This window comes from Labrus bergylta, chromosome 23, assembly GCF_963930695.1.
Source record: "Labrus bergylta chromosome 23, fLabBer1.1, whole genome shotgun sequence".
In the NCBI taxonomy this organism is placed as follows: domain Eukaryota; kingdom Metazoa; phylum Chordata; class Actinopteri; order Labriformes; family Labridae; genus Labrus; species Labrus bergylta.
Window position 1 is genome coordinate 16667579 of NC_089217.1, and position 288358 is coordinate 16955936.

Genomic DNA, 288358 nt, shown 5'->3' on the forward strand with positions numbered 1-288358 from the left:
GCAGCTGAGAGGTTCTCTCAACTTGTGTGGATTGTGGCACCCCCCTGTGGACAAAGTATGCAGTGTGTGGTCCTCTTTAGAGCACTGCTGAACCTTTTAGGCCAAACAATAGAATACTTTGGTTCATCTATAAAAGTCACTGCTTGGATCAGATTGAGCTAATTATGTTTTTGTTTTTTTAAATTTTTAAACAAGGATGAAAGTGAGTTGGACTAGTGATCCTGGGTAGGTAAAAGTGAAAAAGAGTGAACTGGACTCCTGGATATGAAAAAAAAAACTGGACTACCTAATCCAGATCATTCTTATCTGGATTCATTTGAAACAACTGGGCTCCGATAATTCTTAAAGGATAACATCTTGGGGATATGGAGGTAGAGTGAGGCAGAAGGTTGAGGAGGTATTTCAAGTATCAAACACAACAAGGCACTTCATATTGACTGTACCAATAATTCTTTAAATGCAGAGTCAAATGTCACATTTTAAGAGTATTTTAATGTCCAACTGAATTTACATTTGACCTTTTAACTGATCAATAATGTAAAAATGTGTGACCCTTTATTTTTTTTTACGCTGATGTTTTTTGTAAGCAGGGGTGTGTTCAGACTTTTTGTGACTGGGTTGGCCCAATTGGTGCAACAACGTATGCAGGGATGGCATCAAGTATGTGTGTATGTCATTTATGCATTTACCCTGTCTGTCTCCAGTACACATTTTCTTAAATTACTACTTACAATATAGTATCATACAGATGTTATTTAATGTGTAATATTTCACGAGACTAACACAAATGAGTTGAAATATCATCTTTTTAGCTTGAATCTTTAAGGACTAGATTTAGCTCCATTAAAATAGAGAAAAAGCTCCTCACAGCTTGTTGCTTCACAACCCATCAAGTTGATACTTATACAGGCTTTATATTAAGTTTATTATATGTCCCACCTCTGAAAATTAGATTTAATTTAAAATGTGTTTAATTTAAACTGTTGAAATAGGTAATTCTTCCCAAATGACTACACTTAAGTTTGGGTATTAAAATATGTTTTGATGGCACTACTTCTTTCATATATAAAAATATAAATAGAGGAATATTTTTAACAAGATTTATCAAACTGGTCAGATGTCTGTAACAGATGTAACCATAGATAAAAAAGTAACCAGTAAGAAACCGAGTAAATGTCATGCAGAAGTACAAAGCAGAAGGAAAAAGGGTGAAGAAAAACTTTACAAATACCTACAAAGTAAACTCAAATGCCAACATGTTGTATTCACATCGGCTAAGACATTAGGGTTAGGTAGGGTAGGGTGTGCAGCGTCCTCTAGGGACGCTACGAGGGGCACGGGCACTCGGGGGACAATGGTAATTAAATATGTTTAAAACCTCCTTAAAAACCACACCGCGGTATTTTGATAAAAGCCCTCTAAGACAGTTCAAAATTTGGATAAAAGGGTGACTGGACCACTGTGGCGGCGCTATTCTTAATTAAAAGCCTCCGGTGTCCAAGGGCCTCTGATAAAATCATCTGAGGAGCATCCAGACGACGGCCACTGCTAAATAATATATTAATAACACTTAAAGGAAATAAAAGTGATAAATAAATAAAGGAAAGATCTTAAAAGTGCCCTGAAATGAAGGAGTTAAAGCCGTCTTAAAGGTCTGCATATATAAAGTGCATTAAACAATAAAATAAGTGCTTTCAAAAGATAAGTCAATAAAACACACACAAACCCATCAAAGTAAAAATATATATGCCCTCACTTGTTTTAAAACAGCTAAAACCCAACATACAAATCAGAAAAGTAAGAGCTTCTTTTTTTTCTTTTTTTAAAAGGAATTATATAAATAAATATATAATTATGTAAAAAATAAATAAATAACTTAGGGATAAAAGTGCAATGCACCGTCACTGGACAACTCCAATGCTTTATTAAAGGAGCTTAATAAAATTTTGGTTTAAGAGGAGGACTCCCCCCCGACGGGATCCCAAGTTAAAATAAAGTAGGAATAAGAAATTTAAGAGAAGGGCCACTCCTCCCTGCATGGATTTAAAAAGTGCTATGGCACAGAAGTGTGCCGTTAAAAGTGCTTTAAAAAGTGCTTTAAAAAGTGCTTTAAAACCTCATCTAAAATCATAAGTTAGTGTTTATATACAATGTTAGTGAAAACCTGTAAAATTAAAACATAAATACACATAAAATCCATAAAGTCCAATACAGGGGGAGAGCCGGGTGAAAGAAAGGATTTAAAAATATAAATTAAAGAGGAGAGAATAAAAGGGTTTCCCGCCAGCAGAGGGAGCCCCCACTGATAAAAGCCTATAAAAGAGAGGCCCCGGGAGACCAGAAGGTCAGCATTTCTAGATACTAAAATCTTTATTAAAAAGAAGGAAGCGGATCCACCCTAGTATTTTTCATTTAGACCAGTTGGGTCTATAGTTTTAAGAGGGTGGATCCACTTCCTCTCCGCTGCTTGTCTCTGGACAGTGGTCCAGTCCATGTTGCTCTCCAGGCCCATGCTCTCAACATTGTGTTGGCCGTGGAGTTTAAAATGTCTTGTCGCTGGAGGTACGGAAGAAGACACAGGTGTCCAAGAACTCTACTGAAGATGTTTGAATGTTGTGTTTAAGTTTTATTTTAGGGTGGTGTGAGTTAAGGGTGTCCAGAAAAGTCAAAAAGTCCTGTCGTGTACCATCCCATAGGCCGAAGATGTCGTCCAGGTACCGGAAATACAGGAGGGGTTTGATGGGGAGTTTGGTGAAGGCCGTTTCCTCCCAGTGGGCCAGGTAAATGTCAACAAATGCTGGTGCATATTTCTGGCCCATCGCACAGCCGCACAGCTGGAGATAGTGCTGATTGTTAAACATAAAATCGTTGCGGGTGAGGGTGATCTGTAATAACTGTAGGAGGTGGCTGTCTGGTCTGGATGGGTCTGGGTGTTTATTAAATATGTGTTGTATTGCAGCTAATCCGAGTGGTGTTTCTATATTGGTGTAAAGTGAATCTATGTCAATAGAGAAAAGGAAGGTGTGACCGGGTACGTGCAGGTGTTTGATTTTATTAACAAAGTGATAGGTGACGTGTCCTTAATGTAACTGGGGTGAAGTTTGGTGAGTGGGTTGATGAAATGGTCTATGTATTCTGTTATGGTGTATGTTTCCGAGTTGCAGTCACTAACAATGGGGCGGCCGACCGGAACCACCAAGGAGACCGTCCAGGTCTCAGGAGGCTTGTGGATCTTGGGGAGCAGATAGAACAGGCGGGGCCTGGGCTCACTGGGACCGTCCGAATATTGTTTTTGTTTGAAATTGATGAATTTTTGTCTGTAGAGTGTTTCTGTAATCTTTCTAACTAGTGTCTGTGTCTCTAATTGTAGTGGGTGTGTCAGTGTTTTATAATATGTGCCGTTATTTAACTGTCTGTGTGCTTCTAAAATGTAATTGTCCCTATCCTGAATAACTATTTGGCCCCCCTTATCTGCTGGCTTAATGACTATGTGTTTGTGATTACCCAATGTTCTGATGATGCGTTTATGTTCCTCACTAATGTTGTAATTAGTTAGGGTTAGAATCCTAACTTAAATTACAGCCAAACACTATAAAGAATATGATGAGCAATACTGCAGCAGAGAGTGAGTGAACATGTGCATGCATTCACTTAACACTTCAGGTCCCCCTTCATAAGTTATGGAGCATTCAATTTGAACTTGGAAGTAGTGTTGGGTGATATATTGTGAAGCTCGATTCGATCGATATTTAATTAATGCTTGATATGGATGAGGGAACATCGTTTTTTTTTTAAACTACTTCAAAGTTTTCTTGTGATATGTCGTTGCTCCGTGAGATTTCCGCGACAGCGTTTGTTGCGCCACTCCTGCCGCTGAGTAGCCCAGCTCTTGTAAGCGACCAACATGGAGGAGAAAGAGAAAGATGCGAGCAAGGCCAAATTACTTCCAAAAAAAAGGGCTCATAACACAGGGCTCGACATTATAACTGGCCCTGGCCCGGATGAATAATTGACAGAGTCCAGCACGTTCAGCTGGCGGCTTCACTGCTGTCACTTCCGCGAGCCGATCGCTACACTCGAATTGTTCACTCGCACTAAAATTTTAGCGCAGGTTTTCTCTACTAAAACACACGTTTGGTAAAACGGTTTTAAAACTATCAGATCCCGACAAAAGCCGATCTTAAATCAGCATTCAAAGAGAAAAAATCACCGGAGAAGTTGAGAGTGACAGCAGGGCATGACGAAAACAGAAGGAAGAAAGTTTCAGCCACAGTGACAGACAGCTGGAGGAGCTGGAACACCTTCAAGTTAAAGACTAGATCCTGGTAAAGATAAAAGTTATTCACAAAGCATCTTAGCCCTTAAGAGAGCTCCTAAAGTAAAGATCTAAGGATGAAGAGTTTCTCACAGAGAAGAAGAAGGAGAGATTCCAGCTCTATCACAGCCTCATATTAATATCAGATTAAGTAGACTCTTACAGTTACCAGCATGATGAATAAACATAAATATAATATAAGAAAAATACACAATATTTTTATAATTCGAGCTCAATTAATGAAATACAAGTTGTAACTGACTTTTGCATTAGAATGGTTCAAGAGTAAATTGGTGACTGTTATTCTTCAAATCAAAAGTAATGTTCCTCAGCCAGCGGCTACAATGGTCGGGCCAGTGATATATATATTTTTTTATACAGTGGCGTTTCAGTTTTATAAGCTACATTTATAAACTTTAATACGATAAATATCGAGTCATATTGAATATCGACATTAGGCAAAAAAATCTCGTGATATCAAATTTAGGCCATATCTCCTAGCACTACTTGGAAGTCTGAAATTCCTAGTTACCGGTCTGGTACGTCATCAGGAACCCCCCTGCAGAATCTTCAGAATTACTTAATTTATAAAGTGAGGAGTCTCTTCTGTACTTAGTAGAGACCTTCCTTCATGTGCGCTTAATTTTTGATAATTAAAACTCCCACGGCAACTTGACACTACGACCTAACCAACCACGTGAAGCAGCCACGTCTTCAGCCGTGCGTAAGGAGCCGCAACATCAACTAGTGATGTGAAAAGCAGTTCTTTTCAGTGTACTGAATCAGTAGAATCAGTTCAGTAAAGTGATTCGTTCAAAAGATTCGCAGCTCTGTTTGTGAATCAGAATTTAATAAGCTTAAACACGGCCGAACGTTTAGTTCTGCTCGCGATTGTACAGAGAACAGCCGGTGGTGAATAATAAACCAATGAGCTGAGAATTTAGTTGGATAAAGCTACAGTTTGCAAACTGAAAGCTGCTAAAACAATCACATTTATTTTCCCCCCAACCGTTCTGTTCAGTACGTTCAGTACTCAAATCACTCACTGACTGTCTGACTGAGAGGAAGAGAGTGATTCACGTCGGAGCTCTCGTTCAGTTCGTTCAGACACATTGAAATGTGTACCTGATAACAACAGAAGCACATACGGTCTCTCACAGCCACTCTTGTAGTAATAAGCTCCAACATTGCTAAAATATAAGAACAAATAATTGAGCAACCTGTTAAGCAAGCTACACCACAGAGATCAGAAGTTACATTTTAGCTAGCAAAACACACACGTGATGAGCCTAAATGACTCAAAAACAAATATGATCACAGAAAAGTTTTACAATAATTTCGGAGCTTCTCTCAAACATGTGAAATGGAAAAATATTACTTTTATCAAGAAAAACGAACATATTTTATAGTATTTTAGCGGAGCTCATTTACACATAAACTTACCACGGGGACAGCATAGTGCAGACTGGCAAAGATACACGGGCTGCACCGCTCAAGTCTGCAGGGGCAGCAGCAGAGGGCGCTCATGTTACACAGCGTCCCAGTGGATACTCATTAGAATTAATTATAAACAGTATTTAAACAATAGAAATAGTCAAATAAAGACATTCTATGCCAAGTGATGGCCAGTGGAATCACTCCGTTACATTCCCCCCTACTGATCTCCACTTGCCCATCTGAACAAAACAAAATAAAACCAATTATGCAAGTTCTGTGAGGACACCCTGAACCAAAAACATACCAGGTACCAACAAATAGATACATACAGTCATGGTAGAGAAAAAAAAAACATTTTTACCCAGTACTGATTGTTTTACTGATACCAAGTAATCCAGTCGATGACTATTCCCAAAGAATTAGAATGAGAAAGGGGAGCTAATCCTTTCAACATCCCTAGGAAAACATGCCCTTTTACATGCTAAGCAACTAGGTATCACATAAATTACACAGTACTAACAAACCACATTATTTCTCATACTCAACTAGTGCTCTCACATAGCCTCCCAAGTAAGAGAAATTTTTTCAGTACAAAAGTGAACCAAAATATCGTCACAATAGTCTTATCAAAATCCGAGGACATAACATTACTGTCCAACAAAAACCTTCTGTTGCATTTGCTGAATAAGCCTCATAACAGGTCTAACAACTCTCCCATACCTTGTATTAACACTCACTGCCCAGTCACTGCAGGGAACGTTGGTTTGAGTTCGCCCTGCCTCAGATAAGATTACACTACCTGTATCTAAGGACTGTGTCTCAAGGTCATGTTCAGAGGTCACAGGTTGAGAGTCAAATTGGTCAGCAGGACAGCCAGTGTCAACAGGCACATCAACGGTCATGTCAGGTATGTCAACAGTCAAAGGAACATCAAGTGAATCAGGTTGGTGGTCACCAGTGGATGCCGGTAGTTGCGAGATCCACGAAACAGTTCTGTCCTCAGGTTCACAGTCAGGCAGTGCAATAGAGCCTGCAACATCAACATCTTGTAGCGAGTCATCAGTAGCTACAGCGGTAAGATCACTTCATCATCCTTAGACTCAGTCTGAACTGGCAGGAAGTTAACAGGCATTGAGGTTCCTGTGGACAACTTTCTCCTGATCCGTAGCACTGTTCTTGATCCTGAAGGTATGAGTGTTGTCCTGTTTCTCCACAACAGCGTACAGGTGGTTGTCCCAGCGATCAGCCAATTTCCTTTTTCCTCTTTCGCCTTTATTAGCCAACAAGACTCTGTCTCCGACCTCAACCACAGCACCTTTGACCCTCTTGTTGTAATAGTCTGTAGTACTAAAGTAAAGGCATTCTCATTCATCTTTCCTTCAATTGCAACCAGTCGTCCTGTCCCTGCAGCTGAAAAACACCCTCATAGCATGATGCTGCCACCACCATGTTTCACTGTTGGGATTGTATTGGGCAGGTGATGAGCAGTGCCTGGTTTTCTCCACACATACCGCTTAGAATGAAAGCCAAAAAGTTCAATCTTGGTCTCATCAGACCAGAGAATCTTCTCTCATAGTCTGGGAGTCCTTCATGTGTTTTTTGGCAAACTCTATGCAGGCTTTCATATGTCTTGCACTGAGGGGCCACTCTGCCATAAAGCCCCGACTGGTGGAGGGCTGCAGTGATAGTTGACTTTGTGGAACTTTCTCCCATCTCCCTACTGCATCTCTGGAGCTCAGCCACAGTGATCTTTGCGTTCTTCTTTACCTCTCTCACCAAGGCTCTTCTCCCACGATTGATCAGTTTGGCTGGACGGCCAGGTCTAGGAAGAGTTCTGGTCGTCCCAAACTTCTTCCATTTAAGGATTATGGAGGCCACTGTGCTCTTAGGAACCTTGAGTGCTGCAGAAATTCTTTTGTAACCTTGGCCAGATCTGTGCCTTGCCACAATTCTGTCTCTGAGCTCCTTGGGCAGTTCCTTCAACCTCATGATTCTCATTTGCTCTGACATGCACTGTGAGCTGTAATGTCTTATATAGACAGGTGTGTGCCTTTCCTAATCAAGTCCAATCAGTTTAATTAAACACAGCTGGACTCCAATGAAGGAGCAGAACCATCTCAAGGAGGATCAGAAGAAATGGACAGCATGTGAGTTAAATATGAGTGTCACAGCAAAGGGTCTGAATACTTATGACCATGTGATATTTCAGTTTTTCTTTTTTAATAAATTTGCAAAAATTTCTACATTTCTGGTTTTTTTCTGTCAAGATGGGGTGCTGAGTGTACATTAACGAGAAATAAAATGACCTTTTTTGATTTTAGCAAATGGCTGCAATGAAACAAAGAGTGAAAAATGTAAAGGGGTCTGAATACTTTCCGTACCCACTGTATGTGACTTTTGAACCCCAGCAACTTTGAGCAACTCTGCAATCAGACTGCTTTCGAAATTCAAGTCAAATAAAGACATTCTATGCCAAGTGATGGCAAGTGGAATCATTAACTCCGTGTCACACACACACACACACACACACACACACACACACACACACACACACACACACACACACACACACACACACACACACACACACACACACACACACACACACACACACACACACACTAGTGGATGTTAAAACAGTCAGCTGAGTTAAATTAAGTTGGATATAAAAGCCGTTTGTAAACTGACAGCAGATATAAAAAGCACAAACATTTTCGCGACACCTAAATGTTAAATAATATATTTTCTACTTCCTCAATTTTGGAGACATCAGAGGGAGAAGTAGGGGCGGGCTTTAGCGACACAGAGCTCCCGACCGACTCCGTCCTGTTGGTTCAGTCAGTACTATCACTGGCATGAAAGGAGAGGGAGGGCGGGCTTTGAGCGACTCTTACGGTCTAGAGAGAGAGACGAGAAGGGAGAGAGGAGAGCGCAACTGAAGTTGAGAAATGAACGACTCTTTTCAGTAAGTCATTCAGTTCGTTCACCCAGATGATTCGTTCGTTTTGAACGAATCGTTCAAGACCGACACATCACTAACATCAACCAACCCCCAAGCCGCAGAGATAGGCTGGCATGATGGAGCGGAGGTGAGCTGATATTGGGGGACAAGTCTGGAAAATAAGCGCTTGAATACAACAAAGCCAAGCCATGCGTTATGATAACTGTGACCTCCGCTTGTGAAGAGGATGTTCGAGCATGAAGCAGCGGCAGACATGCGGCTGGTCCGTCGGATCAACACAGGTATGAAGATCCAGGCGGGGGGCGAGCACATGGGGTGCGGCAGAGTCAGAGAAGGTCAGGAGAGCCAGGTCATCTGTCTCCAGTGTCAGGACGAGGGTGTGCGGGTCTGTCCAGGAAGTCCGCGCAGTCCTCGCCGTGCTATCGCGACGCGTCTCTCCTCCGGATCCGCAGGTAAAGGCATTCTGCAGTGTATGATACTAAAAAAGAAAAAAAAAACATCTGCCAGAGGATACTTTTAACTATGATATGTCATCATGTGTTGCTAATTTCTGCTATTATTCTGTTTTCCTTGTTGACTTTGGGCTAAAATGAAGGTTTGGCGATCCAATGTGATCTCAATCACTGCTTGGGACAACATTTATTCATACAGAGCAGATAAAGCACAAGTGCAGGCTATCCCACCGTTGAGTTAAAAAAAAAAGGGGGGGAAAAAAAGGGGATGAATAAACTTGGTTGTGAGTTTTCTTCGATGGTGCTGTCAGTTGACCACATAAGAATTATGAATTATTCTTATTACATTTTCAGCAGGAGTTTCCTTGGACTGTCATGCTAGTTTTCATTGTCCTCCAAATGGATGCAATGTTACAAAACAAATCATATTTCTTGCTTGGAGCTTCTTTTTTTAGGTTGCCACAACAGACTGGTATCACTATCTCTTGATTTTTCATGGCAAAATCTAACTCATTCACCTTATGCATTAAGGAAACACGATTATTAGAGTGCTCTTTATTTTAAAGTTGTAACTGCCTTAGGTTGAAAACATCATCGTGAAATAATGAAACTAGAAAACAGTTGCTTAATGGAAGACTATGGCCTCTTATTTATAGAGCAGTAGAAGCAGTTATCACAGCTACATAATATAGTTTAACTCCTGGATGCAGCTTTTACCAAAAAAAAGCTACTAAGTAGAACTCCTTCAGACCTCACAGTGAATTCCTTTGAAACCAAAGCATTATTTACGTGTAAGATCCCGCCACTTTCCATAACTTAGGTAATAGATGATACCTGCAGCTTTACCTCTAAAGATAGAAGCACATGCGAGTGCTTATGCTGAGCAGACTCTCATCAGTCAGTGATAAATGCAGTTGCTTTTCTGTACTGTGGCCTGTAGGTGTTAGATTAGAGAATTAGGACATGAGCACTTTTCCACAGAAGTTCTCTTTAATAGATTCATGAGCAGAAGTGTTTGCATTCAGTTCTCGGTCTGATGCAAAACTGCTAGGGGTGTCCTTCAAGTAGCGACTGCATTGCCACAGAGTCTTTTCCCTCTGCTGCAGAGTAATGATTTAACCTCTATCTCCCTTGATAACATGGAGTTCCAAATTAAGCCTCTAGTTTCCAGTGTCAAAGGCTATTTTTTTAATTGACCACGGAACCTCAGTGATTGCAAGCTGTGGTTCTTCCCAAGATATTCAGATAACTCTATATGTATATTTATTGCAGTGTGTACCATGAAACTATGGTCTATTGAAGGCTGGTAGTAGCTAATTTTGCATTTCAATAAAGCGCTTTTCATTTTGTCATTACTTTAAATTGTAACTTTGCACATACAGTACATTTTTGAGAATTAAGCTTAAAAGATTTATATGTTGCTACCCTTTTACTGCAAAAAGATATACACAGGAATATGTCATCTTTCTTTAAGGCTAGTAGTAAATTACATACCAAAATTGCTGGGTTAAAAAAAAACCAAATCAGGTCAAATAAGGGCCAACTACCTGCTCGGTTTATTTTTACCACACAAGATCTGTTACCCGTTTAACCCAGCCACAGAAAATCTTCTCACTGTGCCTTTCATCTCCACAGACAACACATCCTCCTTTCCTTGTGGACTTTGTGGAGGCATACTTCTTTTCCAGGTAAGTAGGCTTCTTTTCAGACTTTCCACTCACACCCAGTTGATCTAGTTTCTCTAGAATGTCCTCCTGAGTCTTTAAGAATGTAAGAAGGCTATCGAAGTGATTGTCAGGTGTGACTCCGTTTCTTGGATTGACCATGAATGTGAGCCAGTCTCTCTTCATATTGTCTGGCAGTTTGCGCTCTATGGATCTGATCACCAGGGGATTCTTGATGGCTCCAGTGCTTTCAAGCTCGGTGAGGTCATTCAGGGCCTTTTCTACAGCTTGAATTAGGTCAATCACCTTCCTTGGCTGGTGTGAAGGGGGGATCCTCTCCAGGTCCAAGGCAATTGCTGCCTTGTTTCCATACCTGTTTTCAAGTACTCTAAATATGTCTTCAGCACTGTTGTATGTTGACAAGCGCAGGTCTCTGCATATTCTCTCCTCCACACTGTAAAGGAGTTGGAACTTCTTCACTTCCACTGAGCCAGTCGGCTCTCCCTGCCTTTGCAGGCTCTCCCAGTCTCTCCTCCATCTGTGGAAAGTCCTCTTGAACCCAGCGAATTTAGGTAGACTGGTCGGCTTTATTCTCAACACTGGTTGTGGAACTGTCATAAGTTGAGGCTCTCTTCCTCTTCTTTCCTCCTCTGTGATTCTTTGTGCGGTGAGGAATTCTGCCCTTCTGGCTTCAAGGTTGTTGCCAAGTGCTCTCAGGTCCTTTACTCTGCCTCCAGGTGTGTTCTCTGATCAGGTGGGATCCATCTTTCCCAGTCTTTCAGGCCTGCAATTGCATCATTGACAAGCCTCCTCACTCCTTTCAGCTGCAGTTCATAGCCGTCTCTATTGACAGCAGTGATGGGGCTATCCCTGCTTCTTGGATTGCAGAGATTACCTCATTTTCACCATACCTTTGCCAGAGGTTTGATTGGACTGCTTTCCGGACTTCATCCAGTTTCGCGTTACATTCTTCCAATGTCTTTTCAAGCTCATCCTGCTGCTGCTTGCCAAGCTTGACCTTTTTTAGCTAAGGTCCTCTCAGTTGCTTCAGTTGCTTGACTGCTTTCCCAAGAGTTTCCTTCGCCATGGTGAAGAGTTTCCAGTCAATTTTTCCTTCCTTTGCATCGACAGCTTGACTTCAGGCCTTTGATCCTAGTCTTCACTGCCACGCTGGTTATCAACTGTCAAGTTCTGTGTGTTTTTGTGACCACAACTCTGCCCAAACCTGAAAAACTGCTTGATCAACTGCTGAAGGATGTAAAGGACAACTCAATTCTTCTTATTCTTTGATTTTTATTTTCTTGAAGATGGTTTTGGGTTTGATGGTTTCAATGGACGTAAACAGAATGATGGACTATGAGGGAATGGAATAGGTTGATAACCTTCAAGATAAACAGAAAAGACATGCATTAGTCTCAAATAAATTCCAATAAACATTTTCCCTCAAAGTTTTCCAAAAGAATAAATGTTACCGTTACTTGAGTCTCAAACAAACAAAGTTATTCAAATTAACCAAGGATCTCAAACCAATGTAATGATTAAAGTAACAATATACATACTTAATCATTAAGTTCACATAAGGTTTCAACAAAATACATAAGCTTAAATTAGCATACCCAAAATTGTCCAACTTCAACTGCATTTTACTTACTAATTCAACCAAACAGTCATGGAGAAGCATGACCTCAACACATCATCCACATTCAAAGTTGTTTTTTCCTACCAGTTGCATCTTCTGATTGATCAGGAGCTGTGGTCGTGCCCTGTTTCCAGGGGCAGGTGAGCGGGCTAACTGAGCTACCTCCAAACATTTCATGCCATGCTTTTCCAGTGAGTGCACAGGTGAATATGGTCCCTCTAGGAGCACTTTCCAAGAGTTTGTGTTCCACCAACTTATTTTGTATGTGGTCGCACTCTCCAGGTTTGGAGTGCATCAGAGTGTGAATGTGCTCTTGTGAATGAATTGGGATTTGACACAACGAGTGATACAATACTTATACAGTCTTAGAATTTATCATCGCTTGAGCAGTGGGATTAAAGTCAAATACTTTAACCACACCACTATGGCTACTGTATCCATGATCTTGTTACTGGTTTGTTGTGTAACACGGTTTGTGTTTTGAATTCCCAGATAGTCCCACAAGTGCTCGATTGTAGACGGTTGCAGCTTGTCATGTTTTAATGTTTGGGTTATAATGCTACATTTTAATTCATAACAATGCATTATAATGTAAACCATTAAGGATAAAACATCCAGTTTTATAGCATCAACTATCATTTCATATCATATATCATATGAAGGCTAATTGCTGTTAAATGCAAACCACATATGAGGAACCACAAGCGTTTGTTTCTAGAGACTGCTGAGAAGAAAGTGAACCTGATGCTAAAGATGAAACTTTTCTCCCATGAACACTTGTTGATCAATTGTTCTGCTCATTAAGTGAGCCATGCCAGGTTCTTGTGTTTGAAGTGTAACTGGTATTTTTCCAGTTGGCTTCATGTCAAGCTTACTCCTGTTGGTTTCTCTAATTCTAGTTCACGATTATGTTTCAATTGGAAACAGCACTACACACATCCCTTACAAGCTAGAAGCTCCTTTCCAACTATAGCTAACTTTTAAGAAATCCCTAAAAACTCACCTCTTCAACATCGCCAACCACTAACCAACTCTGTTCTCGTCCTCCTTCTCTTATATCATCTTTATTGTTTTCACTGTTTTGTTTTGTTGTTATTCTTTGTTAAGTGTCTTTAAGTACTTAGAAAAGCGTTATTAAAGTCTAATACATTATTATTACTTTCTTACTTTTGTCTCAGTAGGCCTACTAACTTACAGTAAAACGTTTACTGTCTTTAAAGGCACACCGGACATAAGAAAAAAATAATCCATTGAAAGTTTCTTGTCACCTGTCACAGATTTTTCAAAATAAAATATTAAATGTCACTAAAATATTAGTGTCTTAATGCAATGTGAGCGGTCTGTACCTTTAATTACCTCAACAACTATACAGTAAAATATGCTAAAGATTCACAGGGACACAGCCAGGGACATGAGGAACAAGAACCAATTGAAAGTTTCTTTTCTATTACAGATTTTTCAAAATAAAAGATCAAAAATGACAAAAAAATATCAAAGCGGCTTAATGCAATTTGAGCAGACTTTACCTTTAATTTTTAACAAACTATACAGTAAAATATGCTGAAAATTCTCAGGACTAGAGACATGGAGACGAGGAACAACAATTGTCTTGTCTTAACTTTGTGTTTTTTTTCTGTCAGCCGTTATTATTGATGGTATCTTTTGCTGAAATACGCGGTGCATTCATTCTTTTTGGGTGCTCCAAGCACCTGTACTGTAAACACCTTTCAAGCGGCGGCTGGCTTGACCGAGGTTTTGCAAGGTTGTTAAAGTTGTAATGTATTTGGGCTAAAAGGTAAAAACTGGGATGTGATGAATTTTATAGATTTTAATATAAAGAGGAATTTATTGAGACATAAAATGTAAGAGTAAGATTACAAATTGAAACATATTCAGGGATCAGTCCAGGATGGACAAATTTAGTGCTGCAGTCAGATACTGCCCTCTAGAGGATTAACTTAGTCACTGCATCAGGTGCTTTTCTCTGAAAGGCCTAGTGGAGGAAAATCAACTGAAAGGCAACATAACGGTCACACAGTAAATATACAGTATGTGTTTGTGTGTATGTATATGGATACATTTATAATGGGATAATAACACATTTCAAGTCTTTCCTGAAGTTATAACTCGTTTTTTAAAAAAGTGTAGCATATTGTATTTATTTTTCACTTATCCAGCAGGTTTTTTTTTTAGTAATCTTCAGATGAATGTGGAGTGAATAGGAGGCCAATGCAGGGAGGTCAGGATTGGTTTTATGTGGTCCATGAATGTTTTGCTTTCTGTTGGTAACAGTTGCAATATTAATGTGTCTGTGTGTAGAAGTCACATCAGGCCATCTTCTGTAGGCCGACAGCTGCCTGTGGAGCCTCTCAGCAGGTGAAGTTAGTCCTACATTTGGCGGCTCTAAGTTTGTCCCTTTGCTCCTCCCATCTGCTTTAGATTGGATTAGAGTCTGGCTGTGATGCACCTGAGCTGCAGCACCTTCTTCTTTGGATTGACTGTGAAATAGTCTGCAGGATTATAGTTGCTGCTAAGTACTCATGAGGCTGTTTTCAGGGTTTTAGTTATACTGTTTTCATGCACTGAGAGTGGAAATAACCCAAGAGTTAGACTGCGGTGAAGCCAGCCGCTCCTCGCTTTTACATGGTGAAGTGAGCCGCCCCTAAATTTGAAGTGCTCACGTATTCTGATCTTTATGGTAAATGCTCCGGACTCCAGAGCGAGCAGGAGTAACAGACAGAGACAGTGATGACGTCAAGTGCTGAATGCCTAGGTCTTACCATAAAACTGACTATAAGATACACATGATGAAACGGCTTCCGTTTTTCAAAATAAGGTGTTCACAATTAAAAAAAAAAAAAAACAGTTTTCTTGGAGAAAACAATAATTATATATATTTTCTTCCATAAGTACACCATGATTCTGATATGGTTGGACAAAGTACTTCTTAGACTACATGCACAGGTACTATGAAGTACTTTTACTGTGTACTTTTTGAGAAATCCACTGTCAAAGTTCTTTATAAATCACTATAATGAGTATTTTTTCTGACTTTGACTACTTTTGAATACTTTTTCTTCCATAAGTACACCATGATTCTGATTTGGTTGGACTTAGTACTTCTTAGACTACATGTACAGCTACTATGAAGTACTTTTACTGTGTACTTTCTGAGAAATCCACTGTCAAGCTCCCTTACACAGCACAGCTCTCTGCAGTGTTTTGAATGTGACAGTTCCACTTTGATACGCTCTGTCACAGCTACATGGTGCACTTTTAGTATTTTGCAATAAACACACATACAAGCATTTTTCAAATATTAATAATCTTTCACAAATAAAAAAATACTATGGACTTTTTTTACATTTATTATAAACATTAACATTTTCGTAGAACATACATGTGAAATTACAAAGACTATGAACACCAACAACAACTATATACATCTGTCTTTTTTCTTCAAATTTGAACCAATACAAATATTAACAAAGATTTAAACAAACAAAAAATACAGCCATCAAATTAAAAATACCAGATACGTTTTGTCCGGCGCGCTCACATGTCTTTATTTGGCAAGACCACATGACATGTTTAAGTGTTTTATTTTCTGCCCTAACTGCAAAGAGCACAATCCCAATTGTTCACCCTTGCATGTTGGAGTTGTTGTTCATCCATGGCTAGGCACTGCTCATGGTACCATCTTTGGCATGTGTCACACTGTTTCTGTAAAATAAAATGTGCAAACCTTTATGAACTTGTCAGGAATAGAGAATCTTGTGGACTAGAGAAACATTTCTATAGACAGGGCAATCTATACACATAACCATCTTCTATTTAGGTTTGTACGTGGGAATTTGTGTCCACTACATTACTCTTGGCAAAAGTTTGCAGCATGTTTGCAATAAAATCCAATTTCTTATAATAATAATAATAATAATAATAATAATAATGATTGTATTATCTACTCAACAACTGAGCTCCTATCTCCCATGAGAAGACTTAAATCTAATATCATTATTGAGCATATGCATTTATTTTTTAATTTGTGGGGGGAATGATGAAGAAGAGGTTGGTTTTTGAAAGAGTACAATCTCTGGGAACACATGACAGCTTCTTTTTCTTGATTTTGTAAAAGTCCTTGTAATTTCAAGCATTCTTTTTTTCTATATGTGCCATCAACTTGCTTACTTTCTATATCTTTGAATTATTTAAAAATATTTTGTTAAATTATCAAGAGGGTTGAGGCTGGACTGAATTTCATTGTGTCGTGCACATTCAGCCTTTAAGACCAAAATTGAATTTAGGAACATCTCTGTATAGAAGTGCTGCCGGTTTGTGCCACAAGTACAGTAGAGCTCAATTCATGACAGTAATGTGAAGGCTGAAACTGATTTGATGCGTTACATGAACGCTCACTGGACTTATATATTTTCTGTTTACATTGCACTCTGTTTTAAACTGCAAATCATGCACATATCTGCACAACTGCACAGCTCCTCAACATCAAAGTCAGAAAAAAGACTCATTATAGTGATTAAAGGAAATTTGGATTTCTCAAAAAGTACTCAGTAGAAGTACTTCACAGTACCTGTGCATGCAGTCTAAGAAGTACTAAGTCCAACCATATCAGAATCATTGTGTACTTATGGAAGAATTTGTTTTTACAAGACGTCAAAGTCAGAAAAAAAACGAATTATAGTGATTTATAAGGAACTTTGACAGTGGATTTCTCATAAAGTACAAAGTAAAAGTACTTCATAGTACCTGTGCATGCAGTCTAAGAAGTACTAAGTACAACCATATCAGAATCATTGTGTACTTATGGAAGAACTTGTTTTTTTAAATGTTTTTTTCCCAGGAAAACAATTTTGTTTAATTGTGAACACCTTATTTTGAAAAACGGAAGTTACCGCAGACTCGCAGTATTATTCTCAAACTAATTTCATTGACCTCCGGAGCTATTCCCTGAACAGTATTTTGTGTGCTCCCGTTTCATACATGTGTATCTCATAGCCAGTTTTATGGTAGGACTTCTGCATTTATCACTTTTGCCTGGAAAAGGAGATTAATAACGGGTCAAAATCGCTCTCTCTGCTCGCTCTGGAGTCCGGAGCATTTACCATAAAGATCAGAATACGTGAGCACTTCAAATTTAGGGGCGGCTCACTTCACCATGTAAACGCGAGGAGCGGCTGGCTCGACCGCAGTGTCTTGGGGGGTCTGAGACCCACTTGAAACACCCTGAAAGCCTCAACAGCAAAGTGTTGGGGGGTCTCTGGAAGAAAAAAAATGCACCTCCAATTGACTTCATACTCTGCATTGGACCAGAGAGAGATAGAGAGAAACAGAGAGAGATGTCCACTGTTAGGTTACAAAACTACAAATGATGTATTTTGTGGTTTTGTGCACCTGAAAAAAAAGATCATGTCTTCACTACATGATCATGTGTCAGAAATTAATCAAATTCTGTATTATATTGTAGAAAACCCTTCGAAAGATAGACTCTTCAACTGATGACTTTTATCTGCTTTATTGTAAAGCTCACACATAATTCAAAACCACCGTAAGAGATTATTGTCCGGTGGGGGGCTGCAAAACTTTAACATTCAACTTTTACAGTAACTTTTTTGTTGTTTACCATCTCTTAATACATACATCACGTTCATTTCTCGAACTTAAGTTACCTAAACAACATTGAAAACCAGAAGTTGCTTCAAAATAAAAGTCTGGGTTTTTTTTTTACCAAAAAGGAAGCAAGGTAACCTTAGCATTACATGTTCTAAAATACAAAATTAAAGCATGAGAAATTACCGTTTCTTGAGCAAGTCTCAGATTTATTTTACCTTAACTAGATTACTTACACATATTGTTATCTAACTAGTATGCAAACAAACCAAAATAATGTCAAACCAAAAACTGAGTTACATATCAGTTATACATAGACTAGTTGTATAAAAAAAAGCAGAGTTGGAATAGTACAAAAACCCTACAGCTCTCCAGTCCACATGTTTATAGAAGTATTCAAAGGAATGCATTCTTGTGTGAACATGTGTCTGATGAACACTTGAAGCGTTAATAAAAAGATTAGATCATAATTGTTTTGCAGAAAACATTAGCAACCATCCGGGTTTCTCCAATCAGGGCTGGGCACCTGAAACACAGCAGAAAGACAGACACACAAACAAAACACCGAACACAAAGCAGACCGACATAATAACACTTATATACAATTATGACTCATAGTCATAACCGTTGACAATCTCCCAGATGAAGCTTGAGCACCCCCTGTCTGTGCAGCTGCATCAGGAGCCCAAACTCCTTGGGCATGGCGTGGACACTTTTAGCTTTTCTGTCATCATAGTAGTGGTTCGTCAGGTCGTAGAGTCCATAGGGGTGATTATCGAAGGGCCAGAACCCATACAGATGCACATTTTCACAGACCTCCAAAGCTATGCTAGTCATAATTAGCCCGGTGCTCATCCACGCTGATCCCAAGCCTTGTACACGCCAGAAGGCAGCCAGCTTGCTGAAGTACTTAGGGTTAATGAAGACGGGCCTAATGGGGCTTCCAAAGTCCTCAACACTGTAGATGGCCCGCAGACACATAGCAGTGGTTCCACGAGTGAAGGGAAAGAGTAGCAGGGAGTTGCCGTAAATATGCAGACTTTCCACAAACGGACGACGACGCTTCATCAGAGACTCATACCTGGAGGCAAAACAGCAGATATAAATCAACAAGACAAAAGAACTCTGTAATGACAGTGAAGTGAAATCCAGCCTCTTGCTCACTTCTCCCTGAGGATGCTTGGGTTCGCTGTCACAAGGTCCGTTTTGACACCGACATGCTTCTCATAACCGTTTCCCAAAGGAGGAAGGTTGCACCTGAAGAAGCAAGAAAAAAAAGTCAGAGATCTTTTTTATGGAATCTCAACATAAATGATTTTTGACACTGTGAGTTGACATTGTCACCACAATGGACACCTTTCTCACCTCATGACAAACTGAGCTGAATCAATTCTCTCTCCACAGCTGCTGTCAGTCAGGATTCCTCCGTTCCCGACAACAGAACACGTGTCCCATGTTTTATTTGAGAAAGGATGCTCCTGGAATTGTAATTAATGGTTATGTATTACCACATAATGATAATTGTACTGATGATATAATACAGTAGATCAACTTTACTGCTGGATCTCATTTGCAAAAGTTTCCCTCTTGGAAATGCCCTGCAGCAGACACCCCTAAGAGAGGTTGCCAGCTGAAATATGAGTGCACCTGGAAGTCTTCAGGTTTTAATTTCCAACATCTACTTGGGCTTCACACTTGTTTTTACTGGATAAATTCAGCAGTATATCACTTTGTTGTGAAGTATACTGGCAGCTTTAAACTTGCTGATGACACAGTTGTTAATTTGTGTACATACATGATGTAAGCGGTTGGGAGATCATTTCGTGAGATTTGGACTGAAAAGAGTTCCTCACTTCCAATTTATTTGTGGAAAGAGTTGAGTTTCAAATACCTCATACGTTTTCACTTTATTTAAAAATATGTTGGTTTATTATTTCGTTTAAGAAAATCAGATGGATTCATGTGGATTAATAGTTCAACCTTGTTGTCAACCTGTTTCCAGTTGCAGCATAACAAAGTACACATTTTGTTTCAGTAACTAGAAATAATAATCTGGATTGCCATGAAACTTTGTACAGAAAATCGCAATCCCCTCACAATATTTCGATACCTCAGCAATCCCTCAATTTTTCACCACATCCACCGTATCCAGAGCCATGCATGCGCCGAAGAGAGTAAGAAAGCTTAAGTTAAGAGCTGCTAAGTGTCACTTCCTCCAGCTGCAGCACAGTTAGCCCCACGGCTAGCGGTGCTATCAGCTGGCTATGCCCAATGTCTGGCTCAAAGGACAGGGATTGTATTAGCAAAGGAGCTCTGTGAACCCTCCAGCTAGCTCGAGGCATCCCGAGTCTACCAACATATTATTGTGTAAATACACATGTTAAGTGTATGCTAAGTTGTTTTTTGTATTTATTTAATGTTTCATTTAATTAATGTGTAATCTTTTAGTCAGAAATTACAGGAACAATCACAATGCCAAACAAGTAGCAGATATTGTGGATGTGTTGGTTATATTCATGAGTGCCAAACAAAATACCTTTGTAAAGGTGTTGAAAACCTCCGGAGACACCTGGAAGCTGCACTTTCTCTTATCAACGAGTTCTGGTTCCACTACAGTGTTGGCCTGGGTAAGGATGGCTTTGTCAAAACCACTGCAGCTGTTGCTCAGCTGAGATCTGGGGAACCACAAGGACTTTGTTAAACCACGTACTAGTGACTCTGATGTTTTGATGCTCCCTCAAATGTTTTAAAAGGTTTTTAAAAGAGCAAATAAACATTAAGGGCAGTCATGTGTGTTTCAGGTAAAGTCCTCTCTGTTTTATCAACACACACATGATTTTAATTTGTGTTATATTTAGACCAAGTGTTTAACATTTACAGAGAAGTTCCTCAACTTCACTCCACATGTATTTCCACTTCTCTTTCCCACTTCTTCAACTGTTCTTCTTTCTATCCATCTAAAGAGGAAACTATTCTGATCCTGCACAGATTCAGATTTTGTTCAAACATTCAGTGTTTACAGTTTAAGGTCATGAATCACATTCATTTTTCAAGGACAGACTTAATATGTGACAATCAGACGAGGGCACTCTGGCTCATCTTTTCTGAGCTTGTCCTCGAGTAAAACATGCAAAGAGTAAAGTCTTTTTTTAGCCATTCAAATTATTGGGTTATATCTTAACCTTGATTGTGTGATTGACATTTCTGTCTTCTCTTATCTCTTCACTTACCCAGCTAGTAAAGTTACATGGAATAGGCCCAAAGAGGGATTTTAGAAGCCTGTACATCTCCCCCTCCCCTCTTTCTTATAAAAAGTGACTAACTCTCATTCTGTGGAGGAACCTTTGATGATCTTTATTTGACCCATCGTTTATATTGTGGGCTCCTATCACAATGCAAATGGACTCAGATGTAACCAAGTTGTGTTTGTTGATCTGCACAGGCAGACTCAGGTTTTCTGAGGGGCATGGATAAAAATACCTTTTATCTTTGTTTTTTTTTTAAGTCACCAGCTGCATGCTGTTGGACACCAAACATAATTACCATAATTCATGTTTCATTCTGTTTAACCTTTTAATCACACTTGGCCATCTTATTAGGCACTATGTTGGGTTTTATTACCCTTTTGACCTCCTTTACCACCCAGCGTCATGTAACTTAAAAGTAAGTAATTCTTACCTTCTTTTATTTTTTCCCTTTAAAGTTCAAAACCAAGACAACCTTTTTGGTTTACCTGAATTTTTTAAAACTGTCCTCCTGCTTCTTCCAGGCTTGGGAGTAATTCTGCATTACTTTTATGATCGTATTACTGTGAAAAAACAAAAACATTCAAACTAAGATACACATACACAACCAGGTGAGTAATCCCTTCATCTGATGGCAGTCATGAAGCAGTGATGGTGTTTGCACACTCACTTGCAATCTTTGCAGAGGTTAAAGGTCTTGGGGGCTCCTTTCCTCTGAGGGGCGGGTAAGTGCTGGTCCACATCACTGTGGAACAAACAAAAGAAAAGGAAGGACATTAAGGAAGGATACATTTACAGCTATGAATAGTTATTAATAGTAATCATAAATAACACCTTCTATAGCTAATGTCAAAGAGTATGCTTTATAACACGACTAAATGTATAATTATGAAGGTTACGTATTCATGGATATTCTAACACTAGATGGCAATAGCGCTCCACGTCAAATTCCTATTCAACATAACATAACTCTTTTTGCTGTTCTGAAGATCAGATTTGGAGTTTAAAAAGATGATTATAATACATTCTATGTGACAATTACAAATATCTAGATGAAGAAAGACATAAATGTTCATTTGATGCAGAATTGAACGCTATGGTTTAATTCAGCTCTTCAGCAGTCCTTCAACAGATGGTCAATTTTACGACTTTGCAGAGACTGGTTTCGGTCACAGTTCATGTCTTTGGGGTCAATTCGTAGATAGCAGAGTGTTCTGTCTCTGCTCGATTGTTTATTCAAGGTGTTGTAAAAGTTCATAATATCCTGTCTTCCAGAGCCTGTCTGAGAGGGAGACTTAAATCATTGATCAGTTCCTTTGTTCCTTGGTAAAAGTAGACAACATGTTAATCCACAGTCCTGAGTCCTGCAGGAAGAGAGGTTGTAAAACGCTGCTGATAACGGCTACAACTATGAACCACTCCCCACATTTACAGTTATGAATAGTTACTTTGTGGACAGATCCTCCTCAAAAAGATAGCCAACACAAAGAAAATCACCCCTAAATCCAAAAGCTCACATAGGCCAACATGTTAGCTTTATAATTAGTTTTCATCACTTGAGAAGAAAAACTCCCATTTTGAGTGTGCTGTGTTCTTTGTTCAAAACATACAGAAGACATAATGAATCAGCATTTAACAAGTGAAAGATTTGATGCCATTCTGTAGAAATTTCAAACTCCAACTAACACTAAAGCCAATGGAGTAAACATCATGAATTCAGTGTTCAGTAGCTGTCAACTTCATACACCATGAATGAACAACCAGTATACAAACTCTTGAGCAGAGATTTTTGCTACGTAGCAACATGTCATCTGCAAAAATCTGTGGTCTGCGGTGTTACTTTTACAGCTATCATCATCTTCTGTTCCTGTTTTCAACTTCCTAAGAAACTGTTTTGGTCAGTGGCGATTCTAGAGTCTGTTGGGGCCCTCCAACCAGCGTTCATCACCATCATGTCTGCCAGCCGACGCTTACTCCTCTTCCTTTCTCTCCTATTGACGGCTAATTCCTCTTCATTTTTCTTCAGTGACTTTCATGGAAAAACTTTGGTTTTCTCAGCAATAGAGTGAGTGCTTTCAGGTGGGGCACCCAAAGGGAGGTTTCCTACTGTCATTGCAAAATTTGCACATTATGAGCCACTGCTTTGGTTAAAGTTTGTGAGCCCTCTGGGGCCCCCTACTGGTCTGGGGTCCCGAGCAGTTGCCTGCCTTGCCTGTTGACAAGCAGCGTCTCTGGTTTTGGTCGACTGACTACAAAATCCATGGCCATATGAACAATTGTGATTGATTGATAAATACCCTGTAATGTAATTGGGGAAGTTGCAGCTGTTAAGCTCCTCTTGAATCACGTCCAATAAGTGGCATTAACATGGCATCATTGTAACACAGAACAATAAAGTGTATGGGCTATTCTGTAGCTGTGCAAAGTTTTTGTTTTTGCAATGTAGGCCTACTTGATCAAGTGACATTTCAGCAGCTTCATTTGACAATCTTCTTTCCTCTTATCTCCACTGTTTTAGAACACAGACATACGTGGTGCCTAATAAGATATCCTATACACATATGAATGAAGCCGAGAAATAGAAAAGATTAACACATCTACAAAGGCTACGTGCATTTTAGCAGTATGAACGGCTAAAGCAGGGGTGCCCAAACAGTCGATCGCGATCGATCAGATTGCTGACTGATTCTCAGTCGATCGCGAGATGTTTAGTCGATATAAAATACAATTATAAAATAGAAAAGTGATTTCAATTTCATGTCATTGCAGTTTTTCCCACACACGATACCTGTGTGGGAAGCCAAGTATACTTCCGACCTGTTTGTATTTAATTTTTCATTTATTCATGAAAATGCTGCGTGCATGAGAGAGCGAGCGGCGGAGATAGAGAGAGAGAGAGAGCGCGCGCAAGAGAGAGTGCAGGCATGCGCAATGACGTGCAGGTAAAACCGGGGGGGTAAATGTTTTACCAAAAAGTCATATATAGAAACTATGCTACGAGTATTAAGCGCATTTGATGAAGCTGCAGCTACTTTTCTCTGCTCCTCTCTGCTGTCATGACTGTGAGCATCGCAGGGGACGAGACACACCAACATACAACGCAAACGCACACACACACACACACACGCACACACTTGCACTGGAGCGCCAGCCACCACGTGAACCTTTTTACTTTTTACTTTTAGTGCTACAGCACACAGTTGATCCGTGATCCGTACGGACCGAGGTGGGAACACACGTGACCCGGTCAAACAGTCGGTTGGACTTTACTCCGTTCACTCTCACCGTGTCTGCAGCTAATTTAACAAAAGCAAAATCATCTCACAGCAGCTTGCTGTAGTCTGTGAACATCTCCACACAGATTAAAGTTGTTTGTTGTAAACTAAATTAAGGGAAAAACATATGTGATATAAATACAAACTTGATATTAAAATGTAGCCTACCCTAAAATATGAGTTTTAAAAAAAAGTATGTCGATATTGCATTATTTTTTACAGAACTCTCATTTATTATTTTCTGTTTGTTGTGTGAGTATTAAATGCGTTTGTAGGCTGTTGGTAAAGGCTATGGCTCACTATGTGGACTGGTAGATCTCGGCAGACTGGTAACTTTAAAAGTAGATCTTGGTTCAAAAAAGGTTGGGTACCCCTGATCTAAAGGGTGCAGAAAGAAGTAAAACAACATATCTGCGATGTGGTTTGACAGTCTGTGTGTGAGAGTGTGCACGTAGCAAAGGGAAATGCCATTTTCACACTTACCGGTCCAGTAAGTACCAGATCAGGAGGCTCAACAAACACAGGAGAGTCATCACCGGAGAGAAGAGTGACTTGAGCTGGATGAAAATGAGGAACAATAAAACTCATGTATTAGCATTTCATACATGATCTGCACATACAACAAAGAAAAGTCTACCTGAAACACTTCTGTATTTCTTGCCCACATGCTTTATTAGAATAGTAGCATTTATATAAATGCTTTCCGGGACTTTATTCTTCTTCTGTAACTCTGCCAAACTAATGTTAACCAAGAAACAACTTCAAGTGCTCAGAAAGTAAGTAAAGCCAAAATTGCAGTTCCTCGAGTGGTCACTTGGAGCTGGTTCCAAAAGCAAGTAAATCCCAGTTTTGATCCCGCTGGCTGATTTCTCAAGTTGTGACAACTGGAAGGATACTTTATTTTCAATAACTTACTCATTATTTTTCATTTTTCAATACCAATTTAAATCCTGCTTAATTTGGACTTTGGTGTCTTAAAGCTCCTGTGAGAAGTTTTTAAACTTTTGATCAAACTGAACAAAATACATATTGATGCCTCTCTTTGACCTACAAAAGCAAAATAGACCATCAGCTAAAAGATGAATTATTTCTATATTGTAGATTGTTTTCATGCCTGTAACTGCTGCCACAGGGTAGGAGTCAGATGAGACAATCGACAACTTGTAAACAAACAACCTGTTTTTAGAAACATTTTCTAAGCACATATTGAAAATGAGTGATACAATACTTATACAGTCTTAGAATTTATCACCGCTTGAGCAGTGGGATTAAAGTCAAATACTTTAACCACACCACTATGGCTACTGTATCCATGATCTTGTTACTGGTTTGTTGTGTAACACGGTTTGTGTTTTGAATTCCCAGATAGTCCCGCAAGTGCTCGATTGTAGACGGTTGCAGCTTGTCATGTTTTAATGTTTGGGTTATAATGCTACATTTGAATTCATAACAATGCATTATAATGTAAACCATTAAGGATAAAACATCCAGTTTTATAGTATCAACTATAAAGGCCCTGACACACCAAGCAGACAGCCAAAAACTGGTGGCGACAAGGTGTCAGCTTCGCATTTTGTCTTGGCCAAAAAGTTGCACTAAAACACATCACAAAGACTGCAGCCGACGGCCAACGACCAAGTACGTTCTGCGAATGCGTGAGAGACAATAACTCTCCATTCCAGCAGGTGGCGGTAGTCTGTAATCGTCATTCCAAAAGCGTGAAGCCGGAAAAGGACGAAGAAGAACGCGGATAAATAAACCGTTGTTTTGACATGAGAAGACAATTCTCTCACCGCTGTCACTCAACACTCGTAGTACAGGTACTTCTAATGGAGAATAATGTCTGATAAAAAGTTGAAAATGGTGCTGCCGTTGTCAGCCCTTGGTCTTTTATTAGTGGAACTAGAATAGAAGAGGCGCTTCTGTATTTTTTCTTGTGCACTGGCTCTCCTGTTTCGCCTAGCTGAACAGCCAATCAGAGAGATTCCTACCCCCAACTGAGCCAGCGACGGGTCCTCCGATTCAATATCGGCCATATCTTGGCCGTCTGCTTGGTGTGTCAGGGCCTTAAGAAAATCAGAATCAGAATCAGCTTTATTGGCCAGGTATGCTTAAACACACAAGGAATTTTAATTTGGTAAACTGTGCTCTCTTTGTACAAAGGTATAATATTAAATATCTTCAGCCCGTATATTGCTACCGGCAGGGTGGGGGGTGGGTCTTCTCGCAGGCCTTTCCAGACTTCTGAAGGGTCTTTAGCTGAGAAGCTTTGTTTTAACTTCTCAGTGTAGCTCCTCTTAGCTACCCTGATCGCCTTTGTCAGGTTGTTTCTGGCCTGCTTGAACAGGTCCCGGTCCACACTCCTGTAGGCCTCCTCCTTGGCCTGACACAGCTTCCTTAGATGAGGTGTAAACCAGGGCTTGTTGTATGTGCAGAAGGTCTTGGTCTGCACACACATGTCCTCACAGAAGCTGATGTATGATGTCACAGTGTCAGTGAGTTCATTGAGATTTGCTGATGCAGCTTCAAAAACAATCCAATCAGTGCCATCAAAGCAGGCCTGTAACTCCTGTTTTGACTCCTCTGTCCATTTCCTTACAGTCCTTACTACAGGCTTAGCAGTTTTTAACTTCTGCCTGTAGGTCGGGATGAGGTGAATTAGGCAGTGATCAGAGAGTCCCAAAGCTGCACAGGGAACATAGTGATATGAGTCCTTTAGTACTGTGTAGCAGTGGTCCAGTGTGTTAGCTCCTCTGGTGGGACACTTTATGTGCTGTCTGTATTTAGGAAGTTCGTGTTCGTGTTGAATTGCTGTTACTTGCAAACCTGATAAGAAGGTGAACCTGATGCTAAAGATGAAAATAATTTTCTCCCATGAACACTTGAACACTCATGTCATTTTTATGACATTGAAAACATATATACAATAAAAACCGCAAGCGGTGATGAAGGGCCCTCGCACTTCGTGCATGTCGGGGTGTGTCGCGACCGTGGGGAGGCAGCAGTAGCGAGGTGGCGCCAAGGAGGAGGCCAGCAGATCGATTTGTGCCTGTTGTCATTGTCGGTTCCAATGTATCCATGCTGTGGATTCTATGTTTACGTGGACCTGGGGACTGCGTACGCACAAAATGGGGCCTGAAAGTGGCATACGCCTTTTACCTTTAAAAACAAACCTGACGTTAAAATGTGCGCACCGGTAAGCGAACTCCAACCCATGCATACGTACATTTTGGAGGCATGGGGATTTGGCGACACAGACGGCGAAGTGATGAATTGAAGCCTGAAGAATGTATATTGATGTCTCTTCCACATTTTATTTCACTAAATATCAAACTTTACTGACAGATCCACGTCATCATAATCATTCAAACTGACAGTTTTATTTATTCGCTCGCAGACAATGAGCCGTTTTCAATGAGATATGCATTTTCATTCACGAGCTGCTTTGCATCGACCGTTTATAGTTGAATGTGGGCGTGTAGAGAGCGGAACATGGGGCTAATCTACGTGCGCACATTTCCAGGTGGATCGTGATTTATAAATCAGTCAGTCTATTCATTTCAGTCTTTTAATTTATACACAATAGGAGTCAAGCCCTGAGAATGACCAACACTGATCACAGTCAGGTTTCAGGGTTTTGACTATGGGTGTAAGGATTTTTAGTTGTTCCTGACATGGTTAATATACATAAACAATGTCATGCATGTAGTTGAAATAATCCTCTATGGGGAGGCCTTTTGGAAGATATTACAGGGGCGCACCCAGACATCAAAGTTTTACAGTGTGTCGAGGCCACGCCCTTTTATGTAGAATCGTGTAGATCAAATCTTTAGATCATCGACATGTCTAGAATACACTGATTGACTCTGGGGATGATCAGATGTACGGGGCCTGAAAAAAGTTTGTCAAAATAGACAGCCTGTGAAACGCAAAATCGGGCCATTATTTTGAAATTCAAAAAATGATGGCGGGCTTCCTGTTGGGTTTTGACAATGGGTGCAAGAAGATTTCATGTAGGTCCTGACATGTTTCATATACATCAAAATTGTCATGCATGAATGTAAAAAAAACCTCTATGGTGAGGACTTTTTGAAAGGTTCACAGGGATGTGCTAAGACATCAAAGTTTTACATTACACCATGGCCACGCCCTTTTATGTAGAATCGTGTACAGCACAAGCTGATATCTTCAACTTGTCTAGAACACACTGACACTGAGTTGGCACTTGTCAGTGCTTCGGGCCCTAATAATTTACAAGCTACAAAAAGAGCTGATTCTTACCTTCATGTTCCAGGTAAAAAGCTAGTCCTTTGATTATGGATCCAGTCAATGTTTCTCTCTTGCCTGCTTCTCTTTCACTGTCACTGTCGTCTTTCACTGTAAGATATCCCTGCAGTGTCACCACACAGTAAAAAAAAATAATAAAAAAGTCTGAGTGTATCCTCACTTCTGCCAAATTTCAAGATTTACCTGAGCAAGCAGACAGGAGGCTGAAATATGTCAGAACGGTCACTCAAACATCAAGTAAAACACAAAAATGTTAAATAGGAAGTCGTTGACACCACAAGACACCACGGACCTAACATCAACTACCTTGACAAAAAAAACAAGTCTTCACTTTAAGTTTAAAGGTTTACCTTGTGATTAGCAGCTATTCCTGTTTTTCAAGAGTGCAGGGTTGATTGTCAATGTTGATACAGAGTGTGTATTTGAAATAATTATATGATGGTTTCTTTATCTATGAATGTTTGTTATGGCACTCCTCTAACCAGTGGCAGACTTAACCATCAGGCATAGGTAGGCAATTGTATTGGGCCCCCAACCTGCATGGGCTCTATAAAATGCCCCCTCAAAAAATCAAGTTTAAGAATTATTATTATTATTATTATTATTAATTTATTATTATTTAACTTTGTGGTAAGTTATTAAGTTTTTCTAAAAAACACTTGCGCAAAAAATGTAATCAGAAGAATGGCTAATTCATCTATAACTCATGTTTCAGGGCCCCCTCCCCCTCCAGCCGCACTACATGGACTATTCCATGATGCACATCAGCGTGTTTGAGGAAATGATTGCACAGTGCTGCCCCAAAGTCCTGTAACATCATAAACACAAGCTTAGAGATTCCTACAAGTGAAGATGGTGAAATAAAGAAACACACAGAGACAAAGGAGATGAAGAGAGAGGCAGAAAGAGAAATGAAATACGTTTTTAAACGGCCGCATGCTGGCTCACTTCAGCTGTATGAGCCCGAGATAGAAATGGTCTTTCTTGTGATTACTCGCAAATTACAGGAATAACGTTTGCTGAAATAACAGCATCATAATGCAGACAGTGGTGGATTTAGTCATTTGGGGGCCCTCCTGCATTTGTTGAGCTGATGTAGTGGTTCTCAACTGATGGGTCAGGAACCTAAAGTGGGTCGGGGAGCCTTTTTCAGTGGGTACTGAATGTGTACTGAAAACAAAAGGTCTAAAGGGCTGTGAATTTGAAGCATGTTTGTGTTGTTCTGTTCCCTTGATCAGTCACATTTTTGTACCTTCTGAAGTCCAAACTTGCACACTTTTCTATTGAATGAATCTGATTGGTTATAAATATTAGAAATTTAAGTAGGCCTACTGATGAAGAGGTTGGTAGTGGGTCCTGAAGTTGAGAACCACTGGTGTAATGTTCTGTTCTATCAGGTTGCAGGAGGTTGATTGTAATCATCCTGTGTTTTATCTTAGTGAATGGATAACACACAAGAAAATACAATTATGGAGACACAAAAGTAATACACATAGGGCCTACTAGTCAGAAATATTTACCCCTTCTCTGCCTCATCCTCATCGTGTTTCTCTTCTTCCTCTCTGTCTCTGTGTTTCTCTTCTTCCTCTCTGTCTCTGTGTTTCTCTTCTTCCTCTCTGTCGCATCACTAAAATAATCTTAATATAACCAACTGTAATTTTCACATTTTCTTGAATTTGTTTGTTTTTATAAAATAAATTACTTAAAGCTCCTCGTCCTCTCCACTGTTTAAGAACACAGACACACGTGGTTCCTAATAAGATATCCTATACGCATATGAATGAAGCCGAGGGAAATGCCATTTTCACACTTACTTGTCCAGTAAGTACCAGATCAGGAGGCTCAACAAACACAGGAGAGTCATCACCGCAGAGAAGAGTGACTTGAGCTGGATGAAAATGAGTAACAATAAAACTCATGTATTAGCATTTCATACATGATCTGCACATACAACAAAGAAAAGTCTACCTGAAACACTTCTGTATTTCTTGTCCACATGCTTTATTAGAATAGTAGCATTTATATAAATGCTTTCCTGTACTTTATTCTTCTTCTGTAACTCTGCCAAACTAATGTTAACCAAGAAACAACTTCAAGTGCTCAGAAAGTAAGTAAAGCCAAAATTGCAGTTCCTTGAGTGGCCACTTGGAGCTGGTTCCAAAAGCAAGTAAATCCCAGTTTTGATCCCGATGGCTGATTTCTCAAGTTGTGACAACTGGAAGGATACTTTATTTTCAATAACTTACTCATTATTTTTCTTTTTTAAACACCAATTTAAATCCTGCTTAATTTGGATTTTGGTGTCTTAAAGCTCCTGTGAGAAGTTTTTAAACTTTTGTAGATTGTTTTCATGCCTGTTACTGCTACCACAGGGTAGGAGTCAGATGAGACAATCGACAGCTTGTCAACAAACAGTCTGTTTTTAGAAACATTTTCTAAGCATATATTGACAATGAGTGATACAATACTGAATACAGGCTTAGAATTTATCATCGCTTGAGCAGTGGGTTTAAAGTCAAATACTTTAACCACACCACTATGGCTACTGTATCCATGATCTTGTTACTGGTTTGTTGTGTAACACGGTTTGTGTTTTGAATTCCCAGATAGTCCCACAAGTGCTCGATTGTAGACGGTTGCAGCTTGTCATGTTTTAATGTTTGGGTTATAATGCTACATTTAAATTCATAACAATGCATTATAATGTAAACCATTAAGGATAAAACATCCAGTTTTATAGCATCAACTATCATTTCATATCATATATCATATGAAGGCTAATTGCTGTTAAATGCAAACCACATATGAGGAACCACAAGCGTTTGTTTCTAGAGACTGCTGAGAAGAAAGTGAACCTGATGCTAAAGATGAAACTTTTCTCCCATGAACACTTGTTGATCAATTGTTCTGCTCATTAAGTGAGCCATGCCAGGTTCTTGTGTTTGAAGTGTAACTGGTATTTTTCCAGTTGGCTTCATGTCAAGCTTACTCCTGTTGGTTTCTCTAATTCTAGTTCACAATTATGTTTCAATTGGAAACAGCACTACACACATCCCTTACAAGCTAGAAGCTCCTTTCCAACTATAGCTAACTTTTAAGAAATCCCTAAAAACTCACCTCTTCAACATCGCCAACCACTAACCAACTCTGTTCTCATCCTCCTTCTCTTATATCATCTTTATTGTTTTCACTGTTTTGTTTTGTTGTTATTCTTTGTTAAGTGTCTTTAAGTACTTAGAAAAGCATTATTAAAGTCTAATACATTATTATTACTTTCTTACTTTCGTCTCAGTAGGCCTACTAACTTACAGTAAAACGTTTACTGTCTTTAAAGGCACACCGGACATGAGAAAAAAATAATCCATTGAAAGTTTCTTGTCACCTGTCACAGATTTTTCAAAATAAAATATTAAATATCACTAAAATATTAGTGTCTTAATGCAATGTGAGCGGTCTGTGCCTTTAATTACCTCAAAACAGTAAAATATGCTAAAGATTCACAGGGACACAGCCAGGGACATGAGGAACAAAAACCAATTGAAAGTTTCTTGTCACCTATCACAGATTTTTCAAAATAAAAGATCAGAAATGACAAAAAAATATCAAAGCGGCTTAATGCAATTTGAGCAGACTTTACCTTTAATTTTTAACAAACTATACAGTAAAATATGCTGAAAATTCTCAGGACTAGAGACATGGAGACGAGGAACAACAATTGTCTTGTCTTAACTTTGTGTTTTTTTTCTGTCAGCCGTTATTATTGATGGTATCTTTTGCTGAAATACGCGGTGCATTCATTCTTTTTGGGTGCTCCAAGCACCTGTACTGTAAACACCTTTCAAGCGGCGGCTGGCTTGACCGAGGTTTTGCAAGGTTGTTAAAGTTGTAATGTATTTGGGCTAAAAGGTAAAAACTGGGATGTGATGAATTTTATAGATTTTAATATAAAGAGGAATTTATTCAGACATAAAATGTAAGAGTAAGATTACAAATTGAAACATATTCAGGGATCAGTCCAGGATGGACAAATTTAGTGCTGCACATAGACTGTAAATATTACTGGACAAACCCTGACGCGTCTGTGACATAGGCAGAAAATGAGTCCAATCGACGGCCGCATCCGTATTGGATTTGCTGTCTCAACCTAACTTTGGATCAACCTAGTAACAGCAGTAAGGCGGGACTGTGGGCGGGACCAAAGTTCGCCGACGCTAGCAGCCTAGCAGGCTACTTCACAGCATAGCTAACAACTGCTCTATGTGCTACTGCTGTCTTGTTCCCGCTCGTCCATAACTATAAACAGTAAGTTAACCTTAAACTTTTCTACAACACAGTTAAAACGAATTATCTTCAACCCAAATATATAATTAAAGTTTTAAAACTACACTTTTAAAAAAGTTATTACCAGTGGTTAAGTTGTAACATAAAATGTAAGAAACAGTTTGAGGCTAATCTTTACATTAAAATTCTCACATCGTGTTACAAATCATTACTTGGGTGTAATAACATGTTTAAAGTTTAGAAGTCTGTTTGAAAACCATAAAAGAAAGATCTTTGGCGCTTTTTTTCTTTTCTTTTCGTTCTTGTTGATGAACCTACTGTTAGACCATAAACTGTAAATAAACATGTGAGACATCCAGAAGAAATCAATATTACAAAGCATACAGTTCATGTTACTGTTCTGACAAAAAGAGGAATGTCTGTGTTTTATATTTACTGATGTCAACAGCGATGAGGTGAACATGACATCTAAAAAATAAATATTTTATATTAATCATAAGATATTTATTTTCTATAGAATCCTCTGAAGTCATGGAGTCTGTGGCCAGTGATGGAGTGTCAGCTTCACCCGCCAAAACCTGTAAGTATTAGAAAAAATTGTATTTTAAGACTGGCATCTATTATTATGAGTTGCAGCTACCTTGTTCAATATTATTCCTGCAGATGTGGCTAATAACAAAAAAACACCCTGAGCTGTCACATGTAGTTAACTGTACATTTTGTCTTGTCTGAGGCATTAATCGAACATTTTTGTATTTCTCCCTTAGACACCGTGTGGATTATTGGTGACAGCTGTGTCCGTCGAGGTGCTCAGAGAGCTGCAGAGACAGAGGGAAGGAACCTGGGCCTGAAGAACGTCCACATGAGTTGGTTCGGCTGGGGTGGACTTCGCTGGAAAGGCCTCCTTCCCTTCTTTGAAAACTCACTCCGAGAGAGGTCTCCCCCGGATTGGCCTCATCATTCATTGTGGGGGCAACAGCATGGGACATGTCAGTGGTGTCGTGCTGGTCAATATGATGAAGGAGGACCTTCAGCAACTCCACGCACGACACCCTGGCATGAAGATCATGCTGTCTGCCCTCACCCAGAGATGCCAGTGGAGGCATGGCATCCATCCGGGGAAGATCGACAAATCTCGTAGGTTTGTCACCAGTGTTATGGCTACATTTGTTGGATCCATAAGCGGTGCAATGATTGAGCACCCTCAAATTAGACATGACAGTCCTGGGCTATTTTTGAAAGATGGAGTTCATTTCACATCTCGGGGAAATGATATATTTTTAAGTAATTTTGCTCATTGCCTTAAAGACCACTTCCAAATACAGTGAAACTCCACTGGAATTTGAAAGTGGCCTTTAGGACCTTTTTTTTAGATGCCAAATTCATAGCCCACTGCCATGGCTAATGTTGAGTTTCTTTATACTTTTGTTAAACATCCGCTTCTGTAGCCATGACACTGCGTCCCGTCCCCCCCAACCAACCACCCACTCTTTGCAGCTCTCTGGGCTCATCATGAACATAGCTGTCACCATACATATGTTATGTAAATATGAACGTTTGAAGCCTGAGTGAGTTCCTGTTCCTGCAGTCCCTCGCTGTTCCTGCAGTCCCCCGTCTGTCCTCCGTCTGTTCCTGCAGTCCTCCGTCTGTTCCTGCAGTCCCCCGTCTGTTCCTGCAGTCCCCCGTCTGTTCCTGCAGTCCTCCGTCTGTTCCTGCAGTCCCCTGTCTGTTCCTGCAGTCCTCCGTCTGTTCCTGCAGTCCCCTGTCTGTTCCTGCAGTCCTCCGTCTGTTCCTGCAGTCCCCTGTCTGTTCCTGCAGTCCCCTGTCTGTTCCTGCAGTCCTCCGTCTGTTCCTGCAGTCCTCCGTCTGTTCCTGCAGTCCTCCGTCTGTTCCTGCAGTCCCCTGTCTGTTCCTGCAGTCCCATCGATGGCAGTCTCCTTGCTGGAAATTACACCACGCCGTAAATGTGTGCCCGTGAGGACAATAACTATCTAACTATAACAACTAAATGTCCCTGACACCAGAGCTATAATAATTTTTAGAGCATGCCTTTTGTTACTTGCTTTAGATACAAAAACCCTTCCTTTGTCTCTAATAATGTAAAGTGGAGAGATTTCTGCTCTTTCTTTTCCAATATCTGCCACAAGAAGTCCCCATATACAAACTCAAAACAATCAAAATCAAGATTCAACCAGAGTAAATTACATTAATTACGTGTGATTAGAAAAATGTTTAAAAATCATTCAGAAATGTGCTCTTCCTCGATCAATATCACATAATATCGTCTAGTTTACCCATCTAAACTATACAAATGATGTGCTTTATCATCGAATATAGAAGAGTTTTAATGTTAACAATTAAGGGAAGTATTAAAAAGCAGATCATTTATATTTATAAAATATATCAAAAAGAACCAATGTATTACAGTTATAAGAGGTTAAGAAATGGGAACTAGTAGGAGACTCCTGATACGATTAGTACAAATTCTGGACCCAAAGCACGACTCAGATAGGCAGGATAAAGTTACAAAAAGTTTATTCCAAATGTGACTCAAAAAGTGCAAGGGGAGGGGTAGTGCGAGGTTCCAAGTGGCAGTGTCCGTGATCCCAGTGTGGTGTCCCAAAAGCACAGGTGAGGTGAAGCAAAAAACACAAACAGCTATCTGACGCAAGGCAGAGAAGAAAAAAGGGGTTAGCTACACAAGCTATCACAACGAGAACTAGTAATCACAGAGAAGCCAATAGAGTACAATACCACGCGAGCTGGTGAAACAATCTGGCGGCGAGGTGAAGCAGAGGGAAGTCTTTGTAGTAGAGATCCTGATGACCAACGAGCTGCACCTGGTGCCGCCTGGGAACATGAACCTACCACACTCACACAGACAGGGGAGAGACACATGAGGATTAAACAGACAGGGAATGACAAACAACACCACTGTAGGAGCCAAACACAAATTGTTCCAGCAGGTGTCGCCTTCAGGTTAAGGTGAAACTATATAGGTAGGAACTATCACTGGGGTGTCAGGTGTTGCTAGACGGGGAGCAATTACACTTTTTTGACCGCTGTACGCCATGCTATGAGGTAACAGGAGTGATTGTAAATGGACATGTCTGGATTATTGTTTGAACAGCTCACATGTGACAGTGATCAAGACAACGATGGAATGAGAAATAAATATTCCTAAATGAAGAAGATATATATAACATGGAATTCACAACAACAAAGCTAACATTAAAAACACAATAATTTTTAAAATCATATTTTTTTTCTTGAAACTAGTAATACCTTCAACCTTTGAACCATGCCTTCCTTGTCACACTTGCAAGGTAGTTGAAACACAACTCCCTGGTGTCCTACATCCTACATGAGAGAGAAAATTAGAGGTTAAAATTCTGGTTTTAAACATGCAGTATGGCCTGTCTTGGTTGAAAGCCCACTCACCACGACAAGGTGCAGGCCAAGAGTAGGAACATATAACACGGGACAAACGCACAAGACACTATACAGCACAGGACATGTGAAAATGAAAAGCAAGAATACAACAACAATGCAAAAGTTACATACTATTACTGAACCTTAGGGTGAGCAATGGGGACAAAATTAACCACAAAATAAATCAGGAAGTATGTTTATCTACCTTATGACAACTATGTAACAATAACAATTTCCAAAAACCCTCAGCAAAATTAACAATCAATTCAAAATACATAACTTAAATATTAATATATAACATTTTTATCAAACCTGGAGATCCAAAAATGTGTTGGTGAACTCTATAATACAAATCAGAAAATTTAACAATTTAGTAATTTAAATTTGAACATCTTGAAGTTTCTTTTGTTTATAGGTAAATTCTATAATGTGTATTTTTTGTAGACATTTTAAATTTTAAGTAAACTTTTAATTGGACAAACAATTCCACAAACTATGCACATAATAACTACAACGAATCTGACACTGAAAATGATTAACAGATCAACATCATCTTAGACTCTAAAAGACACTGACCAGTCTGACCATGTGTTCAGTTTTTATCTGACATTGGCTTTAAGTAGTGGTGAGGTGAGGTTTCTCTTTAAAGGCTATATGTACAGTTTTGAGAATTCTATTTTCATTATGTCTTGGAGTAGCATCCCAGTAGACTTTTAATAGAAAAGTTGGGCCCCGTTCATGCAGACTCCAACTGATAATCATCTATGTAATCGGTGGGTTTTTCTGAGAAAAAAGAAAGAAAGTCTTTTCACTAAGAACTAAGGCCCTGTACATGCAGGCTCTAAGTTCAATTATTGTTTTAATTCCAGCTCTGTACATTCAAGATTTCTGCTCACTTGTGTCAACATGTGCACTTTCTAAACGGCAGACATTGAAAGTTACTTGTGCCCCGTTCATGCAGGCTCCAAGTAACATTTTCAATGTTGTTCTATAGCATTATTATACTTACTATTTCCCATGTTGCAAGAAAAACATCAAAAAGGAGTTAGCCACATTCTGATATGCAGGAAATAGAATTTGTTGTACAATTAGAGAAACATATACACAAATATACATATATATAGACATAAAGAGATAGAGGTAGAAGAACATACTGTACAGATATAGAAACATACATACCAATATATACACATACAAATATGCACATATAAACAAAGAGAAGCAGGTAGAAGAACATACTGTACAGTAATAGAAACATACATACAAATATATACACATATGTACAATATCAAAATATATAACTTTTGTACTTTAACCACACACAGAAGTGGCCAAACACCTTTTATTTAATCTCCATAAAAATTGATTAATTTAGTAAGCTTTCTGCGAACCACTTTACCTTCCTTTATTTTTTCTGCCTCTCTTCTTGCTATGTGGTTCAGTCGAACTTTGCAGTACCATGCAGTAGCCATCCTTACCAAAACATGGACATGGTTGGCTTCAACACACATGTCAAACATGTGGCTGTGCAGCTGGGGAAAGAGATTCTTCTCTGAGCAATCTGCAAGAACCTGGGTGACAATTGCTGCAGTTGTTCCTCTTCCCAGTGGAGGCTTGCCCGCATTGATTTTTAGAAGCCTCTGAAAGCGTCTTTCAGTAGCTTGGCAAACTGCAGTGATGTCCGGTGATGGTTTCTGGAGGCCACCTCTGTTCTTCAAAGTAATGAAATGCTGAACTGAGTCATCTGAGGTCAGTGCTTGTGAGCAAGGCATGCATGTTATCTTCTGTTTCATCTTCTTGACGATGAAGCCTGTGATGTAAGAAATTGCTGCGTCTTTGTACTCAGATAGACTGTTAACATCTGGAAGGTCAGACAGACTGTCATCCTCAGGCACAAGCACTTCAACTGGCTTCACATCCAACCTGCGCGCAATATTCACAGTCGCGGGTGTTGAATCAAGGATGGTTGTGTTGTCACGAAGGAGACAGTTACCTGTGCCTCTTTTTACCTGATGCCTTACAAGGAGGCGCTTGTAAGCTCCTCTAAACTGCCTCACATTGGGGTTGTTGTTAAATCCGCCACGTGCTCTGATTGCAGAGAAGAACAGCTCCAAGTGGTCCTGGCTGAGTTTGTATGTCAGACGGTATCGGCAATGGGGCTGCTGGCTGCTCTACCAGATCTTCATAGATGCCCATCACACTTCTTGCACAAGCAATGAAACCATAAATGGCAGTTCTCTTCTGTGTAGAGTGCACATGTACAAGTGTGTTGTCTCTTCCTGTCATTCTGAGCCCACAAAGGAGTGACTCTGCTTCATCTAAAATGGCCTTGGCATGGTGTTTGTTTGCTGGCTTCAGGGGGGCTTTAAATCCCTTTCCAAGTGGGTTCCTGCTGTGAAGGACATCAAAAGCAGCATCAATGGTGCGCAAGAATTGAACAGTGGCTGAACATCCAAAGAACTGGGGATATTTAAGCCCCCTCTCACAATACTCAATGGCATCAGCCACACTGCTGCTGAAGAGTTGGCCTGCAAGATGTACCTTCATTTTTTGATTGCGCCACTGAATATGTGCCATCTTTAGTTTGTTGCCAAGGCGCAAACCCTCCTTCTCCTGAAGCTTGTTGAGCTCCTTGATGTACTGCCATCTTATCTGCTGGCCATCTTCTCTCACCAGAACCTCAACTGTTGAAAAGACATTCCGAAGAAGCTTGAGCATGTGACATGGATTCAAGAGAACATGGACTTTTTGTGTGAGATCTTCAGGATGGAAAAATAAAGGATTCATGTCCACGAGGTCCAACTTGGCACCAAGCTCTTTGACCATTGCAAAGTTTTGAGATGGTCCATCACATGTCAATGAGACAACCCTAACACCGATTTCATGAAGCCTAACTAGGCTCTCTCGGGCAATGTTTGCTCTCTCTTGTCCGGTCATGCTGTTGATGAGGAAGTAAGCAATGGGGATCTTCCAAGACGCATTAACTGCAACAACCATGAGGACCAATGCTTGTGTTGCAATTACGTTTTCAATTTCACCAGCTCTGATGTCAACATAGCCGTGAATTTGGTCCCCCCCCCAAACTCAGTCTGCTTATGAATGTACATTTCATCCATCATCAATGAGCAAACTGTGTCCTTACCTAATCCTTTCTGATCAGCAACATGACTTTTTAAAGCTGTGAAAGAAGCAACAGTAAATCCAGGATCTGCAGAGATGCTACTATACCACTTTCTTTTGGTTTGTGGATGAGGCAAAGCCAAAATAAATTTCTCTCTGACATAGTCATAGGCTTTCGGAGAGTAGAAGTGCAGTGTTGTGGCGAATTGTTTCAGATTCTCTGAAAACACAGACTTCTTCTTTTTTAGTCTTTGAAAGATCTCTCTTGGAACAGCTTCGAGATCAGAAAGAAGAGAGGCACATTCCGATGAAATTAGAAGTTTCTTCTGAAGCACTTTGACTAAACCTTTCATTGAAGAAACTTTTGCCTTCAATCTTCTTGTGTGCTGGACTTTTAACCTCAGCTTTTTTCGAGCTGCACAGAGCTTTACCTCTGTAGCAGAAGCCATCCTCTTCAGTGTTCTTGAAGAATGAGAAACACCGTGAGAGTGATCACCCTGAGATACGGCCATTAGATCAAAATTTAGCTGTTTTGGCCTAATGCCAATTTTTACTCTGATGTATGGGTTGATTGCTGCTACCTAGACCAACATCTTCCCCTGCATTCGCTGTCAGCGTAATGTCATCATGAATGACATCTTGAGCAACAAAGGCTTGTTGGGGTGTGTCTTCCATCAATGAGACAGAAAATAGCAGTTATCCATTAAATCCATTTTGTGTTAATTTACTGTATTCATCTCTGTTGCACTTACACTGTGCAATTAAGCAGTTTATTGTGGATAGTACTTCATTAGTTTAACAATAATATTTAAAATATCTCCATACCCTGGAATCAGTGCCGATGTGACAGCTTTCAAAGTGTTCACTGCACAGACGAGAGGCCTTGTTGGGAGTCCAGTTCTGTCTTCTCAGGTTGAGCATCCACTGCTCCACCCTATCTGAATCACCTAGAGGAAAACTATTTACAGGCAAAATGTGTTAACACATAAGTCAGTCTATCTTATTCACATACATCAACATGGCTGTATTCTTAAAACTATTTATTGTACATATTGCTTTACTGTATATGTTATTTTCATTCTGTATATTATTTATATATATATATATTACTACTGCTATATTCTTTGTAAGAGCATCCATATCGATTAAGAACGCTTCATTTGTAGGAGCACCGAGAGTGCTGTTCCGTCGCAGCAAGAGGAGACAAAAAAGTCACGGAATACATCAAAAATATTCAGAGCCTCTGGTCCCCAGCACACTTATTGGAGCCGTTTGGACAACATGGGTGTAACTCCCAATATTCTGTGCTAATGGCACACTTGGGACAGCTTCAATATATAGCTGATCTCTACCTGTCGAGTTGTACTTGTTATCGCATCTTTATGTAATAAAAATCATGACAGAAAATATAACTTTGAGTTTGTGGGCCGTCGAAATGAACGTCAACCAAAAAAATAATTTCAAAAATAACAATGACATATTACATTATTATTGGAAAGTACTAACACAGAATTAATATCCAAAGTTTATTTATAAATTTCGACATTTATGTTGAGTATAGCATTCATCATAACGTTGGATAATCATATTTAAAGTCTGTGGTTAACCACCGAGGTGAACCTTTACCTTCACACAAACTCATTCTTTTCAACATCTTAACAAATAAAATTTCTAACTCTTCGGAATTACTTTTTTCCCCAATTAAATAGTGCTGGCTAGAGATGTTAACTTTAGCATCTTTGGCATGAATGGGAGATCGGCTAAACCATTGACCGTAAATAATGGGCTACACTGAGGCCAATTGTACAGTTAGCCGGCTGGTTTACAAGCTAACGCTAAACAAGCTAGCATCGCAAAAATAGACAGACACCTGACAGAGTATTCAATAAATATATAACACTAATATATAACTCACCAAAAAAACTGCAGAATCGACTTCTTGAATGGTCTGTTACTACAATTAACCGCACAGCAAGACATATTCGTTGTTAGACATTTGCTGAACAAACACTCCAAACGAAGAAAAAAAGACGAAGAAAGCTAACGGTTCAAGGTCGGGATCGGGATGAAGCCGAATTAAGCTAGTGTTGAGTACATAGCTCCTGCTCCTGACGCGACCATGGACGCGACAGACAGATGCGGCGCGCAGAGCTGTCAATCAAACTGTCACAATCCTAATATGGGCATAGCCGTTTTCCTTAATAAAAAAACAATCCGATGAGTTATAAAAAAAATCCCCCCCCCCACAGTGTGAGGAGAAGGGGCCGTCAACTTATCAGATATATCTCGTTTTTTGAACCAGGCTGTAAACATGTTGATTCCTGTGGTAAAAACAGGCTTTTTTGGCTGTGGGCTTATGGCACTTCCGGCGCTTCTGCAGCCAGCCTCAAGCGGAACCTCGAGGAACTGCAGTTTTTTGTACTTCCGCATAGGCTTCATTTTTCGAGACCGGAGGTTGCCCCTTGGTGCTGCAGTCAGATACTGCCCTCTAGAGGATTCACATCAGGCCATCTTCTGTAGGCCGACAGCTGCCTGTGGAGCCTCTCAGTAGGTGAAGTTAGTGCTACATTTGCAAATGTAAATGAAACTTAGACCCGCCATGGCGGCTCTAAGTTTGTCCCTTTGCTCCTCCCATCTGCTTTAGATTGGATTAGAGTCTGGCTGTGATGCACCTGAGCTGCAGCACTTTCTTCTTTGGATTGACTGTGAAATAGTCTGCAGGATTATAGTTGCTGCCAAGTACTCATGAGACTGTTTTCAGGGTTTTAGTTATACTGTTTTCATGCACTGAGAGTGGAAATAATGTCAGACACTTTGCTATTTGATAAACAAACATATTATCAAGGAAATTACCACATGGACTAAAATATTAGCTCTAAGGCTTTGGATGTAGCCCAGATAGACTTTGTATGAGATGAGATGAGATTCAACTTTATTGTCATTACACATATACAAGTATAGAGTAACGAAATGAGGTTTGGCATCTCACCAGAAGTGCAAATAAGCAGAAAGTGCAAGAGTCTGTGCTATGTACAGTAATTACAAAATTTACAGATGTAGACAAAAAAAGTGAAAAAAAGTGAATTATTATTAATTTATTAGTATAAATGTTTATACTGTCAATGACGAAGAAACACAATAATAAACCTCTCCCATCCGTTAACAAAACAATGTGGTCATTGTCATTGTCTGCAGTCAGCCTGAAAAGTCAGAGAAAGTAGTTTACTTTATGTTCATGTGTTATTTACATACCCATCTTAACGAGTGAAGCGAAGAGACAGATGGCTCTCTTCTCAAAACCTGAGAACATTTACATTAATAACTTTGTCATTGTGAAAATAGTTTCCTCCTGATTAATTTTTTTCCCTTTATGTAAAATGTTAACTGAGGAAGCAACGGTCAGCTTTGAGCAGTAGCTGTATCCGGTACAGATATCCTGTATCCACGGGTCGGCGAGTAAGTTTGGCCTATGGTCACATTTTTTCTAACAACTAGACAGCGGGCCTGAACATAATCAATCCCTCAATCAATCTTTATTTGTATAGCACCATTTCATAACAAATGTTATCTCAAGACGCTTAACAAAAGAGCAGGTAAAAAACCTTACTCTTGGATATACTATCATTATTATGTTTTGGCCATTTATGCTTTAACCAACTTGTTTGACTTGTGAATGCCCCTCCTGACTTACTCGTAGCATTATTATTGCTTAACTGCCCAAAACCACACACACAAAAAAATTTTTTATTTTATTGTAGAGGTAAATACAAATTGTTCTCTGAAAAAATCTTTATTATTTTGAATCAAGGTGCATGAAGGAGTATGGAAGATAAAAAGTAATCTGCAATGACACCTTATGTACACAAGATGGTGCTGTTTAGTTCCACAGCGTGGGGGATAGAGGTGAGATCTGCTGCTTGGTCTGTTGTTTACAAAATGAAAACTCTGCACAAGGTTTCGTTTATGTGAGAAACTAGTTTTTAAATGTTTGAGCAGAGAAAATGTGTTATTTCTGACCGAGCACTTTGAGAAACCAGATAATGATTTTTATCGTAGCTTCCTATAGATAGATAGATAGGCAAAATGAAAACTCTGTGCAAGCTTTAGTTTTTATGAGAAACTAGTAATTTTAAATGTGTGAGCATGAAACATAATTATGTACTTTCTGACCAATTAGAAAGCAGGTAAAAGACCATACTCATTGTTTATAAAGACCCAGTGTTAATCCGTCATGAGCACAAAGCATTTAGCGACATTTAGCAATGATGCATGATTTAGCTCATGGTGAACAGACATCTACCGACACTGTGCCGGGCTTGAAAATGGGATAAATGCAGGAAGAACAACAAAGATTTTTTTCATCTTCATGGGATGGAAAAAAGAAAGGAGAATTAATAATGAACGCTGGTTGGAGGGGGGCCCCCAATTAATGTTTTTCCTCGTGCCCTCACTGACTTCCTTCATACCTTCTGACCTCCATCAGTCAGAGGAGTACCGGGACCCTTTTCTCACTGTCTGGTCCAAAAGTCGGAACTGAACTGTGGAAAAAGGCGTTGAAGTTACAAAAAGAGCTGAAACTTAATGAGCTGCTCTCATTGGATGCTTTTAAGAACATGTTTAATGATTTGGAGGCAGAAACATCTGGCTGTAGATGATCTCCCTGATATGTTTGTGGATGATCTTGACAAACATTTGATGTTTAAATCTGCTTTTAATTTCTAATTGTTTTTTTTTATTTGTATGTGTGGCTGCTCATTGTTTGTGTGGAACTCTGTAAATGGGTGTGCAGCCTGTCTTGGTCAGGACACTCTTGAGAGAGAAAAAAATAGAAATAATTCACATTAGCCTATTCACACCTATGCTAAGCTACAAGTGCCCAACCGGCCAACAGTAGGACTCCTTTCACATGCTTCTGAGTTTTCAAAAAATCGGAGAGAGCTGTGACTCTGATTTAGTGGTACTATACGACTTTTAATTTGGCCGTACTGCTCATCCTCATACTTGAGCCTAATCCCAGTCAAGCTTTTCTCAAGATATGACACAGCAGCACACGCTTTCCACAGGATGTCACTTCTTGGAGCATGTTGACACTTGAGGGAGTTTATGCTCATTCCTGACATTAAACCAGACAAATCTCACAGGTGTGAGCCTCATGAAACATGATCCTGACTTAATTCTAAAACCCCAAACACAACCTCTGAAACAGAAAGTCTGAGACAAACAAACCTAAAACACTGCATTAAGACATTGAAACAGGAGTCAAATAGATGAGTCATGTCAAAAGTAAAGGCAACAAGAATAAAACCTTTAAAAACTCTGAGCAACAACTTCTGAACAGATTTATTCAGAGTGTGATGTTGTTTCCCATGTTCTTTCACATTTGAGACTTGAAACAAGCCGAGCCGGCAATATGAGACAGATTTTGTTCTTTTCAGTGTCTCTTACAGAAAACTATCAAACTGAGTGTGAGTGTCATGTTGTTCACTCTTTCTGTCTCTTACTGATCTCCATCTCATCAACATGTCACGATATCTCCTCTCCACACACACATCTCAGCTGATGACCGGGACAAGCACTCATCAGAACAGAGGACAAAGTGCTTTTGATTGATTCTCTCTCTCTCTCTCTCTCTCTCTCTCTCACACACACACACACACACACACACACACACACACACACACACACACACACACACACACACACACACACACACACACTACAAATCCCATCAGGAAACTGCAGCCATTGAAACAACAAGGAGGAACAACAACACATCATGTGGATGGTTTCTGTCTACGAGTGTTTCTGATTTCTTGAAGGTAATTATCGTGTTGCCTGTGAATTAATTTACTGAGATTTCATGGATTGAATAAAACCATGGTTATAAGGAGTTATGGAAGACATTCTTCATACTTGTTGCTTAGAAGGTTGTAGTTGAAACTAGTGTATCTAGCTTTTCAATTATCTGCAAGCTTGTTTTACACAGTCACTTTAAGCAACTTTAATAGTCTGATAAAACTTAGTGCTAATCAGAAAGCAACCTATTCTGCGTTTATAAATGATACTTATATTGTGTTGTTTTGTTTGTTTTTTCTGTATTGATCCTTGGGTCCCTTGAAAGGGGCAAAACAATCTCCCATATCATGAAATGGTCTTAATTTATATCTAAGGTACACAATACTGCCATTTTGATTACTTGAATTACTTGAATTGCAATACAAAGTCTAAATGCATCTTTGGGTAACTTGAACTTTATTTGTTAATTTAAGGACCTTAAAATTCCATCGTGGGGTGGATGAGCGGTAGGGGAAGCAGGGACAGCGGAACGAGCACCACAAGGATCAGCTTCCTCGCCCTCCACAGCTTCCTGATCAGATCCACCCTGGCTGCGGCCTCTAGCCTCATGGGGGACCCGGAGCTCTGGTTCGGATCGGCCACTACTCAGCAGAACCGGTTGTGAAAGTCATGAACCGGCTGACGGGGAAAGTCTCTGAGAGCCAGCGAGCGCGGAGGGCTGGAGGAAGGTCTCCTTGGACCGCATAAAGTTCTGTCTCGGCTGTGCGCTTTCACGCACAGAAGGTGGACGGTGACCGGATCTGAGTGCGTCTCTTAGAAAGGTGAGTCAACTCGGCTGAAGTTGCTTCTCCGAACCTGAGTTTAACTTCCCCCTCGTGTAACCTTCGTGCCATGCACTTCAGATGAAACCCCTCTGCTCCTGCTCTTTGTGTGTCTGATGCTGTTCGGAGCATCAGGTAATTTATTAGCCTTGTTAATGAACCACGACTTTGCCCCACCCTCTGTGGTTATGAGTCGGTTATGGGATATAACTGTGTGCCTGTCGTCACCTGTGCACAGTGCACACCTGACTGGAGTGTACTGCGGTCAAGTGAGCCGTCATTTGCAAAAAGTAGTCCATGGGTCTACTTTTTTCTTTGTTGATGTTATGACCAGCCTAGGGGAAACCAGCTGTAACATAAAAGTGACCCTCTCCTTCCTCACTCCCAGTGATTAAACACCAAACAACGAATTTGCAGTTCACAATGTCTCTGTGAAAAAAAATGCACCTCCAATTGACTTCATACTCTGCATTGGACCAGAGAGAGATAGAGAGATGTCCGCTGTTAGGTTACAAAACTACAAACGATGTATTTTGTGGTTTTGTGCAGCTGAAAAAAAAGATCATGTCTTCACTACATGATCATGTGTCAGAAATTAATCAAATTCTGTATTATATTGTAGAAAACCCTTCGAAAGATAGACTCTTCAACTGATGATTTTTATCTGCTTTATTGTAAAGCTCACACATAATTCAAAACCACCGTAAGAGATTATTGTCCGGTGGGGGGCTGCAAAACTTTAACATTCACCTTTTACCGTAACTTTTTTGTTGTTTACCATCTCTTAATACATACATCACGTTCATTTCTCGAACTTAAGTTACCTAAACAACATTGAAAACCAGAAGTTGCTTCAAAATAAAAGTCTGGGTTTTTTTTTACCAAAAAGGAAGCAAGGTAACCTTTGCATTACATGTTCTAAAATACAAAATCAAAGCATGAGAAATTACCGTTTCTTGAGCAAGTCTCAGATTTATCTTAACTAGATTACTTACACATATTGTTATCTAACTAGTATGCAAACAAACCAAAATAATGTCAAACCAAAAACTGAGTTACATATCAGTTATACATAGACTAGTTGTATAATAAAAAAGCAGAGTTGGAATAGTACAAAAACCCTCCAGCTCTCCAGTCCACATGTTTATAGAAGTATTCAAAGGAATGCATTCTTGTGTGAACATGTGTCTGATGAACACTTGAAGCGTTAATAAAAAGATTGGATCGTAATTGTTTTGCAGAAAACATTAGCAACCATCCGGGTTTCTCCAATCAGGGCTGGGCACCTGAAACACAGCACAAAGACAGACGCACAAACGAAACACCGAACACAAAGCAGACCGACATAATAACACTTATATACAATTATGACTCATAGTCATAACCGTTGACAATCTCCCAGATGAAGCTTGAGCACCCCCTGTCTGTGCAGCTGCATCAGGAGCCCAAACTCCTTGGGCATGGCGTGTTCCTTTGTAGCTTTTCTGTCATCATAGTAGTGGTTCGTCAGGTCGTAGAGTCCATAGGGGTGATTATCGAAGGGCCAGAACCCATACAGATGCACATTTTCACAGACCTCCAAAGCTATGCTAGCCATAATTATCCCGGTGCTCATCAATGATGATCCCAAGCCTTGTGCACGCCAGAAGGCACCCAGTCTGCGGAAGTACTTAGGGTTAATGAAGACGGGCCTAATGGGGCTTCCTAAGTCCTCAACACTGTAGATGGCCCGCAGACACATAGCAGTGGTTCCACGAGAGAAGGGAAAGAGTAGCAGGGAGTTGCCGTAAATATGCAGACTTTCCACAAACGGACGACGACGCTTCATCAGAGACTCATACCTGGAGGCAAAACAGCAGATATAAATCAACAAGACAAAAGAACTCTGTAATGACAGTGAAGTGAAATCCAGCCTCTTGCTCACTTCTCCCTGAGGATGCTTGGGTTCGCTGTCACAAGGTCCGTTTTGACACCGACATGCTTCTCATAACCGTTTCCCAAAGGAGGAAGGTTGCACCTGAAGAAGCAAGAAAAAAAAGTCAGAGATCTTTTTTATGGAATCTCAACATAAATGATTTTTGACACTGTGAGTTGACATTGTCACCACAATGGACACCTTTCTCACCTCATGACAAACTGAGCTGAATCAATTCTCTCTCCACAGCTGCTGTCAGTCAGGATTCCTCCGTTCCCGACAACAGAACACGTGTCCCATGTTTTATTTGAGAAAGGATGCTCCTGGAATTGTAATCAATGGTTATGTATTACCACATAATGATAATTGTACTGATGATATAATACAGTAGATCAACTTTACTGCTGGATCTCATTTGCAAAAGTTTCCCTCTTGGAAATGCCCTGCAGCAGACACCCCTAAGAGAGGTTGCCAGCTGAAATATGAGTGCACCTGGAAGTCTTCAGGTTTTAATTTCCAACATCTACTTGGGCTTCACACTTGTTTTTAATGGATAAATTCAGCAGTATATCACTTTGTTGTGAAGTATACTGGCAGCTTTAAACTTGCTGATGACACAGTTGTTAATTTGTGTACATACATGCTGTAAGCGGTTGGGGGATCATTTCCTGAGATTTGGACTGAAAAGAGTTCCTCACTTCCAATTTATTTGTGGAAAGAGTTGAGTTTCAAATACCTCATACGTTTTCACTTAATTTAAAAATATGTTGGTGTATTATTTTGTTTAAGAAAATCAGATGGATTCATGTGGATTAATAGTTCAACCTTGTTGTCAACCTGTTTCCAGTTGCAGCATAACAAAGTACACATTTTGTTTCAGTAACTAGAAATAATAATCTGGATTGCCATGAAACTTTGTACAGAAAATCGCAATCCCCTCACAATATTTCGATACCTCAGCAATCCCTCAATTTTTCACCACATCCACCATATCCAGAGCCATGCATGCACCGAAGAGAGTAAGAAAGCTTAAGTTAAGAGCTGCTAAGTGTCACTTCCTCCAGCTGCAGCACAGTTAGCCCCGCGGCTAGCGGTGCTATCAGCTGGCTATGCCCAATGTCTGGCTCAAAGGACAAGGATTGTATTAGCAAAGGAGCTCTGTGAACCCTCCAGCTAGCTCGAGGCATCCCGAGTCTACCAACATATTATTGTGTAAATACACATGTTAAGTGTATGCTAAGTTGTTTTTTGTATTTATTTAATGTTTCGTTTAATTAATGTGTAATCTTTTAGTCAGACATTACAGGAACAATCACAATGCCAAACAAGTAGCAGATATTGTGGATTTGTTGGTTATATTCATGAGTGCCAAACAAAATACCTTTGTAAAGGTGTTGAAAACCTCCGGAGACACCTGGAAGCTGTACTTTCTCTCATCAACGAGTTCTGGTTCCACTACAGTGTTGGCCTGGTTAAGGATGGCTTTGTCAAAACCACTGCAGCTGTTGCTCAGCTGAGATCTGGGGAACCACAAGGACTTTGTTAAACCATGTACTAGTGACTCTGATGTTTTGATGCTCCCTCAAATGTTTATTTATTTATTTATTTTTTGAAAAGAGCAAATAAACATTAAGGGCAGTCATGTGAGTTTCAGGTAAAGTCCTCTCTGTTTTATCAACACACACATGATTTGAATTTGTGTTATATTTAGACCAAGTGTTTAACATTTACAGAGAAGTTCCTCAACTTCACTCCACATGTATTTCCACTTCTCTTTCCCACTTCTTCAGCTGTTCTTCTTTCTATCCATCTAAAGAGGAAACTATTCTGATCCTGCACAGATTCTGATTTTGTTCAAACATTCAGTGTTTACAGTTTAAGGTCATGAATCACATTCATTTTTCAAGGACAGACTTAATATGTGACAATCAGACGAGGGCACTCTGGCTCATCTTTTCTGAGCTTGTCCTCGAGTAAAACATGCAAAGAGTGAAGTCTTTTTTTAGCCATTCAAATTATTGGGTTATATCTTAACCTTGATTGTGTGATTGACATTTCTGTCTTCCCTTATCTCTTTACTTACCCAGCTAGTAAAGTTACATGGAATAGGCCCAAAGAGGGATTTTAGAAGCCTGTACATCTCCCCCTCCCCTCTTTCTTATAAAAAGTGACTAACTCTCATTCTGTGGAGGAACCTTTGATGATCTTTATTTGACCCATCGTTTATATTGTGGGCTCCTATCACAATGCAAATGGACTCAGATGTAACCAAGTTGTGTTTGTTGATCTGCACAGGCAGACTCAGGTTTTCTGAGGGGCATGGATAAAAATACCAGCAGCATGCTGTTGGGCACCAAAACCCAAAAGTTGTGTTGCATTTTTTTGGAACAGGCCCAAACACTGGTAATAGTTCTATAATGTAATTCATGTTTCATTCTGTTTAACCTTTTAATCACACTTGGCCATCTTATTAGGCACTATGTTGGGTTTTATTACCCTTTTGACCTCCTTTACCACCCAGCGTCATGTAACTTAAAAGTAAGTAATTCTTACCTTCTTTTATTTTTTCCCTTTAAAGTTCAAAACCAAGACGACCTTTTTGTTTTACCTGAATTTTTTAAAACTGTCCTCCTGCTTCTTCCAGGCTTGGGAGTAATTCTGCATTACTTTTATGATCGTATTACTGTGAAAAAACAAAAACATTCAAACTAAGATACACATACACAACCAGGTGAGTAATCCCTTCATCTGATGGCAGTCATGAAGCAGTGATGGTGTTTGCACACTCACTTGCATTCTTTGCAGAGGTTAAAGGTCCTGGGGGCTCCTTTCCTCTGAGGGGCGGGTAAGTGCTGGTCCACATCACTGTGGAACAAACAAAAGAAAAGGAAGGACATTAAGGAAGGATACATTTACAGCTATGAATAGTTATTAATAGTAATCATAAATAACACCTTCTATAGCTAATGTCAAAGAGTATGCTTTATAACGCGACTAAATGTATAATTATGAAGGTTACGTATTCATGGATATTCTAACACTAGATGGCAATAGCGCTCCACGTCAAATTCCTATTAAACATAACATAACTCTTTTTGCTGTTCTGAAGATCAGATTTGGAGTTTAAAAAGATGATTATAATACATTCTATGTGACAATTACAAATATCTAGATGAAGAAAGACATAAATGTTCATTTCATGCAGAATTGAACGCTGTGGTTTAATTCAGCTCTTCAGCAGTCCTTCAACAGATGGTCAATTTTACGACTTTGCAGAGACTGGTTTCGGTCACAGTTCATGTCTTTGGGGTCAATTCGTAGATAGCAGAGTGTTCTGTCTCCGCTCGATTGTTTATTCAAGGTGTTGTAAAAGTTCATAATATCCTGTCTTCCAGAGCCTGTCTGAGATGGAGACTTAAATCATTGATCAGTTCCTTTGTTCCTTGGTAAAAGTAGACAACATGTTAATCCACAGTCCTGAGTCCTGTAGGAAGAGAGGTTGTAAAACGCTGCTGATAACGGCTACAACTATGAACCACTCCCCACATTTACAGTTATGAATAGTTACTTTGTGGACAGATCCTCCTCAAAAAGATAGCCAACACAAAGAAAATCACCCCTAAATCCAAAAGCTCACATAGGCCAACATGTTAGCTTTATAATTAGTTTTCATCACTTGAGAAGAAAAACTCCCATTTTGAGTGTGCTGTGTTCTTTGTTCAAAACATACAGAAGACATAATGAATCAGCATTTAACAAGTGAAAGATTTGATGCCATTCTGTAGAAATTTCAAACTCCAACTAACGCTAAAGCCAATGGAGTAAACATCATGAATTCAGTGTTCAGTAGCTGTCAACTTCATACACCATGAATGAACAACCAGTATACAAACTCTTGAGCAGAGATTTTTGCTACGTAGCTACATGTCACCTGCAAAGAACTGTGGTCTGCGGTGTTACTTTTACAGCTATCATCATCTTCTGTTCCTGTTTTCAACTTCCTAAGAAACTGTTTTGGTCAGTGGCGATTCTAGAGTCTGTTGGGGCCCTCCAACCAGCGTTCATCACCATCATGTCTGCCAGCCGACGCTTACTCCTCTTCCTTTCTCTCCTATTGACGGCTAATTCCTCTTCATTTTTCTTCAGTGACTTTCATGGAAAAACTTTGGTTTTCTCAGCAATAGAGTGAGTGCTTTCAGGTGGGGCACCCAAAGGGAGGTTTCCTACTGTCATTGCAAAATTTGCACATTATGAGCCACTGCTTTGGTTAAAGTTTGTGAGCCCTCTGGGGCCCCCTACTGGTCTGGGGTCCCGAGCAGTTGCCTGCCTTGCCTGTTGACAAGCAGCGCCTCTGGTTTTGGTCGACTGACTACAAAATCCACGGCCATATGAACGATTGTGATTGATTGATAAATACCCTGTAATGTAATTGGGGAAATTGCAGCTGTTAAGCTCCTCTTGCATCACGTCCAATGAGTGGCATTACCATGGCATCATTGTAACACAGAACAATAAAGTGTATGGGCTATTCTGTAGCTGTGCAAAGTTTTTGTTTTTGCAATGTAGGCCTACTTGATCAAGTGATATTTCAGCAGCTTCATTTGACAATCTTCTTTCCTCTTATCTCCACTGTTTAAGAACACAGACACACCTGGTTCCTAATAAGATATCCTATACACATATGAATGAAGCTGAGAAATAGAAAAGATTAACACGTCGACAAAGGCTACGTGCATTTTAGCAGTATGAACGGCTAAAGCAGGGGTGCCCAAACAGTCGATCGCGATCGACAGGTAGATCGCTGACTGATTCTCAGTCGATCGCGAGATGTTTAGTCGATATAAAATACAATTATAAAATAGAAAAGTGATTTCAATTTCATGTCATTGCAGTTTTTCCCACACACGATACCTGTGTGGGAAGCCAAGTATACTTCCGACCTGTGTGTATTTAATTTTTCATTTATTCATGAAATTGCTGCGTGCATGAGAGAGCGAGCGGCGGAGATAGAGAGAGAGAGAGAGCGCGCGCGCAAGAGAGAGTGCAGGCATGCGCAATGACGTGCAGGTAAAACCGGGGGGGTAAATGTTTTACCAAAAAGTCATATATAGAAACTATGCTACGAGTATTAAGCGCATTTGATGAAGCTGCAGCTACTTTTCTCTGCTCCTCTCTGCTGTCATGACTGTGAGCATCGCGGGGGACGAGACACACCAACAAACAGTGCAAACGCACACACACACACACACACGCACACTTGCACTGGAGCGCCAGCCACCACGCAAACCTTTTTACTTTTTACTTTTAGTGCTACAGCACACAGTTGATCCGTGATCCGTACTGACCGAGGTGGGAACACACGTGACCCGGTCAAACAGTCGGTTGGACTTTACTCCGTTCACTCTCACCGTGTCTGCAGCTAATTTAACAAAAGCAAAATCATCTCACAGCAGCCTGCTGTAGTCTGTGAACATCTCCACACAGATTAAAGTTATTTGTTGTAAAATAAATTAAGGGGAAAAAATGTGATATAAATACAAACTTGATATTAAATTGTAGCCTACCCTAAAATATGAGTTTAAAAAAAAGTATGTCGATATTGCATTATTTTTTACAGAACTCTCATTTATTATTTTCTGTTTGTTGTGTGAGTATTAAATGCGTTTGTAGGCTGTTGGTAAAGGCTATGGCTCACTATGTGGACTGGTAGATCTCGGCAGACTGGTAACTTTAAAAGTAGATCTTGGTTCAAAAAAGGTTGGGCACCCCTGATCTAAAGGGTGCAGAAAGAAGTAAAACAACATATCTGCGATGTGGTTTGGCAGTCTGTGTGTGTGAGAGTGTGCACGTAGCAAAGGGAAATGCCATTTTCACACTTACCTGTCCAGTAAGTACCAGATCAGGAGGCTCAACAAACACAGGAGAGTCATCACCGGAGAGAAGAGTGACTTGAGCTGGATGAAAATGAGTAACAATAAAACTCATGTATTAGCATTTCATACATGATCTGCACATACAACAAAGAAAAGTCTATCTGAAACACTTCTGTATTTCTTGCCCACATGCTTTATTAGAATAGTAGCATTTATATAAATGCTTTCCTGTACTTTATTCTTCTTCTGTAACTCTGCCAAACTAATGTTAACCAAGAAACAACTTCAAGTGCTCAGAAAGTAAGTAAAGCCAAAATTGCAGTTCCTCGAGTGGCCACTCGGAGCTGGTTCCAAAAGCAAGTAAATCCCAGTTTTGATCCCGATGGCTGATTTCTCAAGTTGTGACAACTGGAAGGATACTTTATTTTCAATAACTTACTCATTATTTTTCTTTTTTAAACACCAATTTAAATCCTGCTTAATTCGGATTTTGGTGTCTTAAAGCTCCTGTGAGAAGTTTTTAAACTTTTGTAGATTGTTTTCATGCCTGTTACTGCTACCACAGGGTAGGAGTCAGATGAGACAATCGACAGCTTGTAAACAAACAGTCTGTTTTTAGAAACATTTTCTAAGCATATATTGACAATGAGTGATACAATACTGAATACAGTCTTAGAATTTATCATCGCTTGAGCAGTGGGTTTAAAGTCAAATACTTTAACCACACCACTATGGCTACTGTATCCATGATCTTGTTACTGGTTTGTTGTGTAACACGGTTTGTGTTTTGAATTCCCAGATAGTCCCACAAGTGCTCGATTGTAGACGGTTGCAGCTTGTCATGTTTTAATGTTTGGGTTATAATGCTGCATTTAAATTCTTAATGATGCATTATAATGTAAACCATTAAGGATAAAACATCCAGTTTTATAGTATCAACTATCATTTCATATCATATATCATATGAAGGCTAATTGCTGTTAAATGCAAACCACATATGAGGAACCACAAGCGTTTGTTTCTAGAGACTGCTGAGAAGAAAGTGAACCTGATGCTAAAGATGAAACTTTTCTCCCATGAACACTTGTTGATCAATTGTTCTGCTCATTAAGTGAGCCATGCCAGGTTCTTGTGTTTGAAGTGTAACTGGTATTTTTCCAGTTGGCTTCATGTCAAGCTTACTCCTGTTGGTTTCTCTAATTCTAGTTCACGATTATGTTTCAATTGGAAACAGCAGTATACACATCCCTTACAAGCTAGAAGCTCCTTTCCAAATATAGCTAACTTTTAAGAAATCCCTAAAAACTCACCTCTTCAACATCGCCAACCACTAACCAACTCTGTTCTCATCCTCCTTCTCTTATATCATCTTTATTGTTTTCACTGTTTTGTTTTGTTGTTATTCTTTGTTAAGTGTCTTTAAGTACTTAGAAAAGCGTTATTAAAGTCTAATACATTATTATTACTTTCTTACTTTTGTCTCAGTAGACCTACTAACTTACAGTAAAACATTTACTGTCTTTAAAGGCACACACATAAGAAAAAAATAATCCATTTCTTGTCACCTGTCACAGATTTTTCAAAATAAAATATTAAATATCACTAAAATATTAGTGTCTTAATGCAATGTGAGCGGTCTGTGCCTTTAATTACCTCAACAACTATACAGTAAAATATGCTAAAGATTCACAGGGCCACAGCCAGGGACATGAGGAACAAAAACCAATTGAAAGTTTCTTGTCACCTATCACAGATTTGTCAAAATAAAAGATAAAAAATGACAAAAAAATATCAAAGCGGCTTAATGCAATTTGAGCAGACTTTACCTTTAATTTTTAACAAACTATACAGTAAAATATGCTGAAAATTCTCAGGACTAGAGACATGGAGACGAGGAACAACAATTGTCTTGTCTTAATTTTGTGTTTTTTTTCTGTCAGCCGTTATTATTGATGGTATCTTTTGCTGAAATACGCGGTGCATTCATTCTTTTTGGGTGCTCCAAGCACCTGTACTGTAAACACCTTTCAAGCGGCGGCTGGCTTGACCGAGGTTTTGCAAGGTTGTTAAAGTTGTAATGTATTTGGGCTAAAAGGTAAAAACTGGGATGTGATGAATTTTATAGATTTTAATATAAAGAGGAATTTATTGAGACATAAAATGTAAGCGTAAGATTACAAATTGAAACATATTCAGGGATCAGTCCAGGATGGACAAATTTAGTGCTGCAGTCAGATACTGCCCTCTAGAGGATTAACTTAGTCACTGCATCAGGTGCTTTTCTCTGAAAGGCCTAGTGGAGGAAAATCAACTGAAAGGCAACATAACGGTCACACAGTAAATATACAGTATGTGTTTGTGTGTATGTATATGGATACATTTATAATGGGATAATAACACATTTCAAGTTTTTCCTAAAGTTATAACTCGTTTTTTTTAAAAAGTGTAGCTTACTGTATTTGTTTTTCACTTATCCAGCAGATTTTTTTTAGTAATCTTCAGATGAATGTGGAGTGAATAGGAGGCCAATTTAGGGAGGTCAGGATTGGTTTTATGTGATCCATGAATGTTTTGCTTCCTGTTGGTAACAGTTGCAGTATTAATGTGTCTGTGTGTAGAAGTCACATCAGGCCATCTTCTGTAGGCCGACAGCTGCCAGTGGAGCCTCTCAGCAGGTGAAGTTAGTCCTACATTTGGCGGCTCTAAGTTTGTCCCTTTGCTCCTCCCATCTGCTTTAGATTGGATTAGAGTCTGGCTGTGATGCACCTGAGCTGCAGCACTTTCTTCTTTGGATTGACTGTGAAATAGTCTGCAGGATTATAGTTGCTGCTAAGTACTCATGAAGCTGTTTTCAGGGTTTTAGTTATACTGTTTTCATGCACTGAGAGTGGAAATAACCCAAGAGTTAGACTGCGGTCAAGCCAGCCGCTCCTCGCTTTTACATGGTGAAGTGAGCCGCCCCTAAATTTGAAGTGCTCACGAATTCTGATCTTTATGGTAAATGCTCCGGACTCCAGAGCGAGCAGGAGTAACAGACAGAGACAGTGATGACGTCAAGTGCTGAATGCCTAGGTCTTACCATAAAACTGACTATAAGATACACATGATGAAACGGCTTCCGTTTTTCAAAATAAGGTGTTCACAATTAAAAAAAAAAAAAAAACAGTTTTCTTGGAGAAAACAATAATTATATATATTTTCTTCCATAAGTACACCATGATTCTGATATGGTTGGACAAAGTACTTCTTAGACTACATGCACAGGTACTATGAAGTACTTTTACTGTGTACTTTTTGAGAAATCCACTGTCAAAGTTCTTTATAAATCACTATAATGAGTATTTTTTCTGACTTTGACTACTTTTGAATACTTTTCCTTCCATAAGTACACCATGATTCTGATTTGGTTGGACAAAGTACTTCTTAGACTACATGTACAGCTACTATGAAGTACTTTTACTGTGTACTTTCTGAGAAATCCACTGTCAAGCTCCCTTACCCAGCACAGCTCTCTGCAGTGTTTTGAATGTGACAGTTCCACTTTGATACGCTCTGTCACAGCTACATGTTGCACTTTTAGTATTTTGCAATAAACACACATACAAGCATTTTTCAAATATTAATAATCTTTCACAAATAAAAAAATACTATGGACTTTTTTTACATTTATTATAAACATTAACATTTTCGTAGAACATACATGTGAAATTACAAAGACTATGAACACCAACAACAACTATATACATCTGTCTTTTTTCTTCAAATTTGAACCAATACAAATATTAACAAAGATTTAAACAAACAAAAAATACAGCCATCAAATTAAAAATACCAGATACGTTTTGTCCGGCGCGCTCACATGTCTTTATTTGGTAAGACCACATGACATGTTTAAGTGTTTTATTTTCTGCCCTAACTGCAAAGAGCACAATCCCAATTGTTCACCCTTGCATGTTGGAGTTGTTGTTCATCCATGGCTAGGCACTGCTCATGGTACCATCTTTGGCATGTGTCACACTGTTTCTGTAAAATAAAATGTGCAAACCTTTATGAACTTGTCAGGAATAGAGAATCTTGTGGAACAGAGAAACATTTCTATAGACAGGGCAATCCATACACATAACCATCTTCTATTTAGGTTTGTACGTGGGAATTTGTGTCCACTACATTACTCTTGGCAAAAGTGTGCAGCATGTTTGCAATAAAATCCAACTCCTTATAATAATAATAATAATAATAATAATAATAATAATAATAATGATTGTATTATCTACTCAACAACTGAGCTCCTATCTCCCATGAGAAGACTTAAATCTAATATCATTATTGAGCATATGCATTTATTTTTTAATTTGTGGGGAGAATGATGAAGAAGAGGTTGGTTTTTGAAAGAGTACAATCTCTGGGAACACATGACAGCTTCTTTTTCTTGATTTTGTAAAAGTCCTTGTAATTTCAAGCATTCTTTTTTTCTATATGTGCCATCAACTTGCTTACTTTCTATATCTTTGAATTATTTAAAAATATTTTGTTAAATTATCAAGAGGGTTGAGGCTGGACTGAATTTCATTGTGTCGTGCACATTCAGCCTTTAAGACCAAAATTGAATTTAGGAACATCTCTGTATAGAAGTGCTGCCGGTTTGTGCCACAAGTACAGTAGAGCTCAATTCATGACAGTAATGTGAAGGCTGAAACTGATTTGATGCGTTACATGAACGCTCACTGGACTTATATATTTTCTGTTTACATTGCACTCTGTTTTAAACTGCAAATCATGCACATATCTGCACAACTGCACAGCTCCTCAACATCAAAGTCAGAAAAAAGACTCATTATAGTGATTAAAGGAAATTTGGATTTCTCAAAAAGTACTCAGTAGAAGTACTTCACAGTACCTGTGCATGCAGTCTAAGAAGTACTAAGTCCAACCATATCAGAATCATTGTGTACTTATGGAAGAATTTGTTTTTACAAGACGTCAAAGTCAGAAAAAAAACGAATTATAGTGATTTATAAGGAACTTTGACAGTGGATTTCTCATAAAGTACAAAGTAAAAGTACTTCATAGTACCTGTGCATGCAGTCTAAGAAGTACTAAGTACAGCCATATCAGAATCATTGTGTACTTATGGAAGAACTTGTTTTTTTAAATGTTTTTTTCCCAGGAAAACAATTTTGTTTAATTGTGAACACCTTATTTTGAAAAACGGAAGTTACCGCAGACTCGCAGTATTATTCTCAAACTAATTTCATTGACCTCCGGAGCTATTCCCTGAACAGTATTTTGTGTGCTCCCGTTTCATACATGTGTATCTCATAGCCAGTTTTATGGTAGGACTTCTGCATTTATCACTTTTGCCTGGAAAAGGAGATTAATAACGGGTCAAAATCGCTCTCTCTGCTCGCTCTGGAGTCCGGAGCATTTACCATAAAGATCAGAATACGTGAGCACTTCAAATTTAGGGGCGGCTCACTTCACCATGTAAACGCGAGGAGCGGCTGGCTCGACCGCAGTGTCTTGGGGGGTCTGAGACCCACTTGAAACACCCTGAAAGCCTCAACAGCAAAGTGTTGGGGGGTCTCTGGAAAAAAAAAATGCACCTCCAATTGACTTCATACTCTGCATTGGACCAGAGAGAGATAGAGAGAAACAGAGAGAGATGTCCGCTGTTAGGTTACAAAACTACAAACGATGTATTTTGTGGTTTTGTGCACCTGAAAAAAAAGATCATGTCTTCACTACATGATCATGTGTCAGAAATTAATCAAATTCTGTATTATATTGTAGAAAACCCTTCGAAAGATAGACTCTTCAACTGATGACTTTTATCTGCTTTATTGTAAAGCTCACACATAATTCAAAACCACCGTAAGAGATTATTGTCCGGTGGGGGGCTGCAAAACTTTAACATTCAACTTTTACAGTAACTTTTTTGTTGTTTACCATCTCTTAATACATACATCACATTCATTTCTCGAACTTAAGTTACCTAAACAACATTGAAAACCAGAAGTTGCTTCAAAATAAAAGTCTGGGGTTTTTTTTTACCAAAAAGGAAGCAAGGTAACCTTTGCATTACATGTTCTAAAATACAAAATTAAAGCATGAGAAATTACCGTTTCTTGAGCAAGTCTCAGATTTATTTGACCTTAACTAGATTACTTACACATATTGTTATCTAACTAGTATGCAAACAAACCAAAATAATGTCAAACCAAAAACTGAGTTACATATCAGTTATACATAATTGTATAATAAAAAAGCAGAGTTGGAATAGTACAAAAACCCTACAGCTCTCCAGTCCACATGTTTGTAGAAGTATTCAAAGGAATGCATTCTTGTGTGAACATGTGTCTGATGAACACTTGAAGCGTTAATAAAAAGATTAGATCATAATTGTTTTGCAGAAAACATTAGCAACCATCCGGGTTTCTCCAATCAGGGCTGGGCACCTGAAACACAGCAGAAAGACAGACACACAAACAAAACACCGAACACAAAGCAGACCGACATAATAACACTTATATACAATTATGACTCATAGTCATAACCGTTGACAATCTCCCAGATGAAGCTTGAGCACCCCCTGTCTGTGCAGCTGCATCAGGAGCCCAAACTCCTTGGGCATGGCGTGGACACTTTTAGCTTTTCTGTCATCATAGTAGTGGTTCGTCAGGTCGTAGAGTCCATAGGGGTGATTATCGAAGGGCCAGAACCCATACAGATGCACATTTTCACAGACCTCCAAAGCTATGCTAGTCATAATTAGCCCGGTGCTCATCCACGCTGATCCCAAGCCTTGTACACGCCAGAAGGCAGCCAGCTTGCTGAAGTACTTAGGGTTAATGAAGACGGGCCTAATGGGGCTTCCAAAGTCCTCAACACTGTAGATGGCCCGCAGACACATAGCAGTGTTTCCACGAGTGAAGGGAAAGAGTAGCAGGGAGTTGCCGTAAATATGCAGACTTTCCACAAACGGACGACGACGCTTCATCAGAGACTCATACCTGGAGGCAAAACAGCAGATATACATCAACAAGACAAAAGAACTCTGTAATGACAGTGAAGTGAAATCCAGCCTCTTGCTCACTTCTCCCTGAGGATGCTTGGGTTCGCTGTCACAAGGTCCGTTTTGACACCGACATGCTTCTCATAACCATTTCCCAAAGGAGGAAGGTTGCACCTGAAGAAGCAAGAAAAAAAAGTCAGAGATCTTTTTTATGGAATCTCAACATAAATGATTTTTGACACTGTGAGTTGACATTGTCACCACAATGGACACCTTTCTCACCTCATGACAAACTGAGCTGAATCAATTCTCTCTCCACAGCTGCTGTCAGTCAGGATTCCTCCGTTCCCGACAACAGAACACGTGTCCCATGTTTTATTTGAGAAAGGATGCTCCTGGAATTGTAATCAATGGTTATGTATTACCACATAATGATAATTGTACTGATGATATAATACAGTAGATCAACTTTACTGCTGGATCTCATTTGCAAAAGTTTCCCTCTTGGAAATGCCCTGCAGCAGACACCCCTGAAAGAGGTTGCCAGCTGAAATATGAGTGCACCTGGAAGTCTTCAGGTTTTAATTTCCAACATCTACTTGGGCTTCACACTTGTTTTTACTGGATAAATTCAGCAGTATATCACTTTGTTGTGAAGTATACTGGCAGCTTTAAAGTTGCTGATGACACAGTTGTTAATTTGTGTACATACATGCTGTAAGCGGTTGGGAGATCATTTCCTGAGATTTGGACTGAAAAGAGTTCCTCACTTCCAATTTATTTGTGGAAAGAGTTAAGTTTCAAATACCTCATACGTTTTCACTTTATTTAAAAATATGTTGGTTTATTATTTCGTTTAAGAAAATCAGATGGATTCATGTGGATTAATAGTTCAACCTTGTTGTCAACCTGTTTCCAGTTGCAGCATAACAAAGTACACATTTTGTTTCAGTAACTAGAAATAATAATCTGGATTGCCATGAAACTTTGTACAGAAAATCGCAATCCCCTCACAATATTTCGATACCTCAGCAATCCCTCAATTTTTCACCACATCCACCGTATCCAGAGCCATGCATGCGCCGAAGAGAGTAAGAAAGCTTAAGTTAAGAGCTGCTAAGTGTCACTTCCTCCAGCTGCAGCACAGTTAGCCCCACGGCTAGCGGTGCTATCAGCTGGCTATGCCCAATGTCTGGCTCAAAGGACAAGGATTGTATTAGCAAAGGAGCTCTGTGAACCCTCCAGCTAGCTCGAGGCATCCCGAGTCTACCAACATATTATTGTGTAAATACACATGTTAAGTGTATGCTAAGTTGTTTTTTGTATTTATTTAATGTTTCGTTTAATTAATGTGTAATCTTTTAGTCAGACATTACAGGAACAATCACAATGCCAAACAAGTAGCAGATATTGTGGATGTGTTGGTTATATTCATGAGTGCCAAACAAAATACCTTTGTAAAGGTGTTGAAAACCTCCGGAGACACCTGGAAGCTGCACTTTCTCTTATCAACGAGCTCTGGTTCCACTACAGTGTTGGCCTGGTTAAGGATGGCTTTGTCAAAACCACTGCAGCTGTTGCTCAGCTGAGATCTGGGGAACCACAAGGACTTTGTTAAACCATGTACTAGTGACTCTGATGTTTTGATGCTCCCTCAAATGTTTGTTTAGTTTTTGTTTTTTAAAGAGCAAATAATCATTAAGGGCAGTCATGTGTGTTTCAGGTAAAGTCCTCTCTGTTTTATCAACACACACATGATTTTAATGTATGTTATATTTAGACCAAGTGTTTAACATTTACAGAGGAGTTCCTCAACTTCACTCCACATGTATTTCCACTTCTCTTTCCCACTTCTTCAGCTGTTCTTCTTTCTATCCATCTAAAGAGGAAACTATTCTGATCCTGCACAGATTCTGATTTTGTTCAAACATTCAGTGTTTACAGTTTAAGGTCATGAATCACATTCATTTTTCAAGAACAATCAGACGAGGGCACTCTGACTCATCTTTTCTGAGCTTGTCCTCGAGTAAAACATGCAAAGAGAAAAGTCTTTTTTTAGCCATTCAAATTATTGGGTTATATCTTAACCTTGATTGTGTGATTGACATTTCTGTCTTCTCTTATCTCTTCACTTACCCAGCTAGTAAAGTTACATGGAATAGGCCCAAAGAGGGATTTTAGAAGCCTGTACATCTCCCCCTCCCCTCTTTCTTATAAAAAGTGACTAACTCTCATTCTGTGGAGGAACCTTTGATGATCTTTATTTGACTCATCGTGTATATTGTGGGCTCCTATCACAATGCAAATGGACTCAGATGTAACCAAGTTGTGTTTGTTGATCTGCACAGGCAGACTCAGGTTTTCTGAGGGGCATGGATAAAAATACCAGCTGCCTGCTGTTGGGCACCAAAACCCAAAAGTTGTGTTGCATTTTTTTGGAACAGGCCCAAACACTGGTAATAGTTCTATAATGTAATTCATGTTTCATTCTGTTTAACCTTTTAATCACACTTGGCCATCTTATTAGGCACTATGTTGGGTTTTATTACCCTTTTGACCTCCTTTACCACCCAGCGTCATGTAACTTAAAAGTAAGTAATTCTTACCTTCTTTTATTTTTTCCCTTTAAAGTTCAAAACCAAGACGACCTTTTTGTTTTACCTGAATTGTTTTAAATTGTCCTCCTGCTTCTTCCAGGCTTGGGAGTAATTCTGCATTACTTTTATGATCGTATTACTGTGAAAAAACAAAAACATTCAACCTAAGATACACATACACAACCAGGTGAGTAATCCCTTCATCTGATGGCAGTCATGAAGCAGTGATGGTGTTTGCACACTCACTTGCATTCTTTGCAGAGGTTAAAGGTCCTGGGGGCTCTTTTCCTCTGAGGGGCGGGTAAGTGCTGGTCCACATCACTGTGGAACAAACAAAAGAAAAGGAAGGACATTAAGGAAGGATACATTTACAGCTATGAATAGTTACTTTGTGGACAGACCCTCCTCAAAAAGATAGCCAACACAAAGAAAATCACCCCTAAATCCAAAAGCTCACATAGGCCAACATGTTAGCTTTATAATTAGTTTTCATCACTTGAGAACAAAAACTCCCATTTTGAGTGTGCTGTGTTCTTTGTTCAAAACATACAGAACACATAATGAATCAGCATTTAACAAGTGAAAGATTTGATGCCATTCTGTTGAAATTTCAAACTCCAACAAACGCTAAAGCCAATGGAGTAAACATCATGAATTCAGTGTTCAGTAGCTGTCAACTTCATACACCATGAATGAAAAACCAGTATACAAACTCTTGAGCAGAGATTTTTGCTACGTAGCTACATGTCATCTGCAAAAATCTGTGGTCTGCGGTGTTACTTTTACAGCTATCATCATCTTCCGTTCCTGTTTTCAACTTCCTAAGAAACTGTTTTGGTCAGTGGCGATTCTAGAGTCTGTTGGGGCCCTCCAACCAGCGTTCATCACCATCATGTCTGCCAGCCGACACTTACTCCTCTTCCTTTCTCTCCTATTGACGGCTAATTCCTCTTCATTTTTCTTCAGTGACTTTCATTGAAAAACTTTGGTTTTCTCAGCAATAGAGTGAGTGCTTTCAGATGGGGCACCCAAAGGGAGGTTTCCTACTGTCATTGCAAAATTTGCACATTTTGAGCCACTGCTTTGGTTGAAGTTTGTGAGCCCTCTGGGGCCCCCTACTGGTCTGGGGTCCCGAGCAGTTGCCTGCCTTGCCTGTTGACAAGCAGCGCCTCTGGTTTTGGTCGACTGACTACAAAATCCACGGCCATATGAACGATTGTGATTGACTGCTAAATACCCTGTAATGTAATTGGGGAAGTTGCAGCTGTTAAGCTCCTCTTGAATCACGTCCAATGAATGGCATTACCATGGCATCATTGTAACACAGAAAAATAAAGTGTATGGGCTATTCTGTAGCTGTGCAAAGTTTTTGTTTTTGCAATGTAGGCCTACTTGATCAAGTGACATTTCAGCAGCTTCATTTGACAATCTTCTTTCCTCTTATCTCCACTGTTTAAGAACACAGACACACGTGGTTCCTAATAAGATATCCTATACACATATGAATGAAGCCGAGAAAAAGAAAAGATTAACACATCTACAAAGGCTATGTGCATTTTAGCAGTATGAACGGCTAAAGGATGCCGAAAGAAGTAAAACAACATATCTGCGATGTGCTTTGGCAGTCTATGTGTGAGAGAGTGTGCACATAGCAAAGGTAAATGCCATTTTCACACTTACCTGTCCAGTAAGTACCAGATCAGTAGGCTCGACAAACACAGGAGAGTCATCACCGCAGAGAAGAGTGACTTGAGCTGGATGAAAATGAGTAACAATAAAACTCATGTATTAGCATTTCATACATGATCTGCACATACAACAAAGAAAAGTCTACCTGAAACACTTCTGTATTTCTTGCCCACATGCTTTTTTGGAATAATAGCATCAATATAAATGCTTTCCTGGACTTTCCGGGATTCTTCTTCTGTAACTCTGCCAAACTTATGTTAATCAAGAAACAACTTCAAGTGCTCAGAAAGTAAGTAAAGCTGAAGAGCCAAAATTGCAGTTCCTCGAGTTGCCACTTGGAGCTTGTTCCAAAAGCAAGTAAATCCCAGTTTTGATCCCGATGGCTGATTTCTCAAGTTGTGACAACTGGAAGGATACTTCATTTTCAATAACTTACTCATTATTTTTCATTTTTCAATACCAATTTAAATCCTGCTTAATTTGGACTTTGGTGTCTTAAAGCTCCTGTGAGAAGTTTTCAAAAATTTGATCAAACTGACCAAAATACATATTGATGCCTCTTTTGATGCATTATAATGTAAACCATTAAGGATAAAACATCCAGTTTTATAGTATCAACTATAAAGGCCCTGACACACCAAGCAGACAGCCAAAAACTGATGGCGACAAGGCCGCCTGTGGTGTCGGCTTCGCATTTTGTCTTGGCCAAAAAGTTGCACTAGAACACACCACAAAGACGGCAGCCGACGACCAACGACCAAGTACGTTCTGCGCATGCGTGAGAGTCAATAACTCTCCATGCCAGCAGGTGGCGGTAGTCTGTAATCGTCCTTCCAAAAGGGTGAAGCCGGAAAAGGACGAGGAAGAACGCGGATTAAAAAAAACGTTGTTTTGACATGAGAAGACAATTCTCTCACCGCTGTCGCTCAACACTCGTAGTACAGGTACTTCTAATGGAGAATAATGTCTGATAAAAAGTTGAAAATGGTGCTGCCGTTGTCAGCCCTTGGTCTTTTATTAGTGGAACTAGAATAGAAGAGGCGCTTCTGTATTTCTTCTTGTGCACTGGCTCTCCTGTTTCGCTTAGCTGAACAGCCAATCAGAGAGATTCCTACCCCCAACTGAGCCAGCGACGGGTCCTCCGATTCAATATGTAGGGTCGGCCAAAAAAAGGCCAACTGGGGCCGACTTGTAGCGACGGAGCTGGACACACTGCAAAAACTAGGGGGGCGACCGCTCACAGACGGCCGACAGTCTCCTTGGTGTGTCGGGGTCTTAAAGGCCACTAATAAAAGACCAAGGGCTGACAACGGCAGCACCCTTTTCAACTTTTTATCAGACATTATTCTCCATTAGAAGTACCTATATTACGAGTGTTGCGCGACAGCGGTGAGAGAATTGTCTTCTCGTGGCAAAACAACGGTTCATTTATACACGTTCTTCCTCGTCCTTTTCCAGTTTCCACTTTTTGGAATGACGATTACAGACTACCGGCGCCTGCTGGCATGGAGAGCTATTTCCTCTCACGCATGCGCAGAACGTACTTGGTCGTTGGTCGTCGGCTGCCGTCTTTGTGGTGTGTTCTAGTGCAACTTTTTGGCCAAGACAAAATGCGAAGCCGACACCACAGGCGGCCTTGTCGCCATCAGTTTTTGGCTGTCTGCTTGGTGTGTCAGGGCCTTAAGAGAATCAGAATCAGAATCAGCTTTATTGACCAGGTATGCTGAAACACACAAGGAATTTTACTTTTGTAAACTGTGCTCTCTTTGTACAAAGGTATAATATAAAATATCTTCAGCCAGTCTATTGCTACCGGCAGGGTGGGGGGTGGGTCTCCTGTAGCTTGTTACTTCTGGCAGGCCTTTCCAGACTTCTGAAGGGTCTTTAGCTGAGAAGCTTTGTTTTAACTTCTCAGTGTAGCTCCTCTTAGCACCCTGATCGCCTTTGTCAGGTTGTTTCTGGCCTGCTTGAACAGGTCCCGGTCCACACTCCTGTAGGCCTCCTCCTTGGCCTGACGCAGCTTCCTTAGATGAGGTGTAAACCAGGGCTTGTTGTATGTGCAGAAGGTCTTGGTCTGCACACACGTCCTCACAGAAGCTGATGTATGATGTCACAGTGTCAGTGAGTTCATTGAGATTTGCTGATGCAGCTTCAAAAACACTCCAATCAGTGCCATCAAAGCAGGCCTGTAATTCCTGTTTTGACTCCTCTGTCCATTTCCTTACAGTCCTTACTACAGGCTTAGCAGTTTTTAACTTCTGCCTGTAGGTCAGGATGAGGTGAATTAGGCAGTGATCAGAGAGTCCCAAAGCTGCACAGGGAACGTGATATGAGTCCTTTATTACTGTGTAGCAGTGGTCCAGTGTGTTAGCTCCTGTGGTGGGACACTTTATGTGCTGTCTGTATTTAGGAAGTTCGTGTTCGTGTTGAATTGCTGTTACTTGAAAACCTGATAAGAAGGTGAACCTGATGCTAAAGATGAAACTAATTTTCTCCCATGAACACTTATATATAAAACATATATATAATAAAAACCGCAAGCGGTGATGAAGGGCCCTCGCACTTCGTGCATGTCGGGGTGTGTCGCGACCGCTGGGAGGCAGCAGTAGCGAGGTGGCGCCAAGGAGGAGGCCAGCAGATCGATTTGTGCCTGTTGTCATTGTCGGTTCCAATGTATCCATGCTGTGGATTCCATGTTTACGTGGACCTGGGGACTGCGTACGCACAAAATGGGGCCTGAAAGTGGCATACGCCTTCCACATTTTATTTCACTAAATATCAAACTTTACTGACAGATCCACATCATCATAATCATTCAAACTGACAGTTTTATTTATACGCTCGCAGACAATGAGCCGTTTTCAATGAGATATGCATTTTCATTCACGAGCTGCTTTGCATCGACCGTTTATAGTTGAATGTGGGCGTGTAGAGAGCGGAACATGGGGCTAATCTACGTGCGCACATTTCCAGGTGGATCGTGATTTATAAATCAGTCAGTCTATTCATTTCAGTCTTTTAATTTATACACAATAGGAGTCAAGCCCTGAGAATGACCAACACTGATCACAGTCAGGTTTCAGGGTTTTGACTATGGGTGTAAGGATTTTTAGTTGTTCCTGACATGGTTAATATACATAAACAATGTCATGCATGTAGTTGAAATAATCCTCTATGGGGAGGCCTTTTGGAAGATATTACAGGGGCGCACCCAGACATCAAAGTTTTACAGTGTGTCGAGGCCACGCCCTTTTATGTAGAATCGTGTAGATCAAATCTTTAGATCATCGACATGTCTAGAATACACTGATTGACTCTGGGGATGATCAGATGTACGGGGCCTGAAAAAAGTTTGTCAAAATAGACAGCCTGTGAAACGCAAAATCGGGCCATTATTTTGAAATTCAAAAAATGATGGCGGGCTTCCTGTTGGGTTTTGACAATGGGTGCAAGAAGATTTCATGTAGGTCCTAACATGTTTGATATACATAAAAATTGTCATGCATGTATGTAAAAAAAACCTCCATGGTGAGGACTTTTTGAAAGGTTCACAGGGATGTGCTAAGACATCAAAGTTTTACATTACACCATGGCCACGCCCTTTTATGTAGAATCGTGTACAGCACAAGCTGATATCTTCAACATGTCTAGAACACACTGACACTGAGTTGGCACTTGTCAGTGCTTCGGGCCCTAATAATTTACAAGCTACAAAAAGAGCTGATTCTTACCTTCATGTTCCAGGTAAAAAGCTAGTCCTTTGATTATGGATCCAGTCAATGTTTCTCTCTTGCCTGCTTCTCTTTCACTGCCACTGATATCCCTGCAGTGTCACCACACAGTAAAAAAAAATAATAAAAAAGTCTGAGTGTATCCTCACTTCTGCCAAATTTCAAGATTTACCTGAGCAAGCAGACAGGAGGCTGAAATATGTCAGAACGGTCACTCAAACATCAAGTAAAACACAAAAATGTTAGATAGGAAGTCGTTGACACCACAAGACACCACGAACCTAACATCAACTACCTTGACAAAAAAACAAGTCTTCACTTTAAGTTTAAAGGTTTATCTTGTGATTAGCAGCTATTCCTGTTTTTCAAGAGTGCAGGGTTGATTGTCAATGTTGATACAGAGTGTGTATTTGAAATAATTTTATGATGGTATCTATCTATGAATGTTTGTTATGGCACTCCTCTAACCAGTGGCAGACTTAACCATCAGGCATAGGTAGGCAATTGTATTGGGCCCCCAACCTGCATGGGCTCTATAAAATGCCCCCTCAAAAAATCAAGTTTAAGAATTATTATTATTATTATTATTATTAATTTATTATTATTTAACTTTGTGGTAAGTTATTAAGTTTTTCTAAAAAACACTTGCGCAAAAAATGTAATCAGAAGAATGGCTAATTCATCTGTAACTCATGTTTCAGGGCCCCCTCCCCCTCCAGCCGCACTACATGGACTATTCCATGATGCACATCAGCGTGTTTGAGGAAATGATTGCACAGTGCTGCCCCAAAGTCCTGTAACATCATAAACACAAGCTTAGAGATTCCTACAAGTGAAGATGGTGAAATAAAGAAACACACAGAGACAAAGGAGATGAAGAGAGAGGCAGAAAGAGAAATGAAATACGTTTTTAAACGGCTGCATGCTGGCTCACTTCAGCTGTATGAGCCCGAGATAGAAATGGTCTTTCTTGTGATTACTCGCAAATTACAGGAATAACGTTTGCTGAAATAACAGCATCATAATGCAGACAGTGGTGGATTTAGTCATTTGGGGGCCCTCCTGCATTTGTTGAGCTGATGTAGTGGTTCTCAACTGATGGGTCGGGACCCTAAAGTGGGTCGGGGAGCCTTTTTCAGTGGGTACTGAATGTGTACTGAAAACAAAAGGTCTAAAAGGCTGTGAATTTGAAGCATGTTTGTGTTGTTCTGTTCCTTTGATCAGTCACATTTTTGTACCTTCTGAAGTCCAAACTTGCACACTTTTCTATTGAATAAATCTGATTGGTTAAAAATATTAGATATTTGGGTAGGCCTACTGGTTTTTCATGAAGAGGTTGGTAGTGGGTCCTGAAGTTGAGAACCACTGGTGTAATGTTCTGTTCTATCAGGTTGCAGGAGGTTGATTGTAATCATCCTGTGTTTTATCTTAGTGAATGGATAACACACAAGAAAATACAATTATGGAGACACAAAAGTAATACACATAGGGCCTACTAGTCAGAAATATTTACCCCTTCTCTGCCTCATCCAGGTATTTCTCTTCTTCCTCTGTGTCTCTGTGTTTCTCTTCTTCCTCTCTGTCTCTGTATTTCTCTTCTTCCTCTCTGTCTCTGTGTTTCTCTTCTTCCTCTCTGTCTCTGTATTTCTCTTCTTCCTCTCTTCTTCCTCTCTGTCTCTGTGTTTCTCTTCTTCCTCTCTGTCTGTATTTCTCTTCTTCCTCTCTGTCTGTCGCATCACTAAAATAATCTCAATATAACCAACTGTAATTTTCACATTTTCTTGCATTTCTTTGTTATTATAAAATAAATTACTTAAACAGGGGTGCCCAAACAGTCGATCGCGATCAACAGGTAGATCGTTTAGTCGATATAAAATACAATTGTAAAATAGAAAAGTGATTTCAATTTCATGTCATTGCAGTTTTTCCCACACACGATACCTGTGTGGGGAGCCAAGTATACTTCCGACCTGTGTGTATTTAATTTTTCATTTATTCATGAAAATGCTGCGTGCATGAGAGAGCGAGCGAGAGAGCGAGCGGCGGAGATAGAGAGAGAGAGCGCGCGCAAGAGAGAGAGTGCAGGCATGCGCAATGACGTGCAGGTAAAACCGGGGGGGTAAATGTTTTACCAAAAAGTCATATATAGAAACTATGCTACGAGTATTAAGCGCATTTGATGAAGCTGCAGCTACTTTTCTCTGCTCCTCTCTGCTGTCATGACTGTGAGCATCGCGGGGGACGAGACACAAACACACTTGCACTGGAGCGCCAGCCACCACGCAAACCTTTTTACTTTTTACTTTTAGTGCTACAGCACACAGTTGATCCGTGATCTTTACGGACCGAGGCGGGAACACACGTGACCCGGTCAAACAGTCGGTTGGACTTTACTCCGTTCACTCTCACCGTGTCTGCAGCTAATTTAACAAAAGCAAAATCATCTCACAGCAGCCTGCTGTAGTCTGTGAACATCTCCACACAGATTAAAGTTGTTTGTTGTAAACAAAATTAAGGGGAAAACATATGTGATATAAATACAAACTTGATATTAAAATGTAGCCTACCCTAAAATAAGAGTTCAAAAAAAAGTATGTCGATATTGCATTATTTTTTACAGAACTCTCATTTATTATTTTCTGTTTGTTGTGTGAGTATTAAATGCGTTTGTAGGCTGTTGGTAAAGGCTATGGCTCACTATGTGGACTGGTAGATCTCGGCAGACTGGTAACTTTAAAAGTAGATCTTGGTTCAAAAAAGGTTGGGTACCCCTGATCTAAAGGGTGCAGAAAGAAGTAAAACAACATATCTGCGATGTGGTTTGGCAGTCTGTGTGTGAGAGTGTGCACGCAGCCAAGGGAAATGCCATTTTCACACTTACCTGTCCAGTAAGTACCAGATCAGGAGGCTCAACAAACACAGGAGAGTCATCACCGGAGAGAAGAGTGACTTGAGCTGGATGAAAATGAGTAACAATAAAACTCATGTATTAGCATTTCATACATGATCTGCACATACAACAAAGAAAAGTCTACCTGAAACACTTCTGTATTTCGTGCCCACATGCTTTATTAGAATAGTAGCATTTATATAAATGCTTTCCTGTACTTTATTCTTCTTCTGTAACTCTGCCAAACTAATGTTAACCAAGAAACAACTTCAAGTGCTCAGAAAGTAAGTAAAGCTGAAGTGCCAAAATCGCAGTTCCTCGAGTGGCCACTTGGAGCTGGTTCCAAAAGCAAGTAAATCCTAGTTTTGATCCCGATGGCTGATTTCTCAAGTTGTGACAACTGGAAGGATACTTCATTTTCAATAACTTACTCATTATTTTTCATTTTTCAATACCAATTTAAATCCTGCTTAATTTGGACTTTGGTGTCTTAAAGCTCCTGTGAGAAGTTTTTAAACTTTTGATCAAACTGAACAAAATACATATTGATGCCTCTTTTGATACGTTATAATGTAAACCATTAAGGATAAAACATCCAGTTTTATAGTATCAACTATAAAGGCCCTGACACACCAAGCAGACGGCCAAAAACTGATGGCGACAAGGCCGCCTGTGGTGTCGGCTTCGCATTTTGTCTTGGCCAAAAAGTTGCACTAGAACACACCACAAAGACTGCAGCAACTTTTTGGCCAAGACAAGAGGCGTCGCCTGCCGACACCACAGGCGGCCTTCGTCGCCACCAGTTCTTGGCCGTCTGCTTGGTGTGTCAGGGCCTTAAGAGAATCAGAATCAGAATCAGCTTTATTGGCCAGGTATGCTTAAACACACAAGGAATTTTACTTTGGTAAACTGTGCTCTCTTTGTATAAAGGTATAATATTAAATATCTTCAGCCAGTCTATTGCTACTGGCAGGGTGGGGGGTGGGTCTCCTGTAGCTTGTTACTTCTCGCAGGCCTTTCCAGACTGAAGGGTCGTTAGCTGAGAAGCTTTGTTTTAACTTCTCAGTGTAGCTCCTCTTAGCTACTCTGATCGCCTTTGTCAGGTTGTTTCTGGCCTGCTTGAACAGGTCCCGGTCCACACTCCTGTAGGCCTCCTCCTTGGCCTGACACAGCTTCCTCAGATGAGGTGTAAACCAGGGCTTGTTGTTGTTGTATGTGCAGAAGGTCTTGGTCTGCACACACGTCCTCACAGAAGCTGATGTATGATGTCACAGTGTCAGTGAGTTCATTGAGATTTGCTGATGCAGCTTCAAAAACACAAGGAGACATAAAATGTAAGAGTAAGATTACAAATTGAAACATATTCAGGGATCAGTCCAGGATGGACAAATTTAGTGCTGCAGTCAGATACTGCCCTCTAGAGGATTCACTTAGTCACTGCATCAGGTGCTTTTCTCTGAAAGGCCTAGTGGAGGAAAATCAACTGAAAGGCAACATAACGGTCACACAGTCAATATACAGTATGTGTTTGTGTGTATGTATATGGCTAATTTTATAGTGGGATAATAACACATTTCAAGTTTTTTCTGAAGTTATAACTCATGTTGCTGCCTTATAACTAATTTTGTTTAAAAAAGTGTAGCATATTGTATTTATTTTTCACCTATCCAGCAGGTTTTTTTGAGTAATCTTCAGTTGAATGTGGAGTGAATAGGAGGCCAATTTAGGGAGGTCAGGATTGGTTTTATGTGATCCATGAATGTTTTGCTTCCTGTTGGTAACAGTTGCAGTATTAATGTGTCTGTGTGTAGAAGTCACATCAGGCCATCTTCTGTAGGCCGACAGCTGCCTGTGGAGCCTCTCAGTAGGTGAAGTTAGTCCTACATTTGGCGGCTCTAAGTTTGTCCCTTTGCTCCTCCCATCTGCTTTAGATTGGATTAGAGTCTGGCTGTGATGCACCTGAGCTGCAGCACTTTCTTCTTTGGATTGACTGTGAAATAGTCTGCAGGATTATAGTTGCTGCTAAGTACTCATGAGGCTGTTTTCAGGGTTTTAGTTATACTGTTTTCATGCACTGAGAGTGGAAATAACCCAAGAGTTAGGGTTAGACTTCAGTCATCTTATAGTATCAGGATCACTTCATTGTTTATACAGCTATGCTACACTGTTACTGTTTGTTACACATTCTCTTAGTTTTGCTCGAGTTTTAATCTCCTAAAATCCTAAAATATTTACTATTTTTGATATGATTGTGATCTTCACTAGAATCAAGTTCTAATGATAATAATAATAATAATATAAATATATTGAATTTATCTAGTGCCCTTCAAGGGACCCAAGGAAGCTTTTCATGGTGGAGAGACCAAACAAATGACAATACTGAGACAGTAAGTAAAAGGATGGGCGTCTGGTGGGGAGGCAGAGTTGATGGAGGTTGTATGCTGTGGAGAACAGATGATGTTTAAGAAGGCCGAGAGGAACTGAGGGGCGAGATTGATGAGTTCTGACGGTCTGAGCTGCACCACTTTGGACTGCATGCATTAATCATCATAGAGACCTTTTTACCCAATTTTTTTTTTGTGAAGGTGTTTCAAGAAAAAATCTATTCTGAATAAAGGTGCATAAAGGAGGGAGGAAGATAAAAAAGTAAGCTGCAATAACACCCTATAGACACAAGATGGTGCTGTTTAGTTCCACAGCGTGGCGGATAGAGCTGAGATCTGCTGCTTGGTCTATTGTTTACAAAATGAAAACTGCACAAGCTTTCGATTATATGAGAAACTAGTTTTTTAAATGTCTGAGCAGAGAAAATGCGGAATTTCTGACCGAGTACTTTGAGACAGTTTTTTTCTTACTTTACTTTTTCTTTCTTTACTTTTCTATTCTTCTTTATTTTAAGTGTGTATTTTTTTTTTAAACTTTTGGCAGAGTCAGCTTTTTTAATTTAAGCTTTTTAGCACCCTGTTGATCATCTTTGGTGATACTGGAGGGAGAGAGTGTTGTTGGGATATCAGCTCAGCCTAAGACCTCAAATGTGAATAGAAAATAGTTGTGCCAGAGCGCAGCGACCTTTAACCCCACATTAGGAATCACATCCAAAAAACCGATAAATCACGAGCAGAGAATACACACACACACACACACATACACACACACACATACACACAAACACACACATACACACACACACACACACACACACATACACACACACACACACATACACACACACACACACACATACACACAAACACACACATACACACACACACACACGTTCAATCCTCACAGAAGCCAGATGAGACAGTTTTTTAGTCTATGTCTTAAACTTTGCATCTGATTATTGAGATTCGAAGATTTTTTTTTGTGCAATTTTTTTATTCAAAGTTTTTTAATTTCTTCATTCAAGCTTACATAAATCCACTGTTTCTATGTCTTTCTGCATTCAAAATGGTTGATTTGACTGGAAAAGCTGAAATATGAAAGTTTAGGGTTTCCTCACTCAGAGGCCATCATGCTGCGACTCTCCCGCTGACCTTTCTCAGATTGATACCAGCTAATCACTTTCCTTCTATAGCATTTGTTGACTCTAAATGCAGCCAGGTCCCGCAGTGTGGGATCAAATCTAAGATCAGACGAGCTCCAGGGGTCCCAGAGGCTTCCCTGCTGCACACAGAGTCACTGCACATTTATCTTGTTCTTTTAATCTGCTGCTGCTGCTCGCTTCCTCAATTAAGTGTAAAAGCTGCAGGGAGTCAACCAAAGCTCGGATCTACACTCAAATCCTCCAACCAGCTTTACATGGAGTTCCATGTTTCAGTCAGGAGGGATGAGCGGTAATCTGCACGTGAAGAAACCAAAGAAATTAGAAGTGGAAGCACCCACCTTTAAAGGGAAATTTATTTTCTTTAATTGACTAGTTTTGCTTCCTTTCTTGTTTTTCTTCATGTGTTGACTTAACCACCTGCCTAGTTTTCTTAGCATGGATCAATATCTTCATCTCATATCATCTTTCACCCTCTTTCCCAATGATTGAAGAGTGGAAATTCGGACTCCTTTTTGCCCTAAAATTAGATTTTTCTTCAGCAAGTAACATGTATTTATCTACATGACACTCCGAGGATGTGTCCTTGTAGTAATGACACTTCAAGGACACTCCAGCATTGCTTTCTTGTCAGGGATTACGTTGTCTTATCCCAGCTGTCCCAGAGACCTTCCAGGCCTGATCCCTGCCCTTCAAATCCCCTTCCCTCTTCTTTGACCCCTGCTTCTTCTCCTCCTAGGGGTCAGATGTGGGTTGTAGCCCAGGACTCTACAAGTGCTCATAGGAAAAACAAATTCAGCAAATGCTTTGAATAAAAGAAACATGAATTTAATCAGGAAAGATCTTTCAGTCTGCAGGACCCCACTGCGCTGCAGAGAGCTGTTAACTGATGGTCTGATGATGTTGTGGCTGCAGGAGCTGGAAACTGACAATGTCCAGAGAATATGAGACATTAGACCGTCTGAGCTAAAGATTCATAAGACAAAATCAAACATCCACATCATTGAGTATGAAGTGGTTCCTGAAGATTTGTGTGAAAGGAAACGTTTTATCTTTGCATTACAACCTGAAAACTGTGTTTTTCTAGTACAGATAAAAGATAACTTGAACTGAAATAACTAAATTGTTCATTTAAGATGAATCTTTCTGGTTTAGTGGTGTGCTTTTAAGTGCTCATAATTAAGGGATTTTGGAGGTTTTCACTGTTGGTGCTTAACACTGAAGCCTTTGGCGAGACATCTGTTCAGGATCTTGAGGCTCGCAGCAGCTGCCAACAGCTGGATCCTAATCCTATTTTTTACAAGGAAACCCATGCAGCATTGTGGCGGAGATTTAAAGGGATATTCTGCAACCATAAGTGAAGTCAATCGGCCAGTTGAATTGTGCCTGGGTTTAAACTAGGACTGTAAAAATTGGTGTTTGGTTTCACCTCAACTATTCTGAAGCCTCCACTATCCTCCAGCGGCACACCTCCATCCCCTCTGCACTCAAGTTTGCACAAAGTAGTTATGAATTAGAACCCATCATAATTAAGCACCTTTCAGCGCAAGCGTTGGATAAAATTGTACTTGGCTCAAGCTCTGATTGAATGCGGCCTGAATTGTTGTGTTAGCAGGCTAATGTTAGCGCTCTTTAGTTAGCTCATAGCTTCACATTGGACATAAATTGACACAGAAAGACTGAGATCTAATTACACTTTTGTGACATTCAAATAATCAGTGAGTATGATCTTCTTCTTTTCTCTAGTCCTTGACTAAAACAGCTTCATACACACGACCGTCCCGTCCATGTAAACATGATGTAAACACGGCTCTGACAACAACACAGCCAGCAGGACTCTCGCTTCTCACTCATTGTAGACAGTCATGACTCAGAGACATTTACACAGGACAAACTTGATTTCTGCTTCATTTGTGTCAAATGTTGCACATTCTTCTTTTAAATCAAAGACAGTTGTTGTTCAGTTTGATGCATTTACCAAGCCCAGGTTGTACTTCTACAGAATCCCATCTGAGAAATAAAAACCAGAGAGGAGTTAATGATGCTATTAGAAATGCAGATGACGGGGGGTCACGTGACGACGGTTGGCTAGAGGACGTGTTTTCACCACTCTATTTTGATTATATTTGATACGGTCTAATGTATCCAGTTTAGCTTATTATGTCAACACATTGTTGTAACAACTTGTAACGAGAAGAAAGGTACACCCTTAAGTGACAAGAGATGTCGAAACAGACGAAAATTCAACCACGCAAGTCAACAGCTGCTACAACTGCTAGCCAAACGAGCACTGCGCACGAAGGAGGCAAAACCCTGCCAACAATGGATGCCACAGCTTTAATTCATGAGGTAACTCAGAACTTTAGCGACGTTTTGTAAAATAAACTTTTTAAGTTCTCTGAGACTTTGGAAAAAATTTCCACGACCCTGGAAAGCCAGTCCAAACTCATTACCGCGGCTGAACAGAGAGTATCGGATGTGGAGGACACGGTGGCCGGTCTGGAGGCAAGACTCGCCGACGCAGAGAAGAAAATGAAGGTGATGGCTGATGGCATAGTTGACATGGAAAACCGGAGCAGGCGGGATAATATCCGCGTACTCAATTTGAAAGAGGGCACGGAGGGGAAGCGCCCGATAGACTTTTTTGAATCTTGGCTGCCCACCGTTCTCAGCCTAGAAGCGAGCCCCGGTACCAAAAGCCGTATTAAAATTGACCGGGCACATCGGAGTTTGGGACCGCGAGGCGCACACCCTCGCCCGGTGATCATCCGTCTGCACAACTCCAGGGATAAGCCGAGAATAATGGCAGCAGTGAGGGCAACGCCTAACCTGGAATACGAAGGACAGCGGATCTTTATACACCAGGATTTATCATCTGTGGTTCGAGAGAGGCGACGCGCATTTAACAATGTATGTCAAACTCTAATCCACAAGGGCATACGGTTTAACATGCGCTTCCCGGCTACACTGACAGTGAACTACAACGGCGCAGAGCACAAGTTTGAAACACCGAGAGATGCAGATAACTTTATCAACACACTGGAATAAATCTGGTCAGTAGTTACTTGTTAACCACAGCTCTCTTCTACCTAAATATAAGACTGTAATAATCTAAATACTGACATGGCTAAACTATATTTTGTCTTTCCCAAGTGTGTCTCTTGGTGTGAAGCAGCCTTTCTTTTGTCTGGCTAAAATATTGATAACAATCAAGGGGCCCTCTTCTTTCTCTTTTTATTTCTCAAATATTATGGCCATAGAAGCTTTATGGTAATTAAATGCCAAATATAACAGGCATGTAATAACTTTATGTTGTGGGGACGGGAGTGGATATGGAGGGATTTTTGTTTTGTTTTGCTTTCTCCCCTCCAGAGGTGATGACTCCTTCTGGCAGCACGTGCTCCTATAGTACTACCCATCTGGTAGCTTTTGGTTTTTGTTCTGTTTTGTTACTTTATACACTTCATGCTCTTATGCTGGCTTTATATTTGCATGGTACTCTGAGCATGGAGAAGGTTCTGGTTCTTCCATCTTTAGGTGATGGATATGTTTATGTCAGCACAGTTTCTATGTCAAATGATACTGAATTGATCTTTTTTTACATACAGTGGGTTATATATCAGGCTAAATTGTCTTATTTTATTTTTTCTTGTCAGATAAACACGCTACATAATGAGTAACATTAAAATTATCACATTAAATGTCAAAGGGATCAATAATGTGGTAAAGAGACGTAAAATACTTTCTATGCTCAAAAAAGACAAGGTACAAGTGGCACTATTACAAGAGACCCACCTTACAGACCTTGAACACCTGAAGTTAAAACGTGATTGGGTCGGCCAAATCTTTTATTCCTCATTCAACTCAAAAAGTAGAGGGGTGGCAATTCTCATCCACAAAAATATGAGTTTTAAACTTGAAAAAGTTATTCACGATACAGAAGGAAGGTATGTTGTAATTACTGGGTTTTTATATGGAGAACATGTTCTCATGGGAAGTGCTTATGCCCCCAATACTTTTGACAGCTCATTTTATTCAAAGTTACTGGCTGATATATCTTCTATTTGCCCCCCTTTTGTTATATTAGGAGGAGATTTCAATTGTGGATTGGTTCCAGAAATGGACCACAGTCCATCTAAAACTTTACCTCTATCCAGGATGGCAAAAGCCACAAAGGATCTATGTCTAGATCTAGGCTTATTTGATGCATGGAGAATCATTAATCCTCGAGAGAAAGATTTTACTTTTTTCTCTCGCCCTCATCGGTCTTTCTCAAGAATTGACTATTTATTTGTTTCAAGATCAACACTCGACAGGACTAAATCCTGCTCTATTGATGCATGTATCCTTTCGGATCATTCATTAGTTTCTGTAGAACTCCTACCACCTTATTATGACCCTTTATCTAGACACTGGCGCCTAAATTCATCTCTTCTCAGCGATCCTGAATTTGTAACATACTTAGAAAAACAATGGGAACTTTTTATTTCCACTAATGAATCACCTGATGTATCTGCATCTACTTTATGGGAAACAGGCAAGGTTTTTCTGAGGGGGGGCATCATTTCTTATACAGCTGCTAAGAGGAAAAATGCACTAGCGAAACAGTTAGAGCTTGAGCAGCAAATTAAAACCTTGGATAGAGTCTTGGATAAACCTCTTCCTCCGTTTCGGTGTTTAAAAAATTAGAAGCAGCGCGCTCTGCCTTAGATCAACTTCTAACCCAAAAAGCAGAATCAGCTATTTTTTTTGCTAAGCATAGATTATTTGAATCTGGAAACAAACCTGGCAGGCTCCTTGCCAGTCTTGCAAAAGGCCGGGCAGGGTCTTGTGTAATCCCATCACTCAAAGATTTCAAGGGGAAACAACATTTTGAAACCAAAGTTATCAGTAAAATAATGAAAACATTTTACCAAAACCTTTACTCTTCTGAGTGTCAAAACACTTCGATGCTGAGAAAACGATTTTTTGATAAAATAAATCTCCCAACTCTGTCTGAAACAAACAGAAATGATCTATGCAGACCAATCACAACACAGGAAGTTTTAGATACTATTAAATCTCTACAAAGTGGAAAAGCCCCAGGTCCTGACGGGTTCGGCCCTGAATTTTATAAAAAAATGTCCAGGTTGGTGGTTGGACCTTTAACTAAAATGTTTATAGAATGTTTTGAAAGGGGAACACTTCCACCAACTCTAAATCTTGCCCACATCTCCTTGATTTTAAAAAAAGATAAACCCTCAGATAGCTGTGCTTCTTACAGACCAATAAGCTTACTCGGAGTTGATAGCAAAATATTATCCAAGCTTCTGGCTCGAAGACTGGAGGAGGTCTTGCCCATCTTGGTTGGGTCAGACCAGACAGGGTTTATAAAAGGTAGGTACTCCCACTCCAATGTCCGTCGGCTACTGAATGTTATACAATTTTCACAAAATACAAAAAAAAGGATTCTTGCTGTTTCATTGGATGCAGAAAAAGCTTTTGATCGGGTGGAGTAGGAGTATCTATTTGATGTTCTTAACAGGTTTGGTTTAGGTTCTGGTTTTACTACATGGGTTAAGCTCCTATATAGATCTCCGTCTGCAAGAGTTCTGGTAAATGGTTCAGTGTCTGAGATGTTCCCTCTGAATAGAGGCACACGCCAGGGCTGTCCCCTTTCGCCGCTTTTATTCGCACTTGCGCTTGAGCCTCTCGCAGAGGCCATTAGAACCCACCGTTTTTTTTCTGGTGTCACATTGGGAGACACAGAATACAGGATCTCGCTTTATGCTGATGATATAGTGTTGTTTATTACTAATCCAGAGAGCTCCATACCGGTATTGGAATCGATTATAAGTGAATTTGGCCAAATTTCAGGTTACAAAATTAATTATGACAAATCAGAGGCCTTGCCTCTCGGAGACTTTGGTGTCCCGGATACCCTTGTTAATTTTCCGTTCAGGTGGTCAATTTCAGGCTTTACCTATCTGGGGATTAGAGTATCAGCAGACATAAAAGAATTGTATAAACTCAATTTTATTCCAACTTTGAAAGCAGTTAAAAATGACATCAGCAGATGGTTTGATCTTCCTCTGTCATGGATGGGTAGAATAAGCTTGGTTAAGATGAATGTACTTCCTAGGATGTTGTACCCAATGCAAATGCTGCCACTTAAGATCAATAGAAGAGTTATTTTGGATATCGAAAGATCTCTTTCAAAATTTATATGGCATGGCAAGAAATCTAGGCTAAAGATGAAGACCTTACAGTTGCCAATAGACAGGGGGGGTCAAGCACTTCCTAACTTTCTATATTACAATTGGGCCTGCCACGGCAGGATAATATCACGCTGGCTAAACCATTTTTTACATCAAGGGGAGCCTCTAACAGATTCATGGTGCTGTTCCCCTCTCTCTCCTTTCAGTCTCCTCTCAATTGATGCTGGCGAACTGCCAGCAGATGTTAAAAACAACGCTGTCATGTTTAGCACACTTAGAATCTGGAGAGATATTACTAAACACATTGGCCGGAGAGGTTTTTCATCAGCATTACAACCTCTGACTCAAAATAAAGCCTTCTCTCCAGGTATAGGGAAAAGTATTTTCAATGACTGGTATTCAAAGGGTCTAAGATTTGTGGCTGATTTATTTCAAAATGGTGATTTTATGTCATTCAATCAACTCAAGACCAAATACAGAATACCAAATAGTCACTTCTTTGGTTTTCTCCAAGTTAGACACTTTGTCAAATCAGATCTGATTTTCCCCACTGATCAATCATTGTTGAGCTCAATTGAAAGTTTTCTTCTCAATTTTAGTTTAAATGCGCTCAACGACAGAAAAATAATTTCCCTTTTTTATGACAAATTACATCCTATTAATTGTGATAGGGTTGAGAGAACTAGGGAATTATGGGAAAGGGACTTGGAGGTTGAACTTAGTGCAGAGGCGTGGTCAGGTACCTTTGTTTCAGCTAGGAAAATCTTTACATGTAATCGACTCAAAGAGAGCCAATACAGAATATTACATAGACTTCAGCGAACACCACAATTTTTAAACAAAATGAGTCCTCAGATCTCCGCCCTCTGTGTGAAGTGTAAAAAAGAAGTAGGAACTTATTATCACTGTGTATGGCAATGTCCCTTAATATCCAGGTATTGGAAAAATGTTGCCCAGGAGCTTGGCTTAATTTTTCACAGAACAATAAAACTAGAGCCAGCATTGTTTCTCCTGAACTTACCTACGCAACAGTTTTCTCTATCAACAGGACAGCTCGTTCTATTGGGTAAACTTCTGCTCCTAGCGAGGAGATGTATTCTGTTTCAGTGGATTCAGGAGAAGCCTCCATCAGTTACGCAGTGGTACAGAGAAACATTTAAGGTTCTTCCTATGGAACACCTCAGTGCTAAATTAAAGGGCAATAACAACTTATTTTATAATATTTGGCAACCCTTCATAGATTATCTTCCCACTGATCTGGTTGGCTTATTGCAGAAAGGGTGCCCACACTTTATCTTCAAAAATACATCATAGTCATGTTTTTTTTTTCCCTTTGACATGTAATTTAGGTAGATAAGATTGTATCTGATATGATATATGTTATTACAACCCATGTATGTTATTATTATTTTTTATTTTTTATTTTTTAAATATATATATATTGAAAAAAAAAAAAATTATTCAGTAATTTGATTACATCTGCGCTGTCTTGTTCTGTGCTTGTTATGTTTAAAAAATGAATAAAATATATATTAAAAAAAAGAAATGCAGATGACAGTTCCTGGTGTGTGTCCCTTTAAAAGGCCTTTTCTAAACCACAAACTGGATACAATTTATCATAACAGATCATAAATTCATGGTTTATTAAAAAAAGTCAAGTACAAGTTTTGCTGTTTTTGGAGGGGTTTTAACTTACAACAATTGAATAGGTGACAAGACTTTATATTCACGTAGCTCCTCTGACTGTTCATCTGCCACCGGACTCGTCTGCAATGGCGTGGCTGGACCTGTTGTACCCCTCTCCCCTGTAGAAGTCAACTCCAGCTCGGTGTCCTGGTTATTTTCCTCCTCCAGGAGGAGACAGAAGTTAATAGGATTTCTCTGAAAGACCAAAATATTATTCTGTTACACTTCTATGCCATTCTAAAATTTCAAATTTAAATGAGGGGCCAAGGACCGCTGACATTGGCGCTACTGCAGGCCCACTCTGATGTTTAAGCTCTTTACTCTGTTTTTAAGGCAGGGACAAACAATTCCTCCACCGTGATCAAAGTAAGGGGATTGAGAGTGTCCTCACTTCTTATCAAAGAATGGCTTTAAGTTTGTGTTTGTCTTGGTGTGTACCTGGTTGCTTTCCTCCAGTGCCATCATAATGCACGCCACCACCAGGTTAACCAGCACGAACTGGGCCATGATGACGAAGCTGATGAAGTATACCGGGGCGACCCACAACAGGTAGCTTGGACAGGCATCGACATCGACAGGACATTCCCTCAACGTGTCCTGAAAAAAAACACAATCAGCATGTAGAGAAGACACATGGTCAAATATTGTACAAAGTGTCAGCTGCGTGTTGGACAGTAAAAAGAGATGTCCATGCCATCAAGAGGTTGGAGGATTAGCTAGGTCTGTATGACACAAGCCTGAAAGGTATAGACTGTTTTTTGATCTCTCATCTAAAGTTTGCTCTTCCACTCGCTCGTACAGAGCAGCAGTTAGATTCAAGATCCCAAATAAACCCCCTGACATGTTGGCACAACCCTGCAGGAGGGTGACAGGAGAAGTTGATTTGAATCAGCTGAAAATGACACCTTAACAATCCTCTCTCTGCTCTCTCTGTGTGTGTGTGTGTGTGTGTGTGTGTGTGTGTGTGTGTGTGTGTGTGTGTGTGTGTGTGTGTGTGTGTGTGTGTGTGTGTGTGTGTGTGTGTGTGTGTGTGTGTGTGTGTCTCTGGTCAAACAGACACACATACCTGCTGCTCTATGATGTAGGTTACAACAAGAGGGCAGACAATGTCTCAGCATGTCTCTCTGGTCTTTACATACAGTGGGTACGGAAAGTATTCAGACCCCTTTACATTTTTCACTCTTTGTTTCATTGCAGCCATTTGCTAAAATCAAAAAAGTTCATTTTATTTCTCGTTAATGTACACTCAGCACCCCATCTTGACAGAAAAAAAACAGAAATGTAGAAATTTTTGCAAATTTATTAAAAAAGAAAAACTGAAATATCACATGGTCATAAGTATTCAGACCCTTTGCTGTGACACTCATATTTAACTCACATGCAGTCCATTTCTTCTGGTCCTCCTTGAGATGGTTCTGCTCCTTCATTGGAGTCCAGCTGTGTTTAATTAAACTGATTGGACTTGATTAGGAAAGGCACACACCTGTCTATATAAGACCTTACAGCTCACAGTGCATGTCAGAGCAAATGAGAATCATGAGGTCGAAGGAACTGCCCAAGGAGCTCAGAGACAGAATTGTGGCAAGGCACAGATCTGACCAAGGTTACAAAAGAATTTCTGCAGTACTCAAGGTTCCTAAGAGCACAGTGGCCTCCATAATCCTTAAATGGAAGAAGTTTGGGACGACCAGAACTCTTCCTAGACCTGGCCATCCAGCCAAACTGATCAATCGTGGGAGAAGAGCCTTGGTGAGAGAGGTAAAGAAGAACCCAAAGATCACTGTGGCTGAGCTCCAGAGATGCAGTAGGGATATGGGAGAAAGTTCCACAAAGTCAACTATCACTGCAGCCCTCCACCAGTCGGGGCTTTATGGCAGAGTGGCCCCTCAGTGCAAGACATATGAAAGCCTGCATAGAGTTTGCCAAAAAACACATGAAGGACTCCCAGACTATGAGGAAGAAGATTCTCTGGTCTGATGAGACCAAGATTGAACTTTTTGGCTTTAATTCTAAGCGGTATGTGTGGAGAAAACCAGGCACTGCTCATCACCTGCCCAATACAATCCCAACAGTGAAACATGGTGGTGGCAGCATCATGCTATGGGGGTGTTTTTCAGCTGCAGGGACAGGACGACTGGTTGCAATTGAAGGAAAGAGGAATGCGGCCAAGTACAGAGATATCCTGGAAGAAAACCTCTTCCAGAGTGCTCAGGACCTCAGACTGGGCCGAAGGTTCACCTTCCAACAAGACAATGACCCTAAGCACACAGCTAAAATAACAAAGGAGTGGCTTCGGAACAACTCTGTGACCATTCTTGACTGGCCCAGCCAGAGCCCTGACCTAAACCCAATTGAGCATCTCTGGAGAGACCTGAAAATGGCTGTCCACCAACGTTCATCATCCAACCTGACAGAACTGGAGAGGATCTGCAAAGAAGAATGGCAGAGGATCCCCAAATCCAGGTGTGAAAAACTTGTTGCATCATTTCCAAGAAGACTCATGGCTGTACTAGCTCAAAAGGGTGCTTCTACTCAATACTGAGCAAAGGGTCTGAATACTTATGACCATGTGATATTTCAGTTTTCTGGAAACATACGAGCAGATGATGGTGGAGGGGGGGATCAGTGTCAGTGATGTCACCCCTTGGTTTCTAAAGAGGTGAAAGATGGCAGTCACTATATTGGAAAGGGGTCCGCAAATTTAGCCTGTTGCTTGTTTGCTGGTGACAGAGGTGCTGGCAACTGATTGGGGCCCCAGACCAATAGGGGCCCCCTAAGGGCTCACTGACTTAAACCAAAGCAGGGGCCAAAATGTGCAAATTTCACTGCAATGCAATCAATTGGAGGGCCCCCCTATTGATCTTGGCCGAGGGCCCCGGCAGACTCTAGAATCTCCACTGGCTGGTGAATGAGCAAGTTTACCATCGTATTCCTCATAGAATGAAATTCTACTTGAGGTAGCTGCTGACAGCCGTTAATGTATTATTATAAAGAAGAAGTTACTGGAGCACACCTCTTTGTCAGAGAGCTATCACTAAGCTTTGTTACCCATGCATCGGTCTTCTCCTGCTCCCTGTTTCAACAACTCATTTCTTTGCTTCTGCTGACAGTGGTGGTGAGGCAAGTTGTCAAAGTTAAACGTCTTTCGTGTCCAGTAATAGCCGGCCTCCAGACATTCACTCTTAGTGGTGATGTTTCTTATGTCCTCACCCCAGCAGGAGAAGAACTTCCCTTTGAACAACTGAAGTGTTTTTTAGAGAGGAAGATAGAAAGTCTGAAGTGTTATTTGTTCACTGTACTGAACTCGAAACAGAAGTTCTGAAGTAACAACTGGCCACAGAGCCATGTGAGTTTGTGTTACCTGCACTCCGAGGATACCGAAGAAAAAGAAGGAGGCACAGCAAATGAGAACGATGTTCCCGATGGGTTTAACCGAGGCGATCAGAGCTTCCACAGCCAGCTTTAGTTTGGGAGCTCGCTTGATCACCCTGGAAAACACAAACACCAACTCAAATGTTTATCAGCACCAGCACGTGTACCTACAGACACACACTTAGGAAGAATATGAGAAGTAAAAATGGTAAAGAATGTACCTCAGTGGACGAAGTGTGCGGAGCAAGCGGAAAACCTTGAGGATGCTAAACATGTGGGTGTTCCCCGTGTTGGCCAGAGACACAAAGATGTCGACATAAGACAAAATCACCAACAAACCATCCATGATGTTCCACGTAGACCGACGGTAGCAGTCCTTCCCAAAGAACACACCCAGAGCCAGAACCTGGTGATACAGCAACAAAAATATCAAATCATATCAAACAAGGTTATTCTTCAAACACTCCAGATAGCAGCAGAAAAATCTGAGCAACACGAATTGACTAATGTTGAAATCGTCAAAAATGTTTATGTTTTAAAATGATATTGTGTGATAATGTGTTAGAATATAGAAATGATGTTCATACTAATTTCATTTCATATTAACCATAGGCCTCTCCAGGGAGGAAAAAAAGGTGCTAACCTTGAAAAGCATCTCAACCAGGAACACACCAGAGAAGACGTAGAGGGACACATTGAGGATCAATCGCTCCTAAAGGTCAGCGTTAAAAAAAATCTGTTTTGTCCCCATGGGGAAATTCCTCTTTACATGTCAGTCTGTGGTGTCGCTGTAATAGCCTCACAATTCATAACTATGAGGATGCCGTGTGGAAGAGGACATGCTAGATAAGCATTACCATGAAAGGGTGTGACATGAAAACTCTTCAGAGATTGACTGTATGCCTATAGGTTTACTCTCCACTTGGGCACAGGTAATTGTAGGTTATATATCCAGTCGGTGTGTCTCACCGTGCTTTAAGGGTCTATTCCAGGCCTATCCATAGCAATGGTGACACAGCTTAGAACAGGGGTGCCCAACCTTTTTTGAACCAAGATCTACTTTTAAAGTTACCAGTCTGCCGAGATCTACCAGTCCACATAGTGAGCCATAGCCTTTACCGACAGCCTACAAACGCATTTAATACTCACACAACAAACAGAAAATAATATCAGATATAATAAATGAGAGTTCTGTAAAAAATAATGCAATATCGACATACTTTTTTTTAAACTCTTATTTTAGGGTAGGCTACAATTTAATATCAAGTTTGTATTTATATCACATATGTTTTCCCCTTAATTTAGTTTACAACAAACAACTTTAATCTGTGTGGAGATGTTCACAGACTACAGCAGGCTGCTGTGAGATGATTTTGCTTTTGTTAAATTAGCTGCAGACACGGTGAGAGTGAACGGAGTAAAGTCCAACCGACTGTTTGACCGGGTCACGTGTGTTCCCGCCTTGGTCAGTACGGATCACGGATCAACTGTGTGCTGTAGCACTAAAAGTAAAAAGTAAAAAGGTTCACGTGGTGGCTGGCGCTCCAGTGCGTGTGTGTGTGTGTGTGTGTGTGTGCGTGCGTGTGCGTGTATGTGTGCGTTTGCGCTGTTTGTTGGTGTGTCTCAGCGTGCCCCGCGATGCTCACAGTCATGAGCATCGCGGCTTCATCAAATGCGCAGCTTCATCAAATGCGCTTAATACTCGTAGCATAGTTTCTATATATGACTTTTTGGGAAAACATTTACCCCCCCCCGGTTTTACCTGCACGTCATTGCGCATGCCTGCACTCTCTCTCTTGCGCGCTCTCTCTCTCTCTCTATCTCCGCCGCTCGCTCTCTCATGCACGCAGCAATTTCATGAATAAATGAAAAATTAAATACACACAGGTCGGAAGTATTCTTGGGCTCCCCACACAGGTATCGTGTGTGGGAAAAACTGCAATGAGATGAAATTGAAATCACTTTTCTATTTTACAATTGTATTTTATATTGACTAAACATCTCGATCGACTGAGAATCAGTCAGCGATCTACCTGTCGATCGACTGTTTGGGCACCCCTGGCTTAGAAGAATGAAGATCAGGATCACGTGGGATTTGGGAATTTACAAGAAGATTGTTTTGTTTTTTCAAGTAATCCTTATTAAATGTATTTCAAATTAAAATAGCTTCTGTACTCACTCTTTGTATGACTTAAATTTCTCCTTATTTTTTGTAAATTGTTTGAATTTGAGTTCATTTATTTCATGCGGACCATGAAATTTCACATGGTTGTGATGTTGATGTGCTGCACAGAGGGATTGTGGCTATTGCTAGTTTCCAACTCTTGTCCCTAATTAGGCCTTTAGGTAAACAGAGTATAAAATATACAACATTCGCTGCTAAAAAAAATAAAAGACAATAACAAATGTGCTGCTTTAAAGTTCTAACTGGAAACCACTTTTATATGATCCAGGATCCAGTTGATCCAGGATCAAAACCAAATCGATGGTAGCTTGAGCCTGTTGCTAAGAAACATCTGCAGCCCTGAAACCGGAGTTTTTAGAGAATAGTGAAAATCGTTCTTCACGTGGGTTTAGACATGCCTGTTCTTTGAAGAAAACACATAGAATGACCAGTCCTCATGCTCTTTGCACCAACAGAGGACTTTCTGGATCAAGGTTGGATATCTCTGCGGGGATGGATAGTTACACAAAAGTTCCCTCATTTATTCCAAAGTATGAAAAAGACAGCAACACTGAACATTATGAGTAAAGCAGCAACATATTTCTGAGAATAAGAGCAAAGTAAATAATGTGTATGATTGTCTGCTGCATTGTTCTGTGTATAGCTTTGTTAAGTCAAATCCAGGATTGACTCTCAGTTTAGCCCCAATCCTGACTTTAAAACGTAGCATTTTTTGGATCTTACATTGTCCTTTGTGAGAAAGTCTTCTCCAGGGGCAGGGGTAATCCCAGTGAGTTTACTGGGCCCAGAGCCAGAGCCGGAGCTTGTCGAGCCCTGGAGCAACAGTAAACAGAGTTTAATGTCGGACAGTGGCGTTGGCTGAGCAGATTCAGCACCTTGACAAACTTACACTTTCTTCATCGTAATCTGTCTGTGGGGAGTCATTCTCGGGGGATTCGCTGCTTGGATTGCACATTTCCTGGAAGCTCTGAACCACGATGCCCACAAGGACATTAAGCAGAACGTGCTTTCCCGTCATAATGAGTGCAACAAAGTAGAGTGTGGCCCATGTGGATGTAGTCGCCATGGCATTGTAGAGCACCAGATTCCAGTCCTCCTGTGTCAAAATCTGCATTGATAGAAGTGTTAGAGAAATACATTGAGGCACAATCGGCATGCTGAAAGAATACAATGAAGGAACCGACCTGAAACACGGTAACCATGGACCAGTAAAGGTCATCAAAGTTTTTCCTGTCGGTGATGATTTCTCCATGCTTTGTCATGAACTTAAATTTACCACCAAACAGGAGCATACCCAGTATACTGCAGAGAAACAAGGACTGTCAGAATCATTTAACCAGACACAGCTCATTATTGTTAATCGTTGATGTAGAACAGCATTTGGAGTTTACTGTCTTCAAACAGACTAACATGGAGGAGGGATTTGGGTTCGTTTTGGTGTGTACATGCCTAAACATGAAGATGAAAAACAGCAGAAGAATGCAGAGCCCTGCTGCCCTTTCAATCGTCTTCTTCAGCACTAGCAGCTGTCTCTTCAGGTAAGGCAGGAAGTGAAGGAGCCTGACAAACCGCAGCAGACGCAAAGACCGAAGAACTGATAGCTTGCCTTGAGCTTTACCAATGACCTCCCACAAACTGAAAAAAAGGGAAATACATTTGCCTGATAAGTCGTTTTGTCGTGCATTATACAACACCCCAAAAACATTTTTATTCTACATCAAACTGAAGAGGCTTAGGCTTCCCTTTATTAAGATGTATAACAAGCTGTGTGATAGGTTGAATCTGTAGCTCTTCTGTGCTAAAATGTCTCCCAGGGGAAGTAGTTAAAGTACTAATAACACACTGATAGTTCCCCACTACACGCCGGTGGCCCACACTCGTCCCATGACCAGAGTCTACAGTCCTCAAAGCGGGCAGCCCGGGTTCAAATCTGACCTTTGGCTCCTTTTCTGCATGTCATTCCCCACTCTCTCTCTCCCTGATTTCTGACTAAAACAATCTAAAGTGTAATTCATTTTTATTGACGTCATTATTGACTAAAGTGGAACATAGCGTTTTGAGTTTTCGCTGAATAAAATGACAACCCGATTTAGAACAGATTTTTGAGTAAGGGCTGAATTTCAGTCCAATCGCCCGGCGTCAGTCATACAGTGTACACTGAGTCACGCCCATCAATTATAACTCGATCAGCTGCTTCCGACTGATGGGAAGATTTTCTGGCATGTTTGATGTTTTGGTTGTACGATTGCACAAAATCACACAGTGAGAGCTGAACCACAAGCCTTTTCCCAAACATAGCCACTTTCATATCTGATTGTGCCTGCAGGAAAACTGACTCGCCCTGGCAACTACACCTTTTCTACTATCGCATAGTGCATGCCGGGCTTAAGACTTCTAAATCTAAAATAGCTGGATAACACAGGAGTAAAGAAAGTGTCAGTTTTTCACGAATCAAGTGTGAATGACATTGGTGTCTTTAATGGATAAAACCGCTCCCTCCCCGTGTTCCACATTATCACATTCAAAAGAATTGGATTCATGTTACCTGATGATGACAAGGGAAAAGTCAAAGACGTTGTTTCGATCCTTGAAGTACTCAAACTTGAGAGCCAGCAGCTTTATGATCATTTCCACAAGAAAAATGGTGGTGAAGATGATGTTACTGATGCCTAACATATGTGTTAACTTCTTAGGCTGTTGGAAAGTAAGGATAATATTAGTGCCTTCCTCGTCTTCCAAATATAAATGCAGTTTCTTTTATATGTGCTGTACATCTGAAATATGTCCTGAATCAAAGGCAAAGACTGAGGCATCCCTCGCTGCTATCATTCATCTTACCCATCTGACATTTATAGAAGCCCAGAATGGACAGATAGTAAGCACACTACAATAATGAACTCCTCACCTCCTCATGGTGCTCTATAGCCAAGGCGAGGATACTGAGCACCACAGCAAACATGATCAGTCGGTCGAACAGTATACTTGCAACAGTCCTCTTCAGGATTTTCAAGCAGGGTGTCCAGACCTCATCCTAAAAGTGAAGGCAGTCAGTGAAGTGACCCCTTATAAGTGATGCAAGAAGTGGTGTTACAGATGTTTCACTATGGTCTCACCAAGGTGTTTCTCTTTCTGTCGCTGCTATCAGGGCCCACCCTGTGGTTTCTATTGGTGAAAGGAAAAAGAATATAAATGAATATATAAAAATAAATAATTTTCAGGTTAAAACATGCTGTTATGTATCTCTGTGTCCATGTTTGTTAGCTTTAGAATGACACTTACAGGAAGTGGCTACCAACATTTTTTGGTTTAATTATGAGGCATTTATATACATATTTTCAAATAAATAATTTCATCACAAAAACATCAACATGTTTCATATGCTTCCTAATGGCATAATTATAATTTGGGACCAGTCTCTCAGACCAAAACAAAACTCCCTCAGCGGGGAGTATTTTTGACCGAGCAAAGTCTTTTCTTTGGTTCAGAAATGTTGGTTCTCCTGCAATTGTACTCCCCAACAATCCACTCCACTCCGCCATTATGCCCCTCACACAGTCTCCCTGATTAGGAGAAGTTGTCTCTCTTCCCCATGTGGTGGCAGGGCTAACGGTTGGACAGGGAGGGGTTAGTGTAAAAATGTATGAAACATGTTTGATCCTCTGAGTGACACATAAAGGAGCTGAAGAAAGTGTCATCTCGTCAGTGTGAACAAACCCAGAGGAGGTTTGATTTAACTCTCTTTTTAGAAAGTCATTACTTAACAGTATATTCAGGTTGGATATATATGATATAAGTTGTTACTTATACCTATACAGTAACTGACCTGTTGATTTTGGAGAAGGTCCTCTCCACCAAACACTTCAACTCTTCAAATATCTGTGTTATGGTAACAGTGCCAGCGTGTGGCTCTTCGGTCTTCCTCTCCATGTTCTCAGAGAACTTGGTGGCGATGACGACTGCGCACACATTCATCATAATGAAAGAGCCCATCTGGTTGGGTAACAGAAGCATGTTTGCATGTAAGTGATTCTTCCCTCAATTTGCTGGGATTTGACTTTGACAGAGATTTGACAACAACATGGTTAAATGCTGAGGCCGTCAACTGAAGGGTCAAATATGACAAGCGACCACTTACAATGGTGACAAATATGAAGAACAGACAATTCCAGAAGGAGTGGGCATCCATTACAAAAAACATGATCTCTGCCCATCCTTCCAGTGTAACAACCTGGAAACAAGGAGCGACAGAAGAATAACATTAAAACATAATTACATACCTTATATTCCTAACCCCCTATTTTCATCTTTATTGTCACAAACAGAACATCGACTTTATTAACTGACACACATATTAAGCCCTCCTTACCTGGAATATGGCTATCCAGGAGAAGCAAATGTTGTCAAAACTGATGGCTCCCATGTACGGGTTGTCCACCCCGGGCCGACAGACGTTGTAGTACTGGTTCCAGTTGACACAGTTGCCTGCATTTACTGCTGAACGATGGAGGGGAGCAGCCAAGGAGCAGGTCTCTCCGTCCTCTTTGTAAGCTGGGATATCACTACAGCGCTGCATCCCGCCTTTGTTGTCAGGCGAACAGATGAAGGGGTACATTTCACCAAGCTTGGAGAGGTAGTATGGACTCAGGGATACATTGTACTCTCTAAATTGAAAAATAAAGATAATAGCTCAAAAACAGTTTACATAAAGCTGGTAAGTAATCACAGGTCACATCAAGAGGCAACATCAATCATATCATTGAAGTAATAATTAGCCAGTTAATAATTTGATTGACAGAATGTGAACTGGTGACAATAATGATCAATGAATTGTTACATGTATAGTTCATGTACAAACACCAGACATTTTCTTGTTGAAGCTTCAATGTAAATATTTGCTGTATTTCTATTTCATATTATTGTTAATATTCTGGACTGTTATTAAATACATGGAGGCCTTTTTTTTTTAGCCGATTCTAGCTCTGAAAGTATTCAAAATGTAAACACTTGAAGAAAACAAAGAAAGATATCCTTACGTAGGAATGTCCTCTCCCAGGAAGCAGCGGTTTCGCAACTGCCCGCCCCAAAGCTGGACTCCCACAACTGCAAAGATGTGGATGACCAGCATATTGAGGAAGAGAACATTTCCCAGCATTGGCAGGGTGTCCACGAGTACTGCCACCAAAATTTTCATACCTGCAAAAAATGAAAGAAAAAAAAAAAAGAAGACAACAATGGATGTTTTGAGAAAAAAAAACATGCTGATGATTGGATGTTTAGGATGAATACCATCAGGGCCCTGTGTGAATAATTTGGGGGCCATTGAGGAGTACTAAGTAGTTTTTCAGATGTTCAAATATTGACTTACTCTGTATCCTACCAAACAGTCGCATCGGCCTGAGAGCTTGAAATAATTACCATTGATAGCCGTAGTGGGCCAGAACAAAATCCATCACTCTGAAGGGACAGTTACATATACAAAAAATAAATGTGCACACATTCTTATGATGATTATGAACACACGAGAGGCTGATGGCTCAAAAATATATATTTTGCAATGCCTTATCTTAAATATGGCAACAACAAAAAAACAATCAAGCAATCAAACAATGGAGCAAAATAGCATCCATATTGCTTTGTTTCTCCAATTTAAAGCTAGGAGCACTTCTGCATTTGTGTTTGAATTGTTGTCGATAATGTATTTAACCCTGGAGTAACAAAGACATTTCACATGATATCTAGAGTTAACTACAGATGAATGAGAAAATAGAGATATTTGTGAGCAAGGGACAGAAGCGTTGGATACTTACTCTCCACAATTGATGAAGCAATCAAACTTGTTCCAATTGCTGCACAGATAGCCAGGGATCCCTATGGCCACCATCTTGATGACCATTTCCAACAAGAACAGTGCAAATATAACCACCTCAAAAACCTGGTCATACACATAGAAAAAGAGAACACTTGTAGATACAGCAACAACAACCATGCTTGTGCTCACATACGTTCACAGGGTAAAGGTTTGCTTTTCTACAACTTCACTTTATTTCTAACTTTTACTGATAAATTAAAATAATAATTGAAAGGTCATCAAATACATTCTACTGCCGGTTCCCCCTAGAGGTCACACTTACCTTCAGGTAGATGTTGTGTTCTTCATGCGGTTTGTACATGCACAGAGTCACACAGGTGAGCAGGACCATCAGAATGGACATATAATCCATCCATGTGCAGGTACAGGTTAAGTCCAAAACAGACAGAGTAGATCACATTTATAACTTCATGTAACTTTTGGAAAACAGAGAATGAAAGATTTAATGCAGTACGCACCTAATGGGACTTATACAGCTTAAATTGTACGATGTTTGCATAGTCTCCAGGCTCCTCTTCAAACTCTATCAGACAATCACATGAACTCAGATGGATACATACAGCGTGATATCAAGTCAAACATATTATTCTGTATTATTCTTCCTGATATTCAGTGTCTCCGGTTGTTGGGCAAGTTTAGACCTTCAGTGGAAGGAAAGGATATGGGCTGTTGGTCATCGCCAGACACCAACTTTGAGGTTTGGTGCTTTGTTTCAAGCACAGGAAAACAACAGAAGCCATATGTGGGTAGGGCAAGTTCTCCTCCTGTTGCTGTATGCTGTGGGCCACTCCACGCTCCTTCACCTCCTTTCTTCTCATTGCATCAGTCATGATGAAACTTTAGCAGCTTGATCCTCTTTTTGTGTGATTTAATCAATCACACTGATAGCATTGTGCTAGTTCTATCTGTGGACATGTTAGACATGAATGAAGGAAAAAGGTCAGATTGAGATATAGATAGGGTTAGTAATATAGTAAGTAACAATAGGATAACAAATATATATATTTCAAGTAGGCCTACATCCTTTAGCTTAAAGGTGTGCACTATTATTCTATCCTTCTGGTACATTATGTATGTTTCTATCAGCCTGTTTTATGCGCAATTTCTGTGCATACATTCTAAATAAAGATTTAATTGTATCATTGAATTTTCAGTGCTGAAATGTTCGCAGCAGCTGTGAAGGAGAGAAAAGCAGGACATGCACTGCTATCAGCTTTGACGTGACGTTTTGGGATGCAGAACTCAAATTTGTCAGTGGAAATAGTATTATTTATTTTATTTATTCAGATATCTCAGTTATAACAGAAGTAATTTATAGCTAAGCATTTCTGTTTATAAGCGTTATAAGCGACATTTTAACATAGGCTAGCGCAACCTAGGAGCTGCAGGAACAAATTTTAGATGTTGTGGTAAACTGACATCTGACCGGAAACGAACTAAATATTCACACAACAGGCCAAGTGATGAAAACACACATTAATGCACTCTGACGAATTTCTGAAAATAAACTTATTTTTTATGTTTCATTACCCCGAGTTGACTGAGAAAATTAAAATATATTTTAAATTATTTTTTGAATGAATAGGTTAAAAATACATAGTTGCACCGAGACTACAGAAAATGTAATGCGGTTTGACAGCGTATCCATAGCAACAGACGCTGCTAGACGACGTGACAAGACTTAATGCTAACAAAACTATGAGCTCGCTTTGCCTTTATGTTAGCATCACAATTAGCATGAACTGCCTTCTGGCTGAAACAAAAGAAAAACAATAAGACAAAAAATAAACAAACAGTTTAGCTAAGTGCTGCTTGAAACACGACCTCACTAAAGCTTCTGAATGTGGGTTAATAGTTGTCCATTAACATCTGGTTCGTTTGTTTCTATTCAAATCAACTGTGCTTTATTGACATGAGTTTCATAGATATTGTCAAGAATATATACAAATATAATACAATATACAACCTAATTGGAAAGTGGACCATTGTCAAACATCCGTCCTTTTCGTATTAAATTCCCTTTAACATTTTTTTTTTCACTTCAGTGTTTTAGTAAATTATGTCACCAGAAGAGATGTTGCAAGATATCCATCCAAAGACTGACGTTTAACCGAACATATTTTATGATAATAAAAATTATATAAAAACTATTACAATATTGAAAATTTATGAAACAACATCAATGCTTAATAACGAAAGACAACTGGAGTAAAGCACTTACCGGCGAAAAAACATGTTGCAGGTATCTTGCCTTCAATTGGTTTTTGCCTGTTAGACTAAATGAACTTCCATAAAGACGCACACTGTATACATTCAATCATAGTTTGTTTAAGTTTAGAAATAAACAGTGATTTAGAAATAGGCCTTAAATGCTTGAAAATCAACAGCAGTCTCTGTACACATTCTGAAACTTATTTTGGAAAACATGGAAACCTGCCAAGTCAAATAATAATAATGTTATAATAGGCTATGAATAATGAATGTAAATATGCATAATATAGGCTTATTGTATTAAGTGCTATGTACACTGCTTTGGCAATCACACCACTGATTTGTTCGTGCCAATGAAGCAAAGTTGAACTTTAACTTCAATAAGATTTTTTTTTTTAAACCATATCAATCACATTTTTACACTTTTGATATCTTGATCAGTTAATATTTGGGGCTGAAGAGAAGGGATATGTCATAGATATTTTTGCATTAACTGTGGGAAACTTTGCATAAGCTTTTTGCTTTATTTTAGAAAATATATGAACTCATGATGTCTGACTCTGAAACACTAACACTTGAATAGGTCAGACAGAAACCCCTTCATCTGAATTTAAACAATGTTCAACATTTTGACTATTGACAAACCCCTTTTCTTTGCCCTACAAATATTTTATTTTGGTACTGGTCATAGTTGATGTTTATGAGAACCTAGAAAAGGCTTAGTGGGGATACTGTGTTAACAATAGCTTTAATCACATTGATAACGTTACTCCTGTAACATCACTGATTTGCAGACTATGCAGTTATTTCTTGAAGCAACTGAATTTTAAGCAAGGACAATACTTTTTTAATAAAAACAAAAACAATCCAATGACCATGATCTACTCACCTTTTTGTGGTCCTTTCCCATTTTTTTTTATGGTCTCTTCTATAGTAAAATTATCCTATACAGCCTAACCCCCCCTAACCATTTAAAAGGGGACAACCTCAATCCAAAACTAAAATATAGTTTAGACATTGGTGTAAAGTTGCATTATATGTGTTACATTTTTACTTCTATGAAATGTCTCAGAAACTTGTCAGCTAATGTAACATTTATAATGGTATCGTATTATGAATAGAGGATCTTTCATTTGAACCAATCTTTGTAGTAAAGAGGATATTTCCAGTTTAAAATGTTTGAGATTCAGATTGTAGAAGCCAATATCACCAGATCAATTAGAATCTTGAATATTTGTTTTGAACTTCATTGTTTTTTAAATAGTTAGGTAATAATATTTGTTGAGGGATTTTGTGTATGTATGGCTGTGTGCATACTTTCAGAATCACTTCAGTTGTCTCCGGTGCATGCTTTGTAGTGTGAGCAGGGTTTTCCCAAATGGCCTTTGGAATACTGATTTCAACTCATAACTGTAGTCAATGTTGCATTCAGTGAAATGCACAACTGTTTTTTTTATTCTGGTTCCAAACAATGCAATCCTAAAGATGTGTGTCAGTCAGCAGGTATCCATCCCCAGAATGAAATGTGAAAACCTCAGGTAGCACAAATAAATTTACCAAGCAACTCTTTGGAGTTAGAAAATAATTTGATAAAAATATGTATTGTATGACATGAATTTAGGGCTGTATTTCCAGTGTAACTGTTTTACAGTCTATTATAACTTTAAAAAAAAAAGACTAAACTTAATTGACATTGGTTAAATTGTACTCTGAGGAGGTAGTGTAACGAGCAGCATGGGATCAAGAGGGAAACAGCTGCAGCTAGTGTCTTTCAATGTCCCTTAAAAAATGAAAAATACATTTTCCCAGTTCAAATTCAGCATTCCTGTGTTAAATGTTCATTAATCTGCCAGTATCTGCCAAATATAAACTCACCTTAAACACTTATTCCTTCACACACAAGGCAACTCAGATTACCCCTTTGGTAGTTAGAAAAATAATAGTATTCAAAAGTTTCTCCATTGATGACCCGTATAGAGAGGAAGAGACTGATGGGGATGTCAGGGAGTTATGGTTCTAAATTAGAGGGGACACTTTGCACAAATATTTAAACAATCACTGGATTTAAATAACCTGACCTATCGCAAGAATACATCAGTAATTCTTGGAACAATTCCTCTTTTCATATTGGTATCCAAACATGACTTGCATTACTTATAACCTAATGAAGAAGGTGAAACCCTGAACAGCAACCAACTATTTTTTATTTCAGTCTGATTGCGGGTTTAGGAATTTTAGAAAGGGATCCATTGCTATGGCTGTCAGTAACATTAAAGGATGTTTCAGAAAGCATCAGGTTTTTGCAAAAGGATGGAAATTAACAACTCCTACATTAGTAAATGGGGGAACCATGCATTTTGACAACCAATCATGACACAGTGACTTTCCAATAGCTTGGGCTGGTCCAGGGACCTCTCGCACCCAAAGCGAGAATCATACCCCTGGACCAACGAGCCACACAATTTCTCTTTCAAGAGAAAATTTGACAAATTTTCCTGAAGCCCAGGCAGGAGCCATGTTTATGAAGTGCAAACACAAATTGTTCCAGCAGGGGTCGCCTTTAGGTTAAGGTGAAAGTCTATATAGGTAGGAACTATCACTGGGGTATCAGGTGTTGCTAGACGGGGAGCAATTACACTTTTTTGACCGCTGTACGCCACACTATGAGGTAATAGGAGTGATTGTAAATGGACATGTATGGATTATTGTTTGAACAGCTCACGTGACAGTGATCAGTACAACGATGAAATGAGAAATAAATATTCCTAAACAAAGAAGATATTGGACTGTCTTATTTTGAATTCGTACGCTCAGGAGCGAAGCCGGCAAGCGCGTCAATTAATAGGCTAGATTAGCCCGTCTATGTAGCCCCTCAGTGGCTTTAAGTTTTAGACTTAGCCGCTATAGCCCATGAATACATTCTGAAGTCGAGGGACCATCTCAAAACGTATCCTGGCACATCTGCAAAGTGGAAGGGATCCATTGCTATGGCTGAAAGTAACATTCAAGGATGTTTCAGAAAGCATGAAGTTTTTGCAGAAGGATTGAAATTCACAACTCCTACATCAGTAAATGGGGGAATCATGCATTTTGATTACCAAGTGAGACCAGAGTGACTTTCCAATAGCTCGGGCTCGTCTGGGATTTGAAACCAGGACCTCTCGCACCCGAAGTGAGAATCATACCCTTAGACCAACGAGCCACAAAGGACCACTTTCAAAAGGAAATTTGACCAATTTCCAAGAAGCAAAAAAAACTGCATTCTAAAGCCTAGGGATCATATCAAATATACTCCTTACATAACTACAAAATGTGAGGGATCTATTGCTGTGGCTGTCATTAAGATCCAAGGCTATTTCAGAAAGCATCAGGTTTTTGCAGAAGAAGGATGGAAATTCACGACTCCTACATCCGTAAATGGGGGAATCATGCTTTTTGATACCCAATCATGACACTGAAACTTTCCAATAGCTTGGGCTTGTCCGGGAGTTGTGAAATTCCAAGAAGCAAAAAAAAATGCATTCTAAAGCCTACGGAACCATATTAAATAGATTCCTTGCACAACTACCAAGGTGAAAGGGATGTATTGCTATGGCTGTCATTTAGATCCAAAGGTCTTCCAGAAAGAATCTGGTTTTTGCAGAAGACAGATGGAAATTCACAGCTCCTACATCAGTAAATGGGGGAAACACACATTTCGATACCCAATCATAACACTGCAACTTTCCAACAGCTCGGGCTCGTCTGGGATTTGAACCTGGGACCTCTTGCACCCAAAGTGAGAATCATACCCCTAGACCAACAAGCCACAAAATAACAGTTTCAATAGGAAATTTTCGTGAAGCCCATGAATGCATTCTGAAGTCGAGGGACTATGTCAAAATGTATCCTTGCACTTCTGCAAAGTGGAAGGGATGTATTTCTATGGCTGTCAGTTAGGTCCAAAGCTCTTTCAGAAAGCATCTGGTTTTTGCAGAAGACAGATGGAAATTCACAGCTCCTACATCAGTAAATAGGGAAACTCACATTTTGATACCCAATCATGACACTGCAACTTTCCAATATCTCGGGCTCGTCCGGGATTTGAACCCGGGACCTCTCGCACCCGAAGCGAGAATCATACCCCTAGACCAACGAGCCACAAAATGTCACTTACAAAAGGAAATTTGACAAATTTTCGTGAAGCCCATAAATGCATTCTGAAGTCGAGGGACTATCTTAAAACGTATCCTTGCACTTCTGCAAAGTGGAAGGGATGTATTTCTATGGCTGTCATTAAGATCCAAAGCTCTTTCAGAAAGCATCTGGTTTTTGCAGAAGATAGATGGAAATTCACAGCTCCTACATCAGTAAATGGGGGAAATTTTCGTGAAGCCCATGAATGCATTCTGAAGTCGAGGGACTATCTCAAAACTTATCCTTGCACATCTGCAAAGTGGACCTGCTAAACAATCTACATTGCAATGGCTGAAAGTAACATTCATGGATGTTTCAGAACGCATCAAGTTTTTGCAGAAGGAGGATGGAAATTCACAACTCCTACATCAGTAAATGGGGGAACCATGCATTTTGATACCCAATCATGACACTGCAACTTTCCAACAACCCGGGACCTCTCGCACCCTAAGCGAGAATCATACCCCTGGACCAACAAGCCACAAAATAACAGTTTCAATAGGAAATTTTCGTGAAGCCCATGAATGCATTCTGAAGTCGAGGGACTATCTCAAAATGTATCCTTGCACTTCTGCAAAGTGGAAGGGATGTATTTCTATGGGTGTCAGTTAGGTCCAAAGCTCTTTCAGAAAGCTTCTGGTTTTTGCAGAAGACAGATGGAAATTCACAGCTCCTACATCAGTAAATGGGGGAAATACACATTTTGATACCCAATAGTGACACTGCAACTTTCCAACAGCTCGAGCTCGTCCGGGATTTGAACCCTGGACCTCTCGCACCCTAAGCGAGAATCATACCCCTAGACCAACGAGCCACAAAATGTCACATACAAAAGGAAATTTGACAAATTTTCATGAAGCCCATCAATGCATTCTGAAGTCGAGGGACTATCTCAAAATGTGTCCTTGCACTTCTGCAAAGTGGACGGGATCCAATGCTATGGCTGAAAGTAACATTCAAGGATGTTTCAGAAAGCATCTGGTTTTTGCAGAAGACAGATGGAAATTCACAGCTCCTACATCAGTAAATGTGGGAAACACACATTTTGATACCCAATCATGACACTGCAACTTTCCAACAGCTCGGGCTCGTCTGGGATTTGAACCCTGGACTTCTCGCACCCGAAGCGAGAATCATTCCCCTAGACCAACGAGCCACAAAATGTCACTTACAAAAGGAAATTTGACAAATTTTCGTGAAGCCCATCAATGCATTCTGAAGTCGAGGGACTATCTCAAAACTTATCCTTGCACTTCTGCAAAGTGGAAGGGATCCAATGCTATGGCTGAAAGTAACATTCAAGGATGTTTCAGAACGCATCAAGTTTTTGCAGAAGGATTGAAATCCACAACTCCTACATCAGTAAATGGGGGAACCATGCATTTTGATACCCAATCATGACACTGCAACTTTCCAATAGCTCGGGCTCGTCTGGGAGTTGTGAATTTCCAAGAAGCTAAAAAAATGCATTCTAAAGCCTACGGAACCATATTAAATAGATTCCTTGCACAACTACCAAGGTGAAAGGGATGTATTGCTATGGCTGCCATTAAGATCCAAAGCACTTTCAGAAAGCATCAGGATTTTGAAGAAGATAGATGGAAATTCACAACTCCTAGATCAGTAAATGGGGGAACTACGCATTTTGATACCCAATCATGACACTGCAACTTTCCAATAGCTCGGGCTCGTCCGGGACCTCTTGCACCCTAAGCGAGAATCATACCCCTATACCAACGAGCCACAAAATGTCACTTACAAAAGGAAATTTGACAAATTTTCGTGAAGCCCATGAATGCATTCTGAAGTCGAGGGACTATCTTAAAACGTATCCTTGCACTTCTGCAAAGTGGAAGGGATCCAATGCTATGGCTGAAAGTACCATTCAAGGATGTTTCAGAAAGCATCTGGTTTTTGCAGAAGACAGATGGAAATTCCTAGCTCCTACATCAGTAAATGGGGGAAACACACATTTTGATACCCAATCATGACACTGCAACTTTCCAACAGCTTGGGCTCGTCCGGGATTTGAACCCGGGACCTCTTGCACCCAAAGTGAGAATCATACCCCTAGACCAACAAGCCACAAAATAAATGTTTCAATAGGAAATTTTCGTGAAGCCCATGAATGCATTCTGAAGTCGAGGGACTATCTCAAAACGTATCCTTGCACTTCTGCAAAGTGGAAGGGATGTATTTCTATGGCTGTCAGTTAGGTCCAAAGCTCTTTCAGAAAGCATCTGGTTTATGCAGAAGACAGATGGAAATTCACAGCTCCTACATCAGTAAATGGGGGAAACACACATTATGATACCCAATCATGACACTGCAACTTTCCAATAGCTCGGGCTCTTCCGGGATTTGAACCCCGGACCTCTCGCACCTGAAGCGAGAACCATACCCCTAGACCAACGAGCCACAAAATGTCACTTACAAAAGGAAATTTGACAAATTTTCGTGAAGCCCATGAATGCATTCTGAAGTCGAGGGACTATCTTAAAACGTATCCTTGCACTTCTGCAAAGTGGAAGGGATGTATTTCTATGGCTGTCATTAAGATCCAAAGCTCTTTCAGAAAGCATCTGGTTTTTGCAGAAGATAGATGGAAATTCACAGCTCCTACATCAGTAAATGGGGGAAATTTTCGTGAAGCCCATGAATGCATTCTGAAGTCGAGGGACTATCTCAAAACTTATCCTTGCACATCTGCAAAGTGGACCTGCTAAACAATCTACATTGCAATGGCTGAAAGTAACATTCATGGATGTTTCAGAACGCATCAAGTTTTTGCAGAAGGAGGATGGAAATTCACAACTCCTACATCAGTAAATGGGGGAACCATGCATTTTGATACCCAATCATGACACTGCAACTTTCCAACAACCCGGGACCTCTCGCACCCTAAGCGAGAATCATACCCCTGGACCAACAAGCCACAAAATAACAGTTTCAATAGGAAATTTTCGTGAAGCCCATGAATGCATTCTGAAGTCGAGGGACTATCTCAAAATGTATCCTTGCACTTCTGCAAAGTGGAAGGGATGTATTTCTATGGGTGTCAGTTAGGTCCAAAGCTCTTTCAGAAAGCATCTGGTTTTTGCAGAAGACAGATGGAAATTCACAGCTCCTACATCAGTAAATGGGGGAAATACACATTTTGATACCCAATAGTGACACTGCAACTTTCCAACAGCTCGGGCTCGTCCGGGATTTGAACCCTGGACCTCTCGCACCCTAAGCGAGAATCATTCCCCTAGACCAACGAGCCACAAAATGTCACATACAAAAGGAAATTTGACAAATTTTCATGAAGCCCATCAATGCATTCTGAAGTTGAGGGACTATCTCAAAATGTATCCTTGCACTTCTGCAAAGTGGACGGGATCCAATGCTATGGCTGAAAGTAACATTCAAGGATGTTTCAGAAAGCATCTGGTTTTTGCAGAAGACAGATGGAAATTCCCAGCTCCTACATCAGTAAATGGGGGAAACACACATTTTGAGACCCAATCATGACACTGCAACTTTCCAACAGCTTGGGCTCGTCCGGGATTTGAACCCAGGACCGCTTGCACCCAAAGTGAGAATCATACCCCTAGACCAACAAGCCACAAAATAAATGTTTCAATAGGAAATTTTCGTAAAGCCCATGAATGCATTCTGAAGTCGAGGGACTATCTCAAAACGTATCCTTGCACTTCTGCAAAGTGGAAGGGATGTATTTCTATGGCTGTCAGTTGGGTCCAAAGCTCTTTCAGAAAGCATCTGGTTTATGCAGAAGACAGATGGAAATTCACAGCTCCTACATCAGTAAATGGGGGAAACACACAATATGATACCCAATCATGACACTGCAACTTTCCAATAGCTCGGGCTCGTCCGGGATTTGAACCCGGGACCTCTCGCACCCGAAGCGAGAATCATACCCCTAGACCAACGAGCCACAAAATGTCACTTACAAAAGGAAATTTGACAAATTTTCGTGAAGCCCATGAATGCATTCTGAAGTCGAGGGACTATCTTAAAACGTATCCTTGCACTTCTGCAAAGTGGAAGGGATGTATTTCTATGGCTGTCATTAAGATCCAAAGCTCTTTCAGAAAGCATCTGGTTTTTGCAGAAGATAGATGGAAATTCACAGCTCCTACATCAGTAAATGGGGGAAATTTTCGTGAAGCCCATGAATGCATTCTGAAGTCGAGGGACTATCTCAAAACTTATCCTTGCACATCTGCAAAGTGGACCTGCTAAACAATCTACATTGCAATGGCTGAAAGTAACATTCATGGATGTTTCAGAACGCATCAAGTTTTTGCAGAAGGAGGATGGAAATTCACAACTCCTACATCAGTAAATGGGGGAACCATGCATTTTGATACCCAATCATGACACTGCAACTTTCCAACAACCCGGGACCTCTCGCACCCTAAGCGAGAATCATACCCCTGGACCAACAAGCCACAAAATAACAGTTTCAATAGGAAATTTTCGTGAAGCCCATGAATGCAATCTGAAGTCGAGGGACTATCTCAAAATGTATCCTTGCACTTCTGCAAAGTGGAAGGGATGTATTTCTATGGGTGTCAGTTAGGTCCAAAGCTCTTTCAGAAAGCATCTGGTTTTTGCAGAAGACAGATGGAAATTCACAGCTCCTACATCAGTAAATGGGGGAAATACACATTTTGATACCCAATAGTGACACTGCAACTTTCCAACAGCTCGGGCTCGTCCGGGATTTGAACCCGGGACCTCTCGCACCCTAAGCGAGAATCATACCCCTAGACCAACGAGCCACAAAATGTCACATACAAAAGGAAATTTGACAAATTTTCATGAAGCCCATCAATGCATTCTGAAGTCGAGGGACTATCTCAAAATGTATCCTTGCACTTCTGCAAAGTGGACGGGATCCAATGCTATGGCTGAAAGTAACATTCAAGGATGTTTCAGAAAGCATCTGGTTTTTGCAGAAGACAGATGGAAATTCACAGCTCCTACATCAGTAAATGTGGGAAACACACATTTTGATACCCAATCATGACACTGCAACTTTCCAACAGCTCGGGCTCGTCTGGGATTTGAACCCTGGACTTCTCGCACCCGAAGCGAGAATCATTCCCCTAGACCAACGAGCCACAAAATGTCACTTACAAAAGGAAATTTGACAAATTTTCGTGAAGCCCATCAATGCATTCTGAAGTCGAGGGACTATCTCAAAACTTATCCTTGCACTTCTGCAAAGTGGAAGGGATCCAATGCTATGGCTGAAAGTAACATTCAAGGATGTTTCAGAACGCATCAAGTTTTTGCAGAAGGATTGAAATCCACAACTCCTACATCAGTAAATGGGGGAACCATGCATTTTGATACCCAATCATGACACTGCAACTTTCCAATAGCTCGGGCTCGTCTGGGAGTTGTGAATTTCCAAGAAGCTAAAAAAATGCATTCTAAAGCCTACGGAACCATATTAAATAGATTCCTTGCACAACTACCAAGGTGAAAGGGATGTATTGCTATGGCTGCCATTAAGATCCAAAGCACTTTCAGAAAGCATCAGGATTTTGAAGAAGATAGATGGAAATTCACAACTCCTAGATCAGTAAATGGGGGAACTACGCATTTTGATACCCAACCATGTCACTGCAACTTTCCAATAGCTCGGGCTCGTCCGGGACCTCTTGCACCCTAAGCGAGAATCATACCCCTAGACCAACGAGCCACAAAATGTCACTTACAAAAGGAAATTTGACAAATTTTCATGAAGCCCATGAATGCATTCTGAAGTCGAGGGACTATCTTAAAACGTATCCTTGCACTTCTGCAAAGTGGAAGGGATGTATTTCTATGGCTATCATTAAGATCCAAAGCTCTTTCAGAAAGCATCTGGTTTTTGCAGAAGATAGATGGAAATTCACAACTCCTACATCAGTAAATGGGGGAACCATGCATTTTGATACCCAATCATGACACTGCAACTTTCCAAGAGACTGGGCTCGTCCGGGATTTGAACCCGGGACCTCTCGCACCCAAAGCGAGAATCATACCCCTAGACCAACGAGCCACAAAATGTCACTTACAAAAGGAAATTTGACAAATTTTCGTGAAGCCCATGAATGCATTCTGAAGTCGAGGGACTATCTTAAAACGTATCCTTGCACTTCTGCAAAGTGGAAGGGATCCAATGCTATGGCTGAAAGTAACATTCAAGGATGTTTCAGAAAGCATCAAGTTTTTGCAGGAGGGTGGAAATTCACAACTCCTACATCAGTAAATGGGGGAACCATGCATTTTGATACCCAATCATGACACTGCAACTTTCCAAGAGACTGGGCTCGTCCGGGATTTGAACCCGGGACCTCTCGCACCCAAAGCGAGAATCATACCCCTAGACCAACGAGCCACAAAATGTCACTTACAAAAGGAAATTTGACAAATTTTCGTGAAGCCCATGAATGCATTCTGAAGTCGAGGGACTATCTTAAAACGTATCCTTGCACTTCTGCAAAGTGGAAGGGATGTATTTCTATGGCTGTCATTAAGATCCAAAGCTCTTTCAGAAAGCATCTGGTTTTTGCAGAAGATAGATGGAAATTCACAACTCCTACATCAGTAAATGGGGGAAATTTTCGTGAAGCCCATGAATGCATTCTGAAGTCGAGGGACTATCTCAAAACTTATCCTTGCACATCTGCAAAGTGGACCTGCTAAACAATCTACATTGCAATGGCTGAAAGTAACATTCAATGATGTTTCAGAACGCATCAAGTTTTTGCAGAAGGAGGATGGAAATTCACAACTCCTACATCAGTAAATGGGGGAACCATGCATTTTGATACCCAATTATGACACTGCAACTTTCCAACAACCCGGGACCTCTCGCACCCTAAGCGAGAATCATACCCCTGGACCAACAAGCCACAAAATAACAGTTTCAATAGGAAATTTTCGTGAAGCCCATGAATGCATTCTGAAGTCGAGGGACTATCTCAAAATGTATCCTTGCACTTCTGCAAAGTGGAAGGGATGTATTTCTATGGGTGTCAGTTAGGTCCAAAGCTCTTTCAGAAAGCATCTGGTTTTTGCAGAAGACAGATGGAAATTCACAGCTCCTACATCAGTAAATGGGGGAAACACACATTTTGATACCCAATCATGACACTGCAACTTTCCAACAGCTCGGGCTCGTCCGGGATTTGAACCCGGGACCTCTCGCATCCTAAGTGAGAATCATACCCTAGACCAACAAGCCACAAAATGTCACTTACAAAAGGAAATTTGACAAATTTTCGTGAAGCCCATCAATGCATTCTGAAGTCGAGGGACTATCTCAAAACTTATCCTTGCACTTCTGCAAAGTGGAAGGGATCCAATGCTATGGCTGAAAGTAACATTCAAGGATGTTTCAGAAAGCATCTGGTTTTTGCAGAAGACAGATGGAAATTCACAGCTCCTACATCAGTAAATGGGGGAAACACACATTTTGATACCCAATCATGACACTGCAACTTTCCAACAGCTTGGGCTCGTCCGGGATTTGAACCCGGGACCTCTCGCACCCGAAGCGAGAATCATACCCCTAGACCAACGAGCCACAAAATGTCACTTACAAAAGGAAATTTGACAAATTTTCATGAAGCCCATCAATGCATTCTGAAGTTGAGGGACTATCTCAAAACTTATCCTTGCACATCTGCAAAGTGGAAAGGATCCATTGCTATGGCTGAAAATAACATTCAAGGATGTTTCAGAACGCATCAAGTTTTTGCAGAAAGAGGATGGAAATTCACAACTCCTACATCAGTAAATGGGGGAATCATGCATTTTGATACCCAATCATGACACTGCAACTTTCCAACAGCTCGGGCTCGTCCGGGATTTGAACCCGGGACCTCTCGCACCCTAAGCGAGAATCATACCCCTAGACCAACGAGCCACAAAATGTCACTTACAAAAGGAAATTTGACAAATTTTCATGAAGCCCATCAATGCATTCTGAAGTCGAGGGACTATCTCAAAATGTATCCTTGCAATTCTGCAAAGTGGACGGGATCCAATGCTATGGCTGAAAGTAACATTCAAGGATGTTTCAGAAAGCATCTGGTTTTTGCAGAAGACAGATGGAAATTCACCGCTCCTACATCAGTAAATGGGAGAAACACACATTTTGATACCCAATCATGACACTGCAACTTTCCAACAGCTCGGGCTCGTCTGGGATTTGAACCCTGGACTTCCCGCACCCGAAGCGAGAATCATTCCCCTAGACCAACGAGCCACAAAATGTGACTTACAAAAGGAACTTTGACAAATTTTCGTGAAGCCCATCAATGCATTCTGAAGTCGAGGGACTATCTCAAAACTTATCCTTGCACTTCTGCAAAGTGGAAGGGATCCAATGCTATGGCTGAAAGTAACATTCAAGGATGTTTCAGAACGCATCAAGTTTTTGCAGAAGGATTGAAATCCACAACTCCTACATCAGTAAATGGGGGAACCATGCATTTTGATACCCAATCATGACACTGCAACTTTCCAATAGCTCGGGCTCGTCTGGGAGTTGTGAATTTCCAAGAAGCTAAAAAAATGCATTCTAAAGCCTACGGAACCATATTAAATAGATTCCTTGCACAACTACCAAGGTGAAAGGGATGTATTGCTATGGCTGCCATTAAGATCCAAAGCACTTTCAGAAAGCATCAGGATTTTGAAGAAGATAGATGGAAATTCACAACTCCTAGATCAGTAAATGGGGGAACTACGCATTTTGATACCCAACCATGTCACTGCAACTTTCCAATAGCTCGGGCTCGTCCGGGACGTCTTGCACCCTAAGCGAGAATCATACCCCTAGACCAACGAGCCACAAAATGTCACTTACAAAAGGAAATTTGACAAATTTTCATGGAGCCCATCAATGCATTCTGAAGTTGAGGGACTATCTCAGAACTCATCCTTGCACATCTGCAAAGTGGAAAGGACCCATTGCTATGGCTGAAAGTAACATTCAAGGATGTTTCAGAAAGCATCTGGTTTTTGCAGAAGACAGATGGAAATTCACAGCTCCTACATCAGTAAATGGGGGAAACACACATTTTGATACCCAATCATGACACTGCAACTTTCCAACAGCTCGGGCTTGTCCGTGATTTGAACCCAGGACCTCTCGCACCCAAAGCGAGAATCATACCCCTAGACCAACAAGCCACAAAATGTAACTTACAAAAGGAAATTTGACAAATTTTCGTGAAGCCCATCAATGCATTCTGAAGTCGAGGGACTATCTCAAAACGTATCCTTGCACTTCTGCAAAGTGGAAGGGATCCAATGCTATGGCTGAAAGTAACATTCAAGGATGTTTCAGAACGCATCAAGTTTTTGCAGAAGGATTGAAATCCACAACTCCTACATCAGTAAATGGGGGAACCATTCATTTCGATACCCAATCATGACACTGCAACTTTCCAATAGCTCGGGCTCGTCTGGGAGTTGTGAATTTCCAAGAAGCTAAAAAAATGCATTCTAAAGCCTACGGAACCATATTAAATAGATTCCTTGCACAACTACCAAGGTGAAAGGGATGTATTGCTATGGCTGCCATTAAGATCCAAAGCACTTTCAGAAAGCATCAGGATTTTGAAGAAGATAGATGGAAATTCACAACTCCTAGATCAGTAAATGGGGGAACTACGCATTTTGATACCCAACCATGTCACTGCAACTTTCCAATAGCTCGGGCTCGTCCGGGACCTCTCGCACCCTAAGCGAGAATCATACCCCTAGACCAACGAGCCACAAAATGTCACTTACAAAAGGAAATTTGACAAATTTTCGTGAAGCCCATGAATGCATTCTGAAGTCGAGGGACTATCTCAAAACGTATCCTTGCACTTCTGCAAAGTGGAAGGGATCCAATGCTATGGCTGAAAGTAACATTCAAGGATGTTTCAGAAAGCATCAAGTTTTTGCAGGAGGGTGGAAATTCACAACTCCTACATCAGTAAATGGGGGAACCATGCATTTTGATACCCAATCATGACACTGCAACTTTCCAATAGCTCGGGCTCGTCCGGGATTTGAACCCGGGACCTCTCGCACCCTAAGCGAGAATCATACCCCTAGACCAACGAGCCACAAAATGTCACTTACAAAAGGAAATTTGACAAATTTTCATGAAGCCCATCAATGCATTCTGAAGTTGAGGGACTATCTCAGAACTCATCCTTGCATATCTGCAAAGTGGAAAGGACCCATTGCTATGGCTGAAAGTAACATTCAAGGATGTTTCAGAAAGCATCTGGTTTTTGCAGAAGACAGATGGAAATTCACAGCTCCTACATCAGTAAATGGGGGAAACACACATTTTGATACCCAATCATGACACTGCAACTTTCCAACAGCTCGGGCTTGTCCGGGATTTGAACCCGGGACCTCTCGCACCCAAAGCGAGAATCATACTCCTAGACCAACAAGCCACAAAATGTAACTTACAAAAGGAAATTTGACAAATTTTCGTGAAGCCCATCAATGCATTCTGAAGTCGAGGGACTATCTCAAAACGTATCCTTGCACTTCTGCAAAGTGGAAGGGATCCAATGCTATGGCTGAAAGTAACATTCAAGGATGTTTCAGAACGCATCAAGTTTTTGCAGAAGGATTGAAATCCACAACTCCTACATCAGTAAATGGGGGAACCATTCATTTCGATACCCAATCATGACACTGCAACTTTCCAATAGCTCGGGCTCGTCTGGGAGTTGTGAATTTCCAAGAAGCTAAAAAAATGCATTCTAAAGCCTACGGAACCATATTAAATAGATTCCTTGCACAACTACCAAGGTGAAAGGGATGTATTGCTATGGCTGCCATTAAGATCCAAAGCACTTTCAGAAAGCATCAGGATTTTGAAGAAGATAGATGGAAATTCACAACTCCTAGATCAGTAAATGGGGGAACTACGCATTTTGATACCCAACCATGTCACTGCAACTTTCCAATAGCTCGGGCTCGTCCGGGACCTCTCGCACCCTAAGCGAGAATCATACCCCTAGACCAACGAGCCACAAAATGTCACTTACAAAAGGAAATTTGACAAATTTTCGTGAAGCCCATGAATGCATTCTGAAGTCGAGGGACTATCTCAAAACGTATCCTTGCACTTCTGCAAAGTGGAAGGGATCCAATGCTATGGCTGAAAGTAACATTCAAGGATGTTTCAGAAAGCATCAAGTTTTTGCAGGAGGGTGGAAATTCACAACTCCTACATCAGTAAATGGGGGAACCATGCATTTTGATACCCAATCATGACACTGCAACTTTCCAATAGCTCGGGCTCGTCCGGGATTTGAACCCGGGACCTCTCGCACCCTAAGCGAGAATCATACCCCTAGACCAACGAGCCACAAAATGTCACTTACAAAAGGAAATTTGACAAATTTTCATGAAGCCCATCAATGCATTCTGAAGTTGAGGGACTATCTCAGAACTCATCCTTGCATATCTGCAAAGTGGAAAGGACCCATTGCTATGGCTGAAAGTAACATTCAAGGATGTTTCAGAAAGCATCTGGTTTTTGCAGAAGACAGATGGAAATTCACAGCTCCTACATCAGTAAATGGGGGAAACACACATTTTGATACCCAATCATGACACTGCAACTTTCCAACAGCTCGGGCTTGTCCGTGATTTGAACCCGGGACCTCTCGCACCCAAAGCGAGAATCATACCCCTAGACCAACAAGCCACAAAATGTAACTTACAAAAGGAAATTTGACAAATTTTCGTGAAGCCCATCAATGCATTCTGAAGTCGAGGGACTATCTCAAAACGTATCCTTGCACTTCTGCAAAGTGGAAGGGATCCAATGCTATGGCTGAAAGTAACATTCAAGGATGTTTCAGAACGCATCAAGTTTTTGCAGAAGGATTGAAATCCACAACTCCTACATCAGTAAATGGGGGAACCATTCATTTCGATACCCAATCATGACACTGCAACTTTCCAATAGCTCGGGCTCGTCTGGGAGTTGTGAATTTCCAAGAAGCTAAAAAAATGCATTCTAAAGCCTACGGAACCATATTAAATAGATTCCTTGCACAACTACCAAGGTGAAAGGGATGTATTGCTATGGCTGCCATTAAGATCCAAAGCACTTTCAGAAAGCATCAGGATTTTGAAGAAGATAGATGGAAATTCACAACTCCTAGATCAGTAAATGGGGGAACTACGCATTTTGATACCCAACCATGTCACTGCAACTTTCCAATAGCTCGGGCTCGTCCGGGACCTCTCGCACCCTAAGCGAGAATCATACCCCTAGACCAACGAGCCACAAAATGTCACTTACAAAAGGAAATTTGACAAATTTTCATGAAGCCCATCAATGCATTCTGAAGTCGAGGGACTATCTCAAAATGTGTCCTTGCACTTCTGCAAAGTGGACGGGATCCAATGCTATGGCTGAAAGTAACATTCAAGGATGTTTCAGAAAGCATCTGGTTTTTGCAGAAGACAGATGGAAATTCACAGCTCCTACATCAGTAAATGGGGGAAACACACATTTTGATACCCAAGCATGACACTGCAACTTTCCAACAGCTCGGGCTCGTCCGGGATTTGAACCCGGGACCTCTCGCACCCAAAGCGAGAATCATACTCCTAGACCAACGAGCCACAAAATGTCACTTACAAAAGGAAATTTGACAAATTTTCACGAAGCCCATCAATGCATTCTGAAGTCGAGGGACTATCTCAAAATGTGTCCTTGCACATCTGCAAAGTGGAAAGGATCCATTGCTATGGCTGAAAGTAACATTCAAGGATGTTTCAGAACGCATCAAGTTTTTGCAGAAGGATTGAAATCCACAACTCCTACATCAGTAAATGGGGGAACCATTCATTTCGATACCCAATCATGACACTGCAACTTTCCAATAGCTCGGGCTCGTCTGGGAGTTGTGAATTTCCAAGAAGCTAAAAAAATGCATTCTAAAGCCTACGGAACCATATTAAATAGATTCCTTGCACAACTACCAAGGTGAAAGGGATGTATTGCTATGGCTGCCATTAAGATCCAAAGCACTTTCAGAAAGCATCAGGATTTTGAAGAACATAGATGGAAATTCACAACTCCTAGATCAGTAATGGGGGAACTACGCATCTTGGACCTCTTGCACCCTAAGCGAGAATCATACCCCTAGACCAACGAGCCACAAAATGTCACTTACAAAAGGAAATTTGACAAATTTTCATGAAGCCCATGAATGCATTCTGAAGTCGAGGGACTATCTCAAAATGTATCCTTGCACTTCTGCAAAGTGGAAGGGATCCAATGCTATGGCTGAAAGTAACATTCAAGGATGTTTCAGAAAGCATCTGGTTTTTGCAGAAGACAGATGGAAATTCCCAGCTCCTACATCAGTAAATGGGGGAAACACACATTTTGAGACCCAATCATGACACTGCAACTTTCCAACAGCTTGGGCTCGTCTGGGATTTGAACCCGGGACCTCTTGCACCCAAAGTGAGAATCATACCCCTAGACCAACAAGCCACAAAATAAATGTTTCAATAGGAAATTTTCGTGAAGCCCATGAATGCATTCTGAAGTCGAGGGACTATCTCAAAACGTATCCTTGCACTTCTGCAAAGTGGAAGGGATGTATTTCTATGGCTGTCAGTTAGGTCCAAAGCTCTTTCAGAAAGCATCTGGTTTATGCAGAAGACAGATGGAAATTCACAGCTCCTACATCAGTAAATGGGGGAAACACACATTATGATACCCAATCATGACACTGCAACTTTCCAATAGCTCGGGCTCGTCCGGGATTTGAACCCGGGACCTCTCGCACCCGAAGCGAGAATCATACCCCTAGACCAACGAGCCACAAAATGTCACTTACAAAAGGAAATTTGACAAATTTTCGTGAAGCCCATGAATGCATTCTGAAGTCGAGGGACTATCTTAAAACGTATCCTTGCACTTCTGCAAAGTGGAAGGGATGTATTTCTATGGCTGTCATTAAGATCCAAAGCTCTTTCAGAAAGCATCTGGTTTTTGCAGAAGATAGATGGAAATTCACAGCTCCTACATCAGTAAATGGGGGAAATTTTCGTGAAGCCCATGAATGCATTCTGAAGTCGAGGGACTATCTCAAAACTTATCCTTGCACATCTGCAAAGTGGACCTGCTAAACAATCTACATTGCAATGGCTGAAAGAAACATTCATGGATGTTTCAGAACGCATCAAGTTTTTGCAGAAGGAGGATGGAAATTCACAACTCCTACATCAGTAAATGGGGGAACCATGCATTTTGATACCCAATCATGACACTGCAACTTTCCAAGAGACTGGGCTCGTCCGGGATTTGAACCCGGGACCTCTCGCACCCAAAGCGAGAATCATACCCCTAGACCAACGAGCCACAAAATGTCACTTACAAAAGGAAATTTGACAAATTTTCGTGAAGCCCATGAATGCATTCTGAAGTCGAGGGACTATCTTAAAACGTATCCTTGCACTTCTGCAAAGTGGAAGGGATGTATTTCTATGGCTGTCATTAAGATCCAAAGCTCTTTCAGAAAGCATCTGGTTTTTGCAGAAGATAGATGGAAATTCACAACTCCTACATCAGTAAATGGGGGAAATTTTCGTGAAGCCCATGAATGCATTCTGAAGTCGAGGGACTATCTCAAAACTTATCCTTGCACATCTGCAAAGTGGACCTGCTAAACAATCTACATTGCAATGGCTGAAAGTAACATTCAATGATGTTTCAGAACGCATCAAGTTTTTGCAGAAGGAGGATGGAAATTCACAACTCCTACATCAGTAAATGGGGGAACCATGCATTTTGATACCCAATTATGACACTGCAACTTTCCAACAACCCGGGACCTCTCGCACCCTAAGCGAGAATCATACCCCTGGACCAACAAGCCACAAAATAACAGTTTCAATAGGAAATTTTCGTGAAGCCCATGAATGCATTCTGAAGTCGAGGGACTATCTCAAAATGTATCCTTGCACTTCTGCAAAGTGGAAGGGATGTATTTCTATGGGTGTCAGTTAGGTCCAAAGCTCTTTCAGAAAGCATCTGGTTTTTGCAGAAGACAGATGGAAATTCACAGCTCCTACATCAGTAAATGGGGGAAACACACATTTTGATACCCAATCATGACACTGCAACTTTCCAACAGCTCGGGCTCGTCCGGGATTTGAACCCGGGACCTCTCGCATCCTAAGTGAGAATCATACCCTAGACCAACAAGCCACAAAATGTCACTTACAAAAGGAAATTTGACAAATTTTCGTGAAGCCCATGAATGCATTCTGAAGTCGAGGGACTATCTCAAAACGTATCCTTGCACTTCTGCAAAGTGGAAGGGATCCAATGCTATGGCTGAAAGTAACATTCAAGGATGTTTCAGAAAGCATCAAGTTTTTGCAGGAGGGTGGAAATTCACAACTCCTACATCAGTAAATGGGGGAACCATGCATTTTGATACCCAATCATGACACTGCAACTTTCCAAGAGACTGGGCTCGTCCGGGATTTGAACCCGGGACCTCTCGCACCCAAAGCGAGAATCATACCCCTAGACCAACAAGCCACAAGATAACAGTTTCAATAGGAAATTTTCGTGAAGCCCATGAATGCATTCTGAAGTCGAGGGACTATCTCAAAACGTATCCTTGCACTTCTGCAAAGTGGAAGGGATGTATTTCTATGGCTGTCATTAAGATCCAAAGCTCTTTCAGAAAGCATCTGGTTTTTGCAGAAGATAGATGGAAATTCACAACTCCTACATCAGTAAATGGGGGAAATTTTCGTGAAGCCCATGAATGCATTCTGAAGTCGAGGGACTATCTCAAAACTTATCCTTGCACATCTGCAAAGTGGACCTGCTAAACAATCTACATTGCAATGGCTGAAAGTAACATTCAAGGATGTTTCAGAACGCATCAAGTTTTTGCAGAAGGAGGATGGAAATTCACAACTCCTACATCAGTAAATGGGGGAACCATGCATTTTGATACCCAATCATGACACTGCAACTTTCCAACAACCCGGGACCTCTCGCACCCTAAGCGAGAATCATACCCCTGGACCAACAAGCCACAAAATAACAGTTTCAATAGGAAATTTTCGTGAAGCCCATGAATGCATTCTGAAGTCGAGGGACTATTTCAAAATGTATCCTTGCACTTCTGCAAAGTGGAAGGGATGTATTTCTATGGCTGTCAGTTAGGTCCAAAGCTCTTTCAGAAAGCATCTGGTTTTTGCAGAAGACAGATGGAAATTCACAGCTCCTACATCAGTAAATTTGGGAAACACACATTTTGATACCCAATCATGACACTGCAACTTTCCAATACCCCGGGCTCGTCCGGGATTTGAACCCTGGACCTCTCGCACCCTAAGCGAGAATCATACCCCTAGACCAACGAGCCACAAAACGTCACTTACAAAAGGAAATTTGACAAATTTTCGTGAAGCCCATCAATGCATTCTGAAGTCAAGGGACTATCTCAAAACTTATCCTTGCACATCTGCAAAGTGGAAAGGATCCATTGCTATGGCTGAAAGTAACATTCAAGGATGTTTCAGAACGCATCAAGTTTTTGCAGAAGGAGGATGGAAATTCAAAACTCCTACGTCAGTAAATGGGGGAACCATGCATTTTGATACCCAATCATGACCCTGCAACTTTCCAATAGCTCGGGCTCGTCCGGGAGTTGTGAATTTCCAAGAAGCTAAAAAAATGCGTTCTGAAGCCTACGGAACCATATTAACTAGATTCCTTGCACAACTACCAAGGTGAAAGGGATGTATTTCTATGGCTGTCATTAAGATCCAAAGCTCTTTCAGAAAGCATCTGGTTTTTGCAGAAGACAGATGGAAATTCACAGCTTCTACATCAGTAAATGGGGGAAACACACATTTTGATACCCAATCATGACACTGCAACTATCCAATAGCTCGGGCTCGTCCGGGATTTGAACCCGAGACCTCGCGCACCCAAAGCGAGAATCATATCCCTAGACCAACAAGCCACAAAATGTTGCTTACAAAAGGAAATTTGACAAATTTTCATGAAGCCCATCAATGCATTCTGAAGTTGAGGGACTATCTCAAAACTTATCCTTGCACATCTGCAAAGTGGAAAGGATCCATTGCTATGGCTGAAAGTAACATTCAAGGATGTTTCAGAACGCATCAGGTTTTTGCAGAAGGAGGGTGGAAATTCACAACTCCTACATCAGTAAATGGGGGAACCATGCATTTTGATACCCAATCATGACACTGCAACTTTCCAAGAGACTGGGCTCGTCCGGGATTTGAACCCGGGACCTCTCGCACCCAAAGCGAGAATCATACCCCTAGACCAACAAGCCACAAGATAACAGTTTCAATAGGAAATTTTCGTGAAGCCCATGAATGCATTCTGAAGTCGAGGGACTATCTCAAAACGTATCCTTGAACTTCTGCAAAGTGGAAGGGATGTATTTCTATGGCTGTCATTAAGATCCAAAGCTCTTTCAGAAAGCATCTGGTTTTTGCAGAATATAGATGGACATTCACAACTCCTACATCAGTAAATGGGGGAAATTTTCGTGAAGCCCATGAATGCATTCTGAAGTCGAGGGACTATCTCAAAACTTATCCTTGCACATCTGCAAAGTGGACCTGCTAAACAATCTACATTGCAATGGCTGAAAGTAACATTCAAGGATGTTTCAGAATGCATCAAGTTTTTGCAGAAGGAAGATGGAAATTCACAACTCCTACATCAGTAAATGGGGGAACCATGCATTTTGATACCCAATCATGACACTGCAACTTTCCAATAGCTCGGGCTCGTCCGAGAGTTTTGAATTTCCAAGAAGCTAAAAGAACTCATTCTAAAGCCTACGGAACCATATTAACTAGATTCCTTGCACAACTACCAAGGTGAAAAGGATGTATTGCTATGGCTGTCATTAAGATCCAAAGCTCTTTCAGAAAGCATCTGGTTTTTGCAGAAGATGGAAATTCACAGCTCCTACATCAGTAAATTTGGGAAACACACATTTCGATACCCAATCATGACACTGCAACTTTCCAATAGCTCGGGCTTGTCCGGGAGTTGTACATTTTGAAGAAGCAAAAAAAAATGCATTATAAAGCCTGCGGAACCATATTAAATAGATTCCTTGCACAACTAACAATGTGAAAGGGATGTATTGCTATGGCTATCATTAAGATCCAAAGCTCTTCCAGAAAGCATCTGGTTTTTGCAGAAGATTGATGGAAATTCACAACTCCTATGTCAGTAAATGTGGGAACCATACATTTTGATAATGATGTGAGACCAGAGTAACTTTCCAATAAGCTCAGGCTCGTCCGGGATTTGAACCCTAGACCTCTCGCACCCTAAGCAAGAATCATACCCCTAGACCAACGAGCCACAAAATATCTCCTTTAATAGGAAATCATGTATATATTAAATATGGTCCTTGCACAACTACCAAAGTGAAAGGGATCTATTGCGCTGGCTGTCTTTAAGATTTAAGGCTTTTTCAGAAAGCATCCGGTTTTTGCAGAAGAAGGATGGAAATTCACAACTCCTATGTCAGTAAATGGGGGAACCATGCATTTTGATAACCAAGTGAGACCAGAGTAACTTTTCAATAGCTTGGATTCGTCCGGGATTTTACACCGGGACCTCTCGCACCTGAAGTGAGAATCATACCCCTCGACCAACGACCCACAAAGTACCATTTCTGATCTGAAATTTGACCAATTTCCAAGAAGCAAAAAAAAAACTGCATTCTAAAGCCTAGTTGTGCCTAAACCTCCTACATTCTTCAGGTCAAAACAAATACATTTCAACTTAGAAGCAGGACATACTGTCTGCTGCGTTGTTGTCAGAGAAGCCAGCACGTCAACATAGCATGTTTCCTTAATGTCTGAAGGTAAGGTAATTTTATGATTTAATTTATTAGATATATTACATATTGCTTCTTTAAAAATAAGATCTGAGGTCGGTCCTTTGAAGCCTTTCCTGTGTTCACCTTCACAAAGCCAAAGGCTATAAATAATGTAGTCTCCATTTACGGGTCGAACATTTGATAAAAGGTCATTTTCTCCAGCTAAAAATCTCACTTGACTTTATCCGTCTTTCTTTTCCAATCTCTCCCTGTCTGTCCTTCTTCTCTTTGATTGTTTTTCTCCTGCTTCATGCCATCACACTCTTCGCCTGCTCCCTCCACCTCTACCTCTTCACTGCTCACTCTCACTTTCCATCTCTTTCTCCTATTTTTGGTCCCAGATGCATCAATTATTCATTTCTTTGCACGGACATTTTAGCTCAAGGGTTATAAACAAGAACTATCAGGGTCATCACATTACACCTGAGCATCCACCTGCGACACATCCAGATCCCAGTGAGCAAAGTAAAATGTGTGGGTGAGGCGAGCTAGCAATTTAAAATGTACAGTCTGTAAAGTACTCAGGCTCATCCGTCTTAAACAAGTGTCAACGTCTGAGTAGAATAATGAAGCAAAAAGCTGAAGTGCAACAAACTGCAGTTCCTCAAGGGTCCACTTGGGGTTGGCTCCAAAAGACACAGAAGTCACATTAACACCCATGTTAAAATGCCCATTTTTAGAGCAGAAATAATCATGTTTACAACCTGGAACGCATAACAGTTTTGGTCTGAAATGTTTATTTCTTTATATGCATTCACTGTACTGGGGTTGAATTGTTTTATTACTCATCCGTTTTGATTTTATGAAGGGTGCAAGTTATGAATAATTACTGGTTGGGCTAATATGACTGCTAGCGGGTGAATTGTAGCTGTTTGCCAGGAGGCTTAAGGCCTTTGCCTGTTACTAGATTGACTGAAAGTTACTATGATATTAAACATGGCGACCACCATCATTGGGTTCAAAACATCCTTTAATAACCAGTGGGTGATGTCACTGAGACTGCATAATATTTTATATCTCGATATTATTGATGATGATTATGGTAATGACGATGGTTTTTGTTTGATAACAACGACTTATACAGTAAGATAGTTTCTATAACTATAACTATAAGAACTGCCATCAATGTTGTGCTTTGCTTCTGGTCACTTCCTGTCAGCACCTGTGTGTCCAATCAGACTCAAAGCTGATCGTTTGCTCTTACTGACATTGTTCCTTTTTTTCTAGATCCTTGCTTGTGTTGTACTTACTCTCTGATGTACGTCGCTTTGGATGAAAGCGTCTGCTAAGTGAATTGTAGAATTATTCAGTTGATGGACTTTAATGATATAATTTTTTAAGCTCCTGCAAAAACTCTTTTTGAGTTGCGTCAGTTTGATTACTCCAACAAGACAAAGCGGCACATCTATTATTTGCTGACTGTGTCCTGTACACGTGTTGGTAGGAATCTCCTCCTTAATAGGACAAGAAAGAAAGCGAGGAGCATCCTAGCATATAATTCCCATCATCTCTTCTGCCAGTTTGAGTGTCTGAGCACTAGGAGGAGCTATAGAGTTCCTCTGGCAACAATATATTTAAGAAGTCATTTATCCCACGTGCAGTAAACATCTTTAATCTTACAACATGACTGATGAGATCTGAACCATGAAATAAACTGTTTTTAATGTGTAAATGTAGCTGCTATGTTGTCTGTGTTATTCACGGCCTGAATGTCTTTCTACTGTTTTATGTATCTGGAGAGCCTAAGGCAAAATGTCCACCTCTGGTGGACTATTAAGATGTATTCTACTCTATGCTATTCTATTCTATTCTATTATTTTCTACTTTATATAGAGACAGACAACCATTCACACTCACTATAACACCTACGGGCAACTTAGAGTCACCAATTAACCCAGCAAGCATGTCTTTTGTACTGTGGGTGGAAACAATCAACTTGTGTGGTTTATGCATTGGAGGACCACAGAAATCAAAATAATATTCTGTAAAAGTTCATTTTGAAAATGACTCTTTAGATTCTTTATTTCATTATAATTCCAATTACAGCTAAAAACTCTTTGCTTAATCACAAAAGAAAAGAAAATCCTTAATTTTTCAACTTACTTGGACAGCAAAGGTCTGAATGACTCCTTCAACTGTCAATGCAGTGAATGCAGTGAAACTGAGTGAGAGGCAGGAGGGAGAGAGCAGCAACCAGGAATATCAGGACTTAAGACTGCATGAGTTACAGCTCAGCACAGCTCAGCGAATGAGTTACTGTTATGCAAGAGCTCAGTCAGCCCAGCTGGAGATCAGTGCGAGAGAGAGAGAGAGAGAGAGAGAGAGAGAGCAGCGGACCGAGCAGTGAGAGCACGGGAGAACGGGCTGAGGGACAGAGAGGAGGGGAGAGGGCTGGAGAGCGCAGGCAGATTACAGCTGGATCTACAAACACACACACATTCCCTCACTTCTTGTTTTTCTGTCACACCTTCTTTCAGCATCATGAGTGGAAATAGAGAGGGGGGTTTCCTTTCTCCACCAAGGGAATGAGAAGAGAATAGGAAGAAGAAGAAGAGGATAAATAAGAAGAAAGAAGATCTCGAACAAAGACACAAGAGGAAGGAAAGGAAGCACCAAACTTTCCTCTATGGATCTTCCCACCTGGCCAAGTCTGACTGAGTCAAAACACCTGACCATGAAGCTGTGAATCTGCTCCTCTTCGCCTTTCTTTACTGCAGAACTCTTCTTTTTCACTACCTGGCCCCATGTCTCCAACAGCGGGACCCACCAATCAATGGATGCTGCTGTGCCCCCTGCTCTGTGTGGTGGTCCTGGTTAAAGGATCCACTCTGAGCCCTCAGGACTTGCAGAGCATCGCTGTCACGTCGCTGCTGGAGGACTCGTCAACTGGCACGACCATGCAGCTGCAGCCAGACCTGCAGACTGAAGCTCAGGTGCCAACAGAAGCACCTACAGAAGCATCTACAGAAGTACCTACAGAAGTACAGACAGAAGCACGAACAGAAGCAAGGACAGGCAAACCAATTCAGAGAACCACCACTAACTACACAGGTTGGTCAACCATTGATTTCCTCACTTTCCAATTTAAGGTTTCATGATCATTTTTTCTTGGGTGCAAAAAGTTTGCAGTCGCATGCAGGAAGGGTTTAACTTGAATTCTTGCAGAAGAAATCTATCTGTTTAGTAAATGTTCATTATTCTGGATGCAAAATAAACCTCTTAGTGCCCTTTAAAAAGATGCTAAGACAATAAGCTGAGCCGTCAATGGACAGATAACAATCAACATCTAGATATGCATTTAATATATTGTTGTAAATTCATTGGTTTTGGCCTCTAAAATCTTTGCAAGTTTTCTTGATAGAGATCGAATATTCTTAGATGTTGGTGTGTCGCTTGGACAAGAAAGTTGTACAAAAAAACTTAACTTTGGAAAAATGAATTTGCAATTGTAATGTAATACTCTATAGACCAAGCCATTAATTAAATAATAAAAAAAACCCTTAGCAAAGATATCCTATACCCCAAAATGTCTACTCCTTAGCAAATTCATCCAAGTATCAGATCATTGTGGAATAACAGCAGTTGCTTAATGATCATTAGTGCTGTTATCAGGCGTCTCATTGGGCTTAAATCTCCCAACAAATAAGGAGATTACTGGGCATTTTTCAGTGATAATAGAAGTTTTTTAAAAGTTTGTGTAAGGGTTCAAATCGTTTTCCTCATCGATATATTTGTCTTAACAATACTGTCTTTACATTACCATGACCTGTACCATCGCAGGGGTAAAAACCTGTGCCTAAATTCATCATTAGTTGTCACAACAGAAGGCAGCATTACAGGGAAATACTAAAAAAAACTGATTATAAGATATCTTTGGAAATAACAGAAGTGCTTTGAATTTCAGTGTTTGCAGAGACCTATACAAAGTGTGTTAGCACTTTTCATCAAAGAGACTTACTTGCTCTAAAACCCTCTAGCAAATTTTTTGACAGTATTCGAAAACCTGGAAAATACTTGTCAATCTCCTCTATGAAACTCATTGCAGTCTGCAAGCAGCCTTGTGCTTGTGCTGCTCGTAAGCAACGTGTTTGTACATTCAGTTGCTCATGACCTCCATCTAGTTTGCATTAAATAAACAGCAAATCTGTTTGCATGTTCTTGCAAGTGAGCCTGTAGTTTGCTGCACGTTTGTCACTGTGAGTGCATGCGTGCATAAATGTGTGTTTTCTACAGGGCTTACCTCTAAAAGAGGACAGTTTGAATCATCAGTCAAGAAGACTCCAAGTCAACTTAGATTTTGTCAGCCGGATCTCTGCAATGTTTTCTTTTTTTACGAGGAACAGCATAGCAGAATTTGTTGTTTGAGCTGATTGTGTTTTTGTTGTTGATCACAGGGTGGCGCTGTGTACAGTCAAAGAGATGTATTTAAGTGTGGCGCTGATTAGCAGCAAGTGTTGTGCAAAGAGAAGGATGTCAATGGTTTTTTTTTATTTTTCAGTGATGACTGTGTAAAGGTGTGTGATGTAATGGGATCTATTGATGTTCTTCATTTAATAGATTGGCACATCCAATATCAAGGGTTTGTTTAAAAGACTGAAGAGTGTTTTGGACTCACATCATCTACAACAAAGCCACCAAACAAATCTGACCACACAAACAAAAGTTGCATCACCACTGGTGTCAAAATAACCCTTCAGTGTTTAAAGGCTGGGTTGGCAATTTTCAAAAACTAGCATGATTTTGAAAGTAGCATTCCCTCAATGCCCCGTCTGCACCCACCCCCTCCCCTATGTGCTCCCTCAAAAGCCACGCCCCGTACTTATATGCACAAGTGCCATTGGTCCAGAAGCGGACTTCAACTCATGCTTTGAATGTGGGCTAGTGCATGCATGAGGTAGAGAACGAGCAGGGAGACGTGATTGGTTCTTCAGATTGGTACCTCTTGGCAGACATTGGTCAAAGCTTTTACAGGCTTACAACTGCTACAGATGACAGATTTTTTTTCGTTCCTTTTTCAGAGAACATGAGTTATTAATTTCTGTGAGGACCTAAAGACAATTTCAATCGACACTTTAAAAAGTGTATCTTGAGAAAATTACCAACCCTGCATTTCAGTGTTTCAAGGCTTTTACTTGGAGCTGAATTACCACCCGAGGTCTTCTCTTCTCTTTCTGTATGTTTGTAGCAGTTACACGATAATGTGTCCATGTTCCCTCTTAGTTTTTTCAGCCGACACAAGATGTACAAACGGGTCTGCCAGTTGAGCTGCACTTAGCTTGTTTCTAGGTTTGGATGCCTTCATGGTTTTTCATTCACAAAAAAATGAGACCCCCAGGTGACCCTCCCCCCCCCAAAAAACAGCACTCAGTGATTCAAAGCTAGAAAAACAACAGTTTCTCTATTATTTCTTTCACAATTGAACAAAAATCCTAAAAGTTTGAGAGCTTCATGTGTGAAAGCAAACAGTTTGTACAGACTCCGACTTTACCCAGACGTTCTCCTGCCAGCCCCTAAATGTCCTGCTTGAAGTTGGGATTGGGAACTAATGTGAGAGTGCAGCAGTATTCATGAAAAGTCACCACTAGCGAGCAGAAGGGTGTGATGATGTTTATATCCTGAAACTGGCGCATGACTGTAGACTGTATGCCCAGAGCGGTACGATCTCTATGCACGTAATGAAACTGTGTCAATATGTTTTCTACTTGCGAGTGCGTTCTTCTACGCTCTTCTGTTGATATTGTGAACGTCGAACTAGAGAAAGCATACATAAAAAGGCAAAAGCTGCTTCTAACAGAAGCTCAACAGCTGATCTGACTGCATCATCCGGTGTGTTCGTTAAAAGTGACAGTAAGAGAAGTTAAAGATTGTAGTCAGGTATTGAAACTGATAAATGTCTTTGGAGTTAAGTGTGGACTAATCAAAGCTGCATAATGGACAAATAAATCTGGTTTGTATGACATCTGTTTTCACAAACTTGAGTGTTCCTACATGTGTATTTAGGCGTGATGGTTTTTTGTGAGTGCTTTTTGGAGAGAACAGAAGTTTGAGTGCATAGAAGACAATATGCACCTGGGCAGAGTGTGTGTGTCTGTGTGAGGTGGCAGGTGATGCAGTTAAAGACAGTTCGTTATATCCAGGCGTGAGCTGCTCAGCCTGAAGAGAAAGCTGCAGCGCCGCTCGCATGACTTCACCTCCAGTGGAGCATGAGCTGCCTTTCTCTTCTCTCTCTCGCTCTCTCTCTCTTCTCTCTCTCTCTCTCTGTTCTTCTCTGCCCATATGTCTCTATTTCTCCTGCCTTTTTATTTTCTTCAACATCTGTCTCTCTTTTCCACTAATTGCTTTCCCTCCCACTCTTTGTTTTTCAGTTTTTTTTCTTTGTAGTGTCTATTACTTCTTTCTTATTTTATTTCCTTCCCCTGAATCTCCGTCTCCTTTTCAACCACTTACTATGCCTATGTCCCTCACCCGCCCCTTTTCACTCACAGAGCCCATACCCTCACGTGCATGCAAGAATAGCCTACAGCAGATGACAAAATGCAAACCGCACGTGTCTAATACACTCATAACACACACACACACACACACACGCACAAACACAAACACACAGGAAATGGACGCACTCTGCCCAAACGTCACCAATCTTCTTAAAGGTTTAGAGAATAAACACAGTTACTCGATTCATAACGGCAGCTCTGTGTCTGACAGAGTAGGAATAAGCACTTTATACTTTAATAGCACACACACACATACACACACACTCAGACACACACACATATACACAAAGCTTGCAGGAAGGTGATCAGCTGGCTTGCCACATTGCACCACATGCATGAATTACGCCACATCAGAGCTTTTAAGTGAGAGCTTCCAAATATTCTAAATCCTGTAGCAGTGATTAACATCAACGTCCCAAAACCAAACTGTGTGTGTGTGTGTGTGTGTGTGTGTGTGTGTGTGTGTGTGTGTGTGTGTGTGTGTGTGTGTGTGTGTGTGTGTGTGTGTGTGTGTGTGTGTGTGTGTGTGTGTGTGTGTGTGTGTGTGTGTGTGACAGTATAAAGTAAACACATTCTAAGCCTATTTGATTCTTTCTTTCAGGTCCAGATTACAGCTGTAATGTTATGTTGCAATTTAAGGGGCAGTTTTTACAAGTAAAATCACTGAGTATTTTATGTATGGGACAAAAAAATTGTAACAACAATTGACAACAATATTCCATACAATTCAGCTGTTAATGTTTTGGTTTAAGTTTACACGCATATTTCTAGTGCAGATTGTAGAGCTTCAAACATGTATCCATTTCTACGACCACAGAGGAGACCCTGAGGAGGGCTGCGTCGCCGTGTCCTAAACCCGACATGACATGAGCTGCTTTCAGGGGACTGAGCACCATTTACTCCAACAATTCTGTAAAAGTTTGAGTTGGGGTAAAAGGACACGGGTTACCTTTCTGTACAGCCTCTATTACGGTAAATAACAAAAAAGAACATCTGAAACAAAGCTGCTTTACTTCTGCTTCTGCTCCCTTTTTTTGTTTTCGCTCAAAAATTGCCACCAGGTGCCAGGGGGCGGATTCAAGAGGTGACCATCAACCTTGAAAATCAGATTGGCACACTTAAAATCCTTAACAGTGATTGGCTTTTTTGCCTTGTCAGAGGCCAGTCTAATGTTAACATCATCTGTTTGGACTATGTTGTGAGGCAAGTTTCTTTTGAAGGTGCTTTGAAGAGTGACTTTGGGCAGTCATCTTTTTGAAGCCTTCAAAAATTGATCTGGGTCTGCTTTAGCGTAGTGGCTAAAGTCCTCCAAGTGGGCAGCCCGGGTTCAAAACTGCCTGTGTCCACTTTCCTGCATGTCATTCCTTACTCATTGTTTCCCTGATTTCCAACTCTATCCACTGTCATATCTCTACAATTAAAGCCCAAAAGCCGGAAAAAAATTCTGTGATTAATGTAGTTGGACCGTCTGAGAGCAGTCGTCGCACTAGTTTTTGCGGTGTGTCCGGCTCCATCACTACCCGTCGGCCCCCAAAGGCCCTTTTTTGCCTGACGGCTGTTGGTGAGAGGAATCTCTCTAATTGGTTGTTGCGAGGTTTCATTTATCTCCAGGTGTTACAGCACACTCTGTGTATGGATCTGTTCTTGTATTAATCAAACTGTAAATTAGTTGACTTTTTCTAACAATCTGTGCTTGTAATGGAAGACGTTCCCTTGAGGCTGGAGATCATTGTAACAGTAGATCATGGGGGTGTTCATGAAGGGTGCAAATTTTGCACCAATATTTGAAACCTTAAAGAACCACATCTAAGTCTTCATGACAATTGATTAATAATGGTTTACAAAGCATGCTCAGTGTCATATCACAGAAAGATCAGAGGTCAACAGAAGCTGTTGGAAGCTCAGTGTCTGGAGGGCTGACACGTCCTGAAACACTCCTGCATCTCTATTCGTGCTTCCTGACAACATTGTTTTACAATCGATAACTGCAGTGAAGCAGACTTGTGAAGGTTTAGCAGAAATAAAAAAGCCCAGAGCCTGAATTAAACCAGAGCTTTCAGACTCCATCAATACGGGCTGTGACTCATTATGCTGCTTGTCCAAGTATCCTCACTGCCTGCCTGTTCCTGGAAGTGAATTGATCAGAGTTCCTCTATTGATTCAGTCGTCCTGAGGTTCTCCTCCGACAGACTTTTAACTCTGCAGTTTGTCCTTCTTTTTTCCACTTAGTTCTGTAAAAGGTCAGCTGTTTGAATGATTTCTGAAACTCCAGATTAATTTTATCTTATTTGAAATTCAATTGAATTAGTTTCTTCTTAAATGTACTTCTTTTCTTAGATGCAGCAGAGTATGATGACTCTTATTCGTCTCTGAGTGATAGAGTTCATCCTGCTCTGTCATGATTTACAGCATGAATATCACTTCTTCTGTACTACGTTAACTATTCCTCAGTGCTGATTGCAGAAAAAGCAAGATCTAGAACAGGTCAAAATGCTCCAGCAACACTTGTAGTAAGAAGATCAACTTTATTAACAATTTAGACTGACGCGTTTCGGCTCACGTCGGTGGCCTTCATCAGGGTCAAAAAGCAAGATCAACAGCACATCAATGCAAATAGTAATCGTTTTTTTAAAAATCATGAAACATTTAAAATTAAAGCTCACAGCCCTACACTGATTTATGACATGTTCTCTTCTCTTACTGCACAGTACAGTATGTGTTCAGAGTTTCATGCAACTTGCAAAGGCCCGACACACCACCAACATCCGTTATACAAACTCACAAGGAAAGTCAGAGACCTTTTTTGATACAATACGATACATTTTAAAGGTATAGTATGCTACTTTTAGAGTAAATGGCCACTGAAGCACCATGTCTCTCAAACCAAAACAAAGCTGTGCACGCCTCCCCTCCTACCCCACCCACGACTGATCTCTGTTGTATTATTGTATGTAACCAAAAGTTGGGTGACATGAATGCTGTTAAATATCTGCTGTTTCCCCTTGAATTGTACTCTTTTGGCAAAACTCTGCCATCACACCTCTACTAATAGCGTCCCTGAGTGGGCAGAGCCGTCTCTCTTTCCCCCACATGGATGCAGGGCTAACAGCTGGACGGGTAGGGATACACATGAATGAAACATGTTTGAGCCTCTGAGCTGAAGGAAGCACCGTCGCGTCCCGTAGGAACACAGAATAGAAAACAAACGAGCACAGAGGGAGTTTGGATTCAGCCTTTTTTTAATAAAGGAAAACTCATCGATCAACTGAAACTGAAACTCATCGATACATTTAGTTAGGATGCATTTGATATCTGCAATATTAATGTTTCAAATGTTACATTCCAAATTATACTCTAAAAATGTGTTCAAATCCACACCTGCTCTACTTGGATACGTCACTTCAGCTGTGATCGCATTATTTACTCTTTGAAATGTGTCAACAAAATATAAAGCAAGAATAAAAAGTTGAACTTTGAGAGAAAATCTGGCTGGTAAATTCATGCAGTGTGCCATTCCAGTGGTAGCAGTGCCACATATTTGTTCGACACTGATCTCTTGAAAACAATGGTACGGCCAGCACAAAGCTGTTTACCTGCTGATCTTGTATTAGTAGCTTTGGAGTTTACCTCCAAGCCTTTAGCCCAGCTTGGCCGGACTTACAGTGAGCAGATGCTTTGAGCTGAAATGCAAAAACTCAAATCTTAACAAGTTCTTAAAATGAGGCCCTATTTTTTAGCTTGTAATATCTTGAAATAAGATGTGTATATTTTGTTAAATTCAGTGTCTAGAATTTATTTCCGATGTAGCCACAAACATGCGATTCAAGCACAAGACCTTTAAAATCCCCTTCATCCATATCAGTTTCAAGTTGAAATACACTTTCCGCCATTGACAGTTCTTCTCAGCTTTCTCCACAGAGCCTGTTAGCATAGCTTCCAAGCAAGATGGCGGACGTTGCTTTTAGATTCAGGGAGTGAGGTCCCATCCACAAATCTGTAATAGGTCTCTAGCTTAATCTCTCAGGCTACATGGTCAAAGACTTAAAAAGGCAAAAGACAGAAGCTGTAGCTGTTTTTTTTTCAGCGTGAGTTTGTGACCTCACGCTGAGGATCTGGCAGGCTGCAGATGAGCAGCGGTTATTTCCGCATGAGGAAAGCCGTAAGCCTTACCTTTAACACGGTAACACAATCTATTAACCTCTCCAGAGTGTGTAAGGGCTGCTGTTAGTATTAATCCCTAAAGAGGCCTATATTAGTTACTTAGCGGGCAGTCTCCTTCGTAATCTGGCTCAGCAGGAGAGTGTACAGGGAATCCTTAAGGTCTTAATGGTTTTCTTTTTCTCTGTCATAAGATGTGAACTGAACTTTTAGTCAAAAGCCATTATTTCATGGACTAAATGCATAGTTTTGTAAGTCATTTCCACAGAGTCTGAGGGAATAAACCCGTCTCCTGAGAATAAAGTGCATCGATGTGCAACAAAGTCCAACAAGGTGCTTACGGTTTCAATATAAAAAAAAGTTCAGTTTCAGAGACAGCATCTACCTCACATTGAGAATAAGCGGATTATTCTAGACTCAGTCTCTTTAGACAAGATCTTCATGCCAAACGACTAAACCATAAATACAAAACGTTACAATGCCTTCAATCTGATTAACGGACAGGCAAAGCCAATTACCTCTGTCTATTCCGGGTTATTTCTGGTGCCGGGAATCCTGTTAATGACACGCTAACAAGGTATGCAGATACACACTGTCACTGCTAGTAGGTAGACTTCAGTGTATCCTGAAGCCAATTACTTATGTTTATTTGAGTTTGTCTCTTTCGCATGCCATGCTAGAAATCTTCCTTTGGTTGGGCATCTCATAGCATTATGTTCTCATGTGTTTATTGTAGCACAGAACTTGTTTAAAGATTTATTTTGTGATGGAATAAAAAGTTGTGTGAAGAGCTCATCCTTACTGATGTGATATCTGAATTTCTGCAAACATCCACAAAGCAAAAAACTTTATGTTATGCAGACACACACTGTTCATGTAAGGACACACACACACACACACACACACACACACACACATGTGCAAGCATGCAGTGCCAGGGGTATTTCTGTCATCGACACACACTATCGTCACTACAGGCTTGGCGAGCTTCGGACAAGGAGTTCCTTTTGTCTCCTGCCCGTCAATCCAATATGGCTGCTGGCAGTGACTCAACTTCATTATTAACTTCCCACGGCTTAAAACTACTGAACGCTTACTGAACAAAGTCACTGAAGGAGAGGCTTAAATGAGCCTTACTCTCTCTGACCCGATGGTTGAAGCTGGATGGGAACAACTGAAGACCAAGAAGAGGGGAAAACTAAAGTGTAAAGCTAGCAAAGACAAACACAAAGTCTACATTAAACCACAAGCCAATCCTCAACATTTACAGTTAAAGTCGTTTGATGGGGAAAAATGCTTGTTCTCCCTTTTTGCAGCATGGTCCCACTACTGAGTATTGACTGTAAATATACTGCAGCCAGCATCAAGTTAGCTTAGCTTAGCTTAGATCAGCAAAATATTGAAAAAAGTGTAACCGAGTAGACTTGCATTTTGGCCTCCTACATTCTTGCAAGAACATGCAACAATTGCTTTACAGTAACCAGCTAGTTTAATTGGTTAAGTGCAAGATTACAAGTTAACAGTCAAAGCTAAAAAAGCTAAAAATAAATAAATACAGCAGCAAAGTGAAAGACTCCATGTAAATGTGCAAAAAACTAACAAACATTTCAAATGTGGATTAATCAGACAGTGAGTTTATGAGGTAGTGGATAGATTGTATAACCTCTGAATCCAGCCGTTGGCCACTTTTCCAGTTGTAGCTTTGAAAAGCTAAGCTAACTGCTTCCAGCTACCACTTTATGGCGCATCTTCCTTACAAAAAGCCCTGTAGGAAGCTACTGCAGAGAATCAAAACAACACTGATGTTGAGAGGAAGAGTTACACTTCTGAAGCTGTGAAGGTGTCAAGTTGCAAAAATAACAATTATATCCTTACTTCTTGGATGATGTTTTTTAAACTGAAAAATGAGGCTAGACAAAACAGCCCCAGGGCTGATCAAACTATTTTGTCTGAAATTACTTCCCTTTTTTTAAAATCCCAATTTCAAGCTCTTGCACATTTAATTTAAGAAAGAACAAGTAACCATCTGCTGTATGCATTTTTCATTTCATTTCCTACTTTGACTTGAATGCCACAAAGAGTTTCAAGTGACTCCTTCCATCTGAAACAAAGTGACAGCCACTCACAAGAAAAGAAGGGGGAATTTAAGATCTCTTGTCTAGTTGTCATGTAACCCATGCTTTTAGCTTAATTGTTCTGGTTTTTCTGTGCAGATGATCTCTTTTTTTGTTTCTATGTCCTGCATTGAACTGGAGGCTCAGCCAAGTCTGCTCAGCATGCTTGGTAAAAGTCTTGTGACCAGTGTTACTCCTTTTGGCTTGTCAGCGAGGATAACCAGCCAATAGGTGATAGGTAGCTCAAATTCAGCCCTACCTTCCCTGCTGTGTTTAACTGGATAGACTATCCTCGATTAGATCCAACCAAGGAGGGCTAAGGAGGACTTCATCACCTTCAGGCTTTATCCCTCTGTCATACAGTCAGCACAGTCTGAAGTAAATGTCACTTTTAGTCACTCTTCAAGCATTTGGGGCTCACTGTACAAAAGCACAGCTGAGACACAGGAACACACACTGAACATGCAGAGCTGGAGCCTTGGGGGGATTAGGTAATCAGTTGTGATACCGAGCATTGGTGAGGTGCCACAGAAATGGAAACACTGATGGAGAGGACAGAGAGTCTCAATGTTTGTTGGAGGGCATATCACAAAAAAACTGGAGCAGCTGGAGCGAAGGGACTGAAAAAACACTCAAGAAGCAGAAGAATCAGAGCGAGTCAGACAGAAACATGGGGGGGAACGGGATGAAAAGAGTCAGTCGTCAGCCAAGAATGCCATCCTTCATTTCCTTCAAAACAGACTTTTAGTGACTGGTAAAGTCTGACTCAGATGATTTTTATTTTTAACTGTTGTTTACTCAGGGAAAACTGACCAGACATGTAGCAGAGAGTTTGGCTAACGACAAGCTGCAGGGCTTGTTTCTTTATTCTAGTTTTGGTCCCTGTTTCAGTACTTCATCTCTTTCTTTGACAGCAGACAATCTAACTGGCAAACAAAGTGGATTTTTCTGTGGCAAATCTTAGACTATATAAAACATGGACATAGTTTCAGTGGAGTCACCCAGAGGTTTCTGAAGAGGCATGATGAAGCCCAACAATTGCAGTTAACATCGTAAATGCTTCTCAAACTTTCGATTGATCCGGACACAGGCAAAGAGGCGGACCTGAGGCCGGCCTGAAACCCATAGCAAACAGATTCACTGTGCGCACCTGTCAGTCATCTCAGACACACCCCTTATTTATGCAAATGTGTAAAGAACTTTTTGTGCAAGAGCCCACAGCATTCTTGTGGACCACATTTGGTATGCACCAGGCACCGCAGAGCTGGTCACGCCCTCTCTCAATGCTAATCCAACAATGCTCGTGTTTCCACCTCAGTCTGCCTCCGGGATGTCCCAGAAGCACCACTTCATTCTGCTCAGCATGAGTCTATTACCTCTCCTGCATGTCGTTTTTTCTATTTCCGCATCATTTGTTCTCCTGTGATCTTGTGAACTCTCAAATACAGCTGATCTCTGAGCTGCCCTGCGCTTCACAAACAATTTCAGTACATATGGCATGCGCCTTCGGACTGATCAAAACCACGGAATATGATGCAAAAAGATGCTGTGCTTAACTTTAGACGTTTTGCACTGAATGCGAGCTGCAAAACAAATAAATTGCAACTGTTTTTCAATATAACATAGTGATTAAGAACCAAACCACCACAAGAACATGCCTGCAGCATTTTTAAAAGTATTTAGTGATGACTTCAAGTTAGACACATCCAACAATGATATGTACTGTACTTAAATGGGCAGTCCACCGATTTTAGCAAGAATAGATTACTTGTTAAGTGTATTACATTGGCCATTACCTCTTAAAGAAGCAGGTTTTTATCAGGCAGGGAGAGTTATACTATGGGATGTTAAGGACCAAATAAAACTTTACTTATACTAGGATCAAAGACTGGGATATCTCAGCCTCTTAAACACACAGATCTGGATCATTCTTTGTCTAATCTGTCCTTAATTTCACAACAATACTTACTCAATGGCGCATTATAAGAAGGTCTTTTCTCTGCATCTCATTACTTCAAGTTACTTAATTAGTGTGACGGCTGAGTTGAGATGGAAAGGTCTTGTATTTAGGGTCTAGGGCTGAAAGAAAGACAAGTCTTTGCCAGTACACTAATGGGTACTGTACACACTGGGGGGCGGCAGTAGCTCAGTCTGTAGGGACTTGGGTTGGGAACCAGAGGGTCGCCAGCTCAAGTCCCAGTGCGGACCAAGCATGGAAGTTGGTCTGGTAGCTGGAAGTTGGTCTGGTAGCTGGAGAGGTGCCCTTGAGCAAGGCACCAAACCCCCTCCCCACCATCAGCTCAGGAGTTCCCGCTGTGGGCCACTCCGTCACTCTGACATCTCTCCCTTAGTGCATGTTCATAGGATCCTGTTTGTGTGCATGTGTGTGTATATATACTTCAGCCTATGTGTGTGTTCATGACTACAGAGTGTAAAAACTGAAATTTCCCCTTGCAGGGATCAATAAAGTAAATCTTCTTTAATAAAAGATGCTGTGTGAGTGGATCACACATGCCTAGCGTCACTGTACAGATGATACAGACAGTATGTTTCTTCTTATATGACTGCATCCAGTGAGTGTGTGTGTTTGTTCTGTTTATTCATTCTGTGCATGTGAATATGTGCGTTTGAATCTTTAATGCAGAGGGCCTAATCTTTATTTAATCACAAACTGTGCTGAGTGCTTCCCTGACTGAGACAAGAGGGAGGGTTTCAGAGAAGAATACTGCAGGCTGGATGTTTGGTTGGTGCTGTTGGGTTGCCAGGTTTGGGGGTCCAGAAGTGTACAAGCAGCCTGTTGGTTTTGATTGGCAACCAACTGGTTCCACGATGACAGAGAAGCTTTCTGAATGGGGACAAAACAGCAGGAATGAGCAAATAAAGTTCAGAGTCAACAAGCACACATCCACACAAACTTGACTTGCAGCCGATGTAAAGTAAAGAAAAAGAACACAAAATTCTACACACTTTTCCAATCTTTTTTGGGGAATAAGTCAGGTTTGATGTTAAACTCCCCTGGGGGCTGTTTGTTCACTCCACACTGGCAGCATTGTTCCTTCTTCTTCTGTGTCGACTAGCACGGAGGTGTGTGTTACTAAATTGTCTCTGGGATTTGCAAGGAGTGAGGCAAGTTTCCTGCTGCGGCGTAGCAACAGCCAGTAAAAAAAAAAACAACAACCGTCATCTTGAATCTTAAAACACACTGTCACGTAATATGTTCAATAATTTATCGGCCTTTATGGAAGTAAAGGCTTTTTCTTTTTGTGGGAGGAAGATTTATAGGTGCATATCAGATGTCAGTTTGAGTAGAAGTTTCCAGATAACATAGCCTGCTGTTTGTGTTTGTCTACTGTTTAAAGATAGAGGAAGAGTTCGCACCTTCTCCTCTTGTGAAAGTTTGGATGGCGCAGAGGAGTTTGGCAGGTGGAGCCACTGCACATCCAATTCCTTCGGCTAACCAAGTTACTAGTGTGGAGAGTTCAGACTAAATTTACATGCAGTGTGAAGATACGAGCATAATAAAGATCTCTAGCATTAGCATGCTAACACAACAATGCAGCGCGAGTTGTTTTGGTTTCATGCTGGTGCTCAAGGGCGACATCTGCTGGATCAAAAAATCACATTTAAAGCCTTTAACAGAGAATGGGCATGCTTGGGCATGCTTGTTTGAACTATTGGACGTTAATTTTGTGTTTCTAGTTTGACCCATCTACTACCATGGAGGAGGTAAAGATTATAACTGATATTGTGGCCAGTCAACAGAGAGAGCTCAAAATATTGTGTCTTAACTTTTAGTGAGTTGTAATATCAACCATCTTTTTACACAGTTTATGTTTATAATTTTAGGTTTGGATTTTGGTTTGCAAACGTCTTTGTAAGTAACTTGTGCTTCAAAAGTGGTCAAAGGAAGAGGTGAAAAATTATATCTTTATACTTTTATACAAAAGTCAATTAAGGCCCAACCTGGTGGGGGAAAAAAAGGGTGATTTCTTTTGCAGCTTTTGGCCACTAGAACATCTGGAACTCCAGATGTTTCCGCCTTTATTTTCAGGTTTTTGCTAATCTTGTGTTGTTTGATACACACACACATAAACACAGATGAATAGCATCTGTGAAAGGTCTCTGTGGGAAAACAGAAAGGCTTTTAACCACTGGAAAGAGAGTCAGCCTGTACTTGTTTCCCTGCACTGTACGCATTACGCACGTGTCTGGTGTGTGTGAGCCTTTATGTGTATATGTGTGTGTATATTGTGTGTGTGTGTGTGTGTGTGTGTGTGTGTGTGTGTGTGTGTGTGTGTGTGTGTGTGTGTGTGTGTGTGTGTGTGTGTGTGTGTGTGAGTTGAAAGGAGGGAGGGGATGCTGTCATCTTCACACAGGATCACGGGATCCTCTCTGTGTCTACCACTGCAGAAATCCTCCCATCTGTCGCTCCTAATCAGCAGAGAGCAGCTTGCATGTTCACAGGGTCTAACAGGGGGATGACATCTCTCTCTCTCTCTCTCTCTCTCTCTCTCTCTCTCACACACACACACACACACACACACATAAAGATTACACTAATACTGACACAGCAAAGCAAACTGCATCATCACATGCCCTTCTGGCCTTAACTCATTTAGCAAACCCAAAGTCATGCATTCATTTTTTACTCTGCTTACTTTGTTCTTTTTGAATATAGCGACCTTTAGAGCAGCGGTTAGCATGCTAAACAACTACTGCATCTGTCAGTGACAAAACCACAGAGAATTATTACCTGACTGTGTTGTATGCAGCGTCAAATGTTTGATACTTCAATACTTTTGAAATGTTTGAAAATTATATGTTCTCAATTATATCAATGATCGATAGTATCGCAGCTTTATAAAAACTAAAATCCTTCAGTGATATTTTTTAGCTGAAAGCTTCCGTGCAATAAACAGAGAGAGCACGTTCTTAAATGCACAAATATGTTGGCAACATATTTAGACACAGTTAAGATGTTTGTTTGCAATTATTAGTAAGCAAAAACAAGATATTATTCGGTACCTATTAGTATTCCGTTTTTGTTGCCATGGTATCGAAACTGGTATAGAAACTTCAGTCAGTAAGAATTCTGGTATCGGGACAGTCCCTCGTCTTTTAGCCCATTGTTTGTGTTTTGTAATATCTCTATAAATAAACGTGTTTGTCTCGCCTTGATAAGCTGTTGGATCGAGCTATGAGGATGTGGATTTGATGCAGATATTCTCAGAAAGTCCAAGAAAACATATTTAAAGTAAAAAGCATCTTGTGCCCTCATTAATCTTTGCTTGTGTTGATCATTTTAGTCAAGTTTCATCTCGACCAAATCATCAAAATCAACAAAAATGCTTCTATTTACATGAGGCCATTTTGGTTATTTTTTTGTGGTATTAGATTTAATTGAATGTCTAACAAGTTTGAGTCCATGAAGTGACTTTTAAAAGCCAGTAATCACTTAGGTGGGTCGAGTAATTACTAAGATCCCAATCCCTGTTAACCCACCGAAGATATAATTTACGGTAAATTAATATTGTGGTGCAGAAATAAACAATATGTATTTACTCCAGTTGGATCTATCAGGATAATGTGGGAAGATTGGAGCTGCTGTGACGCTGTAGCTTTACACGAGATTAAAGTCTCAACAGTCCCTGCAGTATGATCTAACAATAGCTGCTGTATCACAAGACCCCTCTGAGGTATTTGTGTATTGTAGCATGAGGAGATAAAAATAGTTCTTTTTCAGTCTCTCTATCTCTCTGTTTCTCTGCATCTATCCTGTGTAACGGCTCGTATCAGACTCCCTGTGAAGATAACCGACACTCTGGAGCAGAGACTGAGTTTGTCAGGAAAGTGGAGAGAAAATGGACACAAGAAAGAGAAGAAAGAGTGAGGTTGAGATGAAAGAGAAGCAGAAGAGAAAGTGGTGCACTTAGAGAGAGGCCTTTTTCAACGGGTTTATAATTTCCTATTTCTTCAGGAGGGATGGGAACACATGTCATAAGTGCCAAAAAATTAATGTGAATTTAAAAGAAATGCCCAAGTGGCAACTTATGATGGTGTTGGAAAATGAAGAGAATTCTGAAGTGCAAAATCCTGCAGTTCATCAAGGCTGGCTACAGAAGCACCGGAAGTCACATACACATTAAAAAAAAGCCTGTTTTTACAGTAGAAATTAACATGTTTAAAGCCTGGTTAAAAAAATTTAAAAAATGTGTCTGATTAGCTCAGGTTATCATCAGTACACTGTGAATTTTTTTTCACCCCCCGTACATTTTTTTTGATTGTTTCGATTTTTATTTGAAAGATAGACAGTGGATAGAGATAGAAATTGGGAAGAGAGAGAGGGTGGGGAAGGGCATGCGGAAAAGGACCCGCGGGTCAGATTCGAACCCGGGCTACCACTGCACTATACCGGCGTCCCATGAAGGATTAGCATTATTCACAATATGGCTCGTAGCTGACCTGATTGACAGGAGGGCATAACGGTTCATCAAGAGGCTTTAAACCGGCCTCAGCTCCAGCTCTTATCCTGCCATAGGCCGGTTTTAATGTTTTTTTTGGGGTACCAGCCGGTATTTCAACCGACAACTTAATTGAAAGTTTGTTATGTAGGCTATGTTTTTAAACCCACCACAAAGATACCTTCGTTTTCTTTAAACCAAAAACACCTCGTAAAATAGAAAAACGAGCATAACAACACAACCACACAAGGATTCAACACAAAGCAAGTCAGTTCAAAGGATGAAAAATGGATTAAACAAAAAATATCCCAATAGCAATCAACAAAATGCGTCCCTTTTTCACAGCTTTTTCAAACAATTGTAGCAACATAAAATAATCCTCTAATTCAGCCATTCCCAAACTTAAGACTGCCGCGGCCCGCTTTGAAATACAAAATTACTCTGGGGCCCATTCTAAAAAATGTTTTAGGACTACAGCTATAACTTACAGTAATGGTAAATTATTTGACATTACAACATGATATTATGGCAAGATAGACACAAAGGTTTACTAAACAATATGTCCAACGATAGTCATGACACGCCTTACTAATCACTTAAAGGGTTGACTCATGGTAAATCATCATTATTGTGTTTGGCCTATTTCTTTTATTTTTACAATTGGTGGAGGGCTTTTCGTGGTCCACCTGCAGTACCCACACGGCCCACCAGGGGGCCGCGGCCCACACTTTGGGAAGCACTGCTCTAATTCAATTCAAATAGGGTTCAGTTCTATGGTTCAATTCAGTTCGACAAAACACTAAAAAAAATCAACAGTGGGCCCTCTTGTCCGTGTGTCACTCTTCGACAACCTGTTGTCCCAAACTAGCCCACCGAGTGAGACTTCACTCTACACAACAATCTTCAGCCACAGACAACAACAAGGGATTTACCTCCTGGACCCGAACTATCTTCTGGCTCCTCTTTTTCTGCTGGAAATCCTCCAAAGGACAGTCCAGAATTAAAGGCACAGCACGACACAGAACACGACAATTAATCTCAGAGGGACTAACACACCACGGACTGGGGCATCCACGGAGGTTTTACGGGCGCCGCCATCTTGTTTTTGCGTCACCTCTTTTATCAACAAAGCAGCACCACTCCAGGGAGCTCATTGGCCAAAGAGCAACCAGTCACAAGACATGGAACGAGGGAACGAGCGGCACAGGTAGGCTAACCAAGAGGATGTAGGCGGCTCGCCACAGTAGGGTGAGACAGCATTTCCAGCATGGCGACCGCCATCGATGGGACTCCAAAGCCCCCTGCAGGAACAGAGGGGTGACCAATTCAGGCTTCGTCCATTAATAGCCTATTTACAGTCTATGGAGATACCATAAGGCAGCAATAATCAACAATCGTCTGCAATGCAGGATAAGATATGGGATGAAGACAATAGGAAGTATTTTGACTTTTAAAATGACCTTTGCTTTTTTAGTGCTGAAGTAAAAAAAAAAAAAAACTCATTTTTTAATGTACAAGTTCTCTGGTGTAAATTGAAACCCTTTAAACTTTTCACTGGAGCAGCTTGAAGTAGTTTAGAAATGTTAGTTGTAGTTCAATCAGGAGAGACAAGTAATCAAAATCAAATATTTATTTTACATATGTGATATTGAATGATAGTCAGAGAATCTTTGGTGTTTGAACTCAACAGAGAGACAGAGTGATCGAAGATGTCTGCCCTGAGTGGCGGCAAGATCTAGCCCCACATGAAGTCCAGAGACTGGTGGTGGAGGCTTTAGCAGGGGATGGTGTCTGAGTCATATGGGATGAAGAAGTTGATTAAACTGTTAAGACTGGGGTAGACCGGATGATGGTTGATGATGTCATCTGAGGCTGATGGGATGAAAGCCGGTCTAACTGAAGAATGGGGTTGACCGGAGCAGCTGAAGATGTCGTCTGAGGCTGAAGGGATGAAGAGGCTGACCAAACTGCGAAGACTTGGCGTTGACTAGACAATGGCTGATGCTGTGATCTGAGGCTGAAGAGATGAAGAAGCTGCGACGAGTCGAGAGTAAAAGAACAACACAAAAATGGCGGATGAAGCAACACAGTCCCTTAGTTTATCCCTTAATAATTTTGTAGTTGGCTCACCCTGACTTTATGTGAAACCTTTACGAGGGGGCTGGTCGTAAAAATGATGGGTAAAGTTAGAGGGAAAAATGTGACTGTTTGCATTCACACATCCCAAACTGTTTTCAGGAATTTTGTGCGTGTTTGAAGGCACCATTAGCAATGCAATAGCAAGCGTTCTCCCCCATGATTTAAATGTTCGCATTTTACAAACACTGAGTGGCACCAAACTCAATCAGAACCAATATTAATCCTTATTATATGCTCTGTTTTATGACCTTGTGTTTTGTCTCCTCTCTCCTCAGGTCTGTCATGTACTCCTGTCCTGCCTCCTCGTCGAGGGTCCTTCTACGTTGAGAGCGGCAGCGGCGTGTCCGTCGGCAGCATGTTGACCTTCTGGTGCAGAGAGGGATACCAGCTGGTCGGCAGCGACAAAATACAATGCATAGTCAAGAAGGGCAAAGCGCAGTGGAGCAACTACCTGCCTGTGTGTGAAGGTAAGGGTTTTATTTTGAGGGATTTAACTGATTTTTAGCTACACTACACATCATTTGAATGAATAATAACAAAGTGAGCTTAGCTTATTATGAACTACTTCACTGCAATTTATCATATTAACATGGCATATGATTTCCTCCAGTGAAATGAAAATTTAAAATAATGTTAATCCAGAGGGACTTCAGGCTAAATTCTAAGTTTAAAAAACACAATTGAGTTAAGTTATAAGTTAAAAGTCTGTTGTTTTATTTTGAAATGTGGCCAAATGAACCTTCAAATCTTCATAAACATCTTTCTTTTTTTCATAGCTGTTCAATTGAGAAGCTGTAAAAGGATAACAATTTATCAGATTCCTTTTTTTAACTATTTGCAAACCTAAAAGAAATGCAGCATACATCATGAAGCATGTGAGCTCCCCACCCGGGGCATAACTCAAAATAAAAAGATTGCTTGTGTGAATATGTTGCCTGGTTGGACCCTCACATCTGAGTGTAAACGGCCTGCAGCTTGCATGTCAGACACCTCATGGTGACCATGCATGTCAACTTTTGTATGCTCAGGGACAATCTCCATCCTTTGCTGTTAAACTTTAAACCCGACATGTGAAATCAACATCTCTCCAACTGGATGAGGGAAATAAGACAAAACCTTCACTGCCTTCAAGAAAGAAGAAAATGTTAGATGCCAAACACTGTAATCTTCTAGGATCTGTTGTTAAAATCTGGATCCAAATCCAATATCAAATGTTTTTCCTTGTTCCCATAGCGATCCCTAGACCTGAGGACCGGGGTCTGAGAGTGGCCGTGTTGGCCTCAGTGGTGAGTGGGATCGTCATCCTCGCCATGTCCCTGTCCTTCCTCATCTGCTGCCTGCAGGAACGATCCGGTCGAGAACGAGCCAAGAAGGAGGGGCGGAGCAGGTACGCCTGGACAGATTGATGTTCAAAATTTACCTTGTTAACCAAGCCCCTGTGGTCACACCCGCTCCCCGTTATACGAGGACCACTGAGCTGACAGAGCTGTCTCCTCTTCAGGCGCAGAGACAAACGCACGGCGCGGCGCAGCGAGTGTTGGCTGGAGAGAGAAGAGGGTGAATGGGAGTCTTTCCCCCCTCCAAAGATCTTCCACCTGTCCCAGAGGATGAACCCCCGTCTTGCCCCGGACAGCCCGCTTTACCTGACCGCAGGACTCAGTGGATATGAGAACAGAGGATACCAAAGGTAAACACTACGTACAACAAATCAGTGGAGGACAACAAGTCCTAAGAAAAAAAATAAAATTGTAAAAACATTCAAAAATGGAAATCAGACGACCTCTGAACACAACAAAATAAATAAACTTACATTTATAGTATTTAAGCTCCCACAAAGATAAACTGACTAAACAAAACAGAGAAGGATTGATGTTCATGGCTCACTGCACACGGCTAATGGAAAGTGGGGCACAGGATATTTAAAGGGTTTTTAAGCTGCAGACTCGACTATGATTGGTCACTCTGAGAAAAGTGAGACTGACAAGTGGATTTGACGTCAACAAAATGAATTTCAGAAGACAGAAACTACCATGATAGCCTCGCACTCTGTTGCTGCGTCCTTCAAACGACATGTTGATCCTCCAGCCAGGAACGAGTCAGGGGCAGGCTGCCCTGACATTTGTAGAAGTTGTCAGGAGTGCATGCATGAAAGGTGCTTATGGGCCTGTAAGATATTAAACACACTGTTGCACTGGATGGTTTGGTTCTGACAGGTGTTAATGTTTCAAAGTGTGTCCCAGCGTTCAGCTTTAGTTCTGATACGGAGTACTATATTTAAGTTGACACTTGAAGTCTTCATTTCTGTCTCTTCTTTTCTGTCTTCCACACAGGAGTCAGGAGAGTTTAATGAAGGCCTCCATGCCACTGTATCGCTCAGATTCTCAGCTTTACCCGCACGTTGTCCTGCAGAGGGTCCCGACTCCTACGGCGCCCTCCGCCCCCTCAGCTCCGTCAGCCCCCTTCTACATGCACGTCCCGTCCTCCACCTCTGCTGCCTCCACGCCGGCCCACACGACCGCCCACAGCCAGCCTCACATGATGGGGCAGTACCCCACTCCAACATACCCGCCAAACCCCAACACGGCGGTGCCGGCATACCCCCACCCAGCGCCGGCGCCCATTTACCCCAACCCTAACCCGACACCACAGCGCCCTTGGCAGTAGCTACATCTTCCAGCTTTAATATATTCCAGGTGCTGTGCTACTCCTGCAGAAGACGTTGAAGAAGAAGGGAGATGGCGAACAAGAAGTCTTTTTTTACTCTTCCTTATCCGCATTTCCGCCAACAGAAAGACATAAAAAGTAGGTGTAGAGATGGAGATGCAGCCAGAGTAGAAGCTCCCCTTTTTTCTGCATGCTTGCTGAACTGTTCCTGGATTTTTGGACACAACAAGAAGAACTGAAAACTCTAGATCTTAAACCCGCAGGAGGAGTTCTTTGGAGCAAGTTTTGCTTTATTTCAGCCGTCAGAAAATTGCAAGAAAGCTTCAAGTAGCCAGTCGTCAAGGGAACGCGGGAGTTTAACTCTGAAGTGTGACGTTTGTGGAAGAACAACCTCCACTGAAGGATCCTTCAGGACTTTATGGCCGCCACTGTTAAGGCAGCTAACCACACAGTAATGATACTTTTTTAAAAATAGTTTAATGGTTTTATTGTTAATAAAATAATTCATATCGGCCTTCCTGACGACCACACATTCTAGAAAAATATATATACATATAGATATATTTTTGATTTAAGACTTTAACATACTGTTCTGAAATCTCACAAATCTGCAAAGTAATGAAAGTTTCTGGTCACTTTACAGCTCTAATTAACTTTTACATGCAAACAGACTGATTTTATGGGTATAGGACAACACTGTGATTTAGATGCTGTAATTGCTGCAACCACTGAATGCATCCGATCTTGTGCTGTATGCATGGGGTTTAAAGCAACATGATGGAGGCTGCGGCACCCACCACAGGTCTCTGAGCGCAACTGCACTGTCGTAAAACTGTATTGACAAAGCCAGCTTGGTGTCAAGCCTGCAGTCTACTTTTACCCCAAGTTCTCGCCAACGTGTAAAAGCCAGTCCGTCTTTTTGCTCGGTCACTCGCTTTTTTTTTTTTTGTGTAGCTTCATCAGTCACCGTCCTCTTTGGTCTCTCAGCTGCAGCCATTGCAATCAAACCAGGACGGGCTCACTGGCTTCCTTTTAGCTGAAGGCTAATGTGAACTCAAGCCGTAAAGCTGTACGCACTTTCCATGAGAGACCCGCGGCCCGCTGCCAAAGTTACATAGTGCTGAAAATGGGCCACTCTGTGGACATGAGATAGACGCCATTCTCCCTGTTGAAAGTTATTGTAGCCGACTATTAGATCAACTTTAACATTACTACTGTGAGTGAAAAGTGACATATTGTTGCTTTAAATTGAATTCTTCACCCGAACCAAGAACTAAATTAACTTTTTTTTTTGTTTGTGCCTGTGTCTGTGTTATTCTCTTTAATGCTTTAACTGGTTTTGTCACATAAATATTCTTGCTTTTGTTTTTGGTTCGGAGGTTGACTGTTTAAGATGTAACAACTATGAGTATAAAAGGCTAAAACATTGAGTTGGAAATCCAACTCCGGATAATACTTGGAAAAAAGTACCGCCAATTGATGCAATTAGAGTGATATTGAGCCTTGAAAGGGTTTCGATACAGAGAATAATGCAAATTTACTCAGTTTTAGAAAGACCTCATGTGTGGTGTTACCAAGGTTGTAAAGGTGTCAGGTTTTAATAGATGTAAGAGAGTCTGTGAGGCTGCTGCGTCGTCCTCGATGCATTACAACCTGCAGAGAAATGCACTGGTATGTAAGATGTAGAAGCTAATGAATCGTGTATTCACTTGAATTCTCTAAATGTCCGCTTATTTACAGTAAATAAGGATTTTGCTCCTAAATTCATTGTTTTCTAATGAAGAATTGACCTTAAACCTTTATGTTATTCTCCCTCTATGTACATGCATCATAAACTGTGTCCAAGAGCTCCTCCCCTGTTTGAGCTTTAGCTCACACTAGCTGTGTGAACGTTTCTTTATTTTGAATAGAAGGACTCGAGTAGACACACTAACAAACTGCACTTTACATTTTTTGAAGGGGGGGGGGGGGGGGGGGGGCGTGAAATGGCTTGGACTGGTGGGTCCTTAATATTTCTCTTACTGTAAACCGTTGTACATTAATGAGACTGCCATAAAAAGCTGAATAAAGAGAGTTTTGTTTAGTTGAAAGGTTCAGCGTGTGTCAATGTGTGCTACGTTGTTGGAAGAACGAGAAACTGGTGGAGGAGGAGTAATTCATCAAAGTGTCATGACAGTTGAAAATGAGGAGATGACCTCGTTTGGTGGCTGGACCCGAGAGGCTGAAAACAAAATCTCACATGGTGTGCACGGCACAAGACTGGGGGGGGGGGGGGGGGGGGGGGAGTAAATAAGATATATATATATTTTTTTTTTAAGAATATTGCTTTTAATCCTACAAGTTGGATAATACTGCAAGTTTGTGGAGAATTCTGATAATGATGGTAAATAGACGTGAGCTTGTATCACACTTTTCAAGTTTTCTGACTCCTCAAAGCCCTTTTACACCGCAGGTCACACACTGATGCTAAAGATGGCTGTGTAAAGTGACCATCAGGAGTAACTAATCCTGTTCATACACCACAGACGAAGCAGTGGGAGCAAATTGGGGTTAAGTGTCTTGCCCAAGGACACATCAGACATGTATCTGCAGGAGCTGGGGATTGACCGCCGACCTTCCGGTTGGGCGATGACCGACTCTGCCAACTGAGACACAGCCGCCATGATGAAAGGTGGAAGTACAACCATATTACAGTTTTTTTGCACCCAGATGCAGACTTTAGATGTATTTATGTTTTAAAGGCAGAAACAAAATGCTTTCTGGGATCAGAGTCCAAGAAATTAAACATTTAAAAATAAAATGAAACAAGGAAGTTGCTGAACTTACCCATTGGCCCAACTCTTCCCACTATCTTCTTTCAGCTTCTCCACCTTGACCTCATTTATTGTGCATCTCTTCCCTCCTACGTTCTGCAGTTAGCAGTTTATAGGGTTCCAGCCGGTACTTGCAGACTGACTTGGAGATGTTTAACTTGATTTGGGTTGGTTGTGTTTGCCTTTTCAGGAATCACCTGCAAGTGAGTCCCCATCAGGAGAACTAATTTATATGCTCCCGTGCACATTCACCAGCAGAAAGGACATTGTACACTTGAGCCCAGTTGCTGTCCAACACTATTACATTCACTTACATTTGTCAATCATGCAATTCCCTTTTTTTTGTAAATTAATTAAAATACCTAAATACACTTTAAAAAACAATGACAACAAAAACCCTTTATTTCAGATAGTTCATGCTGAAAAAGGAATCAGGATGGGCTGCTAGCTGATTTTCCCAGGGAGGTTCTCGCTGAGAGTGGGGCGCTGGTTGGACTAGCAGTTGAGCCGTGTGCCCCATGGATGGAGGCTATAGTACTTGAAGCGGGTGGCCTGGCCTCCAATCTAACCCTTGGCTAATTTACTTCATGTCATACTCTTTCTCCCTGATATCCTACTTCGTTCACTGTCCCATACAATAAAGCCCCCCCCCATCATATATATTTACACATAAATGAAATGAGCTTCCACAGGACATTTCATACTTCTATGTACATCTAAAAGACGGCCATGCTCTTCTTGCCTGTACTGTTGTTCTGTTCTTTCAGTTTCAGAGGTCTGGCTCCCTCTGGTGGTCTGTTATGGCTTTCTTGCTGGTTTCTTGGAGCCTGTCCACCTAGCTGTGATTTCTGACTGGCTGCACCTGGGTGGAAGAGCAGAGTCTCTCTCCATGGTTTTTGTGTTTATTGTTTTTGGAATAGATAGATTATTACTGAAATGCAAATGTACAGTTTGGACCTCCCTTTACTATTACGGCCTAAACGAGGTGGTCATCATCACATCCTACACACACTGATTCCAAGTGAGAAACAGACATATTAACTGAGAGGTTTTTGAAAAGAAGGAGGACTTGTCTACAGCAGTGGATGTCAACTGGTGTGGGTCGAGAGCTGCAACCTCCGGTGTTGAAAGGTGAAGCCAATGCGGAACTGCAATATGATTCAAATCTTTCCAAAATAATGGTTGAGACCCAAAAGTGGGTCACAGAGCCATTTTCAGTGGATTGTTAATAATGCCTGGAAATCATAGTGTCAAAAAGTCTATGAAGCGCTTTTAAAACATGCTGGTTTTGTTCTTTTTCTTTGTTCTGTCACATGTTTTGTATCTTTTGAGGTCCAAACTCATAATTCTTCATTAAATTAATCTGATTGGTTGAAAAATATTGTAACCCAATTTTTGATATTTTTTATGAAGTAGTGGGTGGTGGAAATCCACAGATTTAGAGTTTATCAAAATGAGATTGACCTCAAATCGGCTCACCATTCTTGCTAGTTCATATTTTCCACCAGCTAAGCTAGACCAACAACAATATTAAACCAACTACTGTATAAGGAGTCAATTTATAAAATTTGATGACAAGATTTTCATTGATTGATTGTTAGGACTTTGGTGTCACAGTGGCTCCATTTGCAACATAAAAAATTAAAGACGATAGATACAAACATTTTGGCACAACATTCAAACACCAAACAAATATTCAGAGTGCTTTCAGCGCACTTTGATCTGGGATTCAGCTCCATATCCACGTTTAGGATTGACTGGTCTACAAGAGTCCTTCAGTCTGACCCTTTTAAAACATGGGGGTCTGTATTTCAGGTTTATCTGTAGAAAGCAGAAATACAGAGAAGAAGCAAAGAAACTAATAAAAAAGAAAGAAGGGGAACAAATACATACATAAAAAGTAATATTGGGCCCAGTCAAATACATGGGTGAACTATAATTGCAGAGGATGCTCACTCTGCATGCAAAGGAGATCTGCTAGTAAAATCAGTCAGTAACCAGACTGCATACGATGTAAGTCACCTGCAATGCAAAGATATATATGGACGACATATATTTGCATCTAAGCGTGGAACATCAACACTAAAGACGTGCTAATTTGTTTAGTCTGCCCTATAGATAGTTGTGATTTTTATGTGTAGGACGTATGGCTTTAGTGCTGGGTTGAAGGGACTCTCAGATGTTAGGAAGAGATAACTTCTAAAATCTGCAAGAGAGTAACGAGGAGAAAGAAGACACAAAAAAAGGTAAGTCTTCCACTTTTTGTTTCGCTGAGGCTTAAACACGTTTTAACATCAGGGATCTTTAAACAAAGAAATGCTGAAAAGGGAAGATTTGATGGGGGAACACTCTTAAATGGGCAGACATGTATACATATCATGGGAAATTAATTTATTGTTGTTTTCTATTGTATCCGGGCTAAAATAACACCATTTCATGATTTTTTCTTTTTGACTTTTTGCCCCTCCAGCCCACAGCCTGTTTACTGTCCCATTGAAGGGTTAATGAAAAATCAATTTCTTCCTTTCAAAACTTTACTCATGCTTCAAGATACTTTGGGAAAGTCACTCTTCATGCAATATACAACTAAGATGACCTTAATTTGTAATAAAGGATCACCAGAGTTTGTAGCTTTAAACCCATGTTTCAAATTAAAATAAGACCGAATTAAAACGTTATTTCCTTCAAAGTAAACATTATATCAGTGACAGAAGCTGTACAGAGGTTTTCTTTTCCTTGTCCAGGTGTTGTCAAAAACTTAAATCAAACAATTTCACTGATCGCACTCATAAGAACATAATATAAGAAACAGCAATCTGTCGCAATCCAGTTCTCTCTTATTTCTGCACTTATTTCACCTTTGTTGTTGAAACGAGGCACTAAGCTCAAAGAACAAAACAGGCGTCTGGTGAAGGTCTGAAAATACCCTCCAAAGTCGGCAGGCAGGGATGCTTCAAAATGTCAATGACTCTCCGTGTGCACAAAGACAAAAATAACCCTCCCAATGTGCTCAAGTGCCAAATACAAGCGAGTATAAGGAAAATCGCCTACCTTTTAAATTCTGCTCTGCTACATGTGGATACATTGCAGGTCTTAGGTAATGAACATATGACACATTTTTTGCAATTTTCTTGTGAAACAAAGGTTGATTTAAATGTTTATAATAACTATTTTTGTCTTGGCAGGTCCGGATATTTACAGAGAAATGATCACTCCCAACTTTGTCAATGCCATCCACGAATACTGTGAAGAGATTGGGTGGCAGCAGATCTGGTTGATTTCTGACATTTTCTTTCTGTTCACCGGGGTGTTGGCTAACACCGCCCTGCTTTGGCTGTTTCTGCAGGAGAGGAAACCACTGTCTGCCTCACAGGTAGTGTTCGCAGCTCAGCATCAACACATCCCACCCCATTGGCTGATTTACGTCTGTTCATTTGGCAGTTGATTAAAACCTGAAAATAATCAATACATACAACACACACTTCCCTATGTTTACTTTAACTTACATTAACCACATGTCTGAACCATTGTCTTTCAGGTTCTAGGTGTGAATGTTGTTGTGATGGATCTTATCTACCTGTCTATAATGCCCATTAGGTTATTTTTTGATGCAAAGATGATGAAAGAAGACAACAAAACAAGACAAGGTAAACACTGCTTGAGATTTCTCATGAGAGCTTACAACACCCGCTGCAGAAAGGGCAGGGAATTAACTCTGGCCTCATTAGATTACCATGCAACAAAACAATGGTTAATATTCAATATGTTTGTTTTTTTCCTTCAAAGTTATACCTGGATCCACAGCAGGCGATATTTTAGTGTTGAGCTTTGACTGAGGAAAGAACCAGAGAGTCATAAAAGAGAACATTTTTCATGAGCTGAATTGTAACATCACCTTTCCTCAAACCAAATATGTTGCAAATTATTATTTTAATTGTTGAAGAAAAAAATAGAGCTTTGTTTCCAACAGGCAGCCTACTCAGTTTTTTACTTGAACTAAATAGATGAGTATCATCAGCATAGCAACTTTTAGGCTATAGCTGTTTGCACATTACAAATACGCAACAGCGCTGTAACAAATGTCTTCACCATCATTATCAATATTTAGCATTTTGGGTCCCAAAGAAGGACGCAAGAACTGAGACAATCCAGAACTCAGCATATCATTTCTGATTCTTATTTGGACTTAGTTTAGTTTAGTTTATTTATTTATTGTTTCGTGGACATTCCCCTTTAATTCACTGTACAGTAAAAGAAGCAGCTTTAGCCTTTACGGCTAATTTCCAGCTGTAGTCCCCGGCCAGTTGCCAGTAGGCAACCTAAAATGCAATTGTTAAGATTTAAAATACAATAAAATACATTACATTTGTAATTACAACAGGCCTAAGCAAAAGGAAAACAGCCATACAACATATTACACACAATTGGAGCAGGCACAAACAAAGCACAATCAAATCAGTTCACTTCACAAGGGTTTACTTCAGACATCAAAGTTGATTTCAAAGTCATGTACAAATTTTGATTTGCAATTTTCTATCACCCAGACTTTTCCCCGACCGGGCCACATGACAATGTTACAAATCCTTGGGAAACAGCAACAGATGTCTTCAAGATGTTCAACCTGATTGGCTGTCCCCTGCTGCTGTCCTGTATGTGTATTGAGCGCTGCCTGGCCGTTATTAAACCTGTGCTGTATCTGAAAGTCAGGAAGTGGGAGTACCGAATGGTTGTTTCTGCTGTGGTGTGGGTGATCACCTTATCCTTCTGTATGGCTTCAGGTAAGTGTTGAGCAACAAATTTAGCAATGACACCATCATCTTAGCAGCAGCCACGGTGCCATGATGGTGTTAAATTTCTGAATTTGCCATTAAGTACAATGTAGCAGTCAGTTACAAACAACACTTTTTTTGTAATTGACATTTTCATGACCTTGTTTTTCACAGTCATAGTGGACGATATGACTGTCATGATGGCTCCGGTTTCCATCACAGTGTCCTGCCTCTTCATCCTGATGCTCGCCTGCCTTTGTGGCATGATCTGGTCACTGATGCAGCAAAGCCCCGCCCATACCATGTTGGGAAACCAAGCCTGCTCGGAGCCCCCCCTAAAGAGACAGGCAGTGTGTAATGTTTTGGTTGTGGTGGTGCCAGCAGTGATATCTTACCTCCCAGTCCTGCCAATGGTTCCCTTGCTCGTCTACATACAATATCGTAAGGCTTTGAGTATTGAGGTGTGTAATGTTTTTGAATTGTCTGAGTTGTTTCCAAGGTTCGGTGTGTTCATAGGTCCACTGTTCTATCTCTCCAGGGCTAGAAAAATGTGCTGCCTCGTTAGCTTCAAACCTTCACACAAAAAATGATGTTATGGGAAGTTTAGACAAGGATTTGTAATATGATCAAGACACGACTGCTCGGTTTCGATTATTTTGTTCCTAGGGCTCCCCCCCTATTTAGAAGATAATCTACCAAAACATAGATGTTAGACTTAAAGGAAACAATTGCCAAATATATGTGAACAGTGAGAAGCAGTGTATTCTGTCCGTCCATCCATTGTCTATCCCACTTTTACCGTTTGGGCTCACGAGGGGCTGAAAGCCGTTTACAAGCTGTCATTGGGCGAGAGGCAGGGTACAGTCTGGACTGTCTGCCAGTTAATCACAGTGCCACTGTATCCTGTGCAAAACTTCATAATTACTGGAGGCTGGGTCAAAAACGGATACAGTATAGTATAGTGATATTTTGTGTGGCGATATTATATATGGCGGCCAAGTATGGATATTTTTAATATGATATTTAAGATAAGCTTTTTACATTTATAACTGCTGAAGGGGTTGCACAATTAATTTTGAACAAGTTGCATTGTTAAGAATTCATGTTAAAGTTCAATTAGACTGAAATACAAATAAAAAGACTGAAGTGAGATGAACATACTGAGAATTTTTTCTTATTTGACTAAACAGCTCTTGATTTAGTTTAGTGTAGTGGACATAACATGCAGTTAAAAAGCTTAATCGCAATAGAATTTTTATTCGCGATAATATCGTATCGTGGGGACTCTGGTGATTCCCACCCCGAATGATGACGTGTAAATCTTTCTTAAACAATCTGTAGTGTTGAAACATTGTTAGTGGAGGGTGAACCTTTGGAAAACACTTGAAATATTCAAAATATTGCACATTGTATGGAGCATTTTCAATCTTAACAAAACAGTACAGTAGCATCTGCGTAATGTTTTAGTCTGAAAATCTTGTATCCTGACACCTCCTACATTTAGATTTCTTTCTAATTGCTTTGAAACCTTTTTTTTATTAATAATTGATGTGCAGACTGTGATTAAATCTGTAATGTCGTACAAATAAAGAAGGATTTACCTTCAAATCATACAACACGTTGTAGCTTTCTATTGACTACTTACACCCCCTTCACTTTGTTTCCCCACAGTGGTTAAGCATGAATCAGTTAAGATGTTTAGTAAAGGAAGAGTTGTCCAGCTTCTTGTAATAAGAATAATTACTCACTACATGACAACATTGTATCTATGAGAACAACAAAGAGTTCAGACCTTTTATGTAAAAATGCTTTACTTTCAAATACTTCAACCTCCATTCCTCATTACAGCAGATACATTAATGACAATTTGTACATACAAATAGCAGACATTTCCTCTTTTGATAGCAGGTCATGCTCAATATGCTTTAAGGGTGCCCATTTAAAATGGCACTGATGGCAACAGCAAATAGCATCCAGTACCAACAGTTCCGCTTTTAAAGCCAAGGACAGTGCATAATGGCTGACTTATAATTACACCTTGTCCGAAACAAGCTCAAGGCAACACAATCACATTATGCTTTCAAGATTAGAGGAACCAGTGATATAACCAGAGTTTACATGTGCTGTATGAAGGCCAGTCACCGAGCTTAAAAAGGAAAAAAATCCACCCTCACATACTGCGTACATTTCAAGAGTTTATCTTTGATAAAATAATTTACAGGGGCTCACTTTCCCTACGGTAACCACAAGGGACTGGCTTTGACCGACTGGTTTTTCAAGTTAAGTCATAAAGAGAAATGTTTTGATAATGTGTTTCAAGATGATCGTGATCACAACCTTTTGCTGCTACCTCAACCTGTAGTTGCAATGCATTGTGGGCTTTTTTAAGGTAATAAGGACGTTAAAATTGTTCTCAAAGTGTCTAGAACTGTACGTTTTCTTCAAGGTCAAACTTGTTTTGCTATTAAACTCTGTTGTTTTGTCAAGACTTTAAGAATTTTACCAGTTTCTTTATCTGTAAAGGGGGGAAAAAGATACAAATCAACTCCACTGATGGCTGTTTAGACACAAAAGACATGCTTTAAGGTGGAGTTTCTTTTAAAGACACAGTTGATGTAATTGGACATTCAGAAATAGTCAACTAGTCAAATAGTAAATCAACTGCAACATTACTGCCTCCCTAGTAATACAAATACTATGGCTAACTTCTGCGCAGTGATAGGCTGTTTCAATACGATTTAGGGGCTACACAATAGATGAAGTGTGGCAGTATAAAAAACACAAGAGTATTAAAACCAGTCCTCCCAAAACAAACATGTTGGCTTGTCCCTTGTCAACACTGGAACACATTCTCCCAGCAGTCGTAAACCTTTCTTATTTCTCCAGGACCTGGACCTTCACAGACCTCTCTGGAGAACAATATGGTATGTGATCACGCAGTATAGGCATAAGAGGGCTCAGTCATTTAGTGCACACTGGAAACTGAAACAGAAACATAGAGAGATACTCCTTGTGAAGACCACCATCACTGAAAATGTGTTTTTGGTTTTTCTCCATGGTTCTTTTTTTTTAAATTAAAGGGTGCGGCTCTCAGCACGCTGCTCTGCTGTCACATTGTTCTGGTAAAGTGACATCATAAATATGAGATGGTTAAGTATAAGCATGATTGAAGGAAAAAAAAACATGGTCGCCAAATATGGTCCAAGGTATGCAAGTCGTAAGAGTGCAAAGTGGGCAAGAGAAACAGGCAATGCAGACACACAAAATACTTCTTTTGTAAAGGTTGCAATGACTGGTTACGCTTTTGAAACTGAAGCTACACTGCAAAGCTCCAATCTTAGAAGTGCATTTGTCTAATATCTGTTATATGTTCACTTTACAAGTCCAGATAAACATCGCACTTCAAAGTGTTAAAATAAAGAGACAATGGCGTGATTCCTTGTGATAAGTAAAAAAATATCAGCCAATGCTTTGCTTAGGTTTCTTTGAAATGAGATGTACTAACACACTTAAGGCAGACATATTACATACACTATAAATACAGCAGAAAACAAGTATATCCTGTGTAAATGTCTCTCTGAGTCTGACTACAATGAGTGAGAGGCATGAGTCTCACCGGCTATACAGTTGTCAGAGCCGTGTTTACATCATGTTTTAGTCAAGGACTGGAGAAAAGAAGAATAACATACTCACTGCTTATTTGGATGTCATGTGAGTGTCTTTAGATCTCGGTCATTCTGTGTAAATGTATGTGAAATATGAAGCTACGAGTTAACCAAAGTGTGCTAACATTAGCATGCTAACACAACAATGCAGGTCAGAGGTGATTGCAGCTCGAGCAAAAGACAATTTAGTCCGCTGCTTAATTATAGTGCGTTCTAATTGATAACTCCTTTGTGTGAACACAAGTGGAGAGAGGTTGGAGGTGTGTTGCTGGAGGAGAGCGGAGGCTTCAGTATGGCGGAGTGGTTTGTTTTGGTTTAATGCTGGTGCTCAACGGTGACGTCTACTGAATCAAAAAGTCGCCCATTCTTCCTTAAAAAAGTCAAATTTGCTCGCCCCATTTGCAGATATTTTTTACTTATTGCAAGCAAATCAGGCCTTGTTCTTAGCTTTATATAACCTTGAAATAAGATGTTTATCTGGACCTGCCTGGTGAATGTGGTTCATGGTAAGTGTAATGAGACATGTTTGACTAGATATTTCACAAATACATTTGCTAAGATTTGAGATGTTTGCATGTGATGTTTATTTTAAAGGGATAGTTGGCTTATTTTTGAAGTGGGGTTGTATGAGGTGCTTGTCAATAGTATGTCAATTAGCCCACCGCAGATGTTGGTCAGCTCGGCTCACATGGAGAAAACAGCCTGAGTGCAGGCGAGGAAGCTAGGCTATGTATTGTAGCATATGTTTGCTCAATGTAATTTCCAAAAAGTTTGAAGAAAATCCAAGATGAAAACAATTTTGGGGTAAATTTGCGCTACCTTTAAAAGGATATCACAGCGCTTTCCTTTTCCACTAGCAACCTGCTAGCCCTGTTCACACTGCTGTTTCAAGTCGCAATGCGTACCTCCCTGTTACGTTTCACCTTTAATCTAAATGTCACAATGGGAATAATGGGGGGATGAAGTGAGCCCCCCTCTGTAACTTACAGGGGCGTAGTAACACATGCGTTACAGGGGACGAGACAGAATCAGCTGAGCAATGGGCAGGCGCAGCACAGTGTGTTTGTGCATGTCTGACTGTCTTTATGTGGAGCTCACGCTGATGTAAATTCAATATGAACTTACAAAGACATGATGACGGCTGAGCTTATTTACGGTGCTTTTGCCGTAAACGCTTTAAGCTTCTTTCATGGACATAGATTTGTTGGTATTTGTGGTAGGTTTGGTGGAAAGTTGGTAGAAGGTTTCAGTGCTAACTGGGACCAAAACTGTAAACAGGAGTTATTATTCAAGTATTGATTTTTTTAGAAGCAGCCCTAAAGTAGGACGAAACATGAAACATGGAAAAAATGTTTCCTTTAAAATAAATCTTACAGGATCATTAAACACTTGGCGGGTGTATGACTTTTGAATCTTTTGAATGACAGACATGACTTTTGAATCATTTTTGAATATAAAATACAGAATCTTTACGGGCTGTAACTGGACATGTAGTGGTCGGGGTTGTGGGGCAGATACATTTCCACGGTTGCATAATCAAATAGTCTTCGATTCCAAATCATGTAAGGAAAGGGGTTCTTTCCTAAACATTCCTCTGTACTTTCTTTACACAATAGCAGACAAATATTTCTCTGCAGAGCATTTTCACTTATAACTTAAATATTTCTGTAGGGGATCATTAAAAAACAGCGTAAAAAAAAAATGGAACAATCAGACCATGTTGTGAGAAACATGCAAGTCATCACTGGGTACCAAAGGTTTCGCAGATGTCAAAGGTTTGAGGAGTTTCACTAGCAGCGCTGCACGTGGCAGGAGTCTGATTCTCCTCCAGACCTCGCTCACTTGTTGGGAGCAGGCAGAGGATAAACCGTCCTACTGTGGAGAGTCTGCGTTTAAGCGTCTCTAAGGAAGACACTGAATCACCGCAGACTTTAGGGACACAAACCAAACTTCTCTTAAAGCCAGGGGGGACCAACAGGATAATCACAGTCGTAATAATTCCTATTACCTTGTCGAGTGTCTGTTAGGCTTTCTTAAGTGCGACATGTTTGCGACCTTTGGTACATGTTCAGTGGGTTCAATTGTGCAAGGCCAGATCAGTCGGTCATGAGATGAGCGACTGAAAGTCCCATTTCTCTGCAAGCGGTACAAGAGCGTTTAAAAAGGGAGCGGGGAGTCTGTGCCCCTTCTAGAAAGGCCAGTGTAAGTCCTCGAAGTCCCCCGATTGACCCATGTTTACATCCGTCTCCAGCAAACTCATAATGACCGCCATGGCTGCCTCATCGCTGCTGAAGCTGCTCAGGCCCGGCACCACCATGTTGTCCAAGTCCAGCTGGGACGGCTCACCTAAGTGGAACAGAGCGTGTACATTTTAGAAACTATCTGCAATAATTATACCTTCTATTACTCGTTGCAGTGTTCATTTCTAGCTAGAGCAAAGGACGGGCCTCGGTAGCTTTACTGTCTGAATTAAATAACTCAGTTGTACTGTCATTTCAGTTTAAAATGACAAAAAATCCAAAAGTATCTATTCATGTGTGTGTATGTGTGTGTGTGTGTGTGTGTGTGTGTGTGTCTGTCTGTCTGTGTGTGTCCCTTCAACAGGGAAAGTTTCCCACTGTGGAGTGCATTAAGTATGACGGAGTATTAGTGTCACGTCAAAGGGGAAAAAAAATGTAATTTCAATATTAAAGTCGTAAATTTACGAGAATAAAGCCAGAAATGGAGTTGTTAATTTACTATATTTAATCTAAATTAATCTAAAATAATAATTTTAATGAGGCTATGGTTAAAATGATTATCCTAAAAAGGTTGGACCAGAAGAGCGGCCATCAGCCTGCGCAAATTTGATGATATGAGAACCCTCAAAGAGAATATTTCCTCCAAGTCAGTTTGGTTCTTTCTTCAGAAAAGTTCCAGGTACTTGAAGTATCTTTTCAGATCCCTGATATACATGACAATTTGATGCTGATGCTGCCGAAAAAGTATTTACTAAAGTATAACTTCCCAAGATGCTCCACGTTCCCTGATGTTCGTACAGGCGGCTGCTGCTCTTCTGATAGAAGACGACGTTAATCTTATAAATGTATGACTTTATTCTGGTAAATTTATGACTTTAATCTTGAAATCTCAGATTTTTTTCGCCCTTAATGTGGCCCTTATACTCCATATATCCAGTATGTGAACAGGCAACGCAGGAAGATTTCAATTTTAAAAATTGCACATTTACTATATTCCTGATTCCAAATAAGGACAACTTTATGGTAAGAAGCAGCTAATGATGATAAAAGATTAATCTTACTTCTCTTGAATCTTGTAGAGACTTGACTGATCTAAACAAATTGAGCCATAAAAAAAGTGTTGAAACCAAAATGGGCCAGTACCTGTACTTTCAGAAGTTCCACTGCTAGCGCCGGCTCCTGTCCCCGAGTCGGAGTGGGACACTGATGAACTGCCTGCTGCCTCGTCTCTGCTGGACACCTGAAACAAGTCGTGTAATGTTAAACCACTGCACGGGGCCCGACGTTTCACCTTTCTCCACTCAGGTGTGTAATTAAACTCAGAAGCTGTAGTCCCTGTTTTAATCTGAATGTTATCAGTAAAGCACGTCTTCCATTTTAATGAGGCTTAAAAACATACACAGACACTTATAAAGATGAAACTACGACTCCATTTTCTCTAACAAGATGACTTTGCATGTAACAACAGCACGTCAAATTTATGTGATACAAGCCCAAAAATCAATAAATCATTTGGTCTTGACCTGTTTTTGTATTTTGTGTCTACATCATCATCCTGTCAACATTGATTTGTTTGTAATTATCAAATGTATGAGTCACTTGCTTTGATTTGCATATCGATGGAGCACAGCATCAACGTTAGCATAAATCAAATGCTGGTATGTCACTATCGATTTGCATTAAAAGAAAAATCTACATGAATGTTGCAACACATTTCTTTTTTAAGGTTTTATTTTATTTAGAGACAGGACAGTGAATAGATTCAGAAATTGGAGGGAGAGTGTAGCACTCAGTACCTGGAAAGCTTTGGCATGCTGCTCAGCTAACCCAGAGAGCATCCTTCGAGCAGAGCCTTCAGATACAAAATCTGTATTTTCCATTTTTGGAGTGAAATGGTTACATTTATGACGAGAGTGTTCCTGACTTGCAGTAGCCTTTACCTTCTTCTTCAGGATAGGTGTCTGACAAAACGGGCTGCAAAACTGTCTTATTTTTACATTCTCCACGGCAAAGAATCACTGTGAGTTATACGTTCTGCTTTTAGGACAGTGGGTTGATTTTTTTTAGTCACAAAACACTATTAACACAAGTGCAAGACCAAATGAGGAAGAGATTAAAGGTACTACTCGTCCACAGGCGAGAATCTACACAAACCAAAAGTTCCTCACAGGAGCTTTAAATGCTGCATGTTAAATATTCTGCACGTTAAATGTGCTGTAATGATAAAGCAGTCACTCACACTCCTGTTGGTTTGAGGAGAAACCAGTGGACATTTCTCCTGGGCCACTCCAAACGGACTGGAAGCTCCGCTTGATGGAGAAGAGTTCACCCTGATCAGAAACAAAAATACAATCATTAAATGTTCTTTTAACCCATCAAAAATTCTTATTATAAGTATTTAAATAACATATGGTCATGTGACTAGTTCAATATCTTTATTTATATTCTAAACCTTTATCTGCCTCACTCAGTTTTTCACTCTTTATGAGATTACACTTATCTCTACTTCGACTTTTATTTCTACAACAAACCTGTAAGTGTCGACGAGTTCATTTGCAATCTGGGTCCCTATACTGCCTGCGTATATCATCGTCCCCACACTGCTGGCAAGGCCAGGAATTATGGGTAATTGTTTTGTGTCCTCTGTGGAGAGAGGACAGTAAAAATCAATCTTAACATTTTGAAAATAAATCACAGAAAAACAATAAAAGCCTGCATGGATCCACAGTGAGTTTCTTACCTTGAATTGCTTTTGAGCTTGCTGCTTCTTTTTCTTTCGTGTGATTAGGCCCCCTGTTGGTGAAAGTGAGTATTAATGCTGTTTTGGCACAATGATCTGAAGTCATAGTATGTGTATATTATTTGGCTGTACTTATTAAAACCTTCCTCTGTTAGTAACAATGCATCGGTACTCTGAATGAAACCTTCAAATATGACTCAACACTTACGAGACGACTCTGTTTGAAGACACGATAAACTCAACTTCTTTGGTCCATGGGTTCGTGAAACTAAACCACTGACTTTGGAGATAAACGTAGGGGCCGTATTTTGTTTTGAACTTGTAGCACGGCGTCTCGATCTTCCCTTTGCTTCGAAGTGCTGCCAAAAGATGAGACACAAGTGTTATCACAAAGTCGCTGAAAGCCAGTACTTCATCAGAAAAAGGTCACTTCTTCTTTAAAGAGGACATATTCTCCCCCTCCTCCATCTTTTCAAACAGTCCCCCTGTGGTCTAAATGAAACATCTGTGCTGTGCTTTGGTCAAAATATAACATGAATCAAGCACCAGAGGAGGTTTGTGACCCTGTATAAACCAGCTCTCTCAGAACGCTCCGTTTTGGTGTGTGTGTCTCTTTAAATGTAATGAGCCCCATGACATCACACCTCTGTAGCAGACAGACAAATGGCAGACCTGCACACAAGTTTTGTTCTAGGCTGGGGGTGGAGTCCATGGGTGGAGATACCAGGAGAGGGGAGGGGATTTTTTTTACCAGAATCCCACTGTGACATCACAAAATGAGAAAATGTGAAACGGGGCATTTTTCTCTGTGTTGTAAGACTTATGCAGACCACAAACAAAGGACTGGATGGATTTATTTCACATTTTGTGGGTCAGTAGACACTCAGGGTACCCAAATATATGTTCAAAAACACTGTACAAGTGAGAATATGTCCCCTTAACTCCTAGCTCTTCTAGGTAAAATTATGTCAACTCTACTTAGAATTGAACCAGAAGTAAGAGCCACATGTGGCTGCTTTGCTCCATCACCTTGCCTATGTTTCTCTGCGAGGTGCTGCAGGTCGTCCTGGTGGAAGTACTCATAACACGAGGTGCCGAGAACTTCCTGCGGCAAATAACCGATGACGGTCGTCGCTCTGGGAATGAGAAAAAGGTGAAGAGAGAGTTAAGTTATTCTTACTTTCTTTTCTGTCTTTTTCATGTTCTCTCAGGATTGTGCGGGTTAAATATACTGATGAATTAAAGAGTCTCTCTCCCACATGTAAAGTTCAGCAGTCACACATGTAAGAAATGAGGTAAAATGATTCACTATACTTGTCGTATGAAATTACTTCCCAAAGAATGAGAAGGGCTTTTCAAATGATGCCATCAAGATACACAGCTCCTTCTGAGAAACAATGGCAAAGACAGAAAGGATTATCTTAACTGACAGCTGATGAAGCTCATGCTTAGGGAGTCCTGCTCACCAAGACACGCCCCCACCAGTGAGACCCACCGGACTCGTGACAGGTAGAAAGAGGGGAAATTTGTACAGATGGACAGATGGGAAAACTGGGAATACTCACCGTTGGTCTACGAAGGTGAACTTGCCGTCGATGGCACAGCGGGTGACGAACTCGGCGGGCTTGACCTTGACGTCTTTGGGGGGCTGACGGGACGAGTGGGAGAGGAGGCGGCACACGGTCACCAGGCAGGTCAGGTTTGACGTTTCCTTGTCGCCGTCTTCCTCCGAGTCCTGCTGGCTGCTAGGCCAACTGCGCATGTATCCGGTACAGTGGAGGGTGCAGTATCTGCTGGTGTCTGTGCACACAAAAACAAGCAGTTAGAACTGTTTTCTGACATAATGTTATCCATAATGTGTGCTTATTGTTTTCAAATTGCACTGCTACCTACAGTATAACAAAAGAGCAAACTAGAAGGTTTTCCAGTTTTTCTCTGTTTCTATAACCTTTATGTATTTGTGGTCACATGATGTTTATTAAAGACTTTTTTTTAAAGTGAATTTTAAGAACAACAACATAAAACCTCAGGACTGCTGTATGACCGAGAACGGCATGTGGAGAGCGGCGACCACAGTCAAGCAAGTGTTTTATGAAATGTTACGTAAGAGGGGGCCTTGTCCCGGCAGCAGGAGCCAGGCTCTCGAGTAGACGGAGCTCCCCCAACATTCAGCGAGGTGATCTGGCTTTTCTACCACCCGATGCCCCTGACGCCCCAACTACCACCATCAGACTGCGTCGTCCCTCAACCACCACCCGCGCTCCAGTCATCCCCATGGGACTGTGTGGACAACATGACTCGAGGAGTACAAAGGGTCTTGTCTCTGAGAACTCCTGTCTTCAGTATGTCTTGGTCTCGGTTAGTGTGGTCTTGACTACGACACTACGTAAGACCCCTAAGGACATATTTTGTGGGAGGAGCCAGCCAAGGATCCTGTGGTAGTGTCCTGCCTGAGCACACCTCTTTATTTATTTATTTATTTAGTCTCTCCCTGACATATGATAAGATATAAAGATTATGTCTACTTTCACTGGAGGATAGAAGGAGACAGTTTTCAAAAACAGTGTGTGTAGCTTATTGATATGTGATCAGCAGCTATAAAATCAGGAGATGTTTGTTTGTTTGTTTGTTTGTTTTAAGGATTTATTTTTGGGGCTTTTTGTCTGAATTTGATAGTACAGTGGTTTGGACAGTGAATTGCGAAATAGAGTGGGGAATGACATGGGGGGAAAAAAGGAGCAACAGGTCGGACTTGAACCCGGACTATTGCCTTCTTACATGGGGTGCAACCTAACCGCTAGGCCATCTGCGCCCAAGCGTTTAGGAAACGCTTTACCTTTCCTAAACTGTATTTCATTCGCACAATCTCAGAAACAACGACACATTTTATAACACTCAAGGCTCTCTCATTTAAACTATTGTCCAAAAACAAACAAAAACAAAGGAGAGAATATAAATCTTAAATAATTATGAAAGACAAATTTACTAAGAGATAACACTGTTGAACTCTACAGTTGATAATAACTGCTACGATACCATATATCATGTAGTGTAGCTACAGGGATTGACCACTGAGTGGCGCCATGCCCTGTGTTTCCATCACCACAGCCTGGTTTATGGGTAAGAAGGGCTCTGACCATCTCTTTATTTTGTGGTTATACAACGCTGAAACACTGACCTACTTCCTTTGCTGGACTTTAACTGGTGCTTCGTTTTGAGAGAGAAAAAGAAATTTCGATTCAACAAAGAAGTTCTGATAGAACAAGACGACGAGTGTGTGTATTTATCCCTAACATCATCATGAACCCAAAAACATTAACATAACTATCACTGTGAGCTTTCATTGACTTGGGTTTGGAGAGGGATTAGAGCTTCATGAGAGGAGGAAACACGCCAGAGGAAAACAAAAACAAGAGCTGACTATGACCTTTAATAAGCAGTGATAAGAAAGTTTTTATTTCCATAGTGATGCCTTAGAAATAAAGACCCTTACTTTCAAACCATCTCATTACACTTTTACAAAAAGGTGGAGGGAGTCACAACCCACCCACACCCGCCATCATCCACCTGTTCACCAGCTCTAGATCAGATAATTTCCTCTGAGGCGGGCCGGGCAGGGGAATCGTTTTCCACTGTTTTCTGTTCCACTGGCTGCCCTATTGCTGATCTCATTGCTTAGAAGCACATTTGAACAACTCGTTAATCTTTTGGGACACATCCTCGATCTTCCTCGTCTGCTCGGGTGTTCCAGGACTGAACACGGCTGTATACAAAGCTGAGCACTAAGAAATAACTCAGTCAGGCAGTTTCCCATCAGCTGAACGACCTCAAGTGCTCTAAAGAGGGAAAGGTAAAAAAAAAAAAAAAATCCCTGATCCCAAATAGCACTGATCCACAGGAGCTGTGGGTTTGAGAGCGCCAGTGTGTTTCTCCTGGTTTAGTTAGAATCTGTGTATCAAGTTTCTGTCATGATCTGTCGTTAGTTTTCTGCAGATAACACATGTAGCTCCACCAGTATGTTAGAAAACATACACATTTCAGTCTACTTTTTCCTCCAAAAGCAGACATCTTATGGGAGAAATATCCTCTGAGGTGCTGCATTTTCTGTATTAAAAATCCATTTCAGAAAGACAGAGACGAAGTGGGCTTCGGTCAAACCTTTCTGGCACTTGTTAAGTTGCCTCGAGCGTCACATCCCATCCATCTGTTTTTCCAAATGAGAATCATTTGGAAATATTTACCAGGCTACAAAACAGGATGCTGCATTTAGCAACAAATCCAGATCAGGGCCATTTGTTTGTTGAACTGATTGGGAGTCAAGGATTCCATCTGTCCATTACTACATGAGCCATGAACAGATGTGCATTCGTACGTTATATTAACACCATTTTCCAAGTAATTTCCTTGAGATCATGACTTATTCATCTCGTTAACTAAAAAGATCGCTTGTTTCCCCGTGATGAAAAGTTCCTCTCAGTTGTTTTCTCTGGATCCCAACTTCTTTTTAAAGAGGACATATCATGAAAAATCCACTTGTACAGTGTTTTTGAACATATATTTGGGTAACCTGAGAGTCTACTGACCCACAAAATTTGAAATAAGACCATCCAGTCCTTTGTTTGTGGTCTGCATAAGTCTTACAACACAGAGAAAAATGCTCCGTTTCAATTGTGCTCTCCTTGTGATGTCACAGTGGGATTCTGATTAAAAAAATCCCCTCCCATCCCCTGATATCTCCACCCATAGACTCCACCCCCAGCCTAGAACAAAACTTTTGAGCAGGTCCGCCATTTTTATTCTCGCTACAGAGGAGTGGTGTCTACGGGGAAAACTCGGGGGGGGGGGGGGGGGTCATTACATTTAAAGAGACACACACACCAAAACGGAGCGTTCTGAGAGAGCTGGTTTATACAGGCTCACAAACCTCCTCTGGTGCTGGATTCATGTTATATTTTGACCGAAGCACAGCACAACCCCTCTCACCCCCTGCATGACACTGTGGGGGCCCTGAGCAGCTCCTTCAGCAGCAGACTCAGACACCCACCCTGCAAGACAGAGCGCTACTGCAGGTCGTTCATACCATCTGCAGTCAGACTGTTCAACAGTACCCCCACCTGACTCTAATAAAGTTCACAATCAGTAATTCTACACACTGTGTGTGTGTTTTAATAAGAACTGTCCTCTGTCTTTCCACAAGTGAAAGTGTATATAGTATATGCCTAGTATTATTTTATCTCTATTGTATTTTTCTTGCTTTATTTAATCAATGTAAATAAGTTTGTTTTTTTACTTTTTACTATTTTGCAAATTATATTCCTGTGTTAGAGCTGTTGTAACAACAACAGATGGGGTCTAAATGAAACAGATGTTTCATTTAGACCCCAGGGGACTGTTTGAAAAGGTAGAAAGGGGGTATAATATGTCCTCTTTAAACGAGATAAAAAAATTTTGTCCTTTGCTAACAGACAAAAGTGACACGGTCGCCCCTCACATGATACAACTGATATATTTTACCCTCCAGTATGGTTTGGTCTTACTTAGTCTCTGTCTCTAGAAGGATTCGTATGAGAGCCCACCTTTCTTTTTGGAAGTACTCGGCAGCAAATGTTTGTCCTCGTGCTTCCCCACCACCCGGCTGTACTTCATCCGGCAGAAGAAGGACCTCCGGGCTCCGCTGGTCAGATTGGACGGTCTGGCCGGAGTATCTGCCTGGAGCTGAACCCCGGCTGCACACAGAGAGACATTTAATGCATAATGTCAACATGCTTTAGTTCCAATTTCTGCTACCTCATACGTTGTTTTTACTCAAACCTGACATGTCAGCAGACTTACTGGCAGCATCGATGAGGCGTTGGCGAGGGTAGGGCTCTGATGACGCCAGCTGCTCCTTCACCTTACTGATGTCTTTGTGGTGGATGAAATCAAACAGGCTCTGCCCAGTCAGCTCCAACTGTGATGACAAACATCCATTTATTCATCTCTTTATTCATCCCTGTTTTACTGTCTTTGTTCAGGTCACATTATTACAAAACATTGTTTCTATTTCATTTAATCGACAGTGCAGTGCAAAAGTGTTTCACACTTTGTAACTTTGTTTTGCACTTCCCAGCCACCGTACTTTCTAAAGTTAAAGAGTCTAGACATACACTGAGATCTCAGAAAAGAAACATAAAGAGAACTGCTGCGGCCTCTATCCTGTTAAATTTAACTGGTAACCTCCCAAATAGCACATGTTGCCCTACAGGCATTGAGTCAGATTTGTTTGAATGTGGTCAAGATTGCAGAGCAGGTGTGGTAAGCATTATAGCCGCCAAACACTATAAACTAACTATTAAAACATGTATTAAAGCAAAAATGTTGTCCTTACAGAAGAAATAGAAAACAAGCAAGTTTTACTAACAGTATAATCGCGCCTTCATTAGAGCTTCAATCAAATATTTCATGTGTTTTTGTTTCTCATTCAATCCACTGACTTGCACAGATTTGCTTCCAAAACAATGCATTTGTGATTAGACTAAGTTGTAAAGATCTACTTCCTCAACCACAAACCAATTATGTGCACACTGCACCAATGTTCATGCTGAGCGCAGATGAAGTCAGGACCTTTTAATGGAGCTGCTAACTAACAAACGGCACAAACAATACAAAAGACACTCAAGGCTTTACACTTTTCTTCACCATTAATAAAAAAAAAATATCTTATCTTTATTTACAGAGCAGGATGTCGACAACTCATCTTATGAACATTTAAAAACAGATAAAAACAACAAAATGAGTGTGTGTTGTAGGTGTGATACACACCCGTTTAAAGTTGAGGATCTTGGACACAGACTCGGAGATGAACAGGATTTTCGCCCGGTCACAACTAACAACTAATAGGAAACCATCTGCAGCCTGGTAGAAAGACAAAATCATTAGACCAATTCAGATTGAGATTGCATAATAAAGTGTGATGTTGAAAGGGGTTAAACGTGAGCACTCACACTGAGCATAAGGTGCCTGAGGTAATCGTGAGGCAGGATGGAAGGCTTGCAGGTGGTGTCTGTAAAGGCGCTGCTCGTCCCAGCTGAAAACATGATGAGTGAGAGTTATTCAATTGAACAGGATCGATGTAAACGACTGTTTTTTTTATTTTTTATTACCAGATTGCTCACCTTTGAGGGCTTTCAGGTGTTGCACCGCCTTTCGCAGCACAGTGAGTTTGTCAAGTTTCCGCGCCATGGGCTGACAGGCGGGGATCATGGTAGAAAGCTCGTCGATGAGGTTGTTCATTTTATCCCGCCGCCGTTTCTCAATCTGGCTGTGAGGCTCCCTGTAGGCCCAGTCACACGGTCAGTACCACAAGACTTTACAACAGTTGTAAAATGATTCAGAGAATTTCCTTTTTTTAACCTATAAAACATGGATAAAAGTACCTGAAGCATTTCATTTTGATTTGAGTATCCTCTCCTTCAGATCTGCAAAGGGAAAAAAAAAAGAATAATGTTATTCTTTGCCAAAATGTTCACATCAGTCTAGAGCTGGGACCAAATATAGATGCAGTAATTTATCCTCGTCCTGACTTGAGTGATACAATTATGACAAAAGCTGGTGCAAAATATGGACTTTTTAGCCCGTTTCCACCAAGTGGTACAGTCTGGTTTGGTATGGTACGCATTGATTGGTGTTTCCACTGTCAAAAGTTTGGAATGGTGCCAAACTAACTGATTAGTAAAGTCCTTCTTTTTTGGTACCCTTCTGTTCGGGTGCAAAGTGGACTGATCCAACCCCTGAAAGGTCGAGCTAGACACGCTGCAGTCCGTTGATTGGTTGAAATAATTGTCACTTCCCGTGCGACAGTTTTAAAAAAGGGAAATAAACAAAAAAGCGCCATGTTTAAATATCCCATGGAGACAAGTTTCAATGTCGTTTTTCTATTTTGGGAAAAAAAAATTCTCTTCTAAGATTTAAAATTGTTTCCTAACTTCCAAAAATTTTTTTGGGGCAAATCAGTCACTCCCTGCTAAGTGCTAATGCTAACTCTTTCACTCAGTATGATGCCAAATGGAGCAGCAAAAAATTCAGCCAGTCTCACAGATGACTGGAGTAGATCCTGAAGTATGTACTCATTCATAAATAAACTTTGAATCATGAATCCAGAATCGTTTTGAATAGAAAATCGATTCTGAATCGAGTCGTGAGACTCCCGGAGATTCCCAGCCCTAACGCCTAGCACAGCGCCATGGAGGACCTCGGAGGTGCAGACCTTCCTGAGTATCAAGAAGAGGCTGAACTTCAACTTTACTACCGTGCTCTAAACAGATTTCACTGCTAATTTTGACTCGCTGCGTCATCTCTTCATGACTCCTCCTGCTACCCTCAAAAAAGACGAGCTTCAACGAGGGCTCATTTGACAAAAAGAAGAAGACAGCGGCATGATGTCGCACAGCAGAGATAAGAAGTGAAGAGATGATAAGAGGTGAAACTGACACCAGATCGCAGTTAATAAAATAACTTTAATCCTGCACGTTATCATTGATGTATCGTATCAGCTCGTACTGTATCGGATCTTATTGTTTCATATCGTATTGTATGTTAACCCCTCCATAAGACAGTGTGTGAGTACATTGAAGAGGTCAGTGTACCTGCTGAGATCATCATCCATTGGGAAGTCAAGGCTCTGCCTAGAAAATCAAGTGGACAAATGTTAGCTGTTATCAAAAAGAAACAGCAGAATATATGCATCGATTTATTCTCAATAAACATAAAGCGCTAAACGGGTTTGATTTTTCTTCACAGACAACATACTGCTCCTCTTACCGTCCGTGGGGGTCTGACCTGTCCTCCACATCTCCCTTTCGTTTCCTTGGCAGCTCGACAGCTGCCAGCGAGGATCCGGCTTGACTCAGAGCTTCCTCCTCTGCAGCGGGATCTGATACATTAAAACAAACCATCACAGGGAGGTGAGTAACTGAGAACAAATACATCAAACCTCCAGATCTCTGAAGGCTGTCGGGGGGGGGGGGTACCTTCAATAAGGTACTATGAGTGATATGCAGAGATTTTATAATGTCACTTGGGACCGTTTGGTTTGCTGCACATATCGAGAAGTTCATTAAATAAAACTCATCATGAAGAAACAAACAGGTCAGACTCAAGTTCTTATTAAGTACAAAGGCCACTTCTTTGAACTGCATTTATAAAAACTGGTTTCTTACATTTGCTTTCAATCGGTTCACCACAAATATTTCAATGTAGCCGCATATTCCAACGTGAATAAGGAAAACCACGCCTGGGTTGTATAACAGAAGGTTCAAATGCTGATATTTAAAAAACAACCACATGAATGAACTGCCGGGCTTTACCTTTGTGCGGGGTTTGCCAAAGTTGGCCAAGCATTTAATTATCCTTCTTGAAGAGCTGGGAACAATGGACAGTGGTGATGGCTCACTGATTTATGACTGTAATTAAGTTTATCCTTTGACTCTGACTCTGTTCAAAAGTTATGAATTCTTTCTAAGTCACTCGGTTCAAACTGTCATTGCCACTTTGATTGAGAGAAAGAAAGGTGAGATGGGAAAACGAGTAATTCAGAGTCTATGGAAGTAAAGGAAAGCCAGAACCTTATTGATTTGACTTAATAGATTTTTTTCAATTTGGATAACCATCCATCTTGGTTTGAATTTCTTTCTCAGATTTGAGGGGTCACGAGCCACCAACAGGGGGGTCGTGAGATGCCTTCAAAATAAATGAATACAATCAAAATGAATTAAAATGGATTATTTTCCCCATTATTATAAATATATATACAAAATAGTTCAATTTCAAATCAAACCATAACATTAAGTGAAATTAAATTAATGTTTAAAAATATTTAAATTTTAGTTCGCACACAGCACCACCCATAGGTGTCTGCTCCTCTTTACACATAAATATGTTTTTTATGTCCACTTAGTGCTTAAGTCTGTACATGGAGATTGAATTCTTCTTCTAGTCTTTCTTACAATAAACTGTGATATTAAACACATTTATAGTTTTTAGGCTGTTGCATTTTCTCTTTTGTTCTTCTTTTGTTTTTACCTGTGATTGGAGAGGCCTACCACGTGTGTGTGTGTGTGTGTGTGTGTGTGTGTGTGTGTGTGTGTGTGCGAAAAGTTTGGGAACCTCTGCTCTAAAACATCCGACAGTTATGACATCAGTTATATCTTGTAAAAGTTATAATAGCCTTTTTTTCTCCCATAGACTTATGGAACATTTTATTGACTTAATTATCTTCTATTCACTTTCTTTATTTCTAATATTCTGGCTTGTCTTTACTTCCATATAAAATACAGATGAGTTTGTTTATCATGAAGACCTTCTCATGATTGTTGGCATCTTTTTGAGATTCGTTTTGAAGCACGTATCTGAAACCATTTTTGTTTTAAAAAAAAAAAAAAACCAAAACAACTTTTCTTAAGAGCGAACAATGACAGTGATTCATGATTCTTTTTTTGTAATGGTGGTTTATTTTTAAATGGCTGACATCTCAGGAATGTCCATCTTACTGTGGAAGAAAAAAAAAAGACATATGGCCCTTTAAACGCTGACTCATGGCTGCCAAAAACGAGTGGGAGACTGCCAGAATTCTTCTCTTCCGTAGATTTAGTTACTCACCAGACCAATCCCCCCTCACACACACACACACACACACACACACACACACACAATAGCCTTGGCACGGCCTTTCTCTGAAGTCATCTGTTTCCAGGCGGACTCCCTCAGCACTTTCTGAAGGCTGCCACTAGAGGGCGCTAAACCTCCAGCTATTCATGGCAATTGGCAGTTTAGCCGGCACGTGAGAGTAAATGGGGTTTGGGCTCTCGTCTTACCTAACCTTATATAATGTGGTAACACTGACCTACTTCCCTCTCAGGGCTCCCGTAAAGCCGTAGAGTGTCACATCTTTTTTTTCCGGGGGGGGGGGGGAAGTGTTGATAAAAGTGAACTCATCTTTTCTGTGACTGACCCATATTCTCCTGCTCTGAAAAGGAAATGATAATAAAGGATGTTTTTTATTTTATTTTATTATTATTAACCCAAAATTTTCTGCTCGTTAAATAATAAACCAGATCCATCAACAAACACGGTGCAAAGCAGGCGCAATTTGAATGTTTACCCTGAACTTTTGCACCGTGAAACGAGAGTAGCACTTTTGAAGAGGTTCCTGAAAAGAGGGCTGGAAATAGACTTCAAGAAGGGCGTAAATCTAAAGGGTCACGGTGACCTTTTCAAAACGCTGACATATAAACAAAGCAGATAAAACTCAAACACAGGCAGAACTTTTAATGTGTAACCAGCAGTGGAGTGACTTTTAATGATACTGATATCTGTTTCTTTAATCCCTCCAGAAGAGTTAAAGGGTCGGCTCTGACACAAAACTGGAATGTGGGAGCGAGCGCGTGAGGACTCTCCCTTCCACCGACCACAACCAGCAATGCTGCCCAACATGCATGCCTCCGACGTCACACACTCCTTCCTCTTTCCTTGTTATCCAGGAAAATGTTCCTCAATGCATGGGCACCCTTGTAAGCCATGCCAGCTGACCATCTGAAACGTGCCATCTAGGAGGCAACAGTGCCCGCGTTATGTGGTGGTCAGACCACCTAAAGACAGACACTTTTTTTTTTTTTTTTTTTTAAATCAAGCCCGAGCCAAAAGCTGCTGATGTCGTGCCGGGTGCTGACGAGAGGCCGAGCCTGCAGGGCAGCAGATGACAAACCAGATTATAGAAACCCAGAAACATAGACCACCTCCTATAGATACGCACGATATGACCTAAATGAGCCTCTGTGGGGATTAACATGTCATCATACTTGAATAACTAAAAGGTATTTGGTCATACAAAGTAGTTTATGATGGCCTGGTATAGATTAGACACCACCAGAACGCGAGTTCTCGCAGTACAATCCATCACTCGGCTTATTCAGCATGAAGATTTGAATGTCAAACAGACACCACGGTGGAAAGCAAAAAAAAAAAAAAAAAAGTAAGGAAATGCATAAAATATGTTAAAGCATGTGCAAATCTCCAACTAGATTTGACACGCTTTAAACACTTCTGGCAGGAATATCAGAGACAGCTTATTGTTTTTACATTCCTTTTGCTCAAGCTCAGAACGCCCGGCAAAGACAAAAAATTCCACGAAAGCAGCTATGAGCAGCTATGTTGTCCTCCGACAGGGAGCCAAGTAATGAGAGGAAAACAGATGTCACAAGAGGAAAGTGGTGAATGTTCAGCAGAGTGTTCAGGCCGCACAAATGACAGTGACATCAATCTGGATTCAAGCTGATGGGGCTCTGCGAGGACTGTTTGCGCAGGGGACAATATGTTTGAGAGTAAGACTGTTAAATATTTATCAGGGTTTGCATCTGTATTGACTTAGTCTGTAATTCCTTTTTCTCAAAGAAGCAGAGGATGGTGTTCTTCATGCTAACGCTATGCTGATCACAAAACCACAACACCTTGTAGATAGAAGTAAAAGCTTAAAAGGTGCATGATGTAGTTTTGGTAGAGAAATGCGAAAGTTGAAGAAGTGTACAGGTTATTTGGGTTTATGTGAATAACTCTATACACAAACTGTCCTCAGAGGAAAATGTGGTCCCAGGAACACTGTTCGAAGACAAAATGCTACACGAGAAGTTATGGTGGTGGGTCCGAGACAGTGAAACTGTAACACTCCTGGTAGCTTTTAAGCTCCAAACAGTGTCCAGGGAACCATTTTTTTTTCTTTGCGCAAATTTGTGTATTCGGTTCAGAAAATATAGCATCGAATTCACTTTAACTTTAAAATGTCACCACCAAATCTACATAGTGCACCTTTAATGAACATAATTTGCCAACATTAAAAGTACTTCTTTGGGTTTCTAAGCATTTGTTATACTTCTTATAATCTTCAGTGTTTACGCAGAACGTGCATCTTATTGTAGCTAACAGCACATTACCAAATTTCCCCATAAATTTTCATCTTATTTTGTTAAAATAATTACCTGTCTCACAAAAATTATGTCCTTTATTTTTTAGATTTGTTATGGGGGGGGGTGTTTTGTGCCTTTATTGTAGAGATAGGACAGTGGATAGAGTCAGAAATCAGAGAGAGAGAGAGAGAGAGAGAGGGGAATGACATGGAGCCACAGGTCGGATTTGAACCTGGGCCGCCCGCTTGGAGGACTACAGCTTCCATACATGGGACGCCGGTGGTGCACTAACCAATGCGCCTGTCCTTTATTTTAAATATTTGTTTTTAATTTTTAAGGTTGTGAATTACACTACAATTGAAGAACCCAACATTTATCAGAATGTTTTATTTATGTTGTGTTTTTGTCTGAAGAGAGCACTGGCCTCCGTTTGTGGAGTGGCTGAACAAGAGTTTCCTTCGACACTGTTTTTTATTTATGTTTTACACCGCAGACAATTCATCTTATCAGCGTTAACCTCTGAATGAGTGTGCAGTCATAGTTCAGTCAGTTATGTGTTTTAAACTGTTAGGGTTAACCTCTGGTCTGTTTGTTAACATTACTTATTCAAATGAGTTTTAATAACCAGAATCATTGGTCGTGTGATTGGTGGGTAAAAGTGGCATAACATCGTAATCTCTGGATAAGGAGCTTATTTCTTGAAAGGTCATGTCAGAAAAATTCTTTGTGCACATTCTAATTTTACTACTTTGGGGGACGGGTTTGTATTTACACGTTAACTGAGGGATTCAAATAATTCACACGATACAGCGACACATTTTACCCAGTTTGATAAGTTGCTGCGTTATCGTCGATGGCCCAAATGCAGCATGTCAATGCATCTGTCCTACATTTATCCTATTCATCAAGTCAGTGCTGAGAGAAAAAAAAAAAAAAATCATCAACATTGCACACAAAGAGGACTAACAAACAGTGCAGTCTGTAACATCTCACCATGGACGTCTGACTTCCTTTCATCCTTTCATGAGGCTGATAGCGCTCATCACCTTTGGCTCAGACGGCCGTGCCTGCATACTTATTTTTCAAATGTTGGTCGGCGTTAAATAACTAGCCTTCTATGCAAAAATCCTTCAGATGCCCGCACACTAAAGCACTTCCCTCATCGCCGGATGGTCGTGTTAAGAACCATCAACAGCATCACGGTCGCTCCCCTTTGCAAATTTATGAAACGTTCAAACGGATAATGTGTACAATGGATGTAAACAGTGATTTCCTGCGTCTAGACGTCTTTCTTTTTTTCCCGTCTGAAAAAGCTCCTATAACTCATTTTGACCTCCTTATAGTTCCCTGCAAAGTAAGCTGGACTGTTCCCCGGCCCGCAGCTTGTGGTTTATTTGCTTCAGCGTTAACTCTGGTTTATTATTTCTGCTCCTTGTTTTGGAGATTCATTAGAGTCAACGCCTCAGTCACATTCATGAGGAAGCTTTTCTCTATGTGCCTTGTCATTCAAACATGTAATACATCATCACAAATGTTGGAGCTTGGAATTGTTCGAGCACTTCTTTGGCTTTCATGAATTTGATTTGATTTGTTTCATACGTCAAAGAAAAAACATTAATCCAAAGAGTACAGCAAAGACGCATGAAAAGGACGCCCCCCCCCCCCCCCCCGGATACGCTTCCATACGCTTTTAGATGGGAGCACAACTCACAAAATACAACAACAGACAACACTTTAGTCCCTAAACATTACATTAGTCTGTGGTTATATCAACAGTAATGAGTTCATGCCTCAGCAGTAGCTCCATAAAGATCCTCAGGGCTCCAAAAGAAAATGTCAGACTATGAGGGTGAGGGTCCGTCAAGCCAAACAAGCAGGGGCAACAAGCAAACTCACTACAGCCATCAGTAGAAGCGACAGGAAATGAAAAATAAAAAGTTATAAAGCACAAAATACAACTGGTTAGATCATAAATCTATATGAATACATTTACATTTCAATACATTTAATCCGACTTTGCCCTTAAATAGAAAGTAAGTTTGTGTTCGCTACATTTAAATTAAACATATTTTGACATTGATGACAGATGGCGGTTAAATGTGACGCTAATGAGAGGACGAAGCTTATCATCTGTTCATTTTTAATTTTGGGTCAACTCTGGTTGAGTCAGCGTCGACCACGTGGTTTCTTAATAACCGCACAATAGAGCTAGCATGCTGTGATAGCCCGCTAACCTCTGACTGACTTTCCTTCATAGCAACAGCGTCTTCAAGCTGGTCTTTAGAGCGCTCCACCAATGAGCGATAAAACAGGGTTTTTTTAAACATTTTGTTCTTTACTAAAACTTAACTGATTATAACGTTACAGAGTTTTTGTCCCAGCTAAGATTAGGAGTATGAATTTAGGAATAATAGTGGCAAGGCCTTCTGGTAATAGTACAATGCTAACATTAGCGCCTTTGAGCTAACCGCCAGAGTGTGTTAGCCTAAAGTGGATACATTACTGCTGAAAAAAAACATCAAAATAACAACTAAAGATGCAAAGACCAAGAAGAGACAGAAAATAAAGAGATCCTTTCAACCACTAAGAGGTCAGTAATGATGACAAAGACGTTCAAAACAACTACAAAGAGACAGAAAACACTCAAAGAAAGAAAATAACAACCAGAAAAGAGACGGGGAAAGAGAAAGGCAACAACGAAGAGTCAAAGAAGAACGACAAAGATACACAAAGCAACTGCAGAGGCAAGCAAAACAACAACAAAAAGATGGAAAAAATACACAAAAGGAGCCAAATTATATCTATCAAGAGACATCAAATAACCTTAAAGGGACGCAATACAATCCCCAAAATGACACAGACAACTACAAAGAGAATAAAAACAACCATTACTACACACGAATAAGTACAGGAGATGCTTATCAACTATCAGGAGATGTACAACAACTTAAAAAGATGTTTCATGACAACAAAAGTTCATTTAAAACATCACACAAAATCAACAGAGAGAAGCAACTCAACAGCAAAGACACAAACAACTAAAATGAATTTCTAAACAATCACGAAGAAACACAAAATAACATGTGAGGCCTTAAAGAGGCACACAAAGAATCTACTAAAAAGCATCTTAACATTCCCGCTACAGAGATGTACAATTACAAAACAGAAAGAAAAAAAAAGGCGAACACTCAAACGGTAGAAACACTTCTGGTGCACAAAGAAAACAGAAAAATCAGCTCACTCCATGCCCTTTAAAGTTTCTATTATCTGGGTAGAGCAGCAGCGTACAGATCAACAACGGTCGGTTTCAGCGCAAAGCCTTCATCAGCGTAACCTGAACAATGACCACTTGAACCTTCAGATGAACCAACTTTACCACAAAACAACACAAAAACACCTGCAACAAGAAAGAAAAGCCCAAGACACAAAGGCGCAAAACAACCAGGAAGTGTTACAAAAGTATTAGAAATGACAAGTTACAGTAATTTTCTTCATTTCAGAGTTCGCCCCATTTTCTTAAAACTGTGCCGCCGCCACACACACACACACACACACTATTTCTAACAATAATCGGTGAAATAGTTGATAAATGTAATATTTCTTGGAGTATTGTGATTTTTTTCCATGTGATGAAAGACATTTAACAATTTTATCTACATCAGCTTGTGTTTGTTTCCTTTATTTGATTAATGTCACGATAATTATTCTAATGACGTATCAACATCAGTTTACTTGTTATCCGAGATATCATGGCTACTATTGGCTAATACAGTCGGCAAATGAAGCAGCGGTGATAGGAGGAGACGCATTGTAGTAGCTTTAGCGATAGTGATTGTTGTACAAAAATTATACAGCAGGGAAGTTAAAGGTTAACAACCATCATTAAACTCAATGACACTGAAATAACCCATGTCATATATAAGTGTATAAAGGAACAGAGTAAATATTCAGGGGACACTGGTTGTGTAACTGGGTCACATGTTGAGTCAAAATAAGTATCTGTAACTGTCTCCCCAGCTGAAGCTGTAGGTCAATATGTCATTAGTGGACCACCTGGGACATTTATATTGCATTATGCTGGAGCTCAGGCCGCCTGCTTCAAGGAACACACAATCAACAGTGCTGTGATGGTTGTTTCAGATTGATGCAGACAAGGCAGGCAGGCCTTAAATCCTGCACTCACAGTACACTATGTTCTGAGTTATTTCAGGTTGACTGCAACTCCTCAGGAAAAGAACAATGCATGTTGCTTCATTAAAAAAGTATAATGGACGTCAGAGAAAGGGAGCATCCAAGCATCTGGTTAGCCCAAAATGTTGGAATAAAATCACCCAGTAATGAAGCACCTAGTAGGTATGTATGATATTTTTAAAAGCCATAAAGATCTAACAACAGCAGCCAATACTTATAAGATGCTTTAGTTGAAAAGGTTTCTTGTCCAATTACATGAAGAATAAAAATAGGGCCAACACTTAAACTTTTGCTTGTTCTAATTAGTTGGCCTTCAACGCAGAGGAGGAGATTATTCGTTTACACTACTAAATACTGAAAGTAGGTGTTGTTGGTTACCAGGTGATTTTTTTTACTTTTGATATTTGACTTAAAAGCTCTTATTACCCTCCCCATGTCCAAAAACATATTTAAATATGATTTTAAAATTAAGAATAAAAGCTGCAGGATACATTGTGATGCTAAAACATTTTAAATTTAACTTTTAATTGTCAAATACATGTGAAACATATAATTAGTTTAAATTATGTACAGAAGTGTTTTAAGGAGTGATAAATTGTTAAAAAAAAATTATTTGTTACTGTTTTTTGAGTTTTCTTTTAAAATTGATTTTATTATTTGTATTTTGTCTAACAAAGATGATTTTTCAGTGTAAAGGACTTCCACCTCCATTTTTTAAGCTTTATTATTATTATTATTATAATATTGAGAATCAGATACTCTCAGGCATTTTTATGTAGCCTAAAAAAACAGTAATGACTTGGTACCTGATTGTTATTATTAAAGGGATTTTACAGAAAATATTAAAGCATAACTGGTCAAAGTAAGCAAAGTATCATTTATTTTTTAATATTGGACTTTTCATTTTTACTTTATTGTGAAATAAACCCCGTCAAAAACACCCGTCATGCTACTAATCAGTGGTTTTAATTTTTTATAGAAATATATTCCTCTGAGGAGAAGAAAAAATAAAGAGGTAACCTACGAGAATTGTTGGGTTTTTTTTATGAATAAAACATCGATTTAGTGTTTTACGGAGTAGCCTACCAAAAGTAAAAATAACTTGTGTACCGACTACTTTCAAATAAGCTTTCTGGTGAATAAATTCGTTTCAATATTCGTTTTAAATTACGAGAATAATTTAAATGAGTTGAAGTAATTGAGTATTTTTAACATCAGATTCGTGTTATAGTTATTTGTAATCACAATGTGTGTTAATGGAAAGTCGCTACGTGTGTAGGCCTCTATGGGATCTTTACGTAGTCTACCCATGGCACTGTCGTACTTTATTTTACTTCTCGGTACCTATTAAAGTTTGAAAATATGTTTTCTGTGATTAAAAGAGTTTATATTTAGAGGCATTGTTGCAGCGCGTTCGAAAGGGCCTGCTGTGGAAAGTTTCGATAGCCGACATTATTGTAGTTTTTCGTGGTGTGTTTTGTAGGCGACAGGGAGCGGTGAAGGCAGCGCTGCTCTACTGATCCACTGACCCAGATTTGAAGGATCTGAACGAGAGAGTGAAACCACGTGACTACATTAAGCCTCCTTAGTGAAGGTTATGGAAACAAAAAACTGTTTCGTGTTAGGGAAAGGTGTAGGAAACGAAAATAAAGTAGAAACAATGGCGTGTTAAAAAAAACAAAAACGTTTGTCGAGTTTAAAGGAACGTAGTCGTCATGGATACTGTCACGTGGTTCCCTCCCGAAAACGGAACAAAGCGCGCCCCGCCGCCGGAGACGAGCACGTAAAACGGAATAATGAATGGACAGACTTCCACCGGTGCGACTACGCTACCGGCAAGACAGTTCACCGGCTGCCAATTTACATTTTCGGGGAATAAGAATAGCAGGGAGGCTGCTCCTGTCGCCGGTGCGGCAGATAGGCCTAGCAACGCGCTACTTCCGGCCGGCTCCAGTCGGTGCAGCCGCTCTACCGACATCAGGGTCGCTTGTGTTGTCACAGCTTCTAAATGCCCCCGTAAAGTTAAAACTACAAAAAAAAAGAACGGTAATAGCAAGACGGGGGTCGTTATCTGCCGTTAAACTACACCCTTATCAGTCGGTAGAAGTTCAGAATAACTTTTTAATGAAGTATTTAATCTGCTTTCTTTTTGTCCCAGCCGAAGGATGGACTAAAAAAATAAAACTGAACTAGTCATAACACAAGTCAGGAATGACCTGAATTACACACTGTAACAATTAATTCAATAAATGACTACTACCCCGCATCCCCTCCCCCCCCTCTCAAACACTCACCTGCTGGCCCAGCCGCCTTCCCGTCAGAGCCACCGGCCGACATACCTGCAGGCTGGAGCCGGTGTGCTCAGTGAAGGCTACGGAGCAGCGCCGCGCATGTGGAGCCACCAGCTGTAGTAGTAATGGAGAGGAGAGGAGGGAGCTGCAGAGAGGAGAGCCGGGTGTTGTATAATTGACTTCATTTTTCTCCCTCACCCTCCTCCTCCCGTATTTTTTTTTTTTCTACAAAGGAGGGAGGAGGAGGGGGGTGTAGAAATGTGAGGGATGTTGTGTGAGAACGGAACACCCATGTCCTTAAGGATACATGGAAAAGAGAGTAGAGTTCACACTTGTCTCCTCCTTCCTTCATCGCTTTTTTTTTTTTTTTTTTTTTTTTTTTGGTTCATTCATGCCAGGTTTTACTCGACTGAGCTGTAAACGGCTTTTCAGTGGGACAGCTGGCTTGTCCATTCATTTCAGCTCGACTCTCTCTTGAATCGGCATCCACTTCATTTAACAAAAAAGCCTAATAAAGCAACACATACTCACGTTTTCTACATGGATCAGCTGGCATTTACAGCAGCTACCCAAGGCATAGCTTCGTCAAAGTATCCAGAGGTTTAAATAAAAATGTTTTTGTATTTTTTAATATGATTGTGTTTTTCATTTAATGGCATAAAACGTGCAAACACTGTATTTTCGCTGCAGTGAAGATTTTCTGCTGATCTGCATTTAGCATCACCGAGCTTGTTGGCTAAATCCCTATCCGCATACAGAATGATCTCAAATGAAAAAGGTTGAAGAGGAAACTTGAGATACGATTATGACAATAGTTATTCTAAATTTGTATCAAACAGAGCCGGCCCATCTTTGACGGGACGGTGAGAGATTGATTCCTGCGGTGCTACGCTCATTTTCTGAAAAAGAAGTGCCGCCTGCGCGTCACCGATCTGACTTTGCTACTCTCTCGCTTTCCTCCAAACAGATCGGCGATAAGAAGGAGGTCTCACTCTGTGTTTTTTCCATGGTATTAAATTATCAATTTGCGTTCAAAACAACTATATGGAAACAAAAAAACGTGTTATTGCAAAACCCACGAGACCAAAACTATTACTTTGTTTTTATAAAGACATTTATTCCAGCTATTTTTTAAATATTAAAATGTCAATTATAAATATTAAATTGATATGGTTTTTCACACAAAAAAAGTTCTATAATAGATACTACATCTGTTCCTCTATTTTTTAAAGGTCCAGAAACTACGAATTGTAAGATAATGTTTATTCCAAAGATTGAATTCTAAGACACAAGATGTTACCTACCTCAGTGAAGGGTTCATTCCCAGTGTATGAGCAGGGCACGTTTCAAGTTTCCACATCACACTCGACTTGTCTAAGTTAGATATTGCACCACTGTTGGCTTCGGATCTTGGTAGTGCCTCCAATCATGTATACTTATCTTTGAGCAAAGAGAGACTTCCCCTGCTCGAAAGATTCTAAGGTGAAGTATAAAAGTGAAGACATAAGCCAAACATAGATAGATGGGTACATACTTCATTAAACCAGAGGGAAATCCAAAAAGTCTTAAGATAAGGGGGATATTAATGCATCTTTCTATGTAGGCTGTATACTCATTGTTGATGAACAAATCTTTACATATTCATAGTCTGGATGAACACAATTGTTTTGTTTTTTTACCTACCACTATGTTTCTTATTGCTTTATTTCTCACTATAGGTCTATTCCTATTTATTTGTATATATTGTGTTTTATGTTAGGCTTCATATAATTGAATTTTTTTTTCTTATATGTAGTATCTGCATGCTTATATCTTATATCTTTATGCTTATATTGGTAGAAGCTTTAGTCATGCATACGTCTCCCCTTAGTATTAAAAAAGTATTTCTGATGATTTTCTAACATAGCCTAATGAAAGATACAATATTGTTCATAAAGTGTCACTAACAGTGAATACCTGATCTTACTACATTTTGTTACTCAAAGCGTTGTTTTAATGTAAAAATGTTACTTGAGTGAAGGGGTTTTCACTCTATGGGCCAATGAGTGGGGGGTTGTCTCTTTTTATGTACAATCATATGAAACTAAATTTAATTGCAAAACGTAGGGGTTGTATAACATTTCCACCCCTAAGTAGGGCGACATATAACATTATGATTATACATCGAAGAACCCAATTAAATTGGGGTTTATAATCTTAATGAATAATAAAAACAAATGGGGAAAAGGCAAAATTAGAACAGGTTACTGGTCTTAATAGTTTTTTTTAAGTTGTATAAAACGGTGTCCTCGTTCACCCGAGTTTCAATAAATGTCAAAGTAAAGCATCGTCTCTAAATTAGACGATATTCGGCCCTCACCTACATAGTGTAATTTGAGACCTTTGCACGAGACTTTACGTAAGAAAGAAGACTGCACGTGCCAGCGAGAAACGTGTTGACCTATATATTATATAACATGTCGGTCACGTGCCGACAGTTGTCTCGTGAACTCGGATCAAGAGAAAGTAGCGTCTCGTGCACGATACCAACCCGGAAATATTTTCCGTTTACAGAAAAAACGACAAAAATGAACATATGAAGTGAACGTCAGGGGGTCAGAAGTAACGCTAATGATGATATACCATCATAAACACCGATATAGAGAAGAACCCAGGTTGTGAATTTCCATTTAAAAAACCTTGATTCAGTTTCTGCAGAAATAAAACGACTAAGCTCGGTTATATCGCTGTATTTATAATGTTTTTATTTATTTTTTTGGTTCGGGGGGGGGGGGCATTTTGGGGGCGCTGGGTAAAGAATGTGTGTCTCATTCCTGACCTAGGTGTGATTTTTTTTTTTTTCAAAGCCTTTGAATCTCGCCTGATCGTTCAATTTGTGACCTTTCTGACGTCAGCAAAACGCCGCCCCGTGCTCTCCTGAGGGGAAGACTGTTTTTCTTACTCATGGCACAAGAATGTCACTCTGGTCCGAGCTCCGCAGTCACATTGCAGGAGAATAGTTTTTGTAATGAATTATAAAATAGCCTAACTATGCGTAGGAAACAACTTTATATAAGCCCCCTAAAGGGCTTACATGTTATTGTTAAGGCCTCTTTCTTTTAGAGATGAGGTCACTTTGATACTCAACCTTTGTTTACTGTGCAAATAAAAGGTGTGAAGGATAAGGTAAGTTCAGTCTTTAGGTCCGTTAAAACCTGTTAAAAGTCATGACTTGCATGTTTGACTTATGTCCTCTAATACTTTGGTTAAGAGTTTAAATCAGCCTCTGTGTTTGAAATGTTCTGCGTAAACAAAGCTCCTTGCCCTTGCGTTGCCATGTCTGTTATACAAACACATAATAACATTGCTTCATTTTAACAGCAGGTGGAAACAGCACGTGTTTCTCTACACCACTCACAGGTACTGGATATCAATTAAGAGCTCAAACAAAAAAAAACAAAAGTTAAGGTTGTTAAAGTTAGCATATCTTTACATTTCCAATGTAAACTCTGAAAAACATAGACCACAAACAAAACAACAATACCTTGACCACTCGAGAAATAAACAGGATTGTGTTTTTATGAAGTTTTGTGTGTTTGTTGTCGTCTGTCTGCGGTAACCTGCTTTTTTAAATGTAGGCTAAACCAAAAACCCGGTTTCCTCTATCGGGGTGATGGATTTAAAAAGAAAAAAAAAAGAAAAAAGAAAACCTGGTTCCTGGCCATTCATGTAACCTTGTGTGTGATGGTGACATGACCCACACGTGATAACCTGCAAGACTACACTGGGGGGGAAAGTAGCCCATGGTGGAACAAGTGGCCCACTAATGACATCCTTTTAGACCTTTAGGCTACATGTTGCCTACTTTTAACTAAATTAAATTATTGCAAACTGAGAATTAAACTGAAATTAAATATTGCACAGGTCATGTCCCATCGGCCAGCATCAACAGATTACATACATGGGAGGATAAAAGCTCCCACAATGCTCCACACGGTCATGTAATTGAAATAGTATTAGGTTTATTGTTTAGGTCAAAGGTATCGTCAAAGATATTCACTAGTCACTAATGTCAAAGCGGATTTCGAAGTAGGTCTTTAAAGTATGAAAAAAATAGTCAGTGGTATCTCTGCCACACATTTTTTAGAAGCCCTTTAACTCTCACAACTTAACTCTTCTGAGATTCAGAAATTATCCGTGATGTGTGACATACAACACAAAGCAACAGATCACATACAAAGTCTTGAACAATGGCCATTTTTATTTCATTTGAGTTTTTATTGCTGTTTCACGGCAGCTCGAGTTCAACATAGTTGCACTAATTGGCTCATCATGAATCCTCAGTCAATCTTACAGATACATGACAACACGTTTACAGTGATGAGGCACAGTGCCCATTCATAAGACCATGATCAGCTGCACTCATGCACATCAACAGCGCCCTCTAGTGGCTTTAATACATCACAGCAGCAAGCAAGTTGAAAATGAATAATGGTGAATGGTGTTTCTTTTTTTCCTACATTATATCTTTGTTTTTAGAAATAATTGTAACATATTTCAAGCTAGAGTTTTAATCCACTCACTTCTTTCTATTTTATTTAATTTAATGGTTGACACAATGAGGATGAACAAAAGAGAGAGAGAGACGACATGAGCCCATGTGGACCAACGGCACTTTAAAATCTAACATCTTTGTCACTGAATTTTAGATATTTAAGATATTTTTGGGGCCATGTTTGCCTTTTATTAAATAGGTCAGCTGAAGACAGGAACAGGAAATGTTGGGAGGAGAGAGTTGTGGTCGACATGCAAAACCCATGGTCGCTGCAGTGAGGACTATAACCTCTGCACATGGGGCGCTCAACGTAACCACTAGACGACCGGCGCCTCTTTCTCACTGAATTTTAATCATTGTTGCATTTTAAGTATTAACTGTTCATCTGTGGTCAGTGGTCGCGCATCAAAGGAAGTAAACGTGACCGCCCTCCTCCCACTCGCTCGAGGATTATTTCCTGCTTTGTCTCACAGCAGCTCACTTCGGACTTCATACCAGGAGGCTGGAAGAAAAAAAAAAAAAAACAGCTGTTTGCGTTCACACATGCAGCACAACCTTCAGGAGATTTTCAGGAGTTTTGTGCAAGTGTGAACGCACTATAAGAAGGATGAGACAAAAAAAAAGTCATCCTGCTTATTTTGCTGGTCAAAAAAAGGGAGCCTTTGTGGTGGGAATAAAATAAGAAAACTATAGGCTCTTTTGCAGCGAGCTTTAAATTCAGTGTGACACCTCCCCAGGCATTACATATAACTAGTCTAATTTCCTTCCCAATTTATTTTTATTATTGTTTTTTTAAATATCATTCAGTCATCAGTATATATTCTACTCTGTTTTAAAAACCCATCTGACAACTCCTCACAAGAGCTTTAGTTCCCTTCTTCCCACCCCCCCCCCCCCCCCCCCAAAAAAGCCCCAACGTGAAGTATTTCAGTGTTTAATTTTATTATTGTCAGCATGTTATCAACATAAAAACTCATTAAATGAACGAATACATTAATGAGCATCTCCCACCTTCAGTCCACAAACAGTTTCCTTCAAGTGTTCCTACAACAATATGTACACAGCAAAACACAGAAATACCTCAACACAAAGTCCTGGTCTCTGGAGGAGGTTTAGGGGGGGGGGGGGGGTCGGAGGTTTCCTTTGCCGAGAATAAATATGTGTTTCGTCATTCTCTGAGTTAGGGGTTTGACTTTGCTAAACATCAATAATGACTGATTTCTGTGACATCGATGTGACTGACGAGACGCAGGCTGGACCAGTGAGCCGGTTTGGTCCATCAGAAATAAAAGCCGGGGCTATGGGATGAAAGTGAAGCATTTCCTGAACTGGTTTCATCGTCACAGAAAAATGAGCTCTAAATAATTTAGCTCCCTTTGGATAAAGTGGCACAGTAATGGATTTCAAGTCATGTGGTACATTTAAATAGAACTGTATGGATCCCTAGTACAGCAGTTTCTCTCTCTTCTCTTCTTCGTCTCCTACGCAGCTACTAAAAAACTAAAGGTTGAATCATTTCCCGTTTACAACACAGAACTGAGCATGACATCCAACACATCACCTCACAACAGAAAGGTTCTACTTCATGAGAACACCGCCACGTTTCTCCTTCACATTTGCTCTCACAGTCAGTCACACAAACAATCCTGGGGAAAAAGGACGCTCTGCACATGGCGTCCTCCCAGGATGCGTTTGGGTGTTCCAGTGTTTTGACACACGTCAACAAAAATCCTCCATCATGCGTCCGTCCTGCTACGGTACAGTCGTAGCTTTGATGACATCATTTTGATTTCTATCATTAGGGGAAAACGACCCAATCAGGGTTGTTTATTTGAAGGGAAGCAGATTGTTAGATTTGACCTTTACAGACATGTTCCCACGGTAAATAAAGAGGCACTCCGTCTATTCTTCACATCAAGCTCAGTTAGCTAGACTCTGATTTGATTAAGCAGCATGAAACATGTTTTGGAGGGACGGGACAAACCATTTCAACCAGTATGCATCAATGAGCTCTGTGACAGTTACAGGAAGGTGGTTTTTCTGTCACTCAGGAGACCTCTGTCCCCATCAAAACATCTGAGCATCTTCTGCTTCACCTGTGTTTACCTTTTCTTTCTCCCTTTTTTGTGGATGATGATTACTAAACAGCCGGAGCGCCCCTTTAAATATCGACTTTCATGAAAACAGTTCAATTTAAATTCAGGGATTTTAGCACAGAATGGAATTTAAAAAACATTGAACAAAATAATGCAGAAATATACACATAAATCATCCCTAATTTAAACAATGAATATGTTCTTTGTGTCAGTCTTTGTGGAGTGTTAAAGGCTATTATTATACATTTAACAAATCAAATATGATGACAGAGGCTATCATCGCTTATCTCTCATAATTAAACCACACGTTCAGATCCTTTCTCTGTGGATCCCTCAGAAATAGCACCACCAACATTTCAAACTGTGATTCTCACGACGACTACAGCTGGACGGTTAAGTCCTCTGTGTGTTCACTTTCCCTGTATGTAGCTTTTTTTGACACACAACATAGAAACACCTGACTCAGCACTTTCTTTTTCTGACGAGTGTAGAAGTATAAACATCAGATTTTTCTATCAACATGTTTGGCTCTCTTGAAAAGGTGTTTTTTTTTTTTTTTTTTTTAAAGGTAGTATTGAGTTGAGTGCACGAAGCGACGGCTTCAGCTGAATGTGTGTTCAGATCACGAGGAGAGATGATCAGAGATCTTTGGTAACTACTTTGTAGCGCTGGCTCGTCGCAACTCTAAGCAGACGTGCTTAAACTGTTGTTGTTGTTTTTTTAGGACAGGTTTTACTTTAGCTATACACGGTGAGGGTCTTCTTATACAAGATAAATAAAGACATCTAAGCAGCTCGAACACAAGTGTCTAAAATATCTTCCATGTTAAAGCTCCAGTGAGGACAGACCGATACAACATGTCGAATCGGCTAAAACGATCTCCGTGTTTCAAAAGTGTAAAGGCCCTAACACACCAAGAAGGATGATTGGTTAACAACGACTACTTTCACATTCACATGGAAAATAAAACAGAAAACAGATCGTTCACCCAGCTTTGTCCACAGGGGGTCGACAAACCAGAGGGTTCCTCACAGGAGCTTTAATCTCATCTCATTTAGTCTCTAATATCTATTTAATCTTTACATGAACATTTTGTTCCTTGTAGAATTGTTTTTATGAGCCTTGTGTTTTATTATCCAACCAACAAAAACTCTTCAGCTTGCTGAAATGCTTTTTCAGGATTCTGCTTTCTTACAGTAATGTTTCATGTTTCAGACTAAATTTGACACATTGTAGTTTTTTCTTTTTTCTTCTTAGGGACGGTTTCATACAAGTTGACTCATAAATCTTTTCTCTTCAGTTTCCTTCTTTTGCTTCTCCCTTCTCCTTCAGCTCTATAACTTTGATTATTATCATCTTCTAATACTTTTTTAATTCCTTCCGATTGCTGAAGTATCAGCTCTTCAGCTCTTTAAAGGCACTTTGCATGTCCACCTCAGAAGAAAGGGATCGACCCTGGGGCTTCATTAAGGATTAAAGTCAGGAGAAATATCAATGACTGTGGCACTGATCTGAACAACAAACAGCCGGCTCTTAAGGGGGAAGTGACACACTATGGCGGTTTGTTTGGCGTGATGTGAATGAGCGGCACTCCGCAGTAACGGATGTCGAGCACAGGGGCAAACTGCATTCACACGTTTCCTGGCAACACTTGTTTCTCAGCGCTGAGGCAAAATGCTCGGTGTTTCATCAGAACCTGGGGGGGGGGGGAAGGAGGGTTCCAGCATGATATATGATATACTCTCCTCCCCTCATCAGCAGCACAGAAGCATCTGTCACTTTAAGAGACTTTAAAAACACACTGGAGCACCTTCCTTTTCACCAATATATGCCTTATATATATACGGCCTACTCCGACCTCCACCTCAGCCGTAAGGAAGTGTGGACAACAGGAACATAAAGAACACAAAGGAGAAATCCTTCCTGCATCTTATCCCCGATGCTCTTTTGTAAAGCGTCTCGAGATAACACTTGTTATGAATTGGCACTAGATAGCTGCATCATTTCCATCCAGCATGCAGCTGGGGCAGACAGAAGCAAATTAAAGTTACAACATAGTCCACACAGTTTCAACTCAATGAATAAATGTTCATGCTTGCAGTGCTGATTCTAGAGTCTGTTGGGGGCCTAGGCAAAAATCAATTTGGGGGCCCTCCAATCAGCGTTCAGCAGGGCAAAGACAGTGAGTTCTGTCAGATGGGAGTCCCTTAGGGAGGTTTCCAACCGTCACTGCAAAAGTTTGCACATTTTATGGCCGCTGCTTTGGGGCCCCGTAATGATCTGGGGCCCCAAGCAGTTGCCTGCCTTGCCTGTTGACGAGCAGCGCCTCTGTATGCTAGGTTGAGTTTCAACACTCTGTTGGAACTTTCTGCACTATTTGAGCATGCCGATAGGTAGATGATGCACACAGTGTGCTACACAGCAGTGCACTCAAGTATCGGAAAGGAGACACGTCATAAGATTACATCAGCGCTAGCAGCTCTTTGAGCATATGCATACGGACAAAGCTCTGCATTGAGCTAAATGCTAAACCCAGAAAAGCAGAATCCACAGAAGATGATCACAAATCCAAATTGGACCAACCTCGTTTTTTTTTTTTACATGATGATGGCGCTAGATGCAAAATACTTTTATGCCAATCCAAAAAATATAGAGATATATTAAATACACATCTACTGCACAAGCCTGGTTGTAAAATATTACGGTTAACATACTAAACGATGCCTCTCTGGTCTCAGAGCATTTTGAGGCTAAAAGGGTCGGCTGTTATCATCAAAGCATTTTGCTAGCAGGAACTTGCACCATCAGCACCCTGAATGTGTGATGTTGAGGCTGAACCAGGCTACAAGGCAACAACCTAAACCGACGGTTAAAACCAAAGTAAGAGGCTTCTGTCAGCTGAATCTTGATGTGCTTTCTTTGTCGGTGAGAGTTACACTTAAAAACAAAGCAGAGAGAGAGTCAAAACCCTGGAAACCATGCTGGAACCTTCCTTCAAAAATCCCCAGAGATATTGGTGACAAAAGGGCAGGGGCCTGTCGTTACTCACTTATCCTTCAGCGTTCGACTCCAGTGTACAGATTTTATCTTCAGTGTTAGAAATGATGTTTGCAGCAGAGCTAATGGAGCCTCCAGTGTAGAAACCATCACTGTCAAAGCAGTGATTCGTTTTCCAACCTTTATTCTCACTATCGCGTTTAGGCAGTTTTTTTAAAAAATCCTCTCCGGAAGCAGTAATGCCGCTTAACATGCAGATATGCTGATTTAGTGTCGAGGAACTGGCCTGAGAGCTATGGCTAAAGACGGCACGTGTAGACGCTATATAAACAACCGAGGTAATGCGGTAACGCTCCTTAATTTCTGAGCTCTTGGCGTTCTCGCCGAGGCTGAGCACGCCTAAATAACATGTGATGAGGGTTAAATTACACTGAGAGGCCGACAGCGTGGCCTTCAGCACCAGCGGGGGCTCCACGGCCCGACCCTGTGTCCGTAAACGTCTGTTGTTGTTTGTTTTTTTTGTATGTCTCCACGTTGCAGCGTGTCAGGCCTTCCCCGCCTTCATGTATGTGGGGATGGTGCCTCGCTGAGTCAGGCCCTCAAAACGTTTGTACGTGTAGTTGAGGAAGACCCAGTCCTTGGATTTGAAGTCCGGCTCTGTTGAGCTGGCTGAAATTCAACACAGAACGAAGGAGGTGTTATTTTAAATGCCACTGGAGGGCGCTGTAGGTCACACTTTGTACACTAAGAGAAACCCATTAGAAGGATAATAATAAATAAGAAGCTTTAATTGGCTTGCAGACAAATGTGTGAAAACATACCTGGCTGGAGGATGTCTGATTCGGGGAAGTCGTCAAAGTTTGAGGTGTCGTCGATGCTCTTGATTTCGATAGAGATGGCTGCAGGCCGTTCCCTGAGGAGGCAACATGAAGACAATCGTGAGCAGGAAGAAAGATTTCAAAAGAGAAATCAGAACAGTACATATAACAAGTTAGATCAAAAACTGAACAAACTACACAAACGCAAACGCAAACAGGACCCGATGGACATCCATTAATGGAGAGATGATCATTGTGGTTGTTTTCTGTAAAGGAATAACTTAACACCAGGTTGAAATGCTTTGTCTCCTCCTCACTTATTCTAACCTCTGTGAAAGGCTCATTCAAATGTCTTATCAACTTTATAAGTGTTCCATAATTCATTAAACTGTTTTTTTTCTCTGAGCACAGGCGCTGATAGAGATGGACGACACTGTTCTTCAAAAGGCAGACAGGACGTGTTTCATTCTGTTCAATGTGCTGCTGTAGCCTTGACTTCTATTGTGTTTAAGTGTCATGGAAAAGTTACAGCTCTGACCTACTTACAAACATCTTTTATACAAAAGTAATATTAACAAAAGTTATTATTATTATAAAAGTAATAATAACAATATCTTTACTTCTATAGCACCTTTAAAAACAACACTTTAAGAAGGGAAACAAACAAATCATGACACTCTATCCCAAACAAACAGCAAACAGCAGTACAACAAAGACACAGTGAATAAGAAGAAGAGAAACCAAGAGGAGAAAAGATGCTAAATGTACAAACTCAGCAGAGAGCAGATGGAGTGAAGGTAAAAGCTGTAAAAAAGGAATAAAAAAGGAAAAAACAAATAGGAAGAAATAAAAGCGATAAAAAAGGAAATACATAACAGGAAGTAAAAGAAATAAATGAAAAAGCAATCAAAATGAATATTAGCAAATATTGGAATAACACCTCTAAAAGTAGAAATAAACAATTCAATGAATTAAAGGAGTGATATGTAACTCTGACACCTAGTGTTAAAAATGGGTACTGCAGTCCAAATTCAAAACATTGTAGAGAGCTGTCTCCACCCGCCCCCTCCTCTCTAGAGTCGATGTTCATGCAGGTTGCCATGTGGTGGACACTGAAGCTTCAGTGTTTATCCAGCTTTGCAGCTCTGCATCTGTCTGTAAACCTTTCTGTGTTCTAACCTCTCTCCATTTTTCAAAATCAAAAATATCTCCAATATTGATCCTTTTCGAGTTTAAGCACTCATTCAGACATGAAGAAGAATATCGAGCTGATGGCTACAGTACACCTTAAAGAACCTTTGTCCAAGGCAGATTTCCCACTGGGGCGATAAAGTTTATCTTATCTTATCTTGCACGTACCTGATGTGCTCCCAGTCGACGGACTCAAAGAACTGATGGCTCTTAATCTCCTCCACACTCACAGCTCCGACCCTGTTCTCTGCATCAGTGCAATACCTGAAACATAAACATGCAGACTGATGATATATGACTGTTCAACAAACCTTCATGTTCAGCACATACAGAGACATGTTTCCATGTCTAAACCAGGATGTTTGGCAGGTGACTTTCGAGCAGGTGTGTATGAGAGAAATTGTAAATCTCTGCAAACCTTAATATCAAGTCTTTGGCCCTCTCTGAGATGGGGACTTCAGGCGGGAAGACGAGGGTTTCCTTCCAGTTCATCACCTTCCTGTACGTCTCCTGCGGCGTCTCCGAGCAGAAGGGTGGATAGCCTGAACAAAAGTCAGTGTGCATTAAAAAAAAGAACTTGGAGGTAGAGTGATATATAACTTGTTAACCGACTTCTGCAATGTGATGCAAAATAAGGACCAAAAATCCTGGCACATTATCTTCTGCACGTTCATGAAGCCTTAAGTGCTTTATGCCTGTGTTTTTAGGTATTTTTTCCTGAAATGAGGCGACGCCTGCCCCCCCCAGCATCCACTTTTAGGCTTCGACTGAGGGGTTTTAGATATCATCCCATCACTCCTCAAATTTCTGCATGTTAATAAAAACTGTGAGGAGTGATGAGGTCGGAGCCTAGATGCCAAACACAAACTATGTTCTGCTGCAATAAATATTTTAAACGATTAAAAAGGTTTTTAAATCAAAACATGTTTAAATTGGTGTTTAAAAATGCCTCTATTCACCTTCTTTAAAGGTGTATTTGGGGTGTTTTATGCCTTCATTGAGAGATAGAACAGTGGTTAGCGTCAGAACTCTGCGAGAGAGACAGTGAGAAAGGAGGCATTGAACCCGGTCGGATTTGAACCCGGGCCGCTTGCTTAGGAGAACCACAGCCTCCTTACATTAGGCGTGCACAATAACCACTAGGCTACAGGCCCACCTTTAAATCATTCCAAATTTTACTCAATTGGGGCATCAAACATCTTTTGATCACTTCTGTGATTTAAATATCTAAAATGAGTTTCAAGAAGCGTTCTCTGACTGTCTTACCGATGAGCATTTCATACATGATGACCCCCAGAGACCACCAGTCACACAGCTTGTTGTATCCCGTCTGCATGAAGACTTCAGGAGCAATGTAGTCAGGAGTCCCTACAGTAGAGTAAGCCTGAAATTCAACCAGAACGATAGAAGGTGAGGGCTCTGTACATAGAGTCAAATACACAAGAACCTTTCTTTTCTTGTTCTGGATGTTGTAACCAGTATTTGTGTGATTCTTTCCTTTTAACTCTTTTCTTTCATTCTGTCAAACGTCAAGGCCTTACCAGCTGTCTCCGGTTCTTCTTCCAGGTCTCTGCTTTCCTCTTGGAGTTCATATTTTGAAAAGCTGCGGGGAGCAAAATAGTGAAGAGAAGAAAAGGGAGAGACAATTTCAAATAGTTTCAGGCTCATGTTTCTGCAAAAAGATCACAACAGAGTCCATCGGAAAATGTACTTTGGGAGAAGTTAAACTTGTTGCGCATGTATAAGCATGAGGGTTTGGATTCTGGACTCACAGAAATCACTGGGCGGGTTGTGCGTCAGGTTCCTATAAAATTCTGTGCGATGAGCCTTTTTCAGTCCCGTACACAAGCCAAAATCTGACAGCTTCACGTGTCCCTGTGAGCAAACACACATTCCATATATATCACAAAGAAAAACACACACCTCACACGGACAGTCGGGCATTTGTGTCTGTGCGTCTGGGAGTCTCACCCTGGAGTCCAGCAGCAGGTTGTCTGGTTTGATGTCTCTGTGGATGAAGCCCAGCTGGTGGATGGAGTCGATGGCCAGGACCGTCTCTGCGATGTAGAACTGGGTGGCCTCTTCGGACAGAGTGTCCTTCTTCATCAGCAGAGTCATCATGTCGCCTGGACAACAAGGTCAGAGCTCTTGGATGTCATGATTCACAGCGTTTCTGTCTCGCTTAGGTCACCGAATAGAATAGAGAAAATACTAGCAACAGGCTAGCTCAAAATGCTACAGTCAAACAGATTTGTTAGTTTATCAGTACCTCCAGGTAGGAACTCCATGATGAGGTAGAGGTTCCTCTTGTCCTGGAAGCTGTAAAACATCTTAACCACCCAGGCGCCGTCTGCCTCCACCAGAATATCCCGCTCTGCTCGGATATGAGCGACCTAAAGAGAGAAAGAACACCACTTTAGAAACCTCTAACAGAACACCATTGTTGCAGCAGCTTCAACAGAGGTCTGTGAGAATCGGGGTGCAGATTAAAAAAAAAAAACTTCACCTGTTCTTTCTCCAGCATGTCGGCTTTTCTCAGAATCTTCATGGCGTATATGTGCCCCGTGTCTTTTTTCTGCACCAAACGGACCTGATGGAGATGACATGACAGATCAGCTCGTGTGCATGTATTCACTTTTCTATTGGACAGCACTTTATGAGATATACATAACTGAATGTGCAGATGAGTGAGGACAAAACATCTAACTACTGTATGTTCAGAATCAGAAATACTTATATTCATCCCCGGGGGAAATTCTCCAAGAAGACAGCAGTGAAGTCAAAACAGAAGCAGCATGTGCATCAACGTGCATTTCAGTTGCAAAACATGCTCTTCCATTCATTTCCACGTTTAACTTGATTTTGGGAGAGAGCGCCATTTCCAATCTATGTCAAGTCCTCTAAGGCTACATCCAAACTACAACCTTTGTGTTTTTAAAATGCTTGAGTTCTGCTTCGTTCATGTCATGTCTACCGTCCACTTCACGGCAGGAGACATTGTGAAACTCTGCTGCCCACCTTTCATTTGAAAATTCCTCGGTTGCTTTAAGTGTGTTGGCAGTGTTGAGACTTTTGGAAAAGGATGACGATGCAGAGTGCAGACCAACACGTTCACTGGGACTCATCTGTCACAATGTGCCTCCCTTATTTGGCACTAGGGCTGTCAACGATAGCAGAATTTTAAATTCGATATGATACTACCAAAAATCGAATTCTATTAGCCGTACTCAGAATATCGTTTCAAGACGGGACATGTACAGAGGCGTAATGTAGGAAGTGATCCTCCATGTGTACTGTCTTCAAATGTAGTAACAGAGGTGTTACAGGGGAGAGACAGGGCCAGGTGAACCAGCTGAGCCAGTGGGGGAGTGTGTGTGTGTGTGTGTGTGTGTGTGTGTGTGTGTGTGTGTGTGTGTGTGTGTGTGTGTGTGTGTGTGTGTGTGTGTGTGTGTGTGTGTGTGTGTGTGTGTGTGTGTGTAGCCTTAAAACTGCTTACTCCTCTGGTCAAAACAAATACAGAGCATTCAGGACTAGAATCTAAAGTAAGGTCATTTTAAGATTTAATTTAGTAGATATCTTACAGATTGCTCCTTTAAGTCAATATAATCCTGAGCAGATATCACTCTGTTCAGAGAATTCTTGTTGTAAACTTCTGATCAAACACACACAGTGAATAAAACTCATCTAAAGCGGCCATGTGATGTCATGGATTTGAAAGTAACACCATGATAACACTGAGGCAAGAGAGAACATCATGCATCAACATGAGGGAAACTGAAACCACAAACTTTCATGACAGACTTCATTTAAACTTTTGACACCCTTCAAGATATTTATAGAAATCTAATTTTAATGTACCTCTCCAAAAGCACCTCGCCCAATAACTTTAAGAGACTCAAAGTCATCCAGGCCGAGCCGCGTCCTCTTCAGCCGCAAAAACTCAGTCTCCTTACGGGCATGCTGCGAGCGACGCATTACTTTCTGCAAAAAAAACAAAAACAAAGACGGACAAGAATGTGAGACATCCAAAGAAGTCCAAGCCTTTTTCTTCTTACAACATGCAGAGGTGAAAATGAAGACGATGATTGTCATACCTCCTCATCAGGCAAACCCTCCTCATCCATGGCCTTCTCCAGCTTCTTCTGTCTGCACATGAAAAAAGAAAACAGAATTGTGCTTTTAAAAAGGGAATTCATTTTGAAATAGGGCTGCAAAAATCATCAATCAAAAATCATTCTGAGAGATTTGGTGGGGAAATGTACAAAGAGGGGTTTGATTACCTAAAGTTTCAGTCAGTTTATGCAGTGGAGTGAACATTAACGATTTATACAGCGAGTCTTTTATGAGGAGCACTGAACCATGATACCTGGACAAGAGATCAGCACTACCAGTGCGGTAACCTGAGACCGCGAGTGTTAGATTATAAAGTGTCCTTTGTTGTGCTCACAGCTGGCATGAAACACCACTAACTGGTTTCCTTTTCCAGCAGCAGATAAAGCGACACATGATGCCGTAAATATCAGCTACATTTACATGCCGAGGGAGACTGGCTGCAGATTGGTTAAGGTCTTAATGAACCTGTGAGAGAATCTAGTGGAATTTAAATAGTTTATTGTGGTTTTTCTTCACGATACAGGCTGGAACTTTCATTTTATGTCAAAAGGTGTTTCCGGACCAAACTGTTCTGGGGACTTTTTGAAGAGGAAATATCCACTAGGCAGTTCCCTGAGAACTACACAACATGGGGACTTTTTTTTGCACCGTCATGTTGATGGCTGATATGGCCGGCTGTGGCTCAGTTGGTGGAGTCGGTCGTCTCTCAATTGGAAGGTCAGGGGTTCCTGCAGCCTCCGATGTGTCCTTGGGCAACACACTTAACCCCTAAGTGCTCCCACTTCTTCATCGGCGGCGTATGAATAAGTATGAATGGGATTAGTTACTTCTGATGGACACCTGGGTGTGTAGGTGTGACCTGCGGTGTAAAAGCGATTTGAGTAGTCAGAAGACTAGAAAAGTGCGACACAGGCCCAAGTCCACGATATGAACCTCAAAGTGATGTAAGCCGGCCGACACATTTTTTTGTAGTCTCGTTTCGGTTTCTTCATCTTCCTTTTTTATAATGATTTTGACGTATGTACCTATCTCTGTGCACTTAAGACACTCAAAGTCTCTCTTGTGCTGGTACTCTCCCAGCACAAGAAGACGGAGTTAAAAAGGTTCCTCTAAACGGGGTTCTCGGAACTAAAATAGTTCATAGATCCTGCAGTGCTGAATCTATAAAAAAGCGGGGAGGGTTCCAACAGTTCCTAGAAGTATGAAAAAGTTCCTGCCGTCCAAAAAGGCCTAAACTTGGCGACAGCTGTATATTATGTTAGATGTCTTATCTCTTTGTTAATCTTGTCTCTTCTTATAATAAATCAAATATTATCATTCCAAATGAACACACATTGTAAAACTTCAGACACAGACACAAGTGGTCACGGGCACTAAAAATGACTCAACATAAAGTCAAACTTCTTGCTGAGTCATATGGAGCAGAAAAGAACTCATATCAGTTTGTTTCATAACCAGTTTAAAACTAGACACATGCAATATGGCCTGAATATGATTCAATGTATTCATGCAGGGAAAAGACATCGACAGGTACTGCAGCCTCTACGACCACTCAAGCATTTTTTTTTTTTTTTCTTTACCTCATCTCCCGCTCCTCGTGCTGGGTGAGCAGAGTGCTGTAGAAGTTCTCCAGTGTCAGCTTGGCCACGGTCACCCTCTCACGGGTGTGGTTGCTCATGGGTAGGGCAGCTGCAGTCCCTCCCGTCATGGCCATACTATCCTGAAACACAACAGAAAGACCAACACACATCAGGTTTTGCACATCAGACAAGTCACTGTTACTACTTTTTGAAGAATTTAAGCAGCAATTTTCCACACTATAAGTTGTTCATGACCTTCTTGATGACATTACTCGAACACTCCAGTGAGTAAGGTTTGATCGAGGTTAGTAACACTTTCTTCATCCAATAAAAAGTTAAAGTCAAAAAATGTCTTCCTCAGGGGATTTGTTGCTGCCAGACTTGGATTGATATGACCAGTGGCTAAAGTCAATAATAAGACAAATATCAGACTACGTAAGCTTCATATGGTCATTATTAACCAGCATATCTTTTTGTCTCTTCATCATCTTTACTTCTGCTTTTGTTGCCACATTTTAGCATTTGACATTAATGCTCGTTTCCAAGCTTTGACCTCACAGGCTGTGGTTGTTCTTCAATGAACCTGGTGAGTTAGTCCACAGTGCACACACCACAACGCATCCAGCACCGCTTATTTTGCAAGAATCTGCTGATAAACACTGCATTACTGCTTTCTGGTCTGACGGGTCGTTTGTTGTATAATTATCACTTTTGGTTGTAGTGGCTTTAGTTCAGCAAAAGCATTATAGACATGCTTCAAATGCATAAGACGTTTACATCCCTGTTATCACTGTGCATGCTCCCATACAGACAAGAGAGGAATCAGTAGTGTGACAGCAATTCCAAGAACCCTCCCTGGCTTCCACCAAAAAGCTGTGAGCCTCATAATAATAATAAGAAGAACTTTATTTGTGTCGGATGGATTCCGGCCTGCAGGGTTTCAATCCAGCAACTAATCAGGGACATCTCCACAGATCGATCTCAGCATGCACTCCTTTTGCATTTTTACACAGTATGTGATACCATCAAACTGAGAATGCTTTCTAATCAAATAAACAAAGATGGAGGACTGACTGATGGAGGATCTTTGGTAATGTGATCGAACCCTGAGGAACCCCATCGTGCCTTGTAATTTAATACAACACATCATATAATGGCAGCACTTCAGTCAATTATCAAGCAATTTGTGAACCATTCTCTTTACAAGGGCACACACTGCACTGACATCTTGGATTTGAAGTTGCCCTCGAGTGGGTGTAAAGAAAATCACAGAAACAAAAGCTAAAACAACACAAATACAAAGAATGACATTCACACTTAAAGGGAAGTAGATCTGTTCTTCTTAAACTAACAGAGTATTTACATGGTCAGACTTTGAATATATTATGTAACGAGGGAAAGAGGAAGACGGTGACTGGATGTAAACGTCATCAAAACATTTCAGCATCACGCCATCAGAAAGTTATGAATGCTCTAGATTTGCTTACACAGAGATAAAACAGCCCTGCAGCCGCCACAAAGGACCCGTGTTTGGTCTAGACAACAGTCCCTTTCCCCGTCCACTGTCCACAACAACAAGACGCTTCCTGACTTCTGAGAAAACATACTGAAATCTGCTGCAAACTGCTTCTGTTAGGTGAAAAAAACAGATGCTGGCGAACACGGGAGTTGAGTTACTGAGGTCTTCACAGGTTTACCCTGCTGGGGAGATCTACTCAACGGGAAACATCACTGATGCTCATCGAGGAAATGACAATACTGAGCAAATACAAATAAGTGCCAGCAGTGTCAGTAATATTCTGTCTGGGGGTCTTTCATCCCTCCATGAGCGCCTGATGTTACATTTTTGGGGAAGATGCACATGACGAATACCCAGTAGATTGTTGAAATGTTTGATACTTTTTGAAACCACGTGTTTTAAAATGACAAAATCTTAGTTATCTTAATGATAGATATTAAGATGTACTGAAGCTTTAGAAAAAAATGAAGAGCTTGTATCATATTTTAACCAAAAGCTGCTGCATGCAAAAGAGAGAAAGTGTTTTTTACAAACTATCCAGTGAGTGTGTCATCATGATTTCACGTAATATGAAAAAAATCTAATTGGGACAACCTCAGAGCAGATAAAGCCTTGTGTCCCCCAAGAGTCCTTTGGCGACCCCAAAGGGGGACCTGGACCCCAAGTTGGGAACCGATGCTCTAACCTATCCCTGGCCTATCCCTGACTATTTTCCACTTTTACTTTTTTTTTTTACACAATATCTATCAACAGAATAAAACCCCATCAGCCCATGAGGCAAGAAATCTAAGACTTCTAACCCACCACAGCAAACATTTATGGGAGTGAATATTTCTAGAGACGCTCTGATACACACATATCATTAGGATCATCCTCCAATATGATAAGGTCTTAAAAGCTGTAAAGCACATCTGAGAGTAAGCCTGTCTACGCACTCATACGATCCATCATTTAATAGCTTCAGAAAAAAGATGGACGGGGGTCAGGCACATTATCATGTGACAACAAAAAACAACAACAGAGCAAAGCTAGTGGAGATGGCAATGTCAGTAAACGCTAGCAAATATCAGCAAACAGGGCTTTTTCCATCAATATTATGTTGTACTTTTTAAGTCTATAGGTATTAAAGTTGGTATTGTAAATTAAACAGGAACATCTTTACTACTTTGACATCTCTGCTCTGTCTGTTGGTAATTGAACCAAACAATGATCAATCAAAATGATTACATTTTGACTGGCTTCAGAAACACCTAAAATATCACACTTAGCCTCCACGATATCACTCTGGGATTTCTAAATTTATACTTTTGCTTACACCACTTTTTTTTTTTTTTTTTTGAGGAACACATGACCATATTCATTCTCCTATTAGCTCTTTTTGAGGTCATCACCATTTCCTGCGGTGAAATCCCTGCTTCTGTGGGCTGAATGCTCCACCACGTTTAGAAACTGCTTGAAGTTGTTCTGTTCTGCTTTTTAGAGCTTTGTTTCTGAAAACGCTGGAGGAGAAGGTGAAGGAAAACACAACAGGCGTTGGCTGCTTTGAAACCAAAGCAATCAAACCGACGGGGAAACGCTGAGTCTGATGTTGACTAATTCTAAGAGCTTAAAAATGAGCATGTTTTTAGTATATTATGAAAACACTGAATAGCTACTGACTTGAAATAAGGGGAAAATTCCTCTTTTAATTTGACCAAATCATTCATTACATTTGGTTATTCTCAGTCTCTCTGGTTTCGGCCATACTCTCTAGATCTACCGTTCTGCGACCTTCCTTTTTAAGGAGCAGAAACCGAGTAATGGAATTTCTGCACACGCTTGAGCCATGGGCCTGGACGGGATTTTGTGCTCATTTCCCCACCAAGCTGGAAAATGATGAAGCAACATTAAAAACTGTTAGCTCACAGCCGAGCCTTTCGTTCACTCTGACTCTGACGGTATTCAGATTGGCGTCCAGTGAACCAGATCCCCCCCCCCATCAGCTAAGCAAACACCACTCAGGCGCTTATAAGGAAGGCATTATGAAAGGCAGCTCACTATTTGAAGACCAAAGCTCGCAGCCTAAAACGGGGGACAGGGCTGAAATCTGACTATCACCTAAAAATAAAGTTTAAAGATTTGGACACAATAAACAAACAGTGATAAAGTCAGACGGTGTTTCCTCATCTTACTGAAGCGATTTAGGGTTAGGGTTTTCTGAAATAAATGTAGAGGGACTTTGCTGTGCTTTGGTTTCATTTGCCAAGATTGTGAGATCTCCTGCTCTAAGATTTCGGAATAACTGACAGACCTCAAACACAGATAACATATTCCCCATTGCCGACTGCTAACAGGTCTGCAGATTACTTTGACTTTATCTGCACAGGTAGATAAAACGTAGCCTACAGCAACAATATGACATGCGAGCAATAGTCATGTTAGCACGCTGAAGTTGATTATCGTGCCTGGCCCACAATAAAACAATTAAACTCTGTATATGAATCGTCAAAGTTTCTGTAACTTTTCCCCCAGATGTTGGATTTCTCAGTTTAGTATGTTAACTGTGTAGTTAATGTGTGAATGTGGAATTACACACACACACACACACACACACACACACACACACACACACACACACACACACACACACACACACACACACACACACACACACACACACACACACACACACACACACAGAGACTTCAGCTGGACACACTCCACCCTTCAAGTACTGTAAGTGACTGCACAGGAAACCCTTTCCGTCCTGAATGAAAGGGCTCAGTCATGACGCCCGAGAGAGGAATGGGGTGCTTTGCACTCACACTCAAACATGCACAGAAAGCCTGTAAACAAAAATGACAAAGGATTTGGTAGGGCTGGGAAATATATGGAGCTTTTCATATATATCGATATATTTTCAAACAAGATATAGGGTAAGACAATATAGGGTAAGACAAAAACAGCATTAAAATAACGTTACAGAGGTGCCAGGTCACCTTTTTCTCATCTCACTGATGATGACTGTCTGTCCCTCTTCACCCTGCTCCTCCTCTCTCTCTTTTATTGTATTTAAGCAACATTTTTATTCTATAATATTACTTTTTAAATTCACAAACAGGTAGTTTATTTTTCCGTGTGTTTTCACTGTTAATAAAATAAATATCGAGTATCGCCATTCAGCTAAACAATATCGAGATATGACTTTTGGTCCATATCGTTGGGCAACTTTTCTGTTTACTTCAAGCTAAATAACTAATCCTTTCTGTCACCAACAGTCTCTTAATAGACACTTATAATATGTATTAATAACTCACTCATTGTCCAATCATTGTGCAGTATCATCTAGTAGACCTGTTTACTTTATATCTTTATTAGTAGTTAATAAGCAGTGATTGTTTTCTAGGGGTAGAGTCCTTCAGAATATGTTTTAAAATGTAAAGAAAAAAAGGCCAAAAACAAATTGATTACAAATATGTTCTGAGTGCATCTGAAGAAGGGTTGTGGCAATTTATAAAACAACTACAAGGGGTCGAAAAAAAAGTGTCCCAGACAGCCAAAGACTTATTTGTTTAATGATTAACATTATCATCCCGCGTTGACACTTCCTTGATACACCTGCACAGATGGTGTGTACCTGCATGGAGCATTAATGTGAACTTCTTCATGCCTGTAGTACCTCTCTGTTTGTGCAGCTATAGGTGCACTGTTGATGCCTGACCCACGACATCTTATACTACACAATATCCACCGTTACCATACAAACGAGTTCAAATAGTATGAGGTTGTTTCATATAAATATGTGGTTTGTTTCGAGGTGTTGTGTTAGCTAGCTAAAACTCCGCTGGCAGGGTCCATGACAGCCACAAATAAAAATCCCACAGCATAAAAATAATAAATATTCTATATGAAATGAGGATCACTTACCTCCGTTTCCGGCTCCAGAGTAAATTATTGGCTTGCCGCCAGCCCCACAACCCAGAAGAAATAATTATAATTGTCTTTTCTTCTGTATTTTACTGCCTAATATTAAGGCAGCTGAAGGCTAGAGGCTCCCGTTACTCTTCAGGGGAACTTATCGGGCTGCACAGTAAACATCGCCAAATCAATGCCAAATCATGACAAAAGTCTCCTCCATTTGACACCAAGCGTGAGAGAAATAATTTCAAAATATTCAGCTGTCTCCATTTGTTCCGCCTGACCTCGAAAATCCGCGCTTCACCTCGTCTTTATCGCTATAAAATACCCAAATAAGCATCGCTGCTTCCTGGGGACCGTTGAGCTCATCAGACGCTCCGGCCACGCAACGGCGCAGGATTTTGATTGACGTCAGCCTGAGCCAATCACTGCAAGAGAAACGGCCTCATGGATTCACTAGGCCAATCATTTGTCCGATGTTCAAGCCAATGGCATGTGTGTCAGCCAATGGGAAGGTAGAACTCGCCCCGCAAGTGTTGTGTTCCAGGACGCAGGTTCATTTGGCTAGCAAGCATTTACAGCTATGAAAGAATATTATAGCTCTAGTAGTTTACAGCTCTGTTACGCAATTTCATTAGCAGTGTAGATAAAACACTTTTAAATAGAACATTTATTATATCTATGCTCATGTGGAATCATATGACACAAACAGAAATAATAACTGAGTTTACAAATTAATATCAAATGCCTTGTAAACCACAAGAGGGGTTTGAGGTCAATAAAAGGTCACATTGAAATAAAAACTACTATTTTCAGATTTTAAATTAATGAGTCAATAACATGACACTCAAAGAAAAAAAAAAGATTTATTAATTATTTATTATAATAAAAAAGTGAATATGGGACGGAATAAAAATAACAGCACAAGATTTATTCTCATACATCAACACGATGTCTTGGTCCTCTGCTGGAACAAGACGAGATGACTGCTGCTTGTTTGACAAAAGTAGTGAGATGGGATCATTGTTGAAACTACATGCTGCTGATTATATTTTCACATTCAAACATAAGACTGTAGAAATTCCAGTGGAAACTGACTCATTTCCTCTATAAAAAAAAAAATCCCAGTTGGGATAATTGGAAGTATAGTCAGCCTTTCATATATCTATACTTTTTATTTATTTTTGGCTATATGGCAAAGGTCTGTAGGACAGGTACATGTGTATGCAGTAAATAACACCATCTCTTACTTTAAATTGTTGATAACAAAACTAATAGCTGATAACTGTCACTACAACAACACACTTTTGTTGACCCAAACAAGGACCGGTCCAGGCCGGCAGGTGAAGCCTCTGGGACATGAATCTCCTTATTTGGAAGGTCTGAGTGCTTTTACTCACTTAGCCATGATGTCAACATACACACAGAGCTGGGTGTACCCTGCTAACACGTCTGGGTGTGGTGTCCAGCAGACAAGGCTGCTTTTATATTTCTCACATCAATGGGTCCCACTGAGCTGTGACACAGCACCTATATTTAGATTTGAGCTATAAATGCTCAGGACTGCAGCCTAAGCTTCAGTCTGACATCAACTCAAACCACTGAAGCACATTTATCAAGACTGAGTGACAAAACCGGGTTTTTTCTGACATTTACAGTCCAACTTACATGTGTTTTCACCTGTTTTGACTGTTTGCTGGGGAGACAGAGGAGGAACAAGTCGTTTTAAATCAGACTTTAGATATGTCATATCAAATAAAACCTCATTAATGAGGCTCTGTTGTTAGTCTAAATTTTCTGGAAACACTCCCCTGTTCAACCAGGTCCTCTCAGGCTTTATAAGATTTATTTTGGGGCTTTTTGATTTTGTATGATGTTGGATAGAGTAGGAAATCAGGAGAGAGGGTGGGGAAGGACATGCAGGGAAAGAACCCCAGGTCAGACTTAAACCTGGGCCGTCTGCTTGAACGACTATCACCTCTGTATGTGGGGCGCATCCTAACCGCTAGGCCATCTGTGCCCCACTTTTGGACCTTTAAAGGCAGACACAATCAGTACAGCCTATCCTTTGGCACTTCAAGAAAAGGTTATAGTAAGCCTTTGGTGTATTAAAAACACAGACATTTGGGAAAGTAAATCTTTTTTTAAGTGCCAGGGTTGCCCAAAAGAGCACTAAACACATCCAAAGCGCACACCAAAAAAACATCTTTGATTTTTCTTTTTATCTAGAATATTCAAATTTTTCATACTGAATCTAAATTTGTCCTAAACAGTGAATCCCAAACGGTGGTAGGCCTATATGTATTTTGAGTTTAACTCAAGAACCCTGCTGAGCATCTGATTGGTCCAAATCTTTTACTTGAACCTTAAAATTGTCACTTAACTGTATTACATATGACAGTTACAACATTTTCCACATAATATTAAAAGATGAAGATGAGCTCCTTATCATTTTAATATTTCAGAAATAGTGTCGGCATGTGCTTTGCAACTTAGGGATGCAGGATGTGTCCAGACATACCATGTAGGTTAAACTCAGGTTTTCAGAATTCGAGCAGAATAAAGATGCTTCTGGAAAGGAAACAACCCAAAAACCAGCTGAACGTCAAGTGACAAGGCTGGCCTTTACAACTCGACCTGAAACTCTACCAAATACAGATGAATTCATCTAGAAACAACATTTTATTGTTGTAGGTCAGATGGATGATTAGTTTTTGTTTTACTGGTTTCTACACTGGGAAACGGTGTTTGGTATCCAGTTGTAATTGGTCTTTACAGTTTTCTATTCTAAGGTTCCCATTACGTTTATTTTTAGGTCTTCAGCTACTCACTTCCCTAATTTGTTGCTTTGCGTCAATGTTTCCCCAAGCTATTTTGACATTCCTTATGAAATCCCCTTATCCCTTAAATAAGAGATTAGTTCCTAAACATTTTAGAGTGTCAACTTAGTGTAAAACTTCTACTAATAGCCTAGACTTTTATTCACATAAGTCTATGAAATGATCCTGCCTTTATTTGGGGACAGACTTCGAACTATTTTCAAACAAAACTTGTGCAAAGAAAAGATGGGAAAGACAATAAAACTGTGTATTTACACCAAAAAGATTAGGTGACTTAACTGTGTACAAAATGAGACAATAAATAATCAAATTAATTAAATCAGTAATTTGTTCTTGCTTTGTAAAACAGCTTGTAAGCCTGCAGTTCAGCATTATTGTGTCTTTCTTGGACATATATTATAGTTCATCTTCATTTTTTAACCACAAACTATTTCGACACTAAATGCACAGAGGCCTCTGGCTAGAAAGAGAAACTGGACCTAAAATTGTGATGGGCTTTTTATTTTAAGTCATTAATTACCAGTTAATAGTAAGAATGATGCAGGTCAAAGGGACGTTCCCTTAAACCCAGAAGTGAGATCGGATTGAAAATAAGATAATTAATATTCATACATTAGAAGCTTCATCCAAAGTCAGCTGGACTTGGTTGAACATCTTAAAAACGTTTCACCTCTCCTCAGAAAGGCTTCTTCAGTCCTACACAAACTGGTGGACGGAGCTAGACATTAAAGCCTCATTAGCATCATCATTAGCATGCTAATGATCAGAGAGGGTTAGCTGAGTTGTTGTTAACCTTCCTGGTCATCTGTGGGTCGTTGGGGGTCACATGTCCCAAGGTGGGACTGGTACAGGGTCTCTGTAGATCCGTCCTCTAGTTGGTTTAGAACTGAAGAAGCCTTTCGGAGGAGAGGTGAAGTCTTCAAAATCTACAACTAGCTGCAGTCCAGTTGCCTTCACATTTACCATGACCTGGAAGACTGAGAACCTACACAGATAATATTCATACACACAAGTTTTATGGATTTTATATGAGTTTAGTTTTTAGTGTTTTTTTTTTTTACAAAAGAAGTATCCAGATGAGCTTTTCCCCCACTAACATCAACAATAAACATCCTGCATGTTCCAGGATTAAAATGCTTGTAACTGTAAAGGATGTAGGAGAAAAAACTCTGTGAAACTAAACATCAGCGAACATAAAGCTACAAAAGGTTGGACCAAATGAGTTTGTTCAAGCTTTATTATGACAAACAAGACTTATTTAATATTAATGTACAATAAACTGAGCGGTTTTTAAACTGTGTTGAACATTGTTGGGAGGATGAAGATGCTCCACATGAAGATATCCACAAAAACAGACGTATTCAATATAAAACATAAACTGTACATAGAACATAAAAAAGACAGTTTCGACATTTCTGCTTCAGTAGAGAGTTCCTCAAGGAAATCAGTGTTTCTGAAGATGACATCAAGCACGTTCAGTTTTTTTTTTCAGTGAATTTGTCTCGAGGCCAGTGGCTGCTGTGCAACAAAAATAAACTGTTTCATTGTTTAACTGTCTGGCATCTCACATTTCCTTTTCATTCACTGTCAGCATATTTTTGAGTCTTCGGGGGCTAACAGCTGATGTCTGAGGATAAAAATAAAGAACACAATGACTGAAAGAGTCCAGAGCTGCATTATGTACATTGTGGGTCAGGATTCGGCTGGCGACGCCTGGGTTGGTGCTCCGTTGCGGGTGCGGAGCTGAGACTGGGCGATGTCAGCCAGGGCGCTCTGGATCTTCTCCAGCAGCATATCTCCGCGGTAAACCACCTCCTCCAGACGAGCTGCCGCGTCATGGTTCTCCTCTTCAAGCTGTCTCAGACTGGCCGCCTGGGGAGGGGTCACAGTCGGTCAGATACAGTCACAACGAAGGGTGTCAGAGGTCTTTTTTTTATGCATCAAGAGAATGATAAAATGTATTTGTTATCTTCAAATAAATGAAAGACACATGTGCATGGGATAATACCTTTGAGCTTAATTTCTTACACAACCCAATAATGCATCTTTCTATGTTGTTAAAACTGAATGATTTAGGATAAGAGGTCCAAAATGTAAAGTTAAAGTCAAACAGATGGAAAAACAAGGGAATACATCTGCTTAAACTATGATTCACATCAATCAGTGATTCCCTAAAACCATCATCATCGTCACCAAAATCATCACTATCATTAAATGGGTAGATTGAATGGAGCTTGGTAGCTCGTAATTTTTGTTTTATTGCCAAAAATGGCATTTTTAATGTTAATTATGTATGAACTATTTCAGAGGCTATATCACAAAAACCATGACACATTAAATCTAAACTGTGAGGTTAGGTTGCACTCTAACTCAATGAGAAATTAATGTAAGCTTTACACACATCACACTGATGAACAGTCGAGGTGAAAGAGCATCACTTCATCAAATTAAAAAGATTGCACAGATTACATAAAAGTCCATCCATATGATCACATACTGATGAAAACGGGATTCATTTCAAGTCTGTGGGTTCTGATCTATATACTGTATTTAACATATCATTGCATTATATTTTTAACTCTGTTGTCCAGCAGGGGTCATCTGATAAACTCTAGTAAATGAAACATTCTATATTCAGGGAGGAATCAACACAGAAAAAGATGCAAAGCCTCCTCTATCTTTTCACATAAACAATGAGATTAAATTAAAGAGAAAGTAAAGAAAGTAAAATAAATGTGTGATAAGTAGTTGTATTTGTATTTCAGGGCTGTTTGGAGACTCCTGTTTGCCCTTCAACAACTGCAGTGCCCTTTAAAAATCCACACTAACTTCCAGGAGCCTCATTTATGCATCAAAATGAAAAAAAACATTTAGGAGTAAGGGAAAATTGATCTGGCTTCTTCCAAACAAACAGAAACGCAGCGTCAAAAATGACAATAATGTGTGATTTTTGAGCTGTCAGTGTAGAAAGCAGCTAGCTCCCTCTGCTGACTGAAAGCTAGAAATTCAATCTGGCCCGTGGTGTAAATTCCTCCCTTTTAAAGCGTGTAGAGTGTGTAGTGTTTGTGGAGGTGCTGACCTGCAGGGCTGCCGTGGACTCTTCACTGGGCAGAGAGTCGATCAGCACATCCACATCTTTGGCTGTTCTGGCGATCAAGGCCGCAAATAACTGAGCGTATTCTAGACAGAGATGCAGATTTCAATGTTAATGTTACACATTAAGCATTTCTTTATCCTGTAAATCATTGGCATACAGATGGGACAAATCAATCAAGAACACACCCCCTGAAAAGTTAATGACTTACAAAGAATTTAAAAAGGAGATTAACCCAGTTCTCATGCTTGCTCCATTACCAAAGGTTATGATATCCCATTCAGATTCTAGCAGAATTCATCAACATGACATTCAGATACTTATGTGGATTATTCCTTTATGTGTGTCAGTGGAAAAAGTGATACAAACGATAGTATTTCTTTAGTCTCAGTTGGATTTTGGAGGTCTCCCAGAGAGAAATAAGGTTTACACTGTTGTCCTGCGTGATGATTTCTATTGTGTTCAGCAAAGTCTACCATGTGCAGCTGTGTCGCTCTTTGCACTCCTACTAGCTACAGTACGGTAGTTGAGCTCTCAGTCTACGGTGAAGGTTGTGATGTACAGACCCTCGACCCTCAAGTGAGGCCGCCAACTCCTGTGGTCACTCTGACTTTATTTGAGGAGTCTTTTAATCAAACCTAGACTCCACAAACTGTATTTATTGAACTTTTTTTTTTACCACAGTTTGCTTTAAATCAACCATCATGACGGAGTAAAGATGTTTAAAAAGTGCAGCTGCAAGCCTCGTCAGTGTTGGTATGTTTCCCAGCACAGCTTGCAATACACAATGAAATTTTGACGGTGAGGTCTGTACTGACAGTAATGACGATGCGTGCCTCAGTATTTAACACCGGTATAAGAAGCAGCCAACTTTCTACATGAAAAACAAGTATCAAAAGTGTGTCTTATACACTGGATTTTACAGTATATTAAGATTGGAATTCTTCTTCTTTGTTCATTAAATTGTGTTGTTGAAAATGATGCCAAAGAGCAGCTCATATCATAATCGTATGTTATTATACGACAAGTCACATCTGGCGTCTCCAATCTATAAAAAACATCAATAGTAGACAGCTAAAGTAATCAAGTGAATTGTAGGAGGCAACGTGTATTAAAAGAGGAGATAGAGAGGTTAAAAGAAAGACAGGCGAACATATGTTCACCTTCTGTTGGGTTTGCAGGCTGATCTCTGTTGATGGCTGTCTGGATGTTACTGAAGGAGGCAGGAGGTGCACATTGCTGCAGGACGCCGATGGCATTGCAAAATTGATCTGCAAGCTGGACACAAAACAACACCATTTAGATTACATTCAGAATAACTCAACAACATCTTGAATCAATACAACGACATGGCACTGACATCCTCATAAATACACATTATGAAAAAAGGCACAGGTGCAGATTCAAAACATTAAGAATGAAAGGAGAAGATGATAAAATAATATTGACGATAAAATAAATGACTTAAAGAGCTAGGGCTTTTCTTGTCATTTGTATTCTTCTTTAATGTCTTTGCATTTTCATTTTTCACGACTGTAACGTCTTTTAAGTCAGACAGAAAAATTACACAGAATTTGGGATACACCTTCTTGTACATGGATTTGTGTGAATACAATTTTCAAAACATGAAAATAATGTTAATCAAAATCCATTTTCTTATTGTTTAGGGTTAGGGTTAGTAAATATAAGTAATAATAATAATAATAATAAGTAAATATGAGATCTATCTAACTTATCTAACTTATAAAACCTTTGTATGAAGCCGGTCATGTACAGGGAGAAGGCTCACTGTTGGCAAAGCCAGTCGGCCTACCGCTTGCAATTTCCTACGACTACTTCTGTTACAAGTAAGAAGACATCTAAAGGATCAAATGTTTGAAATGTTCAGAACAACATAAAGCCAAACTTGCTCCTAAAACAGGCCCCTCTCTTACACAAAAGGTTAAATTATGAAGTTATGTTTTTATTCTCCTCAGTGGTGAAAACCATAAAACCTTTTGATTGTTCATACAGTAAAATATTTTGGGCTGGTGTGTTTTAAATACTGATAACATTCATACATTTTCCTATAAGGATATAATTTATCATGTGACACACTGAATATAAACATTTCAGACATGGTTAAGCTTATTATTATTATTATTATTATTATTGAGGGTAAATGTCATAAACATACTTGTAAACGGAAAAGCATCAACACCCCTATCTCTGTGTTACTATATCAAATAATACAAATCATTTTAATACATGGAAAAAAGAATAATAAGGCCATTAAACTTTATTCTGATATATTTAAGTATTTGCTCTTTTAATGTACATTTCTTTCTTGGGATATTTTTTATTTGTAGCTGATTGTTGTTGTTGTTTTGTTAATTGTTCTATTGTAATTTATTTTCCATTAATCCCACTACTGACTATCTGTAATGTTTACCCTTTCTTGTTTTAAATTAAATTAAATTAAAGATAGTTTAAAACAGGCCCCTCTCTGTTCCTCCGTGGACTACTCGGTGATAAAGCAATGTTTACGTTTCACTTTACAGAGTCACTTTACACATGGCTACTTCTTTAAAATATTAAACACACTGAATTAATTCTAAAAAGTCAAAATGCTGTCATAGTTGTGGCTTTAAAACTAATAAAACATGCCTTACCGAATTGACAGCGTCTTGCAATTGTGTTAACCTGTCCGCCATCTTTTCCGTTGTAACCCCGCTGTCCGTCGCGAGAATCTCCAACTCTCCAAGTATCGCCAACTCTCGCGGGATGTTACGTTGTTTCTGTAGCTTTGCTTTGCATTTCGCAAGGGGCTAGCGTTAGCCACTTAAATCCCCTCAAGACTCTTAGCAGCGTAAGATTTTAGTGTTTTATCGACGTTTTCAAACCTCACAACGGTTCGTTTTCTTTTTTTAAACGTAACAGAGTCGCATAGGAACCTCTACTTGTTGCTGCTTAATGGATACTTATTAGCCGGGAGCTAATGTTAGCTACCAAACATCAACAGGAAGTAACGGACGGGCTAATTCCAATGTCTTGCACTTTGAGTTCCCCAGGTACAAAAAGTTTATTCTTTAAATAACTTCATAACTTTTATTTAGGAAGAACTCTGTTGAATGTCAGCCGGCCGCTTCTACCCCCCTGGTTTGTATTGTGAAGCTTGTTTATTCTTTTAGTGGGATTTGTAAATCAGCTAATATGTTAGCAAAGAACATGAATGTGTTTCTGGAGATTGATATTAATCCTCTTAGTGATCGAGCCAAATATGTGTGTGAGTCAATTCCTTACGTTTATAACAGCTAAGATTCATATGGCGTAAAATGAACCAGCTAGTGTATTTCTTACTTTAGTGTAGAGTTAGCTCGAGTCAAATAGCTGACACTGCAGCTGTCATGTAAAGACAGAAGAAGAGAAGAGTAGCTTCAGTAACCTGCTGTTTTATCATGTGCTCTAGTGAGTGTGGTCTCTTTTTGTGGTAATGCTAATTTAATAATTATATTTTCTACGGATGAACACACTGGGAGCTCTACTCTTCACTTGAGGTCAGTTGTGTAATGATCACCTGATTAGGTGTAATGTTCTTTAACTAATCCAGAGTATCACCTGAGATGAAAGCTTGATTAAAGTACACACTTGTCAATGGAAGTTGGTAGGACTGAGTTAGTTTCAGGATATTTCATTTAATTGTCTTTTATATCTTCCACCACATGACATACAATTAGATATAAAACATTTTTTTTACAGGCTTTCAAAGAAATGACTCAAGCAAATGAATAACATGACCACATTTGTTTATTACACTACTGGAATTTATGGATCTCTTAAAAGGCACTGGACTATGAACTAACCTGGTATTAGTTTCCTGGCATGTCTCCTAACTCTAAACAGAAACGCAATGTGATGATTAAGTAAAGAGTCCTCTTCTCTGACTTTCTTTTCCAAAATTCCCAGGCATGAATTGTACCATACAGAAGGTCCTGGCAGATGCCAAATCATTGGTGGAAAGGCTTCGTAACCATGACAACGCTGCTGAGATGTTAATTGAACAGACGACGTCGCTCAACAAGCGCGTTGAGGCCATGAAACAGGTATGATGTCTCGAGGTGTTGGTGGTGCCAATTAAACAAGACAGCTCTGTTTCCCACTAATACCTTTCAGTTTTTTTTAATGAGTTGGTTTGGTGATTTCTTGGTTGCAGTACCAGGAGGAGATCGACTCATTAAACCTGGTTGCACGACATCGTCCACGTTCTAGTCTGGTTCTAGGAATCCAACAGGAGAACCGTCAGATAAGAGAGCTACAGCAGGAAAACAAAGGTAGGCAGATAACTTGATTTGTATTTCTTTTTGCAGGTGATTGATTTGTTGGTTGCTTTTTGGATCATTTTTGAAGAACACATGACTATGGAATAGCTATTCTGGACTATTGTTGGACACATACACAAACTTTATAGAGATTCTTTGTAAATTTGAGATTTAGCAGCCAATCAAAGTATGCCATGATAAAGTTGCCAGATGTTCTTTTCCAGGGTTTCTGCATTTCTTCATTCTACATTAACCCATATTATTGTTCATATTCTGTGCAGAGCTACGGACGTCGCTGGAGGAACATCAGTCTGCATTAGAGCTTATAATGACCAAATACAGGGAACAGGTGTTTAGGCTCCTCATGACCAGCAAGAGAGACGACCCAGCCATTGTAACCCAGCTGAAGGAGCAGCACACCACGGTCAGTGAGAACTACTTGTATAATCACCTGGAAATGTAGTAAATATCTGATGTTCCACTCAACTTATTATTTACACCCTTACTTTTTCCATTGATTGTTAACTTAAAAGTCTGTATTCAGTCTGTATTTTTGTTGTCATGTATATATTTACCCTTGTAGGAAATGCAAGCACACATAGACAAAATCAACGAGATGGCCTCTGTGATGAGAAAGGCGATAGAGGTGGATGAAGGCAGGACCTGTGAAGACGAGGAGAGGATTAAACAGTTAGAGGTAAAAGAAAATGTCCTACTCTGTTCCATGTGTACCACCAGCAGGACAAAAAAACAAATAAATCTTTATTTTATCTACATGCCACTCTCTGATAGACGTCTTTTGGTCCTGGAAAGCTTACCTGTACATGTCAGTGAAAACTGTCAGCTAGAAATAGAAGAAAAAACACCAACTCAGTGTACAGTACATGAAGTATTGAGAAATGTTGGTCACATTAAAACAGGCCTAACCTCACCATTAACATGCAGGAGAGGTTAAAATAACAGAAGCCCCCCTTACTCTGATACGATAAAGTAACAACAGCATGTATGGAAATCCTACTGTTGATAAACAAATAAAACAGACTCTAATGGATGTTAGTGCAAAACCTTAAATGACTCGATTCTTTAAAATCACCTGAAGACATTGCATCTGCACATGGATACATTTTTGTTCAGCCTCACAAGATTTTGAAAGAAGACTTTACACAGATCATTAGGGGTTAGATTTGAAACATTATTCACTCACTATCAGTCAGTAATCTTCAGTCACACACTGAACGCCAAATTACTCGACATGGCCCTCATGTTTATCCTCTTGTTAAACCTCTGCTCTCTTCATTCATTTTCCAAAATTCTACATTAACAAGTGAGAGCTGTGTTGTCTTTCTCCCTCAAGAATTAACTGTTAAAAACAATCCACCATCTGTCAGTAGCTTCTCAAATCAATTATGAATTTTGAAATCATGGTCTCAAAAACAACTTTCTCCTCTCATCGAGCTCATCACAAGCTCTTTTCTTCCCCTGCATGTGTGAAGGTCTAATGTTGTTTCCTAAAAATCAATCTTAAAAAATACTAAGCTGTCTCATGAATTCCAGCAAAGTGTAGAAATGTAGTCTTACATTTTGACTTACTGATTGAATAACAAAGCAGACACATGGAGGCATGTGATTTCTTTTTGTACCACATGTCTAACTTACTGTTTAGGTTATTACGAATGCAGCATTGAATGAGAAGCCCGGTAGCATCATCTTAATGGTAATGGTTGATTTTAATGATAATGTTGATAATGTTTTCTATTTCTGTTTTTAAGTTGGAGAACAACGGACTACGAGAGCTGCTGGGAATCAGTCGAGAAGCTTTCCTCGTTTTGAAGAGAGACGACATATCAGAGAACACTTCACTGTCACCACTGCTTACGAGCGCTGACGTCAGTTTACGAAAGAGTTAGAGTCCCCCCCCTTAACGCTGCCACAACTGTGTACAGTCTTTACAGTGTGTTGCCACATAACACTTAATTTTTTTTCACCATCTCCTCCTGGTGCATTTACAGCATGATGCTCCTGAGCTGTGCTCCTGTCTGGTGATTCAGACACAGTGTTTCTGTTATGTTTGCTTGAATGCATGAGTTCCGGGGTGCCTGTAAGGTTTGAAAGTGTGAATGTCTAAGAGAAGGGATTGATTCAAAATAAATCTGTAAACATGACTGTGTCTCTGCTTGGTTTATACATCTTTCATTTTTACTTTCTTATGTCTGATAGTGTCTGGGTTTGTTTGGGCTGCCTATGAGGGTTCGAAACTTCTCACTTACACTATTTGTTTTTGTTAAATAATGTTATAAGCAGCTGATAGGAGGAATAGAAACTTTATGCAACACACAGGATCTGCTGTAACACCCAACTACCCCTTTTGCCAGTGGCTGCAACGAAAAATAAAGGTAGTATTTGAAAGGGACCTACCAAAATATGAACATTTCTGTAAAAGTTATAGAATTAACCAGCAGCAATTTGGTACACTTTTCTTTTATATGTGGCTAGCTAGGGTAGATGTTAACAAAGAGCTCCGTCTGCCTCTGTATTTCAGATCCACAAAAGCCTAAAAGCCTATCACAATCTGTATGTGATTGATTGGAAAGTCATTTTTATGATTTCAAGGCATTTGTCTTGTCTTTTGGTACACCATAAACAAATGGAGGGAACAATGGAAATCAAGTAAACAGTCATGGGGTTGTTGTTGTTTTTTTAAGTCATAAAATAGAAAAACAAACATTTTAATCTGGGTAATGAAACAGTATTGTTTGTGAAGAACTGTGCTAGATATTTCACATATAGAGGGCACAAAAGTTTACAGTATGCTGAGTTTACGTCGGCATTTTCAATAAATATCATGCAGTATCAAAACAAAACTGAATGATAGACATCACCATGAAAGCGCAACAAATTACCATGAAAGAAACTCAAAGATAGTATATCTTTATTCGGTCCTTTTTCTTGGTTTTTGCAAGTAACAGGTTCGGTTAATCCGATAATAATAGAAGGAGGCGCGGGCTATCGCGAGACCAAGTGCGAGAGTCTCGTGATAGCATCGTCCAGCAGTTAGAGCGGCAGAGCGGCAGAGAGGGAAAGGTTGTTGTCCTTGAGAGCCTCACAGTTCAGTCAAGCATGTCGCCTTCGTGCTTTCAGGGAAACCTACAGCCCAAAAACAGAAGACTGCGAGGTTACCAATGATTTTACAGTCCAGCAGATAGACAGACGCTTTGTTTTCTTGTACAGGACGAAGAGGAATAAGAAAATGTGTCGCTGGATTTGGTGCCCGCTCCTGCTGCCTCTGCTGCTGCTTCTCGTGATGACTGAAGTTGAGGCTCAAGTGGAAAGTAAGTCCGTAGAGATAAACGATTTTATGGTTTTTAATTTTGGAAATGTAATTTGACATAGTCAGCTGTTAAAATCGATAAGAAATGTGTTATGTATGAGCTTGTTTAATATTTCGAATATTTAATTTAATTCAGTTCATGTGTTGTGTGGGTCCTTGCAGAGCAGGCTCAGCGTTGAAGATATGTCTTTAATAGTCTACATGTTTACATTTTTACTACAGAGTATTATGGTTTTGTATTTATTCACTGTCCCTCTGGCATGTATAAGAACAGTAACAGCATCTGAGAGGTTTACAGTTTACATGCACTGAGATCACATATGATGCATCTTGGAAAAGGTCATATAGAGAATAATCAAAGTTCAGCCATCTCTGTCCAAATATTGATACAAGTCTCCACAAAAACAGTGAGCAAGCTACTGTAAACAAATGGGTTGTGAAATCAAGTGAAGAGACTGTTTACTCTGGTAAAGTGAATACACAGATGGATAGAAAAAACAGCAAGAGCAAGTTAAGATGATATCAAGCAGACATTTGGTGTTTTTTCTATCCTGGATGTGGCTGCAAGAAACAGACTACAGCTCAAGTTGCCAGTTTGTAATGTCAGCTTTTAAATATGAAGAGATTGATGGAGTGGTTTTGACACTGTGGAAAAGACATTTAGCAACTCATGGGACCCTGAACCCTCCTGTTACTGGGTTAAAGGCAGATTGAGAAAGCACCAAAAACAGCCATTCAAGACTGATAATGTAAAAACATCCCGGAGGAACACAGAATGGGTATAACCTGTGTGACTTAGGAGAGGTCTAATTTATTTTGTATTGTCCCTTTTAATGATGAGTTAAGAGCACCTTTTGATGAATGTAATGTACACTCAAACTCCTGAAATCTTTTGTGAGTCCTGATGATGACAGGATGGAGTGGTTGTTAATGAGCTGGCCATAATTTGTCTCTAAGGCCTTGGAGAAACATCAGGAGGTTGGGTTGTTATGTTACCATTGTTGTTGTTCAGTGTTTACTTTTCGTTTTGATGTTGTTTTAAAAGCCTGTGTTTGGACTCGGCGTAAAAAAAAAACAATCAGTCAAATATATTGTATTTCTAAATCATGCATTCTTGTCATGAATAAATGCAGAGCAGGTAAAGGGACTAGAAAACTCCATGAAGCTCTGATTCTGAATTAATTGTTCAGCGTGTTTAGTCAACCTAAAAAATAAACCGATGCAGACATACTGTACATATCCTTGACTTCAACCTACAAAGCCCTTTCTGTCTCACTCTGTTTCCCCTCATTCAAGTGAAATCAAGGCAGCATGTCACAGCTGAGCTGGAATACAACCTGCAAACAGTCACTTCAGATAAGATGGCATGTGTTCACCTGCAATAAATCCACTGATTTTCTTGATACCACATGACCATACACATAATCAAATCAGAACAGTGTTTATTATGTCACTGAATGGAGCTGCATTGCTTCATATTGTAGCTGTCTGCTAAATCAACTGCTAACTTTGAAGAATAAAGGTTGAAAGTCTTTAATGCCAGCTTCTTAAGCTCTGAACATTTCCTTTTCTTTTTTCTTTTTTTTTTTTTTACCAAACATGCACCTGTGAAAGTTATCTTAGGCCCAATAAACACTGAATGACGTCACGTTCTATTGACACATTACAAATAAATCAACAATGCAACCTGTGAATGGTTAAAGCGTTTAATGTTATTGAAATGTAGGCTTTAGAATGATGTCATTTTAAGTCCCCAGTCTTGCGAGGATTACCAAAATAAAACCCATGTTACTAGAAATGATTGTAGGTTATGTTGCAAGTGAGTGAGCCAACATTAAAAGCTGCAGTCAGCAAACAGTGAAACTTTAAGACTGACTGAACTCAATGTGAGAGATCAGGAGAGATGACAAAGAGTGAGGAAAGTTCACTCTCGCAGTGATAAAGTGAGTTAAAGATCAGCACTCGACAGGACTGCTGGGGATGAAATGATTGTGGGGGAAATTACCCTCTGGATTCTGTTAAAGTCACAACCTCTGCAAACACGTCTGCTATTAGTATTTGTTGTTGAATAATACAGGAAGTGGTTAATTTGAAATTCAAGCTTCTGCAAAGCTGCTTGTCGTATATTTTTGTATTTTCTTGTTCAGATTAAATGTGTCCGATCCATTCGGTGGATCATCGCTATTTACAGATTAATCATTTGAAGTGATCAAGTGTTCCAGATAAACAGTTACTTACGGGTTAAATACATCCATGCTGGGTTAATTTAGCACAGTGTGTTTGAAATATCAATGGAAAACCGTCTGTACAGATGATCACAGGACGAGATGATTTAGGGCTGGCCTGCTCAAAGGTTTCAGATAAAAGTTGAGTATGAAAAAGCTCGTGCTTGATTATCTTGCTGAATGTTACAGATGTGGTATGATTTTATGTTTATCTATATATAAGCATCTCAAACGAAAACCTCACATGTTGCTTAAAGATTATTAGCTTCAGATTCACTGCAGCGTGCGTGATGAGATCTGGAGATGAAAAATGTTCATACAGCTTTGAGAGAATAGAGTGAGAAACATAATTAAGCACATGGGGACGGCTTGCTTCAGTATTAAGGCATGGTACCTTATTACTCAACAGAGTGTTTTTCATTCAGCCTTCTCTGTAAGATGACACTCTGACATTTCTGACCAGGTTTAAGGTCGCTTCCTTGGCTTTCCACCAACTGTCTGCAGTTTATGACTTCAGCGAATCAACAGTTTTCCCATATGTTGTCATCATGGCTGCTTCACCTCCATTCCCAAAGTTGCCGAGACTGTAACAAACCTTTACTAGGGGACATATTGTGGAAAATCCACTTGTACAGTGTTTTTGAACATATATCTGGTTAACCTGAGTTTCTACTGACCCACAAAATGTGAAATAAACCCATCCAGTCCCTTTGTTTGTGCTCTGCATAAGTCTTACAACACAGAGAAAAATGCTCTGTTTCAAATTTGCTCTCCTTGTGACATCACAGTGGGATTCTGGTAAAAAAAACAAATACCCTCCCCGCGGACCAAGTCTAGAATTAGTCTGGTAGCTGGAGAGGTACCAAACCCCCCACCAGCTCAGGGCATGAGCTCACATTAGAACCATCTAAATAAAATCTCATATTGGTTAACCTCTGATTTCACTTACAATTAAATAAAATAATGTTCCTCTCACTTCTATCAACCTGTTTGTTTAGGATGGAGGCTTCCTGGTACTTTCAAAATGAAGAAAATATTTAGCAAAACACGTCTTTAAATTGCATCTTCTTTGCAGGGTACATTTCTCTGTTCATGTTTTCCGAATTTCTCTCGTTGTTGCAAACCATTTCTTTGTATTTGATCAGGTTAACAGATTTTATTTGTTTGCTTTACGATTTTTAAGTTAATAAACTTATAAATCAACTCACTATCCTTAATATTTTTTGCATTAAATAGTTGAAGATTGATGCAGAGTGTCAGTGTAGTCATGATCCAAACACCGTCAAAGATGTTCTTAAATTTTGGGAAATATTTGGAGCTAAGCTGCTTGTATCGTTAGTGTTAAATGAATAGTTATACATTTACTTCATTTTATGCTACTTGAGCTTATAAAGCTCAGGTTATGCGTTCACACTGTAGTAGAGCAGTTCATAGGCAGCACAATGTAGAAATAAAACCCACTGATTTATGGAGACCAATGTGACTTTGCCCTCTCTTTCTCAGACCGAGTGATTTTCCTGCCCGGAACGTTTCAGAACGTGAGCGTCTCCCAGAACGAGACGGTGCAGGCCATTGTCTCCAGGATCCCCCCAGAGGTGGCTTTCATCACTGTGCAGTTTCACACGCAGCACCACAACGCCACACTCTCCTACACTAGGGTGAGAAAATCTTGACCTGGTTTCACAGTGAATAACCATAAGTAACAGCCAATGACGGGGCTGGATGTGGTGATCAGGATGAGTAATCGGTTGAGAAACATCTCGACCGCTGTTGTAGCACTTGTGACAAACATCCTGCAGTCCTATCTCTTTCCCTTCACCTCAACAGAACACACATATTTACAGCCCCTTTATTTTTCATCTTATCTGTACAACTAATATTAAGTTACAGCCAGCTGCCGGTTAGCTTGGTTAGAAAAATGTGCTGAAATAGAGGCAAACTACTAGCCTGTCTCTTTCTGAAGCAAAAAGAAGAAAACACACAAATGAGACGGGCTGTTCCTGTTTTCCTGTATGTGAAATTGGGGGCTTTTTATTACGTATTCTGAGGTCTAAATGATAGGCATGCAACACTACAGTCAGCCCATGGTTCCATATGTACAGTGTTTTTATTTGGTCACTGTTTTTGGTTCGCTTTGGTTCTGATGGCCCGATCTGTTGGGAGTGCTTTTTTTTTGTATTCTATTCTCTGAAATTTTAAAGAAATGTTTACAGGAACACTAAGGGGTTAAGAAAAAAAACGATTTTACCATAGCAATTTTTTCATAGTAAAATTGTATTTTACTTTTAAGCAAAACCACTTTAGGTGTATGGTGTAGTCTCAGTGTTAAAAGAAGGCAGCCTTTCAGTAGGGCCATGTATGTACATTTACATGTTTATTGCTGAATTTCACACATAAAGGTGTCGTTAGTTGTTGATGGTCTTTCACTGAGTGTGGTAACAGGTTTGAAACGATGCTTCGTCTTTCCTCTGTTCACTCTCAACCTGTCTGCATCCTGCAGCAGACAGCTGGTGTCTGCATGTGAGAACAATCAGCAGCTTCACTTTAGTAATGTTACAGCTGGCTGCAGTCTTGTTGCTGTAAACTTTTAGCCACAAGTGTTTCCATTTGAGGAGCGTTTCAAAATCTTTGTTTGTTTGCAAAATCTTGACTTGTTCTGTTCGCACTCTCATTAAAAAAAAAAAAAGATCTGAGTCACATAGGATCAAAAACAAATCTGATTCAGGTCACTTTTGGCTGCAGTGGTAACGAAGCCTCAAAGGTTCCCATATGGCGTTATGACCAATATGTTCTGCCTCTTTCCTCTCCACATGGGTTGTTCACTTGTGTACGATCAATGCCCACTTACTCTGCTTCTGGATGATTCTACTCTAAATGTAGAACTCAGAGGGCTTCAACGTCAAACATGCAGTATCTTACAGACTCTGTAAATATAGATTAACATCATGTGAATAATTGAAAGCATGTAACACATAAACTCTTCTTCATGCTTTGCTTTCATTAAAGGGAGTTCGCTAACATGTTCTTCGTGGTACACAGAGGTTACTCCAAGCATGAAATTGCTCTAAATGTGGCTTCACAACATGTGCAGAGTAGAGGCAGTAAGCAGGACAAAGATGAAAGACCAGAGATGTTAATGTAGTATTTTCTGTTAAATCAGCAAATCAAATGCCTTTTTCCCGGCCTTTAATTTAGTTAATTAGTTTGTGGCATGCTCTCAAATAACAACAAAACTGCAAATTAAACCATAAAATTGAAGATATGCTTCATGCCGTATGAACAGCCAGTTAGTTCAACCTCTGATTAATGAATGAAGCTTTGTGAAGCAAGGTCGTCTGACCTAGTGAGAGAAGTGGCAGTCAGCTGATGTACAGTCCTCTGGTCATGAGTGGCAGACAGGGCGGCCCCCCTGAAGAAAAACCTTCCTGCATCCATCCCAAAAGTCTCAGTGGGAAAGCCCGGCTTTGGCTCCATGCTTGATGGACAAGGTGGGGAGCCTAATTTAAGCAGACGTTATTTTTCTTGCTGATGGATAGAGTCTAAAAACAAGCGGCGGCAAAACAAATCCATGTGAGTTTCTCAGTGGAAGAAGACCTCTCCTAGAAAGAGTAGAGCCCTGTTGACGCAAGTGGAGGTCCAAACTTGACACGGAGAGATCCCCAGCACTAAAACCCAAAAACAGGAAATGGTTCTTTTGACAGAAACAGGCCGTTTTATAAAAAGTGAACAATAACACTAGAACACATCCAAGTGTCATTGATATAATTATTTATATTAAACTTATTCCCTATTTCCATTTATTACTTTCACAGAGCGTTAAACCAATGTTTTCTTATTAACAGCCATTGTGGTTTTTAACAACCAAACTGACCATTTCTTCCTCCAGTCATCAAAGCACACACACAATATGAAACTTGTATTTTTCTAGCAGATCACCACAAACTTCAGTTGAATCACTGTTGTGTGTGTCTTCTGTCGGTGACTAATGAGTCGTCATTAAGTCTTTAAATCCTTTCTCTGGCTCACTGGCGTATTCGATACATTCAGAGGAAACCAAGTCGAAAAGCAGCATCTCTACCCACCCCACTGTCTGCACACAAGAAGCCGGGTATCGTACAATGGAGTTATTGTATGAGCAGTCAGACTGAGAGTCACACTGTGTGTGGGCACAATGCTTCGTTTGCTGCCAGACGCCGTCACACGAGTTATTCAGCGTTTACTCTCTGAAAAATGTTTTTTTAAATATCTGGTATGTGCCCTGAAAATAGTGTTTTCAGTCACAACATAACAATTGTGTTGGCTACCGATCTTGAATGCATTTTCTTGTAACAGTTGTTGTTCTGTGGTAAACACAATAAAGCCATAATGCCCCAGCTTTGAATAAGAGTCTAATACATTTGGGATTTAGGAAAACGATACTAATTTCACCTTTCTCTGACGCAATGGCCAAAAACGGTATTTTATCAACTTACTGCCTCTTTCCTGGAGGTTTATGCACCACATTTCTGCTCAGATATGACTGTGTGGTTTTTAAACGTTTAACTTTGTCAAACAGATTGTCAACCAGTCGTAGTGCAGACGGTCTACTGAGATAGGAAGCCGTGCAGCAGACAGTGCTGAGAAACATCTCATTTTTAAATCACCTGGAGTTTTGTTTTCTTCCCAGTGTGTCCTGCATAAATGTTTTCCCTCCACCAATAAAAGAAAATACAGACACTGGTGTATCTGTTATAGGTCCATAATCGGGCATAACTGCAAAGTGACATATTAGACAAATTCAAGTTTGAAACAGATCCAGATCGTAGCCACAGAATATGCCTCTATATCCCAAGCCTTTCCTCTCCCTTAGATTTTAGACTGGACCAAAACAATGCCATGCTTTCTTTGAAAATGTGTGTAAGCCTACATCTATCACTAAATCATGAAAAATGATTAATAAAGCCTGATTTAAAACATCCAAAAACACAAACCCAGCCAGTATACAAGTATCTCATTGAAGGCACCGGGGAGTCAAACCCTGCAGGATCAAAGTTTGTAGGGGGCAGAGACTTAAATGTTCAGTGAGGGAGTGACACTGAAGGAAAGGGTGAAGCTGTTTAATCTGTGGGTTAATATGAGCGGTCTGGAAGTGTTTTAAAGGTTTAGTAAGTTTGTGATACACAAGAATGTGAAAACACCGAAGTGATGCTGCCAACAAAAGAAAGCAGTGGAGCAGGAAGGGAAAATCCCACCAGTGAGACACTCTGACTAAAAACTTTAACAAACGTGTTGCCCTCACTTATTCCATTGTATAACACACATACTACGGGTATTATCCAACCAGTTGATGTGAACTGGGAGTTCATCAGTTCAGGATGTGCTGGACTTTATTACTGTGACTCATTCTCTGCAACTTTTTACATTCAGCAGAACTATTAAAGATTGAAAGAAATACATTATTTTAACTTTGTTGTCATTTCCAACAAATCCAACAATGCTTTAAAAAATATATATTTCTTTTAGGGCTTTTGCCGGTTATTCGATAAGACAGTGGATAAAGTCGGACAACAGGGAGGGACAGTGGAAAAATGTCAAGCGGGACAGGAGACACAGGTCGGACCCGAACTCAGGCTTCCCTCTTGAGATACTATAGCCTCTGTATATGTGGGGCGCGATCTAACCGCAAGGCCATCTGCGCCCCATAATGCTTTTAACTACTTATTTAGACTTAGTGAAGATGATAAGCGTCCTCATGATTACTGAAGATATATCATTGTTTTTTCCCCGTGTAGAAAAGCGCTGGCTGTGCACCCTGGAGTGCTTGCATGAAGCGTTTTATGCGCTACGAAGAAAAGCACTGCATGTCTGTCCTGTCTCTATGACAACAGTCTGTTGACAGCGCTGTATCATCCACACTGCTCCGTTACTTTTTACTGTTGCAGAGAGGATTGTGGGTACAAGACACGATCCATAGGCGGCAAAACTACAGGGAATATCGTACATTTGGAAAAGAGCGCCGGTGACATCGACAGTGCCTTTCTGAAAAGATGAAAGATTGTCAACTTGATGTATCAAGATGGCGCCACGGATGGTTGCTACGGTACTGCGCTCTCTCGTACTTGTTGCGTTTTTTTCTTATTTTTGTGTTTATTGTTGATATTTAATGTTATACCTTTGTACAAAGAGAGCAAAGTTTACCAAAGTAAAATTCCTTCTGTGTTTAAGCATAGCTGGCCAATAAAGCTGATTCTGATTGCTCAGAAAAGGGTGCACTATCTCCTCATAGAAAACAATTGAAAAAAGACGCTGTCGCTCAGAAAAATAGACTTTGTGGACACTGGGCCTTAAGTTTTCAGAATTTATCATTCTTAGTTTTGGGTATTTTGTGTGATATCTGTTGTCAGTAAAAAGTTTTAGAGATGAGCAGACTTTTTCCCTTGGTCTTATTTGAACTTGCTTCCCCTTGTTCTGCCAATAAAATGGATTCAGTCACATCATGGGTTTTCTTTATCAACATCTAACACAATACTTACAAAAGAATAATCCAGGTATCTAAGTGGGGGAATCGATTCTTGTCTGTTTTTCAAACGTAGACACAAGCAATCAGTTGACCTTTAAGTCACCGCCATCTCACAAGCTGTATCGTACACTCAGTCGTTTTTTTAAATGTCACTGCCTTGAGTGTGTAGACCGCGCTGGATGATAATCTTCAGATTTTGGCGTACAGTGTGGGTTAAACAAAGTAATCCATGAAACAAAGAAGTGAGTGTTGTGATGTTTTTCAGATGTTACTGCAGACGCGATTGTCTCGTCCTCGTGTTTGCATCGGCTCATTTTGTGTTATGTTGTCTTCTACTGTGGGTTTTTTTTTTTTTGCCAGCCATCTCCATTTGGGCAACACAATTGTGCGTTTGTTTTTAATCTAGGTCTCAGAGAACATGTGTACGTGTGTAAGTGCCACAGAGCTCAGCATAACTGACCCATAAAAAAGGCAGAAAAGTATGTAGGTTTCATTCCTGATCATACTAAATCACAGTTTAAGCCATGCTAGCTGCGTAGCTTTAGGAATGTCAGGTGGTCTTTCCCTCATGTTGGGTCAAGGCTGACATATCTCAATTGGTTAGGTGTGAATGGACTGCCATGAAATGTTAATTATGATCCCAAGGAGTAGAAACGTATTGACCTCTTTAATGCCCTGATTTGTCTTCTAGGGCTACGATAGATTTAAGCTCAGCTCACACAGTCCATAGTAGCATCGTCAAAAAGATACTTTTTGATACCACATATTTTGGAACGATACATTCTCCAATTTTTAATGATCGAGGGAATCGAAAAGTAACAAAGATTTAAAATACTTAAACTCTTCAGTCATATTTTAACAAGGGCCCGACCGATACGAGATAATTTGGGCCGATATCGATATTAGGAAGAGAAAAAATCTGATACAGATAAATCAGCCGATATCTTTCTTTGATCTTTAGCGATACATAGATATAGATATACACATTTATTGTGTTTAATCGGTTAAATGCATTCATCAAACACTTTGTGGAAAAGATTTCCAGTACAACGAAGAGAAGATGGTCGCTCAACTGGAGAGTAGCTGTGCATGTACGTGCATCACCGCTCGACACTCTGCAGAGTGATGATGCTTGTTGTAATTCATATAGTGCCCTCTGCTGCTGAGAGAGAACTGCTAGTATAGATAGAATTAGCCGTTACCAATAATATCTTGATACACTAATATCGGCCGATACCATTGACTGGTCGATTAGTCAGTCGGGGAGACAGAGCACATATACATTGGCAATGTCTTAGTAAAACATGCTAACACAGCTGGAGCAGATGTTTTTCAAACATTGGAGTTAACTGAGTACTCACCAGCAATGCTGAGCAGTTATTGGCTAACGCTGCAGTGCTGTTATTGGCTTAGAGACGATAAAAACAGACTTTGACCCAGGAGATCACTGTTCATTTGGTGTGTGACACTAGAAGTTTGCACCAGATTAATACCATGATCATTTCTTTATCATCACCAAGTGCACTGACAACTTTGTGAAAAGGTTGCAGTATGAGTCTGTCATAGATTTTAGTCATCACTACTTCTTGGTTATGTTTACAAAAAGGTTATGTTTTTGGAACCGTAAGTCAAGGGAGACTTTTTTTTCAGTGGACATGAACACCATTTCTCTGTACTTTTGGGTGGAAGCGCTCATAGGCAGGAAGCTCTCAAGACAAATGTTCAGGCAGGGAGTTGCAGCCAATCACAGCACAGTAGTGTGGACTTGTGCAGAAGTCTGTTGTAGGGGGGGATGGTGATGAAAAAACAAATTCTCTCTTTTTTTGCGCTTGTTATCGACTAGCATGTTAGCATTGTTCTTGTTAGCTTCCAGTGTTGGCATTAATGTTTTCTGTAAACAAGCCTCCTTGAGAATTGTTACATTTTAAATATTGGACGGCCACACATGTTGAATCTGCGTATTCTCTGATGCTTTGTCTGACTATAACTTCACAAAGCTGAAAATATGACTGTAGAGAGTTTGCCTTGAAGTGATTTTAATCAAACTGTTCATGTGTTTTCTGCATTGTTTGTGTGTTTGTGTGTTGGCTTCAGGTTCCAGATCTGGGTCTCTCTCTGACAGCAGTGGATGCAGGTCTCCTGTCAGCTCTTCAGCCGGGCCAATCGGCTCTCTCCATGTTCCTGTCATCTTTAGATGGTGACCCTGTGGCCGGCACCGGAGTCATCCTCCCATACACCAGCACCGGTACTTCTTCCTCTTTACTCTTCTTGAGGATTATATAAGGCCTTTAAAAAAAAACCTCATCATCATCCTCGTTTTACATGAGAAATCAGAAACGAGGAAGTTGCTGCTACTCTTGTTTTAAGAACTGCAAAACAGAGGCATGGTTACTTTCTCGGCAAGCTTTAATGACCTCTCAGCTATCGTGATTTAAGTCTTGAGGAAGCTCATGCAGACCACGCTGTCACTGATTGTGCACGTTGTGGTTGCTTATAGCGTGTTGAAACTTCCTTACTTCAAGTCATCATGACATGGCAGAGTTCAGCACAGACTCAGTTGAGTGTTTTTTTTGTCTTCTGTCAGCCTTATATGCTGAAGCTTATTATGAATGTGTTGTCTTTTTTTTTAGATCCGGTCCCTGGAGCTTGTAACACAGAGTTCAACCTGGACATCGACCCAAACGTCTACATCCACTACAACCTCTACGAGACCACGATCCGCTTTGCACCGGCCAACTTAGGTTACGAGAGGTAACACACCAAACTCACTCCCTGGTCTCGCCTGTTCAGCTTCCTGTTCAGCCTGTTCTGCTGAAGTCAGCAGCAAACTCGGCCAGCAGCTTCCATCAAAAAGCCACACTCTTTATTTCCTTTGAATGCCCCCACAGCCTCCCCCCCCCCCTCCCCCTCCTCTGTGGTGACTGATAGTACTCGCTTTATTTTCTCAAGAATGTCTGTTATTTTTCAAATCTGTCGTAAGGGCAGATAAACAGATAAATCAGCCAGTTCGATCGTTTCCTGCCTCTCGTTTGTGTGTCTAAAGTGTTCATGCTTTTGTGGAAGGAAAATGTTTTGCATGTTTTGCTACAAGTTTTCAGTTCATGTTGCGGTTTAGCTTTAAGGAACTAAAAATATGTTGAGGGATTATGTTGTCATATACTACAACACCATAACAAACTAATTCTTCCCCCCCAAGATAAAAGAGTTGAACACTTTCTGTGGACTGTGTTTTTAAATCTCGACGGCATGCATTCAGTGTGGCAGAAAGAAATGTTGAGCCCGGTAACAGTGTTCGTGCAGACAAATAGAAATGTCTTTGTTGACTGCCTTTAGCTCTGAGTCAGGTCACTTCAGGGGAAACTTGTTTGACGCGTCTGATTTGTGTGATTTATTATTATATCACGTGATGGGTGCACATGGTGACCGCGCCTTGAGCTGTGAGGTCAACACAAACTGTTTCTTCAGATATTTTTTGATAGAGGAGCTGCGAAAGATGTCAGAGCCGTCATTTTGTTAGGTTGCAACAAATTCAGTAAAATGTAGATGGATCAAATATGTTTCTGCACAAACAGAGCTCATCCCTATAATAATATTAGAGAAACCATTTAGTAATAAATTGAATCAGCTCACCAAACCTTCACATGTACGTATGAATCAATTCAAAATGTCAGAGATCTGAGTAAGACACAAATAATAACATTTAATAAATAGAATTATATACATACTGGACATATTTCATTGGTTCCTGTTTGTAAAGATTTACAACTTGTTTTGTGTTTACAAAAATGGAACAAACTCACATTATCATCACCTTCCTCATGCTGAAGCTCTACACTCTCTGTTCACTCAAAGTGCACTGATAAACCACATTATTACATCATTCACTCTAGGTGTCTTCACACTCGTATTCTCACTCTCACCCACTCGTTTTGCCTTTTCCATAGCAGCAGGCCATAAGTGAGGCAGAGTTTACAGAAGAAACAAGGGCATGCTCCATGATTAATTCCTCCAAATAATGTATGAAAATATCAGTGATGAGCAGCTTTCCTTTGCCAGTGGAAACATAGTCTGCATTGTCCTATCCCTTGTAAGGTTATTTCAAGGACCTTCAATCTCCCCCCCCCCCCATCCTTCTCTTCTTCTCACGCAAACATCCACCCCTCTGCTCTCTGCAGACTCTCCACACAGCATGCCCCCTTTTTCTGGCCCTCCCCCTTTATGTGTGTTTCAGTGTGTGCTGCAAAACACACTTGATGAATAATGAAGAGATAGCCACTTGCTCCTCATCATATTTTGCCCTCAGAATATGAGCCTGTGAACAAGCAAAGAAGGGCTGGGATGTACTTGCACTGAGCACTGTAGACCATGGGCTTTAAAAGTTTCAAAAAGCAACCTCTGATCCAAATCAGAGTCAAGAGTTTATGCCAAAATACACCCCACACACTTGCAATTAAAGAACATAGAGGATTATTGTACGATCAAAGAAAAAGTAACTTATTGTATCGGGAAATGTGCTTAAATTCTGCATCCAAAGCTATAGCATCTGTCTTGAAATACGGATATAAGAGAAAACAGCTGATTGTGCTTGTGGACTCTGAAGTCCTCCTGATTTAAATGTGCTTGTTGTTGGAATGAGATTTACTTTCTTAATCAGAGAAGTTAATCTCATGTAAATACATGTCTTGGACAAACTCATTTACAAGTCAAATACTGTGTTGGGGATGTAGAGGAATTGACCAACACTTCAAATGACTCTTGGTGAGAAAAGTCTACTGTCTTTGTTCTGCAGCTCTACAAGGAAACACATGATTGCTGTGCTGTGGTGCAAGATTAAAAACATGAAAACTGAGAATGAATCAAAATAAATCACATATATTATACATTTTGTGAGCAGCTTTGCCTTGGAGGTCGTCTCTGCCTTTAAATCTCGTGTTTAAATCTTTCTTTTTAAACCGTAAGTGTTTTTTGCTCACCACCATGAGGAGAGTTTTATACAAACGACTGTCGATGTTCCCCCTTCATTCCCCTTTTTCACCACAAACACTGCGCAAAGGTGCTGTTTGTCAACAGGCAAGACAGGCAACTGCATGTGGCCCCAGACCGGGGGGGGGGGGGGGGGGGGGCAGAGGGCTGACAAACTAAAGCAGTGGCTCAAACATGCAAATTTCGCAATGACAGTAGGGAAACCCCCCTAATTAGGCTAATTGCTGTGAAACCCAAAGTTTGTCAATGAAAGTGAACAATGAAAAATGAAGAGGAAGTATCCATCTATCTGCTGGTTGGAGGCTCTTTAAACATCAGCATAAGTATTTCTATAGGAGGAGGGGCCTCACCTTGATCAATATATTTACAGTGTGTGTGTTTGTGAGATCGTCGTCTTATTAATTGTCCGGGATAGCGTCATTCTCTCAGACAGAATAAAACAATAACACAAAAAGCCATGCATTAGTGTGTATGCCCAGTGACCTATGAGCAGGGGCGCTGCCACGGGCCCCTGTCAGTCAGGGGCCTTTACAATCGTCCTATGTCTGTGCCTATGATGTCAAGGGTCTTGATTTTTCTGTCACTGGTTCATGTAAATGAACACCCTTATTGGGCAGCTATAATAAAAACATGATATAAGTTTTGATTGTCCTCTCTCTCTCTCTCTGTCAGGGGGGAGGATCCTCCGGCCTGCGATGAATCCATAGAGCCCAACACGCGCTGGCGGCTGCAGTACGACATTTACCAATACTTCCTGCCTGAGAACGACCTATCAGAGCGCAGCCTTTTCCGCAGCATCCAGGATGTGGCGGACGTCCGTGGCATGACGCTGAACGGCAAAAGGGTGGGGGGGGGCCAATCGAGAACACAAAAACACCTTCCATATGTGTAGTGAAGATGTACAAACAAACGTGTGCTGTGACTCACGGTAACGCTTCATCTCTCCGCAGGTCATGACGCTGTTTTCAACAGATAAGAGCACGGCGGTCTTCAACTCCATCCCCGGTCAGGGCGTCATCTACTCGGTCGTCGTCAGAGACCCCCTGCAGCACACCTCGGCCTCCTACGTCCCCGTCCACACCTACGCCTGCAGCTTCGCTTCCACTCTGGACGGCTGCCAAACACTGGGTGAGCTCCTCCATGATTAAAAACACCACGGCTGGATTATTATCCGATTGTTTGTAATCCTGCATTTGGTGGATTTGCTGAAACATTAAACAGAAAGTATTTACTGTTTTTTTTTGTGTGTGTCGGCTTTTGATGAATTACAGCAAACGCCCTTAGGAGTAAAAAAAGCTACTTGTTGGCAATTCTCTTCAACCTTTAGCTTCTCTGTAACACAGTTAATGATTCGAAATAATCTTTTGATGTCTGATGATCATTTGCAGGAAAAATATCCACAAAGGTTTTCTTCACCATCATTGGCTTGGCGGGCCTGTTCGTCTGCTTCTTCGGACATCGCTTCTTCAAAATTGGTGAGCAGTGTGACATCGCTTTATGTGATCTAAACCACATCATCGCATATCACTACAAAAAGGAAGCTCTAAAAAAAAAAAAAAAAAAAGAATCTAATTTTGTGTCTTAAATATGCAAAGTGATCTGCTACCAGATCCACTATATGACCTCTTTTAAAGATTTTAAGAGTAAGTACAAACGTCTTGGACTTCAAAAAACACCCAGAGGAGCTTGGAGGAGCTCCGCACAGTGAAGGCTAACTGTTGATTTTAGTTTCTGAACAAAGCTGTTGTCGTCTTCACACAGTAACCCCGTATTTAGTTGCTACTTGTTTCATCTTTGCATTGAAAAGTGTGTTACTCTTAAAATGAGTTGTGATCAGGGGCGTTGATTGTGCATTGCTTTCTCCATGCAGCCAAACACAACGAGCCATTGACTAACATAAACTCTGTGTTTACACCAGGCAGTCTATTTCCACTTCAAGTGGAGGAAGAGGAAGTTGCACTGCTCGGTCTGGTTTGTTGGTTTTCTGTACACGGCACAAAGTTAATAAAGGAAGTTCAGGGTAGACCTTGTATATTCAAAAGAAAGGCCAGCAGCCTTTTAGAGGGAATGAGAGAGGACACACTGATTGGTCTGATTCATGTTATTCCCCCAAATACACCAATGAATAATTTAGAGACTACCATGTGCACCCTGCTCCTCATTTTGTCTCCAGAATAAGCACCTTGAAAGCACTTGCACCAAACACTGTAGACCAGCGGTTCTCAACTGGTTTAGCCTCAGGACCCACTACCAACTCCTCCATGACATTTTTCAACCAGTCAGATTCATTTAATGAAAGACGGTGACGTTTCGACCTCAGCCGTTTCAAAACATGTGACAGAACGTAAATACAAAACAAGAAAACATGTTTAAAAAGGACCCACTGAAAACAGCTCCGCGACCCACCAGTTGAGAACCACTGCTGTAGACCATGTGCTTTAAAATGTTCAACAATAAACCTCTGATCAGAATTATACTCCACACACTTACAGTTAGTTTTAAAACAAAGAATCTAGAGGATAAATGTATGATCAAAGAAGAAGTCGGAGCGTTCCTTCTTTTTATATAAGAAAATGAGATTAGATTCAGTCCCCGGTGCTGAAACAGTCGCGGCTGTAAACAGCTTATTGTGCTTATAATAAGAAGTCGTCCTGATTAAATGTGCTTGTTGTTGGAATGAGATTTACTTCCTTACTCTAAGATGTTAATCTCATGTAAATACATGTCTTTGACAAACTCATTTACAAGTCAAATAGCATGACGGGGCTGTTACAGAATTGAGCAACACGTCTAATAACCCATGTTGAGAAAAGTTTACTGTCTTTGTTCTGCAGCTCTGTAAGGAAGCACATGATCGCTCTGGTGTGAGATTAAAACATGAAACTGAACTCTGGATGTGTGAGGAGATGAAAAGGATCAGAAACTGTGACTCAGATTTGATCAAACGGCTTTATAATTCTGCTAATGCCACTTTCAAGCATTAAGTAATCCAGAGCCACTAAAAATACAGCAATTGGAAAAGCTCTTTTCTCTTCATGCACCAACATACAGTTCCTCTAGATGTGCTTACGAGACTTATTAGGCATCTGTTGTAGTTGCTTTGTCCCCATGAGAATCTATAAAGAGAGGATAAACAGAAACAAAGCTCAGAGGCCTCTTGTGTAGAAAAGACAGCACAGCTTTCAAACTGAAAGATGGCGTACTCAGAGTGCTTACAGACATTTCCCCATGTATAAAAACAAAACGTGCACACTCCACTTCCTGCACACCTTTCCTTTATGCATCACAGTTCATGTGAAACTGAGCACAGCTGCATGTACCACTGGCCCCGCTTTTCTCCACCCATTAATAACCATGCAAACGCATATAAATACGCAACATGCTGCGAGCTACAGGCTAAGTAACGATGACAAATTGTGCTGGACAAGAAGAAAAAGAAAAGCTTCATTGAGTCTGAAATTGAGGTGTTTGTTAGGCCGGAAACAATTTTTGTAGTTGCCTAACAATATAGTTTGCGGCATGGTCCTCACATTCGCCCCCGTCACACTGATGTTTTCATACATCCCAGTGTGTGTGCATGAAACAGCAACACTTTGAGGCCCCTTTGTGTGGTGCAGAGAGAACACACCTCAGAGGTGTGGAGTGATTTTTAGTGAATCCTGTGTCGCTGTATGAAAGTTAAAGAGCATCAGAAACTGGAGATCTCTGGCCTGCCTCACATGTGATGCAGATATGTATTTGTTCCAATCTGAACCCATGACTGCGTTCTGCCACTGCTCCCAGTAGATCTGATAAATCTGAAAGTGTCAGACTCTCAGGGTACGACGCAGTGGACATTCTTCACCCAGCGTCATGTGGTGTCATGGACATGCAGCAGCTGATTTTTCAGGAGCATTAGTGATGTTTATGTAGAAATGCCTGACCTGGTTTTCATAAAGTTACTGTGTTTCATTCTTGTTTGGTTTTCTGCAGAGCTGTTCTGCATGGGATTCAGCTTTGCAGCGTTTTTCTTCTTCGTGCTGATCACGAGGACAACACAGCTGCAATATGACAGTGAGTGTTTCCTCTTTGATTATTTGCAAGTCATCCTGTAGAAATGAACAGATGTTCTCCTCAGAGTAACACCTCTCTGATAATGTTCCTGTGCAGTCTGCCTGGCGTTGTCAGCTGTGATCGGCGTGGTGGGCGGCATCCTCCTGGTGATGAGCTGGTGGCGTTTCGGCTCAGTCATGGCCTGCATCGTCGTGGTCGGACTGATGCTGGGTTTCCTCCTCGCCTCCATCATCCTCTTCACTCCTCTGGGTACGCAAACCACCACACAACCCTGTCCCTCGCTCCAACATCAGTCTGTTTGATCTTAAATACCGTATGAAACATGCAGTCAGGGTCAAGATGTAAACGTTGTCGTATGTTACACATGCTCCGTGTGTTTCTTTCTCTAGGTGACCTGGACGTGTTCAGGCGATCTGATGCCGTTTTCTGGGTGACCTTCTGCTGCATCATGGTCATCGTTCCGCTCTTCTTTGTGCGTTGGCCCAGAGAGGTAAACTGATTTCCCCCTCCAGCCCGCTCACTTCAGTGTGTTTCTAGATGAAGCTCCTTACTTTGACGCCCTCTAGTGGTAGTATTGAAAATTAAAAAAAAAAATTGAGGGAAATGGTGCTCCTCTTTAGAGTCGTTTTAAATCCTTTTGGAGTAGAACTAGGGGTCTCCCTTAGCCCCCCCACAGAGTCATTCATCCATGAAATTCGATCCAACTGTGTGCCCCAAAAAGTTGCACATTCTTCCTTCAACAGAAAACACAATTAAATGGATTAAGAATGAGTCTTATATTGAAATAGTTTGTCATTGAAAATGTCCATTATTCAGTTTTTAGCAGGAGTGAAGTGATTTCAGTCATGCTGTGTCATCGAGCTGTATCTGTCAGCTCTTTTTAAGAAGTCTTAAAACACTTCAGTTTACTGCTGCCTTCCCAAAACTTCAATCACTCCATAACTAAATCACCTCATTATCTGTGATATGAATTCCTTATTGACTTTTAACTTGAGCACATATTAAAATTTGCTTTGCATTTTATGTCTGATATTTTCTTGAAGTGATATTCTCTTTGACTTGTAAATAAACTTGCCTTACCTAATTCTGAATACAAAAGTAAGATGAGAGCGCGTTCGACTCTGACTGATGTTTTTTTGTTTCTTTGTCAACAGGGGAACATCATCACGTGTGGTGTTGTCGGTGCTTACGCCGTCGTCCTGGCTATAAACGCCTACATCTCTACGAGCCTCTCCTACATCACTCTTAACATCCTCAAACGCTTCCTCAACAACAACTTCACCGCCATGTTCACAGACGTGCCCTTCCAAACAATCGGTGAGTTTAATCTCAGTGCTGCTATCAAGCTCCAACCTCTTATCCCACCTGAACAAAACTTCTTTTTTTCTCCTCCTCCCGGCGCTTAAGACTACGCCATGATCACGGTGTGGGTGGTCCTCGGGGTGGGTGGCATCGTCCTGCAGCTGTATCGTGAGCGCTCTCGCCCGTTCTTCCCGCCCAGCCCGTACCTCATGTGGCTGCAGGAGCGCGAGCGCCGGAAGACCAACGTCCTGGACCCGAGCCACCACTTCCCCTCGCTGCCGAACCGCATCCTGGCCCGAGCGCGGCAGCTCACAAAGAGGAGCGAGTCGGCCGGAGAACACACACCTCTGCTTCTCTAAAACCAACACACACACCCTCACTGTCTCTGTTCAGAGGCGGATTATTACCCGTACTGTCGGGGGCTGAAACAGAGAGGGATTAAAAAAATAAAATAAAAACTCTTTTGTCCTGTGGAGACTCATCCTGCGGAGTATCAAGGAAGCCAGACGGACTTTTGATGCCTAGAGGAGTTCAGTTCCTCATCACTGTCGCTGGGAGTCGACACAGGATCAGCTGATTGAAAAGCTTCAGCAGCAGCACAAACATTCTGCAGGTGGAGCTGACTCTTTATTTTTAACCTTCATAGGAAGACTGACTGTTTTTTTCCCCTGAAAGCCACTTTTTTTTTAACACTTAAGTGACATTTAAATAATCACTGAAACTTGTCAGTAAGAACTAAAGAAGTGTCTTTGAACGGTTTTTTTTTTTTAATAACTGAAACGTGCTTTATAATATTGGTCTGTTGTTACTGCTCTTTTTGCACTAAAGTCACGAACTACTCAAATCTTACAAAGCGAGGCATTTTATCTGCATTCATCCAGGAAAATAAATAATGGATATCCATGTGTTGTCCACAGACTGTATACAAGCAGTAGACGTGAAGCTGCATTCTTTATCATGGCCTGCAGAGGGCGACTGCACTGGTTGAATGAAAGAAGAGGAGAAAATGAAACGTTCCTAATGAATTTATTTTCCCAATGTAGTTTAAAGTTGATGATGCAAAAGAAACCGGGCTTAGCGGAAGCTCTTAAAGACGTTTCACCTCTCCTCCAAAGGTCTTCTTCAGTTCTGAACTATCTGGTGAGAGGCGAAACGTCTTCAGCTAAGCCCAGCCGCCTTTGGATCAAGCTTCTGGATGACTGAGAACCTACACATACGTTTCCATTTAGAGAAAATGAAGACGTTAAAGCCAGTTATTCTGTCGCACTGCAACCTCTCATTCATATGGAAGCCCGAGGCGGACCGCATTCATACATTTTATTTACTCCATTTTCCTGTAGTATCAAGAAATGTCCGGTTGTTTTCTGGAGATCTCGACTCATCTCATTATCTCATTATCTCAAGAGTTTATTTCAGTTGTTTTTCTTGATCGCTCAGGACAACAAAGTCGTGTTAGCCATTCTGCAACTCTGTGCAGGATACGAGTGAGGGTATAAGTCAAGATCTTGAGAAAAGGGCGGGAAAGGTCTTGTTATCACAGGAAGACGGAGTAAATACAAAGTGTGTAAACATGTTTGCATAAGGCTTCTGTAGATTCAGGTCAGAGGTGTTGCTGTGTCACTACTCGCTGTAAGAACAAGCATTAAAAGAACCAAACTGGAGGCTTCAGAACTGTTCTTCTGAAACAGCGACGTCACAGTATAAATCCACTTCTTATATACGGTCTGTACGTTTGTCTCACAGCTGGCATGGGAAAAAAAACTGCGTCTTAAATGTTTAAGTTGTTTTTTAAACGACGATGAACATACAGTGTACCTTAAAGTTGATGTAAAACTTTGAACACACTCTAAAAAATGACGGAGAGTTCATATGATGATTCTGTGTTTTAGACTAAACTCGTAACATAATTATTTTTTAAATCAGCGTACATGATGATGTGTAACGTGTCTGAAAAGTGAGGATGTGTGTGAGAGCGAGCAACAAAACAGAAACTGACTAACACAATATTGCACTGTCGTCGTTTTTACACAAACTTTAGATTAGCAGTGTTCTTCTTCTCCATCGGCTGCGTCTGTGCTCCTGATCAGACTCAAGTCGGGTCAGTCTTTTTGTAATTTTGCACACTGAATTTTAATATATTTAATGCTCTGGTTCTTCCGATGATGATTGTCTGTTAATCTCTCTGATGTTTTGTTTTTACTCTTAACTCTGTGTGCCATATGACTCTTTGTCACAGTTTCACTTTCAGCTTTTAAACAAAGATGCACTGAGACGGCTCACCAAACCTTCACTTTGAAGTCCGTACAGGAAGATTTTCTACTGAACCTTTTCTGGTCTCAAGACTTTTTTTTATAAAGAATCCAAAACCACATGCACACTCTGAAGAATGAGGTCTAATGTCATTTTTAAATTAACATGTTTTGATATTTAATAAATGCCATCAGGTAAAAGCTTGCCTTCTGTTCTTTCCTCCATTTGATATGCTATGATATTTAAATTTGGGCCGTCAAACGGTTAAAATGTATATCGCGATTGATCACTTAATTTCAATAGTGAATTGCGATGAATCTAATTTTTTAATTGCATGTCTGAAATCCATTATTTCGCATCCAAGAATAAAATTGTTAGGCTTTTATTATGAAGTTTTGTACCGTCTTAAGCTGAGAGTTACTTTACTTGTTTTTTTTAATTCAATCCTGCTTTTATTTTGAAATACAGTAGGGACCTGTTGGATTGTAGGGTTACATTGTGACCTGGGTTCTCTGAGTGCAGAGACATGGCAGGACAGGATACCGTACATGTGATGTAACGGTGTGAGAACAAAGGTTAGGACATTGACTTAAGAGAGACAGAAAAGTGGGAACACTGAATGTCCTTCATGGTGTGTTTTATCCGGGTAGAGCAGCAGCGTACAGATCAACAACAGATGTGTTTCAGCAATGGCCTTGTGCTGTTGATTTACCCTCAGATGGGAAACTTGAGTTTTGGGTTCCAGATCAGCTGATTTAATTTGTTTTCCAGCATTATACAGACTGAATGAAAGAATGAGGAAATGAAGCGTCTTTGGCTCTGAAAGAAGGTAGAGAATGTAGAAACTCGGGGTTCATTGAAGAAAACCTGCTCAACCAGGTTTAGGTTCACAGACTCAGTTGCCATAGTAACTGACTCAGAGCTAAAGTTACCTCCCTCTCTGGAACGGGCTGGAGTTACTCCTCTTTCTCAGGTTTGAGTGACCTGCCTCTCTGAAACAAAAACCCAGAGTTTCCCTAAATTCAGGGTTAACTGAGTGTTTGCACTAAACCTGCTTTCTGAAACAACATTCAATAAGATAAACCCACATGACACCAGGCTATATGAGGATACATTCAAATAAATATACCACAATACAACAAAAGAAGAAGGCTATAAACCAGTGTTATTAGAAATTCTAGATACAACTATTCAATTTGGATTCTCTTTAAGTGTCTCGCCCAAAGACACATCAGACATGTGGCTGCAGGATCAAACCCCCCGTCCGTTGAGTTGATAAACGACCGACTCTACCACTGAGCCACAGCCGCTTTGTATGGTCTAAGTTATCAAATGTGAATTGTTCAACCTGCATTTACTTTTTGTTTTTGTCTCTTGGGTGCAGCAGAAACCTGCTGTACAGATTACATCTTCTTTATTATTAACAGTCTGCTTTCTCTCGATGGGGCTTCTGTCCCCCCCCCCCAACTTTCCCAACTCAAAGTTCTGTTTTCAAAGATAAAAAGTACACTCTTCACTAACTCTGCCCGTATGCATTTGGTTTGAGGCAGGCAGGTGCTATTTGATGGCTTTTTTCACATCTGCCTGCTGCATCTATAATTCATGTGTAAGTGAAACAGAACAGCCATGTTTCAGAGCAAAGAAAGTAGCCCAGAGCTTACAGGAACTACAGAGTTAAACGATGATTCTCTGCGAGGTTTGCCTCTAAAATCTATTTTAACCAACTGAGCCCAGACGTAGACTAAAAAAAAAAAGCCTTCTCAGATCGGACTTTGATTTACCTTTAAAGCTGAGACTCAAATCTTCCTTCCTCTGTGTGTTCAGAAGAACTGTGACTGATTAAACGGGCTCTGCTACTCATTAAAGAGATCAGTCGACAACAGCTGATTCCACTTAAGTCAGCGACCGTCTCTCTGGACCGTTCTGCTGATATGAACTAACAAAACACAGAAAGAGTAGAGAGAGTGTTTAGATGGATGTTTATGTTGATTAAAAGCACAGTTATGATGTATGAATGAACTGAAACTCTCCTCTGTTGTATCGGAGTTTCAGCTGCAAACATTAACAAAATGGGGTCTTGTCTTTTTATATTTTATTTAAAATATATGTTTTTAGAGTATCTAGTTTATTAAGGTTAATATGTCAAGTTAAAGAGCCCCCCCCCACTCTTAAATCTCTTCATAATCCAACATAAATTAACCAATGACACTGACTGAACCCCAGTGCAGTGTTTGTTTATAACCACTAGAGGGCAGCAGAGTTTAACTTTCCCCAAACATGGACAGGAGATTTCGCTTCTTCAACACTGCCCTTTATGATGTCACGAAGGGAACAGCCCGACGTGTGAAAAGAGACAAACCAAGCAGAGTTAACCTTTTAAAACACTTGTCCATTTATTGATCAAATGACAAACAGGTAGCAGGAACACAATCGACAGAATCAACATTCAACTTCAGACAAACACAGCGGTTTCTGTAAAGTGCCAAACAAGAAAAAAAGAAAAGAAAGCCTCACTGATATTATATATATATACACACTATACACACACACACACACACACACACACACACGTACACACACTCATATACACAAACACCACATAGAAAACTAGATTTTTAATACACAGAAATATTAGAAACCATATAAAAACACGTCTATACCGAGAAGCTCTAAAAGGATTTCCTGTTCAAAAAGAAAAGAGGCGTTTTGATCAGTAGTTCATCTCTGAGAAAACAGAGGCATGAGTGCTCGTACACACTGTGCAATTTTCATCTTTAAAACCCAGTAAACACCCCCCCCCCCCCCCCCGCCCGCCCGCACCATCACCACCATCCCAGATCATCGTATACATTCTACTGCCACTCAGAGACTCCATCTCTGATGAAGGCACACAAAGGAAGGTCTGTCCCCCCCCACCACCCCACCTACCTAGATATCATTTATACAAAAAAATCCGACATCTGACCCCCCCACCAGTGGAAAGGTTATTCTCACTGGGGAGTAACATGTATCATTTGAGTTCCAGTTGTGTCACTGAAGTCTTCACAACTTTGGTAACAGAGTTATAAAAACGGACCTTCTCCATTAGAAGTTCACTGAAGTGTGTTTTAATGAATCATGGCTGAGTCCTGTTTTTACTTCAGAGCTGAAACAGTTCTGAGGTTAGTGTTTGATTTATTTTCTACTGAATTCTATTATTTGATATTTCCAAAAACTCAAGATATTTAGATGTAACAAAGGAGAGAATGTAAACATTGTGCAAGTTTTAGTGTTAAGCTACGGTGGCTAACAAAAGGCCTGCAGGAGATTCAGCGTTCAGAAACAACATGCAATGCAAGAGCGGGATGCACAAAGCCAAACACAACTCTTGCATCCAGTTTTTTTAACATTTGCATCGCGTTCCTGATGTTGCATCCTTTCTGAATTCGCAGCACGTTATTGCTTTTTAAAAACCGTTGTGCAGCTGCAGGTCGATCGCCCTCGTTGGCCTCCGGTTTAAGAAGTTAATGGAGCTGATATCGCTTTCTTAAAAAAAAGACCATTTGATCACAACAAAGAGAAGACATACAGAAGCATGACGTCTTTGACCCTTTGGATTAAAAAAAAAAAAGGAAATAAAAGACTATTAAATAACATACAAAAAAAACCGATGGTCAGAAATGAAGCGTCGCGGTCGGGATTATTGACGAGATTCATGTTTTTTTTTTTTTTTTTTTTTTTAAGAGTCTGAGATCCAACAAGTGCTGCTGCTGATGTGTGATCAGCGTCAGAGGCCGTGCAGTTACGTCCTCTGCTTCCTCCTGCCGTTCATTTCAAAGTAAGCGTCCTCGCTCTTGCCGATGTACTGCGGGATCTTCTTGCGGACGCTCGGCTCCGTCTTCCCCGCTTTGACGTTGGGGCTGCTTTTCTGCGGGGCGAGGGCCGGTCCCGGGGACAGTTCAGGTTTCAGAGTGGACTTCTCGTTGTTGGGGGTTTGTTTTCGGCCCACCCTCTGTGCCGTGGCTGCTGTCTTCTGATTGGTTCTGCTGGTGGGAGGCGGGCCCGTGTTGCCGAGCGGGACCCGCCCGGGGACGGCGGCGGTGCTGCGTGGAAGGGCAGCGGCGGCTTTAGTCGGAGCCTTGGCTTTGACCTCTTTGCTCTTGGGGAGGGGGCAGGTCGGCTTCTGCAGCCCCGGGGAGGCCGTGCGGGAAATTGGGGTGGGGGTCCGGGTTTGAGGGGCCGAAACAGCGACTCTTGTTGGAGCCGCTGCGGCCCTCGCGGCCGTCCTCACCCGCCTCGCCCCCTCTAATCGGAGGCGTGATGCAGGTGAACCGGGACGGCGCTGTGCGAGGCGAGAGCGCTGGCCGGCACCGGTTGGAGGTCGGCCGTCTTTAGGGGCGGGGACTCGTGCTGGTGCTGTGATTGGGCGGGGAACAGAGGAGGCGGTGGGGGAGGTGCAGGGCGTCGAGGGTTTTGGAAATTTAGAGGACGGCTCGGGGCAGACGGGGCTCCTGGGCTGGGAGGCGGGGCCGCGTGGTGACGGCCTGAGCTTGAGTTTGGAGGCGGTACTTGGGTCTGGGGGCGTGGGTGACGGACTGGAGGATGGAGTCAGGGCTCTGCGAGGTCCCTGAGCACCGTGACCCCCCATCGGGCTAGGGGACTGTTTAGAGGAACCTCCCACAGGCGTGGCGGGCAGAGAGGAGGAGCCTTTGGTGGTGACGGGTAGGGGCAGCTGGGTGGGCTTCCTGGGGGAGGACGGCGTCCCCATGAGGTTCTTCTTGGGCACCGAGACAGAACCTTTCCTGGACAGGGTGGGGGTGCAGGCGGGGGAGGGGGTGTAGGACCGACACGTCTGACCGGCAGCGTTCATCGGCTTGCAGGCGGAGCTGGAGGACGAGGACGTCGACGAGGCGGAGGAGGACGAAGACGAGGAGGAGATGAGGTCGTTGACGGCGGCGAGGGGGTCCATGTCGGGGGGAGGGGGCGGGGCCGCGTTGCCGTGGTGACCTCCCAGGCCGGGGGGGCCTTTCTGGAAGGCGAGGATCTTCTGCTCCAGGGTGGTGAACTGCAGCACGCGCAGCGGGTCGTACTTCGTCAGGAAGCCGCGCAGCGTGTCCCAGCCGCCGCCGACGCGCACCATCACGTGTTTCCCATGAAGCATCTGTGGAGACAAAAAAAAAAAATAAGACAAGTTCAATTCCTCTCCAAGATTTATAAACACAGGTTTCAACAGTGAGGTACTCTTCGGAAGTTCCAAAAATAGCAGCGGGCAGGTTTATAACGAGTTTGTCCGTCCTCTTGGCACCGCAGACAGCAGAGTAATTATGATGTAATCGCCCTAACGCAAGCCGCCACCGTTGGGTAACGAGCTTACATGTGTCCAATCAGAGCCGCGAGCGATGCAGTGAAGACGCCTGCACGCTCTACATCTCTGCCAGAGATCACACACACACACACACACAGTCAGCAGCCCGTGTCGTCAGTGTGTATCCTACCACACACACTTAATAGGATATAAACTGAAGTATTCATGCTCGTACTGCACTCCAGGAAGATCTTACTCAGTGCTGGTTAAAGGTGCACTCTGGAGTTTTGGTAGAGAAATATGAAAAGGTGGAGAAACGTACAGTTTCTGTGGTATATAAAACTCTAAACACAAACTGTCCTCAGAGGAAAATTGGGTCCCTGGAACAGTTTGAAGATAAAATGCTACGCTACAAAGGTAACTCTCCTGGTAGCTTTTTAGCTCCAAGTGTTTCAGAGAGCTGTTTTTTTTTCCTTTGAGTAAAGTTTGTGTATTTAGTTCAGAAAATATAGCATCGAATTGTAATTCTACTTTTTAAATTTCACTACCAAATCTATACAGTGCACCTTTAAAGTGTTCGTTTAATTCATCAAATCTGCTTCTTTAGTATTTCTGCTGAACTGGATTCTACTCTCAGTCATACAAGACATTTTGTTTCATTTGTTTCCCATTTCGTCCCTCCACAAAACTCAGATATTAAAAAAGGTGAATGGACCCGAGCTTGTGTCGCACTTTTCTAGTCTTCTGACTGCTCAAAGCTTTTTTACACCACAGGTCACACCTACACATAAGGTAATTGATGATTAGCCGACTATAGCAACTACTGATTGAACCCCATGCTGCGTTTTAAAATCACCTTTAGAGTAAACGATAGCAGCAGCTCAGCCAGATAGTCCAAGAAGAAAAACACTGATTTTTAAAAAGGTGAAACTGCTCTGTTCACATTTTTTCCAGTTTTTCAAACACAGAGTTCTTTCATTTTGGACAAAAGGAGACATCTGCTGTGGGTAAGGCAGACAAGAGTCTTCAACCACTGCAAAAAAAGGGACTGTGTGTGTGTGTGTGTGTGTGTGTGTGTGTGTGTGTGTGTGTGTGTGTGTGCACTCAGTCAGGACACTCACCCGGATAAAGAGGGTCTTGTCTCCCAGTCTGTAGCGCCCCTCAGACAGGTACTCAATGGAGACTCTGTTGGAGCAGTTGCAGGGAGGGTCGTCCATGCCGTGCTCCTACAAGTGGACAAAAAGAGGAACCATTAGGCGGCCATATTGGACTCTCTTTACCAACATGTGCTAGGATGTTTCCATCTGGGGGAAAACTCAGTGCGACCTCAGATGACTGGATTATATAGCATTTAAGGACCTCTAGTTTTTCCTGCATGAGCGAGCAGTGATGCGATTACACCCGATGACTAACGCAGAGACACATTTGTGTCCCGCGATGAGGAAGAAGAGGGCGATGTGATGGACTAAAATAGCTAGTAACTGTCTGTTTGAGGCTTTTATGAATGTGTAATGCAAACTGCAATTTGGGGAAGAAAAAAAAAAACCACACACACACAAGTTGTTTTTATTCAAACTGACTTCCACTTCAATGAGGGCAGTTATTTTTAGCCGTCTCCTCTGGGAATACAACCCCCAACCCTGAGAGTGTCGGAGCCTTGTTTTACTCCACCGAGGGGAATAATCTCGCCCCCGTTAGGAATGATTTAGAAAGTGTTTGTAACCCCAGCTGACGGAGATGTTATGTATTTAAATGAGCGGTGAGTTTATCGTTCATGTGCTGCATGACGGCATGTTGCGATAGCCTGGAGGTCACGTGTTGACGGCGAGGCACGGGGCGCCCGCACGAGCAGCAGCATGGTCAGCTGCGATGTGTCAGACCCCGTGGGGCGCCAGTGAAGCGGTAAGAGCGGACGCCTGCCGCCATTTTTGCTTCAAATGGGTCGCACATGCAGCAGCAGCAGCGGCTACGTGTTGCTAACCTGATCAGCTGCGGCCCTTTTGTGATTTTCTTTTTTTGCTTGTTTGTGTCGCCAGCAGTGAACATCATCGCACAGACTCGAGTGACATGACAGTTCACCGGCGTAAACAAGAGTTCAGGGGGGCTGTTATGAAGCCACACTTCCTGCCTCCAGGTGTGTAACGTTTCATGTTCGGTCTGTGTCAAAACATCACAGCCGTCACATCGTGCTCAAATGTTTCCTGCTGTCAATCAGGACTCACCCCGGGCTGGTAGAGGCCGCCGTGCTGGCAGCACACACTGAAGGTTTTGACGGCGGGACGCGGCTCCTCGGTCATCAGCAGAGTCTCCTCCAGCTCGATCTCCTTCTCCAGCTTCACCAGCACAGGGGGCTCCACGCCGTACCTGACAGACACAGAGCAGGGTTTACATGTGCACAGAGGAGGTCGTTAAACGCCCTCACACCTTACTCAAAAATGCTCTGACACTACCACCCCCACCTTTCAAAAAATTAAGAACGTTCACACCACGCTCCAGCACCCTTTTTCTGCAACAGCTCAAACACAACTCTGCTGTTATCATCAAGTCACAACCTCCAGGGTTAACAATGTTTACAGCCTGCTTCAAGAAACAGTTTTTGTCTGAAATCTTAATTACGTCTTCGTTCCGATCATATCAAGCCTTCCGAGTTATGCATTAAAAGGGGTGTGGCTGAGTTGACTGACAGGTGGACACACAGTAGCCGCATGCCAGGAGGATTAAGCCCCGCCTTAACTCCAACTGTTTGTTTGTTACGGGACTGATCCAAAGTTAGGTTGACAAAGCGTGTCCAATATGGAGACTGCCATCATTAGGCTTCATAACCCCTCTTTTAGAAGCCAATGTCCATACGTCCATATTTCATACAGTCTTTGGCTGCTATATTTGACCACTGACAAATTGCATCATCGTCTCTTATCACTGTAATTTCATTTTGATCCACTGTAAATCCTCTACATATAGCAGGATTGACAATAAAGATACTTTTATCTCCTTTAATGGTGACCCTTAAACCTCAGTTATTTTCTTGTAATGCTGATGAGCCGCGCTAAATATTCTGTAATATGATAAACAGCGGCGATTCTAGAGTCTGTTGGGGCCCTATAGGCAAAAATCAATTGGAGACCCCTCCAACGCACCCACAAACCAGTGTTCAGCAGGGCAACGGGAGTGAGTGCTGTCAGACGGGGACAGTTTAGGGAGGTTTCCCAATGACATTGCAAAATGTATCTACTTAGGGGCCCCCAAAGCAGTTGCCTGCCTTGCACCTTTGATGATAAATTGTTTTATACCTAAAGTTAAAGTTTAAGTTGTTGCTAAATTTGAATAATAACGACTTATCAGTGCAGTAGAAGATGCAAAGACATCATCGTCCAGGCTTGCAAAGAGGAAAAGACATGACCTGGGTCAAAGTTAAAGACCTTGAAATCCCCCAAAAAGTACTTTTTAGGAGCCTGGCCTCCCTGATTAACATCTTGAAAACTGTATTTTCACATCTGGCTGGAGAGAGACACGAATGATGTCACACATTTCAGGACTTACTTGGAGACAATACGGCCGATCTCCAGGAGACAGAGGCAAACCTGCCGAGGCTCCTTGTGCAGCACTGAGGGAAGAAAAAAAAAGAAAAAAAGCAACAATTAACCGACCCATCATTATTATCCGAAGAAGCAGCTTTCTTCAGAGGATTAAGAAACGTGTTATGACATCAGAAACGTGACATTATGAGCACAAAAGATAAAGTTAGCTCCCCCCCCCCCCACGGGATGATTGGTGACTCATGCAGACGGAGGACGGGCGAGCACGACTTAAACTCACATGTGTAAAAGTCACTTGAGGATAGCTGGTCAACAACATACACACACATATATATATGCGTTAAAAAAAAAGAGTATGTCTGGTTTGATTCTTGGAGCAGCAGACATATGGCGCTCTTTTCTGTATGGCTCAAGTGAGTTTTGAAAGAAGTGATCCCCCGTGCAGAGTACTCAGGATGATTGCTCTCCACGACAGATCCTATTAATCCATTAAGAAGGGAGTCTTAAACAACAGATCTCTGCAGAGTTATCAGGAGCTTACAACCCCAGTATGTCCACTTAATGCTATTCTTGTTAGCTGAATAATTTAAAATCACAGGTATGGATGATGTGGCTGATTTGATATGATGAAGTTCTTTATACAAACACTCAGATACATCAACACCATTGGAAATATTTTAGACTTTGACCGTCTTGCATGCGAGCACAAAACTCTGGTGCCTTATTTTTCTTGGTCTGGGGTTCCATTTTGGGAGAATTCAAATGGCCCTGGACCCTGATCTGACTAAAGTAATGAGAGCTAAGAGGAATTTAAGGAGTCAGCATAACTTGGCCGGGGTGAGAAAGGTGTAGAGACGTTTCTGTGAGACTTTGACCCCCTGAATTAAAAGATTTACCAGATGCTCTGTGAAGATCTGCTTGAATACATATACCAGTGTAACTTCAGCCTCTATTCAAGGACTGTGTGTGTGTGTTTGATTTTTTTATAAGAGTCTGGATTGTAAAAAGTATCTCACAGTTTGCCAAAGAGAAGCGCTTAAAAAAAAGTTTCCATCGGTGTAACTAGCGGACGTGTCAGACAAAAACAAATGGTTCGCTTTCCAGAGTCTCAAAGGTCAGATTCATCAACATAAAGGTTGATTCATTAAGATAGATGGATTTTTAGAGTTAAGTCTGCCTGATGTGCATGAGCTGAGAGCTTCACAAGACTTTGATTCATGACAGAAAGAGCAAAAACAAAAAAAACAAAAAACAGCAGACTGGAACTGGCTTTTGGTTCAGCAAAATTCCTCATGTCTCAGATTTAAAGTTGTCTTCTTTAACACAACATGAGGGAGACATAGTGCACCTGTAGTGAGAATGCTCTTGACAGCCGTATCAGCACATTTTGAGTTTTCATGCGGACAAAGATGTTTTTAATTTTTAAAGAGAGGAGGAAACCCCCCCCATTTTAAAAACTACCTGCCTACGTGTGGACTAGTCCTGATCTTTGGCAGGTTTGGGCTGCAGGTTTCTTACCCAGGCCTTCTGACTCGAACAGGTAGGTCTCCTCCATCCCGATGTGGCGACACCAGGACAGGAAGTTAGCAGTGTTGTCACGAGCGAAGAAGGAACCCGGAGAGGCGTCGCGCTTACAAGCAACCTTCCTCGTGGGGAACAGCTGTCAGAAAAGATGAACATGTTAGCATCACCACCGAACACTGCTGTGACATTTGTAGGTGAGGGAGTGGATTTTAAAGACAAAAAAAACTGTTGAAATGTTAGAAGCTACTTTTATTACAACACGACAACACAGCAAGGTGCATGAAGAACAGATGGCAGAGAGCTGGTCGAACAATCATGAGACGTTGACTTCCATAAAAGTTGATAGTAGTAGTAGATATTTTCCAAGTTGATAGTTTTACACCGAAAAAACAAAGCAGCAACATGTAATGTTTCACCTTAAAATAGTAGTTTAAAAGATCTAATCGTACAATCACTTTCAACAATGGCGTCTCCGAAAAATGCTCCGTTTCAAATTTGCTCAACTTGTGATGTCACAGTGGGATTCTGGTAAAAAATTAAATCCCCTCCCCTCCCCTGGTATCTCCACCCATGGACTCCACCCCCAGCCCAGAGCAAGACTTTTGTGCAGGTCTGCCATTTTTATTCTCACTACAGAGGAGTGATGTTTACTAGGAAAACTCAGGGACGGGCTCATTACATTTAAAGAGACACACACACCAAAACGGAGCGTTCTGAGAGAGCTGGTTTATACAGGGTCACAAACCTCCTCTGGTGCTTGATTCATGTTATATTTTAACCAAAGCACAGCACAGATGTTTCATTTAGACCACAGGGGGACTGTTTGAAAAGGTGGAGGAGGGGGAGAATATGTCCTCTTTAAAATGAGTCCCACCTGTGTATATTGGACAAAATTAGACGCAGAAGTAGAGTGCGCCTGCTCAAAACGACCATGTGTAAATTAAAATACAATTTTGGAGTGCTGTCCATAGTCTTTTTCTCATCTGTCCCATGTCCACAAAGTGCCCCAGTAGCCTGTTTTCAGCACTATGTAACTGGACTACAGTAAACATTGGGCAGGCTTTTACACGTTGGGAAGAGCTTTGTGGAATAGTAGGCTGAAAGTCCGACACCTTGGAGGCTTCGTCAACACACTGTGTTTTACGACAGTTCAGATGCACTCACACTTATTCTCCCCAGTGAAATGCTTTAAAATCTGAAATGGATGCATTTCAAAATGATAGACGAGTACATTATCAGATGATGCAGAACGTGCTCAAACTCCACCGACAGCTTCAAAGAAGATGACCCTGAATCAGTCGGAGAATTGTGGAGCTCTCTGAAGGTCGCAGTAAGAACCAAACATCCCACCATGTGTAAACATCCAGGTTGCCCTTAAAGATGATCATCTGAGCTATTTCCATCCGTGCGGTCTGACTCACCTTGCAGAGCGCGGAGGGGCAGCTCTCGGCGATCTTGGTCTGCAGCACGCCGATAAGCTGGCAGAGCTTCACGCCGTTGTTCAGCTCCTCCATGAAGAACTCGGCTCGCACCTCCTCTCCTGAAAGTTGAAGAGAATACGACGTCAGCACAATGCAAACGATTTTCTTTTTATCTACAAGAGGCTTTTATTTTACAGGGTCGTCATTGGAGTTCAGTCGTTTTTTTAATGGCCTGAGGAACCTTCTCTTTGAAACAGATTTTCTTCTTCTACTGCATCTTTTGCGGTAGGACTCAACATTGACTTCCAACAGTAGACTCCCTCACAAACTCCCCCAGGGCTCATCGCGCTCCCACGACCCCCCCCCCCTTGTTGTAAATCACACCCCTCTGAGAAGCTCAACAAAAGGTCCATGTGAACTTAACTCACACTGGGAACACAAAACCCACAATGGCCATAACATAAAGTGACAGAGATTTCTCCACAAAAGTTTATTTCCTCCGCAAGACAACGGGCGAGCCTCGAGGCTTGAAACCTCAGCCGCTGCACGCCACCTGTTCTCCTGCAAAGCATCCGGCCCCCCTCTGGATCCACTATCAGATGGGCCAAACCGTTTAAAGAGTCCAGAAATGTGGGATACAGGTCACCGGGGTCACGCTACTCATAACTCTTTCTAAGTGTTTGGTACCTGCCCACATTCCTCGTGAGAAAATCTAAAGTATCTATTGAAAAAAAACCAAAAAAAAAAAAACGGTTTCAGCAGTCAACAATAGAGTCAGTTTGCAGTCGGCTTTAGTGTCCTCACTGCCTCATTGTATCTGACGGGGACAATAGACGTCAGTATAATGGCAAAGACGGATGAAATGAGGGATTTTGTTCCACTCCTGTTTCTGTGCTCTGCTAAAGACCGGTTTGGAAATGACAGCATCCAAATCCAATTACATGGGACACCCGTGTCAATTGTGCTTGGGTATTTTCCTAGCCTCGAGGGGGGACAGTGTTAGCATGCACAGCGCTGATTCACATGCGCACGGACCTGGACTCAGCTGCTCGCTTTTTATTTACTCATGCAAGAGAAAAAAATAACCCAACAACAACCCTGAATCAGAAAAAAAAAAAAACCCTCTAAAAGCAGCTCTCTCTCTCTCTTTGACTGTTTTACTTACCCAGCATGCCGGTGAGCCAGATGGCCAGGTCCTCCTGCATGGGCACCAGGTTGGCTTCATGTCTCACGGCCAGCCACTGGTCGTACTGGAAGACGTCTGCGAGGCCGGGGCCGTGTCTCTGCGCCAACGGGCTGCGAGGGCTCCTGGGACTCAGCAACGGGGCATCGAACTTTTCTCCAAACCATACCTGGAGATCATCAATATTGGAGCTCATTATTTTAGCAATAAATCAATGATTCATGTAGTTTATAAGACAGCAAACAGACACGGTGGTAGATTTGCTCCAGTGATTTGTGTTCGGCAACTGTCTGATTCATTCTCGGTGACACAAACCCGAGCTGTCAGCGCCATTTCTTTTTAAACAGCTTTTTTCCCTCCTCAGGTCAAAATCCTCCATACAAAGAAAATGGTGCTATACTGTTTAAGAAATAAACCTTGTGGGGTTCTGGTTTGTTTGAAAAGACTAACAAATGACCAGTGGAGGGAACTTTTATTTGATTTTTTTTAGACTCAACATTGCAGCTCAAGTTGATATAAAAATAGGAAGCTGAACTTTTTGTGCAGGAAAACATTGAACTGTTTTAGTACAAATAAAAATTAAGTAGGGGCACCGGTAGCTCAGTGGTTAGCCCGTGTATGGAGACTGTGGTCCTCCAGGCAGGCGGCCCGGGTTCAGGACCTTTCCCACATGTCCATCCCCACTCTCCCTCTCAGATTTCTGACGCTATCCATCATCCTATATTAAAAAAAAGGCGTAAGACGGCCAAGACTTTTTCAGCCACAAAGAGTAAGATGTTCAAATTCAAACGGTCTACTAAAGCCTGGCAGAACGCTGTAACAGATTAGCGTGGTGTTTGCCCACATAGAGACGTCTGCCTAATCTAATCTGAGTGCTCCTCTCTGTTAATCAAGGCTTTAATAAAAAGGATGCACTGATGTGAAATCACGGTCCCATTGGGAGTCAAACCGACTGTAGAATAAAGATCCACATCAGATCCACACTCAGAGTACAACATGGTGACAACAGAAATTACGAATACATGCTTCAAAACGGTAATCAACTCGTCTATGGCAGGTTCATTACATCCCTCTGTTAACTTCTATGTGCATGTACGAAGTAATGCATCAGCAGCCACTTTAATCCTTTTAGCTTGAAGGAACATGAAGAGCTGAAGTGTCAGCTGTCTTAAGGCGAACATCTATATCTGCAGCTTTTTGGTATCACTGCAAAAATATAACGTAACAAATGTAAAGTTTGTGCTGTAGGGTTGTCCCACCACACGGTTTTTAAACTTCAATAATATTCTGGTTAAAGCCAAAGATTATCGACACCTGTTGGGATACAAGAGCAACAAAAATGGAAGTCCTATAGGCACCTGATGTCAGGAAACTCCTGCTTTCTAATCACCAAAAAATTGCAGGCAAACTCCTGCACGCTGTGGATTATTTATGTATCAGTTTATTTGTCAGGGAGATGACATTTAGACATTGTTACATCTAATTAAAGTGCAAAATGATGCAATCAATGTAGGACTGGCATTCCTCATCCCTGGTTAGGCTGTAAGAAAATAACACACACACACGTCTAAATTGCACACATTTGTTGTCAACGTATATGTGCAATTTAGACAGTACTCTCTCTCTCTCTCTTTTGCTCATGGCAGCTTTTGATTAAAAATAAGGTCTGAAGTCTTTTTAAAGCTTCGGTACTATTGAACATTTAAAAAAACATGGAGATTGTAACCTTTTAAAACACATGGCATCAAAAAGTACTGAATTTTGGCAACTTTAATTAGTTCTAGTTTGTGGCTTAAATTTGTTAAACGGTAATTGGACTTTTCTAGTCTTCCGACTACTCAAAGCACTTTCACACTGCAGGTCACACCTAAATGTTCACACCCTGATGGGTAGAGGCTGCTGAGTCAAGTGACCATCAGAAGTAGTTAATCTCATTCATACACATTCACACTCTGCCCGATGAAGCAGCGGGAGCAACTCGAGGTTAAGTGTCTTAAATCCAAAGACACGTCGCACATGAGCTGGGGGTCAAACCTCTGACCTTGCGGTTGAGAGACGACTGACTCTACCAACTGAGCCACAGATTTAATTAGCTAGTTTATTGTTTCGATATGTTCTCATCTGATACTTTCTAATGGAGTCTCATAATGTGAGCATTCAGCTTCTTGAACAGTCAAATCTCTGGTGTCTGTTTGACGACTGAAGAAGTCGTGCATTCGTGCATAACTAATATTTACGTTCCGACTGTGAGGAGGGTAACTCTGACTGTGAGAAGGTGCATCATTGTTGTGCACAGGCGCCATGTTACGATCACTGCATCAGTGTTTGATTATAGGACTCCTTCAGTCGGAGTGTTGCAGATTTGTTTTCAATATTTATGTCAAAAACATGTTTTCTTCTCTCCAGGCCTGATTCAGGAGTCGGATTTGCAAATGTAATCCCTTCAGTGAGGCGTTATGGAATAAGCCCGAGCATGTTCTCCGTACAATCCTTCTGTAAACGCCGTACAACATGAGTTTAAAAAAAAAAACCTGCAACAATGTCTCTTGGTAACACCTCGTCGTTTCTTCACCCTGAATGTAGGTTAGCGGTTTGTTCCAAGTGTCTCTACTACGATATTATCATACTCTAGTAACCACTCAGCCTCGCACTGGGAGAATACCAGAGGAATTTTTTTTAGCGACCCATCCATGCAGAGAGGATACATCGGGGATGTCGTCATACCACACTTCACTTAATGCTCTGCTGGACTTTTCAGCACGCTCTGATGCCGCCACTATACGCTCTAACTTGGCCTGGTATCCACTGCGCTTCACTCGGGGAGTAAAATCCACATCTTGATCCCTGAACACCAAATCCCAACATCTTCTTCTTTTTGATGCCATCCCCCCCCACTCCCCATCAAGAACAGCCTTACTGTCACTTATTTCCTCTTTGCTTTCTAATCCAAAAAGGGAAAATGTGAGACGGGTAAACACCGTTGCACTTGACTGCTTCAATGGGCGTCTAGCTCAGGGTTCATATTCCGGGGACTTCAGCGCCTGAAGCGAGACGTTGATTCTGCCTTTGACGCAGTTGTCCCATCATATCCATCCTCTGCTGTCCCATCCATTCCCCCCCCTTCCATTTTTATCCCGTACTTCAGCTCTGCACCGTCTTTTTCACCTGCGAAGTCTTCAACATGAAGTCCTGTGTTGTCTCTTTCTTCAACATTTCAGCACATCTTTTAGAGTCATTATCAGGTTTTACTTCGGCTGAAATGTTGGAGCAAAACTATGAACTGAAATTCAAGTAGCCCAACCCTCTTGGTTTTAGAACTCTGTTCCCTGAAGAGATATGAAACACAGCTTTCTGTCCGTCCCCCCCCACCCCCAAGAGGACTTAGTGGATTTTGTTTTCAACTTTTCAATTGTTGACGTGCATCTCGAGGGGGGAAATCTCCAAAATCAGCAGCAGATGTGCTTTATTAGGACGCAGCCAGACATTGCATAACTGCCTCCTGGATGACGCCCCCGCTTCCACTATATTGACATCTGTTTGAGATACGGCCTGTAATCTGTGTGTGTCCGTCACATGCCACCGAGCAGCGATGAGGATCCACTGTAGTGAGGCGGTTTTGTGTTTTAAGACAATGCAGAGGCTTGTTTCGAACTTCATTTCCCACAAACAAAAAAAGAAACCTTCTGGCCAGTGGAACAGAGAGGCTGTTATGTGATAACATACTCCTGCAGATGGTCGCTATGGAGGCTTTGACTGTGTGTGCCTTCCGAGTGGTGTGATATCACTTCAGGGAGGCGTCAGATCAAACAGATACTGAATGTTTATGGGGCAGAGACATATGGGACCCAAAACATGGGAGCTCAAGGCAACTAGTGTTCAAACTGTAGTGTTTGAATCTAATGATGCTAAAAAGAGTTGCATTTTTACTCGCTCTTGACTTGGTCTCAAACTGGGTGAACTCCGGATTTTAAATCTAGACCGCTAATGAGAGGCTACATTTCCACATCATCACTGTGATCTTTCTAAAAGAACCAATGACTTCAATTCAATCATCATTTTATTTTTATCCCCCCGGTTAAGGCCGCAAACTCTTCTGGTGTTTCGGTCTAAGTTAGGGACACGCTCTAGTCTGCACATATAATGATTTATAGTCTTGGTCCTGGTCTCGGCCTTGGTCTTGGCCTTGACCTTGACTCGGAGCACTCTGGTCTATCTTTGGTCTCAGATAGTGTGGCTCAAGAGGTCTACTACTGATTGTCCTGCATAAATGACAGCTGGCATTACAACAGCAAGTGTTACACAACTGGGAAAGTTCATGTGAACGCCCATTTAAGTCTAAAAATCATTTAGCAGACGCTTTTATCCAAAGCGACGGACATCAGAGAGTAAGTACAGCACAAGCGAGGATCTAAAGAGGAAACAACGTCAGGAAGTTCAAACCAACAGCTTTAAGTTCGATCAGACTCACAGGTGGCAAGTCTGAAGAGATTCTTTAACTGCATGATGAACATGACAACAAATTATACCAGAGGATGAACCAAACCATTTTGAACTACAATGAACCATAATGCAACTCAACGTAATTTTTCAATAAAATCCTACATATCCAATTTTTTCAAAACCCAGGATGCTCAGTTTATAACACGGACTTTAAACATCCAGGTTCAAGGCTATGAAGGAATGATCACTTTGTGTTAGGGGTTTTTAAATTGAATACTTTCAAAGTGACCTTCAGTCTGATGGAAACAGTTTAAGACAGATTTCATCAGCCTGAGCAGCCTCCTCGTGACATGTAAACAAAAAGTCCTGAGACAAATAAGCATTCTGTCCCTTCCTCACTCCAACCTCAGGTGACTCCAACTCTTTCTCATTACTGTAATTTAATAACCTGAATGTGTAACTGAATTGTTGGAGGAACTCTTTGAGCTTCACGGCCCCTGAGTTAGTTCAGTGAAAGGATTAGACACTAGTGATCACAATACAAGACATCCAACATAGCTCCACATCTGTCCCCGTCAGGGCGACCTCTGAACGGTCACGAGAAAGCTGCAAAACCACCTGATTTATAATTGTTAGAAGAAGAACATACATGTTATGTAACGCGGTTCAGAAAGGCAGGCTGCCTGTGGGGCTCTGTGGGTTCACAAAAACATATGTGCTCTGCTCAACGTCCAGCTAATGAGAAAATAAAGCAGTCTAGTGTAGAGTTCACAAGTTACGTAAAAGACGGCTGAACGGTGAGATCATCCGTCCTCATAATGAAAACACCTGACTTTCTACATGTGTATTGTGAGCGTTCAAAGCAGAACAGTGTTGTTCATGTAAATCTGGATCATAACGAGCATAGAGAACATCTCAGCTAATCTGTTCCCAGTAGGTTCAGGAATGTGGGTTAACAGTCCTGCTATGAACCGCAACAATCTTGAGATGTTCAGCTGTTTCTTGCTCTATGTTTACTCGGTACGTTTACTCGGTACGTTTTAGGAGTTTAGGTGAAAAGCTTAAACAGAGCTACTTATAGCAAGAATGGACAAAAATCCCTGAAACAATAAAGTGATTCATCGAGGAAAGGTCGAAAAGGAAAGTTGGATTATGCTAAATATTCCAAACGGGATCAAGGCATTCGGTATAAACCTTAGAATAAATATTCATGCTAGGGCTGTGCCATCAATAGAAATTAACCTTTTGAGAAAATCAGGTACAGTCTGATACAGATTCCGAAGTTAAAAATCAACATTTAGCCGAAAGCAAATTCTGATACAGATGTTCTTCATGTTGTTCTTAGGTCCCCCGTCTGTATCAAGGACTACAATTATTTGTTATTATATTAAACATTAATGAACAATGTTTAAAGTAATTCAAGCCTTCATTATACTTTCTTTGAGAGAACACAAATTCATATGACTTTTTTAAAAACATAACCTTTAATTAAACTGAACAGTCAGCTCAAACTAGCCATCAGATGAATTGGTGCCAATTCAGTTGGGGATGAAAGCTTTTAGGATTTAGTAGAAACATGGTGCAAACACGTGTTGTTGAAGCATGAGAAACAGTAGAGTAACATTAAAACTGTGAGTCACTGCTAATTTAAGATTTCTTTATGGAACACGCCTCATATCATTATCCAAGTATTGAACACCATTATCACATGTCACATATCCTTCTCATATCAGGCAGGCCTCCAGTTCACATAAGTATCATGTTATATAGAGTTACATAAACTGTTCATGACTGTTTGATCTGTTCACATTACTATGAAACTATTCCTTCATGCCATATGTCAATGATTCATGGACGTGACTCATGTGAAAAACAAACAAACTTTAGAAGGGAAGATCTGACTGTTTTTACTACTGCTGTATCCAATATTGAGCAACAACTCAAACTAGGGTTGTCAGACATGTTGTACATGTTGAAATGGAGTTTGCTTGTAAAAATATGAAAGACAATTAACACAAGAAATGACTCATTAAAAGTGAGAGATCAAAGATACTGCAAAACTGGTAGACACTAAGTTTATTTTAACAAATACTTCAGCCGTCACAGTTCTACAGAAACACTTCCCATGGCCTGGCTGTTAACCTTTGACCTATCTCGATCGTCACTGAACGCCAGAGCTGTTTGGTTTGTCCAGGCTGAACTAACAGGGTCACGTTGCTCTTTTCAAACACTACAAGAGCTCCTCTGGTCAATTTCATACCGGTTAATTTTAAAAAAAACTGGGAAAAGGAAGACGTAGCCTTGGTTTTAATGAAGGAATTCTGAGAAGAGTAGCAATAGAGGAGGTGGTTATCGGAGCGCTTCACTTGTCAGTCTGACTGCGCTGAATCAGTGAAACCTTCCTCCAGCTTTCTGTTGGGGTTTTTGCAGATGCTGCTCTTTGATGTGTAGTCAGCTTTGGTGTGAATTTCTGCTCATGCTGACCGCACAGTTCTTCTCCTGAAACAAACAAATGCTATCAAACCTTCCTCACTCACTTCAGGCTAAAACTTTAGAATACTGAAGGCTGCACCGTGACAAAAAAATCCAATATTTGCATCACTAATAGTTTGATTGAAGCTGCACGTTTCAGTAGTTTTATACAAAAATAACATTGTGCAATGAGGAAATGATATTTGGTACTTAATCCATGAATCCATTAACGCTGCAGTTCTTTGACACTCTACGGGTCCTTTGAGCCTCTTTTAGCTCGTTGTTTTGGTCTAGGGGTCTGCAGCACTGGTTGAGACTCACCGCTGTCTCACTACATGTTCGATGTTCTATTACACATTCAATGAACCAAATGAGACAGCAGATGATAGCTTGTGGGGTCACAGCTTACAGCTATCGTAAGAGTTGTCACAGTTGTCATCCAGTTGAACCATTTAGCATTCATTAGGCCCCGTGTCCACCTAGCGTTTTTTTCTGAGCGCCAGCTTTTTTTTTTTCTTCAGTTATTTTCAATGAGTATAGAGCGTTCGCAGCAGAAAGCAGCCGCCTGGATGAAAAGTGCAGCGACCAGCGTCTTTTTCAAAACATTTTTTTTTACAAGTGCTTTACAAGTTGAAAATCTTGCAACTTTTCAGAAAGGCACTTTTGGCATCACCGTCGCTCTTTTCCAACTGTATGATATAAAAAAGTAACGGAGCAGTGTCTGTCGTTGTCAACAGACTGTTGTCATGGAGACAAGACAGGCGAGCAGCACTCTTCTCACCGCACAACCAGCGTTTTTTTTGCATGGAAAAAAAAAAACGCTATAGGTGGACACGGCGCCTTAATAAATAATTAATTTTGGTGCTATGCTACAAGGAGACGACACTGGCTCCATTCTCATTAATGTTCTTCTGTTTAAATCTGTTGTTCAGTGTGTTCTTGTTTTCTTATTTCTGAAATTCCAGGTAAGGGTTAGGAACTAAAAAATCCCAAACCACATCAAGCTCAAAACAAGATTTTTCCTCTCTGCTGTGGCGAGGTTTTCACCTCACGGCAACAATTTGTGACGATCACAAATTAATCTGAAGTCCGTTCAGACGTCCCAGGTTTAAACCAAAACCTGCAGACTTCATACATCACAATGTGTTTTATACTGTTGCATTAAAACATGTGTGCATATGCTACTTATACTTCCATGAGCGCATACATTGTCAGCATGGCTGAGCAGAGCAGTCAGAGTGTGTCTGAGTCTCCGATGTGAGCGCGCTCTACATGAGCAGTGAAGCTCTGAGCCGCACTGTTTCAGTCTCTGCAGCAGCACAGTCTGATACCGATCAATATCCTCACAGGGAGACGATGATAACACGCCAAGTAGGGACAAAATCAGCCAATTTATATCAGAATTCTCAAAAAATTAAAAAATTAAAAGTTTACTAGATTGGTCCAACCAATGAAAACAAAAAAAAAACAGATGTGAATAGACGTGGTAATTGTAGGGTAACTCTGTGGCCCACAATAACGATAAGAGAGAAGATTGAATTAAGTTTTTTTTGTAACTAGGCTGTAATTTTCAACTTTATACCAAAGACTTCATGAATTTGAATACTGGAGATAAAGGGTGGAAATCGCAGGATAACTCTAACACGCCATACGATAAGATACTCGATACAATATGATGACAATCATAATGATACATCATGTTATCTGATTAACTGAAGAATACTAAATTCCCCTGAAAGGATTACAAAAGTCTGAATCACTCAGTTTCATTTCCCTTCACATTAGCCTCACTCGCCATCCTGAAGAACCAGGAAGTAGAGATGTAGTGAGTCAAATGGGCAGGGAAAAAAAAAAATTAAAATATGTTTTGTTTGGCACCAGCGAGTCATCTATTACAAGATGAGATTCAGGAAAACCATGAATTGCTGTATCGAGATTTTGTCTCACCCCTAGATGTGAGATCATTTCAATACATTTGCCACCTGTCGTTCAAAGAGATGCCAAATGGAAAATCCCAGCTGTTGTTTCTGCTGCTACCGGGATTTATGCTTTCTTCAATGTGAACTACTTTATTCCACATTTTTATAAAATAGAAACCATGATTTTGGGCTGACTAGAGCACAGCGTAAATCTAATCACCTGGCATGAGAAAGCAAACCTTTTAATTCACATGATTTTAGAGGTACAGTTTTTTAGCAAGAGCATCCAACCAAAGATCATCAACAACTGTGGGGAAGCTCCTGACAGCCTCGTCAACACATCATCAGTCCGAGAGGCTTCCTGCCACATGTTCTAAGTGCACAGCACTGGGATACATATTTTGCAAAAAGTCCCCGATCCAAGACGGGTTGAGAGCCAGGACTTTCCAAACACAGATGACAGAGAAAAGCCTTTCCCAGCGAGGAGCTGCCATGTGACAAATCTGTAACACGATACGTTTGTTGTTTTGGGTTTTGGGATGTCTGACACTTGGTTGCTGGGAGGGGAAAGGGAAAAAAAAGTGTTGAGCATTCCACCCACTCCTCCTGAAAAATGTGCGGAGAAACTCCTCAGGGTCCGAGCGGAGGAACGTCAGACATGCATAACAACAACAAGGCGGCAAGCTGTAACACAGGTGGGCTCGCCGCAGCTGTCGAGTACGAGACAGATGTCTGCAATTCTTTATTTGATCCGAATAACTCTCACATGGTCCGGGAACTTTTCCCCCGAAGTTTCTCACATAAATTGAACCGTTCTTGGTGTAAAAACAATGACTCACTAGACCGACTGTTGAAGGGCGTTATAAACTACACAATGTACAAACTGACTTCAGGATCATTAACTGTAAACAAGAAGAAGGTTTAGACTCAAGGTCTAAAAAAGTGAAGGAAGCATATTGTTCATTAACCTGCATTTGTGTTGAAAAACATTTACATTTCAGTAAATTAAACATTTTCCAAATCCTTGAGCGTTTAGATCGTCATAGTAACAAGTCATCTTCACTACACCATGATGTCCGTTTTTCATTAAGATAAACCACAAATCAGGCTTTGCTTTTAAGTGTGGCAGCCTGTGATTTGCCGTCACAACCAGCGGCTCTTGTTCAGCTCCCGGTTGAAGTAAAAGAAACTGATCAATGTTCATTTCCTCGTTAAGAACGACAAAATCAGCATCTCCATCAAGTTAACCATTTCCTAAAGATGCACCTAACTATCCAAGCTAGTGCTGGTAAACTGATAGACTAGAGTTTGGAAACCTCTGTCTCCTCTCCAGGAATGCATCCTCATCTCAAATGTGTTCTCTATTGGCTTCTTAACAGGAACAACTTGGCAACAACCAATATGCCGGATCAAGGGTTGGATATAATAGAGCGTCAACCAATAGGAGACTTTGTCCACTTGATGTAGTCTTTGGTACTGATGTGTACACTTCCTACAGATTTCTTCCTGAGGTCTAAAATGTCCACAAGAGAAAGGAAATTGTGAAGTTAAAGAACTTTCAAAACTCAACAGATTGGATCAGAAAAATCAACAAGCCGAATGCTGCTGATCCCTGATCCCCCAACTTGTACCAACGGACTGAAGGACTAACATTTCCTCTCTTGGACCATCAAATTGCACCTTGTCATATGGGAGAATTGCCTACCTGAATGCCAGTCTGGACAGCCATGACTGTGATCGCAGATGATTCACTTCTTCATTCTGTGGAGAAAAAGAGAGAGAATTTGGTTTAAAGAAATACCAAATACCATGTACTTCTATCATAGTGTGTTTTTTTTAAAAAATGTTATTAGTTTGGGGGAAAAAAGTTAGTTCAGATGATTTTTCTGAAAAGCGCTCATCAAGATCCAGATGGTAGCGATTCTGGGCTGGTTGGGCAGCACCAAAGAAACTCTGAGATGTTAACAATCATCTGGTTTGTACTCCTTCCAAGAAGTTAGAGAAAGATCTATATCCTACCAATGTCTGCATGTACAGTAGTGCTGGGAGGTGATTAGCTTAGCTTCTAACGACTAGAAGAAGGGGTTAAAGGAGGTAAAGTACGTATTGGAACTATTTCTTGGTTAAAACTGTGAAACAATTTGCAGACATAATCTTAACATCACCCTGAAACTGCCCTGGAGCCCTCTCAGATTTTTTCAGACAGGATTTTTCTCATATCTCAGTATTTAAAAAATTAGCAATTAAGAATTTTGTGGAGGTTGCCGCAGACTGATTGAGAAAAAAATACCCATTCTGCCTTTGATTATAACGGATTCAAAATGCAGAAAATGGCAGATTAAATGAATGTAAATCCAGTTAAGATTGGAGATATATGAAATGCGCTTTGACTTGATGATAGCTCTTTTAGCATAGGACAGCAGCCAAGTGATTTATTTAAATCTCAACTATTTTCACTGTCATATAATATCAGTCAGAGTCGTGATTTTGCAAAATTTAAAAGCAAAAAGGGAAAATCATAAAGACAATTATTTAAATGATTCAGCAGCAGAATTTGGAGTATAGCACAATCATTTAAAAAAGCGTAACTAAATCAAACTACGGTAACATACCGATAATGGGAAAATGAATGTAGGCCTGGGCGATATGAACATCTTCATTGTGATAACATTTTTAGTCATATCAGTCGATATCGATAATTATCACGATAAATGTCAAATCATTATTTATTTCTGATTTGAAGGCTGATTTTTGCCAGATGGTTAATTATGGTTTAACCTTCTTTTTTTGGCAGAAAATGACAAAATATAGTTCAACAGGAACATTTTCACAATCATAAGCAAAGTGCGAGACTTTACTGTTGGGGAGTAACAGTAACTCGCCCGGTGCTTACCGAGGGTCCACTAACACTCCATAAAAGATCTTTTTGGCACCAATTAATCTGCAAAACTGATTCACCGGTGCACCTGTTGTTGGTAGCCAAATCTTTTTGGTGTATGGTCCAGCCTTGGCCACCTGAGCCTTCTGACTCGTGGACAAGAGAAAGATGTGGGAAATCCCTGTGAATGACCTGAAAGCTCTCAGGCCATGCACCGATTATCCAGTCAAGTCCGTCCAGTCTTTTTAACCAATTTCAGACATGTGGCTCTTCAATCTATAGTACTTATCTGTTCTCACTATCAGAGTGATTTGCTCTGTTTAAAGTGTGTAATCAAATTTACAAGACATTTAATCAACTCATGCAGGATGTTGTAGTTACTGAGTTGGGAAAGTTTAACAGGAAGTAAGATGAACTCAGGGCGCTCAGGATGCTGTGAACGGCCCTCTGGGTAAAAAAAAAAAAAAAAAAAACCCAGTCGGGATGTTGTTGTTTTTACTCAACACAAAGTGAGTTTTAGAGGATCAGACTTTCTCACGAGGAAGTGATGCGGTTAGTCTAGAGTGCTCCTCTCTGCCCTTTCCCATACAGGATGTGAAGGATTACCCTGACGCTCAACTGTCCCCGGGGGTCTGCGCACGACAAAGAGAGGCAGTGGGTGGGTGGGTGGGTGGCCCGGGGGGGAGAAAGCAATCACAGGCACATAGATCCTAATAACACTGATCATTTGGTCAACACAGCTGAGCCAATAGTCCCACACCAGCACCAACAACCCCCACCTTCCTCCGGCAAATCTCACCTTGGCCTGAATCGAGCTTAAATTCTACAACACAATGGGTTTGTACAACTTCAAAACTCTGAGAGTTTCAACTGATTTCATCATGCAAAGAGTGATGAAATGATTGAGGAAGAAAGTACTCAAGGAATTTTAGTAAGTGGTAGCACATTTGGTTGGTTAAAAAAAAAAAAAAGTTAGATTTGATCAAGTTAAAAAATGTTTCCTGCAGGGATTTTGATTGCAAGATGTTTTCTGTTTTACTTTTACCAAATACAATCATGCACCATTGTTTTTAGCGATACTACTCTGGCAACAAAACACATTTCAAATGTGAATGTGCTTCTTATTTTCAAGTGGCATGCATCCAGATATCCCAAACCCACAGATCCTAAAATCAAAATTCTCAGCTGTCCATCAAAGGCCTGCCCTGGAGTGCAGCGTCCAGTCACCCGACACCAAAACTGCAGCCCAGAGGAGAGAAGATGCAAGTCAGCGCACAAGGACGGGACGGGACAGGGTGGGTTGGGAAGGATGACAACACAAGAAAACCTACCTCAGAACAAAAACAGAAGAGTACCATGCGAGAAAAGTGCACCAAACAACTCCAATAAGCCTCAAAAGCACATCCTCGTCGATACAGAGCAACAAAAAGAAAAACACAACACAGCGCTACGCTCAATGCTGCCCAGTCAGAGCGGTGACTCCTGCCTCTGTGTTTCCACGAGTGAGCGGGGAAGGGCAAGACAGCGAGAGCATGATAGGGAGGGAGGATGGATGAGAGGGAGGGAGGAGGTGCAGAGGGAGAGCCCTGACTAATGAAGTGGCTGCGCTTCGCTAAGCCCTGTCCGCCTGCTCCCCCCCCCCCTTCGCTCTCCCACAACAATCCTGTCATGGCGGGACCCTCGCACAAAGCCTCCATTGTTTTGTTAGCTTGCCACCCTCCCCACCACACACACACATTTCTGAACACTTCTCCTTCTTCTCATCTCCAAGCTAGCAGCAAAAAACCATGAACTCCCCAACCAGGATGCAATGAAATGGAATGAGATGGGATAGGGAGGGGGGCAGGGGGGTACCTACTTCCTATTCATCCCCCCATAACACTCCCCCAGCCTCCCACACCAAAAGCAGAAATTTGGGGGTGTGAAGCAGGAAAACAAGACGTGCAGAGCTCATTCCTCTGGTGTTTATTGTGATGGTTGTCATTTAGGTGTAAAAAAAAAAAAAAAAAAAAAACCTGTGTGTCCATGTGGAAAGTGTTCCAACAGATCTACACTGAGGAAAACAAACTCCAAGGATAAGAACAAAAAAACATGACACCATAGTTGATGAAAACAGATGTGTTTTCTGCAGCTGTTTCAAACAGATTTGTAACAATGAAGCAATAGTCCTTAAAACTGTGGGTACAAACAGCCCACCAGTGTCTCCATGGGTTATTTCTAAATGAGATCTTTTTGTCTTCATCTTGATTTTTATTTTCCAATATCAGGCAAGTGAGTTATCCATTAAAGCTCATGTAAAGAAATGTCTGTTTGTCTTGATTTTGGCGCCCCCTGTGGACAAAGCAGCAAGTCTCGTATTTTGTCTTGTGTTTGAATGAGTTAGGTTTGTATACTGATGCAAAATCATGTCCAGCTTTCTTTTAACAGCAGATTTCCTGGTGTGCTTTTAATGGCTACATCCGACACCTACACCCCCCCCCCAACAGCAGCGATTTCCGAAATCCAAATAGTCAACCTTATTTCTGATAGTCACATTTGCTTATGTAGGTCATAATGAGGCATCGAAATAAATAATAGTCTGATTTATTACCAACTAAAGAACTCCTCCCAGGACCTCTAAATGTGGTTTTATAAATTCAAGCTAGGGCTGGGCGATATGGCCCAAAACTCATCTCAATATTTTTTCGCTGAATGGCGATACTCGATATGTCTTTTATTAACAGTCAGTTGCACAAGTTCAACATGTACATGAAAACAAACTACCTGTTTGTGAAATTAATACATTTTCTGCATAAAAAAAAATAAACACATTTGTGTCCTTTGTTATCCATTTAGTTTGTTGAGTTTGGCTCAGAGGGGAGAGAGAGAGAGAGAGAGAGAGAGAGGGTGAAGAGGGAGAGACAGTGAGATGAGAAATAGGTGAACTGGCAGCTCTACAGAAGACGTGTATATAACGTTATTTTAATGCAACATGAACTATATCGATATTAACGTTATTGTTCTAACATATATCTGGATTGAAAATATATCGATATATCTTAAAAACTCCATATATCGCCCAGCCCTAATTCAAGCCATGTCAAATTCATACATTCTCTAGATCCTGACCTATCCTGTATAAAGAAACAATGGAAATACATTTTGTTGCATCCCTGAAGTTATTTGAAGTTCTTTCTGAGAAATACTCCGTTATAAGCGCCGAGGGAAAATCGGTCTTGATAGATTCCTCTGCAGAAAAATAAATAAGTTCCAACTTCCTGCGTTGGTATTTTAGCTTATTGTGTCATCTTTCTTGATTCTGTACGATCTTAAGGTCACATATGTTTTGATAGTTATGCTCTAACTATTACCCCCCCCCCATATTAGATCAATTTAAACTGGATTATGAAACAAAGACGTCCCCCATCCTGATGCAGCTGCCCCCCCCGCTGCCTGCTCATTATCACCATGGCGATACATGCAAATGTTCCTAATGCAACATAATGATGTCATCAAGAAAAAGCACGGTGAGATGACAGAAGAGACTAGTCGTGGCTTAGTGCTGCAAACACAAGAAGGCTCTATGTTTTAATGTTGTTATATTGGATTGATTTAAACAGGATTATGTGATGATCTCCTGCAGCCGACTCCTCAGTCATCGTAGGGTTAATACCACATGTTGACTTGTAGCATGAACAGTACATCCCTCTCTCTCTCAATCCTTGTATTCTCTCATTTTGGGAACATACGGTCTGAAGACATTACATCACATTTCCTTGGGCACAAAGTCCTGCACGAGAAACTAAAAAAAAAAATGAAAAAAAATCTGAAATTGGCCTGAAGTCTTTGACATTTAGCCAAAAGACAGCTGCACATGCTCTTTTCATTCATGCTACACTTTGACCAGCAGATCAAACCATTACCATCAAGAAAACACAAAATGCTAAAAGTGATCGCTTGTCTTGTTAAAAATTGAACACATGTTTTTCAGGATCAATGGGGAACCAAATTAGGGAGAACAACTTTCTGGCTTGTGGAAAAAAAAATACGATAAAAAAAAAGTATCATCGATAGAAAGACGCAAAACCAGAACGTGGCATGTCGGCAAAGCTTGAAAATATTACAAAGAGTATTTTTTTGTCTTTCAAACCCATGTCCTCGAGGCTATTGGAGGCAGGAACAGCGACAGAACAACCCATTTAGGATTTCAAAGGATTGGAAAAGTATTCAGAAAGGGCTCTGAATTCTTTTCAGCATTCAGGCGTTTGTGAAGGTTCACACTCGACAACGCAGGACAAAAAAAAAAAAAAAAAAAAAAAAAAAAAAGGGCAAATCTTTGGCTCTGGACTCCAGTTGTGTGCATCTGGGGCCCCAGCAGAGCCTGAGAGCCGCGACTCCCTGCGGGGACCAAAGGCACCCACGCACAGTCAAATGTCACAGCACAGAGGAGGACGACAGAGCCGGAGCCAAAAGAACCGGGGGAGGCGAAGACAAAAACATCTTTTATGATGGTGAACTTGGGAGCGGCACACTGGAAAGGGCAGGGCGAAAGACACGGCGACCACGCACATTCTCCAACGGTCACTGGGGGGAAACACATGGAGCCATGTTGGCACTCTTCAGACATCTATAATGCTTTCTCCTCGATGATGTAGGCACGCAATAAGGCTTCACAGAAAGACCATTTTGAGATCTGGTTTTTGGAGTTCTTCGGGGCCAAACATGCAACTGAGCCTCTTTGTCTGTCAAATGATACTGACCTCTGCTGAGGAACAAGCTGTACTTCTTAAATAGACACTGACATGTTGGGTGTTTTTGTTAAAACTGCAGAGCATTAACAACTCTTAAAACATCCACATTAAGATAAACACGATAAAGAACTTTCACTTTTTGTTCCGGTGCAATCAGAGCCATTCCTTGTTCCCATTTCTGCAGCCACTTTAGGATTAACTGAGTAAATGAGCCACAGGAACTCGGTACACAAAAGACCCCGGTCAGGTCTGGGGTGGATAAACCTGTAATTCTTGTTATGAGGGAAAAAGAAAAGCAGGTTTAATCCACGCAGGAAGGCTGTGATTTCCTGATTGAATGAACGCACGCTTTGAGCAACAACTTCCGACAAAGTTTCAAATATGACAGAAAAGATTTTCAGCATGCATGTACTGACACAACAGATTCAAGTAATGTGTGATATTGAGATGTTGGATTGTTCAATGGCTTTTCTACTGTGTTTTGTGATTTTTGTGTTGTTTTTAGATAAGGGAATTTCACTTCCTTTGTTCAGACTGAAATGTAAATCAAACTGTTCTGACTGCTTCGAAAAGTTACATTTAAGTCACTGACGTCATAATAGTACTTATTTGTTAGTGATGATAGTTGAGGCGACGATGATGTGGATTGTTATGAATCCAGTTATTTATTTATTCTGCCTTTTTAAACCTCTTCCTCTCCACTCTGATCCATCCGGCCCTCCAAAGCCGTCACCAGACAACCAGAGGAGAGCTGTTTAAAGGCCCCGACACACCAAGCAGACGGTAAAGAACTAGTGGCAACTAAGGCTGTCGGTGGATTCATCTCACGTCGCCTCTTGACACCTTTGTCTTGGCTTGCAAAGTTGCATTTGAACACACTGCAAAGACTACAGCCGACGGCCAACCACCACGTATGTCCTGTATGTGTGAGGGGCGGCGGTAGAAGACCATTTTCACACCGCTGTCGGTCACCAGGGCTACTGATCAAGAATAATGTCTGACAAAAAGTTTAAAATGGCGCTGGCGTTGTAAGCTCTTGGTCTTTTAGTGGAAAAAGAAAAGAGGAGACAAATATAAGGAAAAACCGCACTAATGGATGAAAGCGTGGATTACAGCGGCATGCTCAAGGGGCTTTCCTGAACCTGTGACGAGAGCTGGAGAGAAATTAAACCTCCCAACAGCCAATCAGAGAGATTCCTTTCACCGACCGCTGATTCAACATGTCCAATCGGCCCCCCCCAAAAAAAAGGCAGACGGGGGCCAACGGAGCCGGACACGCCGCAAAAACTAGGTGGACGACCGCTCACTGACAGTCCAACTAGGACCGACGGCCGACCATCTCCTTGATGAGTCAGCGCCTTTACATTAAAGATCACACCACTATTGGCATGAATCAAGAAGAGTCAATAAAATCCGCACTAAAGACTCACTGAGTGTTGCCTGACAGACATCAGGGAGGAGATTCTTCCTCAGAAAACACTCTTTACACATGGTCAGGACACCAGAGGTCATCAACAAAAAAAACTTTTTCTAACTAAATACATCGCCTGATTTAAAAAGGAGGGATCGGATAAACAAACTGCCAGAATCTAATTATCTAACGTTCCTCATTCAGACTCTTATTTTCTCCTCTTAGTGCTCCACAATAATCCACTTCCTGACCGGAGAAAGGTGCTGAATAAATTAGAGGAATTGCTTTTGTCCTGGTACCAACGAGTGTTATAATAGACTTGGAGTCGATTAAAGGAGAGGGATCTAGTTAGAGCTTTCCAGTTGCCTCATCTAAACATAGAAACCATGTGTGTGTGTGTGTGTGTGTGTGTGTGTGTGTGTGTGTGTGTGTGTGTCTGAGGGTGGGGGTGAGACATCTGTCCGCGTGTTCCCCGCGCAGGTCGTCTCTTTCTCTCTGGTAATCATTTAAGAGGATCAGCGCTATTCCAGACGGCCGAGCACACATCCACCTCCACGCCGCCGCCGCCGTCATCATCACAACACACAACGCAGCACGTGGCACACACATGCAGCCGCCGGCGCTCCCGCTGCAGCATGCGTGCACCCGTGCAGAAGTGCAAAATGAAATGAGAACAGATTACGTAATGAAGACAAAGTTGAATGCTCGGGCGGCCATGTCCGTTTACATTTGGAACCATAGGATGGCGTGTGTGTGTGTGTGTGTGTGTGTGTGTGTGAGTCAGGGGAATACAAATGGAGTACGCACGGGTAGAAATGAAACCAAAGTGGACCATGTGCAGTTTGGAGTATCTCCAGGGGAATGTCATGTGCTCTTTGTGGGTGTTTGACTTATTCCAACTGAAGGCTCTCTCTTTGAAGTACTACACAGTTTACAGCCACCTTCACTAAGAAACAACCGAGAGTGTCTTATGTTCTTCTGATGGCTGAAGTCAGTGACAGTGTCCACGTTCCAGAAAGATCTTTGAAGAACGTTTTCCAACCCCCCCTCCAGGGAAAATGTTTGAAAGTATGAAATGTCTAATGCAAAAAAAACAACAACATCAGTACATACATGCTAACTGTTCCAGAATCATAATGTGTCCTTTTTCATTTGCTGTATGGGAGAAAGTTGAATATGCTTTAAAAACTGGAGATCTCAGCTCATCCACGATGGTCCATTTTCTTTCGCCCGCCCCGCAGGAGACACAATATTGCACTGGTATCTAAATTCTGCCACCAGGGGGCGCTCAATCAAAACAATAACGAAAGATGACGTCGAGGCTGATCAGGAGTCATCAGGAGTCATTATATCTGCTACGCTACCCCCACCCCCGATGAAAACCAAATCAACATTGACCATAGTCAAGAGGAATGGGCGAAACAGACCTGAGGAAGTGAATATGTTTACAGACAATGTATCCGAGTATAATTTACAGCTTTCAGTAGAAGCTCCTATGGCTGGGAATATTTGGGTGTCTCACAATTCGATTTCAATTCTTGGGTTCACAATTCGATTCGGAATCCATCTTCTATTCAAAACGATTCTGGATTCACGATTCAGTCTATTTTTGAATTAGTACTGAGTTCAGGATCTACTCCAGTCATCTGTGAGACTGGCTGAATTTATTGCTGCTTCATTTAGCATTCTACTGAGTTACAGAGCTAGCTTTAGCACTTAGCAGGGAGTGACTGATTAGCCAAAAAAAAAAAAATCTGTTTTTGGAAGTTATGTATCGATTAAAAATCTCACAAAATAAGAATTTTCCATTTTTACATAAATCAATTTTATCCCCCACCTCTAGTAGATCCCCTTACCTAATGCAGGGAGGGGTCTTTAGCGTTGCCATGGAAACATCGGATGTTATGTCAAACATGTCGTCTCTGTCATGGCGGCTGCCACAAAAGAAATGGGCTGTTATAACTAAAACATTAAGGATTTCTCTGGCTTTGATGACGGCTAACATAGACATAAAAAAATCAAGAACATTCAAGAATCTGTTATCAAGACGCTACTCAAAGTGGGAGCATTTTTGAATTATTAATCCTGATAAAACATGAATTTCTACCAGTATGGAATAAAAACGATCTTTTGCCAACACTCTTACTATTGTCATGAAATGCCGTTATATGATTTAATCTTATTTGTGTTTATAACACCCTTCAGTCCTGATTCTTTGGCAAAACTCCTGAAGCTTGTTAGTTCAAACACTATGTTACTACACAATGTTAATTGTAGCTTTTGGAGGCCCTGTTTTAAGTCATTTTGATACCATGAGCAGACAGAAACGGGTGAGTAATATCTTTGTGTGTCCTTGCGGTGTACCCGCGGTGAGAGGTGGCTGCGCTCCAGCTCTCAGGGCCAATAAAACCTCCTGCCACCCTCAGCCTTTCCCTGCAGTCCAAAAGGGTTCTGCTGGACCGTGCTTCCCCCAAGAGAATACCAACTCCTCATCTATTAAACTCCTTCCTGCTGAGCCCTTTGTGTCTGGACTTAATTACCCCGTCAGAGGAGCGTTTCATTTAAAGGGCCGGCCTCCCCCCCCCCCCCCTCTTTTCATTACAGATGGGGCCCCGGGTGCAGTGTGTGCTGAGAGAAATTCATTCAGTTACCCAAAGTAAATAAATGTCAGCCGTTTGTTGTCGTACAGAACCCGACATCTTCAATCAAACTATACTTTCTAAAGCTGCTCACTCCCCCCCTGGGCCTGTACAAGCCTGCTCATGATGGTCCTCTAAACTAAAAGACTATCCCCCTTTCAAGCAGGATTAAAACATTTCCTGGCCTCCTTCCTTCTCGTCCTTGTTCAAGCCGTCTCTCCTTAGAGGTGAGACAGTGGGAGTAAAGTCCATCTTAAAGGCTTGAATGAGTAGGAGCCACCTACCAATCCCATTTTGATTTGTTGATGCTAATCCTTGGCTCGCCAACACGCCACCGGGTCACCTCCGGGGGTCGCAGAAAGACCCTTGGTTCTGAGCCGCCATGACTGTCCTTGGCGTCAAACAGAAGATGCAATCAGCCATCTATTTATTCAAAACCTGAAGGTCTCCTGACTGCTTCTCTTAAAAAAAAATAGAAAACGCTGCTTCTGAAGGAACGTCTATACCAAACGTTATCGCTGCTGGTCGATCTCTAGTGTCAGAGAAGTAAAACTTAAGGGGCGCTGGATAGCCTAGCGGTTATGTAGCGCCCCGTGTACAGACTAGAGGATATAGTCCTCGTCGCAGTGAACGTTGAATTGTAAATTTACAAGCAACGCGAAGCTACGAGCAAACTAAAGAGCTCTACCGTTAGCCCGCTAACACAACAATGCAGCTCAAGACAAGGACAATCATGTCAGCCGCTTGCGCTTAATCATGGTGTGTTCCAGTTTGATAACTCCTTTGTGCAAACGTGAGGGGAGATGGGGTTGGTGGTGTGTCGCTGGAGGAGAGCGGAGGAATCAGTGTGACGGAGGACAGCAGTTTGTTTTGGTTTCATGCTGGTGCTCAAGGGCGACTCCTGCTGGATCAAAAAGTCACACATTCAGCCTTTAAGTAATGTAACGAACAAAGCCAGCAGGCTCTCTCGATGAAACACAGAGGACTTTAAAAAAGGTTAAGTACTAAGGCCCTATTTTTACATATTAGTCACCACTCAAAAATGACTCAGACACTTTAAAGAGCTTCTTTTTGCCATTTATAGACTTGAAATGTTATTTTTCCTTCACAATAGGGAAGGGAGGACGATGGAGATGAATCTTTTTTTTTTTTAATCATGAAATGCCATCGTCTTCCCCCAACAGTCTTTACATCACTCTCCACAAAGCCACCAAACTCCATTGACAAAAACAATCATTGAAAGTCGAAGGAGGAACGAGTCGCTGCTCTACATCTTCCTCCATCAGAAACACGGTTTGTTTTAAAGACGGTTAGCTGCTCTACAAGAGACGATAACAAATAACTGACCGAGTTACAGAAGGGGTAGAAGAGCAACTCCCTCGTTCTGGAAGATAAATCTGATGGTTTGGTCGTAGAGTCGGATGGTTCTGAAGGGAGTCTCTGAATGTAGCTTACTGAAAAGCTTCTTACTAAAAGCCCTTCTAGCGGTCGTACTCTGATCTTGATCGGGTGCATTTGCCCTACTAGTCCAGTGGCAACCATCAGTGTTGAATAACGAAACCAATGCAGAAGGGCACAAACCTGGGCACAATTTCTTTATTGGTAAAAAGTGTAGGGAGTGATAATTGCCATTTGAAGGTGAAATACTTCTAGCCCTTGTTACGCCTCTGCTGCAGGCTGCAGGATGGAGGGGCACAGTCCCTCCAGCACCGATCATCCACTGGAGGTAGAGTCAAAGGTGAAGCGAGTGGAATGAGCTGGTGATGTGCAACGTCAGAGCCAGAAGGCACTTACAGATACAATATGCAAGTACAAGGGCGTAACGACCGCAGGACTTCATAACGGCGCTGTTGCAGGACCGCTGTCTGTAAATGGCTAATATTAAGGCTAAGAGTTGTTCATATGTTTGCATAATTAGGGGCGTAGCTGATTTGACTCCACTTCTGTCCTCCTCTAAATTAATCAAAAGTTGAGTTGGCTTTTTTCCCCCACATGGCGACCGCTATTGTCAGGCTTCAAAAGACTTCCCTACAAACCAATGGGTGACCACAACCATGTTTTTTGTAAAGATTCTATTTTGGGGCTTTTAATGTCTTCATTGGAGAGACTGGACAGTGGATAGATTCAGAATTCTCAGAGGGGAATTCCCCTTTTAATTTTAGAGTTCCTCAAACTGTTCTATAAATAAGCTAACTGAACACACTGTCCAGTTTAATGAGATTAAACACCTCTTTCTAACCCTGAATCTGAAACAAACTTAACAGTTGTGGTTAAAATGCAAAATATGTTGAACATGAGCCACGAGAAAATGTGCTGAATCGGCTCTACCACGAGCATTTTTCACAAGTTTAGCTTCATAGGATAAATGAATGAAGTGAATGAATGAAGTGTGTGTTTGTAGTCAGATGACAATCATATGTTCTGGTTTGTTTGCAACACACACACAGAGTGTAGCTAGAGAGTTCCTTATGTCCCCAGTAACCTACACATGGAGACACATCCTCCTCAGAGTGTTTACTGGGACTGAAGCAGATCACTACGTCTGAACATTTTCTACATGTTTCCCTCCACTGCACGGTGTTTGGCGATCAGTTAGCCGAGTCAATCAGAAGTCACCGACACAGGCACTGCATCTTTTAAGCTGCAGCGGACCAGGCAGCATGCCCACTCTGAGGTGTTTCTGCTGACCTCACACACACACACACACACTGAAACACACACAGAGGCCGACTGCCTGCAGTGACAGAACCGTTGCAGTCGCAGCCCAGGCGGCAGTTTAAAATACCTGAACACACAACAGCGCCAACATGACCGTTGATCTTTTCTCAGTTACAAAACAACGACTGACGGGCATCCCATAATGAACAGCAATGAATCACACGCATGAATTTTATTAACCGAGGTGTGGAGCTGTTGACTGATTTTAAGCATTTCGTATCCAGAAACTTTTTTAAATGTTGTCACTGTGAATAAGTTAGCCAGTGTCACACAGTTATGCTAGTTGCTAATAATCGTGGATAACATCCCCACAATTAGGACCTCACAAAGTCCAAACACACCCCCACCCCCAAGCTTTGCCGTGTAACAAGCTTTATCAGGGTCACCGCTGATAAGCCCCCGTCTCCCCTTCCTAACCATTTACAGAAGGTCGAGCCAAGGAGACCCGAGAGGTCAAGGGTCGCCGAGCTCAGCCTAATTAGCTGCAATTCTTTGTCACAATAATAATCCTTGTTAGTGTGTGTGTGTGTGTGTGTTGGGATTGTGGTAGGATTTCAAAACCGGGGCACCTTTCACCTTAATCATCCTGTCCAGCGCTTGTTGACATGTCGGGAGAAATCTGTGCATCTTTAGATCTTCAGTGATCAGAGAAACAACACCGTGAAGACGGAGGCGGTAAAAGACTCGACTAAGTGAGACCAAAATTCAAACTGAGGAAAGTTCACTGCTTGTAGTCAGTCAGCCTTTTCACTCCAACAGTTTAACAATAGCTTTAATTGATAAAGTGCATTTCAAGAACATTTTAGGCTTCAGTGTCTTTCTCAAGGACATTTCGACACACTTCCAGGGGAGAGATTGCCGACTCTACCGCTGAGCCACAGTCTCAGATGGAGCTCAAGCTAGCCAAACTAGCTACTTTCAGAGTCATTTAGCACCAATATAGCTGTAAAAAATATATATATATAAAAATGTAGGACTTTGGATTCCGGAGATTATTGTTTGGGAGGCACAGGTTAGTGTAAGAAATGAAGAACAGCTAACAGCCATAAAAACTGTCTCAAACAGGGACGTACAGCTTAATGTGCGCGCTTTTATTTTGATTCATTTATGGTGCTTTATATCCTCATCACAATACTGAACATTGTTATCGCACGTCGCATAATGAAATTCAAAAGTTGATGTTTTAAATGGTAAACGGACTTCATCTTTTCTAGTCTTCTCTGCTTTTCACAGCTCAGGTCACACCTACACATTCACACCCTGATGGTAGAGGCTGCTGAGTGAAGTGACCATCAGAAGTAACTGATCCCATTCATGAACCCCTTCTGGACGTTCACCAAACGTCAACATGTGGATTAAAGTGCAGAATTGGCACTAGAGGGGTTCCTACAGCTTCACCTTGGACATCTTCGGGCCTTGAATTGTTGACCACTTCGTGTGAGCAGGTTGTAAAACAATATGACACTATTAATGTCTGAAATCGGTTTAACCTCAGACTTCCATCAGTCAAATTTACAAACCAGTACGTCTCGTAACATTCAAATGTCACCCATCCACACCGCCATCGATGAATAATGCATGATGTTAACACAGTTACTAAATAGTAAACCTCTTTACATACACACACATTGACGATGACCAGCCACACCCACCCACCCACCACTCGCTCGCTCGCCCACCCACCAGTCCCCTCCTGTAAGCTGCACCCTAAATACACGAGGGCTAATCCAAGATTTCATTATCAACTCCATTGTGTCCACACACGCAGCATCACAGGCCATATGTGCCCACGTGCATTTTGAACTCATTAAGCCTTCTTTGTCTCTTCTGCTGTGTGTGTGTGTGTGTGTGCATGCTCTGGTCTCAACTTTCGGGACCCCTGGCAGCCCCACACTGCGAGGCCTGATGCCAAACATCAAGCAGATGGTGATTATTTATGAAGATGGTTTGGAATTGGGTCTGCTGCTCATTCACGGAGAGCGGAGCAGCGACAGCTTTGTCTCAAACACTGACGTATTGTTTCCCCCCCCCTCGCATTCTGCTGAGCGATCAGTAAACAGGAGTAGCTAAACCAAGCTGACGGTCACATGTAATAAAAATTAACTCACTTTGGCCACATGGGGGCAGCAAAAGAAAGTGTGCACACGACACTGAACAACTTTTAAATTATTGATCATTCTATCAATACATTGTGACTTCTATACATTTATTGGTTTAGCAAAAAGTTTTTTTCTCAACGTGGCACGCTCTTTAGTCGAGGAGCCTGGAGATGAAGGGGCTGCATCGTTTCACAGTTTGTTCTTACATTTCATTCTAAGCGTCTTCCAAGTCCACTTCTCTCCTGCTGGATTGCAAACAAGAGGGCATCTTTTTTTGTCACCTGTTGCCATAGTGAATCGGACTATCAGGGCTCCATTAATGTTGGCTCTTTATAGTCGTGATGCACACCCTGAACATGTATAGTGAATCTTCTCAGAGTCAATTTGATCCAAGTGGAATCAGCTGTTCTGGAGCCGGACACTGTGCGTTTCCAGCCTGAGGGGTAAATCAACTCAGAGCTTCTTTCTGAAACGAGCCCCCTGGGTCAAACCAGCAGGGTCAGCAGACCCATCAGCTGATTGATGTTCGGATCAATACATCAGATGTGATCTTGATTGGATGTAGAACTGTTAGGATGTTGCATGTTGTAGTACATTTTCCATGGACAGCATGTGAGGATGAACAATAATGACACTCCACTCTCATTCAGACTCCAGTCCTACTTATAGTGACATAATCACAGTGTGGAAAGTGGAACAATTAATTCACAGCTGTAATCACAGCTCCCTGGTTCCAGAGCTCTGCCTCGCCTCCTTTATGTCACATGTGAGTGAATGAAAAGAAAGGAAATGAGCACTCAGCCTGGTTATGATGCTAAATCACAAGGTCAAGTACATCAAACTATGTTGTTGCGAGAACAAAAATAAACACCAGTATGAGGTCATCGGCAGCGTCCGAGGGGCAGTGTTTGTGAAACGATCTTTTCCTGGTTTGAGGGAAACACCTGCCCAACCTCTTTACTTCATCCTTTTTCCTCCGTCAGGAAACCAGGACTGTTACATGTCAAAGGGCAGTTTTGACTTTTATCCCTTGTTGTTGTTGTTCTGGCACAATGGGTAATACAGTCCTACACCCCTGCAGGTCCACGAAGGGCACACCAGCAAGACATGTCAGTGGGTGCCTCGGGTGGTGCTTTCACGTGGTGTTGGACACAATCGGAAAAACGAGTTTCCACGTCGTAAAATGTACAAAAACACGAGCTCAACTCGGAAATAATGAGGTGCCCGACTACCCGACTTGACGTCAGAATCGTCATCAAATATGTTTTCTTAATGTTAACATACTTTTTAAAAAATTAATTCACGTATTGCAAATCGAGTTATTGCTCAAATATAACTTTTAACTGTTACATTTCACTGATCTTCTGTTTCTTGAATGCTGTTTTTTTGCTGTAGTTACAACAATCAGACTTTCTGAACTGAAATCACATGAACACACTGAAGTCGGAAGAAGGACTTCCCAACTCGGAAACTCGGCCCACCCCTAGCAGCACCTGAAGGCAGCATTTGAACCAGCATCATGAGGGTCTTTATGTGTCACAGGAGAGGGAGTCTCAACTCAACCTCCACCTGCTCCTCCTCACAAACACAACATTCACTTAAACCCACAGTATCCTCAGGAGACACTGTCCATATTATGCACCACTAAACTACTCATCCTCTTACCTATTTATTCCCACCTGCCAATCAAGGATAAATAAAAAGTGTACATGTTCCGTACCTGAGAGCTGTTGTTGTTTCACAATCAACACAAGCACGAACAGGACAGGACGGTCATTATGTAAGAGGGAAATCTGTACACACAGGGACACTAATTGGTTTAAGTAGTAGCCTCGAAAAGGAAAGTGCTTCATTTACCTACCTGTTTGATCACAACCACAGACTCTGGGGGGGGGGGGGGGGGGGGGGGGTGCACACAACTATCAGGCTCTACTGATAGTTAATAGGTGAATTAATTTATCACAGACTGTTGTTGTGTTAAAGCAGCAGGTGATCAAGGCATAGCAGGGAACAGTCAAAGTAAACAAACCGGAAACACCAGCAGATAATTATACACCAGAGAAAAAATAACTAAACAACAACCTAAGATAAGACAACAAATGACTGAAAGAGGGAAAAAAACTAAATCATCTTGAATGGCATGAATGAAGTAGAACAGCCAATAAAATGCCCTTCAACACAAAAACTAAATATATTACGTAGAGTGGTAGATAGAAATGTAAAATACATTTTAAAAAGATGCACAGTTGACCTTTAAAAATCTTGAAAAATGCAGACATGACCGCAACTATCGCGTCATTTTGCGAACATCTTAAGGCTTGTCAAAGCATGTCGTTTTATTCCACGAGACTTAAAATGAAAACTGAACGTCAATTATAGACTACACATAACACAAAAAATATTATTCAGTGTTTTATCTCCATACCAGCTTTCACGAGGCTCCCTCGTGGATTTTTGGGGAGAAAGGGACTTTGGGGGAAAAGTTTTGCACAATGTAGGCGAAAAAGTTGTTGGATAAACTTTCCCCCTCGATTCTCCTTCAGAAATAACTTTATCAAAGTTTCACACTCACCAGCTCCAGTGAAGGGTTTCGGGTCTTCACACAGAAAGTCCGGGGAGTTTGTATTAGTTAGAAACCAGAAAGCGTTGATCCTTGTGGAAGTCTTCAGCAGGAGTTACTCATGTTCTCCGCTGCTCAGTGTTTGTGGGCTGCGCTGTTCGAACCAGCCAATCAGAGCGCTCGAGTAGCTGGGGGCGGGGCCACAGGCGCACCTGAGTGTCATTTTACTGAATGATGAAAACCCATTCATAGCAATTAAATATAAGTGCCTTAAAAAAAGCTTTATAGAAAGTACGAATCAAGTATGGGATGATGAGTAACATATGAAGAAACAACACGGGAATGATTTTTATATTTGAACTTTCACACTGTTCCTAAGCAGACTTTTACTTCTCCAGGGTTGACACAACTTCCTGTAAGGATGTGTAGGTTTTAAAAAAATATCTTTTTTTAAGGTCTATTTCTTTGGATTGTAATGCGTGAGAGAATTATGGGGTTCAAAAATGATAAAAAAAAATGATCTTCCAGGAATAAGGAAGAGAACTATCATGTGAAATGTGCATTTGGAAATAAGTCCACATGTTGAGAATGTTAAGCCTTAACGCCAAGAATTAAGTTAAGCTGATGTATAAATAGCAATAAAAAAATACAGGGGAGAAAGCTTTTGTAAATCAGAGGAGGAAGATTTTATGATAATCTGCTTCATACCGAGGCTGAATGATATCAAGGGGGGAAGGGACATTGTGATATCTCTTCTTTCTGAAATGTACAAAAACAAGGGCAAGTTCTTTCAAACAAATGTCTCTCTCTCTCTCTCTCTCTCTCTCTCTCTCTCTCTGTGCATTCAGGGTTAGCATGTCATTATCTGTAAATCTTCATGTCAATTACTGATGTAATGAGTCCTCATCACTTCTGCTACACCTAAAACAGTTCGGCCCGCCCTGTATGAGGAATCAAAAATGAATCATGCTTTTTTTGGGAGGATTTAAAATTTCAGAGAGAGAGAGAGAGAGAGAGAGAGAGAGAGAGAGAGAGAGAGAGAGAGAGAGAGAGGGAGAGAGACATATTGGAGAATGATATGTGGGAAAGAAGCCACAGGTCAGGTCCGAACCAACAACAGCCTCTATACATGGGGCACGCGCACTAACCAATAAGCTACGGGTGACCCAAGTGTTCTTTTTTTTTATACACCAACACATTTTTTTTTAAAACACCCTGAGGGAATAGCTGGTAGCTAACTTTAATATCATCTGACTGCATGGAAATGTAGTGAGAGCATGTAATATGTGCACATGCTGAGTGAGAAAGCAGAGCTTGTTGGAAAAAGTCATTTTCTTGTTTCACTAACTTCTGACTTCTGCGATGTGTTTACTGCAAACACTCGTGATTTATTGTGCAGCCCGACTTTATACTGAACATTTGTCTTTTGATTTAAGAGCACACTGCAGAAGCCTTTAAATGTCTTTTTCAGACCTTAACATATAGTTTGAATATTTTATCATCAACATTCTTTGTGCTAGTTTTTGTATTTTGTTTCCTCTATCAAATGCATGTTCACATTTTGCAAAAGGTAGAACTGCCACTTTATCACTTAACAGGTTTAAAAAAAAAATAAGGAAAAGGAATTGGACGGGCGGGAATGCATTGTTCTTACTTTTAAAACTGTCAGCAAATCAAGAGAATTAGTTGAGATGTTTTCGCCCACTTGTACATCTTTCTGACATGTTGTTGATAGTGATGCACTCACAGTGACACAGGTCAGTGGTTCATCTTCTATATTGTAGATAAGCTGAGAGAAAAGTAGAAAGAGAGAAGCGGCTGTAGCTCAAGCTGTTATGGGGACTTGGGTTGGGACCTGGGAGGGTCACCGGTTCAAGTCCCGGTGCAAACCAAAGTATGGAAGTTGGTCAGGTTGCTGGAGAGATGACAGTTCCTGAGTACTGCAGAGGTGCCCTTGAGCAAGGCACTGAACCCCCCAACAGCTCTGAGGTGCTTCTTGTGTAGCAGCCCCCCCCCTCAATCTGACATCTCTCCATTAGTGCAGGTCCACAGGTCCTGTTTGTGCGTTTTGTGAGTGTTGGGGGAGCCCGGTTCAGTCTGCTACAGTACAGTACCAATTTATTTGCGTTTCCACCGTCAAAAGTAATGGTACTAAAATAAGGGATCCGTACCGTCCTACTGTTTTGGTACCCTTCTGTTGGGGTGCCAAGAGTACCGATCCGACCCTAAAGGGTTCCTTTCTTTACTGTGTCCCTGTTGTTCTTGAGCGTTTGACTTAACTAACAGCTGGCTATGATGTCACACTATTATAGCTGACGCGTTTTACACTCCACTTACCAAAATAATAAGGGTAAGGCTGAAAACGCAAGCAAGTTCAGGGTTCTTCGTACAGACCTGAACCAAACCGGACCGCTTGGTGGACACGTGTGTCAGAAGCCTCTCTCTCAGTAACAGATTGTAAAAACCAGAATTTCCCCTCAGGGATGTAATGAATGTGATGAAATAAAGAAAAAAGACCAAGTATAAAATGAAAACAAAGACGTGAGGAACCCGAGGCAGCAGCTTTCATGAAAGTCTCTTGTTTCTGGACATTTGTGACAGAAACGTTATGATGTTAAAGTACATTAAACATTAAACTGAGACGCTCACTATCGAGGCCCACTGGCCCACTTCACGTTGAACAATGAGGAGGATGCGTCTCTCTACATCAGATCACGAATAGTTCAGGGGCTTTTTCAGGGCTGCTTGGTCTCATGGGGGGGGGGGGGGGGGGCAGGCAGGTTTGTGTTGAGTTTCAGCCGCACCCTTACCATTGTGCAGTGAAACCATGGCAACCTCCTCTTGAACCTCGTTTTGTTATAAATACTTCAGGAAACAGTCTTCCAGCTGCCCAGCTCTCCTCCCTGCCAGCTGACTCCTTGAAGCTCCCTGAAACTGGAGCTGAGACACACAACACATTTAACAGTTACCTATTTTAATGGGTTTGATTAGTGCCTTGGTGAGCAGGTTAAACTTTAGCCCTGCGTCTCCTCTACAAACACACAGTTCACCCTCTGTGAACCCGCAGACCTGATACGCTGCTAAACAGTAACAGCGTGTCTGATAAAGGTCATTTTCTTAACAGCAGATTTGGGATTGTTCCTTTAAAGATCTGAAGCACAATATATACTTTGCAGTTTAGCTTGTACTACATGTGTTATTAGGCATTGCCATTCCACTAAAATTAAACTATTTTTTTTTTTTTAAAAAGAGGAAAAGTGAGTAAAATGTCATTGAGATCCAGTGATCAGGGTGAACACGCTCCAAATGTTTCAGATGCATTATGGGAAAAGTTTAAGAAGCTGAAGGTTCAGTGAGAGATTTATGGGACATTGAGAAGCACAAATAGTCAATTCCTGAAATCATTTGAAGATATGATCTCATGTTATCATGAACAGAAAGGCTCTTTCAGTTATATGTAGTAATATGTGAACGGGCTTTCAGAACACCGCAGCTCTTGATCCAGCCTCCATCTCTTAAACTAATCTGCCCCCTACTGATGGAAATCTACAACACACACTCGTCCACTGAACAGAGATCGTCCACAGGAAGAGAAGGATCTGAAACAGAAGGAGAGGTAAGTAACACAAAGTTAAACAGGAAATAAATAATGAAACAACAAAAAAAGAAAACATAACCTAAGAGTCAGAGCTGCACATGACAGTGGAATGCTTCAACGCAGGGACTCGGGTTGCAAATTAACCAGAAACTGAATGTATGGCATGGAAATGTTCATTGCATGTGTCCCTGTAAAATAAATACATCAAATAAATGAAAATAGATTGATTAAAAAATTGACATGGCATGCTATGTAAACAGACATTAGTTGAGTCCAATGTGTGTTAATGTAACACATTGTGTCTGATTTAGAGACGTAACATTCATGTAGAGTTAAGTTATTTGTTGCATGTGACATTCTGAAGTCAGACAATTTGTTTGAGTGTTATCTAATTACTTTCCATTAAATAATATATCTAAGGTTTGTCTTACAGTACAGGTGCATGAGCAGGTAAACTAAAGTATAGTTTAATGTATTTGTATTCTGTCTGTGGTAGTCCTCACTCTTAATTCATGTCATGTTTTTTAAGTTCAGTTTTTAATTGTAAGCTGCTGTTATTATTATTGTTTAAAGATTTATTTATGTTTTTTTAAGCATTTATTTCAGAGATAGGACAGTGGATAGAGTCAGAAACTTGGGAGAGTGAGTGGGGAATGACATGCGGGAAAGGAGCCATAGGTGGGATTTGAACCCGGGCCACCCGCTCTTGTGGACTATAGCCTCTGTACATGGGGTGCTCTCACTAACCGTTAAGCTACCAGCACCCTGTTTGCTGCTATTATTAAGTGCTTTATCAATTACATGTGCGTGTGTGTGTGTGTGTGTGTGTGTGTGTGTGTGTGTGTGTGTGTGTGTGTGTGTGTGTGTGTGTGTGTGTGTGTGTGTGTGTGTATTAAAAGTGTCTGTAATTCACAAGAGAACCTGAAAGTTGGTTAAGAAAAGTGCTCAAAGGACTTCATGTGAAGGTGATATTTCAAAGAAGAGGGTCTCTTCTGTTTTCTGTCTTTTTTTTAGGCACACTTATTGATTAGTTCATTTTCAAAGAGAAACTTGTTTTTATTGCGTTATGACGTTATGACGTTATTCTTTTCATTGTCTTTAGATGAGGAAGATTTGTTCTGCAGCACCCTTTAAAAAAGAAGTGCAATAAAAAAGGTGTCCACCAGAGGGCAGATATGGGAGTGTGGAGATGCCACTAAAAGGTCACCATCAGCAGCAGCACACAGCCAGGCAGCACAGCCTCCAGTGCAGCTCTACTGGTGCAGGGTCAAGTACAGTCTCTGATGACATACAGGCAACACTGAGTGACCCCTCCAGTCACACTGAAGACATATAACTGACCTGTTTCACATAATGTAATGCTGTAATCAAACACCCACCATTAGACTATTTATACATTTTATGTCCAATAACTTAATCCTGTAAATACAGAAATATCCTTGGACTGAAGCATTTATGTTTTCTCAGCTGCACAGCCGTCTGAAACAGACAGCCTCTAGACACTTTAAGTACTTTTATCTTGACAAATAATATATCTGTAAAACAGCACCTTAAAGTAGGCACAGACTGTTTTACAAATTGAACGATCTCCTTTAAGACACTTCTGTAGCTTGCAACATGAATGCTGCCTCGACCTGTAGGTCTAACTCTGATCTGTACAGGTCTGATTTAAACTGTGTTTTAAATTGGACATGGGTGTTTATTCTTATTCCTGCACGTGTGATGTACATTTTCTTGTTATAGGTCTATATATATATTTTCATTTTTATAGGTGTTTCTTCAAATCTTCATTCGGGTTGATACAGATGTGAGGGAGGACAGCAGGTTGTTAGATGTAACAAATGTTTAACGTCATGTGAGTCTTACTTGAGTGAAACACTTTTACCCAGACAAAACTCATTTACATTTTTAAATTTACAACATGCAAAACACTTTTCACGAACGCTGAGACACATTCACAAGTGACATTTAAACTCCTGTGAGGAGTTTTGAGTTGTTCGTCAACAGGCAAGGCAGGCAACTGCTTGGGGCCCCAGACCAGTAAGGGGGCCCCTGAGGGTTCACAAACTTAAACCAAAGCAGACACCAAAATTTCAGTATAGGAAACCTCCATCTGGGGGCCCCATCTGACAGCGCTCACTCTTGTGAGCTGAATGCATTATTGCAGTGAATAACAAAATTGTCAATAAAATAAAGAAAGAAAATTGAAGAGGAATTCTCCGTCTACAGGAGAGAAAAAAGAAACTGGAAAAAAGGAGGAAGAGGAGTAAGCGTCGTCTGGCAGACATAATAGTGATGAATGCTGGATGACCCCTCGATTTTTGCCAAGACTCTAGCATCACCACTGAGCATGAAGATTGATGACTTCTGTATAGGTTCTTTTAAATACTGAAACCACTGCTGCAGGGTAGGTGTTTGATGAAAGGATTAACAGCACACTGCAGAAACATCCATCCATGTTCCTCCGCTTGTCCGAGGTGGGGTCGCGATGGCAGCAGGCAAAATGAGTCGACCCAGACTTCCCTCTCCCCAGCAACGCTTTCCAGCGCCTCCTTGGGGATTCTGAGGCGTTCCCAGGCCAGACTGGATATTTAATCCCTCGATGGCTCTACCCCAGGGTCTCCTCCCAGTTGGGCGTTCCTGTAAAAACCTCCCAAGGGGGAGGCATCCAGGAGGCGTCCTAATCAGATACCCGAACCACCTCAACAGCCTCCTCTCAAAGGAGTAGCAGCTCTACTCCGACCTCTCCCCCAATGTCTGATCTCCTCACCCTCTCTCTAATGTCTGACGTTGAGCCAACCCGACTGTCAACCTTTCCCCGACTCGTGAATGTGACCCTGAGATACTTGAACTCCTTGACTTGGGGGCAAAGACTCCCTCCACTGCAGAAGCAAACTTAGATTTTTACATTTGAAAGCAGGATGAGATTTTGGGTTTGAAATCATAGCTAGCTTATACACAAACAGAAAAAAAAGAAACAGTTCTTCAATCAGAGCTTTACAAAATATTCCCCTTCCTTAAAATATCTGACAAACAAATTTGCTGTATTAACAAGAGGATATACTTTTCAAAGCTTCATGATGAACTTTTGGTTCATGTTGGTTTCGGTGCCTCCTGTGGACTATCACTCATTGAGAGTCTTTACCGTGAGAATAGGCCGGCCCGCAGAAATGGCAGGTTCCCTTAAAAAGCCCTCCAAGGATATGATTTATGATTTAATGATTTAATGTTGGCGCAAGCCTCCTGGCTAACATTAGCTCCCTTTGCCTGGCTCCCATCAGCCTTTGGAGCTGACTCAAATAAGTTGGTTAACAAGTTCTTGTTGGGGTCAAATGCCCGAGCCAGCTCCCTCCTTTTCTTCTTCTTTCTTTTCTGGCATGCTAACTGTGTGCAGGTCTTATAGCGGCTTTACTGATTGTGAAATAACTGACTTAACAGCTAACAAAGTAACATTACAAAAAAAACGTCTCATCATTTTTAAGAAGAAGGGGTTTACAATTTTCACTTCACTGAAGTAACAATCAATAAAATGTGTGTTTTGAGGTATTTATGTGTCAAATAAAATGTGGTCATTGTTGCTAAAATTAGGTTGGACTGTGTTTTTTTTTTTTTGCTAACCTCCATGCTCCCTCCCCACAGGACTGGACCCGAGAAAGCGTTCCCCTTTATCCCCCTTATGGACGGCCTTGCATGAGAAAACATGTGGCTGTTTCTGCAGCGTGCAGAGAAACACTTTGACCGACAACCTCTTCCGCTGCGGTGGAATCAGGCTTTTCAAATGTCTTTATAAAAGTGGTACATTTAGTCGTTGATCGTCTCAGTTGCTTTTATAGATCTCAAAAAAAAAAAAGCATCACTATCAGTTTTACTCTTTTTCACAGTTCAAAACCTCGTCTGGTGCCAAACGTCTGCATTTTGACCCAGTCATTTGAGCGAAGTTGACTTTAACAGAGTGATGTAAGAGGGTGTTATAGTTCTCTAATTTGATTTCCTTCTTGCCACATATCTTCATTTCTGTTAAACAAGGCAAGAAAACATTTCCTGTCACCACAGAACTAGTGTGAAGCAGTCCATGCTTGTTTTCCATCCCAGAACAGTCTCTCTCCCTGAAGAAGGAACATATTAATCAAGAGCGTTGCTTTGCAGGTGCAAAGTGATCGTGATGGATAACCAGTACACAGAGCCTCGCCTCAAGAGGGCTCTCTATAGAAGCTATATGTGCTATCAAAGCTGCTTTTCCACTACAGCTGAATCTTTAAGTATTTTCCACAAACATTCTCACTGTTTGGTACAAATTTCAAACTTTATCACAGACGAGCGGTCCGGAAAACGTGCTGGGATTAGCAGTGTGTATTTTTATAACAAATGTTTGTTAAAACTAAGATCATTTCATTTTCACATCTGTTTTCAGGAAAGTTTGGATTATACTGATTCAATGCAATTCTATGTGTTTCAAAGCCACACAGAGCAGTAGCACAGAAAGAAAAAACAAAAACAAGAAGAGCAAAGACAGTGCAACGTGTACTAAAATATATAAAATGAAATGTTAATGACAATTTAAATAAGTAGACTAAAGATTTCAGTGGGCACAGACTAGCTGATGATGTCACATGCTGATCAGCCAATCATTTTCAGTCATTTTGTACTTTTAATGATGAAAATCTATTTTTAGACCAAAGCCCCATGTCACTGAGTCCTGAGTGTGAATTGTCCTTAGATTTGAACCCCAGCAATAACTTGCACATTGAATAAGCCTTGGATATCATTAACATCTACATTACTTGTTATGAATTGGTGAAATAAAGATGATCGATACTACAGTCTCTAAGTGATGACAGGCTGTATGCTTTCATGGAGATTCCTGTATACAAAACCAAAAAAATTCCCACGTTGTAGTTCCATGTGCGCCCTGTGTCTTCTGCATTACTTTCAGCTGCATTAGGATCACTATCCTGCCACTGCCTCCCTCCCCTAATCTCCCAGCATGCATCATCCTCCAACTGTGACTGTATCCACTTGAAAATCTCTCAACTGATCCCTCCAAGTACAATATGTTCCTAACGCAATGAGGAGTATCCACCCGCCTGTTTGGAGGTGATGCATGGCTGCCAGAAGATGGAGCCCTTTTCCACCAAATGACTGAACATGACTTCAGACACACAGAGCAGAGAGCAGAGCTTTGCACCTCATGGCAAGAGGAGGCCACAGGGAGCGGGGAGGTGTAAGGACGTTACAAGCAGTTAGCTTCCCACTGGGATCTTTTGTCTAGGGGCTTGGAGGCAGCTTGGGCTTACTGGCCCCATTTGCACCATATGCCATGAGATGCCTGGCTGTCACATCAGATGAGGACCTCCGTGTGATGGCATAACTGACCGAGCAGCTTTCAAGTGCACATTCACAGCCACTGAACACCATGCAATCACTTTTTTAGATTTACACTTTAAATGGACGGCTGCAAAGATTTCAAGTTGAAAGTACTTTTCATTTACAAACCTAAAGCCCACATTTCCTTTAACATATTGGAGTGGTACAGTCCAATTCATCGACATCTAATCTTGTTGGGATGAGTGCATGAATGATTGGAAATTAAATGATATTTAATACGGATGTGGTACCAAATAATATAATCTACTGGAAGTCAGTGGCTACACCCTTTATTGACAATTCCCCTTTACATAAAGACTATTGCAATAAGGGCCTTTTGTCTGCTGTTTTGGCATTTCAATTAGCCTCCAGATTATTATGAATGGTCAGAAATGGTAAGCCTCACACAGGATAAGAGGACACTAACAATATTTGGTCTTATAATACTAGGCAACATAAAGTAGTAACATTATGTTGTTCCCTAATCACATTGACAGATATTTCCAATATGATATGTGGGAAAAAAACATAATAATCCTTAGGTCAGATATCAAAGAATAACTACATTATTACATATAACTTCACGCTCCATCCGCATAACAGGCTACACAATCAATTCTTCAAGTAAAACTGATTATCTCGCATTGGAATAATAATAATATTCTAATAATAGTCTACCATTGACGCCTTCTTTATGAAATGCCCTAATGCACCAACATAAGTAAGCCATTTTCTCACAATCCCGTCATGTCACAGCACACATTTCCACGATGGCTGAGGCTCTTATTGCAAATGAGTTGAGAAAATTCATCTTAAAGCATACTATTTAAAATAATTTACATTACCAATATAAGAGCCAATGTGTCATTAGTGAATTACATTCATGCAGTAGTAACTTAAGAGGAATTTAACCGTGCTTTTGTTTGTTTTTTACAACAAAATGAATCATTAGTTCATGCTTTCTTTGTGATAATACCGCTTTACTGTTATCTTGTAGATGAACTTTATTAAGTGGTAAA

The 288358-nt window shown here is 40.9% G+C and overlaps 10 protein-coding genes, 1 long non-coding RNA gene and 21 other non-coding genes across 38 annotated transcripts; 4 read left to right on the plus strand and 28 right to left on the minus strand.

Annotated features, from left to right (window-relative positions):
* Window positions 1-17983: 17983 nt before the first annotated feature.
* On the minus strand, window positions 17984-54272 carry LOC109977923 (alpha-2,8-sialyltransferase 8E-like). Of its 2 annotated transcripts, XM_065951437.1 has the most exons (9): window positions 54147-54223; window positions 28896-29004; window positions 25098-25171; window positions 22010-22084; window positions 21828-21902; window positions 20631-20769; window positions 19460-19572; window positions 19259-19351; window positions 17984-19175 (listed from the first exon to the last, which is right to left on the minus strand). In XM_065951437.1, the coding sequence occupies exons 2-9, from the start codon at window positions 28899-28901 to the stop codon at window positions 18713-18715; spliced, it is 1038 nt and encodes a 345-aa protein (XP_065807509.1). In that variant the 5' UTR covers window positions 28902-29004; window positions 54147-54223; the 3' UTR covers window positions 17984-18712. The 2 variants fall into 2 exon arrangements, with proteins under 2 accessions (XP_065807509.1, XP_065807510.1); XM_065951438.1 differs by lacking the exons at window positions 17984-19175; window positions 19259-19351; window positions 19460-19572; ... (3 more) ...; window positions 25098-25171; window positions 28896-29004 and adding exons at window positions 46358-48192; window positions 48276-48368; window positions 48477-48589; ... (1 more) ...; window positions 50875-50949; window positions 51057-51131 and having other exon boundaries at window positions 54147-54272.
* LOC109997284 (sushi domain-containing protein 3) lies at window positions 45418-146290 on the plus strand. Of its 2 annotated transcripts, XM_065951435.1 has the most exons (8): window positions 45418-45553; window positions 46004-46351; window positions 87470-87575; window positions 122750-123323; window positions 141914-142105; window positions 142872-143025; window positions 143140-143325; window positions 143969-146290. In XM_065951435.1, exons 4-8 carry the CDS (start codon window positions 123017-123019, stop codon window positions 144300-144302), a joined length of 1173 nt encoding a protein of 390 aa, XP_065807507.1. In that variant the 5' UTR covers window positions 45418-45553; window positions 46004-46351; window positions 87470-87575; window positions 122750-123016; the 3' UTR covers window positions 144303-146290. The 2 variants fall into 2 exon arrangements, with proteins under 2 accessions (XP_065807507.1, XP_065807508.1); XM_065951436.1 differs by lacking the exon at window positions 87470-87575.
* On the minus strand, window positions 59962-69252 carry LOC110005413 (alpha-2,8-sialyltransferase 8E-like). Its single transcript, XM_065951647.1, has 8 exons — window positions 69169-69252; window positions 65429-65502; window positions 63995-64069; window positions 63813-63887; window positions 62605-62743; window positions 61434-61546; window positions 61233-61325; window positions 59962-61149 (listed from the first exon to the last, which is right to left on the minus strand). Exons 1-8 carry the CDS (start codon window positions 69172-69174, stop codon window positions 60687-60689), a joined length of 1038 nt encoding a protein of 345 aa, XP_065807719.1. The 5' UTR covers window positions 69175-69252; the 3' UTR covers window positions 59962-60686.
* Window positions 84899-87458, minus strand: LOC136177652 (voltage-dependent T-type calcium channel subunit alpha-1G-like). The gene is made up of 3 exons (XM_065951439.1): window positions 87079-87458; window positions 86847-86973; window positions 84899-86726 (listed from the first exon to the last, which is right to left on the minus strand). Exons 1-3 carry the CDS (start codon window positions 87201-87203, stop codon window positions 86520-86522), a joined length of 459 nt encoding a protein of 152 aa, XP_065807511.1. The 5' UTR covers window positions 87204-87458; the 3' UTR covers window positions 84899-86519.
* trnap-cgg (transfer RNA proline (anticodon CGG)) lies at window positions 101191-101262 on the minus strand. Its single transcript has one exon. It is a non-coding gene; the product is annotated as a tRNA-Pro (tRNA).
* Window positions 102041-102112, minus strand: trnap-agg (transfer RNA proline (anticodon AGG)). The gene has a single exon. It is a non-coding gene; the product is annotated as a tRNA-Pro (tRNA).
* Window positions 104495-104566, minus strand: trnap-agg (transfer RNA proline (anticodon AGG)). Its single transcript has one exon. It is a non-coding gene; the product is annotated as a tRNA-Pro (tRNA).
* trnap-cgg (transfer RNA proline (anticodon CGG)) lies at window positions 105170-105241 on the minus strand. Its single transcript has one exon. It is a non-coding gene; the product is annotated as a tRNA-Pro (tRNA).
* trnap-agg (transfer RNA proline (anticodon AGG)) lies at window positions 106020-106091 on the minus strand. The gene has a single exon. It is a non-coding gene; the product is annotated as a tRNA-Pro (tRNA).
* Window positions 107291-107362, minus strand: trnap-ugg (transfer RNA proline (anticodon UGG)). Its single transcript has one exon. It is a non-coding gene; the product is annotated as a tRNA-Pro (tRNA).
* Window positions 107630-107701, minus strand: trnap-ugg (transfer RNA proline (anticodon UGG)). Its single transcript has one exon. It is a non-coding gene; the product is annotated as a tRNA-Pro (tRNA).
* On the minus strand, window positions 108821-108892 carry trnap-cgg (transfer RNA proline (anticodon CGG)). Its single transcript has one exon. It is a non-coding gene; the product is annotated as a tRNA-Pro (tRNA).
* Window positions 109163-109234, minus strand: trnap-agg (transfer RNA proline (anticodon AGG)). The gene has a single exon. It is a non-coding gene; the product is annotated as a tRNA-Pro (tRNA).
* trnap-ugg (transfer RNA proline (anticodon UGG)) lies at window positions 110434-110505 on the minus strand. Its single transcript has one exon. It is a non-coding gene; the product is annotated as a tRNA-Pro (tRNA).
* Window positions 111360-111431, minus strand: trnap-agg (transfer RNA proline (anticodon AGG)). The gene has a single exon. It is a non-coding gene; the product is annotated as a tRNA-Pro (tRNA).
* trnap-ugg (transfer RNA proline (anticodon UGG)) lies at window positions 111702-111773 on the minus strand. The gene has a single exon. It is a non-coding gene; the product is annotated as a tRNA-Pro (tRNA).
* Window positions 112628-112699, minus strand: trnap-agg (transfer RNA proline (anticodon AGG)). The gene has a single exon. It is a non-coding gene; the product is annotated as a tRNA-Pro (tRNA).
* On the minus strand, window positions 112970-113041 carry trnap-ugg (transfer RNA proline (anticodon UGG)). Its single transcript has one exon. It is a non-coding gene; the product is annotated as a tRNA-Pro (tRNA).
* Window positions 113899-113970, minus strand: trnap-ugg (transfer RNA proline (anticodon UGG)). Its single transcript has one exon. It is a non-coding gene; the product is annotated as a tRNA-Pro (tRNA).
* On the minus strand, window positions 115112-115183 carry trnap-cgg (transfer RNA proline (anticodon CGG)). Its single transcript has one exon. It is a non-coding gene; the product is annotated as a tRNA-Pro (tRNA).
* Window positions 115652-115723, minus strand: trnap-ugg (transfer RNA proline (anticodon UGG)). The gene has a single exon. It is a non-coding gene; the product is annotated as a tRNA-Pro (tRNA).
* trnap-ugg (transfer RNA proline (anticodon UGG)) lies at window positions 116840-116911 on the minus strand. Its single transcript has one exon. It is a non-coding gene; the product is annotated as a tRNA-Pro (tRNA).
* Window positions 117681-117752, minus strand: trnap-agg (transfer RNA proline (anticodon AGG)). Its single transcript has one exon. It is a non-coding gene; the product is annotated as a tRNA-Pro (tRNA).
* On the minus strand, window positions 118626-118697 carry trnap-ugg (transfer RNA proline (anticodon UGG)). The gene has a single exon. It is a non-coding gene; the product is annotated as a tRNA-Pro (tRNA).
* On the minus strand, window positions 119678-119749 carry trnap-agg (transfer RNA proline (anticodon AGG)). The gene has a single exon. It is a non-coding gene; the product is annotated as a tRNA-Pro (tRNA).
* Window positions 146291-150650: 4360 nt separating the features above from the next.
* On the plus strand, window positions 150651-153034 carry LOC114921177 (uncharacterized). 2 transcript variants are annotated; one of them, XR_010665137.1, is made up of 3 exons: window positions 150651-150762; window positions 151660-151893; window positions 152059-153034. It is a non-coding gene; the product is annotated as an uncharacterized lncRNA (long non-coding RNA). The 2 variants fall into 2 exon arrangements; XR_010665136.1 differs by lacking the exon at window positions 150651-150762 and having other exon boundaries at window positions 151104-151893.
* Window positions 153035-153669: 635 nt separating this feature from the next.
* LOC109997295 (basic helix-loop-helix ARNT-like protein 1) lies at window positions 153670-181321 on the minus strand. Its single transcript, XM_020651718.3, has 18 exons — window positions 181251-181321; window positions 179950-180091; window positions 169329-169440; window positions 169154-169192; window positions 167945-167986; window positions 167684-167841; window positions 167513-167595; window positions 167331-167423; window positions 166362-166479; window positions 166106-166255; window positions 162095-162329; window positions 161559-161665; window positions 160738-160888; window positions 160530-160582; window positions 160321-160432; window positions 160029-160119; window positions 158933-159029; window positions 153670-157895 (listed from the first exon to the last, which is right to left on the minus strand). The coding sequence occupies exons 2-18, from the start codon at window positions 179990-179992 to the stop codon at window positions 157738-157740; spliced, it is 1842 nt and encodes a 613-aa protein (XP_020507374.1). The 5' UTR covers window positions 179993-180091; window positions 181251-181321; the 3' UTR covers window positions 153670-157737.
* Window positions 181322-185400: 4079 nt separating this feature from the next.
* LOC109997286 (serine/threonine-protein kinase 38-like) lies at window positions 185401-203074 on the minus strand. The gene is made up of 14 exons (XM_020651705.3): window positions 202701-203074; window positions 197276-197415; window positions 195677-195728; window positions 195441-195563; window positions 194089-194172; window positions 193852-193975; window positions 193554-193708; window positions 193355-193457; window positions 193124-193185; window positions 192849-192966; window positions 192001-192124; window positions 191751-191846; window positions 190395-190486; window positions 185401-190242 (listed from the first exon to the last, which is right to left on the minus strand). The coding sequence occupies exons 2-14, from the start codon at window positions 197407-197409 to the stop codon at window positions 190118-190120; spliced, it is 1392 nt and encodes a 463-aa protein (XP_020507361.2). The 5' UTR covers window positions 197410-197415; window positions 202701-203074; the 3' UTR covers window positions 185401-190117.
* A 3676-nt stretch (window positions 203075-206750) lies between these two features.
* Window positions 206751-211418, minus strand: med21 (mediator complex subunit 21). The gene is made up of 4 exons (XM_020651716.3): window positions 211277-211418; window positions 209789-209903; window positions 208611-208711; window positions 206751-207403 (listed from the first exon to the last, which is right to left on the minus strand). The coding sequence occupies exons 1-4, from the start codon at window positions 211316-211318 to the stop codon at window positions 207224-207226; spliced, it is 438 nt and encodes a 145-aa protein (XP_020507372.1). The 5' UTR covers window positions 211319-211418; the 3' UTR covers window positions 206751-207223.
* An 8-nt stretch (window positions 211419-211426) lies between these two features.
* fgfr1op2 (FGFR1 oncogene partner 2) lies at window positions 211427-215085 on the plus strand. 2 transcript variants are annotated; one of them, XM_020651713.3, is made up of 6 exons: window positions 211427-211675; window positions 212571-212707; window positions 212818-212935; window positions 213205-213347; window positions 213507-213620; window positions 214693-215085. In XM_020651713.3, the coding sequence occupies exons 1-6, from the start codon at window positions 211603-211605 to the stop codon at window positions 214828-214830; spliced, it is 723 nt and encodes a 240-aa protein (XP_020507369.1). In that variant the 5' UTR covers window positions 211427-211602; the 3' UTR covers window positions 214831-215085. The 2 variants fall into 2 exon arrangements, with proteins under 2 accessions (XP_020507369.1, XP_020507371.1); XM_020651715.3 differs by lacking the exon at window positions 211427-211675 and adding an exon at window positions 211718-212161.
* An 879-nt stretch (window positions 215086-215964) lies between these two features.
* On the plus strand, window positions 215965-237763 carry tm7sf3 (transmembrane 7 superfamily member 3). Its single transcript, XM_020651707.3, has 12 exons — window positions 215965-216252; window positions 219980-220134; window positions 227070-227220; window positions 227606-227726; window positions 230631-230802; window positions 230909-231086; window positions 231347-231433; window positions 233931-234011; window positions 234108-234260; window positions 234401-234501; window positions 235166-235328; window positions 235419-237763. The coding sequence occupies exons 1-12, from the start codon at window positions 216171-216173 to the stop codon at window positions 235670-235672; spliced, it is 1698 nt and encodes a 565-aa protein (XP_020507363.2). The 5' UTR covers window positions 215965-216170; the 3' UTR covers window positions 235673-237763.
* A 2168-nt stretch (window positions 237764-239931) lies between these two features.
* Window positions 239932-278509, minus strand: gas2l3 (growth arrest-specific 2 like 3). Of its 3 annotated transcripts, XM_065951413.1 has the most exons (10): window positions 263552-263775; window positions 263382-263459; window positions 261048-261103; window positions 250494-250680; window positions 249329-249447; window positions 247902-248043; window positions 246388-246451; window positions 245070-245211; window positions 243969-244073; window positions 239932-242703 (listed from the first exon to the last, which is right to left on the minus strand). In XM_065951413.1, exons 3-10 carry the CDS (start codon window positions 261069-261071, stop codon window positions 241345-241347), a joined length of 2142 nt encoding a protein of 713 aa, XP_065807485.1. In that variant the 5' UTR covers window positions 261072-261103; window positions 263382-263459; window positions 263552-263775; the 3' UTR covers window positions 239932-241344. The 3 variants fall into 3 exon arrangements, with proteins under 3 accessions (XP_065807485.1, XP_020507354.2, XP_020507356.2); XM_020651698.3 differs by lacking the exons at window positions 263382-263459; window positions 263552-263775 and adding an exon at window positions 278390-278509; XM_020651700.3 differs by lacking the exon at window positions 263382-263459.
* Window positions 278510-288358: the final 9849 nt, after the last annotated feature.

Coding starts and splice junctions, on each gene's coding strand:
- LOC109977923 (XM_065951437.1), bottom strand. Junction 22,085..25,097: donor ATCTGGTACTTACTGGACCG/GTAAGTGTGAAA, acceptor TTTGTTCCACAG/TGATGTGGACCAGCACTTAC. Junction 19,352..19,459: donor TCAGCTCAGTTTGTCATGAG/GTGAGAAAGGTG, acceptor TTGCTTCTTCAG/GTGCAACCTTCCTCCTTTGG.
- LOC110005413 (XM_065951647.1), bottom strand. Junction 62,744..63,812: donor GACAATTTAAAACAATTCAG/GTAAAACAAAAA, acceptor GTGGTTCCCCAG/ATCTCAGCTGAGCAACAGCT. Junction 61,150..61,232: donor CCAAGCATCCTCAGGGAGAA/GTGAGCAAGAGG, acceptor TTTTGCCTCCAG/GTATGAGTCTCTGATGAAGC.
- LOC136177652 (XM_065951439.1), bottom strand. CDS start 87,203: ATGGATGGTTTGTTGGTGATTTTGTCTTATGTCGACATCTTTGTGTCT. Junction 86,974..87,078: donor CGCACACTTCGTCCACTGAG/GTACATTCTTTA, acceptor TGTGTTTTCCAG/GGTGATCAAGCGAGCTCCCA. Junction 86,727..86,846: donor TCGGTATCCTCGGAGTGCAG/GTAACACAAACT, acceptor AAAACACTTCAG/TTGTTCAAAGGGAAGTTCTT.
- LOC109997284 (XM_065951435.1), top strand. CDS start 123,017: ATGTCTCCAACAGCGGGACCCACCAATCAATGGATGCTGCTGTGCCCC. Junction 142,106..142,871: donor CTACCTGCCTGTGTGTGAAG/GTAAGGGTTTTA, acceptor TTGTTCCCATAG/CGATCCCTAGACCTGAGGAC. Junction 143,326..143,968: donor GAGAACAGAGGATACCAAAG/GTAAACACTACG, acceptor TCTTCCACACAG/GAGTCAGGAGAGTTTAATGA.
- LOC109997295 (XM_020651718.3), bottom strand. CDS start 179,992: ATGTCGGCCGGTGGCTCTGACGGGAAGGCGGCTGGGCCAGCAG. Junction 167,842..167,944: donor ATCAAAATGAAATGCTTCAG/GTACTTTTATCC, acceptor CTGGGCCTACAG/GGAGCCTCACAGCCAGATTG. Junction 166,256..166,361: donor ACGCCTCATCGATGCTGCCA/GTAAGTCTGCTG, acceptor CTCTGTGTGCAG/CCGGGGTTCAGCTCCAGGCA.
- LOC109997286 (XM_020651705.3), bottom strand. CDS start 197,409: ATGGCCATGACGGGAGGGACTGCAGCTGCCCTACCCATGAGCAACCAC. Junction 195,564..195,676: donor AGGGTTTGCCTGATGAGGAG/GTATGACAATCA, acceptor TTTTTTTTGCAG/AAAGTAATGCGTCGCTCGCA. Junction 192,967..193,123: donor AGAAGAACCGGAGACAGCTG/GTAAGGCCTTGA, acceptor GTTGAATTTCAG/GCTTACTCTACTGTAGGGAC.
- med21 (XM_020651716.3), bottom strand. CDS start 211,318: ATGGCGGACAGGTTAACACAATTGCAAGACGCTGTCAATTCG. Junction 208,712..209,788: donor GCCTGCAAACCCAACAGAAG/GTGAACATATGT, acceptor ATCTCTGTCTAG/AATACGCTCAGTTATTTGCG. Junction 207,404..208,610: donor AGTCCACGGCAGCCCTGCAG/GTCAGCACCTCC, acceptor ACCCCTCCCCAG/GCGGCCAGTCTGAGACAGCT.
- fgfr1op2 (XM_020651713.3), top strand. CDS start 211,603: ATGTTAGCTACCAAACATCAACAGGAAGTAACGGACGGGCTAATTCCA. Junction 212,708..212,817: donor GCGTTGAGGCCATGAAACAG/GTATGATGTCTC, acceptor TCTTGGTTGCAG/TACCAGGAGGAGATCGACTC. Junction 213,348..213,506: donor TGAAGGAGCAGCACACCACG/GTCAGTGAGAAC, acceptor TTACCCTTGTAG/GAAATGCAAGCACACATAGA.
- tm7sf3 (XM_020651707.3), top strand. CDS start 216,171: ATGTGTCGCTGGATTTGGTGCCCGCTCCTGCTGCCTCTGCTGCTGCTT. Junction 231,434..233,930: donor ACATCGCTTCTTCAAAATTG/GTGAGCAGTGTG, acceptor GGTTTTCTGCAG/AGCTGTTCTGCATGGGATTC. Junction 234,261..234,400: donor CATCCTCTTCACTCCTCTGG/GTACGCAAACCA, acceptor TTCTTTCTCTAG/GTGACCTGGACGTGTTCAGG.
- gas2l3 (XM_020651698.3), bottom strand. CDS start 261,071: ATGGCTGTCCAGACTGGCATTCAG. Junction 250,681..261,047: donor CTGTCCAGACTGGCATTCAG/GTAGGCAATTCT, acceptor GATGATCTCCAG/GTATGGTTTGGAGAAAAGTT. Junction 249,448..250,493: donor CTGGCTCACCGGCATGCTGG/GTAAGTAAAACA, acceptor TTCAACTTTCAG/GAGAGGAGGTGCGAGCCGAG.